The 231,732-nt window shown below is 39.6% G+C and overlaps 1 protein-coding gene across 1 annotated transcript; it reads right to left on the reverse strand.

Moving 5' to 3' along the window:
* Nucleotides 1-23,863: 23,863 nt before the first annotated feature.
* Nucleotides 23,864-165,301, reverse strand: RSPO2 (R-spondin 2). Its single transcript, XM_045861231.1, has 6 exons — nucleotides 164,903-165,301; nucleotides 164,261-164,521; nucleotides 95,552-95,740; nucleotides 78,842-78,985; nucleotides 76,312-76,500; nucleotides 23,864-25,706 (listed from the first exon to the last, which is right to left on the reverse strand). Exons 2-6 carry the CDS (start codon nucleotides 164,352-164,354, stop codon nucleotides 25,591-25,593), a joined length of 732 nt encoding a protein of 243 aa, XP_045717187.1. The 5' UTR covers nucleotides 164,355-164,521; nucleotides 164,903-165,301; the 3' UTR covers nucleotides 23,864-25,590.
* Nucleotides 165,302-231,732: the final 66,431 nt, after the last annotated feature.

Here is a 231,732-nt window from a genome sequence, read left to right on the forward strand (position 1 = left end):
ACATTATCAATGCAGTTGGCATTTATATATATATATATATATCCGACTCTCTCATTTCCCTTCCAACAATAGCCCCTTCCAAATGAAATAACTTCTATCCCAAATTTGCTGTCTACCAATCCCATGCATTTCTTTATACTTTTATTACCTGTGTACACATATATGCTACATGTGTATATAATGTTGTATTGTGTATTTTTAAATGACATTATAGTTGAGGTATTCTGAAAACCAGATTTTCCTGCAAATGTGTTTGTAAGGTGCATCCTTATTGGTATGTATAGAGCTACTTCAGCCATTTCTCTGGTCATTGTCCCCCATGTGAACACTTCATGGCTTATTTATTTCTGCTCTGGTTGGTAGACATGGAAAAATGCTGCTTCAACAATGCTGCCACAATGTTCTTATACAAGACGCTATTTGCAAATGTGTGAGAATCCCTCGAGGGTGGATTTGGAAGTAAAATGGTTAGATCATTGACTACATACAACTTCCATTTTATGGAACTTACCAAACCACCCCAAATCATTGTAGTAATGCAAACTTCAACCAGTAGTATATGAATTACTTGTTTCCTCATTCTAATTACTTCATGGCATAGCAATATACAAAAATGTTTTCAGATGAAAGGGTGTGAAATGGTACACCCATATGGTTTTGATTCGTGTTTTCCTTTCTACCAGTGGAGTTAAGCGTCTTTTCAGATGCTTAGTGGTCATTTGGGTTCTCTCCCATGAGTAATTTTGGCCCATTTCCTCAAAGCGTCTTCTCAGACGGATAAGTCACATTTTTATCTTCTCAATTTTCAATTTACTGAAGTCTTGATGCAATACATTTAAACCTATCAGAAGATTTAAAAAACAAACATAAGTAAAATCTTCCCTAACGCCCTTGTCCCCAGTCACCCAGTTTTTCTCTTTATAGTTAACTTTTCCTCCAGTCTGAAACCTGGAAGCAGTGTATAGAGGATATTATTTTCTGAATTCTGTCTGTGCATTGAGGAGATGTATACTGAGTAGAGTAAAACTTAGGGCCCTGGGACAATTCTTAAAGGACTACAGAGACTGAACCAGTCAAGAAGCTTTTATTACCCTTGAGCAGAGGTGAAATGAACATGAGAGAATGATCACTGATGTTTGAAGGTCACAGAAAATGAAGAACAGGCAGTCTTATGCCAGCGGAGGGCTCAGGCTAGGGCTGCTCACCCATACCGCAGTCCCGGGGCCCTTGGCTTGTGTGTGAACCTGTCTGTCCTCATGCAGAGTGACGAACACTGACTTGTATGCAGACGAGGGGGTCAGCACCTGCTAACCAGAGGTTCTTCATGAACCCTGCTCAGCCATGCATAAAGGGGGACATTGCTTCACTATTTTCTGACATCATAATAAATAATATGCCTATGATTTGTATTTATTAAGTGTTTGTTATATAGGACATACTTTACACACTAGCTCATTGGATTTCTCAATGCTCCTGACAGGTTGTTAAAGTTGTTAAACTATCTTACAGATGAGGAAACTGAGGTTCATACTAGGGACTAATTTACCCAGTCATAGCTTGTATGTTACAAGTCATAGACAGTGCTTGCCTTGTGATGAAGTCTGTAGATTTACTTGAAATTGATGGGAATGAGAGTCGAGTTATATAATCCCAAGTTCAAATGTATAATCATCCACCTGGAATTGAGAGTTGCCAATTCACTTGGAAATGTCCTGGTTATTTTACACCTCTCTTCACATGGCATTTCTTTACAATGAAGTTATCATGTGTCCCAAGTATTTATATAAATATTCGAAAGGCAGGTGCCAGGTCACCACTGAGAAAGCTTTGACTGGAAACTCAAACAGTTGGCCATTTCTAAGCATACAGTTCTTCTTCCCTATTGCATCTTCCCCTGGGTATTGGTAGAGAGAAAAAGCCATGTTTACATAGCAATCCACTAGGTATATCATAAAAATTATAAAGTCTTAGCCCTGGCTGGTGTAGCTTAGTGGATTGAGTGCAGGCTGCGAACCAAAACATCGCAGGTTCAATTTCCAGTCAGGACGCATGCCTGGGTTGTAGGCCATGACCCTCAGCAACTGCATATTGATGTTTCTCTCTCTCTCTCTTTCTCCCTCCCTTCCCTCTCTAAGAATAAATAAATAAAATCTTTAAAAAATTCATAAAGTCTTAGATTTAGGCAATTTGTGAGCCATTTTATTTTTGCAGGGGAAACAAAACTAGTCCTGGGATCCCAGGCTCATACACTGGCCAAAATGAACACCTCCAGGGTTTATGCCTAGAGCTCCCTAAGCCATTGCAGCTTTCTCAAGGTCTCCGTTCTTGGAGGCCACAAGCAGGAGTCCTACATGAGCTTGAGGGATCTCACTGCTGGTGCTAGAAGGTGAATTGTTACAGTTTCCCAGGTGAAAAACTCCATGTCTTTGATAAAGAAATTAAACATGTATTTTAAAAGGTAATACATTCCCCCTGAAACTCTTTGTGCTTTCAGTAGAGTGTGTCCAAGCCAATTTTGGAGGTTTTATTCAGTCTTAAAACTGGGACCACTAATCCACAGAAGTTGTTTACTCCTTTGAAGTTTCCTTTTGCTCTGAGCTGACAGGGTTTTAGCCAAGCTTGGCTTCAGGAGACCTTCAGAGATTGTTCTCTGCCCAGGTTGTGTCCTCTCTCTATGGTGGTTTGAGCCCTTGGCTTACATTTTGGGGGGAGGACCAAGTTGTTCAAGTACAAGGCAGAGTGGATAAATGTTTCCAGCCTAGGGAGAGGTTTGTGAGAGCAGTGTGGAGTGGGTTTGGGTGTGGATGGGCGTGGGTAGGTTTCGCTGAAATGAACCCATGAGACATATATCGAAAAGTTCAATTGTACTTAGTGGGTTCTAAACATTTGCATTTATCAGGTCTAGAAATAACTGTGATAATGACTATACAATGGTTATTCTCTCCCTGCCGTTATTTTCCCATGTAATTGTTTGCTCACTTGAGATACTGATGAAATAATCTTGGTAAATGGTCTAATAAAAACTAGTGTCATGCCAAATTGACCATAAGCAACAATGAAAAAGTAGCACATGAAAGTGGTTAAGAGTATTACCCAAAGTTCCCATTACTGTATTCAGCCATCTCGCCTTACGATGCACTAATATTTCTCTTAAATACAGTCATGGATCATTAATTCCCTGGCCTTGAAATCTCATTATTAAAAGTGTTACTTAGCAACTTTTAGACATTGAAGTTAATCCAAAGAAGAAAAGCCAAAAGGTCTGTTAGTCTGTTCACTCTTATTGTAAAAAACGATTGATGTACTAAGCCGGAATATTTTTCATTTGCTTTCTTAGAATTATATTGTCTTGACTGGGTTGGGGAAAAAAGGTAAAATGTGTGTTTTCTTGGCTCCCAGAGATCAGGAACAAAATCACAAACATATTTGGTGTTCATCTCATATGTCTGCCTCACTATTCTTCACACATGAAAACACCTCTCTTCTCTCCTCCAAAGGCTGGATTCAGCCTTGAAACAGCAATGCATACTGTCTAATGTTGAGTTAGTGGATGCAAGCAAGCCCAAGTAAGTCTCTTTCTTTCTGTGGGTTCGATTCATTGTTTGCATTTTTTGGCTAAAAGCCGTCATGTTTATCTTGATCTCTGCACACTCATTGGTGGAGCCACTAGAATGGCCTGGAATGAGAGCATCACCTCCACCGAGTTCCTACTCCACATTAACACACACTTGCTCTCAGGCACTTCCCGTCCTGCCCTAGGCTCACGTCCAGACCTGACTTTGAGGATGTACGACCTGTGCAGTCATGTAGGGCCCACACAGAGCAGGGCCCCCCTCATGGTTTAATGCTGCACTGAGGCTCCCTTGAAATTCTTAATTTTTGAAGGAAAGGCTCTGCATTTTCATTTTTTTCTGGGATCTACACATTATGTAGCTGATCCTGCATATCTATCTATCTTCTCTACAATAGATGAGCTATTTGAGGTCAGGGATTATATTTTCTGGTCTAGTTCAATGCATATTGCATGGATTGATTAACCTTCATGGAAAGCATACAGATTTGACTTTTCATAATACAATCTAATGATACATTATTACTTGGGTTCAAGCTTTAGATAGAAACTTCTTTTTTTCAAGTTGAAGTGTGTGTCTACATAATTCAGTCAGTGTATTTTAAGTATTGGGTTGGCCAAAAAGTCCATTTAATCTTTCCTGTAAAATAAGAGACACATTTTTTCATTTTCACCAATAACTTTATTGATTTGGATATTTTGAGTATGTCAGCTATCTTCCACTATTGGCTTCCAGTGGGTAGAGGCCAGGGGTGCTGCTAAACATCTCCCAGTGCATAAGACAGCCCCACAGCAGACAATTATATGGCCAAAATGTCAATAGCACCAAGAAACTTTGCAAACCACTTTTGCCACATTTGATCAGTCACAGCACCTTCTACATACACAGCACAAATCTTTTATTGCATTTCAGTTGCTTTTTCCTTTCTTGAAATAATAAAGCATAATGCACCAAAAATATTGCATATTCTCTCCCATCTTCAATATTGAAATGGCTGCACAAGAATTTACAAGTTTTGATGTTTTTTCTAAAAATGCACACTGATGTGGCAGCTGCCACATGACCCTCTAACAAAATTAGAGGGTTCATTGTTTCAAATGAAGTTAAACACAACTAAGCACTACTAGAACCAACTTACAGAAAACACTCAATGAACTTTTTGGCCACCCCGGTATTTCAATTATGTCACTAGAACACTTTGGCATAAAACATTAAAGATCAAAATCAGTTGTTCCAATAAGGAGCTTAGAATTAAGTACAATAATAAAACTAACCTCAGGAGTAGGAAACATCATACTATTAAATTTTTAAAATTTCATTTGACTATTAATTCAAATAATTCTCAATGGAGTAATGGAGTCACCTAGTAAACAGTGTCCATTGGTTTCCGTCACTCTATTCTCTGTTTTACTTATACAATCATCCCTTCTTTGTTAACTTTTCCCTTTTAATTAGGTCTCCAAATCTATTTTTAGGGTATTTTCACGCACCAGTGATGATTATAGAAATTATGATAAATTTCTACAAGGTAATTTGGAATCATATAAAAAAATCTTAAAAACATGCAAACCTATTGACCCAGCACTTCCATACATTTCCTCCTGAAGTGCATTGCACCTATAACAGCAAAGCAGTAGAATTAGTGTCTAGTAAATCAATTATTTGTTTTAAAATAATGTATTAAGTATTTATTTATATCATAATTATATAGAGAAATGACTACTAGCATAGATTTTTTAAATAATTACACTTAAATCAGTATGTTTCCAATTTTTTTAAATGTATAAATGCATTAAGAACTGGAAATAAACATCAAAATGTTAAAAGTGATACTGTTTTGGAAGGAGGGATTATAGATAATTTTAATTTTGTTTTTTATATTTCTCTATTTTAAAATGATTTTAAAATAATTTTTAAATATCAATTTTGATTATTTGAGGATACCTCCATTTTTTGGTTTTTGTTTTTATTTTCTTAATTTTTAAATTATACTTAATGGGAGGAAGATACCTCCATCTGTTAAATATAATAACCTAAAATTATATGCATATGCCAAAGATTATATTTAGACTATAAAAACCCTTAAGTTGTATTTGCATTTTCAAAAGAGATATGCAAATCTCAGTGAAACCTTAAAAGTGACCACGTTGAACATGAAAAGTGCTCCCTTATCCCAGTGTTTCAAAAAGTGTCACTTGGGAATCAGCATTTTGGGCAGACACCAACCATCCATCCAACTTCTCAAATCATACTGCACCACCTTGGGGTGCAGGAGAAGAACAAATCTTTCCTGGATTTAGGAGAGGCATTCAGCGTGTCCCAAAGTAAATGTAGACAACTGGGACGACAGTGTGGATAAGAACTGGTCTCATCAGAATTGGTGGCAGAATCTTTCTGTGTTTTAGCACACCATCTTGTGCAGAGCTCAGCTTTAGCACTTTGTATTCAAAGTGCCTAAGTATCTCTTTGCAGCTGTTTCCATTACTAAATTTCACGCAGTTTGAGGGCAAAGACCATGTAGTTTCTGTGTGTTGTCCTTCCCAACACATGGTGCAGGCCCTGGCATGTAGTAAGACACCATGAGTGTTTTGAGAATGAATAAATAATGTGCAGTCAGGTCTTACTGATCTTAACATGGGTCCTACTGCATGGCATTCAATGGTCTATATGCTTTATAAATGCTCTGATGGAATTATTGAAATGAAACAGAACCAAATTTGGATATCAGAGCTTTAAGATGGTGGAAATATGTCTTCAGTTTAGTTGTGACAGTCATTTAGTCTGAAGGGACATCCATTTGTCGGACATTTTCATAGAACATTCAGCTTCCGATTTTAGATTCAGTTATATCGAATAAGTATCAGTTAATAACTGGTATGAAAACAGCTGTGGGACTTGGATAACTCCACTGAGACTCACTTCTGTGTTGTATCAAATGGGAATACCGCTATTCACTTGTCATACCTGACAGATTGTGTAGGTGTCAAATTTATATATATATATATATATATATATATATATATATTAACACTGCAAATCACTGCAGAAACATTAGGTTTTATATGCAAAGTGCTATGCTAAGTGATCTGGAAACCAGTGGTTTAAACCCAAGAGGCCTGTCTTCAGGGAATTTATAATCTGATTACAAGTATGCACTGTTCAATCTAGTAATAGGAGTAACCAGTGTTTGTTTGGGTCACAGAGCAGAAACACCACCGTGACGAATGCCACAAGGCTTCCCATTCGTAGTGTAGTTGTTAGGAACCAGCACTTTTTGCTGCTCAGACTCTCAGACAGTTTGGAACCTTAATTTTGGTCAATTTTCACATTTGAAACAGTGACAAGGATCCTTATTGTTCTTTTTGTGTTTGTCCTGCTTTGAATAACATATAATTTCCAACAAAAATCATGGACCGTAACTTTCCCTGAATTGTATTTCTCAAATTGAGACTGACTCTGAGAACAGAGGGGGAAGAAGGGGCAAAGAGACAGAGAGAGGCAGAGAGGCAAAGAGAGGCAGAGAGAGACAGAGAGAGAATATGAAGATGCAGAGAGGGAGGAAAGCTGGTAAGGAGAGAGGATGGAATCCGGACCCTCTGGGAAACTACAGTTAACATCGCATCTTCCCCCATCTCCTAGGCTTGTGAAAATTTTTGCCACTCAATATACTTCCTGGCTGTGGACCTTGTTAAAGATTTTAATATCTTTGTACAAAGGGTTAAAAAGTTATAATAAACTCTCTCCCAAATCATCATCACCACCACCACCAAATCAAGAAGGGGAGATTACATTGAAAAAGTAAATCCATACAGTAATATAGAATTGGCACCCCTAAGAAATTCTGCCACTTTGGGTAAACTCAGGCATGTCCAGGATATAAATCAAATCTGCCTTTAACTTGGACAGTTTGACTTTTACCTGGAAGAACACAGAAGAAATTGCTCAGGTAATAATAGCCCAGACATTTACGCAAAGCAGATGTGGGGTGGGGGTGGGAGCAAACCAGTCCTATCCCTCTTATCCGGGCCTCGGTTTCCTATAGTTTTATTGTCTAGGGACTCCAGACCAGATTTTAGATTTGGTATAAACTTTATCCAGCCTTCAACTATACAATTTTTATGTAGTTTTATATTTAATCATCCAAGGCCCTCACAGAATCACAGGGTGAATATCTGGTAGCTTTTTCCCCAAATTATTCTGGGATATATTTGTATTGGCTTTTGAGCACTAGTTTTATTTGTCTGAGAGTGTAAATCAAAGAAATAATCATTTCTGGGTAGATTCAGACCCAAATACCTCCAATATAGCCCAAGTATGTGTGTGTAGCAGTAGAATGTTTTATATTTTAGTTCAGTTTTATAAAGTATTGTTTGTTCATCAAGGAAATGTTTAAAGCAAATCATGTTTTTGACTCAATCAGTACTGTGGAGTTAAAAAATATCATATAATCTGAGAAAATATATTTAATAATTGGTGCCAATTTTTAGATGGTGGTCTTTTAAATTTTCTAAATTTCCTAATTAGGGAGTAGCAAATTTAATGACAAAGAACTGCACACAAGCAGCTAATTACAGTGGAGCACCACTGATACTGAGGAGCTAAAGAAAGGGTAGCTAACATACCATCCACTTTGCCTGTTGCTATTCCGCAAAACACATCAGAGTTCAAAACTATAAGATGAAACACATTCAGCCAGCCTATTTTCCAAAGCTCAACGGTCTGTGTTTTTGAAATGCACACTAATTTAAATTTAAAGGCACACATTTAATGTTCCCCTTTGTAGGTTTTCAGCAGCAAACACACATGGAGTCACCATCTGTTTTTAGCCTGGTTCATTACCAATTCATCCCCTGCGCTGTATTATCAGATCAAGAGGGTGGACATAAATTTGGCCACCTGGGCACTGGTGTCATTAACGTGCAGCCCAGCCACACATTCATAAAGTGGTTTTGCTCGGAGCTGTAACTTCGTGGTGCTTCCTTTTTCCATTTGATCAATGTTGAGTTTTACTCAGTAAGCTCTTAATAATGTAATTTCAGAATGAACTAGAGAACACCAAGAACTTTCAGGGGTATTTGGCCTATAAATTCAGCAGGAAATTATTTGTTTTTAGGGACAGACAAACTGGTAGGAGTAGAATCAGACAGAAGAGCAGACAAAGGCAGGAAAAGATGCACAAAGACACACTCAGAGTAAAGCACACATGAGGTCCTTTCTTCTTTACTTTCATGAATGTGCATGTATAGGGACAAGTTCAGGCTGTTTCAGTAATTCTGAGTGTGGCTCATGGTTGAAAATGGGTGTGCTGACTTACTTTTCTTTTTTCTTTCTTTCTTTTTTTTTAAAGATTTTCCACAGTGGCTGCACCAGTCTGCATTTCTACCAACAGTGCACTAGGGTTCCCTTTTCTCCACATCCTCGCCAGCAGTCATTTGTTGACTTATTGTTGACAGTCGTTCTGACAGGTGTGAGATGATATCTCATTTTGGTTTTAATTTTCATCTCTCTGATTAGTGACATTGAGCATATTTTCATATATCTACTGACCATCTGTATGTCCTCTTTGGAGAAGTGTCTATTTGGGGAAGTTTCTGTGCAGATTTTGTGCCCATTTTTTAATTGGATTGTTTGTTTTTGGGTGTTAAGTTATATGCATTCTTCATAAAATTTGGTTATTAACCTCTTATCGAATGTATCATTGGCAAATATCTTCTCCCATTTGGTAGATTGTCTTTTCATTTTGTTGATGGTTTCCGTCACTGTGCAAAAGCTTTTTAGTTTGATGGTCCTATTTATTTACTTTTTCTTTTGTTTCTCTTGCTCGAGGCGATATATCCCCAAAAGTATTACTAAGAGCAATGGCAGAGTTTACTATGTTTTCTTCTAAGAGTTTTATGGTTTTGAGCATTACCTTTAAGTATTTAATGCATTATGAGTCTATTCTTGTAAATGGTGTAAGGAAGTAGTATGTATAGTTTTATTTTTTGCATACATCTGTCCAAGTTGTCTCAACACCATTTATTGAAGAAATGTCTTCACCCTATTGTATATTCTGGCCTGTGTTGTCATAGACTAATTGACCATAGGTGTGGGTTTATTTCTGGGCACTCTATTCCATTTTGTTAATCTATTTGTCTGTTTTTACGTCACTTCCATGCTGTTTTGGTACTATACCCTTATTCTATAGTTCAGTATCACATACCTCCAAATTTGTTGTTCTTTCTCAAAATTACTGTGGCTATTTGGAGTCTTTTGTGATTTCAAATAAATTTTTGGATAATCTGTTCTGGTTCTGTGAAAAATACCATTAGTATTTTGATGTGGATTGCATTGGATATAGATTACTTTGAATGGTATGGACATTTTAATGTTGTTAATTCTTCCTATTCATGAATATAGTATGTGTTTCAATCTATTTCTATCTTCTTCAGTGTCTTATAATTTTCCAAGGATAGGTATTTTACTTCCTGAGTTAAATTTATTCCTAGGTATTTTATTTTTTATGCAATTGTAAATGGGATTGTTTTCTTAATTTCTCTGATAATTTCTTATTGGTGTATAAAAATACAGTTGAACCCTGGCTGGTGTGGCTCAGTGGATTAATTGCCAGCCTGTAAATACCTGGGTTGTGGGCTAGGTCCCTAGTTGGGGGCGTAGGAGAGGCAACTGATATATGTATCTCCTCATTTTCTCCCTTCCTCTCTCTCTCAAAAAATAAATAAATAAAACCTTTAAAAATGCAATTGATTTCTAAATGTTAAATTTGTATCCTGCTACTTCATTGAATTCATTTATCAGTTCTAGTAGTTTTTGGTGCAATCTTTAGGATTCTCTCTATGTAGTGTGCTGTCATCTACAAGTAAGTTTTACTTCATTCTTTCCAGTTTGGATGTCTTTAATCTCTTCTGCTTCTCTGATTGCTGTGGCTAGGACTTTCAATACAAGTGGTGAAAGTGAACATTCTTGTCTTGTTCCTGGTCTTAAGGAAAATGCTTTTAGCTTTTCAACATTGAGTATAATGTTAGTTATGGGTTTATCATATGAGGTCTGTCTGGAATAAGTCCAATCATTGTTAATATAACATGAATGGTTTGTGCAACATTGATGTAACCTGGCGACTAAGGAGAGTGGGCTGGAATGCACATGCATGAACAATGACAACTTCACTGTACTAGTCAGTGGGGGCAGTAGACACCGTTAAGTGAGCATGTGTACTGTGTGGCCATTGCATTCAAAGCTACTGAGTGAGTAGAGCAATAAATCTGCATCAAATTTTGCATTAAGCTGGAACATTCCTCTGTGGGCAACTGATGATTGGCAGCTTCATCACTACAACACACCTGCTCATGCATCACATCCTATACAGAGTTTTTTGGCAAAACATCAAATCACCCAGGTGACTCAGCCCCTGTACAGCCCAGATATGGTGCCCTTGAACTTCTGACTTCCCAAAACTAAAATCACCTTTGAAAGGGAAGTGATTTCAGACTGTTGAGATTAAGGAAAATACAGTGGGTCAGCTGATGGCAATTGGGAGAATTGTGTGAGGTCCCAAGGTGCCTACTTTGAAGGGAACTGAGGTGTCATTGTCCCATGTACAATGCTTCTTATATCTTCTACTTTCTTCAATAAATGTCTCTGTTTTTCATATTACGTGGATGGATACTTTCTGGACAGACCTTGTTGTATATGGCCTTTATTATGTTAAGGTATGTTCCCTCTATTCCCACTTTGCTGAGAGTCCTTATCATAAATGGATTTTGTTAAATGCTTTTTCCTGCACCTCTTGATATGATCATGTAATTTTTATCCTTTGTTTTGTTTATGTGGTGTATCACATTAATTGATTTGTGGGTGTTGAACCAAACTTGCATCCCTGGAATAAATCCCTCTTGGTCATGGTATATGATCTTTTTACCATATTGAAAAATTCCATTTGCTGATATTTTGTTGAGGATTTTTACATGTATGTTCTTCAGGATTATTGTCCTGTAATATTTTTTTAGTAATGTCTTTGGTTTGAGTGTCAAGGTAATAATGTTGCCCTCATAAAATGAGCTTGGGAGCCTTCCCTCCTCCTAAATTTTTGGAATAGCTTGAGAAGGCTAGGTGTTAATTCTTTCAATGTTTGCTAAAATATCACCTGTGAAGTCATCTGGTCCAGGACTTTTGTTTGTTGGGGGTTTTTCTTTTTTTTTATTACTGATTTGATTTCTTTAGTAGTTATCAGTCTGTTCAAATTTTCTGTTTCTTCTTGATTCAGTCTTAGAAAAATTATATGTTTCTAGAAATTTATCCATTTCTTCTAGGTTGTCCAGTTTGTTGGCATATAATTGCTCATAGTATTTTCTTATCCTTTTTATTTCTGTGGTGTCAGTTGTCACTTCTCTTTCATTTCTAGTTTTATTTATTTGGGTCTGCTCTCTTCTTGGTGAGTCTAGTTAAACTTTTATCAATTTTGTTTATCTTTTCAAATAACCAGATCTCAGTTTCATTGAGCTTCTTTAATTATTTTTAGACTCTATTTTATTTATTTCCACTCTGATCTCTATTATTTCCTTTCTCCTACTCACTTTGGACTTTGTTTGTTGTTCTTTTTCCAGTGCCTATAGGTGTAAGATAAGATTATTTGAATTTTTGTTTTTTTGTTTGTTTCTTGAAGTGGGCCTGTATTGCTAAGAATTTTCATCTTAGAACTACTTTTGCTGTGTCTCATAGATATTGTGTTGTTCTTTTAATTTTAATTTGTCTCAAGGTATCTTTTTTGATTTCTTCCTTTAGCTCATTGTTAACCCATTTATTGTTTAGTAGCATGCTATTTAGCCTCCATGTATGTGTATGTTTTTCAGTTTTTTCTTGTAATAGATTTCTAGTTCCATACCATTGTAGTCAGAGAAGATATTTAATGTTTTAATCTTCTTAAATTTATTGAGACTTGTTTTGTGGCCTAGCATGTGATCTATCCTGGAAAATGTCCCTTGTGCATTTGAAAAGAATTCTGCTTTGGTGTAAAATGTTCTAAAAGTATCAATTAAATTCATTTGGTCTTATGTGTTATTTATTTCATTGTTTCCTTGTTGGTTTTCTGTCTGGATGATGTATTCATTGCTGTCAATAGGGTATTAAAATTACCTATTATGACTGTATTACTGTTTATGTCTCCCTCTTTGTACACCAATATTCGCTTGATATAGTTAGGTAATCCTACTTTGGTTTCATAAATGTTTCCAAGGTTGTATCCTTTTGTCAAATTAATCTTTTATCATTATGAAAATTTTCTTCTTTGCCTCTTGTTATAGCCTTTGCTTTAAAGTCTATTTTGTTTGATATAAGTATTGTTACTCCAGCATTTTTTGTTTCTGTTTGCATGGAATATCTTTTTCCATCTCTTTACTTTTGTTCTGTGTATGTCTTTCAATCTGAAATAGGTCTCTTGCAGGCAGCATAATTCTTGTTTTCTTCTCCAGTCAGCCACTCTCTGTCTTTTGATATGATCATTTAACCCATTTACATTTAAAGTACTTATTGATAGATATAAATTTATTGCCATTTTCTTGTTTTCTGATTATCTTTTCACTTCTTTACTGTTTCTTAATCTCTTGCTCTCTTTGCTTGTATGTTGATGACTTTCTGCAGTTTTGTGTTTAGATTTCTTTCTCTTTATTTCTTGTATATCTCTTATAGATTTCTGATTTGTGGTCATCATGTGCTTCATATATACCAAGCTTGTTTATAGCAGTCTAATTTAAGTATATGGTTGCTCAAGTTTGAACACTTTTTAAAATAACTACTATTTTTACACCTTCACTTATAGGTGTTTGTCATTATTGTTTTTAGTTTTGTGTATGTATTTATGTTTATCCATTAATTTACTGTTGTAATTACACATGATCTTCCTACTTTTGCCTTTTAATCTTTGTAGTAGCTTTATAGTTGCTTGACATGCTGCTTTTATTATTTGCCTTTGTCAATGAGAATTTTTCTGCAATATTTTCTTATTCATATTTTTAATCATTTTTAAAATTCTTCTTAAAGAAGTCTTTTTAACATTCCTTGTAACACTGGTTTGGTGGTAATTAACTCTTTTAGCTTTTTCTTGTTTAGGAAGATCTTTTGTCCTTTGATTCTAAATGATAACCTTGCTGGGTAGAGTAATTTTGGTTGTAGGTCCTTGGTTTTTAATCACTTTGAATATTTCTAGTCAATCCCTTCTGGCCTACAAAGTTTCTGTTGAGAAATCAGCTGACAGTCTGTGAGAGTTCCCTTGTAGGTAACTAATTGCTTTTTTCTTTCTGCTTTTAAGATTCTCTTTGTTTTTAAGCTTTGATATTTTCATTATGATGTATCTTAGTGTAAGAAAATTTGGGCTCATCTTATTTGGGACTTATGATTTTTATTCTTCATTTTGTGAATGTAATGTATCACATGGATTGATTTGTGGATGTTAAGCCATCCTTACATCATGGAATCAATCCTACTTGATCATGATTCATGATTGTTTTAATGTACTATTGAATTCAGTTTGCTAATACTGTGTTGAGGATTTTTATATTAATGTTCCTCAGGAATATCTCTCTGTAACTTTCTTTATTCAGTGTCCTTTTCTGACTTTGGAATTGGAAATGCTAGCCTTGTATAATGAGCTTGGAAGTGTGCCCTCCTCATATTTTTTAGAAGTGTTTGAGGAGGATTGTACTCTTCCGCTCCATAATTTCTGTTTGGCACTTTTCATTTTCTCTCTCTGTTGAAATTCTTACTTTGTCACACATTGTTCTCCTGACCTCAGTGAGCATTTTTATGGTCATTATTTAGAATTCTCTATCAGGTAAATAGTTTATCTCCATTTCATTCAAATCTGTTTCTGGAAATTTGTTTTGCTCCTTTGTTTGGAATATAGTCCTTTGTTCCTCTTTGTGTTGGCTTCTGCACATGAGGATAAAACAGCCATCTCTCCATCTTGACACAGTGATCTTGTGTAGGAGATGAACCTCATCAATCTGTTTGGCCTCAGCTCTTGGTTGCCTTAAACACTTTGTGATCATCCAAGTTGCCTCCTTGTTCTTAGTGGCTCCCAATAGCAGAGAGTATGCCAGGCCCTATCAGTGTAGAGGCCCTTAGGGGAGAATTGCATTTGACTCCTGGATGCAAGCTGACTGGAAGCCAGTCTCTAAGGAGGAAGCTTGGAGAGTGTGTAGTTAAGCCTCTTTTAGGGAGAAACTGAGAAATGGGCACTTTCGCCTGCTCCCTTTATGCTAGGCTGGGTATATAGCTGCTAGTCAGTTGCTTCTGAGCCAATTAAGAACTGTGTCTTTGTTAGCTACAGTCCTATGGGACTTGTGCATGCAAGCTCCTTGCGCTATCAGAGCCAGGCAATTGGAGGCCCATCCCTCCACAGTAGCCATGAAAGCTGGAGTGTGAGATATGTGTACAAGCTCCTTCCAGGAGATACTGGTAACTTGTAGTGGGCTACAGGGAGAACACTGGTGAGAGAGCGGCCTGTTTCCCTTGTCTCTGGAGAGTATTAGAGGCAGCCCCTAGAGGTGTGCTAAATTAGAAGCCTGAACCACAGGCAGCCACTTTCCCAGTATGCAGCTGGACCCCTTTCAGGGAAAGATTGGAAGATGGGCAGTTTTGCAATTCCCTCTGCACTGTGCCCTGGGGACATAGCCATGAGAGTGCTCCCGTTCATTAACTACTGGCTCTTTTTTTTTCCCCCCCTTACCATAGTGTGTGTTTCCTGGAAGCAAGCCTTGTTGATTTTCAAAGCTAGGTATTTTGAGCTTCCTTCTCTCAGGTAGGAGTTCTAAAGTTGGGGTACTAAATGTGGGGTATATATCTTTCCCTCCCCAGGAAGAAACTGGGAGTTTCTGATTGGCACTGTGCTGGACATTGGAGTTATGGTGAGAGTGTGTCTCAGCCTTTCCTACCCATTAGATATCGGTATTTTCTCATTCCCTCAATGTGTAGGTCTTATTCAGCAGGTTTCTGGACCTCTTTTAATGGAAACTCCTCCCTAGGTAACTGTACATTCATGTGTCTTTGGATGGAGGGGAGTTTAGGACCCTTCATCTTGGTTGACCTCCCATTAACAGCATTCTATAGGTAGACTTCACTTGCTACACAGGGTAGGTTTGTGGCAAAAACCTATGAAGATTATGCACACCTTCTTTGAAAAAGTTAGAAAATAAATTACCACCATCCTCAAAATGCCAACTTCTTTTGTCAAAATCAGAGAGATGCTTCATTAAAAGTGGATATCATTTTTCTAATTCTAATGTTACACAAATTAATTTTCTGGTCAAATATCATTTTGAGTTTTCTCTTTCAACTAATAAGTAATATAATTTCTTGATCCCAAGAAAAACTGGGAGAAATTGAAAAATTTTATTACATTTTTATATATATTACAGCATTACAGAGTAATGTCAGGCTATGTTAAGGTAACAATAATCCTAGGCCCAGTGACTTAATACAATAAAGGTTTATTTCTTGCTCATGCAAGGTCTGACTTAGTTTGGGCAACTACCCAAAGCAACTCTTGTCCATGCAGTGACTCTGATCCAGGCTTCTTTCACCTCATGGCTCTGCCTTTGTGGTCCCAGCCAAATGGGAAAAGAAATTGTGTAGAACGTACACTTGCTCTCAAGTGCCCCAGCCTTAGAGTTTCACATGATTCCCAACCAAATGCCTTTGGTTAAAATAACTCACAAGGGTTCATCTAACTGCAAGAGAATTGAGACATCAGATGCTGCTTGCTGGTTGGAAAGGAAAGAACTAGATGTAACCAAGCACTGGAAGTTGCTGCCACGTTTAGTTTTTCCAAGTGGCAGATGTAAAAAAAAAAAAAAAAGAAAAAGAAAAAAAGAAAAAAGTAAGCTTGGGAGAAGCATGTGTGATGAAAAAAAAAAAACACTTAAGAACATACTTATTTAATTCAAAAGTGTAATGCAAATACCTAAAACTTCAGCTATCCTATTCTACACAGTGAACTCTGAAAACATACTTTTAATACTTATCCTACTTTGCAGTTAAATGCTGTGATTGCATGCGTCTCTGTTCGAACATGTATGCTCCTACATCAGAGAGCTGTTACCAACGTTTCTCAATAATTACAAGTTTTAAAAATCCTCATTGTTAAAAATTACAAACCCAGGGACCTGTAATTCACAAAATGCTAGTTCTGTTGTTCACTTGATATATTTTATTAAATTTGAAAGAAATGAAGGGAAATTCTTTGTAGGGTCATTGAGATAATTATTTCATCATAAATGTGGATGAAATTGGTAGGTGATACAGTAACCTGAAATTAAGTATCATTATCACATTTATGTGAAGAGCACTTTCCAAAGCTTTTAAGCTTTGACTTATTTTACATTCTTTTTACACCAAGACAATTTTCAAGGAGCTTTTGAACTATTGGTGAGTTTCACTCTTAGACTGTACAATGAGGAAAAACATTTGAGAAGTCCAAACTCCTTAATTATTACAAATTTTTCCTAATTGCCCTTCACTTATCCTGATATTTTTATTCTGAAACAAGGGGCAAGAGAACTAAGTGAGCCTTGAATTCCCAGCCCTTGGTCACCCCTGGTGACTACCTGCTCCTGATTTTCTCCCCTGGACACTTTGTCACAGTCTCCCTACTAGTGCCTCCTCCTCTGCTCAACATTTAAGGGTTGGTGCGTCTAAGGCTCTTTTTCCCCCTTGTATATTCTCTCTCAGGCCAGGTCAGCCCATAAAGTTCCTTGGTACTAAGTGCACTCTATCACTGATATCCCACAGGTAGTATATCTCTAGCCCTGACATCTCCCCAAACTCCAGATTCATATCCAGTTGCCTCTTTGGTATTTTCACATAAATACCTAAGAGGCAACTCAAATCTGGCATATGAAAAATGGATTTTTTTATTCTCCAATTGTCCCTGTCTTCCTTATATGTTCTATTGCCTAGGGCAAGAAACCTAGAATACGTATTGTTTTCCTTCTTCTTCCTTCACTACCCCCCACTACATCCAACTCACCAGCAAGCCTGTGGGCTCTTCTGCCAAACGATGTCCTGAGTCCAAACACTTCTCTCCTTTACTGCCACCCACCAGCCCAAGTCCCCTTAATTCTGATATGAATACTACAATAACTTGGTCTCTCTGCCTTCATTCTGAAAATCCACCCTCCCCACACGGCAGCCCAAGTAAATAGAGCAAAAGAATCAGATCACTTCGTTCCCCTCCTTAAATCCTCCAATGATCTCTAAGCACTTAGACTAAATCCAAGCTTTCATGGTCATGGCCCTTCATGACCTTGGCTTTGAGTACTCCTGCCTTGTATTGGTTCCATGGTCCTACTGCCTATACTCTGGCAACTCTTCCCTTTTGTCTATGCTTTGATCATGCCAACCTTGTTTGCATCTCAAGACCTTTGCACTGGTTGCTTCCAGCATCTGGGCTACTTCTTTCCATGATTATCATGTACCTATCATTCAGGCTTTTATACAAAGGCCACCTCCCCAGAGATGCCTTCCAGGACATCCCTAGCATAACTGATTCTATCTTGTACTTAGAGGTGCTCAAAATGATGAAAAACGTTGGTCTAAAAACTGCTTCACAACCACAATGAACAAGTCAGAGAACCAGGGCACTGTAGTCATCATCTCAGAGGTGTTCAGAGCACACTCAGTTTTCATAGGTTTAGACAAGAAATGGTGTCCAAACTCTAATGGAAGGAAAAGGTACTAACTGATGGGGGACAAATTAAGGAACTATAGATCCCAGAAGTACAATAAATAAGCCAATAACAGTAATCAAATAATGATTTAAAAAAGAGTTTTCTTGACTGTTTAAAATGAGTCCATTGCGATGATTCACGTAGAATAGGACAAAGGGAGAGTACACCACTGACACATATCACAGAAAAAGGATGAATGGGGAGGGCTTGATGTTGAAGAGATAGAGGATAAGGGGAAAGTCTAAGATTCTCTGATTAGCACGCAGGGGCCTTGGTATGCTAGAAGACGGTGGTGCTCCTTATATTACAAAGGAGCTAGAAAGAACTTACACAGAAAAAAATAGTTATGCTTTTTAAGTTTTTACTATTTCACCTTTTGGGTTGGGCTGCAAATAAGTGTAATATCCTCTTGCAGATGACAGGTAAAACAAGAATTGGAATGAGATAGAGTGAAAATATAAATTTTGGACTTATCTCCATACACATGATGGTTAACCTGGCATATGCATTCTATACATTTCTTGGACTCCTGCAGAGGTTGGGTGTATATAACTGAGGATGAGTTAGAGGCTGCCTCCCACAGAGTTTGCAAGAATAGTCCATGAACCAACAAGTCACGTTCTTTCTCAGCAGTCAGCAACCCTAGCCTACAGGCTCAATGCAGATTCTTTTTCCTTGGTGTGGATGGCAACCTAACAGTTTTACAGATTTTAAATGATTGAAGAAAATCAAAACACTAAATATATCATGGTACCTGCAAACTGTATGCAATTCACACTTAAGTGCCCTCATATAACTTTTGATTGCAATACAGTCACACCCAGTTATTGGTATGCGCTCTATGGCTGCTCCTGAGCTATGAGTAGAAGTGACTGACTTCAACTCATCTGTGCGGCCTGTGAAGGCTAAATATTTATTTAGTGGACCTTTTACAGAAAACATTTGCTCATCCCTCTCCTCAAAGACAAGATCTAGCAGAGGAAGCTTGTGGCTGAGTCTTATAACTAAACTAGCAAGAGGAAGAAACAGAGCCAGAAGGAGAGCATCAAACTAAAGTTTGATGTGAGTCTTAGCCAGACAGCATGCTGCTGCGGAAGCTGAGGTTATAAAGCCCAAGGAGGAAAGAGCTGGCTAAGCCTTTAGAGAACTTCAGAACAACTACCCAAGGGCCCCTGTTGAGCTTCTTAAATGGGGATGTGCATGTCTTCAAGCATAAGTGACTTATGTGCCAAGGAGTATGTGAAATCACGGGGCAAATGAGCATGGAACATCTTCCTGGAACACAATTTCACTGCAGGTTTGGGGGGATGTTAGAGGCAGGCTTGGATAATTTTGTATTTAAAAATAACCATAAACTTTACTGAGAACACAAAATTTGCCTGAATTTTTATATGAAAATCAAAAGGCTGAAGACATTTTAAACTTGACATAAGGCTGCTTTAGGTTATAATCCCAGAGTTACAAATTCACTTTTTTTTCTGTCTTTAGGGGCACTTTGGTGGAAAGGTTTGAAAACTCCTGCATGAAATACTCCAAAGAGTGTTCCTGACAGAAGATAGTTGTCACCATCTAGGGCATGAAACTGACCTAGCAATAAAAAAGGTTTAACTCTACTGCTAATCACAATCTATCGGTGGTGTTTCCTTGGAACATCTTTGTTGGGAAGGGTTCTGAGACTTGAGTTGAGTTCAGCAGTGATTGGCAACGTGTTCTAACACTGCGGGAGATGGTATGTGGCAGTTTGCTATACTTATTCATCATAGATTAACACTGGATTCTGTCTAAATTTTTAACTAAATTTATTGGGATAATGTTGGCTAATAACCTTATGTAAGTTTCAGGTCCACAATGTCATAACACGTCATTTGTATGTTCCATTATGTGCCTACCGCCCAAGTCTAGTCGCCTTTGGTCACCATGCACTGGACCCCTTTCCCACTCTCCAACCTCCGCCCCGCTCTCCCTCCCCTCTGGTAATCACCACACTGCTGTCCATGTCCATGCGTTTGTTTGCTTGTTTGTTCATTTGTTGCTTTCTCTTTTACATCCCATGTATGAGTGAAACATAGTTCTTATCCTTTTCTGTCTGACTTATTTTGCTTTGCCTGACACTCTCAGGATGCATCCACGTTGCTGCAAATGGCAGTATTTCACCTTTTCCTGGCTGAGTAGTATTCCATTGTGTGTATGTACCACTTCTTGGTCCAAGCACCACTCGAAGGACACTTAGGTTGTTTCCATGTCTCAGCTGCTGTGAATAATGTTTTGATGAACATAGGGATACATACATATTTACGAATAGGTATTTTCAAAATTTTGTAGGTAGATACCCAGAAGAGGGATTGCTAGGTCATATGGTAGCTTGATTCTTATCAAGTTTTTATTCAACACATTTTTTTCAGACTGTTCAACCTCTAAATCAGATTTAATATGTTTACCACCTATTTTCAAAGCCATAGTTGCCACTACACCTCTGCCTTCATGATTCAAGTGGTATTAATCAATACGTTTATCAAACAGACCCTTGGAGATTTTATAAGAATGACCACTCCAGTCCATTCAGGCTTTTCTTGATCCCCACAAGATATATAGGTGAAGAGGAAATTAAAAGGGCACTGTATTCCATGTGAAATGTCTAACATTATTCTACAAGAAACAGGATAGTATTTGAATGAGAGGATAGCAGAACAAATATGTTAATACAAAAATAAATGGAGAAGTATAAGTGAAAAATTGAGGTGGGACAAGAATATTTAGGATAGTAATGAAACAGTTCAAAAGAGAGAAAAAGAGGACCAAATAGGCATAGACAAAGCAAATAAAAAGGTGGAGAAAATTCAACAAAGTTTTCTGAGGTGGACACACTAGAATCTGGTAATAGGTTAGCTGTAGGCAACAATGAGAGTAAATGTTGAATTCAAGGGTCTTTGCTTACCCAGCTAAGTAGGCAGAGATATTATTAACTATTAAGTGGGCAGGCAGAAAAAGGAATTGTTTGGGAGGCATATGCTGATCATTTGCTTCTTCACTCTTGGGTCTACTCTCAACTTCTCCTGTGCTTCGCAGTGTAACAAAGAACTACATTACCCAGGCTCCCCAGCTTCTAGGCAGGTTTGGGCAATGGCAAAAGTTGACGGGAGGCTGGAAATTGAAAGATAGGGAGAAGCCAGGGCATTTCTTTCTCTCTCACTCTGCTTCAGGTGCTGTTTCTCATGGTGACCAGAGCTCTTCCAAGATTTTAGCTTCCACCCGACAAGCTTTCTGTCTCTGGTTTCAGTTTCCTCAGCGTACATAGCTCTAGCCTCAGCTATTTGTTCTAGCTCTAGTCCAGTGGTCTTATCTTCTGGATTCTAGAAACTTGACCACTTCCTTTTATCCCTCTTGCCCTATGGGTGAGTGGCTTCTTGCTGTTTCTAATCTCTGGATTGTCTTGTTTATACCTATGTAATCATTTCCAAGTATTCAATTCCCTGTTTGAAATACCCTGACTGATACAGTAATAACTTCATTTTTAGATACATTGAACTTGAGAAGTGTGGGGCGCCCTCATCAAGATATTTAGAAGCAGCTTAGAAATATTGAGACCTAGCAACAGAGATCAGTTTGGAAGTCAACAATATGTAGGTGGTATTTGAATGAGGAGAGGAAAGATTAAACCAAAAAGACTACATAGTGAGCTAACCACTAAAATGTCAATGTTTTTAATTTAGGCTAAGAAATAACTTGACAACTGAAAAGAACTACCCAGAGAAGCAGAAAAGCCAGGGTAGAAGTGTCACAGAAGCCAATGAGAAGTAAAATTCCTAAAGAAAAGGAAACGATAGCATCAGACTTGGTGGAAATAGCAGATCGGGCCCATACAAAAGGATTGAGGCAATTAGACAAACATTTTCCTTGAATTTAGCCAGGGGAATGTCATTGCTACCTTTGTCAGAACAATTGCAATACAGTTGTGAGGAAGAAACAAGATTGTGATGAGTTAAGATGAGGTTGGGAGAAGGTTGAAGATATCCATGAACATCAGCTACTTTTTCACGATATTGGACAGTGAAGACCTCGAAAGATAGCACCTTAAGTTGAAGGGAGAGGAAGGCCTGAAGAAATGAAAGGCATGTGTACTGATGATCCCACAAAGGTGAGAGGGGATGGGATCAAATGGATAAGTGGAGTGGATGGTTACCCCTTGTGGAAGGAGAGGGAGGGTGATGAGGTTGGTCCAGACGGAGATGCAATTATAGGGTTACTCATTCTGCCTTTTCTAACATGGTATTATCAAGTAGTAGTCACTGTGCACAAACTTCTCTAAAATGAACAGAAGTATTGTTTACTTCTCTTACAGCTCCCATTTAAAGCAAAAAAAGAAGTTGGAGAGGGAATCACATATCACCTGGATATGAATCATGTGCTTGAGGCTGGGTGTTAACTTTTCTCCAGTGTCTCAAGCAAAACGAGAAAATCCCATGTTTACAATGACTGATATTAGCATCTTGAGAAAGAATTAAGACATTCATAAAGTTGGTTTTTGTTAAGTGCTGATCTGTCAAATTTTCTTTTCTGGTGATGAGGATATTTAAAATTACCAGTGTTCAAATATGCGATTAACTATTGTCACCATGCTGTACATTGGATCCCCATGACATTAGTTTTTAACTGGAAGTTTGTGCCTTTTGATAACCTTCTTTTTCATCCATCTCTACTCAAACTTCTTGAGAAAGTTGTCGTCCCATCTTTTACAATACTTTTACAATACTAAGCTACCTGAAAATATTGAAAGAAAATCAATTTCATATATTCTACTTATGTCATTCCTATGCTGCTTTTAATGTATTTGTGGAAAACCACCAGATCTTTGTATAACTACCCTGAAGCTATAAATTACACTTTGTATGTGTGCATTGTAGCTGCAAATCAATTCCCATATAACTACAAGGAAAGTTTGAGCAAATAATGTCCGGGCATCAAGCTGTAGATTGAAAGGAACTGATGTTTGCATACACATATTCATTTTTTTGATAAGGAGAAATCATTTTGAAATTTTTTGATATGGAGAAATATTTTTGGAATAATTTAAATAGCCAAGGACAGAGGAAATTAAAAAGGCAGGTAACACCTTGTGTAATGCTTAGTATGTATCATGCGGTGTTAACCACACTTGACACATTTTACCTGATGTAATCCTCAGCACACAAACCTATACGTATGTATTTTACTTAATTCAACCCTTAAAATGGAGCCCTGCAGGTAGGTAAATATTGTTACCTCCATTCCACAGGTGAGGAAACTGAGACCAGGAGAGATTAAATAATCTGCTCCAGGCTCTTTTCAGAGCCTAGGCTGGAACTCTGGCAGTCTGGCTTTAAACCGCCCACTCATAACCTCTCCACTACTGTGTAATGTACAGTTAGCCTGGTTAGTGTCTTAGATGCAGTTACCAACAGATTTTCAACTTTTTTGTCTGCTTTAAGGACCTTAGGGATAGAATTTTAAAGTGGTGTATTTTTTTTTCTAAATATATGTCTAAAGAAAAGAAAATTTTCACAAATACTTTTGAAGTTTTTAATGCATGTAAAGAACATCCCAGAAACAGAACAGGTATTGACTTATCAACGATGAAGCACGATATAAGAGCCCCCTCCCTGCTTAGTAATAGGAATATAGTGTGGCTAGACGTGAAAGGAGGTGAACACTTCAGGATTAAATGCAAACCCTAAAGTTGTATACAACATTCATATATGGCTTATCTCATAGCGATAATAGCTTCATAACAATGCATATGACACTTACACTTACTGGTAAGACGCTTTTGACTCAAAAGTTAACCAAAATGCTGAAGAGGTAGATTTGCCAATGCAAGGTGAGAGAATTTGTCACTGAACCTTGCTTTATTTTTTTTTCCTAAAAAATCTGCAACCATTTCTTTTTGTTCTAATTTTCTTCTGGATCAGCCAGGAAGATAATGATGCTTTTAGAAGTGGCCAATTAAAAACTCTTTAAGAACTGATTCCTCCAAGGGGACAATGATGCCTTTGAACCTGCTGCTCTGAGAGTGGTCCCCCGGAAGCTTCCACAGGGCCCTCTCAGTCTGGCACATGGCACAGATCCTGGCTCGAAGAAGACCAGCTACTATCTGACCAGCTGTCACAGGAGGCCATTTCTGTGCATAGTCTTGTGATGGCCAGTCCTGTGGTGACCCAAGAATACTGTAAGTAAGTCAGGGACTGCTTTCAATGACACGTTATATCTATCCTGAAGTTTGAAATGGAAGTTTGAAAAATCTTCTAGCTGGCCTGCGAAACTGCATGATGAGTACTACAAGTGACTGCATGTCATTCTCCCTGTGTTTTCAGTTGTGTGTCATGAAGTTATCACATCTTAGACTCAAAGGGAGTTCTGGCTTCTGACTGTCAGGTGCCGCATGCTGCCTTATCTGTGGGAGGAGATATTCAAAATCTTTGACCCCGGTCATTTGACCCTATGTACAAACTAGCTTATCCTATCCTTACAATGAGAAATCAGCCCACAAAGAAAAGAAAGGTTAAGTTCCAAGGGGCAACAACACTTGTCAATTCCCGAAACTAGAACAGTCATTTACCAGACAATGGTTAAGGGCCACTAAAAACAAAGTGGCATCTATTAATCAGGTATGACTTGTTACACATAAGAGAGCATAAATATACAGTAAATAAGAGGTTTATGCGAAGCCCCAGCAGAATATGTACATGTTAGAGCTGCTGTGAAACTGAGGAGGGACTCCCATAGCATATCCTCAGGTCAGAACAGTTCCACCCCGCGACAGTTTGAAGGGAACAGACGCTGAGGACAACATGTGGTCACACTAAGCAGATATCCACATACATTTATCCTTGACAGTGCACAACGTGAGAAATAAAGGGCATAAGTGAGCAAGCACTTCGCCTGCTGAGCATCTTCCTTCCCATAAATATGCACAGAGTCCGTCCTCCAACGGAGGTCTGCAGCCTCACACCTTGTCCTCTCTGTGGGGGTGCTAAGACCACAGGGTGCACAGACGCCAAGTCACAGGCTGTTCCCTCACTCCTGCTACCCCTGATGCAGGCCGTGAGCTCCCACCTTAGTCTCCAGCTGCAAATCGAAGCATAAATAACACCGAGACCACTTCGTGGCTCCTCCTTTCACAATGTCACTGAGAACAGATACTGGTCAGAGCGGCATAAGCACCGCGCACCAGTGTTTGGGAGTGGAGAGTAGCTCTGTGCACTTTTGCAAAAAAACAAAAACAAAAAAAAAAACCCCAAGATCCACCCGATGTGTCTTTTATTTTATTGGTTAGCCCTGTCTGTAGCTAGGAAGACACTGTGTTGCTCCTGGGCTCTTTCTATCAGCTTCCTCTTCTTCTTTTTGTTCTTCTTCTCCTTCGCCTTTGGTGCTCTCTTCCCTACAACGGGGCAGAGAGAGAGAAAGAGAGAGAGAAAGAAAGACGTGTCAGAAAAGGCTCTTTTTCTGGGAAAGAAAACATAAAACATTAAGAGTTTTACAAAAAGCCCATCTGGAAAACATCACCTATGGAAAAAGCAGCCTCAAAGAGAAAATTGTTCACATTAATTTTGACGGAATAATAATAATTTACTAAATTGGATATGCTGTCTAACACAGAGACTGATCTTCCTGTTACAGGGAACTGGCATATTTAAAAACCTCCCAGCGGCCTGATCAGTCTTGCAAATATCATCCTGCCACAAAAATTCCACTTATCCCCTCCTACTTTTAACAATGCTACCCTTTACTAGACATCTTTACATCTTTCTACTGCCTCACCTGTCAGTGGGTCAAAAGAAAATAAGCATCTATCTACAGTAAATATACCAGAAGTCTCAAACTCCCCTGGCCCTGCCCCAGGGAGAAACAAATGTCTTGCTTTTAACATTATTCCCTCCATGTTCTCCAGAGGCCAATATATGAAATGACATATGTGGAATACTTCTTTATTTTCTATAAAAATTCATGAGGCCATCATTCATCATGTGGCTTATGGTGTCTTACAGAAATCCCATAGACAAGCTGTTCTTATTATTAATTGAGAGCAAGAGAAATGCTTGTTTCTGAAGAACTGGTGGTACGTGGCTTACAACCAGAAAATCACACCATGTTATCTTGCTTGCCCTCTTTGCCTTAGTCACTAAGAAGCTCAGACCACAAGCTTAATAGTTGAGGTTTTCCTCCATCAGGAGTTTTTAGATGCTATTTTGCTTCTTACATCTCAGAGTTATGCATCTTAGTCTTTATAAGGTCTCAGCCTTTCTTTGCAAGTATGTATACATAAGATTATGAGAAAAAAAGACTAAGGAACATATAGGCATTTGTTTAAAGTCCATTGCTGTCTTTGGGGTTTAAACACATAGGGATCGTAGGGTTTTTAGAGCAGAAACTAGCTTTAAAGGTTACCTGCATTTCACAGAACATAAGTCATCATAGCTATTCATCTTCAGTACAGGAAGGTTTTTCCTCAGAAGACTAGAATCCCACTGCCAGCCCTCCTCCCTGCCCTAGTATCGATTTTGGTGTGTAGTTCTGCAAAACTTTTCTCTTCCTGTGAGCCACCTAGTAATCAGTACCACAGCGGGAACATCCCATTATAACCCATGCTTTCCAACCTTCCCACACCTAACACACTTGAGACCCCACACCTCTTCAGTGTGGTGACATAGGCGGCCTGTCTTCAGTCCAGAGAATGGAGCAGGGGGCTCATGTGAGAAATGAGAAACAGACCAGAGGCCAGAGAGGCAGGCTCGTGCCTTGGGAAACCAGAATTGTACTAGATTGAGAGAGGCCAGGACGGTTCTACAGAAGGGAGGTGTTTCTCACGTCTGCTCTTTCTGCTCAGAAAGGGTCTATTTTATTTGAGGGTGGAAAACAGTGTCACTGGCAAGACTTGAGAACATGGTTGTCACGTAGTTGATATTCAGTAAATGTTTTCTGAGTAAAGCTTTTATGACAAGAAAAAAGATAAAAAAGAATAACTTATTTTTAATAGGACACTGAAGTAAAATAATCAGAATATGATCATGCCCTCATATTAAATTATGAAGGTCCTTGAAGTTAACTTCTGGTTCTCATTAAATTCTGGCATTAATGTCTTAATGGCATTTTGCCATCTTTAAACATAGCTAATCCTACCCAATGAAAATTTAGTCCAAGCCATCATTAATAAAAAAAAAACTGTAACATTACAACTATTTAGTAACACTATATCTAATGATGAGACAACCTAATGAGGGTAGAGAGATGAAATATTTAACATAAAATAGCATATGTAAAAAGAAGCTTCTATTATAAAGTTTTATGAAGGTTTTTCTTAGTTCTATGTTTTATCTAAACAAATGAAAAACCCTTTAAAAATCACTGCTGACTACATTGTAAAAATTCAGTTTATATTTCATTTCTTTAAAGGCTGGAGTTTTCTTTAAAAGCAAATCAAAATTAAATGAGTGGAAAATAATGCCAACATTCCTTGACTTTAAAATGTATTGTGTTAAGATAAAAATATACTGAATGTATGTTATTTAAAGAAAGCTTTTCAAAGTCACCATTTCAATTCTTCATATAAATGATTTAGTTGAAAACCAAATGTACACTACTTTCACTCACAGCAAATCTAAGCTAACTTACTGGAAACTCATTTTAAGAGAGGGTCAATTTCATGTCATTTACCTAATATCTTATTCTGATGTAATTGTCAACATCAAATGGTCTTTGGGTTTGACAGCTGATATAATGTTGTGTGATAGGGAAGTTATTCAATATTTGCATAAAACTGTTCATAGTGTAGCCAAAAATTCAGAAATGATTCTGAAAACTTACTTATATAAGATAATTTTCCAAAATGTACGATTATTCTATTGGCAATAAGTCATATGGTATGAGTGCCAGTGAGAGATGTTTTGGGAGACCTAATTACAGCCCTAAACTTTTTCCTCAGCAACCTCTTTTGAATGATGCCTCTGTGCTATGAGTTCATTGGTCGGTTTTGTTCTTGGTCCCCCCACCCCACCATTTCTCATGTAAGACATATTGCAAATACCAAAGAATTAAGATGGTTAGCCAAGATTTGACCACAGGTGGGCCTAAAATTAACTGAAAATATTTTTTTTGGTCCATAGTAGGTTGTTCGGATTCTAAGCCCAGCTCAAAGTAATAAAATAATATAAAAACTGACCCTAACATACAGTATAAAAAGAGTCTTGTATATAATTTTTTCCTGATCTCTGCTAAGATTTAACAAAGGAAATCAGTGAGATTAACTCTAACAAAAATATCTATTCCTATTCTTATTTATATATGTGAAAATAACATTGAACATATAAGCATGCTAATTTATGTTTTCACTTCATCACATCTGTAGCTATGAGATTAGATTTGGAGAATAACATCTACACATAGAGACTGTCTCACATTTTCAGGAACACTCACCCTGTAAAGGAAGCATTTACAGGCAAGTTTAACGCCAAAGAGAAATTCAACTTCCTTGCTTTTTAGTTTATAAGAGAAAACTTGGAAAATATGCTCCCCAAGATCAGCAGAAAAGGTTTGCAGTTTTATTCAGAGATTGTCAACCTCCAGGTTTGTCCAACGCTAAGGACAAATTATGCATCCCTTCATCCTGAGCGCTTTAACAATGCAGTTGCCTGATGGGATTAAGAAGCACTAATAGGTAGGTACACAATAGCATGGGGATGTAAAGTACAGCATGGCAAATGGAGGGGCCAAAGAACTTATATGTATGACCCACGGCCATGAACAATAGTGGGGGGATTGCCTGAGGGAATGGGGCTGCTGTGTCAAAAAGGGCAAAGGGAGAAAAACTGGGACAACTGTAATAGCATAGTCAATAAAATATGCTTTCTAGAAAGAATGCAGTTGCTTTAATAAATCAGTAGTGAGTGAATCTCATCAAGATCAAGCAGAATCTGATCCACCTAACAGAACAGATCTTTTCAGTGCTTTTAGTGAATGCAAGAAAGACAACTAGCCCAGATATTGAAGCTTTTAAAGAAAGCAATGCAACTTCACTGAGAAAGGGCTCCTCCGGGAGGAGGGACACCTGGTAGGTTGGCATGTCTCAGAATGGAGGTGTCTGGTGCAATATACTTGTGACACTCAGTTTCTACATTTACTGAGAGAAGATGCTATAGTCCTCTTTCACTAGAAAGTTATGAGACACTGTGTGAAAAGGCTGTGTTCCTGTCATGAAAGGAAGATGTGTAAACTACCAGTGGCAAGACAAGATTATCATCAAAATGAACAAAGTTAGAAAGGTATTATCAAAGCCACACACTCAAACCAACATAATTACATTGACTTGCACACATGTGGAAATGGTCCAACAGGATAACCTATCAACTCTTCTACAGAGAAAGGTGAACAGTGCCTTATGGAAATACTCCTAATGTCCAGCTGTAGATTACTGCTATTAGAATCAGAAACAGGATGGATTATTTTGAACCATGATATCAAGCAGCCTCACAAATTACATGAAGCTGTGAAAATACTGACTCCCCTGCCAGTCAGACATGAGTTTCATTCTTTCACGAGCTCCCACATGCAAGGACTGTCTTCAGCTGTTTTCCTTTTTTCCCCTCTCTAGGTGTAGATAAAAGTCTTTTCATCATCGGAACAATGGGTCTTACACACCCCTCGATCAGTGAGGCACAAAGGTTGTGAAGAGTTGCCATAATAATTACTAAGGGTTTTCAGGGTAACTTTCTAATGGCAAATACAATAAAACAAAACTGAAGAAAAAATTCAGTAGCTGCGACTAGCAAAAAAAAAAAAAAAAAAGACAAAAGCCTCTCTCTCCATATACACACACATGCGGTGGAGGAGGGGGAAAGTCAGTCACAATTATGACCACTGCAATTAACTGTAATTAGCATTGTGATAGCCAGAACCATGATGACAGAGGTAATCACCTGAAACCAGTACCGATTTCTAGAAAATTTTTATAAGTTGGTGATGCTAACTTGAAACCTAGGCTTCACTGTATTCATGAAATTCACCACGGAGACTCGGGGATCACCTCAAAGAGGTTCAGTCGACCTTCAGAGCAGCTACTGTAGGGACGAGAGGCTTATATAACCACCAGCTGGGGCATCTTGTCTCACCTCAGAGGACACAGTGTAGGCAGAACACAAAAAGTTGCCTCCACATCTCAGGCCACAGGGACTGAGTTGGTGACAATGAGTAGCCACTGGGCTATTACTTCCTCACGTGTGGGCAACTTTAGCTTGCCCAAGAACGAGTAGCAACAGAGATTTATTTATTTAAGAGTGATTGATGATTCTGTGGAAAAAACGCCAGCTGGTTCCTAAAATATTTTAAAAGCTCATATAAAAATAGACAAAAGGCCTAACTACAATTCAGAAAAGAAATAAAAATAGCTAATGAATAACTTAAACAATCAAACCTCACAATTAAAACTACCAAATAAAACAAGTTGCCACTGCAAAGATTCTTAAGAGTGAAAATATCTCAAGCTAGTGAGGACGCAGAGAGACAGGCACCAGGATGCGGTTGGAGAATATAAAATTGCCATGTACAGCCTTTCCGAAAAGCCATTTGGCAAGTGTAAAAGAGCATTAAAAATGTTCATAACTTTTACTTAGAGCTAGGAATCTAGGAAAATAACTAAACTTGGACAGAGATTTACGCATATTTACCATAACTCTGAAAAACCTATAAATTACCTAGATGTCCTTCTACAATTTTTTCATGCCTTCTTCTATTTATGATTAGTGAAGCAATAAAGCATATTTTCAACTGTGAAGAAGCATTTTTTTTTACTTTAAGGCCACAGCCATTAAATTTATTTCCAAGATTAATTGCATGTCCCTAAAACTCATCATAAATAGGTATAAGGAAAAGCCTGAAGCACAATAGTATTCCTACTATGGCAGGGAGCAGATGCTTTACTGGAGTGGCCAGATTCAATAAATGAATCTAAGATATAAAGCTTAAGAACCACCGACCTAAACACTCAGACATCAAGAAAACGCAAACAGACTCATAGAAACAGAGACCACAGGGAGGGTTGCCAGACAGGCAGGGAGGGTGTGTGAAAAAGGCGAAGGGAAATACAGTCAATAATACTGTGATAAGTTGGCAGTGACAGACAATTATTAAAATTAGTGTGGTGACTGATCACACTGTAAGGTATAAAAATGTCAGATCATTATATTACACGCCCGAAACTATGTAACTAATACAATGTTGTATACCAACTGTACTTAAGTTTTAAAAAAGGATGGATGTTAGATCATGAGGCTTTTTTCATCTAGAGAGGAGTCCAAGGAGGCAGGTATGATGAGCATGACTGGCATCTACCGCAGAATACTCTACATGGTCCAAGGCAAAAATCTTCCTACTGTCCACAACAGCTCAGGGTGACACATCTCGGTGGTTATTTATTTATGGGAGCTGATAGTCAGAAGGGAGCGTTAGCTAGAACTCTAAGCAAAGGAATCTATTTTTGGCTGCTTATAGTACAAAGTTCCTTAATTGTCATTTTAGTAATACTTATCTGTTTGATGTTTTTTTGACACCCTTTTCACTAAAAACATTTCAAGCAGATGTCTTTGGAAAGAACTAGCAAATCCTTCAATGGTTGTTTGATGACTGTGATCAAATTTTCAGGAAAAAAAATAACCTAGATACAAAGCAATAGGTTTTAAAGGGCTGAAAAATAGCAAACTACCTACAAAGTAGACTTTAGCAGACGTCTTCAATCTTAAGTCATAACTTGAACACCTTTCCAAGTAGCGACTTAGCCATTTCATCTTTAGAGAAGTGCATGTGCTTTAAAAATCTACACATAACCCAGAGATAACTCCCTAGTACTTGCTCATCTTGCAAGGCTATTGGTGGAATGACAGCCATCCAAAAATAAAAAAATTACTGACAAAATGCTCTTCTTTGAACACACAAATAATGAAAATCACTCAAAATTCAAAAAAAATTTACAACTATATAGATTTATACTAATTTGTAAAAATTTATTCAATAAGCCAGTTCTGACTGTGTCTTACTGTTCTATCTGCAACAGTTTGCCATCTTTATTGTAAAAAGAATAGTATGAAGTTGCTTTCTTTGTCTTTAAGACCACTCAAATTTTTTTATATAACATGTTTTATTAGGCGTGAGGTCTGTTACCTATTTTGTTGAAAGGAAGTCCGTTTAGTTTTAACATCTTGTTTCATGTTCAAAACAATGAAGTTGGAAGAAAAGCTAATTCTAAAGATCACCTGAGCCTTTATAAGTTAATTACAGCACCACTAAGATTTTCCTCATGTACTATTTCAAAATTTCCTGATTTTATAGCCCTGAAGGAACTCACTGTTCTTCATGCATATAACAAGACTTCTAGCAGGGCAATAAGATATTCCCAAGCCCCTCCCAACTCACTTGAAGTGGTAAGGGCTACAGAAACGTAATTTCACTGAGATTTAGGTTTGTTCCATAGGATGTCGGTCACTTCAGAGATTTGTTTAATGGAAGCTCTTACGTATCTGGTACCTTAAACAGAAACAAATTCAGTTCAAAGACAGAATTCTACGGAGTTTAAAATAGGTGAAAATAAATAAACTACGAGATTTTGTTTCAAAAACATCCGAAGTTCATTTCATAAATACCTTAGGTTCATTGTAAAGGACAAAGAGTTGCAGAGTAGTGAAGACTAAAATAACACCCTCCACAAGTTCACTTGCATGAGAGAATAAATACATAACTTTGCCACAAGGGGGCAATAATTCACTTTTGCTGTAAGAGTACCCCCAGTTTTTAAAAAATGTATATGGGAACTTTGGGGCTCTAACTTCTTACATACTTTCTCTGAACCCTAGTGGGAGGCCATATTTTTTCTTTCTAGCCAAAGTTAAGAAGCTCTGGAGTAAACTAAAGAATAGTAGCAAGACCTTAGTACAGCACAAGGAAAAATACAATTGCACACTGCAGTTCAAGAAAGATGTTTGAGAGTAAAGGCGGGGAATAATGACAGGAGATAAAGAAGATGAATCTGCTATTCAAAGAGTGATTTAGGGAAAAAGGCATTATTATCGACCCAGGTTGCATTCTCTTAAGAGGAAGTTAACATCAACTACCTGCAAAGGACAAGTCCCTTCCTTTGATCTCTTATTTATAAGAATAGGTGTAAAATTAAAAATGATGTTCACTATTACCTGGTCCAGAGAATACACATAGATTTGATATCAATTATGAAAGCCAATTGTTAGGAGGTGATTCCTGACCAAGGGTTCTGATCAAATTGGCCTCCCAGCTCCAGAATCGGTTGGCCATGTTGCGGAGGGTGGCGAGACAAGTACATTTTCTGCCCCTGCACCGGTCCAGCTCTGCCAAATGGTTCAGATATGAGGCCAAGTGCGGCACAGAAAAACTAGAGCCACCCACCCAGGTTCCTACAGCTAATTAGCAGCAGCGCTGGGCTTGGAACTAGGTTTCTACATCTGTCTTCCTTAGATGTGCATATAGTTTAAAAAGTCACTGGGAAAGGACACAGTGATAGCGTTGTTTTCCAAGAAAGGCAGAAAAACATTAGAAGACATAATATTACCCTGACCAAATTCTAGGAGAAAAGTCATTGGCCTCATCATAACTGTGTAAAAAGCCTTCAGATACTGTTCAGTAGTGCATAAATAACAACTTCTCTGTAACTTAGGCATTCTGTAAACTTACACTGCATTGATTCATTGCTTATTGTTTTTCTTACCTTTTAGCAAGATGCAGCCTATAGAGTTTCCTACGTCAGGTAAGTGAGATGGTGGACATTCCTACCATGGACCGTGCACTCACTGTAAGTGCTTTATACACGTTCCCATGTAATTGAATATCATGAACAGACTGAAGTACTCCAACCCTCTGCCAGAGCGTCGTGCAGCTATGCATCCTAAAATTACTCAAGGTAAATAAAATTTGCAGAAAACCATCAGGCTTATTTGGCACTCCTAAATTAAGTCAGAAAAACATCAGGTTTTGTAGGGAAAATGATACAACTGTTTTCATTTGATTAGGAGCGATGGGATAACCAGAGAAGAATTTCAAGTTCCTCCAGAGCTGACTTCATACTACAACAGAAGATACCTTTTAAGGTAATTCCATTAGAATAAGAGGATTCAATACTTTCTCCTTGGACTTCAATCAATAACCATTAACTAAATGAAAAAAAGTCCAAGAAATGATATTTAAGGACTATGATTATATGGCAAGCATTTATTTAATTTGTATTCAACACAATTTCTACAGAACTTGAAGACACACTTACAAGTTAAAAGAAAAACAGAAGTGGTTTCTCCAAGACAGTTATGTCAGGGCATGGGTTCTTAGGTCAAGCCTACGGCTCGCCTACATGGTAGGATAACATAAAGGACTACAGATCCCATGAAGGACCACAATGCAGTCCCTCTTCAGGGCCTGCTGAGCACTTGAACCTTCTTCATTAAAAGAAAATACCACCTTCTGTTTTCATTTTTATATTTTTCTGATATATCATGCAGCATATTTGTGAATAATTACAAATAGCTGCAGTTAAGGCCACTATATACCATGGAGTCCTAGTAAGAGTCTTTCCAAAAATCAAGCTATAGATACTCGCTCAAACTTATCTCAGGTAATAAGGGAGTCAGAGCAGAGATACACAGGCTAGATGTAGGCACTGGATGTAGTCAGGAGCCAAAGCCTGTGGTCTTTGTCATCCATGATAAAATGGACTTTCTTGTTCTTCCTGGGGGCCACATGGCTTCTGCCCTCAACTTCGGCTTACCCATGGTCTATGAAGGTGACCCTGGCCCTGAGTAAACTCCATGACCTTTCAGCTTACCTCCCTCTTACAATAGCCTCATTCTCTTTTGCCTTAATTGCATATTCCCAAGAGAGGAAATCCATGTGCCTTGTTCCACCTACCAGTTAGCCCATAGAATCTTGGATGGCCTGGCCAGCCCATGGATGGGTCACTCCCAGGTCTGTCCTGCAAGGGTAGGGGGAGTCACATGGCACTGGACTGGGCCAGCATCTAGGACACATGATTAAGAACATGAGCTTGGGGACCTTACAGCCCTAGATTCAAAGCAGACCTCTGCCTCTTAGAAGCAAGTGATCTTGGACCAGTTACTTACTTTTTCTGAGGCTTAGTTTTCTTATTTCTGAACTGACAGTATCAATGGTACCCACCTTAGCATTGCTGTGATGGGTACAGACAAAGTGTATAAAGTTCCAGATGCTACACCGGGCACATGAATGTGAAATACATTGTAGCACCATCCGAGGTGCCTCACGGGTATTATTTCCAATCCTTACAACTGTCCACAAGGTAAGCATTATTTCCATTTTGCCGATGAGGAAATAAGTTTAGAGAAGTTAAGTAAATAGCTCAAAATCACATAGCTCGGCATTGATTCAAACCAACATCTGGCAGATTCTAAAACCTGTACTTTTTGGATCCCTTGTGCCCAGCAAAACCCCTTTGATCTCATAATCATGTAAATGGCTGCTGAACAAACAATAGTACTGGGCTGAAGAAAGGCATCAACCTCCCCACCCAGTGCTCCAGGAGAGCAGGGCTCCCTTGGGCCACATTAGCTCCCCAAAGGGCCAAGCCTACAACCTATATTTTTCACATTAATTATTCACTTGGGGTTGAGGCATTCAAAACCTCAGTTTCCTGAGGTCAAGCAATACATTTAGCAATTTCAACTCAGGGTAAACAGTGTGCTCTGGGCAAAACTCAAGGAAAGAAAACACAGGATGCTTCTTTTTCAGTTGAGACTTGGGAGAAGTTTAGACCTGTGGTTCCAAAAGTCAGTTCATGGGCCAGAAATAGTAGAATCCTCCAGGGAGCTTTTTTCAAATATTAGGTCCTTAGCCATACACACTCCTGAAGGGAACCTTCAGGAGGGAAGACCCAGGTATGTCTGTCTGTCTGTCTGTCTGTATGTATGTATGTATGTATGTATCTAGCTTCAGAGGTGACAGTGCAAAGTTAACATGGAAGTCTGGAGCAACGAGGTTCTCTGTAAAGGGTGTGGGCAAGAGAGCAAAAGGACTTTAGAACAGGAGAAAAAAGGAAGTGTTGGGTGAGTGTGCTTCAGAATGAATTGCAACCTCCTTCCCAAATGAGCTGAGAAATAGCTTCCAAAGTGTGAAAGGAAGCAAACCTCTGGTGCCTGGACTCCCCCAGGTTGTTTGCGGTGGCGCCCCAAGGAAGCAGCAGGGGTCAAGTTGCCCTGGTGACCAGAGGAATGTGCACACCCAGGAAAAGGGCCCCTGATCTTTATGCTCAAACTAAGGGGTTGTAGATCGCTCCTTCTATAGCAGATTCATTTTCCTGTGGTTATATTCCAGAAACTAGCTTTATTCTATACAGGGGTGTCCAACCTGTGGGCTGCGGGATACATGGCGGTCGAGAATGGCCATGAATGTGGCCCAACACAAAACCGTAAATTTACTTAAAACATGAGATAGTGTGTGTGTGTGTGTGTGTGTGTGTGTGTGTGTGTGTGTGATTACTTGTCACAATGTATTTAATGTGAAGTTCAGAACAACTCTTCTTCCAGTGTGGCCCAGAAATGCCATAAGGTTGGACACCCCTGCTACAGAATCTCTCAATTCATTCCATTAACAGGTTCTGTTTTGACAGACAATGTAGTTGGTTTGCAGAAATTCTGAACAGTTGGACAAAAAAAGTTGCAGTTGAAAAAATTAAAACTATTATCATCTTGATAGCCTAGTTATCCTAGGCTAACTATATGCCTATGATAACTATAGCCTAGTTGTCATAACTAGGATATAGAGTTGGAACTTCAAAAATTGGAAAGGCAAGGAAAGTACCCCCCAGACCAGATGACAAAAATACCAGGGGCATTAAGGCAGTAGTAGTTATGTCACAGACAGAGGGAGCATATTCAGGTCTTTTATTCGTCTTTCACAAAGGTGCTAAGACTTTCTTCTAAATTATCAAATCATCACCATCACCAACATGTGACAGCTGTGTGCCAGGCAGTTTTACATATGTTAACTAATTTCACACTAAGAATATCCTTGTGAAATAGATGTCATCTATAGTCCCACTTCCCAGAGGAGGAAACTAAAGATCAGAGAAGTAGGGTAACCTGAGATGAGCGGAGATCTGAACTCAGCAGTCTGGTCCCACAGCTTGTCCTCCTACCCACTGCGCTACACTTTCTCCCCTCACCTCTGTAGTGCGATCAGTGTGGTCTCCGGAGAGAAAGGAGGTCAGTGTCACACTCTTCCCTCTGACCATGGACTTCCACACACCCCATAAGCAGACTATTCCATTAAATGGCTGGACCATAAACCGGAGGTTCAGATCATCCTGGTTTGTTATTCATACAACACCAAAATAATCAAGGCCGTATGTTCTTTGTTATTTTTGCAGGGCAAGGAAAATAAACGAGTGTTTGTCAAATAGTCTCTATCCACAAGTGAAGATCAGACAAAAGTTCTGCTCCCTATAGAATCTTTTCTCAACTACCCAAATAACAGCAATGGATTTCAATTAGAAGGAAAATATCTGACAAGGAACTGTAAATGACAAGTTCAACATACCCAATGATTCTCAGAGACTTCACATTTCTAAGTTTCAAAAAGCCTAAAACCTTGCTGGGTTATCTTGAATCCTAATGTTTGCCTATGATCACCAGATATTAAAAGAGCAGAACATGGCTAATTTTTATTTTTTTATTTTTACAAAAAATCCTAATGTTTCACAAAGTGGGTTAATTTTCCTTCAACCTAAATGGCATTTCACTCTCCAGAAAAAGTATATAGAGTTTTAAACATATAAACTAAAATCAAAGTGAGCTACTTACTACACATGTGAGCACACACACATATATACAGTACGTATCTGTACTATTTCCCAAGCATTGCTTATTGCCATGTTTGTATCACTATGTTCTGATTAGTTTAATGTAGCTGTTAAAGGAAAAGACAAGAAACGAAGAGTTTACAAATAACATGAAAAAACTAAGACATAATGAAAATGGTTTAAAATGAACCACCACAGAAGCAGATATCGAAGAGAAGGGTCTCACTCCAAACTATTATAATTTCAGCGAAGACATCACCTGGAGTTGGGCAAGAAATTGTATAAAGAATATCAGTGAGCCGCAAGTTGAAATGTTATAAAGGACAAGCTCCTCACAATCTTAGCAGGGCAGGCCCCGCGATCTATGCTGCAATGAGCTCAGTGGTTCAGTGCAATTGAGTTGTAAGCTAAAAACGCCTGTGAAGAGCCATATGATTTCACTCACATGGGGGATATCAAACTGAAAGCACCAAGTGAACAACCAAGAAAAACCAGCAAAACCTCAGACACTGACAACAGTATGGTGGTCACCAGAGAGAAGAGGGGCAGGGGGTCATAAGAGGTCAAGTGGATCAGGTATATGGTGGCAGAGAAAGGTTTGACGTTAGGCAGTGGGCACACAGTACAATATACAGAGAATATACCATAGAATGGTACACTCAAAACCTACATAAACTTATGAACCCATATCACCCCAATAAATTTAATTTTAAAATGACTGTTGACAGTGAAAGGGAAGTCAGTGGAACTTCTGCGGAAGTAGGGCAATGATAGCACTTGCCTACTTACTCTGCTTGACCACTGCGTCCTCCTTGGCTTTCAACAATCTCAGTGGCATGGCCAAATGAGGGCAACAAAAATGAAAATGTTACCCAATTTAAAGAAAGCAAAACCTTTGAGGAAAGGCTGCAGAGAATGCTTTTCCAAGCAACAAAAAAAGATGTCAGCACTCACAGGATATGTAAAAAGTTGTGTTTTAGAAATAAAACTGTTTTCTACCTTTTACTATGTTGCTAATTAAAAATAGAAAAAAGTACAGTTACAAAGCTGTAACAGCCGCAGTACCTCCTGGATGGATCTACTGGGGGAGGTAAGAGACTGAGTTACTGAGAACAGATGTAATGAAGCTTTCCTGCTTTACCATTGTCAAAAATTAGGTAACCGTTTTTCTGACAGTAGCTTGAATAGAACTCAGAAGACAAGGACTGAGTTAAGAAACTTATGGAAATCTCTTCTAATCAGTTTGATTATAACACAGAAAATGTGTAGGTGATAAATGTTAAAGATTAATACTTATATTTTGATACTATTTTACAATAGAAGTGATATATTTTTAATCTGCCTTAAGTTAATGTGTGTTCCAAGTCTTCCTATAAAAAAATGGAAAATTCCACCAAAATAATGCCCAGGGATCACCTCTAATACAAACTAAGTCTTTCTTTGAAGGACAAGTGTGGTTATATTTGAATGACCATTCACTCAATCTTGAATTCTGGGTCACTGACAGTGTCAGTAGCAATGAAGCAGGCCACCCTAAAAGTGACTGCACAATATCTCTGAAGAGTGTGAGTGTGTGTGTGTGTGTGTGTGTTCATAAGTGCATGTGTATCTGAAACACATCCCTCCACAGACTACCTACCTCTGGGCACACTGTCTGAGAGGACCGTTTACTTCCACATAAGCATTATGAGTTCATCTTATAGCATGAAATTATATTTTTTAGGATTATGCCCAACAAATTACAAGTTTCTTTAAAAATAAGACCAAAACTTCTGGGAAATTAAAAATTGTAAATTTGCAAGAGTTGCAAAATCCCTATGGTAAAAGTTTATGGCTCAGAGTCATTACTGATCAGTGCTGGTTTTCTGGCTCTGATGAGTGACAATTTGCACTGAACGAGGTTTCTTTAACAGTCCAGTTTTTACACCATAATATTCAGGAAAATAATTCCTATTAACTAAGGGAGAGCATGAATTAATATCTCACTCCCAGTTATTGTATTTTTAAATAAAATATGGATACAACCAAAAATCTTGTTGAGGGGAAGTTGTGTGGTCAATTGGAAGGAAAAGGAAGGAGGGAGAGAAAAATGATGAATTATTATGGCTACCACTCAACTCAAATGCAAATTGGCCTGTATCTGCTCATTTGGAAATCAATCACAGAGGTCACCTCCGTGATTGACAGACAGGTAAACATTTTATTCATGAGAGGGTATGGTTTTCAAAGCCTTACTCCAACACTACCTGTTAGATCATATTAGTTGGCATAAACATCTCTTTGTCATAGATCCCATCCTATGGGTTTGTGTCACAGAAACACTAGACAAAATCATAAAAGTCTGAAAACATGATCCTCTAGGGAAGTCCGCCATGGAGATGTTACAAAAGCAAAATAGCAATGTTTGGATCATAAGCCACTTTGTCATAAACACTAAAGTTAAGGTAAGAAGACAGAATGACAACTACAGTTAATAACACTGCATTCAATACTAGAAATCCACTGAGAGCAGATTTCAAGTGTTCACACACACACACACACACACAGAGGTAACTATGTGAGATTTGTTAATTAGCTTGACTATAGTCATCATGTCACTATGGATATCAAATCAGCATGTTAGACACCTTAGATATATACAATTTGTATTTAAAAACAAATTTAAAAATATCATTCAGTTGGGTCAGTCAGACACCATCAATGACTGTAAGGACAGAAGCTCAGCAGTGCTGACAGAGCAGGAAGCAGACTGGGGGTGAAGAGGAGAGAGTGAGGCTCCAGGAGAGACAGCTGTTCCCAGAGAGATGACAGGGGTGAGCAGGGGGCTGTTTGGGCTGGGGAAATCTGAGGTTATTTAAGGTTGAGGAGGAGACCCAAACAGAAGGTGGGAGATGACTTGTACTATGGCTACACCATGTCTGGCCACGTTCACTTTACCAAGTAGATGAAAAACAAAACAGACAACAAAAAAACAGGAAGAGATTATCTTAAGGAAAGAATAAAAGTGGGCAAAGGGAGGTTTATAGTTGTTCATATGGAAAATACAATAATTAATGAATAATAACACAAGAATAAACCCTGTACTCACGTCCTCACGTGAGTACTCACACCTGTTCCATGTACTCACAACTGTAAACCTACTTTTGCTCCACTCTGTGCATTAGCTACTTGTCTGGTAATATTAAGTTTGAGAAATATACACTCTTTCATTCCTGTTTAGCTCATTCTGTCTCTGAAGCACATGAACATTCAGAAGCCAGAGACATGTTCAATAAATAAACTTCCTAGATTGCTTATGCCTTCCTCATACTACCTTTCCTGGATCTCTTTACAAGGAAAGCCAAAACATTAATGCTCTTTCCAGCAGGAAAAATTAAGGAAGTGTATTCTCTGTGCCAAACTTTGATAATAAAAGATAAAGTTAAAATAAAAAGTACTTGAGTATGAATTCTTTTCCAACTCCATTCTATATAACTTCACAAACTGTGCATGTTACAAACCGAGTGCACTGACTGACTGAAAGAGGCTGTCTTTCCCTCTGAGTAAGGAGTGTTGCCTGGTGCCAGTGAGATTTTTCTTTTAGAGGAAGAGATGAGATCAGTCCCCGTTAAAGGTTACCTGAATGCACACTGGTACGCTACTCCATGGGAATTCTATACACTATCAACTGTTCTACATCTGTACGTGTGTATATTCAAAATTAAGTACAGTAAGTTAAAATATTAGGTAGATGACAAAATAATGAAGTATTTCCATGTCTGGTTTAAGTGGAAAGTGGTACAACCTTTCTGAGAGGTTTCTTTCCCCCTATACTTTCTTCTAGGGATTTTACAGTTTCTAATTTTACATTTCAGTCCTTAGTCCATTTTGAGCCCCTTTTTGGATAGAAACCCAAATCTGTTCTTTTGCATGTAGATATTATGTTTTCCTAACACCATGTATTGAAGAGACTATCCTTTTTCTATCCAGTATTCTTGCTTCCCTTGTCAAATGTCCGCGGACCATGCAGATGTGAGTTTATTTCTGGGATGTCAATTCTGTTTAATTGGCCTATGGACCTGCTTTTATACTAGTACTAGTACCATAGTATTTTGACTACTGTAGCTTTATAATATACTTCAAAATCAGGAAGTATCATGCCTCCAGCTTTGTTCTTTCTCAAGATTGCTTTGACTATTTGAGGTCTTTTGTGGTTCCATAAAATTTAGGATTATTTTTATCTATTTTGGGAAAAAATGCAGTTGGAATCTTGCTAGAGGTTGCGTGGACTCTGTAGATGGCTTTGGGAAGAGTTGACATTTTAGCACCATTAACTTTCCAATCCCTGAACACGAGATATCTATTTCTTTGTGTCTTCTTCAGTTTCTTTCCTCAATATCTTATAGTTTTTGTGTGTAAATCATTCACTTCCTTGGTTATAGTTTTTCCTAGGTATTACATTGTTTTTGGTGCTACTATAAGTGGGATTGTTTTATTTCTTTTTCCGATAAGCCTGTGATGTGCGCACAGTGGGCTGCAGGGAGCCGGCGGCAGGAGTCTGGGTGGTGGGCCAGTTGCAAACACACTTGCAGTGATGGGAACCGTGCGTAGCACACAGCCAGGGACGGAGCCAACTACAGGTGCACTAGCAGCTGCAAGGGCACTAGCTGTCAGTGTGCACTATGCTGGCTGCTGGTTTTCCGGTCACTGGTGCACAGCAGTGAGGGCCAGTGTCAGAAGTCAGGCTGGGGCATGCGGACATACAGCTGGAGGGGTTGGCTGCAGGTGAGTGCAGTGGTGTAGGCCAGGGATGGGTAGCAGGGCCAGATCTAGGACCACAAGGAGCTTTGGGGACCCTGGATGTTGGCATGCCCTCCTGTGGCTGCATGGTGTCTCCACAGGCCACACTTGGCAGTGGAGGCCAGTGACAGTGGTCAGCCTAGAGACATGCAGGTGTGCAGCTGGAGGAGCCAGCCCAGAAGCGTACACAGCAGCAAGGGGCAACTGGGGATGGGGCAACTGGGGATGGGAGTGACAGCTTGAACACTCACACAGACCTGGAGGCCTGGACTGGCTGCCAGTGTGGGTCTGGGCCTCTGCAGGGAAAGGTGGGGTGGGTTGGAATGCGGAGGGACTCAGGCAGCTGGCATCAGCAAACCTGAATAGTTGTGGGACAAAACTGGTGAAATCTGCAGGGGGTCTGTGGTGGCTGTGCTGGCCCTTGGTCTTCAGTGACCAAAGCTGCTGGGGTCATCTGCAGAGAAGGTCACCAGCAACTGAAGAGGCTCCCACTATGTGGCTGATACCGGTAGGTCCTGCTTTTCTTCCTTGTTGCTAGTCATCTTTCTGTTTCAGCTGTGCTGGTCACTGGGGTAGGTAACCAAAGTGAGTCCTTCATGTATTGCCCCAAAGGCTGGGGCTTTCCCTGGGGAAGGAAGCCTCCCCCGCTGAAGGGTTTGCTCTGGGCCCAGCGCAGTGCCTTGGAGAATGGGATGACGCAGGCGCAATGAAACTGTTCCTCCTTCCCTTTTGCACGGTTATATTCCAGGTTTTTGTTCCCTTGGGTTGCTGAAGTTCCTTAAGTGGACTCCAGAGCTCACCCAGAGCTATTTTTGTTTGTAGATAGCTGTGTAATCACTGATCTTTGTGCAGATATGGAGGCTGAGGTCTCCTACTCCGCTATTTTGGTGATGTGACCAATGATGATCAGTTTCATAAACTGAATGGTAGGTACAGACATGATTATTTTATCATTGTTCTTTAAACTACACATTTAAATTATATGTACTTTTTTGGTAGGTATGATTTTTCTTCAAAAAGTTAATGTAAAATCATTGTAAAATACTTTAAAATAAAGAGAAAGACCATCCCTGGAAATAACCATTGTTAACCAGAGATAGATAGATAGATAGATAGTCTTTGAAACAAAAATGTTACCATATCATAATGCTAATCAACTATTTGGTTTCTTCTTTAAGACATTTTGCAAAGTGTTTTTCAAGAAATGACTACATTGGCATTACACTTTGAAAGTGGTGTACACTTAAGTATCTTTGCTTCCTTCCACTACAGGAACCCTCATCATCTGAACCTAATTTGTTCCTGGAAACATGTTGGGTAGCAAATTTTTGGACAGTGGTGGCCTACCTTCCATCTTTGAAATGGAAACAATAAGTTATTTCCAACTTATGAAAATACCCCCAACTAATTCCCCAGAATATCACTAAAATCCTTGAAAACATTTATGTACCAATCCAACCAAGGATTTCAGGCTAAAAAAAAACACAACATTTAAATGGCCTAAATAACTATTTAATAAAACCTAACAAGCTCTTTGGTCAGTGTGTTTGTGTTAAGCAAACAGTGATACGACGGAGGGTGGGAAACCTACACCTGTAGATAAAGGGGGCAGGGAGACCCGCTGCAGTGGTCTGACACCAAGGCGCTGCCGCCATCCCCTTCCTTCCCTGTCTGCATGGGTCAGGTTTTCACCTTGTTCCTCTGCTCCCTGTGAATCTGGGCTGGCCTTTCCAGCTTGCATGGCAGAGATGACACTCTGGGACTTCTTTCAGCTTCATCTGGGTCTGCCACACAGTGAGAAACCCAAGATCACCACATGGAGAGACTATGTGGATAGGAAGATGCTCCACCAGCACCAAGCATTACAGCCAGTGCCAGCCCAAGAGCTGAACACGGGAGGAAGCAGCCTTCCGAAGGATGCATCCTTCAGCTGTTCACTGACACAAAAGAATGAGTGCCCCCTAGAGAGAGCCTCCCAGCTGCAGCCTGTCAACTCTCACGTCCATGTGAAACGATAATAAAATTCTTGATTTTGAACTGCTACATTTTGGAATGCATGTCATGAACAACAGATAACCAGAATATACACTTTCGTATTGGGAGGACTGCTGAGATTGAAATGCACTGCACTCACATCCTATTTAAATGTTTCTGCTGGCAAGTGTGCGCAAACCCCATTTCTACTGGGGTTGCATCCATAAATTTGACGTAAAATTCTTTGCATGTTGTTACAGCAGATAGCGACAATTCAGGTAGTGATCACTTGGCTGCATTATGAGATTACACGGTTACACTCTTCATCTCCCAAAACTTAGGTGCTATTCCACTATATTTTTTTGTTTTGTTTTGTTTTTGGACATCAAAACGAAAGGTCTGAGGACAGCTTGATTTTGATTTTTGTCCTTTGGATATGACGTACCTACCTTATGGGTGCACATAGAATTCTCTCTGTCCTTTTTGTTCAAATATTTTTGCCAGCCTGTGACTACACGTAGATCTCTTTTCACCTACTGAGTTGTTTGGCTCTATAAACCCAGACCACCTTTCAACTCAAGTGCTTTTATTGTTACTATCACCTTTTCCATTAGTTTCCAAATCAGTTTCATTTTCCCCTTATCTTCTAAAATCCTATTAGCTTCCTAGGTTTCTTTTTCTCAATAGCATTATTCTACTTTCCAAATGATCAAGTCTGTACTTGACACTCTCCAAAGAAAGCTTTAACTTCATTACTCTGCGTTTAGGTTGCCTTCAATTCTATGTCTCACCTAATCTCTCTCACTGACTTGCATAACAGAGATGATCATATTGTCACTCTATCTCAGCCTATTTATTATTGCTTTCTAACATTTTTTTAAATAAAATGTCTTCTCGTATCCTACTGAGGATAAAACTTTTTCCTAAATTTTCATGTTCTTATAATGCAATAATACCAGGAGTCAAATCTGAACTTTGCTAAGTTGATTTAGATGATTTCCCTCTTATTCAACGATAATTATTCCATAAAGTCACTGTTTTCCTTGGACAAAGGAAATCTGCTCAGATCTAAGAGATGAACTGTGAGGACTGCCTTTGGACTCCTCTCTGCCTATCCAGGTACTGATTAAATTCCCTTTCCATCCCAACACCTGAATAGGACCTGATTTGCTCATTTCCCCAGTGTAATCCAATGATTAGGTAACTCTGCTACGACGATGCTGAACTAAAATGGAACCTTCTCTTAGCTACCATCTGGATTTCTAACACACTGAAGAGAAATATATTAAATTATACTCTTTAAGAGTCACTCTCATCAAGGTTCTTTCCATCATACTTCCTGACTTATAGCACTTAAGGGAACCACATTTTCTAGGACACAATGTACCACCTATTTCTTACATACTTGTTTTCTGGGAGTTAGTGAATTATTTTTAAGAACAGCAATACAAATACATGTAAACAGATGTAAGAAAGAGAAATCTGGCTTCACAGACAGTTTTTGCTTCTCATTAGGAGCACAAGTCTTGTGTGGCTCAGTGGACTGAGCATTGGCCTGCAAACCAAGAGGTTGCCTGTTCAATTCCCAGGAGCGCAAGTCCTGAAGCCAGACAGTCTGGATTCAAATCCTGGCTCCATTACTTAACTTGCTCAAACCACAGAGTGAATTCACAGGCACATCTCTGTGCCTGTTTCCTCATCTGGAAATTGAAAATAATGGCAGTGCCTACCCTTTATAATATCTTAATACAATATCTAGAATATTATAAGTGTTCATTATTCGTTATAATGATCACTCTGTTGTTATAAAGCAGAGACGTGTGACTGAAGGACATCTATCCAATTTTATAATTGATGTAGAACTTGAACCCAGGGTCCAATTGGTTGGGACTGGAGAAAGGCATTTCTGGCTTTGAGGCAGAGAGTTATTAGGAGCATAATGTTAATGATTCTCCATTTATATTTTTCAATTCAGTGCTTTTGATTTTTGGTTGTTGGAACTTCCTTCTGGATTCTGATGACTGGATGCCTGTTGGTTTTAGTTTACAAGGTTATCCACTGCATCCTTACCTTAGGGAGAAGTCTGGGGAGGTGGTGGCGGGGAAATCCATCCGGATACCATTCTAAACTAATGATCATTAACCCTAAGTAGGTTAAAATGCTTTGTATCAGAATGAAAATGTGCAACTAACATTTACATAACTAAGAACAGTTCCCAAGGCCAATTCTGTTTTGTTTACACCAATGGTAAATGACAAATTCTAAAAATCTCCTGACTAATCAGAATTATTCAGTGTGGACCAGAATTATTAAATGTGGACCAAAGAAAAATCACAGTGCAGGACATGACTCCGAGGGCTCATCTACTCTATCCCTTTGCCTCAAAATATGTCTGCATCCACTTAGCCTGGAAAAAGTACTTCACAGACCCGAGGAAATAAGTGTTCTTAATAATCTTAAGGATGAAGGAGCTCTTGATTATTTGAACTCCAAACTCTCCTCTGTGGTTATTTAAGTACAGTTTCTCAGAGAGAGAAAAAGAGTTGGCCACCAGTTTCCAAATAATCTTTATGTTCTTTAAACTTTATTATATCATCTTTTACTACCCTTTAAAAATATATAGTTTACAGATGTACGGCTTATCTAACAAAGTTTGCATAAATAAATTAGCTTTATATAAACACATACTGCCTATTCTTCTTTTGAAATGTCATATTTATTTTAAACAAGTAACTAAAAATTTAGTCTTGCCAAATCATGTAAAGACTTCTCCAACACTGCTTCTAGCCTAACCTTTCGACTCCCTTTACTGAAGGTACTTACATTATATACAAGTAACGGAACTGGGAGAAATGCCATTCCAAAGTTTTATGTATGGAACATTTAAAAGCGGTGAGTTACTGATGTGAATACTTTCCAATAATCATCTTAGTTCAGGACAGCAATAGAGCGCCGAGGGTAAGAACATGCTCTTTGGAGACGGAGAGCCTGGGGATAAATCCCAGCTCTGCCACTGGCTTATCCAAAGCCTCATAGCTGGCATCTTCTCTGACTCTGTTTCTCATCTGTAAAATGTTCCTCCCAGATAATGCTGGTGCTGTGATTCGACAAGAAAATAAACTTTTAGAGTTCTTGGTACCTGGTAAGCACTGAATATATGTCAGTGATGGTGAAAACGGTGACGGCGGTGGTAATGGTGGTGGCAGTGATAATAATGATGACGACAAGAGAGACTATCAGTGAGACCAAGGGAGCAAGAAGAGACCTTCTTAGCCTTCCGTAAACCCACCACATGGACCACAGAGCCAAACCACAGGGAGGGTTTGAGCGCATGCCCTGACACCGCTGTTAAGCCACGTGGTGGCTGCACATCCCAGCCCAGACAACCATGACTGTTAGTTTCCCACTTGTATTAGAACTTGCCCTTCCCACCTCTGATGGATGGTAACTGCTGATTTGGAAGGGGTTTACTTCACAGCCTCTGACTTGAATAGCTTTGCAAAAGTAATTTTTCCTTGTTTTCAAAGGATAAGTAACATTACAGAGGTACTCATGTCCAAAGGAGTGAGGATCACACAACAAAAGGAAAACGCCCATAGGAAAACAAATGTGTGGGGGAGATAAATTCACTTCAGGATGGATGTTTACCAAAAAGAAATTACATCCACAGTTCTCTCAGTTGGGGACCAATGTCAGGCTACATGCCCCCTGTTTAGCCGCTGAAACCCAGCCAGATCCTGTGGCTTGGCTCCCGCACAAGCTTGAAATACACGAACTTGCAGAACAGCACCCAAGTAAGCAAGCAATTGCAAACTGCTCTCGGCTAAGAATAGAGAGAGGAGACAGAATTTTCAATAACTACAAGCTTGAGGTGATTATGCAGATAAACGGATTCATCACTACTAAGGTAGAAAACATTCTGTTAAGTTTTCAAAATCTCTGATGGACACTTTAAATTAATCTCAATCTCTCTCTCTCTCTCCTCCTCCCTCTTCTCCCTCCTTCCCCCCTCATCTTACAACTATGTAGAATAGGTTGTAGGAAAGTTAGAACAGACATAAATTTTATGGGTTTTTTTAAGCTTCTTTTCTTCTCATATTTTTCTATCTACTCAAATAGATTTCCTACTATAAAAAGAAATGCAAAGCAATTCTGTCTGTACTATTAACTCTGACTTTCTAAGGAGCTGTAAGGCAAAATATCTGCTGGAGAGGAAAAATGTTGCTGGTAGGGATTACAAGGCCCCAGCTCAGCTGTAGTATTCATGAAAAGAATATATACAGCTGTCTATTCTTCTGCCTGTGCTAAGCCTTCTGGGCAATTCTGATGATCTCCTTGGTTTGGGAACCACTTCTCCACATCAGGACCATCAAGATTGCTTTATCTTTAGCCTTGACGTGGATTGACATTATCAATATCATTATTAGTCACAATTTGATATGTGCCCAAGTACTATGACAGGCATTTCACAAGTAGTGACCCCTTTAGTATCCATTACAATGTTGAGGTAGGTATTTATTATCATTTTTCCAAGTGAGGATTGACGAAGTTAAGTGACTGCAAAGGTCTCAAGGCTACCAAGGAGCCAAGAGATGGACTCCAAAGCTTTTACTCTCAAACAACATGTTGTATTGCCTGGTTATGGAAGAGCTTCAAGAATTAAAAGTCAAGTAGGAGTGGAGTATAGGAAACTGGGTGTGAAAGGAGAAAGAAGATAAAAGAAGGTTTAAATTTTGTAGGCTCTGTCACCAGATCTCTGCTACCCTAACTGAGGTCCTTTCCCACTGCCCCCCAGTTCTGCAGCAGCACGGACCCTCCAACTGAGAAGTCACTGCTGATGAACGGTGTAAGTCCCCTCATCCAGAGTAAATGCCCCGCATCACAGCATCTCGCCGCCGGGGTTTCTCAGGGTGTGCAGATGCATTCTCAACTACAAAGTTCATTAACAAACACCAGCACACTAAAATTATACACTCTTGGCTTTGTAATGATTTCAAAGTATGTTGCTTCATCCCTAAATAAGTCATCTAACCCACCATGGGCACTCAATAAAGCCTTATTAAATACACAGCTCTGATCTCACACTCGGAGGACACTGGATTTTGTCAGGAGGACACACACACTACCCCTGAGATCAATAGCAGAGCCGGGCATTGATGCTGGCCCTACTAGCAAACACTTGGCTTGACCAGCACGTGTCATTTTTCACCCCATAATTATATGTGATGGTTCAAATCCTCACTGAACTCATTGACACGCTGAACTACCAAGCAGGATTTTATAATCCAATTTGTTTCTCATCATGTAGGCAGCTGCTTTAACCAAACTGTGCTAATTTGTTTCAGGACATACATAAAATCCAGCATTCCTCTACCCAGGCCGGGAACAGAATAGCACTTTGCCAGTGAATAAAAAAAAAAGTCTAGATAGCTCCCATAAAAACTTGTGACATGAAATTAAGCTAATTACAAGACACAAATTTAAGGTTTAAACTACTTAATAATTCTTATTAATCTTGCACTAAAAACCGAAACCAACAATGGACAAGAGTTACTTTGTGTAACTAACTCTCTTCAAATTAATGCTATTTCCTTTTTAGTAAAAAGAAATGTTAATATAAAGTGGGTCTTTATTCTTCACATATCCTCCACATCATAGCTTTGCAGTACTTATGGCTCCAAGATAGCCAAAGTCCAGTAATGCCCTTGGTAATTTGAGACCTGCAGTACACTTTTGACACAAGCCTCCTTTATTTTCCCCTTAAATGCTGTCAAAACACATGAATGTTATCACTCCACATTACTTTATGTTCGAATGCTTGGCTCTTACCAAATCATTTGTTTGTATCATTTCACAGAAACAAATATTGTACTAAATATAGAAAAGTAAAATAGAATAAAATTTGCAGAATTTTACCATGAAACAAGCAGTTGGCTGAAAATTTTAAGTGATGTGATCACACTAATCAAATAAATGGACACTTTAAAAAATCACTACACATGAGTTAGCCTGGAAATTTCAGTAATATTAAATAAAGATGTATGTATGTTTGTTTGTTTCACGGTAATACTTGGATGAAATAAAAGATTCCAGTCTTACCTACTAAACGGGTGCTCTTCTGAAGTTGATCTCAAAAAAGTGGAGAGAAAAACAGACCAGACAGTCCACTAAAGTCATCAAGGTGGGCAAAAAGAAGGCTGATAAAAGAAAGGGCATGGTAACAAGGTAAATGAAATCATTTGGAAGTGCTGATCACCAGTAGAATTAGGTGGAATTGGTAACCAAATGGATATGGGAACTAAGGATAATAAGAGGAGTTTGGGAGATTTCCAGGTGGTGGCCAAAACACGCAGGGAGATGACGCCATCCTCTACAACAGGGCAGAGTAGTGGAAGAGCCTGCTTGCAAGGAGAATTAGGAGTCATTTTAGAAATGTTTAATTAGCAGTGCATGTGGGATAACCAGGTGAAACATGAAGGTCAGGGGCTGGGATAATGAAGGCCTGAGAAGGCATGACAGAGAAGAAGAGGAAATATGATAAAGAAAATATCATAACAGATGAGTAAGGTCTTTTGAGAGCAGGGCGAAGATTCAGGAACACTAAGGTAGCCTTGAAAGAAAAGGTTTGTCTCTTCCACAAGAAAACATGAGTAGGTACATTATTTGAAGGTAGACGGGAAGAAAGGGGAGGCAGTTTACTTCAATTGTCTGCCATAAGGAGAAGACAACCACATCTTCTGAGGACAGTCAAGGTTAGAAATAACTACCGTGCAGAATGAGAAAAAGAGCTGAGAGAGAGGAAGGTAACAGAATCCTCAAGCTGGGCTGAGGAATTAGTGAAGACGGTGAGGACATCTGCCTACCCAGTGTGTGATTTCCTTAGCCTTAGACGGAGTCAGCTCTGGGGGATTGTGAAGGACAAGATTTGGGGAAGTCCCAGCCTGTCTTCCTGAGCCTGTGCCTGCTGTTTAATCACAGAAAGACTAACAGCCATGAGGCGACCTCCTCGTGAACATGAATTGGTGGATTTTTGCTTATACATACATGCACTCCTCTGAGCTGATGCTGAGTTTGAATGAACCGTGTCATTATTGATATGAAAAATCAGGTGGCATAATTTTCCAGCTTATAACCTCAACCATGTATTTGTTCAACTTGATATAAAAGTAAACATAAGCTCATGTAAAACAGTCAACCTTTGACAAGAAACTGGTCAAAGAAATTGCATATATGCTCACATGAAATATACATATATTTAAATTATGCATTCTTTTTCATTTACTTATATGTTCATAAAAATGTTGGTGTCAAATTTGTCACCTATATTAGTATAAATATACTATATTATATATATATATATATATATATAACTGGGGGAGCACATATGCCAAATTTTTACCTTAAAGATTTTAAAATTTATTATCATAAAACAATTTTTCAAAAAGAAGCTAATTCTATTTGTCTTGCTGCTGCCTTAATTCTATTTGTCTTAGTTGGCACCACTCAAGACTTAGAAAGCTTAGAAGACAAGAACAGAAGCTAACACTATCATCGTACAACACGACAGATTATATATTCATCATTCTTACTACAACTTTGTACTCATTTCAATCCACCTAAAAATTAAAGACTTTGTACTCAGACATTATAATCTAGTCATAAGTATCCAACTGTGATAATTTCAAAACCCTTCGCCATTGTGTAAGTCTTGGACCCTCATCTTAAAAAATAAAATTACCGTATAATTTTTTACATTCTGTTTTTCTAAGTTTTTAAAGGGATGCACATGCTCTTTGCCTATCATAGGCAAAGGCTGCAGAGATCACTCCCAAAAGAGAAGATGTAGCTGGTAAACAAAGAAATGGGCGAGGGATCCCCCTCATTAATAAATAAGTATAATTGAAAACAGATGACACTTTAGAAAACATAACAAGATTAAGTTTTAAAATGTAAAACGTGGTTCTGGCAAGGTGTGGTAAGGCTGATACTCACAATTTGCTGGTAACACAGTGATATATACAAGCCTTTTGCAAAGCCATCTGGCAACACAAAATGTTGGCAAAAAATTTTATTTTCTGTTATGTAACAATTCTACTACTCAATCTATTCTAAGAAAACAATCTGAAATACAGAGAATTATATTCATAATGATGATCACAATAATATTTTCATGTACCACGATATCAAGGTTTTTCCTGATTATAATAGTAAGACAATGTTAATTGTGCAAAATTTGAAAATTATAAAGCAGGGGTGTCCAACCTTTTGGCATCTCTGGGCCACACTGGAAGAAGAGGTGTCTTGGGCCACATATTAACTACATAAACACTAACAAAAACTGATGAGTCAAAAAAGGTTTTAAGTAAGTTTACAATTTTCTGTTGGGTCGCATTCATAGCCATCCTGGGCTGCATGCAGCCCATGGGTTGGGCACCCCTGGATAAAGGAAGAACATTTTTATTCATCCATTTCCATTCACATAGCTACTGACTACCTACCTGTGTGCAAGGAACTATTAAATGCTAAAGACTCAGTAGTGGGTGGGATAGGATAGTCCTTGCCATCATAAACCATAGTTCTACCACCAAGAAACAACCATTGTTAATATCTTAGGGAAATCCAGTTTATTTTCTGCTCACATATATTTATTACATATTTTATCTGGCTGATACTTATGGCTAGATATACTATTGATATTTTTCATTCTGATCTTTTTCTGTTCAGGAATCTTGCTGACAAAAGGAAACAATTCTCTCCAAATGCAAAAATATCTTAAGTGCTCAACTTCATAATTTAGGAATTGTAAAAAAGAAGATTATAGGCTTATTACATGTGAAGAATCCTCTCATTTCTATAAAATGATTACATATTATATATACTAAATAATATATGAGAGGATCATATATATAATTTAACATATATTCTACATATTACTCAGATGTGAATATGTACAAAAAAGATCCATATACACAAAAATTATGTACTACTGAAATCTTCCAGCTAATAATTTTAAAGTTGGTTTCAGAAAATAGTTGTTAATAATACCTCTGAGTTTTGCAATATCATGGCTTCCTACTGGTTCCTAGATTTATGAGAAGATAATTATCCTCCTGGGATTATTGTCAAGATTTAGGACAACCAGGACCAGGTCTCCAGATGTGGAAATTAGAGACAATTGCCCAAGAAGGCGGGAAGAATCAGAAGACACAATGGCATGGGACTAATACATCAGGGCCACAAAATATTGACCATTAAATGGCAGAAGGAGCTGTGAATCTAGAAAAATGCTACTACTTTCTGGAACCTGATGAACTTTAGTGTGCTAGCAAGCCATCCAGGGTCAGGTGCCAGCACACACACACTATCATAAATAGCCATAAGAAGCCAGGAAATGTTAGCTCTGCCCACACACTGTGTGTTCTCCTTTAAGCCTCACAAACCTACACGGTAGATTCCATCACCTGCGCTCATTTTATAGAAAAGGAAAAACAGTATCAGACATGTGACAAGGCTAATGGGCAGCAGCCCTGGGGAAACAATCTCAGGTCTAAGAGTAAAGCCTTTGCTCTCCTTACTGTTTGCTATCATTTCTGCGTCCCATCATTTCAAGGGAGCAAAAGGAAGGGAGGAAGGGAGGAAAGGAGGAAGGAAGGAAGGAAAAGAAAGGGAGAGGAAGGAGGAAAGAAAGAGATGGACTAGGCGTCAGCAGTGCAGCCTCGGGTGGTGGTGGCGCTGACTGACATCAACTGGGGACGCCAAATCATGAAAGGACTAAAGGAATTCACGGGTAAGACATCAAAGCATTTATCCCAAGATGTCTAACCTTGCAAATCTACATCATGACTCTTCTATAAGGTCATTCTCACCAAACCTTTTAGTAAATGAGTATTTAAACAAATGGATTTGATCCATATTATAGGGAGGGGTCCTCCTTTGTATTTTCAGCAGACCAGTTAAGAAAAACATACATTTTGGTCATACAGAGAGACTGTGAATGAATGAGGTATAAAGGACTAGTATTTCTCATACATCTGCTTAAAATCCTGAACCTGCACACAATAGGAAACTTGAAGTAAAAGTGCTGTATCAGACAACATTCTTGTAACATAAAAATTTAACATCATTTAAAGTTTCACGTTCATGTCAGAAGACAAAAAACATTTAATGGACTCAGGAGTTTTATTACCACATATAAAAATTGTAACTTTGCCACATTTCACAGCATGTTTATTAAATAAAAGATTTTGCTTCTATTTACATTCAAGTTTTTATGAATTCAGAGCCTGAAGATATTCAGAAGAAATTAAATTAACCCAGAAATGTTCCCATCGTTTCATCCCTATGACAATTCACAACTGCCCACCCTTTTCCCAGGCAAATGCTCCTGGAACTCTCCTTAAAACACATTGTCTTCAACCTTTCATTTATGAATCCCTGCAGAATTACTTAACATATCAAAAGGAAAGGTTTTCTTTTCAAAATACACAGTCTCTCTGCCCACAACACTATCCGCACAAAAGGTCACTTATTAAAGGTATGATATCCCACCCACTTAGTGAAAATAAATAAATACGATAAAACAAACCATAACTCTCCAGCCCATCAACCAAAAAATTAAACACAGGGTGGATCTCACCTGATGGTGGCTACTGAAATGTGAAAAGTGGCTGGAAGCTAAAGACAAAGCAGAAGTTCAGGGAAAAGGCGTCCCTCCCAAGAGACATACAACCTCTGAGGAGACAGGTGGCACATGTGCCTATGGACCAAAATAAAAGACAGAGCTGGCCAGCCACTCTGGGAAGGGATTTAAACATAACAAAACCTCATGTTAGCACATGTTGGTGCCAAATGTATCCTGCAGTCTTTGGGAGCAAAGCATTTGGATGAACTGAGGCAGGGAGCAGCGGGGCTGAGGTGAAAACCTCCCAGCCGTGGACCTCGGACCGGCGGCCACAAATGCAGCCCACACATCGCCACAGCACCGGCGAACGTTGCGCTTTGGTTATGGATTTGTGATTTTGTTATTATGTTTTTAATTAACGGTAAGAATCCAAGCAAAGCCTTGAATCAGCACAAAATGCTTATTAGAACATTTCTCCAAGAGTGAGGCCAGGTCTCGGGACAGCCCAAACGTGTCTGCAGAAGAGGACAGGGATCATGGAGAAAGGAAACATGTTTGCGAGCAAAAATAAGATTGTAAGTCGTGCTTGTTATTAACTCTGGCCAAGCCTAAACAAACATATTTTTTCTTCCAGTTGTTATTGAGTCATATGGCCACTGGCAGGAACTGTTATCACTTCATTTTCTGCAGAATGTTTCAGAAACTTGAAACCTCCCACACTTTCCCCATGGGAACACTCTGGAGTTTTAAACAGCCATGGAGTGTTTGTTTCCAGAACTGAACGCACTTGAAGGCTTGGTAGTACAGCTGATCCATCACAAACTGTGTAGCAGGGAGAGTAGGGGAAACGAGAAAGAACACTGGACCAAAGGGCATAATGATTAAAAAGCTATTATGGCACAACTATATAGAACAGCAATTTAAGTTAAATTAGCGTTACCATTATGGCTGTCCCTATTGTACGTTCGCCTCTGTTTTGCTGTGTAATTGTCCAATCTGGAGAACACTGGCAAGAGTACAGCCTGTGATGCTTCAAAGTAAAGAAGTAACATTTCAAGAATCCGCTGTAATTTTCCTTGCGTTACTAACTCCCCGGAAGCACCTGCTCAACCCCACAGACACTCAAGGCAAAAGATGCTAAGTTAACAGCCAGGTATTTTGCCCATATTCTATTGACATAATCAGAAAAAAAAACTATCTAGAATCTCAAAGTCCAGTATGTGCTACGAGCTTGGTAGTAAATACATCCTTGCTTTTTCTGCAGCTATTTTACGAATAAAATGCCTATTTTTGGTAAGAGTTTTTCTCTAAATGCTTTCTCTGCTTAAAAAAAAAAGACTACAATTGCTTAATATCATCTTTCAACCAGTAGATCCAAACGGACATCCTGTAAGCTGACACAATAGAACATTATAATGTTCTAACTCGTAGCCATGCTAGAACCTTCCGATCATGCTACGGTATGGAACATCGTCTTCGCTTTCATCTGCAAACAATCTGAAAGGAGGCCTGCCTGAAAGAGCTTTGTCCTGAGTGGATTTCTCTCCTGCTAGTCTACTCCTTCCCACGCTCAGGGCTAGCTCTTCAATTTTCTCAGAGGTGGTCATTTCTGCTTAGCAAATAAAGTGTTGGATTTTGCCTAAAAGGAACTTGAAACGTAAAACACCAGGTTTCCTAGCTCCAGCCAAGTTAAGTATGTGTGTTCTATAACAGACGCGAGCCAGAAATGCAAATGATTTCTACAAACTTCTAATCCTGTTATCAATCCCTGGAGACACACCCCCTTACCCTTCATCTCTCCCCCGGCTACGGTTCTACATTTTTACTGCATGTTTTCAAAAAGAAAAACACTAGTAAAGATACCCTAGATTTGGGTTTAGGAGTCCCAAGAGATGACACTGAGGTGTGGACTTGAGCTGTTTTCTAATTAAAAACTCAGATGGTCTGTTTCTCTTTAAAAAGCTTCAATTCCTAGTGTCTGCAGAGCAGATGCTTTGCTCAGAGCATCTCTGCCCAAGGCTATTTAGGACCTGCCTCCAGAAGCAGGTCTAGTGAGTGATGGACAGTCATTGTCAGAGAATGAAGGACTTGTGCATCTTCCATAGGGACCATTTTACCAAAAAGTACATTTTAAAAACAAAAAGTTTCAAAAGGACGTGGAAATCTGAAGAGCACAAGCACAATTTTGAAAGAGAATTCATGATCTAGAAAAGCCATCTGAAACATTTTAAAAAGTTGATAAACGAGGAAGATCCAAATGCGTGGAACTGTTCAGCCACGGATGAAATGCCAATACAGGTCCTTTCTGATAAAGCTATTTTCTTTTTTTAAGGCTCAACAGTACTTTTTTTATGCACTTCTCAAGTAGTTCGCATCAACCTTTCTCTATGGTGTCTGTGTTCCCTGCTTTCAGCATTTGGTTCTTGCTTTAATTTCAGTTGTGGCAGCTTTTAAACTTTTTGAATCTTAAATCACTTCATCATCACAGCCCATGGTTTGTCAAACACCTATTATAACAAAAGCCACGCATCTTACCACAAAAGTACATATTTTATCCATTTCTTTCAAACCCGAGAGTCAAGGATTGATATCCCCGGTATAAGGGATATCGATTACCAAGTAGACGACAATGATATCCAGACTCTGGAATAACGATTTGCGATTCACCTGGGTCTGTGACACAGATTGCAGTCAGAATCCACAAGAAAAAAAAAGGCCAAGAACAGAGCTGTCGGAGTCACTCTCCCACAGTCTCCATCTAGACAGTATCTTCTGCGGTAGCCTTACTCTGAATTAAACTGCATGAACATCGAAGAACTTGGCTGTATGAAGCCTTCACCAGATCCTTGGTGTGGATAATGATAATAGCAGCTACAACAGCCCAATAAGCAAAATTACCATAACAAGGGGTAGATTCTGAAGTCACTTATATACAGGTCATTTCTGAACTCTATACATAATAAATGTGGACCATTCTCTCTGTGTGTGTGCTTTGGGGCTTCATCTGTAAAATGCATTAAGATAGCCCTTGCCAGATATTTCATGGATCACTTAACGTGCACAAGGCAATGAAATTTTCGTCACCACGAGATACCACTCTGATAGATGTTCATTTCAATTGGATATACGGGCGTCAGTGTGGCCACGAGTAAATTTAACCACTGAGGCGTTCGCATTTTGTGCTCACACAAAAAACTGCTTGGTTTCACAGTTAGCAGAACTAAAAAAAAGTAGTCGTTTTAAAAAGGTGTTATTTATTTATTTTTAGAGAGAGGGGAAGGGAGAGAGGAAGAGAGGGAGAGAAACATACATGTAAGACATCCCACCAAGTGGGACCGAACCTGCAATCTGGAGCTTGTACCCTGACTGGGAATTGAACCAGTGACCTTTCACTCTTCAGGACACGACACCCAAACAACTGCCACACCAGTCAGGGCTTAAATAGTCTTTGTTTTTTTTTTCTTTTTTTCATTTTATTTTAATAGTTGTTCAAGTACAGTTTTCTGTCCATGAAAAAAAAGTAGTCTTTGACTGAACACTCTTATAAACAATGTAGTAAAACTAACAAGTAAACTCTTTATAGTTGGGGATTAATGATAAATCAGGTAGATTGTGCTCACTGAAAACTGATCAAGGGAAAAAAAATATATAAGGAAAGGTATTTAAATTAGGTTATGCAAGGGCACAAAAACACATGACTTTGAAGAAGTGTAACAAAGAACTTTCTCCTAGGGCCATAGAACTGCCTTCCATGATCTGCCACCAATGACCTGCCTTCAATTAAATGCCCACATCCGTAAGGGTGATAGGCTGGGACGTTCTGAGCCAGGCTTTGGAAGTCAAGATTCTCTAGTAACTCTAGGGCATTGACTGAAATCAGAAAGGCAATTTTAAAACTCAATTTGTCCCTGCTGATAGAATGAAATAATATTTTGTATTTAAAATACTAAAATTTTTTTGCTCTCCCCACCCCCTTTAGGAAAATCCAGATAAGACCTTAAAGCTTTTTTTTTTTTTCTGGCCAACAGGAATTATATATTTTCTTTCCCTAGTTTGGAGGTAAGAGGAGTTTTGCCTAACAGCTAATTCAGATTTTGCTGTTAAAAAGAACAGATGCTAAAACATAAAAAGTGCGGATGCATGGACCAGCTCGTTTTGAAACAAAGCGGTAAAATAACTTAAATTGTGGTTGCTTTTTGTATTTGAGCTATCTTTGTTTCTTGCTGGGTTCTATCTCCAGTGGCGGACAAAGGCACTAATTTTCTCAATATGGAAAATGCCAGCATTAAAGCCAAATAAAGTCGGGTTTAAGATAATTACACTAGATTTCATCAAAGCAACTGGGCAGTCATCAAAATTCAATCCCAGCCAGTTGATGAGATTTCATCAGGCTGCTTAAGAAGCAGGGAAATAAACAAAGTGGAGAGACAATGAAAACAATGTGACAACTGTCAAACGGAATGCCGACTGCAACGCCGAACAGCTCCCTGAACGAAGTGCTGAAACCACTAATTCTCCTCCCCACCCCACACACGCGCACCCTCATGTACAAGAATAAATGACCACATATTTTGAATTTCCAATCATTTTTAATTGTGCATTCATTGCAGAATATTGATTGTGGAATCATTTATTACTAAGTACTTAAAGTTGCATAAAAGATGAACAATTGAGGACTGTATGGTCTTCTAAAGTTTTAAAAGATGGGTGCTTAAAAGGTCACCACCCTTGTTTGAACTCCTTTAAGCAAGTTCTTAATAAACGTAAGCTATTATAAAAGGAATGGTTCAAATTAGGCTACTACCGATGTTACAGTTTTGCAACTAGATATGCTCACATGTCATCCACCTGGTAGAAAATTTCACATAGAGCTTGGGGTATACAGGTCTTATGTTTCTGATAAAGTCGAAGCCGAGTGGTCCCAGCAACACACAGGGCGCTGCTTCAAACAGAGCTGCAGAAGCCAGCCAAGGAACCCTTAATTCAAAGCATGTTTGATGACTGTATTAGGTCAATCTGTGCACTCGGATTTGACAATCACACCAAAGAGAGGAAGATCTGAAATGCAACAGACACTTGACATTTGAGGCAGAAATTACTTTAAATTACTCGAGTTAGCAACACCACTCTCAGCATAAGAATGTAAGAACACTCCAAAGAATCTTTGCTCACATGCAAGACGTGCCTGTGGTTTCCTTCTCCAGGTTCTGCCATGAGATCTAAAGGTAAGAGAAAGGAAGGGCTGGGCGTCTACAGAACACCCCTCTCCCAGGGATTAGCCTTCAGTTTCTTTTTACCATGTCATTTCATCCGAACTTCCTCTCCTTTAGAATTCTCAAGAGATTGGTAATTTGGAAAGTAATTTCTTCTCTATATAGGTATTTTGGAAAACAGACTCTTCCTATCAGCCAAAGTCTGATATGAAGACTATGAACCTATTTATAGGTTCAAGATAATAGTCAAAGACTTATCACTAACTCAAGTTTCTAGTTTTTTGTTACTTGAATTAAACATTCTAATAACTAAATTAAGACTGTATTGATGACTAAAAGTGACCATCAAACTAGATCATCAACAAAGTGGGCAGAAAAGATGTCAGACCTGCCAGAATCTTCTCCTCAGAACAAGGGAAGAGAATGCCTATTGAATAACATGTTAAAGGGGCAGCTTAAGATGAAATACAGTTGTATTTGGAGCATATCATGTGCTTTCCTACCTTATATCATATTTAACTGTATATAATTTGTGTATCCAAATGAAAACCAGTAAACTAATTAAAGGGGAGATTTTAAAAAAAATTGGTCCATCATAGAATCTTGCAGGACCCATAAAAAAATGTAGCTAGATTACTGAATTCAGTTCATGCTAAGTTCCATGTAACTATTTGGAGAGGAAACAATGCAAAAATACAAGGTCAATCACCGTAGAGGATAAATATGTAGTAGCACGAACATCCTAGTCGCATTACCTCTGGGGAACTCCCAGGGATCGCTATGGGTTGGGGGATAAAGAAACTGTACGGGAGGAGGCTGTAGATTCAGTGTCTAAGCAAACACCAAGCTTCGCCTTTAGCATCTAATATTACCATGGGGAATTCACTTAGCCTCTCTGTCCCTTAGCTTCCAACATGTAAAAGAAGGGATGTAATTAAGTGCAACTTAGAGCTGTGTTTAATAGAAAGATGTGGTCTTTTATTACTAAAGGGAAACACATGCAGAATCTCCCAAAGTAAAAAAGTAAAGCTACGCTCATTCAACCAGGGTGAGAGGCCAGATCCTTACCCATGAGAAAACCCATATACCATGACACCCTGCATAGCACCTAGTTTGACCACTCCTGAGTCTACAGCTTCCTTCTCTCCTTTCTTAAAAAAATATTTTATTTATTTATTTATTTTTAGAGAGAGGGGAGGGGAGAGAAAAAGAGAAGGAGAGAAACATTAATGTGTGGTTACCTCTTGCACATCTTGTATTAGGGACCCACAATCCAGGCATGTGCCCTGACTGGGAATCGAACCAGGGACCCTTTGGTTCACAGTCTGGCAATCAATCCACTGAGCCACAGCAGCCAGGCTACAACTTCTTTCTCTTTGATAAATCCTACCCTTTTCTCAGGATTAAATTACTGATATATAATGGGTTTAAGAAATTGAATTTCTATAGCAAAAATGCTTTAGGTACAGTGAAGCAGCATGCATTGCTGAATTTCTCATACATCTGTACTCATATTCCTAACACGAGGCTCATTGCTTATGACACGGGTGGCTAGTTTGCTTGTTATAAACTATGTATCACTGTCATACCCATCCTTTAATTTCTATTTAAATATTCACATACCCCAGCTTGAGGTTTGTAAATGAATCACCACAAATGGGCAGACACTTCCTCCTCCCTGAGATAATTCTTCAGTCATCTCAAATCTTTGTGCACTGATCAATCCATGGGCTTCGATGCAACAACCAACTCTTACTGATTTTGAAGTACTTGCTGAGTTCATTCCTTCTTCTTACTCTGACTCCCTTTGCCCAGTTTCCCGATTTTGCTTCCTCCATTGTTTCAAACAGATTCTCCATGTTTACATACATGTGTAATCCTGTTTTTTCACACTTTTGCTCATTGATCAATCCTGTAACCCACTACTCATGTTCACCTATTCAAAATACAGGATTCCAACAGCCTCCCTGGTGGTCTAGTGGTTAGGATTTGGCACTCTGAACACACGGGATTCCTGGTCTATATTCTGAAGGCTCACCTCTTCAGCCACTATTCACCTGTCCTAGTCATCCTGAAACCTTCATTCCTTTCCACAATTGCTCGGCACTGCACCCTATGCTAATCAGAATGCTTAGCGACTGTCCCAATGTAATTTACTGTGTCAGTTATACCACCTAGATTACACTGTAAATGAGGTGAAATCAATTCACCTTTGAATATGCTGTCATATCAGTTAGATGGATTGCAAACTAACCTAAACTCCCTCTGCCTATCAAAGGTTATGCAATCTTCTAGGTAAAGAGAATAAAAAGGTTTCAAGTCAAGAAAACGCAATAGAACTGAAGATGAATGGACAGTGGAGCAGCAGGACTGTGTAGGGTGGTTATTAAAAACAGAAAAGTTGCCCTAGTGGTGTGGCTCTGTGGATTGAGCAATGGCCTGTGAACCAAAGGGTCACGGGTTTGATTCCCAGTCAGGGCACATGCCTAGGTTGAGGACCAGGTCCCCACTTGGGGGCACACAAGAGGCAACCCCACATTGACGTTTCTTTCCCTCTCTTTCTCCCTCCTCTCCCCTCTCTCTACAGATAAATAAAATATTTATTAAAAATTTTTAAAAAGAAAAGTAATAACAACAGCCCACATTTTCAGATCCTTGACTCTGTGCAAGGTACAGTATGAATGATGCTATTTAACCCTCATAACAATCCTATGAAGCAGGCTTCTGTTATTCCCATAACATAGATGTTGACACTGAAGCTTAGAGAGATTAAGTCAACTTCTCGAATTTGCATACATTTAGGTGGTTGAACAAAGATCTGAATCCTAATTTGCCTGAATGTGAGGAAGAGATTCAAAGGTAGGGCTGAGAGCCTGGGTCACTGGGAAGTTAGTGATGGCACGAACAAAAATAGTTGTCCCAGGAAAAATAAAATTTTGAAAGGACAGCAAGGTACGTTTCAGCTATGCTTGGTCTGACAGGCCAGCTGGTCCCCAGAAAAGATGCCCATCCCCAGCCTGACCTGTGGGATTAGGGGTCAAGAGGAAGATGATTCACATCTGAAGGCAGCCAGGAAGTGGGCAAAACTCCAAGGAGAGCAAAGAGGCAAGAATAAGCCAGTTGCAGAAAGAATGGAAAATATTGCAGAATTAACAACAGAATTACAACAAAATGTAGCAGAATAATAAAAATGTACCTATTTGCATAGGTGCTCACTTAATCCTTACCACAATCTTATAATATATTATCCCCATTTCATATATGGCTAAACCTTGGGAAATTAAGTAATTTTCCCAATGTTATTCAAGCATTAACTGACCAAGACCAGTATGTAACAAATTTATAACTCTTTACACTATTTTTACACAAATTTATAACTCTTTACACTATACAGTCATCCACCATCACTGAAGGTATAAAAGAGAAGCCAATGACTCTTTTCTGAAGACTTCCAAGAGTGTGTTGGGAGGCTTGGAGGAAGGCAGGAGAAAGCCACGAACAGAATGGGTTAAAAGGATTAGAATAGGGGGAACAAATACATGCTACACTGCTTCCCACACAATGCTGCTAACACAACAAATTGATAACTATACACTTCCTCCAGAATCCAGCATTTCACTCACAATCCTTCTCAAGGCAAAGTTCGAGGCAGCTATTAGTACACAGCATGCTAAATAAAAACACCTTAGATGTACAATTGAAATTGAACTCTGCAGGAAAATTTCATCCTTGATCTGAATAATATTTGTGTACTTTAAAGTTTCAGAGAACTCTAAGCTGGCTGATAAGGAAAACTCATTTTACAGGTTAACGTCGTAAGTTAGAAAACAGGGAATAATACATTCCAGGGTCTTAGTAAATGGCATATGGAAGTAGCAGTTAAAAAGCAAATACAGTTCAGTTAGCTTAAATGCAAAATGTGCCTAGATGTAAAAAAATAAACTGCGCCAATAAAACTGGGGAATGGCTTGGCTTAGAAAGTTGGCAGAAAAAGATGTAAGGGTCATAGTAGACTGCAAGTCAAGGCAAAATCCAGCACCCTTCAGAAAAGCAAGCCTAACAGAAAAATGCATAAACATCAGAACGCATAAATATTCTTTGATAATTTTCCCAAACTCATACTCTGTTTAAAGAACTGCCCCCAAATCTGGGACACACAGTTTATTTTCTTATACCTTACCAATACAACCTCAAGTCACTTCCACCTTCAAACAGCACTGTACTAAAATACCTCCATGCTCAAAAGTCCCCTGTGGCTCTCTACTGTGTACAAAGAAAAATTCAGAACCCCGTCCTCTCCATAGAAGCACTCCACGGTAAGTATGCAACTTATATTTTTGCTCCGAGCTTCCGTGACTGCCACGTACAACCTCTGAGCTTCCCCCAGGCTCTTTTGCTCACCACCCTTGGACGTGAGGAGCACATTTTGGCAACTACACAATATTCCGTCTAAAAAAGCAAATCTCCCTTTTTTAATGTGTTTTCCTCCTAATATAAATTATGTTTTGCTCTTCTAGAAGCATTCCCTGGACACAACGACTAAAAATGGTACTTTTTCCTATAGTAGCAGAGCCTGTAACAATACATATTCACATTTATAAACACGACTCTGCTTCTCTTATTTTACATAAGGTGCATTTTCTTCTTCCCTACACTATAAACTCTTGTCCGTGTCCTCCCCATTCCCAATTTGCTATTTCTTTAGAACATGGGAATTAACAAATGTTTAAATAATTGGTTTGATGAAACTGTAGACATGGCAATGGGAAAATAATGAATTGCATTGAAAATTCAGCTCCAGTGCTTACTACCTGAATTATATTGGAGAGGTAGTTCAAAAGAGGAATTAGAAGGCACCTTGTAACATATTTTAATAAGATCAGTTCAACTCTGAGTATTTACTCAAAATCCATATGGTTCTCATATCAAACAGTTTTGCCAGATTAAAATAATTGAAGGCCAATCTTGGAGAAGAAACAAAAATCACAAACGGTCATTTACAATAGTACTGCAGGGACTCCAGTCAAAATGGCAGCATAGGAAGACATGGCTCACCTCTGTGCACAACCACATCAAAATTACAACTAAAATATAGAACAACCATCACTTAGACCTATCAGAAATCAAGTTGAATGGAAGTCTGACAATTATGGAATTAAAGAAACCACATCCATCCAGCCTGGTAGGAGGGGCACCAATGTGGAACAGGCTGCTCCCTCACCCACATGTGGTGGATAAAAATTTGGGAGGGCTATCTTGGGAGCAAGGAGTCCCAGCCACATACCAGGTCCCCCACCCCAGGGTTCCAGTGCCATGAAGATAAGTCCCCACAACTTCTGGCTGCAAAAACCAGTAGTGATAAAGTCAGTGATAGAAACTGCTAAAGACCCAAAGAGTTCCTCTTAAAGAACCCACGCACAGACTCACCTATTCAGACTCACTCTCCCTGAGCTCCAGTATCAGGGTAACAGCTTGAAAAGCACCAGTGGCACACAGGAAGGAACTGAAGTGCCTGGCATCAAGGTAAGCAGAGGCCATTGTCCCTTTTCTAAACCTTCCTCCCACAGAGCTGGCAAGCTGGTGCATATCTGAGACTCCATCAACCTGGCTAACACTGGTTGACCTTGGAGATCCCCAGAGACTCTGCCCCAGCCAACTTACAGACCCACCCAAACTGCTTTTCCATAAGAATGGCTGGTCTTGGCTCATGCTTCACAACTTCCTAAATCCAATCAAACAAGCAACAGCTGGCTTCAGTGAGCCCCAGGTCAGGCACTAGCAAGCAGCCAGCCTAGATTCACAGCTTGGCTTCATCTGGGAATCTCCAAGTCCAGCACATGTGGCAGCCATCTCAGATTGCTTTATAGCTCAGGAAGGATGGCCCTTGGCAAAACACAGGTTTGGGCTGACCTTGGTCTGTACTTCTGGAGAACCCCTGGGAAACCCCAGGGACAGTGCACCCAGTGGACAGCTACAAATGACATCAGAGCACCACCACCTTGCCCCTGCACCATCAATCCTCCACAGAGAGCAGAAGTTGGTAGTCAGTGGTCACAGCCAATCCTTGCCCCTGAGTGGCCTGGGTAAATCCCTACCATTGATCTGCCAACAGGAACCAGGGCTCAATTACAAAAGGAGAGTGTTTCAGCCCACACAAAGGGTGTACCTTGTATACCCAGCTTGGGTGATAGGAGAAGCTTTGCCACTGGGCCCTACAGGACACCTACTACATGAGGCAACCTATCAAGACACAGAGCCAAAGCAGCTTTGCCTAAAATATAGAAACAAATGCAGGAAGGCTGCCAAAACAGGGAGACAAAGAAACATGCCCCAAATGAAAGAACAGATCAAAAGTTAAGAAAAAGAGCTGAACAAAATGGAGATAAGCAATCTATCAGATGCAGAGTTCAAAACAGTGGTAATAAGGATGTGCAAGGAACTTAGTGAGGACCTCAGCCACACAAAAAGATCCAGTCAGAAATCAAAGATACACTAAATAAAGAACAGTTTCCAGGGAAACAGTAGAGTGGATGAAGCCGAGAACTGAATCAATGATATAGAACATAAGGAAGCAAAAACAACGAATTAGAACAAGAAGAAGAAAAAGGAATCCAAAAAGTGACGATAGTATAAGCAGCCTCTGGGACAATTTCAAGAGGTACAACCTTTACATCATTGGGGTGCCAGAAGGAGAAGAGAAAGGGCAAGAAATTGGAAATCTATTTGAAAAAATAATGAAAGAAAACTTCCCTAATTTAGCGAAGGGAATAGACATGCAAGTCCAGGAAGCACAGTGAGTCCCAAACAAGATAAATGCAAAGAGGCTCACTTCAAGACACATCATAATTAAAGTACCAAAGGTTAAAGATAAAGAGAGAATTTTAAAAATAGGAAGAGAAAATCAGTTACCTACAAGGGAGCTCCCATAAGACTGTTGGCTGATTTCTCTAAAGAAACTTTGCAGGCTAGAAGGGATTGGCAAGAAATTTTCAAAGTCATGAAAAGCAGGGACCTACAGCCAAGATTGACCTACCCAGCAAAGCTATCATTTAGAATCAAAGGGCAGATAAAGAGCTTCCCAGACAAGAAAAAACTAAAGGAGTTCATCATCACCAAACCATCATTAGATGAAATGTTAAAGGGACTTAAGAAAAAGAAGATGATCAAAACTATGAACAATAAAATGGCAAAAAAAATACGTATCTATCAACAATTGATCTAAAAAAAAAAACTAAGCAAACAAGAAGAACAAAGACAGAATCATGGATACAGAGGGCATTTTGATGGTTGCCATATGGGAAAGGTGTAAGGGAATGGGTGAAGAGGTCAGGGGATTAAGAACTACAGACAGGTAGTTACAGAATAGCCATGGGGATGTACAGTACAGTACAGGAAACGGAGTAGGCAAAGAACTTATACACATGACCAATGGACATGAGCAATGGTGGGGGGGTTGCCTGAGGTAGTTGGGGGTGCTAGGTGGAGGGAGCAAAGGGGAAATAATTAGGACAACTGTAATAGCACAATCAATAAAATATAATTTAAAAAGAAATAAATTCAAAAATAATATATTACTGCAGGACTTGATATAATTACCAGAATTAACTCTGTATCTAGATTTGGAACTCCTGATCATACTTAGGAACATAGTACTACGTACAAAAGACACCACACTTATTGACAAGTTCAAAGGGAACTGACCCTCCATGCAAATTCTAGATTTTCTAGACACCAGGAAGTTCTACGATTATTCCGCATTCACTAAAAAACCAGGAGGATGATTCCATTCAAATATAACAGGTAAGTCAGAAAGTCCTGATTCCATATTGCCCTTGCCTCTCTCAAGTCACATTTCACAATTATACCTTTGGCTTTCATTGAGGGATAAATACTCTCAAGCTGCCTTATGCCTCTGAAAACGTGCATTTGTCATTTAGATGTCATTGAAGACACTGTCCACTACACACTGCTCACTGCTCTGGATGTGATTCTCCATTTGAGAAATGTGTTTACTGTGTGTCTCCCTATGGAACTAGAATGCTTTCTTTACCATGAAATTATCATTAATTTCCTCAGTTCTATGATGTAGGATCCATCCCTTCCACCACATGCACACACTTGAGGGTGTCTGAAATTGGGATGAGTATCCATACATGTATGTGTGTGTTGTGCATATAGGTGTATGTATTCGTATATACATACACATGTATATATTCACATGCATGTGTGTTGTGTGTATATGTACACATGCATGTTTATATGTGTATATACCTACATGTATGCATAGATTTTTCCCTTTAAAAGTCATTATGAAGTTGATTTCATTAGTTATTTTATAATTAATCATTTATTTTAAATAAGAATAGAAAAAACATTTCTACTTTTCTTCTTTGCCTGGTAAGAAGCCCAAGTCCAAATGTTCAGTGCATTTATTTCAACCAACACATATTCATAAGCTCTATTTTCCTTGTCAGTCTTGGGCTCTTATTTTAAGTTTTTCCTGGTTCTGATCTTTTAAATTTGTTTTGTTTTGTTTCAGCATGTTATCGAATATCCTTTTACATTCAGTTGTTATTAAGTCCTTCGAGTAATTGCCAGCATATGAGGATATAACATCAATTATTAGATGTCCCTTGCCTACACAAGCTCAAATACAAGGAAATAATACTGACATACAGAAATATTAGGTCCAAGTATTATATAAACAGGTCAACTGCATGGCAAAAATCTACTGCCTTCATATTTTCAGTTTAAATTAATTACAATCACTTTAGCCACCTGAACCTCTAGCCCCCCTCTATTGGACAAATAACTCTATCATCTGAAGCACTTCTGCATGATGACAACATGAATCACGCTGGGATTTCAGTAAAGCTCTCTCATTATTTCCGTTAAAATGTTTTATTTTTCCTCTGCCTCCTGACCCTGGAGGATATCCACAAGCACAGCTCTAGGTCATTCCAGTAGCTGGAGAAGTATTTACAGGAAATCTCAGTAAGCAAACCGCCTGCGCCTTTTATCAACACCAGTGAAAGTCCCACAGAGGTGTCCGATGAGGAAAATAAGTTGTTCTAAGAAATCATTGGGGGATTTGTACTTGAGACTTTCTTATCTCCTATGGAAAAAAACCCCTAAAATCCCTTGTAAATGGGGGCAGGGGGGGAAATCTGCTACTGACACCATGTGTGTCCTATTAAAGTTGTTTTTTATTTTAGAGCATTGAAAAAATTGTTTTATATATTTTACATTAAGATCAGAGTAGCTTACTGCTGTGTAAAATTCATAAAAGAAAGCCCCTTTGGAATTTTCCTGTCCGTGCTTTGCTGCACACAGAACGTCGGGCCTTCGGTGGCCTGTGTAGTTGAGAAATCCTTTTTACAAGTACCCATAAAAGAGATGAGTACATGTTGCTCCAGACTGTAATTAAATGGGGCTAGTAGAGACTCCAGATGGGAAGCTGTAGAGAATGGCACAAAGGTGTGGCTTCTTTCACTCGCTGGCTCCCGGGCCCCTCCAGCAAGCCGGGCTGGCACCAGGACAGGCTCAAAATGAAACGCGGAGAAGAGGCTGTCTTACGTCCCGCCCCCAGCCTCCATGTGATGAGTGCTTTGCACGCCCCAAGATTTCCACTTCGAAGTCCAAAACTGCCCTCCCTAGACATTTCCTGATCTCCCAGGCACGCCACACGGGAAGCTCTTACCCTCTGGAAGTGACAATTAGATATAAGGAAATCATTGCTAAAATAAAACCCCAGGAAAACAAACAAACAAAAAAAAAAACACCACCACCAATAGGTGTGAGTAGTTATCACCTACCTACTTTCCAGCAGACAAGAAGAAAAATTAAAAAGTGATGGGTGGAGGGTACAGAGAGGGAGGGCAAGCTTCCCAAGACGTCTCCTGAAGTTCCTTGTTAAGATCACCAAGGCAGGAATTTCGGACAGTTCAGCTACTGGGAGAAATGTTTGTGGGCAGGTGGGTCTTTGCTAATCATCAGTTTAATATAATAATTATACATGAACATTTGAAAGGTGGCTGCTTACTAGTGACTGTCCCAGTTTATAGTCACTATAAAATAAACATTACCATTAGCTGCCATGTATCCAGAGTACCTGGGAAATAGTACATTCTGCTTAAAGGGACTAACACAAGTCACTGATTTTAAAATATAATAAAGTGTTTACCATACCAAACACAGGGCAACAAGAATTTCCCCTTTTTAGATGCTGTCTTCTTCATATGAAAAGTTCAATATCCACATTCCTGACAACTATGAAGCTTTCAAAACAAAAGAGGTTTTACTCTTATCCTCTCTTCTTGAGGATATTCTTGAGGTTGGCATGTATAAAACAGACCACATAAATTATAACTCAAATGTAAACAAAATGTACAGAAATAAAGAACGTATGTCTAAAGCATATTTGCTTGACCCTTATCCTACTGAAAATGTGATTATTTCCTGCTCTCAGTTTAATCTATCACAATCTACAACCATCTTTAGTCATATTATCTAATCCCTAGTCCACATGTTGCTGTCCATTTCTATACAGAAAACAAAGATTAGAGAGTCTTATTGCTATTGCTTTTTTAAAAGCAGATGTTTGCAAAAATTAAGGGTCTAAGTTAACTAAATAATATCTTCTTTTCTTTCCTACCAAGTTATAGACCACTTTTTAAAAAGTAGATAATGGTCAAATGAGGTCTCACAAGAGGAATAAGTTATTTTCCAATTGAACTAGTATGGAGTAGCAGATTTCATATTTAAACTTTAGCACACTCCTGAGAAAATACAATTAGGGCTTAAAAAATTGCATTATGTTGCTACTAACAGCCACGGTATGGTGAGTGGAGGCAGCCATGAGCAAATGGGACAAATAACTATCTGGGCGTACATCGAAGTGTCACCTAAATTACTTTAACAGTCTAACTGCTTAAATGTGTCAGAAAGAGAAAAATCATGCTGGCCACAGAGCTACTGGATGTGGGCATGAGGCTCGGATCCCAGCACTTGCGTGCAGACCAGGGAGCGAGAGGGCAGAGACGAGTGCAGGACCTGACTCAGCATAAGGCAGCCTCATCTACAAGGTGACTCTGAAAGACTAAGGATGCAAAGAACACTCTTGAAGCCACTCTTCTTTCCCAACAAACTGAGGACCAACGACAGGAAAATTATAAAGAAGAGGTCTTAGTAGGGGCAGCTGAACCAAAGCAGAGCCAGTGAGTGGCTCAACACTCCGGCATTTCTGAAATGACCTTCGGGGTATGTCCTACTAGCTATTTCAAGTTGGAAGACGGTGCTGATGGCAGAGTGCCATGTTTGTGAAAAGTATTTGTAGAGCAAAAGTAAAATGATGTGTTTGTTGGAGAGAGAAATAGTTTAAAGTTGGCTACTTCAATGATGGACAACCGTGGCTTTATCTTTGATTTTTATTATACGAAACAAGGAAAAGGCACGGGGAAACTTGGGTTTCCTAGGCAGCAAAATATTGGTCCTACTCTTGGCTCTACCACCAGACACTTGCTCTGCGTCACCTTTGGACCAGTCGGCGCCTCCCTAAACCTCAGCTCTCTCCTCTTCCCTGATGTACAGTGGGAGGATCCAGACAGCCAGTAACACAGCCATTGAGTCAGTAGCTAAACAGCTTGCCCTGAGGCCCATCAAAAGACCTCCTTCATTCAGATCTCCAATCAAATGTTCCTCCCTCAATTTCCCTGAATACCCTACATAAAATGGACACTCCCAATCAACTCTTTCACCAGCTCTCTAACCTGCTTTATTTTTCTTCACAGCCTTTACCTCCTCATGAAATTATGCACTATTCCCATTAGAGAAAGCTCCGTAGGAACTCAACATTATGCCTAGACCAATGGTTGGTACATAGACATGAATGAATTAAAATTAGTTGGTGTAAGACCTTATAAAATAATGAGTCCCATACAGACAGGCAAGAATATTTCAGGTTGAGGTTGTGTTGGCCAATCCTGTGAAAGAGTGCAGATGACAGCCACCTCCAAATGTCAACATTTCCCCTGTTCATGAGCATCTTCCAGTCTGAACCTCCACAACTGTGACTGTGCTCTTCTACTATTTACTTAAATGTATAATAGGAGCATGTTTATACTTTTCTATTAATATCTTGCCTAATATACAACATGGTTCAGACTTGAAGTTCCTTTCATTTAGAGATGCAGGTTATATACTAACAGAACAAATCAGTCCTGACAGGGTGACTTCTACTGATTAGTGTGCTCAGCCTGGAAGGAAGGGAAGATCCTTCTATCTGCACCGGGTACAGCCTTCACTTTAAAGTGGTCCATTCTCTTTTCTCCTTGTTTCCCATATTCATTGTTCCATTTTTTTTTCCTTACTCACTATCTTTCTTTTCTTCCATAGTCTTTGAAGCTCTTCTCTTTTTCCTCATTATCTATCCTCTTGCTATCTTGGTAGTTAAATGCAGGTCAAGTGCGGATTTAAAAAGAGTCTGTCATAGTCTTTGAGGGCTAACTACCTGTGGGAAGGAAAGAGGAAGCAGAAGGAGGGTGAGAGCAGCCAGAGGTGAAAGGCCTGGCAAATGCCCCGCGCAGCTACCGAAAAAGTGTTCTGTTCTTTGGTTGTAAAACAGTGCTCTTGGGCTTACCAGTCTCTTCCTCACCCTTCACACGACAGCCACAGAAACTGCCTGTATCTTCTGACAATCTTAGAATCGTTGGATTTGAGAACTGGGCTGGATCTTAATGTTCGCCCACCCTAATGCCCTCCAATTTACAAATGAGGAAATAGAGGCCAAAAGAGGTTAAGTGCCTTGCCAAGGGTCACAGAATCCATGACTTGACAGGGTACAGAGATTCAGATCCTATCGCCAGAACACAGCCCTAAAGAATGTGTCAGAAAAGCCCAAGAAATTCTACAGGTTATTGTCATCAGAAATGAAAGGAAGGATAACTAACCTAAAAGAAGAACTGGGAAAGGAACACCAAGTGATTCAAGTGTAAATCAATCCTTGACTTCGAATATTTTCAGATTGTCTTTTTTTTCTTTCTTTTTTTTTTTTTTTAAGGAAATAAGCATGTGTTGTTTAAGGGGAAAATAGGCTGAAGCATTGCAAGGTTGGTCCCCCCCCCCCACAAATCTTGCATCCATTTATTTTCTTATTTTTGATAGTTTTTCACGTAATACACGCTTAGTGACTATTCCATTGCACTGACCTCTGCTTCTGCCTTTCCGTAATGGAAAGCAGCTGATTTTAATGTGCTGGTGCGTTAGTGTGAAGGAGGTTAAGGCTGTGTTTGTGCGCAATCAGGTTAAGATTGGCTCCAACAGGAGAAAAATCCATACATATGTTGAAAAGATCTGAAAAATGCCTGTATTCCCAACCTGATTACGACTTACATTTTTGCATGGTTTGTCAAAGCAGATCACTAAAATCAAATCAAGATGTAAAATGGGATGAAGTGGTTTTCTTCTCCATTCTTCCATTAATCACCGTGACCTACTGAAGAAAGGAACTTTTTGCTCCCCCACCTGAGGCAAGGTGGGATACTGCGCTAGAAGTTATGCCAATTTTTATCAGTTGGTACTCAAGTTCCTAAATTAATTTTCTACATTTTAATTTGTTACATTTTGGAATAGAAGTTATTTTGTTGCAGAGTGATTTTCCATCAACAATTCTATTGTAGTTTCCTTTTTATAAAACATGAAACAGTAAAACAAATTTTCATAGAACAGTTTAGACTTGCTAACTTTAAAGGTTATATAAAAATTGAATTTATGAAACTGAAAATGTAGATTCGGGGATTAGAACAATAGCCAGTTTCTCCTAATAAATAATACTCGGTAAAACCTAAATACAAATTACCAGTAAATCAGAGTTCCTTATTGGTTATCAAAAGGAAAACTTAAGCAGATGATACATAAGCATTTATTCTGGCAGAACTTAATTTGCTGGCAGTGTCCGGCTGTGCTCTCTAAGACAGGATACCGTTGTTGGTAGCACACAAAAAAATATGAGTGCAATAAACAGGTTAACAATCTAGCTGTTATCTACGAAATTCTCAAGCAAGACTGGGGCTAGGTCAAAATAGTTTGGGAGGGGAGGGGAATATTCTGGCTCTTGTTACACATAAGCATGTTTGTTATAGGAGCATTTTCAGGTTAATTTTTGCTATTAACGTAAACCACAATTGGGGGACCACATTGCTGGAAGAGAAATGGGGGGAGGGCAGTTATATAAACAATATACAACAAAGGAAGTCTTTATTTCCAATACCTGAATACATCAGGTTTGTTTTTAGGCACAAGGTTGCAGGTTAAATGCTCTCAGCTATCCAAGAAGTGGCTTATTAGTTTTGTAAGAAAATATTTTCTTATATTTTGACTGAAAAATACCCAGTTTAAGTGAACAAAACCATCCTTGTTAGTGGAAAGCAAACCCAAAAAAACTTTGTTTCAAAGACCCAGCAAAGCAAAGCAAAACTAATTCAAGAGGAAAAGCCGCCTTCCTAATAGTAGCTTCTGAATCTGGATCTAATAGTTCTCAAAGGCCGACTGGAGTCTTCAAGTCTTAAAAGTTTGTCTTCCTCCACGGATCATAGACATTCTCTATGAGGCAGCATAATATGGATATAAATCCATTTTAAGCAGATATTTATTCCCTCTCTCTGGCCTATAACCACAAAGCTGAAAAACTATGCACCAACAGCAAAAATATAAGCAAACAAAAGTTTTGATTATTTTATTGGGCAATTTCCCAACTGCAACTACCTTTTTTGCTTTTCTATGTTGCGGACTAGAAAAACCCCAGCTTCATCTCTGGCAATGTAGCATCCGCTGGTGATAAAATAAACGGTAACAAGTGATTATGCTTTAAGAACCCCAGTGACGGCGCTGAGAACTACATTTCAAACAGACTGACTCAGCTTCAGCCAGCACCTGAGCTATGTACGCTTCTCCTAATTTGTAAATGAGCCTAATCCTGTTATTACAGAATAATTACTGCAAATCAGCACAATTACTACAAAGACATGAATAAACACACACATACCAGTAGCTGTTTTCTACAAATTATTATCAAAACAAAGAGAACCGGCTAATTGTGGGAACATTAAGACAACGTTTATTCCTCCCAGTGTTTGGGCAAGTTTATTTTAAGTTGTCATCTTCAACTAGTAATGATGCAGATGATTTTACAGATTCCATAAACCTTTCTAATCTAAACTCTTCTCAACTGAAAGTTGGCTGCTTCCCTCAGAGCAACATCTGCAAAAGCCTGATTTCCTAAGACCTACTTTTATGGTATGTTAGCCAAAAAGGCAAAAACTTCTAGAAAGCTCATTTGCAACGTACTCTTCTAAATTTGTATAAAGGTATCATGAAAGTAAATGAAATACATTTATTCTTCACAATTTAAGCATCCATCTCTAAATTAGTACAATGTGGAATTTTTACCCTCTGACCAATGTTGTTAATTCCTTTCATGGATAGATACTCTTTATTGGGAGGGAGGGTGGTTAGGGAAGAGGTGAATTCAGAAAGCACACAGCTCATGGTAGTGATTATCCAAACTCACCTCCTGGACAATGCCTCATGGCCATCTTACACCTCCTGGATTCAGCGATGGTCGGACATGGTATTGTGTCTTTTGCTGGCTTTTTAACAATTTGCCGTGTTCTGGTTTCCAGACCCCATTTAAATCCACACGTGCGATTATTTCTGCTACAGGTTCCCCATTCACTCCAATGACCGACTTCACATCCTTCTAAATAAAGATTAAAAATACAAATACAAATAAAAATTGGGTATCCATTTGCTCCACCAGCATCGAATTTATACAGCAGTGTTTCATACTCTCCCCATCTTCATATACCAAAAACTAAGTTGTACAGTGCACAAAGACCTAGATTCACCTTTCAGGAACTTTACTTTTTTGAACCATGGGGTCACTTTAATTTGCAACAATTGCCGCATAAGTAATTGAAAAACTATTCATTTTGATTTGTCTTAGGTCATTTTTTGAAGAGATGCAACTGGACCATTCAAAAGACACTGAAATATATATAACTTCTAAAAGATTCAATAGCTAAAACCTATAGTAGAAGATACTATTTCATACTATGTCAGAACACAAAATTTTATGGGCTAATTCCAAATGCCCCCACTGAAATTTACAAGTGTGTTAGTTTTATTTTGAAAGTAAGTACGTGGGGGGAAAGGCTAGGGTGTTTATTTTGTTTATTCTGATTTTCTCAATTCTTTCAATAGGTGTCTGGAAACCACAGTATGTTTTCTTATTATCTAAATTGGTGCTACACATTATTATACTTTGAAAAGTAAACAAGTATGATCAAATATTTGAAAAATGTATTATTTTTCTAGATTACATATCTAGCTGTTAGCATCTCCTTTTGTAAATTCCCCTATAATAGAAAAGTAGACTACCCTCTAGCCCCCTGGATTGAGGTTGGGGAATAAAAGGAGAAAAATAGGGCAATTAAATCTCCTCATCAAATTCACCATTAAAAAGTCCCTTCACACTACCACATCGAGACTCAGGCCCAGGGTTCTTACACATTATTTCTGCATTCCAGACCTTAGGAGGCATCATGATTACTCTTAGATATTTCAAAGCTAAAGTTTGTAGTCAGGTGAAAAAAAAATGTATTCAGGGGAATGCATAGGACTCAATTTGAATTCGTTTATATTTAAGGGTTTCATAAGAGTTTCCCTTGATTGTTGTAAGGGGCATGGGTCTTGACTCTAAAAAGCAAACTCAACATTCTCAATATGCTCTTCTACTGACTTTCTTATTGTTTAATAGGGTGTTGCCTGTATGAATGTATTCACTCACATTTAAATAGGAGCATAATGCTCTGATGGTGTGGTTCAGTGGATTTAGTTCTGGCCTGTGAACCAGAGGGTCACGGGTTTGATTCCCAATCAGGGGACATGCCTGGTTCACCAGCCAGGTCCCCAGCAGGGAATATGAGAGGCAACCACACACTGCTGTTTCTCTTTCTTTTTCCCTCCCCTCCCGTCTATCTAAAAATAAATTTTAAAAAATCTTTAAATAGTAACATTAGTACACATTTCTTCATAAACCTCTTATTTAAAAGTGTTCTCTGCAAGCTTTCACATGTATAATTATAGACTATTTTAGCAATATATTTCTGCAGGGAAAAAAGTTCTTAATTTTCTTTTAAGTCTCCATATCAAAGAGATGGAAAGGCTCACTCATACTACCCAGCTCTGTTGCACATATCATATCAGATGTATGACATGTCAAATGAAGTTCAGGGGGAGGAGTAGAGGGATGGTAGCAGCGAAGATGCCACTACACCGAATAACAACAGCTTCAGCCATTCATCAAAACGTGGGTCCCGACAGGTCTCCGCCTTTTCATCGGGAGCAGAAAAACCAAAACCATATAAACACAGTGAGCAAGTAGTATAATAACCCAAGTGTTTTCAAACACTCAAAAAATATTAAATTTAAAAAATGTGTATTTCTCCTGATTCTTCACCAATGGTATGTGTATATATATATATATATATATATATATATATATATATATATATATATTAAATTATACATCTTAGCGATCTAAACTTAGTAAAATTGCTTTAATGCACTGTGGAACACACAGTCAATCATCACAATGTATTTTACACAAAAAATTTCTTTCTGGTGATTTTTAAAAATACAGCTAAGAAGAGCCATAATTAATATACATAACAAAAGTGATAAAGTCATTAATTACATGGTACGGCTTCAAATTTTGTTTTTCTTCAAAGTAAAATGTTTTTCTCTAACATATACCAGTAATTTATTAAGATACTTAAAAAATGGATGTATTACACATAAGATAAAAACATTATCAGCATTTAAAAAATCTAGCAAATGTACCGCTAGCAAATTTCAAGACAAGATGTAATATGTGAGACTAGAATTCAGAGTCAGCAGAAAACTGAAATTACGTTCAGTTCTAATTGAAACAAGAGACCAACTTGTTGTTAGGTTGAATATATCCAGCATGCATTTTTCTTTCTCAAGAAACAGGTGTTAAAAGTTGCAGTTTGAAAGTTACACAAAAAGCCACTCACCCACACATTCCATGGTGTCATCTAATGGTGCAAAACCGTCTGGACATTCATCAAAGCAACGGCCTCTATGCAAATAGAAACCTGCTTTGCACTTAGTACAAAAGTCTTTGCTGAAGCAAGAATCACAGTTTTCTATTCTGCATCCTGAAAACAATTTCAAAGAGAAAAAAATTTCAGTCAAGGAAATGTACTTGTTTTGCAAAAAAATTCTCACAAACTTATCGGTCAGCTTAATCGAAATTCTAGTGGTCAGGGAAATAGGAATTCAACCCATTTGTTTCCTAATGGCATCTCACTTTAAATCACTCCTACCTCTTACAACAACTCACCACACCAATAAACTAAGACACAATTCCAACCCTGGGCCCTAGGCAGCATGAGACCCTGCAGAAATTTTTGCAACTCCAACTGGGATTAAAAAGGATTGAAAAGAAGAGGAAAACACCCTCGCTACAAATTACATTGCTGCTGGGATTGAAATCTGTTCTGCTCTTCAAAAGACCTACAATGGAAAACACAAAGGGAATAGTCTAATCAGTATCTTCTGTTTCAGGACAGTAAATTAAAATTTTGTTTATGTTGGTCAGAGCTGGCATTTACTTTCATCAAAAGATTTCTTAACTTGCAGGGGGTAGTTTCGGCCTTTAAAAAAAAACATAACAATATGCCAAAGGCTTTACATGCATTTCCATTTGGTCTTCATAATAATCCTACAAGACGGGCAGTACTATCCATATTTTGCAAATAAGGAACCTGAGCCGCAGAGAGATTAAGGCATCTAGCAAGCAGTGGCTGAATTGGTTCTGAAAGCTCCCAAAACCCACTGCCTCCTCAACCTGCTCTTTTCTATAACTCACTAATAGGAGAGGTTTGTGAAACAGAAATGCTTTCAGGCCTGCTACCTCTGGGTTTGAACCCCAGATCTGCCCTCACCAGCTCCGTGACCCTGGACAACTACATGCCTCTCGGAGTCCCTGTTTCCTTCTGTATAAAAAAGGAGATGTCACTGACTTTACAAGGCTATTGTGAGAACTTGTAATAATACATGTGAATTGACTGGCTCATCATACGTAGTCTGCACCATAGTGAATTAGAAACATTTATTTTTCCACTAAACCACACAACAACATGTTAAAAGAAGCAAAAATTTATCTTGTATCCTGAGTCAGATTCCCCGATAGGCCAGTAACATGAGGGCCAGAGATAACTGACTTATACAGGTCAAAATAAATATAGTCTAAACCGTTCTTTGAAGAGAGGTAAGGAAAGAAGTTTAGAGGATTGGCTAACTGAAATGTCAGGTTTTCAACAGATTTGGCTAACTGAAATGTCAGGTTTTCAACAGATTTGCAGCACATTAGTACCTGCAACATCTTTAATTGATGGTAATTAACAGCATGTAAAGCTCTAGGAAAACTCCATGCCATTACTTGTATTCATTTAACAAGCCTCCAAGTACCAATACTGTATTTGGAGCTTTTATGATTCAGAAAAGCTTTAAAATATATAGTTCCTGCAAGCAAAGCAATACTAGCATAGAAAATAGTGATCAAAATGTGAAATCACTGAATATTAAAAGTTTGAAAATAGAGAAAATAAAGCCAGAAAGCAGAATTAAAGGCTTAAAAACATACGTATTTCATTAAAATAAATTATATTGTAAATGACAGTTTCTAGATGTATTAAAAGAAAAATGGCAACTCCTCACCTTTCAATATTGACTCTGAACAGGTCTTCGTGTAGTAAATGACCACCATGAAGTGGTTAATTCCACTTCTAAACCGTTACCATATTTACAATTGGAAATCCAACTATGTGTGGGTGAAAGTTTAAAGTCAAATTATAGTATTGCTCTTTTGGGGGAAGATGGTGGGCACAGAACACTTTATCACCCCATAAAGGGTTCATTTGTAGTCTTAAATGCTATAACATATATTTTAACAAAAATAGTGGTCTATAGCTGGTCAGTAGCTTCTTAATCATGGTAAAATTACATGACCAGCATGTCCACAAATTGTTGGTTTTCTCTTACTTTTTTTTTCAAAGCAAGCAGACTTTCCTGTTAGCAGAATTATTTCCCAAGAAATAAGGATAAACATTCCAAAGATAAAACAGAACTAAGGGATGAAAAGAAAAAAGGAATTTAAATTTTAAAAAAGAGGACTATACACTTCATAAATTAATCATTATCTAGAAAGTCTGATTTTTCTTTAAAACACGACCTGCACCAATAGCTTTTTGGCCCAAGAGTTATAACAATAAGCATTTGGAATTCATTTTACAAGGTGCTTTGGTGATCTTTATTGTTACCTGTGACTCCCTTTCTGCATTTTGTTCCATGCTCCTAACACCAGTTCTCAGAATGTGGAATTTCTGAAATGCCTATCATTCTTTGTCAAGTCCCTGAGGACTTCTTTAGGCATAAATCCTGCTAGGAGAAAGCTTAATTGTTTGTCCTCAAATTTCAGTGGGTAAGAATCTGATGCATTCAAATTGTAGAATACTGCAGCCATGCAAAGGCGTGAGGTGAATTATAAGCAATGACAGAGAAGTACGAAAACCCACAGTTAAGTGAAAAAGGCAAGTTGCAGGGTATCTAGCGGATGATACAATAAAACCACACATGCATGTGAATGTGTGTACGAAGTAGCTTGGAGGAGTGACCTTGGGAAAGGGGGGGTAGAATTTTGAAATCTTAAAATTATATGTTTCTGAATTATATAAATATTTTAGCATTATAACATAAGCATAATATATAGCATTTAAGTATTAAAATAAAACAAAGAATTTATTGTAATATATTGTAATATAATTTAGCATTATAATGTAAGCATAATATATAGCATTTAAGTATTAAAATAAAACAAAAAAGTTATTGTAATATACATTTGTGACCTACTTGAATGTACAGAAAATGAGACTTCATTAACATTCCAAAATAAATTCTTTTGATTTTAAGGCAAGCATGACTAAAGAAATATTATCCCATCCCAGATTTGTCTAGATTTGGGTCCATGAACCCATACCCCTCATTGAATAATGCTTAGCCTTCACGTTACACAATCATTTGACCATCTGTTGACAGTACCCTTTGTTTGTGTGTATTCAATGGCACTTTTCCTTCACTCAAATCATAAGGAAAAACACTATTTTTCATGCAATACAGCAGTTAGACAAAAGCTTTGATTAGTGCCAAGTCCCAACATCACCAGCAGCTCCTCAGACCTTCCTGCTCTCAAGCCCCGCCCCACGTTGCCACAACGTAAAACCGACACCGCAGCCCGGGCGTTCAGTGGCCTGAACTGACACAACTCAGCTAATCACAGACACCTATGATCTGAAACCGTCTTAAGCTAGCAACTGCATAAACCACCTACCGTGGAAATCGCATTGGCACATACTTCAGCAACTGAAAACCTTTCCTCACCATCTCCAGGTCCCTCCACAAGCCTCTGCCCTCTTCCCCCATTTCTCCCCAAACTATCCCTTCTGCTTTGGGAAAAAACCACTATTTTGCAGGGCCTCAGAGTCCCATATTTCTCCTTCCCCATCCTGGCCCACAGCTGCTCTGCCCAAAACTTCTTAAGCTTATTATCCTTAAATAATTGGGGTCTACATCAACTCTATGAATCTAATGAATACTCATTTTAATATAAAAGTAAAAGTCTCATTATAAATAGCAATTCAAAACAATGCAGAAGGCTTTAAAAAAAATACAGAAATGCCTTCCTTACTTTAATGGCATACCAGGTCTACTTCTCAGAAATAGCCACTGTATTATAGCTTAGGAAAATCTCAATGTCAATTTTATAAATGAGTTTTAAAATACCAATTGGATCACTTAATAGACTGACAACCCTTAGAAAACTTTATACTGTGTAAGAAAACAGGTATATCAAAGTTTACTAAACATAGATCTTTTCTATAAAAATCTGGGCTCTAAGCCCCTGCTCAGAAATATAATACCCTGGTTTAGCCAACTTACATGCTTCTAAATTACATGCCTCCTCAAAAATGCAATCCACGAAATGAGGACTGCCAATATCGGTTTAAGTAAAATTACTGTCCAAGTGAAACTGCCTCCAAATACATTCTGATGGGACTGTCATTTGGCAAGAAGGGCTCACTCTGGCCAAGAGGAAAAAAGAAAATAGGCGGGGTGCCCCGTCCCCTGTCCTCCCACAGTTCCCATGCAGGCTCCATCACAACACCGTCAAATTACACTGCCGTGCAGTTCAACAGTTCATTCCAAACATTCTGCAAACACGTAGCATGGTGCCAGGCCCCGGGCCCATAACATTATACTGAGCGTGCCCTCTCCTGGAGGTGCGAACACCAAAAAGAGGGAGCCACGTGCACAGACAGGGCGTTGCGACGCTGAGTGGGAGTTACACACGGGGTACATCACAGGCAGGGAACACGGGTTCATTCGCGCTCTGCCACTGCAGTTTTCTGGATTTTGTTTTCAGTCTGTAAATTCTTTGTTTCTAACCCAGAGCCGGACACGTGGTGGAGTTGTAATGCTTGCCAAGAGAACTCACATGAGTGCTACTTAAAACTTCAACTCCTTTATATTTAAAAACTCATTTGAATGCTTTACTTGAGATTGCTTACGTGCGCACTGTAAATATCTTTACTATAAAAAGTTGGTCGGTTGGTTGCCATAAATCTTATTGAAGGACCAAACAGTTAAACACCTATTTAGAAATAGAAAACACCTAAATAGAAAACAATTACAATAGAGAACAGAAATATTGAAATGTGGCAGGTAGTATGTGCTATGGAAGGTGGAACTTTAGCTGAGCAGATTGTAGAAAGACAGAGGAAAAGTGTCAAGTTCTGGCCATAAGAACCCCATTCATGGTAAGGCAATGAGGAAAATTCACATGGTGTGTGATGGGTCCCAGGAAGCCAGGGAGAGTGAGTGGAATGAACTGGATGGTAGGTGGAGGGGGTGGTTCCTCAGGCACTTCCTATGTTACTTAGTTTCAAAAAAGAGAGGTAAAATTATGAAGTATTTGCAGCTGGGGTGGTTTTAAGTATTTTAGTAACAATTAAGATTAGTGAAAAGGAACTCAGGCCCAAGATCAGGGCTTGCTCTGACTATAGTAAGATTCTTGAACCAGAGAGACAAGATGGTAGCTGGTTTGTTTCTTTGTGTCGACAGGTAAGTCACTGGGACCCAGGCACCATGATGGAGAACTAAAGGCTGAGATGAAGAAGCACTTCAGGGACGTCAGTCTACTCAAGAACAGGTACCTGGCAGGCAATGAGATGATCAGGCAGCACTGTGAAATATACAGAGTGAGCTGGGGAGTCCACGTTTTTAGGAAATTAAGCTTCCTGGGAGTAGAAAGAGAGTGAAGATGGGAAATCACTGAGAGCCTCAATACTCCAGCAGGGGTGTCCAACCGGCAGCCCGCCAGCCACAGGATGTGGCCCGGGATGGCTATGAATGCGGCCCAACACAAAATCGTAAATTTATTTATGGTAAATAAATAAATTATGGTAATAAATTATGGTAATATAATTTATGGTAATATATGGTAAAACCCTTTTTTTGCTTATCAGTTTTTGTTAGTGTTTTTGTATTTAATGCGTGGCCCAAGATAACTCTTCTTCTTCCAGTGGGGTCCAGAGATGACAAAAGGTTGGACACCCCCACAAGGGGTAAAAGTCAAGGAAAAAGGAGTTACCTGAATCAGTAGAATCGACAAACTGCGTCAAGAAGATGAAAACTGAGAAAAGCCATAAATTACCCCCTCTGCCTCTGGCCCCACAGCCCCTTGAGGGCCTTGGCACACTTGGCAGAGTCAGCCTTGTTTATCTTTCCAGCAAAATCTAGATGACAAGAACCATCTCTTAACTAAATACCTCAGCGTGGCCAATCGAGTTGTCCAAACAAAAAAATCTAAACCTTGAATTGAAAGCAGAGAGAAATGAACCTCTGTTAAACCCAACTATGAAAAAATGCAATTCTATATATTACAATCATTTATTGGAGGAAGGGAAGAAATCAATGAGGCAGAGAAGACCTCAGATATACACTGAGGAATCCACTTCTGTGATTGGCAGGGCCGTGAGCTTCAGGTGCATTAGCACACCCTGATAATCTCACTGCTGATTGTTCCTCAGCTGCCCTTCACTGTCAAACTACCAGCATCTCCATTTAGAATAAGGAGATGCCAACACCCATGAAGGGGATTGAATCTTCAGGCTGCAATTGCAAGACTCCAAGAGCACCAAGACTGCCCCTGGAAAACTCTATAGGTTTCTCTACTTGGTGAATGCTAAAATTTGAGCAGAAATGAAGTCGACAGGTTGCTCCAAAAGACACTTAAAGTTAGACCTTTAGCAAATGTTTCACATGGGAGTACTAGACTGTGCAACTTAATATGAGGTTTTGTAAAATTGTTTAAATATTTTTAGATTTCTCTAACAACTATGAATAATGCTGTTTAACATTCCTTTTCAAAGCTTGTGGTGGTTTATAAATATCCCAAAATAAAATTTTTAAGCTTTATGGTAACAAAATCATGTATTTCTACTATGTACTATTGCAGTAATGCCACCAGAATAGGGACTGATGAAAACTATTCCCTGAAATCTAAAATCACATTCTGTGTTGTGTGCTCTAGTGACACACAGCTCATCGGTAGCACTGTCATATGTCAACCTAAAGAACATGAAGGACAGAGTCAGAGGCTGCAGGGCTTGGAGTTTCATGCTTACACCTAAACTCCTTGAGGGATGAGGCAGAAGACCAGCATGACTAAGTTAACAGAAGGTCGAGGGTAGGAGTGTGTGTAAAACCATTGGAACGGGTTTCAATCAAGCTTGCCTTATTTGTTAAGCAAGTTAGCACAGGATGAAATCCAACTATGTCAAGTGCAGAATATTACACTCAGAATGAGAGCCAAAGGCAGGAAATAAGAGCTATGTTGAGAAAAGAGTGGCCTCTTAAATAGTACAATGGTTAGCAGATAGAAGGCTAGAATCTTTGTTCACTTTGCCTCAGTTTCCTCATCTATATTTAAAAAAAAAGGAACATCAGCCTCTGCCTCCTAGAGTTGTTGGGCAGATTCAGAGGCTTAATAAAGGCAAAGATGTTAGCACAGTATCTGCTGCAAAATTAATAATAAAAGGATGTGAGCTATTATGAGTGTGAAAATTTACCGATAGGACAGTCTAAGATGGCTTAATAAAGGCAAAGATGTTAGCATAGTATCTGCTACAAAATTAATGATAAAAGGATGTGAGCCATGATTGTGAAAATTTACCAATAGGACAGTCTAAGATGGCAGCTGGAAGGAAGCTCTAATTATATAAATATATGTTCAACTCAAAAGAAGGCATTATCTGTAGTAAATGATCTCTACCCTCGTTTAGGTCATGCAGCGAAACAAACTGAAGACAATGAATACTGTCATTTATTGAGTACCCACGAAGAAAGTCATCTACTTCAAACATTAGAAATCAGGATTTAGGAAAAACGACATCTAAATGCACTTTTGAGCTTGGGGGTAGGGGCGGGAGTGGGGGTGGTGTGATGACATCTTCTCTGCGCCATATTCCCTGCACCATCAGTCAGGAGGGGAAAATACTTGACATACCTATATCAGGTGAATGTTCAGAGTATCAGATTAAAGATGAGAACAAAAGAATAGGTAGAAGGTACCACATAAAATTTGTATCACTGCCGAGGGCCAAGTAAGCTTACCCTTCAACAGATATGGTTTGAAACGTGCAGTGCCCCTTTCTGAGCACAAGGAAGCTGTTCAGTTTGTGAAGTTCACTAAAGATGGTCTATCACGGCCATCAGGAAAGTGACCACAAGGATTGTAAAATCCTGGCCTTGGCAATACTTTTAATCTCCAAACTGCAATTAGGTAAGATGAATGGACTGCATCCAGAAATTTATACATTGTTTTTCATATAGTTATAAAGTTCTATCTTCTATGCCAAAAGTGCCCTTATTTTAATATGCTGTCATATATATGCTGTCAAAAATAATTTTTCCTCCTGACTCATTTTAACTTAGTGTTACAGCAGTTTATTAAAATAAAAACCCCAAACTCAAATTTATGAAATATGTTGCTGGTAGCTTCTCCATAATATTTGAACGTTTAAAAATTATAGCTTGCCCACCCACACACACAAAAATCTGAAGAAATATTGAATCTTGTATAAAATCATGTGGTCAAATAATGAGGAACTATAAAAGAACACTGGCTTCTTTTCTCTTATATTCAAGTGATGCATAGTTGAAATCATTCTCAAAACAACCAAAATTAAAACTTGGACACATTTGCCAGGAATACAAAGGTAGGTGTTTTAAAGGGATTTTTTTTCCATTTAAAGGGGGTGAAAGAGGAGGGCAATTACCTCAAAACAAAGTAGGAAAGGAATGTGATTGCAATGAAGGCATTTTTAAAAATTATAAACCAAATTAATATCTCTGACAAGATTTTTAATTCCTGCCAGTAGCAGCTCCCTCATCTTGGTTACTCCTTGTGCTTTTCCTTTTTTGGTGGCGTGGTACCCTTTCATACTAGGTGGAACCAGCGCAGTTTTATAAACGTCGGACCTGAGTCTCCGTGGCATTTTTTCAAATGTTGAAAAAGGCAGATCTCTCCACCCAACTAAATGGAAAAGTGTACGTAAGCTAACATATGTCTTGCCCTTCACTCAGCCTCCATCCAAGGAAAACAAGAAGAATCTCTTAATCCCTTCGCACTCCAAATAGGCTAAGGCAGGAATCAGCAAACTTTTCCCATAAAAGACCAACTAGTAAATAGTTTAGGCTTTGGGGGCCATACAATCTCTGTCTAAACCACTCAGCTCTGTTGTGGAGAACAAAAGCATCTATGCACAATGTGTAGATGATGATAAAACTGTATCCAATAAAACTTTATTAATGAACAATGAAATTTGAAGTTAATATCATTTTTATGTGTTGCATAATACTGTTCTACTTTTGATATTTTCCCAACCGCTTAACAACTTAAAATCTTATTCTTAGCTCCAGGGCCCCATGTAGAAGGTGGCAGGCCAGGTGATGCCCATTGGTCCAGGTTTGCTGACCCCCAGACCACAGACTGAGATCCATGAGGCACATTGAAAGGAAAAGGGAAAAGGGAAAGGGTTTCCATTTCTAAAACATGAAATGGTAGCATTTAAAGTTAGGGAGGCTTAGTCATATTTTCTATATACTACGCAGCTATGTGTATAAAACACATGTCCAATGAACCTGAGAATGCTGGGATTTACTTATCTCTACATGGGAATTCCTTATCAGTTGTCAATAGGTCAACATTTCATCCTACCTTAATAAACTTTTATTTCTTGAATATGTATGGTATTAAGTTGTCAATAAAGGGGGTAGTTGGACAGAAAGAAGGGAGTAGTTTTAAAACACAATGTGTTTGGCCAATAAAAATAATAATAACAATAAAACTAAACTAAACAATATGTTGGCCTGAAACCTGCCTAACATTGATGCCTAGTCCTCCCCCCAGCTCTGTGGGAAAGGTAACTCTGTCAGGTGTGCCCACCTAGTGGCTGCACCATGTTGGCAGCCCACCCTCAGGCTTGTCTGTGGACTTCTCAGAGCATCTGCCACCTGCTCTGTAAGTGGACACAATACTGTAGGGTTGCCAGAAGCCAAGGAAAGGGTGTATTTAAAATGAAGGCACTTTAAAAACTAAAGTGCAAATTAGGTGTCTTCTATGCACAAAGGAAAACAGAGTACAAGGTAGCATTTGCCTTTAAAACAGAATGATGCCGTCCAACTTGGGTCTACACTGAAATAATAGGCTCATTCGAGAGAACCACCAAACCCACAAGAAAATTCAATGTAAGCTTGAGAAATAAGACTTCCTCTACTAACCATCAGGACAGACTAATTTCCCCACTTCGGTTTTCTATTTTATGTTCTCTATTCAGTGATCTTGTTTCCTTAATCACCCTCTCTCTCCTCCTCAGCTGTCTCTTTCCCACTCACACCTCCTTCCATGTGACACACACGCATGCACGCACACACACACCCATTCCCTAAACCACAAGCCATATAGCTATCATCAACTCCTTTTCAACAAGCTTAGCGGTAAAGGCTGCTTCCCTAAGACCACATGTACTCCCTAAAACCACTGCCATCAGGATAAAGCCCCAATAATGACAATAAAACAACCCTCATTAAGGTTAATGCCTATTGTTTATGTCCCTCTGACACTGACCCTTGCAACTGCTCAAGCCCTCCTGCTTCTGCTTCTGGGGCAGCATTCTCTAAATTTCTTCCTACTTTCCTGGTAACAGTCATAGTCTCCTCCACAGGCTTTTCTCTGCTTGCTGTTAAATGTCAACGTATTTCAGGCTTTAATCCTCAGAAGTCTTTTTCCCCTGTTCAGTTGATCCTGCCAATGATTCAGTTCAGACCTCCCTGGAAGGCTCTAGACCAGTACATCTAACTACTCACTGGGCAACCTGCCTAGGATGTCTCATACCACTTCAAGCTCAACATGTCCCAAATCAGCCATCCTCCACATCATGACCTTTCTCACCAGCAAATATGGTCCTCCTCCTATACTCTGTACCTTGATAAATTACACTCTCCAGCTCCCTACACCAGTATCATAAGAGTAATCAATTTCACCTTCCTCCAACATCCTCCAATTGATTATCAAGTCCTTTTGATTCATCCTCAATATTTCTCTCCATTTCTCCATCTCTACTACATCTATCTTCGTTCATTTATTCATACAACAAACACTACTGACCACCCAGTATATGTCAAACAATATTTTGCATATCACGAGTCTAAACAAACAGTATCAAAATCCCTTCCCTTTTGGAGCTTGCATTCTAGTGGGAGAGGTGAATATAATAAGGTAAGTAAAATATACAGTGTATTTGTTATTTGTAAGTACTAGGGAAATAGGGGAGGGAAGGAGTGAAGGAAGAGGGAGGGGAGGAAAGAGGAAGGACTAAAGAAGAGAAGGAAGAAAGGAAATATTGGGATAGAAAAGAATAAATTTTAAACAGATTGGCCAGGTCAGGTCTAAAGAAATGGCTGTTCTCATTTTTTTCTTAGCTAGCTTATTGATCTGGCTGCCTTCTTGTTGACTCTAATTCATCTTTCATGCTACCAAAAGAAAATTATTTTACAAAACCATAACCTTATCATCCTCCTACTTAAAATCCTTCATTGTCTACATGTGGCCTTCAGGTAGATGTTTATACCGCCCAAATGTGGCACATGAGGCCTGTCATTATCTCGTCCCCACCAACCTAATTAGCATAGTTTCTGGTTATACAATGGAGCTGTACTCAACCACCTATAGTTTACTTCAAAATGGATGACTTGTGTGTGTATGTGTCTCTGACTTCACATGTTTTTCCCTTTTTCTACCTGCAATGCTAAATCACAATAACTTTGAAAATGCCCACATCTTCCTGTCACCTCCATTGCTGAAATCCACCTCAAACTTTAGAAAGTATATTTTACTCAGTCAGGTAACTTCATACATAAAATGGAAATACCATGACCAACTTTGCACACTTTTGGGGGGAAAAAACGGGAAAAAGTACGTCTAATGGAGTAGGCACAGAATGAAAGCTAAATAATGAGTGACCTTTACCACATAATACACTGAATTGTCTGTGTTTTCCCTGAGACCAGGCTTTCTCAACATCAACACTGCTGACATTTTGGGTCCGAAAATACTTTACTGAATTTATAGGACAGGAGCTGTGCTGTGCATTGTAGCATGTTTAGCAGGATCCATGGCTTCTGGATAAATACCTGTAGCACCCCTCTGGCTATAATAACCAAAAATGTCTCCAAACATTTTTAAATGTCCCCTAAGGAGCAAAATCGCACCTAGTAGAGAATCACAGGACTGTACCATAAGTAACTCCAGGGCATTAACTAGTTATTCCTTATTATTATACTTCTAGGTATCTAGTACCAAAGCTAGCACATAGTAGGTGTTCAATAAATACAGTAAGAACCATAATTTTGCCTCTAGAACTACAGGTTAATTTTTCCTATTTTTTGAAATGCATATAAATATATATATTATTTTTATCACTCCTTTCATTCAACATAATGTTGTAAGATTCATTTATATTGTTGCATGTTACAGTATTTCACTCATTTCTACTTCTACATTTTTTTAACATACTATACTTTTTTAGATACTCTATTGGACATTTGGGTTGTTTCCAAGTTAGAGCTAAGATGACTAGTGTCATCATGAAAAATCTTTGACATGCATTTTGGACCAAGACAGGGTGGTAGTTTTGTTAGAAGAGGAGAGAGGGGAGCAGTCGGGAAGAGATACAATGAGGGTTCTTGGGGTGCTGCTCACAGTCCCTCTTTACCTGAGTGGTGGTTACAAATGTGTGGTCATTTTTTTATAATTCATTAAACTCTCCACTTAGGATCTATGAACATAAAATTCTGTGATACTTCATTTAAAGATTTTTTTATATTACTAATAACAAGACAAGAAGGGAAAAGGCCAGAGACTCTTGTAAATACCCTATAATGACATTATTCACATGAAAAATAAATGTTTATATTCATTTGTATCAAATAAAAGCACATTAAAACAAAAAAAATGCTTTTTATATATTTTTTGTCAATAGTGCCCAATGTTGGTGAGATGTAAGGTAAAACATCTGCTACTAGTGAAGTGAATAAGTACAACTTTTCTAGAAGTCCTTTTGGCAATATATATCAAAAGTCTTGAAAATATGTATTATGGCTACATGGCAATTATATCACAATAAAACTGGAAAAATGTATTATGTTTAAAAGTTTATCTTATGACTGACTGAGTTCAGAGGGGAGAGAACAGGGAATTTCAGGGGAATTTCAGGGGAAAAGGGGAAGAGTTTACAGGAACAAGTATAAGGACACATGGATAAAAACTAGGGGCAGGTGGAAATGGGAGAGAGGAGGAGAGGGTTGGGTGGGTGGGTTGGGATGGGAGTAAAAGATAGAAAATTGTACTGCAACAACAATTTAAATAAAATTTTTAAAAACATTTAAAAAAATAAAAAAGTTTATCTTATGAAAATAAATTGTGTAAAATTACATATGTTTGTGAAAGGGAGAATATATATATATATTTATATATATCCTTATCCCTATATATGGATATTCTTTTTACAAAAAAAAGATTTAATTTATTTATATTTAGAGAGAAGGGAAAGAAGGGAGAAAGGGAGAGAAATATCAATGTGTGAGAGAAACATCAATTGGTTGCCTCTCACACCCCCCAACTGGGGACCTGGTCTGCAATGAGGCATGTGCCCTGACTAGGAATTGAACTGGTGACCTTTTGGTTTGCAGGACGATGTCCAAGCCACTAGCCACACCAGTCAGGACTATAAGGATATCTTTAATATAACTGCTTATAATGGTGAAAAGCTAAAAGCAAACTTTCAGTAGGTAATTAGCTAAACACATTATGGAATGTCCATTCAGGAAAATTTATGCAGCATATTTAAAGACATGAAAAAATGTTCCTAATTTTTGTTAAAACAAGTTAAAAAAAAAAACAGAAAAATGATACATCTGTAAGAGGAGAAACACATAAATATGCCCAGAAACAAAATGTTGAGCATAGAACCTAAAATGTTAACTTTTGTTATATTTGAGCAGTGGTTTTTTGTTGTTTATTTTTGCTTTTGCTTTTTTTAAAAAGTCTATCACTCTCTAAACTTTCTACAAGAAATATGTATAATAATTTTCAAAGTTTTTTCACATAAATGAATTTATCAATGAATAAGAAATAAATATATTAGAGAAACATCATGCAATGGCTGCTCTTAGCATCCATGGGTGTGTGTTTATATGTATTTTCACAGTATGTCTTAAATTATCCCTAATTTGGTTTTTACAAGCATGCTTGAATTCATAAGCTCCATACAGTTTGGACCAAGAAGGGAACCTCAGCCAACATTTCACAGAGCAAGTCTCCCTTTAGGAGAAAGACACTGCTCTACAACTGGGATCTTACGCCAGTGATTATGAAACAGAAGAGCAAGTTTCACTTGTAGGACTTTTTATAAAGCTACTGTTGCTTGAAGTATACTTTTCTTCTCTAGTGTTGAGAAATAATCTCTTAAGAAAACAAAAAGTGGATATGATGTCAGATTCTCAGTCTGTGACAGCTTTTCCAATTTAAATCTGTCTCATCCTCTGAATAGAATACAGATAACAGTGCAATAAATGCAAAGTATGAAAAAACAATGAGTCATTAGCATGAAAGAACCACAGTCATCCAAAGTCATCTACTGAGAATTAAATAACTTCCCACTTTCACCCGACGTCACGGGGGTCCTGTTATTCAGCACTTCCCGCTTGTACCAGATAAGTAATGACGTCCTCCAGGTCAATAATGCAGCACTGACTGTGTTCTCTTACAGTGAGCATAACCATAGCAAACCCATTCTCACACACAGATCATCTTTTCAAGGCTGATTTACAGTCACTGTTCCCTGTCCATTTCTGAGAAAAGGGGTCACCTTAGCCAAAAAGTGCCTGTTAACCCCTTCCTGGGAGCATCTCTCTAAGGAAGACCCTATGGCACACTATGAGGTATTGTTGAGTGACCATCCGCACCAATTTGCTTGGACAGTTCTGGTTTACACCCTGTGTCCCTGCATAATTCTTAACAGTAGCCCCTCCCACTCCCCAGTGTCCCAGGTCAAGTGACACAGTACATGGTCACCCTATCATCCACACACAGCACATATAATGCTAGGCCTAGAGCCTGAGATAAATCCCTAAAGCCATCTACATTCCTACCTCATTCCTACCTCAGCTTTCCTGTGCACTGATAGTGTGGAATGAAACCACACAGAATATTCATGGACTCAAATGACGCCAAAAGTGGTCTAAAACAATCTGAGTAGTAATCCATCTTTAAGGAACCATGCTCCTTTGAAGTTCAAAAATTTTTAGGTAGCCAAAATCATATACTATAAGGATAAGGTAATTATTTGCAAAAATTAGCCAGTCTATTGATAAACTATTAGAAGCTGTACCCCTCTGGTTATTGATCTAAAAAATTCCATGAAATGGAAGTAGATCCAAATTTCCTCTAAGCCTATGTATTTCTATCTGTGCTGATGGGAAAACCCTTCCCCCAGTCTTTTTAGCTAGAAAGTGCAGGTTCAAATTTGATTCTCTCTTCACTGTCAAATTAGTTACTAAGTCCCACTGACTATTTTAAAGTCTCTGGAATTCATTACCCACAAATCTTTCTTCAGAACACCATATCTATCTAATTCTCAATGGTTACAGTAGCCTTAGTCTACTTTCTATTCTTCTCCAATTCATTTTCCCACTTCTGCCAGAATTATCTTATGTAAAGCAATTGCTTTAGTCCACTGCCTGCTCAAAACCCACATTTCTCCACATGGTGCTCAAGACCTTTACCAATTGCACTGAAGTCTCCCTTTCCATCTCCAATTCCAAACACACTTTCCATCATGCATTCTACTCAATGGTTCTCATCCAGACATGGTGCCACTCTCCTAGGAGGTGTCTGGAAGTGTTTGCTGACATTTCTGCTTGTCACAGTGATTTGATGGTACAAAAGACACTTAATGAGCATGGACTAAGGGCAATGAAGGTCCAGCAATGAAGGACAATATGCCTTGCCATAATGCCAATAGCACCCCAGATGAGACTAGTTCCCTAAACACACTATTTTCATATATGTGTGGTGCCTTTTTTTCTAAAATCAACTTAACCTCTCTCCACTGGTTCTGCATCCTTTCAAAATAATATTGTAGTTGGAACATACATTTCAAACTCTTCTCATCCAAACACCTCAACTGACTTAATAGTCATATACAGTGTGTTCATGAGATAATTAAATCATTCCTACAACACACTAGTTGCCTGATTAGCACTTAGTGTATTAAATTATGATCAAACTTCTCACCCACCTGTCATTTCACTCCATGCCCCGCTCCCCTTATCTCCTGTGTTCCCTAAAATTTGAAGTCCTTAAAGAAGTGGATGTTCCTTTGGTATCTCATTGATTTTTTAAACTCAGATTTCTACTGTTTACATAGTATTCTATGAATGGTTTTTGGATTAAAAGATAAAATATTGTGCCTGCATTCCTATGTGTGTACATAAGAATGCCATTCCTTAATTAGCTTTTTTTGGTAGTTGTTAAACTTAGAACTCAGAATACTTTGAAGTAAACTAAATAGTTCGGTTACATCTTCTATCAGTAATCATGCTTTACAGAATTCTAAAATGAATGTATTAAATTACATGTCAGACGAAATAAGGAATTACAAACTAGGTAAAAAAGGGAAAATAAGCTATGGATACTGTGGTAAAGTGGCAAGAATGTTTCTAGTAAAAAACTACTTAAACTACTTTCTTTTGTTAAGTTCTAAGCATGACTTACAAAGATATGCCTAATAAGCTTGCATGTTGAGATGTTTGTTACCCCCAAAAATTTAGATCTTAAAAAAAGTGTTCATGTGCAATATTCTTCTATACAGAAGATAAATTTAAAGTGTTCTTATCCCACTCCACTCAATTTTTTAAAGTTTAAGCCTAGACTATTTCTGTAGCATATTAAAGATATACCCTTTTGTACTCAAGAGTTTCAACTTGGTTCCCCCCAAGTGGCATAAATGGTAAAATGAGGCAGACAAAAGTCAACTGCTCACGTGCACATCTGTTCATATCTGGAGCTCGGTGTCCATAGTAACCCGACGGGCAGGAATGCAGGCACTCCCCGTACTGGCGCATGCCTTCTCTTCGAAGGAAGAAGAACAACTTCTGTTGACATCGGCTGCACCCATTGTCCTTTGAACAAGACAAGCAACCCTTGCAAATGGGATTTGATACATAACTAGCTGTAAAAGAAAAAAAAACAAAAAGCATGTTTAAATATGAATATGATCAAACTTCTGGGCAATGTGACATGTTGTGAAGACAAGTATCTCTTACTCTCTTACTTTAATGAAGTAGAAAATCTAAACAAAATATTCTCTGAAACCCCCCAGAGAAATGATTAATACACAGCCAAATTCAGAAAGAAAGGGGAAATTCAGAGCCAGAGCTGAGGCTGGAAGCACCAACTGAATGGCTCATGGAGATGTTAAGCCAGACAGAAGTAGACCTCATGGCAGGGTCCTACACCAGACCAAGAAAGATGCACATGAAGAGCTGACACTTGATGGGCTTTCCATTAAAATGGCAGCATAGGTAAACATAGCTCACCTCCTTGTACAACCACATCAAAATTACAACTGAACTTTAGAACAACCATCATTCAGAATCATAAGAAATTGAGCTTAATGGAAGTCCTACAACTAGAGAATTAAAGAAGAAACCACATCGAGACTGGCAAAAGGGGCAGAGTCACAGAATAGCCTGGTCCCACATCAACATATGATGCATAAAAATCAGGAGGGATATCTCAGGATTGAGGAGTCCCAGACTCACACCAGGCTCCACGGACCAGTGTTCCAATGCCAGAAAGATAAGTCTCTATAATTTCTGGCTGTAAAAATGAGCAGGGATTGAAAATGCAGAAGACAGAACCTGCTGGACTCCTTGGCAGATTCTCTTAAGGGGCCAGGGACAAACTTATTCAGGCTCACTCCCTCTGAGCTTCAGTTCTGGGGCAGCAGCTCGAAAGGCACCAGAGGCATATGGGCAGGAACTGAATTGTTCAGCATCAGGGTAAGAGTTGGGGGGCAGCTTTCTCCCAGACAGAAGTGCTGGCAAGGGCCATCATTCCTTCTCTGAGCCCTCCCCACAGACAGCCACAGAGCCAGCAGGTGAGGGCCATACCTGAGACTCCATAATCCTGGCTCACACTGTTTCCCCACTCTGGTAATTCTCTGAAGCCCTGTCCCACCCAATATTTATGCCAACCCAAGCTGATTCCAATGGATTTTCCAAAAAAATGACTTGTCTTGGCCCATGCTTCAGATTTTCCTAAATTCTCTCAAACAAGCAGCATCTGGCTTCAGCAAGCCCTGTGCCTCTCACTAAGCTGCCCCCACCCTGCATCAGCCAGCCATATTCAGAGTTTAGCCTTTCCTGGGCACCTCAAGCCCACCATAAGTAGCAGCCATCTGCATATTGCTTTGTAGCTTATGCTGTGTGACTCTGAACAAAACATAGGTGCTGGCTGACCTTGAACATGCCAAAAACAATCAACGCTCAACTACAAGAGAAAGGTGTACTCAGCCTACACAGTGGGTGCAGGTTGAGTACCCAGATTAGGTAATAGGGGAGGCTGTGCTACTCAACCCTACAGAACACCTACTACATTAGGCCACTCTATCGAACCTGGGAAACACAGCAGTCCTACCTAATACATAGAAACAAACACAGGGAGACCACCAAAATGAAGAGACAAAGAAACATGGCCCAAATGAAAGAACAGAACAAAACTCCAGAAAAAGAACTAAACAAAATGGAGACAAGCAAACCACCAGATGCAGAGTTCAAAACACTGCATCTTGTAGGTTGTAGGGATGCTCAAGGAACTTAGTGAGGACCTCAACAGCATAAAAAAGATCTAGTCAGAAATAAAGGATACATTAATTGAAATAAAGAACAATTTACAGGGAATCAACAGTACAGTTATCCCTCGCTATATCACGGTTCACTTATTGAAACCCGCGATACAGTGAAGCCGCAATAACTGAACAGCAATATAGTGAGGGATGACTATACATTCCACTGGTGAGTACCCATATAGAATTTTATATGTTGTTAAAATTACGTAGGTTTAAGACTGTAGAAAGTGTTTAAGAGCATATGAAGTGTTTATAAGAGTGTGGGACAGGTTAATAAGAGAGTGGGGAAGGTTTATAGGAGTGTGGGAAGGGCTTATAAAGCCTTAAAATATATATAAATAATAAAATAAATACAACGCCGCTACTTTATGGATTTTCACCTATTGCAGGGGTCTCTGGAACATAACTCCTGCGACAGGTGGATAGGTGAGGGATCACTGTACAGCGGATCATGCCAAGATTCAAATCAGAGATTTGGGACATAAGGAAGTAAAACACAACCAATTAGAACAGAAAAAAATTAAGATAGTGTAAGTAGCCTGTGGGACAACTTCAAGTGTACCAACATTTGCATTATGGGGGTGCTGGAAAGAGATGAGAAAGAGCAAGAAGTTGGAAACTTATTTGAAATAATAACAGAAAATTTCACCAACTTTGTGAAGGAAATAGACACACAAATCTAGGAAGCACAGAGAGTCCCAAACTAGGTGAAGCCAAAGAGGCCCACACTAAGACACATCATAATTAAAATGCCAAACATTAAATACAAAGGGAGAATCATAAAAGCAGCAAGGAAGAGAAAAGCAGTTAGTTACCTACAAGGGAGCTCCTATAAGACTGTCAGCTGATTTTTCAAAAGAAACTTTGCAGGCCTGGAGGGATTGGCAAGGAATACTCAAAGTAATGAAAAGCAAGGACCTTTGATTCTAAATGATAGGTTTACTCTACCCAGCAAACCTATCGTTTAGAATCAAAGGAAAGATAAAGAGGTTCCCAGAGAAGAAAAAGGTAAAGGAGCTCATCACCACCAAACCAATATTATATGAAATGCCAAAGGGTCTTCTTGAAGAAGAACAACAACAACAACAAAAATATGAACAATAAAATTGTGACAAAATATCTATCAGCAATTGAATCTAAAAAACAAAATAAACAATCCAGCAGAACAGAAACAGAATCATAGATACGTACAAGGTTTTGATGGTTGCTAAAGGGGAGAGAGGTTAGAGAGATGGGTGAAAAGGTAGGGGGATAGGTGAAAAGCTGAAGGGATTAAGAAGTACAGATTGGTAGGTACAGAATAGGCATGGGATGTAAAGTACAGCACAGGAAACACAGTAACCACAGAACATATAAGCATGACCCATGGACATGGACAATGGTGTGAGAATTGCCTGATGAGGGGGCTGGTGGGCAGAGGAGGACAAAAGGGGAAAATTGGGACAACTGTAATATCATAAACAATAAAATATAATTTTTTGAAAAGGGTGTTGACACTTAGCTCTCTTTATGTTGACTGGAATCATGAGGGCTGTTTGTCCATGTAACAAGCACTAGAAGCCCCCACTCCAACTGGCCAGAGGAAAAGATTCCAACCCTGGATTAGGGCATTAAGGGGATGAGCAGGGAAACAAGAAAATATAACCCATGAGAAATAAGTTTGCACGCCTGAAAGACATCCATGAGTGGGGTCCAAGCCTAAGTTACTGATGCAGTATGGAGTCCCTAAGTCAAGAGGTTAACATTAAAACTTGTCCAAATCAAGAAAACCACTAAGAAAAAAAAATCTGAAACTGCCCTTTACAATCCTAAGGCCTGGAACTTCCAGGGAAAACCACCTTAACATCAAACTGCACAAGTCACATGTACAGGCAAACTGCTGTGAGGAAGTTGTCAGTCTCAGTTCAGAGAGAGAGATTTCACACCTAAAGAATCAGAAATAACAGAGCAGTCTAAAAGAGGCTTTTAAATGAGAATCTTCAGGATATTTGAAAAGATAAAATAAGGACTAGAAATTACATAAGAAGAACAATACCATAAAATTAATGTGCAAAAATTAGAAAGAAATGAGAATTCTAAAACTGACCAGTCGAATGGTAGATTAGAAGAGAGGCAATTAACTGGAAAATGGGTTTAAAGGACTATAGCACAAAACACTATGAAAATCAAAATGTAAAAAGGGTAAGAAGCATGAAAGCAAAAATGAAAAGTCTCTAACACATGAGTATTAGGTGTTGCAGAATCAAATAAAGAAAATGAGGAAGACATAAGATTCAAAGTGATCATGGCTAACTAGTTTCCTAGACAATGTTTCCTCCTACAGACTTAAGGCCAACTCTCACCCTTGTGAGTTCTACTGATCTCATAACTCAGAGCTACTTAGGGCAACCCAACCCCACCCACCTTTCTCTACTTCACGTTACATTCTCTTGTTGGGTCTATTTTCCTGCTTTTATACTTACTGTAGGATTTCTGTTACATCTTACTCTAATGAGATCATTATGACTTATAGAGCATTGTCACATAATGACTTTGTGTGAAAATATAACTGAAAATAAGCCTATACTATTTATAATTTCCCCCAGCTGCCTTCTGAAGTGGTTTCATTCTGATATAACTATTGGTGTTCTGAGCGGGATGCAAGGAATGAGCATGTAAGTTTCAAAAACTAGGATATAGCTCAACTTCTCTGTGTAAGAAAGGGGTAAAAATTGGGGATGAGAGTAGGGTGCAGAAAACTGAGAGAAACAGAACTGGGAACAGTCAGCAGCTGTATGATGGATGAAACGGCTTTGGCAGAGTAGGTGGACTGGGGAGAACCCCATTTACTTTTATTTATTTATTTATTATTTTTTATTTTTTAATTCCTCACCTGAAGATGTGTACTGATTTTATTTTTTGTTTTGATTTAATCTTCATTGTATTTTTTCCATTACCATTTAGTCCCCATATACCCCCTCCCCACCAGCAATCACTACACTGTTGTCCATGTCCATGAGTCCTTTTTCCTTTTTGATTTTAGAGAAAGAAAAGAAGGAAGGGAGGGAGGGAGAGAAACTTCAATGTGAGAGAGAAACATCAATCAGCTGCCTCCCACACATGCCCCTATCAGTGACTGAACTCACAACCTAGGTATGTGCCCTGACAGGAGACTGCACCCACAACTGTTTGGTATAGGGGACAATGCTCTAACCAAGTGAGCCACCTGTCCAGGTTGAACCCAACTCACTTCAATTTTGGGGGCTGTCTAAAAACAGAACCCACCTTAAGCACAAAGACCCGATGGCATGATATTTGAAAAGGCAATATTACGGTTATCCAAATGCCCAATTTAGCTCCATCAGTAAAAAGAGAATTTTGAAGACTGACATACACAGCATCACGGTTTAGGAGAAGCCTCTCTGTACCACAACCACCATAAGCTAAGGCTGAAGCTGTCCTTAATCTGAGTTCAAAATTAAACCAAGCACTTTATCACCGTAAATCACACTCCATAGTAAAAAGTATGGAGCAAAGACAAGTTACAGAACTAAGAGAATCAACATAAATTAAAGGCTTTTTGTTTTGTTCTGTTTTTATGTATCAGATGCCAACTTTCATGTTGACCACAAAGGTTTCAGAGTCAACAAAGTGTTCTCTACATTTTTTAAAGGTATTCTGAAAATCATTAAAAGCATTGCTTTATTTACTTGAACCCTGACTGGCTTAATGAAAATGAATTAGGGAATACTTATCTGAGTGTATATCTTAGATATCTTTATAACCCTGCATGAGGAATTCTCTTAAACAAAAGTGATGTGAGCCCCACCCAGACTAAGTGCCCTCTCTTCCTTTCCCCCAGTCTTCTTTAGTCATTAATGCTGCTCCTTGATGCTGAAGGGCAAGGGCATGTATAACGTTTGCAATTTGATGTTTCATGCTCCAAACTTCAAACAGACTGTTTCTGTTTCATTAACCATTGTCTAGTGTCTACTACCCTAGTAGACTCTATGTGGTAAATCAAGAGCTTCACAATTTAACGAAAACTTCTTCATCCCGATGGTGACTACACCAATCCCTGTACCTACCGTCAGGCAAGAACACACCTTTTAACTTGACTACAGTAATTTATTTTGTAAGGATCTGACTAAGTCCAATGGCTCTGCCTATTGCTTTGAGATTTAATTCAAGTATTGCAGGTGAATAAACAGACCTTAATTCTCAGCTCTGATGACCATGTTTATTTGCTCTCTCTGTAAGCTTCAACTTTTCCTTCCCCAAAGCCTGCTGAGACCCAGGGCCTCATCATTCCAACCAAAACACTTCTCTCCGACTAGACCCACCCAAAAGTGTAAAGATGAAATATATCATTTAAAAGATGAAAAATCCTTAAAAGGATGTTAGTGGTATTAACACAAATCCATACATATCTCTAAAGGAGAATGTGGAGGTAGAAAACAAGGCAAATTTGAGGCAGAAACCAGGTAACAACACCTATATCACTAACAAGTATATCAAGAGAGAAAAACAATGTAAATACAACTCTTTACTTTTGATTCTAATTGTTTGATTTGTGTCCCTTTAAGCTGCAAGTTTTTTTTAATGAATCTTGGTATTCTAAGTTTGATCCTTTGTTAAATCAAGTTCAGTTATTCGCATTTTATCCCATAGAGCATTTTGTGTCGGTGTTGAGTGCCCGTCTGTTCCTAATATACTCCTAACATTTTTTCAAAGGGCTCCCCTGTTTCTGGAGTTAGCCCTGGCCAAGCAAGAAGAAACCTAAATTCTTTCTAAGTGAAGGCATCCATTCCTAACAAAAGGTACAGATTTCTAATTTTACACATATTGGGACTGACAATGGGCTGTTGGCATCTTATCTTCACTCCATGTATGCTCCTTAAATAATGTTACAAGTTCAAAAGATTTTTTAAAAGTAATAATTCCTATGAACTTAATTGATCAAGCTTATCATAAAATTGTCCATTTTTGTCTCTGCTCCATTCAAAATTCAAGACATATTTAAAAACAAAAACCCTATCTCTGGCACCAGTAACATGTCAGATCTTATATAAATCAAGCTGGGCATAGATCCTCCCACTAGAACTTGGCAACACTGGGTTAAAAAAAAAATCTCATAATCATGTGTGCTCCCACACTCAAACTCAACCGAGCAATCGAGGTCATGAATTGAGTCACACAAGATCTGACCAAAATAAGAAATGCTTATCTTGGGATACTTAGGTTAGTTTCATATTTCATTGTAAGTATTTATAGAAAATATCACCATAAAACATGTAATCTGATCTCTGACAAAGACAAATTTTAACACTCTAGATGTTCATTATTCCAATCATCATGCCCTCGACAGGAAATAAACATTAAAATTAACAATGTTAATAAAGCTTAGACAGATACACATTTCTACAGGTCCATTAAAGTTTTAGAGGGCTCAATCAACATGAATTTAATCTAGAAAAAATTGAACATGATAATAAAGGATAACTGTATCAAAAATTCCAAAATTTTACAACCTCTACAATTAAACCATATTTTCTCAATCTCTTTTTATCTTTTGTGATAAATTCTTCAATAATAATATTTTAGGTCAAAGGCTTACAAAATTACTCAAATTACTAACTTTGAGAAATCCATATTAACTGGCTGCTTGAAAATGTTATTATTTGATAATTAACAACCCGATTTTATCCACCTAAAACATGTTAGTTAGGAATGAAAGACAAAATATATCCTTATCTCTAGATGTATTTCTTGGAAAAATAATGTTTAAAAAGTTCTGTCCCCCAAGATATGAAAATTATCTCTAGAGATGAATATCCTTAATGACAACAGGATTAAACATCATTAATCAGATGATTTTGCTTCTCTTACCGAAGCTCAAGTAAAGCCACTAGGAGATTTTGAAATACGAAGGAAGTGCTAAGATCCTCCTTCCAACACAAAACATGAAGAAAATGATCACAATTATCCACTTCTAATTACTCTCCAGCGCCAGGACCATTTGACCCATAATTCTCACAGACTGGCACCTGACAAGTGCACTCACCGTCACCATGAACTATGGCCTTGGTGTGGTTCACTGGGCAGGACACTTTTCACATGGCACAGGGGAGTGGAAAGCTTCAAGTCTGACTTAGCCAAAATGTCCCAGGGAAGCCCAGAATATCAATAACTGTAGGTCAAGGAAAGATGATGAACCGAGACATGATTGCAAAATAAATGTGGATGGAGTCTTCAATGGGTCTGTTTGAGGGCACAACAGACCTATTAAGAACCTGGAAAACATTTTGCTTTTCATTTAATAAGTCACAGACTTCACTAACATCCAAGACGGACTGCAAAACGGGAGGAGATTGTATGCATGGTGCCAGGTGGACACTGGAAATATCGAGGGGAACGCCTTGTAAAGTATATGATTGTCTAACCACTATGCTGTACACTTGAAACTAATACAAAATAATATTGAATATAAAATGTAATTGAAAAATAGAGTTCAAATTTTTTTCAAGGTAAAAAATCTCAAAAAGAAAAAAAACACTGATGAAGAGTGAAAGCATGTACCAAAGCAAACCATCACTACGGTCATCAGAGGAAAAATAACTTTGGTTCAACACATTTTACCTTGAGGCAAAGAAGTATTCCTCCAACAAAATTTCACCCTGAACGTAAGCAGCTGAAGCTGAAGCAGATGTGGGCTGCACATCTGGTGGTGGGGGCCACACATTTCCCGAAAGAGCTTCTCAATGCACATCGATTGCCATGCAAGGTACTCAAGTGCTTTTTGTCAGCACCATGAGGTCCTGACCCCCCAGGCCCAGCAGCGCAGAGAAGCTGCAGGAATGCTAAGACTGGCCCTGTGACTGCCAGCTGTGTGCGTAGCTCAAGAGCCAGTCCCATCCCAACCTACGCCAGAGTGAGAAGCTCGGGCAGAGCTACAGAATGCAAATGAATTACATGGTACATAAAAATCCCTCAGGAACATGTTTCCAAAACAGCCATTAATACCCAACGCAAGTAGGAAGACAAGACACACATACAGATAAGTAGCTAAGTGTAGACCTGGTAGAAAAATGAAAATCACGAGCCCTCAGTTTAGCATGCACAGCTCCCTAAATGATGGATTTTTCCTAATTTAAAACTCACTTTGGAAACCAAGCCCTATCAGGCTTATTCTGTTCCCCCCTCCTAGAAACTCTTTGACATAAAAATAAATCCTAATGCACACGCCTACACGGGATATAAATTCTGACCGGTAACGGGAGTGGAGGGCGGGGTATGTACAACTGAAGATCAGAACACTCTCACCACAATACTAGGCTATTAAAAATGCAGGCAAAACAGGCCACCAGAATCATGAGCTCTTCAGCTCCTACAACTGCTAATGCCAATAACATTAATTAATTGATGAAGTCAGAAAAAAACATAAAAGATGGTTTGGGACTGCTCATTTCCCCAAAGATATAAGAGTATGAGTATGATGTTTTAAAATAAGGGAAAAATTGTATCTTATGTTGCATAAAATAAGCCACCTGTTTAAATCTGTGAAAGACAAAAAAATGTACTCCATAAAACTGCTCTCACGCCAAACAAAAAGCAAGCTTACAGTTAGAATGCATGCGATGCTGTAAACTGTAGCTAAAGTTGTGTTGTATAGATGACCCATGCCAAGTGCCGGCCTGGCCTTTCCCAATACACTTAAAAGACCCTGTTGACAAACTGTTGGTGTTAATGGTAACTCCAGCATGAGCAGATCTAAATATATACATTTATGAAGATTGTGAAACTGCCACTGCCACGTGGTTCCATGTTTACACAAGGAGATAGTCCAATTATTTAAATATAAAAAACAAACTGCTCACAGATTGACCAGATTGTTTCCACATACAATACTTAAATACTTCTTATGCTAACATTGTTTCAAAATAGTTTTGCATACTTCCTAAATACTGTGTAATATTTACACTAAAATATAAGTGCCATAGTCTCTGACCTATCCAACTGCCTGCAGGGAAAAAATCTCCCCTTCCTGCCTATCCAAAGACTTCATTGTTTTTTTAAGAAGGGAAGAGGGATAGGATGGAGTCCATCTAGTGTATATTCCCATCATGAGCAAGCTGTTGACTTAGCCTCATATACCACCTGCTTTCTAGAACAGAAATCAGTTTGCCAACTCCTGTTTATTCCACTATTTTCATTTTAAAACAATAAGTGAAAAGGAAACGGGATGGCTTATTTGGTGTCATAAACACAACCCTCAAGAAGAATACCCGTGTCATAACTAACCAGATTAAAGGCTCCATGTGTTTTAGATGTGGAAACTTCCCTGGGTCAGACCACTGGGTTTTAAAATTGAGAAACAGCACTCTGCTAGCTACTGTCCTAGAGAAAAGTTTCTTCAAACAAAGATAATAAAATGCTTTTTACGTTGCTTTAATGAAAAACACAATAACAAACCCTTAGGGTTGGCAAACAATATTATGAAAGAATTATTCAGGAATAGACTGTGCTGCAAAAAAAAAATAAATAAAAGTGAAAGCTCTATCGAATTCAGTGTAGGCCACGGTGGGTAAAACTATCGCATACATTTACAAAAATCAGAACTGCTCACTACTAAATCTCCAGACCTGCACAGGACTTGTGGTTCTCGACAAGTTTTTCATCAGCTCTCTGCATTTAACATTTATAAACAGCTAGTTTTATCATGTTTCGTTGATATGCTAACTTCAGAGCAATCCATACCTTAGACCTAGTTTGGAATCTAGCTTTTTAATTATTCTTATTCTAAGAAACTTCTGTCTTCTCAGAAGAAGAAATGAAAAAGAGAAAAGCTAAAACTGGGGGTTGGGGAGTAAATAAAATGAACTTCGGGGAATATGCTATCTGACAAGTTGCAAGTTCCATGCTTTCATACTTTTTGAAAGTCATATTTATTACTCATTTCTGTTTATTCAAATAAACAAAGAGATCTGAGAATTTAGGAAACCTTTCCAAGGTCATAGGGTTTGCTAGTGACAAATTTGAATCCAGCTCCAACTTCTGATTTCAAAAGCCACCCTACTTCCCCATTAAGAAATGTATGTATAGCACAGCAGAGGGGGGAACGGAATTCACTATACCATGGTCAAACTGTGAGAATTTCTTTCATTAGGCTGTACCCCGGTAATTTGCTCACTGCCTCCTTATTTTTGCTGTAGCTAAAAATAGAACAATCAGTTACTTTTTATGATTAGTCACTAAGAGCACTATACTACCTAATTCTTTCCTCACATAACTAGGACAACATTAAGTCTCATAAGCCAACAGAAGTAAGATGTCTATGAAGGCACTGAGAATAAAACAGCTGATGCATCTTTTAAAAAAAGGATAATGGGGGAAACTGAGGTACAGATTTCTTGTGATAGAGGTTAAAGGGAAGGCTTCTGAATTATAAGTGGAAAGTCTTTAACTATTTGGTCATACAGCAAAAAGCCAGCACTTTTTAAATAAGGATCCCCACTTGACAAGTTCAAAGTAAACAAAAAAATCACCCCCAAACCATGCAATTTCCTGCAAATGGGCCACTCTGCTCACTGTCTTTGAAGACAGATCCCAGCCTGGCCAAAGGGCCTTTGAAGTAGCACAGCAAGCACACCTATATAATTAGAAAGGCTGGGTAGGTCTTCACATGACCAAAACTAGATTTTAAAGATACACAAAAGGAAGGAGGTATGGACTGATGGACTGACACAAAGACGAGAAACCTTTGCTTGAGACTGATTTGGAGAGCAAGTCGCCACTGCTCGCCTACCTGGTGCTCCACTCGCTCCACGCCTTGGAAGCTGCAGGCAAACCCCTTACATGTGAATGGGACACTAGATAGTGTTCAGTCACTTTCAGAAAGTGGTAAAACTATATGTAGATGAGTATGCAGATACACATGTATATATGGACATGTTATATGTGCATATACACATAGATGTGTGTAGATCTGTATATACAAATATTTGCATGCACTATTTTTCTCAATCAGTTGATTGTAACTTACAGACGCTATGCTTTTTTGTCTCTAAATTTGTCAGTGTTCACTATGTATTTCCAAAATTCAAGGACATTGTCTTGTAACAGTCATATTGATACAATACTATTTTTAATCTATGGTCTATATTCAATTATTCCAATAACAACCTTTGTAACTATTTTCCTCCAAGACTGGAATCTCGTCCAAGATTACTCATTGCATTAGCTTGTCCTGTCTCTTTAGTCCCCATTAATCTGGGACACTTCCTCTTTCATGGGCTCGACGTTTTAGAAGAGAACAGGTCAGTTACTTAGAGAATGTCCATTTGGGTTTGTCTAATGTTCCCTCGTGATGGGACATGCATTGGGGGAATGTATAAAATGATGTTATGTCCTTTCCTTGTGCACATCAGGTGGCAGAAGATGGATTTGGCTGCATTATTGGTGATGTTAATTTTGATCTCTGGTTAAGATAGTGTCTGCCAGGTTGCTACATTTTATTTTATTTTTTGGATGTTATTTTTTTTTATCTTTAGGGAGAGGGAAAGGGAGGGAGAAAGAGAGGAAGAGAAACATTAATCAGTTGCCTCTCGCATGGCCCCAACCCAGGGACTGGAGCAGCATCCCAGACATGTACCCTGAGGGGAAATCGAACTGGCAACCTTTCGGTTTGTGGGAAAACACCCAACCCACTGGGCTACATGAGTCAGGGTCAGATTTCTACATTTTAAAGTCACTGTTTTCCTCTGTAATAAGTAGTTTTTGAGGAGATAGAGTAAGACTGTGTATCATTTTGGCACCCATTGATGATTCTTGCCTAAATCGACTATTATTTTGATGGCTATCAAAGGTGGTTTGCTAACACCATCACTCCTCCTGCACTCCTTAGAGGGCATTCTAGGGTTAGAAGGACCTCCCCTTCTCCCTTCAATTGTTGGTCTGCACTTTGGTTTATATCAGTAGAGAATCCTGGATTTTATTCCGTGGACTATAATCTGTTGCTGTACTGACACTCGCCTTATCCTAGATTTGTTCAGTGGGAATCCTTCCAGGTGCTGTGGTTCTGAAGTTGTATTTGATGTGTACGGCACCAAGCGCTTGGGGTAGAGAAGAAGGAGACCTCATTTATCCCAGGAGAGCTAAGAATAGGTGGTAACGTGAGCTGGGTCTTGAAGAGAAAGCAGGAGTTTGCCAGTTGGAGGAGGATAGCCCAAGGACAGGGAACAGTACGTGCACCAAGGTAGGCATAGGGCTGGGGAATACAAAGACCAAAGGTCCAGTACGTCTGATAAATCCTGGCCTAGGTTATCAATGATGCATCTTCCGGACAACTGCAGAAACAACAGAAAAAGCCACTCAATATTTTAACTTGGTTACAGGAAGAATTTGTTGAAAATAGGAAAAGTATGATGTTGCCATGGGGTTTTTAATAGTAGAATACAGAGCCTGTGACCCTAGAAGTATCATCTAAGACTTTAAAAGTGTATATTTTCAAAAGTTTAGAAGGAAAAGGGTTCAGGTTTGCAGCCAATGTTTCTAAATAAAAATTCAAGAATAAGTCATATAAAAACTAACCTTGCCCTGACCAGTGTGGCTCAGTTAGTTTGGTGTCTTCCCACAAGGTGAAATGTCACCAGTTCAATTCCTGGTCAGGGCACACGCCTGGGTTGCAGTCCCATCCCCAGTCAGGGCAGGAGGCTGCAATCCAGAATAATGTTTCTCACATCACGTTTCTCTCCCTCTCCTCCCTTCCATCCTCCTATCTCTAAGACTAAATAAAATCTTTAAAATAAATAAATAAAGCTAATCTCATGTTTTAAAAATCATAATTATCCTTGCTTTTTCTATCTATATCTATGTTTCTATCTATATACACATAGATTAGTAAGTAAAAAGCTATGGAAAAACACATACATATATTTTGGGTAAATTATTTGAAAGTTTATTGCAGACATCACAGTATTTCATGCTGTATTCTTCAGCATGCAACTTCTGAGAATGCAGACATTGCTTTACATCATTGCAATGCCATTGTCAGGCCTCAGAAACTGACATGAGTAAGATAATATTACTAATATTCTGTTGATATTCACACTTGCTCAGCTATCCCCCAAATTCTCTATTTTACATCTACTCAGAAGCCAATCAGGACTGTGCATTGCATTTGGATTGTTTCTTTAGTCTTTTTAGTTTGGAACACCTTTTGCCCACTTTTTTTTTTTGGTCTTTCTTTACATGAAGATGTTTAGAGTCCAGGCCAGTTATTTTGTAGAATATCCTATGAGATACATTTGAATGACTATAGCCACATAATTAGACTCACCATTTAGCCATCATTAATATCACCATTTAATTCAGGCAGGTATTATCATTATCCTAACACTATGAGGTGAAAGCGCATTGGGAAAAAAATATCACCCAAGAGATTCCTTATTAATTCCAAAAGGAGGAGCTGCCTTTATGATTAGGAGAGTTAGGCAAATCCACATCAACCCAAGTGATCAAACTGAACATCGCCAAGAATGGGACCAACTGCATCATGGGCGTCCTGATGTAATGAATCGGAAGCACAGGCCTGTATAGAATTCTTCTCCGTAGAAAGAGTCAGTGGATAGATACTGTGAGGTGTTCGGTCTCTGCTCAATATCAGAGCTGATCATTAGGCTCATATGCATAGGCCAACATGTGCGCACACACATATGCCCCAAGAGATTACAGTGAAAGGGGAAGTTAGATATTTTCTGAGAAAAACAGTCCGTCATTGTGGTACAGAAGCATTTTTAGGGCCACCGCATATGACAATGCACTACACAGCTCTAAGGGACACTATTCACTTATGCAGAGAACCTCTGCCTAGAACGAATATAAAACAGAGGTTCCCAACTGATGACCATGAATCCTAATGCAGTCTGTAGAAACATTCTGCTTTACCCACACCACATTTTTCCCTCTAAAATATTTTTAATGGAAATTCAGATTTTTTCTTGAACAAGCAGATGGCGTGGCCCACATTCCCGTTTGATAATGATTGGCCCGAGCTATAGAGCAGCCGCCTCCCTATGACACGGGCTACACTCTCTATCTCAGTTCATCACTCCCCACTGCCAAGCACACGACATGACCTGCCTCACTCACAGAAGTGGCCACCGGGCCTCTGACGATCACCTTCCACAAAGGAGACAAGACACCAGAGTTCATGCTGCCATGCACATTTTCCTAACACCCAGCTCACTTCCTCACTGGAAAGTTTGAGTCGTCTCACAAACCAATGCAACCATTCTCTCTGTCAATTAGTAATTCTGGGGTAATAGCTTTTTCACTAGGGCCTATAGGGACTGCCTGGCATAAAGAGAAATAGATGTTACCATATAAGTCATATCAATGAAAACCAAATTAAATTCAAGCATTCAACTATTATAAATATTTAAAGGTACCCCAATTTTGTGCATATATTAATACCAAAAATAACTTTGTCAAATTGTTTGTACATTTTAAAGTCTGCCTTTATAGAGCAATTAAAAAGAATCTCCTGAAAGGCTATGTGACAAAGTCAGAAACTCCCAAAAAATAGTTATTAAACAAAGCAACACACTGGAAAAGATTATGGCAACATACAAAAATGGTAGATATTTCTGTATAATGAATACCTTCAAATCAATATAAAATCCTTCTAGAAGAGAAAGTAAGGAATATAAACAAATAAAAAATAGAAATGACCAACAATGAAATGGAAAGATACACACAAAAATGTGTTCAACCTCACTAGTGACAAAAGTGCAAATTAAAGACTCAAAGTCACTATATATTAAGGTTTATGACATAGATAATTAAAAATCATTAGTAAGCATTTAGGAAATGCACATCTCATATACTGCTGATGGTAATTAAAATTAAATTAGTACAAACCTTCCAGAGTATAACTTAGCAACACTGCACTTTTCCTTTTATCCAATAACGTCACTTTTAGGAGTCTCGCAGAAAGAACTGGATGAATGCATAAAGATATATAATTTACATCACAGTATTGGTGTTAATATTAAAAAGATATTAAAAAGCCAGTGTCCATCAATAGAATACTGAATAACTTATGTTGGATCTGAAACACTGACTTCACAGGTCATTTATTAGACAGTATACATGGCAACCATAGTCAGCATGTAAAGAAGGCTCTTTCCGTACAGAACAACGTGAGAAGGAAAGCAGACTGCAAAAGCAATGTACTCTATTTTTATTTATTTAAAAACATACAGATGTATAGTGACATGATATTTTGAAGTGTTAACTAATTTTTTCTTTCAAATGCATTTTTAGCCCTTAGATTTTTCTTCCTTCAAATATATTGTAGGAAGGGTTTCTCAAAGAAGCACAAATGCTTGAATTTTGAATTTCCAAATAAAATTTTTAAAATTCTGAAAAAAGACAAAAGCCTTCCCTTTCTGTTCATTTTATTGTGTGAGAAGACACTGAGTTTCTTTGAATGTCAAAAACTAGAGAGACAAAAACACAGAACAAGAAATGTTTCTGTTCTAAATACTCATGGAGGACTGGGCAACAAATCAGAGACAATTATCTCCTTTGACAAGATGAAGACCCCATGACTCGGAAGGGAGGAAGAGAACACTCAGCTTATGTGGAGTGTGTCTCTACAGAGAGCCCTGTGCCATGACCATGGGGGCATGGTGGGACAAAAGAATTTCGTATCCTGTCCTGATAAATTTGGGATTCAGACCAGAGGCTCTCTGTGAAAACTATGAAAGTAGGAGCATCCAAGTGTGCCCCTCCAACCAGGAAACTCACAGCATCCAGAGGGGAGACATGGGGGTGATGCCTTCGGGGCAGGGAGGGCCTGCCAAGTCCCCCAAGCCCAAAGCAGTCTAGGAGACCCCACAAAATAACCTCATATCCCAAGAAGAGCTCAGACGTGGCTAAGAGAGATCACAGACCAGGATAGCCTCCACGTCAGGACAGAAGACGCAGAGCACATGGACAGACAGAGTGCCCATGAATTCACACCTTGGCAAGGGGTGTGCAGGGCCAGATGCGGAGAGGAAAGGTAAACACCAGAGTGCAGTAGTGACAAGTGGCATCAGTGTGACAGAGGCCCTCCATTGCTTTCCCTCGCCAAACTTAATACAAACCTCACTGAGAAGGGCGTGGGAGGAGAAGGGAAGGGCAGAGCTCATCTGGGAATGAAAATGGAAAAACACTTAATTGACAGAGTACTTGAATTTACCGGGATTAATTTTCCACTACTCAGAGGAACAAGGCCTCAAGATAGACAGTAAACTCAAGTTTAGAAAATACAGCGACTTTGTCACACCTCTGGGTATGTGTCTTAGGAAATTGCCACTTTCTACATATACACAGAAAACGTCTTAGAAAAACAGACACAAAAACGTTAACAGCGGTTAATGCAAGGAGGTGGAGTGAGTTGATCTTTTTCTTTACACAGTTCAGCACTTCATAAATGTCTTGCAATGAACCCATACTACTTTTTTAAATGGAAAACAAGGCTATTTTGGAAACAAAAAGTAAATAACAATTATTCTGCCTTATAATGTTTTAAAGAAATTAAAGAATAATTTGATTTTTGAAATAATTATGGCACCAAAGTACAATGAGCCATTTCTCTCCATTTCTCACTTTTTACTTTAAGTTATCCAGAGTCCCACATATAAAATTGAGGGACAAAAAACCTTCACTTACATCAGTGATCTCCCTGTCAGAAAAGAGTAGAACATGTGCTGTTTAAACCATTCATGCACTAAACGGACGTGCTCATCCATGCAGAGGAAATCACTGGGCAGGGGAGAGTTACTGCCTCTTTAAAAAACATGTAAAATCCTAATTTGCTTAAAATACACACAGGAACCCAAAGGCCTTAATAACCTTAATTACAATTTCCTCCAAGTAGAACATTCATAAGCCTTAAATCCTTTTACTGAGTTTTATTGCCAGTAATTAGGCAAAGCATACAGAACTGAGTGCATGTGCATGTATGTGTGAGTGTTTAGATTTAATATAATCAAGAAACATTTGTGTCATTTAGTCCACATTTTCAATACAGAATAGGAATATTTAAGAAAGGAAAGCAAGAGAGATGGAAAGCATTCAGAATAGGTGGAAAGAAGGAATTTCTAGACTAGTTCAACATCTAAATGAATACAGTATTCTGTTTATATTAATGATTTATTTTAACTATTTCTTAAACTTTCCAAAAACATATTTAGTTGGAAAGCTGGAGTGGTACATTAGCAAAGTGTGCAACTTGCACTATGCAAAACATGGAGCTCAGCCCCGCAGCAATGCCTTACCCGGAGACAGAACCTCAGGCCTCACCACGCACCTGCTGAATCCAAATCCATATTAAAACAAGATCCCCAGTTAATTCCAACATGTTGTTTAAGGGCATTTAGATCAGAGTTCTAAATGTAGTGCCACCCACCCTCAAAAAGTAAAATAAGAAAAATAAATCTCTATACCTAAAATTTCCTTTTTGTCTTCCTATACATCAATTAAGATTGATTTGAACAGAGAATTAATATATATTTCTATCAAAAACCCCCACAAAAGTCATGATTCAAGTGGAATCCTATTTTATTCTCTCAATCTTAAATTGAACATTGAAAATGAGTTGGTGTGCAAAAGAAATGCCAAGAGTAGAAGGTTAGTTTCCCAGGGTTAGTACTTGACCCTATTCAACCTACAGTAAAGGAAACTACTAGGTCACAAAGTACCATCACACTCAATAGAATCATCTTACAAACCAATGCAACTTTTCTCTCTGTGAATTAATAATTATGAGATAATAGATTTTATTCATTATAGCCTAGTATAGACCAGTTGGCATTAAAAGAAATACATGTTATTATATAAGTCATAGCAATGAAAAACAAAATTAAATTCAAGTATTCAACTATTATAAACATTTAAATACATATGATAATGAGCTCTTCCCAAGTGTTGAAAATGAGTCCACTATATAAGGGAGAATTAACAAAGATTAGGAAATATAAAAGTTAAGGTTTTCAAGTTTTCATTCATTGACATTCACAGTCCTCATACTGGAATTTACCCTAGATCGACAACCCACACAAACCTGGCACAGATCAGAGCCTAATGGGTCTTGCCACACTGGATCAGACTCATGATCCTTCCTGTCCAGGATTCTGATGATGGCACCAAGGGACACGCTGTGGGAAGAATGGCTGTGCTTTGATGTCAACCTCAAAGGCTAGGAGTACACCCAAAACATCCCAGCTCTCTGTAATAACCTATTATGGATCTGTCATCCACAAATTTAGTTAAATCACTTTGGAGGTTATTTATATTTTCCACCCCTACTTCCTCTTAAAGTAATCAGTTCCATAAGTTTATAACTAGTTGGATAGGGTGATAGTTTCTAGTCCCACTGATCACCAAATCTTACAATAAGACAGTGTTGTTACTAACAATTCCATTCATATCGTTCATGACATCAGAAACTGGCCGTATCTCCTCACACTTGTGCCTATACATTCTTACTGACTTTCTTTACTCCCTATGGGCAGTCAACACCTATCTTGACCCTTTTAGTATGCTTGTTATATCTTCTCCAATTTCATTACATATCTTCTGGGAGGATTATCAGTCTATTACAAGGAGCAGGCACACTACTAATTTGTCCAAAGATAAAAGAATGTGCCCTACTGGACCTCAAAATTCATTTCCTGGTAATTAAAGACCTCAGTGGAAATTCTTAGGTGTCTTGTAATCCCTCATCAATACCAGTAACTTTAACATAAACTAGACACTTAGCTTCCCATGTTTAAAATTCACCTTCTTTGTGTCTTTTTTGTTTTTGTTTTGTTTTGTTTTTGTCTTGCCTTCACCATTATACTTGTCCATTATTGTAAACATAAACTCATATGCATATTTCCCAAGACAGCAGTCTGTAAACTAATCAGTCTAGGTTGTAGCAAATCAGAGACTATGAAAGAAGTTTCTTCAAAAGGATAAAATCAATAAACTAGTTAACATATTCTAAAATACTGGAAAGATATATAGGCAAGCTGAAGAAGATTTAGAGTTGAATTAGGCATACATCTATAAGGAAAAAATCATATGTAAAGAAAATAAGTTATGTAGGATAGGAAATGTAATAAATAGGAGGTCTGTCCAGAGGTATCCAGCCATGTAATATGAAAAATAGAGACATTATTGAAAATGATACAAGAAACGCTATACATATGACAATGACGCCTAGTCCCCTTCAAAGTAGTCACCTTGGGACCTCACACAGTTCTCCCAATTGCCATCAGCTGACCCACTGTATTTTCCTAAATCTCTTCCCTTTCGACAGTCTGAAATCTCTTCCCTTTCAAAGGTGATTTTAGTTTTGAGGAAAGCCAGAGAAGTCACTGGGCACCAAATCTGGACTGTACGGGTGTTGAGTCACCTTAGTAATTTGATGTTTTGCCAGAAAACTCCACATGAGATGTGATGCATGAGCAGGCATATTGTCATGATGAAGCTGCCAGTCACGAGTTGCCCATAACTGTGGCCTTCTGAATCATCCAAATAGTTTCCATGGAGGAATGTTCAAGCTTAACACAAAATATGATGCAGATTTTTTGCTCTACTCACTCAGTCATTTTGAATGCAACAGCCACACAGTACACATGCTCACTCAGGAGTGTCTACGACCTCCACTAATACAGTGAAGTCATCATTGTTCACACATGTGCATTCCAGTGCAGTCTCCTTGGCTGCCAGGTTACACTGATGTCCTGTCCCGCAAACCCCTCTCATCATATTAACAATGTCTGTACTCTTTCAAGACAGACCTCATATATATACACACATTATGTGCCTCAGCTGTGTTTGCATGGTTATAAGGATATAAACACCAACTATTCATCCTTCAAAACTATACTTCAACCCTCCTGGAAGGATGGGGAGGAGAAGCAAACGTGTGTATGGCAAGGAAGGAAAGTGGTTAAAGGGAGATAAATCCTTATCTCCCATAATGTAAATTCAACAAATAATGCCCCCCCCAAAAAAAGACAGAGCAAGAGCAATAAAAGCATGTTATGAGGAGTTATGGACATAAATACCCAAAGAGACTTTCAAGTAGTCACAGGAGAGGTAGCAGGAGGGCATTGGGACAAGAACAGTAGTTTTTCATAACAACCCCAATAAAACATTTGAGCTAAACTATGTGTATGTATAACTTTAATAAAAACAAAATTTTAAAACAAAGGATGTACTTATTTTCTTATAATATTAGTATAAATGATTGATCTATACTTAGGAAAATTCCAGTTTTATGGCATTAAATTAGAAGAAATTCCAAACTAAAGATTCAATTACATAGTACCTACAAAGACAAAGGGAGAGAAATATACAGCTAAATGCTAATATTCTGTGGGGTATCAGCAATCAATATAATGATATTCAAATCCCAGATTTTTTGTAATTTCTACCAATCAGAAAAGTAACAAAAAACTCTTTAGAATCTGAAATCTCATTCTATGGTATCTGATGTAGAGAAAAACAAAAACATTATTTGCCATAATGTTTTTATTTACTTAATTGTGGATAAAAGTATACCCTTAATTTATATTTACATTTCCTTACTAAAAGGGGATTTCTCTTAAATCTTGGCTGAAAGTTAGAGTTTCAAGACAGAAACACATCTGATCTCATTCTATGATTAACTTTTGGGGGAGATCTCTTATTTTACTCGGGGGAAAATGAGGGAATTAATTAATACAAGTTATCATCATGCATTCTTATATAAAACATTGGGTTCACAAGGAAAGAATGTTTATATTAATGACACATGGCATTTGTAATAAATCCTTCTCACAACATAAGAGAGTCCTCTAGCAGCCAACCAGATTAAGTAGGACCACAACAAGTAAAACCAGGCCACACAGAAGTACTTTCCTACATAAGAGACAAAACAATACATGTAAGATTTCAATAGTTTCTTAAGCTGTTCCAGTGCTGGCTACAACTTACATCTTTCCAGACTTAGCAAAAATACAGACATTATCCAGACTTAAGGAGTTTCATATTCAATAGGAATTAAAATTCTTTGTTCCACTTTGCCAAGTTGTCTCAAATTCTTAAACAGGAATAAAAAGGGCATAGGGACATGATAGAAAGTCCAGATAAAGCATTAAAATGAGTCATGTATCATCAAATACAAAGATATTTTCTGTAAAACATGAAAAATCTAAAAATGCCAGTACCCAAAAGTTCATGCCTTCATGGACTTCTCATGAATTTGGCTTTTATAGTTAACAATTCATACTTTAAGAAAACAGACTTCAAGCCAGCCCAAGAGCTGCACATATGTTATTGCATATATGTTTAAAATAGTTTTGAAAACTGACATATGGCAGTATATTTAAGTGCAGCCAATACAATATAGATTATTTAAAATATAAATACAAAAGAGATGTATATAAAAGCAAGCCTGATAGATTTATTATTTTATTTCTGTTCTGTAGACCTCATAGTCTCTACTGTTTTCAAACCTAACAAATCGAATGAGTTGAATTCACAATGTTACAGTGGACTACCCAATGTGCAGTTGGGTTCTTTATTTTTTTTTATGAAAAGTAGAGACATTTGTTGAAGAAGGCAAAAGGTATAAGAAACACTGTACATGATTCTTATTTTAAAAACAAACACAACCTACTCCGCTCTTCCCCTCTTGTTTCTTCCTCACGTGGGCTGCAGAGCTGACCCCTGCTCCGTGGTAGCCTTTCCCTTCTGTGGGTTTCTCTCAGCCTTTTTGTCTGAACCACATTATAATCACATGTTTACGTGCTACTTTTAAACTTTCCTTTGTTGGTTTATTTTTTTTAACTTTTCATTCAAATCAAGCTGGGTGAGAAAGAACACAATTACCTCCTTTCTTTTTTGTTTCTGTTCTCTTTTTTGTTATTCTCTGTGTTTCGAACAATAGTCTTAGAAATTCTAAAGCACTTGCTGATTGAGCGCATGTGAAAGATATGACAGCCTCATTTTTCTTGCAAGTAGAATAATCTCCCATTGGTATATGCTTTCCTCCAAATGTTCTTAAAAAGACTAGACTTCGTGTTCTGTGTTTAACACTAGTGTAGGAAGAGTAACAGGTAACGTACCACATACCAGACATTACTAGTTGCCTACCTTCTTTCCAGATCCCAATTGTCTTTGGGGAGGCCATCTGCTTGGCTAAAGGATTAATTTACCAGACCCTCGGTAGTTAGGGGCACGCTAGTCAGGGACAAGGGTATGTGCCAGGGGGGTCTCTCTCAATGTTTTTATAACCCAAAAGCTTTTCCAGAAGTGCTATCCAAAAGACTTCTGCTAGTATTTTAGCAACCCAAACCTAGTTCTACCCTAGATTGCCATGCCCTCACCAGGGCCAGCTAACCAACTCCTACCAATCTCCAATCTTCCCTCACCAATGCGTCCTGCACTCCGAGAACTTCTCTGCATGGGTTCCGATGTCCATGTTGCTCACTGCAGAGCTTGGGCTATCCCGCCAGCAGACACGCTTCCATGCTTCCAGTTCTCGCCTCTATCTAATCCTTTCTCCACTAAACTTTCAGAGGGATTTAAAAATTAAATAAAAATCCTATCACCCCTTCTTCAAAAATCCACTATAGTCTCCACTACCTAAAGAAGCAAGTCCAGCCTCATCTCTACACAAATACCACCTCAGCCTCTTGAAGAGCTCCTGCTCTTCACCATCCACCCCCAACTGCCCTTATTTTTCTAATTACTTTATATTCGTAATCTGGGGCTCACATCAGGTTTTATTTCACTTATTCATTCAGCATTTATGATTATTTTCTATGTCCTACACAGAGGAATAGAAAAGGATGAGTAGCACGACATATTATTTCCTGAATTCAGGCATGTGCACCCCCTCCAGGAAGGCTTCTCTGATATTCTAACCACTTTGCCGGGCCACAACAGGATGCCCAAGACAGGCTGGACTTTTTTTTTTTTACTGTGTGTGTCACATGATGACGGAATTACCCAGCTGTCTGTATGTCTTCCCCAGGAGACAATAAGCCCCTCAAGGACAGGTGTACCCTCCTATACATTTTGATGTGTCCAGGGTCTACCTCGGTGCTTTGCATCTAGTATAGATGTTCATTATTACACAAAAACAAATAGCTAAAGTGCAGTGCATTTCCGATTGTAAGTTTTAATGCCCACATCTTTTACTTGGTTAGTTAGAAAATAAAATAAGGCTCCTAATCTACAGGAAGCATCAGTCTAACTTAACAAGATATACATGCGCAATACACTAAACTTTATACAATATTAAATAATAAAGAGGAAAATCTCTAAGGTTTGGTCTCCATCATTTGGAACAATCTCATGACAATGTTTTATACATTATGGATTTGAAAAACAAATCAATTGCATTTCTTTGCCAAACAAACCAGTAACCACTTACTGAGACAGTTTGACTCATGAGGATATGTAAATAAACTGATTTTTACCCCCAAATCTTCCTCCTTTTCTGCTACCTGGCACCCCCATTTTCTACTTGGGTATCAGTTCCTTAGACACACTGAGCAGTTTCCACAAATAAAAGCAAGTTGAAATTTATGACAGTTCTTCTTGCATATTTAAGGGATGCCACTTTTTATTTCAAATCATCAGTTTAAATTGAATTTTTCCCCTCCCCACACACAGGTAGGAAAAGTCTCATTCCCCCACAGCCTGGAGTACACAGAGGCTGAATATATTAATTTCTCAGTAGCTACAGAAGGAAAGGGGCCATGCCTTCCACTTAAAAGTTGAGGTCTTATCCCTCTCCTTAGTTGACTGTAATTGTCTCACTGCCAGTGGGCTCAGGAAGGAAAAGTGATCACGTCATCACCCTCATCATCACAAGGAAACTTGTTGGGGCGGTTAACACCCATCTCAACTCCCCTGGGCTTCCCGACGCCCTTTACAAACCTCACCACATCCTCCAGCTAATACCACTGTTCACACCTCGTGCCCCAATGTGTGAGCTATTCCCCTCCCCACTGTGCTACTACTGTGAAGGTCCTGTCGAGAGCATCACCCCTAATCTCGTCCACCCTGGAATCGAACTCTCATCGAGCTGTCTTTAGTGCCTTCTAGAGGAGGTTTTGAGGTCACGGGTGGCCCCTCTCTCCCTCAGGGAGCACAGCTAGGGCAGTCCGCTGCCGGAGCAGGTTTCCAACAATGGAAGGAAAGTCCGTTCTCCCTTCCTGTCAGTAGTAATGAAATGGAGGAGCGACTTTCCTGAAGTCCCCACCTTTGCCTTGGGGGAGGAGAAATACTTCCCCTTCATCCCCAAGCTCTCAAACATGTTTCTGAGTGGGACAGTATAAACACCTTGAAAATATCAGAAAATGACAGAACAGTATTTATTTTTTTTTAACCAGGAGAATACAAGTGTATTTGTGTATAACACATGTAACTAAAATGAGAACAAAAGGAGAGAAAGAAGGGGAAAAGGAAATGAAGGGGGCAGAGCAATTGATTTCTTATCATGAAATGGCTCAATAATCAAGTTTTCAAATGGAGCCCCCTTGGTATTCATATGGTATTTACAATTCACTCTTCAGAAACAGTGAGAACAGACCCCTTTCATGGTCACAGCGAAGGAATAAAATTTTATCACTTGAATCAAATGCAGCAAATTCAGAATTGAGAAAAATGTCCCCGAGGAGCAGGCCACGTTGCCTCCCGAGATCATTGGAAAATGAAGCTTAGAAAGCACCAGCTTCTGGTTAAAGTCAATCACCCCCCGAAACAACAGAGTCTTTGTCAAGGAAACTCGAGTTCAAGTGCATGAGGATCAGATAAAACGCAACACATGGCATCTGAACTAAAATGATATGCTTTGATTTTAGATTAAAAGTTAAGCCAGCAGAATGCAAACACTTAAGAGAAAGGATGTACAAATAAAATTAAGATTGGCTTCCTCCAAGGTGGTGACAGTTAAGTAGAAAGGTGGTTATGTTAAAGATGTTGCAGAACAGCCCCATAAACATCTGTACTCACAAATCCACAATAGATACGGCTCTATTTAATATGACATTGTGTTACGGTCCCAGGTAAGAAATATTAGATAACCAAGTGTTTAGAAAAATACATTGTTTAGTAGACTACTGATAATAAAAGAACAACTATTAATTCAAAAAAGCGCATGGCCCGCCTTGTAGGGTCTCTGAGGCCTGCACCCTGCCCAGGGAGGAGGAAGTGGTGGATGGAAGGAGTTATGCGGGGCTGTGTCTCAATTACAGCTATAAAACCAGTCACCCAAATTCTTTCAGAACCTCTCGTTAGAAGCTGCTCAGATTACCTAAGATAATAAAAAGCCAGGAAGCATAAGGGCTCTTTTGACCACACATTAAACATGAATTAAATTACTGAAATTTCATGGTGTGTAGTCCCAATATGGTGTGTTTCTGTGTTTAAAAGTAAAAGAATTTAATAATTTTATACACTGAGGATACTACTGAAGGAAGAAAACCAAGTTAACACATGACACGAAAATTGTCTCCATCAAAGACAACTTGGAGAAAACTTGGATTAAGTTGCTGTGATGAAATAAAAATTATTCTGAAAATACACTCGCACGAGGTTTATTTTTTGCAGCACTGTTTGTCCCTGCAAAATACTGGGAGCAACCTAAATGCCCATAAACAGGAGAGTAAGTGGGTAATTTTGGTACAACTACATAACAGGGCACAATGCTGCCATAAAAAGAAAAAAAAAGAATAAGGGAGATCTCTAAACTGGTATGAAGTGTAAAAAAAAAAAAAAAAACAAAGTAAAGTGCAAAACAATGTCTAATGTATGCTATCTTTGATACAAAAAAGGGAGGGAATGAGAAAGCATACACGTCCACTCGTTCATGTAACAAGATACATAACCAGAAGCAAGTGAAATTAGTCGTCTGCAACAGACAGGTGAAATGGAGTAAGAAAGGGAAACGTGAACAGGACAGCAGGGATAGCGTGTGGGAAGCACGTACACCTCTTCGGCAGCATGCTGACCCTCAAAATCATAGTCATATGCGACATACTTAAAAATAAGTGAAAACAATAAGGATGGAGAAGAGGAAAACCACAATAGAAAATAAGTCAACCTAATTGAATTTCCAATGAAGGACAGAACCACACTGCAATGGGAGGGAAACTAATCTAAGTAACTTTTGAATAATATTTTGACTGCATACTCTTAAAGACAGTGAGCACTGCAAACACACACGGATTCACGGCACGTTTTTCACCGAGTTAGTATTTCTAAAAGTATTCTATGTGTATTTTAGAATTGTGCAGATATTATGGATAAAAGGAATTTCCTGTTAGAAAAGAGAGTTAAAAACTTGGATTAGAACTGAAACAGAATTTTTTTCTTGTACATCATAACACATTAGTGGGGCAACTGAAAAAAATCGAATAAGTCCTATAAACAACAGTATTATATCAATGTTACTTTCCTTATTTTAATTGTGGTTATAAATTCAGTTTTTGTTTTTAGGGAATACATATTGATGTTTTTAAGGAACTTTGTCACTAATTTACATACAAAAATTCAGGAAAATTAGAGACAAATAGATAATATGACATAGCAAATATAAAGTGTGGTAAGAAATTAATATTTGAGGACTCTGGGTAAAAGTACATAAGAATTCTTTGTACAAATTTTTAAACTTTTCTATCTATAAGTCTGAAATTATTTCAAAATTAAAAAAACAAAATAGCAACCCAAGTTTAGGCAGAAAATGCAATAACCAACCAATCCACTTCAAAATAATTAAAATAATAATTACCTATAAAAACCTATACCAATTGATACAAGTCATTTTGGCCCTGGCCAGTGTGGCTCCATTGGGTGGAGCACCATCCTATAAACTGAAAGGCTGCATGTTTGTTTGATTGCTGGTCAGCGCACAGGCCTCGGCTGCAGTTTCGGTCCCAGAAGAGACCTTCAGAGAGACAACCGATCGATGTTTCTCTCTCCCAGGGGTGTTTCTCTTCCTTTCTCCCTCCCTCCCCCTCTCTCTAAAATCAATAAGCATGTCCTCAGGTAAGAATAAAAATATACAAATAATTTTGTGAAATTACTCCTGACTTTTCCAAGGAACTGGATCTCTATAGCCCTTCTATATTATCTGGACCTTTTGAGTTAACCAAAGAAAAAAAAATACCTCTAATATTGCTTAGATAACAAGGCTCATTATTCAAAAGACCAACATTCCCCAAACATATTGCATTTTCCTTCAGATTTCTCAGTGAAGAAAATTATCTAACTGATCAATTCATTAACAAATAGTTATGGAATGAAAGACACTATATAGACGCTTACACAGATAACATCTGCATCTGGTTCATCCAGTTTTAGTAGTTCAGTACCAGCAACAAACCACCACAGAGGCTTTATCCAGTGGCCTTTGCCAAATGAATTATCAGTCTGGTAGGATTACCACATGCAGATAGAACATTCAAAATAGTCATGGTAATAAAAACAATTCTTGAATAATAATTTCAAGGAACTTACTGGAAATGCATCCTTCATTACAAAGGCATTTTTATATGGGAAAATACAAGAGTAGAGAACTTGTATTTTTTAAAAAATTAAACAACACATGAGTTCAATTATAGCAATCATTCCAAATTACCACTATCCATTAGATTCTTGTTTATTGAGCTATATTTGGCATTTAATATTGTGTAACTTTAATATGCACAACATGCTGACTTCATACATTTATATATTGCAATATGATGACCACTGCAGTGTTAGCTAACATCTCCATCACATCACATAAATCACGATCCCTTAGAATGGACGGATTGGCATGGATGTAGTTTGGGGAGTGAATTCTAAGTAGTTCTTTGCAGAGTCTAATAGGAACAGTAAAAAGGGATTATATTTCTTCCTTTTAGGATTTCACCATTCTCAAAAATAAAATGGTCCTTGATGTCTCCATTTACTCCCTAATATACTCTCATCTGGTTTTATTTTCAACTGGCTACAAGCTCCTTTCTACATATTTACGTATTCAGGTTCAATATAACCCCCACACCCTTCAAAAACTCTTCGGTGGCTCCCAATGTCTACTGATAACCTTTGGCCTCTCACCCTTTATTTCCAGCCTAGTGGACATTATTATATATGCCACAAGTGCAGTGACCTGCCATTCTCTCTGTATTCTACCATCCAACAAATAAAAGCTTCAAGTTTTTAGCCTGACACTCAAGAGACCAACCACCCCATCTGTCCAGGACTGAGGGTTTTCCTGGGATACAAGGCTTTCAGGGCTGGCACCTGGAGTCTCAGGCAAATTGGGACATCTCATCACCCTAGCTCTGTGACCTAGCAGCTGAGCTCTTGACCTCCTGAACATACCTTTGTTATGATACTCACTTTCTCTGGCTCATCCTGCCCCCATTATCTCCACATATCCAAGTGAAAATTGCTCAAGGACTTATCTAACAGCCATGTTCTCTGTCAAGGTTTTTCTCTTCCCCACTCCTGGAATTTCTCCTGACTATAATTTCCAAAGCAACTCAGTTGTGCCAGTTCTTCCCTGTTGTGCAGAAAGAGGGGGTCACTTACTCCTTACTCCTGATGTTTCCTTCTTCACATGGGGGTGGGGGTGGGCACATCTCTGTCCCCATCAGATGTACATTCTCTTCCCTCTCACTAATTCCCAAGAGAGGAGAAGGGAGTTCTCTGTAAGCAGAATTTGGAACAAGGAACTATGCATTGCAGACACGTGCCCCCTCCTTCTTTTCCTCTCTGCAATTTGCTTGTCTCCCACAGTATTATAGAAGCAAGATCCACATGGAGGCCTATGGTCGTCCACATTGTCTGTGCCCAACCGGGTCTGAATCCAAGGAATGGGGTCAGAAGGCTTGTTTTTGCTGCACATTAAAGCCATGTTCTCAAGTATCAGCTTTACCAGGAACAAAAATATTTAATTTTTCATCTGAAAACCTTGATTTGTTATCACTTGAGTTGGGTATGTGTTGGGTTGCCCAGAAAGTCCATTATTTTTCCCATACAATGGCTCTAGTTGCACTTAGTTGTCTATAACTTCATTCAAAAGAATTTTGTTAGATTGTATTGTGACAGCTGTCATATCAGCGTGCATTTGAAAAGCAACTTATCAAAATTGGTGAATTTTTGTGTAGCTATTTTAATATTGAAGATGGAAGAAAATACACAGCATTTCTGGTGTATGATGCTTTATTATTTCAAGAAAGGTAAAAATGCAACTGAAATGCAAAAAAAAAGATCTATGCAGTATATGGAGAAGGTGCTGTGACTGATCAAACATGTCAAAAGTGGTTTGCAAGGTTTCCCATACTATTGATGTTTTTGCCAAATAATTCTTTGCTGCAAGGCTGTCTTATGCATTGCAAGATGTTTAGCAGCACCTCTGGCTTCTACCAACTAGAAGCCAATAAGTGGGAGGTAGCTGATACACTCAAAATATCCAAACCAATAAATTTATTGGTGAAAATGAAAAATGTGTCTTTTATTTTATGGAAAAAAATGTAACAGACTTTTTGGCTAACACAGTAACAGGGATGCTATTTACTGACGACCTGCCCCTTTACACTGTAGGGCCCTATAACTAAACCTGGATCACCTCCATAGCATACAATACAGTGCCTCACAGGTAGGAGACACTCCTTTCTAACTAAGCAGATACAAATAATTTACTACTGATAATTTTTTTTTTTGAATCATGACAGAGTGGAATCAGTTCAAGTCCTGGGGCTGGTCCTTAAGCAAAGTGACCTTAAGTGAATCTCTTAACATCCGAGTCCAAATTCTGTCCCAGTTTGAGGAGTTGCTATAGAGACTTTTGGTCCACACAGCCTCAAATATTTAAACTCTGGCGTTATTACAAATCCCTCTTCTAAGGATTGTTGTGAGGATTACAGATCAGATTTTATTTATTGCTAGGGCCTAGCATATTAATGACTGTTATCAATTTAAATACCACAGTAACTTTAAAGTAGTATTTTAAAAGAACATTCCTATGAGCATACAAAATTAACAGCCAAGACACCCTGTTCTCAAATATTCCACACCTAAAACAGGGGCAAGCCCACAAGAATCATCATTTTTAACTTGCCACCAATTTGGAGGCTCAGGAAGCATTACGTACCACAAAACTCTTACACTGCAAAGCATCACTCAGACATTTATCGGTGTTTCCAAGAACAACGACTCAAGGGAAAAGATATACCAAACATTTTTTCCACTAAAAGGAATCTTGAAATAGAACTTGAGCAACAAGTATATTTACATATTTAATATTCTTTAATGGATGAGAAGCAGAGGGTACTGTTGGGAGTTATTTCAGCTTGAAATGAGTTGTGAACACGAATACGTCTAACCGAGACAGTGCAATAATTCTCCCTCCAATTAACTTTGACTCCTTTAACATTGTGTTAAGTGCCTGGGATCCCAGATCCAGACAGGCCCTGTCCTTGTAGAGGTCAGAGTCCAGTAAGGAACACAAACATGCATTTAACAGGGTTATCTGAATTCTTGTAACTGGAGGTCAAACACTTTTAGAAGAAATGACCTTTCTCCCCTTTGCTGAGCTCTATGTCATTTTTGTTTGGTACCAGGGATGAAGGGGAGAGTGTCATATGGGGGAGTCCTAGAACAGATACAAATTCAAGGCAGCTAGGCTTGGGATGTGTTGGCCAGCCCCTTTACCAGAAGTTAAAACAGTGAGGAATGGTACCTGGATAAGCTGGTTGAGGAGACTCTGTGGAGAGACCCAAGCAGCATTCACTCATAAGACCAAAACACACCTTAAAGTGCAGCAGGGTGAGAGTGTCTCTACCTCTGCATGTAGGCCAGCATGGCCTGCACCCTGTAGGTTGGCAACATGAGAAACCTCAGAAGTAAGAGTCTTTGGCTCCTGCCTTTTACTTGTGCTCATGAGCAGTGATCATGGTGAGGCTCCCCCAAATGACTTCACAAGCCATGGTTGTGAGGTCATTGGCTATTAAGAGGGTAAAAAATGGCTAAACAATGACCTCATGAGCCATGAACGTTGATGAGTGGCTGTCACAGCAAGGGAGGGAAGTCACAATGGATGCCATAGGGTGATGGCCCGTGATGCCCAGAAAAAACTGGAGAAACTGAGTGGGAGTGGAACCCACAGCCGTGGCTTTAATTTGTTGTACTCATTTAGGACACACATGAAAATAAAACCAACACAATAGAGTAAGTGCTACAACAGAGGTGCGTGCAAGTTCCCATAGAATCCAGAGAAGGGGCCCCAAGTCCAGCCACTTGAAGCAAGTCAGAAAGAACTCTAAAGAAGGCGAGTTTTGTTTGTTTTTATGAAATGGCATTCTTTTTTACATTTTTGCCAACTATTTAACTTTCCTCCTTCTGAAGGTATAGTATAACAACAGGATACATTTCATCACCTATTTCTAACATTCATGGAAATCATTGTTTGGGGTTCCTGAAGAACTGGCAAGTGCATTTTCCTACTGGTGATTATACTCTTTGTGTTAATAGTCTTGAAAGATCAAGATGACTTTTTATGCTACCAGAGAGTCACACCTCCCATTTATTGAGTTTTTATCAGGCTCAGCCAATTCCACTATTAAATTATTGTCTCTCACAGGATATGCATTGAAGTTACATTTTCAAACTGAAACAAGCATAACTTGAACCAGCCTATTTATAAGCCATAGTATTATAGGCTTGAAACTACCACCAGATTCATCTTTCTTCAAATAATGGCTATTAAGAGGGTACTTAAAGAATCCCAAAGACCTTGTATCACTAATGGATCACCATTACATGGTACAGAAAACTTGACTCAGGAAGTTGTAAGAGTAAACAGATGAAGTCCATTATGAGCTTTCCTTTCTTGTGGTATAACTAAATGGCCTTATTATGCTACCAACTTTACAAAAATAAATTGTAATGTTTATTACTGATTATTAAAAACACTATGCATCCCATGCACTTTGAAAAACACAGAGTAGACGGTGAATCTATTTTTTTAAAAGGAGGCCAAACCTTTTATGTCTGCCAAAAGCCCTTTCAGAACAAGAAGAATACAAGAATTAAGTGTCACCTGAATTAGAATTTTTAAAGTGACATAAAAATCACAACACAAAAAGATCATAATTTTGTATGTTGGGAATTCAAGAAGAATTATGAATAAAAATATGAAAGCTACATTTACTGACCCAGGGAATGCCAAAGATTGAAGCTTTGGTTAGTGGACTTTGCTTCAGGTTTTTTGTCCTCTCTGTTCATGGAAGAGGAGAAAATGAAACAGTGACCTTGAACCAGGAGACACACAAAGCTAACGAGATTATGTGCATCCTCTGGAGACATTGACTAGGTTCCTTCCTCTCTAGCACAAATAAAAAAGAAGAAAAAAGGCAATAGAATAAAACAGGATTGGTGCCCACATCTTGCTCATAACACAAATGGCCCAGTAGCTGCAATGGTGGCTTAGACTGGCAGAGAGCAGCGAGGGAGGGGTCAGAAGGGCTGTCACCACACACAGCAACACCACAGCTTGTTCAGGCTGCAGCCTCCATGCGGGAGTCATGACCAGACCACAGGCATACAGAACAAATACAAGTTCTGACTCCGATCCTGCTTGTCCCACTCAACCACTTCAGGAAATTACCTTGAACACGCTTGTCTTAATTCTAAAATTACATTTTTTTTAAAAAAAAGGAAAACATGAGGGGGAATTGAAAGGAGAGCAAGTTACAGAAAAAAAAATCCATTGGTTCTACCAAATTTACATAATATTTTGTACACTATACCTAATCATAAACATTTAATAATATCCATATTTCACACACAGTCCATCCCTCTGAGACCCTACTGACTCATCTTTTCTGCTAAAAGATGAGCTCCTTGAGGACACTTAAAATTTTATTGCTGGCCCCTTAATACAGTTTCTAGTATATGAGGGTCAATGTATTCTACTTAGATGAATAAAAGGTTTTATTATCTTTTAAGTCAACAATACTATTTCTACCTTGTTTCCTGACTACATAAACTCAATATTTAATGAACAGTTTCCCCTTAGATGCCTGTGATATCAAAGTGAAGATACTGCAATTTCAAAAATAAACTTCCCCCATCCATGTCTCTTTTTCAGAACTTAATAAGCATCTTTTATTGGGTTGTGGCAGCACAAATACTTGGTCACCGAGTTGACAGAGTATGGGAAGGCAGGTGCCACGTCTCACTCAACTTGTGTTCGCAATAAAAACATTCAATTACCTCACAGACTGCGGTGGCACATGAACATCAATTCTGTTCAAAATTAGACCTCTTTGATGATATTATTTTCTTTAAATATAATCCTTGAATCATTGTAGTCACGAGGGAATAAATAGCTTACTTCTGATTAAGAGGAAGCGCTTGCTATGAAGTTTTACAATTCACCTGTGTGCTGTGCTCCCCAAATTTTTGTTAATCATTTAAACGAAAAAAAAAAAATAAAGTAAAGTAAGATAACAGAAAGGAGGCTGAGTGTGCTTGGTCCTGGGGGTGAGGAGTGGAAAAACATCCTGGGGAGCAGAAAAATGCAACATCAAGTTGTACATTCTTTGGGTCATTCCATCATAATTGGAAAGCTAAAAGCTACAACCCACTGGCATCACCCTTCGCTGAGTCACTGTATTCCTCGTGTGCATTTTTGTAACAGCAATCAAAACGGTAATTGCAGGACTAACTTTAGAACATGAAATCACTGTATCTTCACTGATGTGGAATGCAAAGTGAAAAGTAATCTCTCGGTAAACTAGAAACTGTGGTTTACACTGTTTAAAAAGCGCATCGGATAGCTCATTCCCAGGGGATAGGTCATAGTGCTCATTAAGGACTGAAAATTGAGAAATAGTATTAGGTCCTTCCACAAAATACTTAAGAAATCCCATGAGCTTCTGGCTTCTCCCTACCCCACCCCCGCTTTTTCTAATTACATCAGGAATAAAGTGTTCCTTAACTGTGTCTTTATTACCACCCTTAAAAATGTCGTTTTCCCAACCTTCGATCCTGACTCAAATGAAAAAAATGATAAAAGCCACTTTTGAGACAATTTGAGAAATTTGGTCATGGCAGGTATTAAAGGATGCTGAGGAATTACTGTTAAATTGGTTAAATGTGGTAATGGCCTTGAAGTTATGAGAGAACCACACTTGACATCCAGACAATGACATATGTTAAAGTAAAACACATCCTATTTGAAATTTGCTCTCAAACACTTTCTCAAGGACAAAAGGCAAAGGACAGATGAAGCATATATAGAATATACATATATCCACTTAAAATATTGAAACTGAGTAACACTTATGGGGGTATCCTCTATTTGTGGTTTGATTGAAATTTGTCATAATAAAAATATTCTTAACATCTACTGTGTCCCGTGGCACAGGACTCAGAATCACGACTGCGGGGGGCCCACTGAGGTCGAGGGCCACAGCAGCATCCAAGCAGAGGAAGACCTGCCATCCCCAGGCTGTGGCCAAAGCTTCGTGAAGGCCACTCCGGGAAGCATCCTAGATAAAAGGTCTCGAGAAGAAGTGCATACGCACACAGAACACTTAATCTCGTCAAGGCCTCACGTGACCAAGCAAATTCCTAAGTTTTATTTTCACGTTTTGACTGAAATTACGAACTTTTCCCCCTACAGGTTGTTTTTCTCCCCACCATCACCATACGTGTTTTACCTTAAATAATTAAGACATATTGAAAGCTCCCTCCAGGTACACACCGTTCAAGTCTTGACTATGATTCAGGAGAGGAAGACAGAAAGGAGTTGGGAACAAGAAGACTGGACCCTTTTCCAAGAAAACAATACAATGGAGACAAAAGATCAAATAATTACCTGAGTTTCTAGCAATAGCAACAGAACTTGAGACATCTAACTATTTTTTCTGAATTATAAATAAGTGATAAAAATTATAATTATAAAAATTATCAATAATCTTCTCTCTGAGGGACTGCCTCTCATAGGCTCTTGTTAAGATCAGTAAGATACCAGATAAGCACAAGTCAAAATCTGATGATGCTTCCCACTGAGCTTCAACTCACTTTTGTGCTTTCCCGCAGTTTCCATGAGAGCATGCATTCGCCTCGCAGCACAATCAGTAGTTTCCATGTCAACAGTGCAAGCGTGCAGCTAGCACTGGTTTCTCCTGCAGTCCTGAAACATCTGTGATTCCTGGATGCAGAGTCTGAGCTCCCCCCCAGAGAGTCTGTTTCGGTTTATCTGGACTGGGGCCCAGCTCCCACATCTTTAAAATGCTCCCCCAGGTTATTCCCACTGTTATCAGGCTTAGGAACCACAGACAGACTCAATCCACATCCTAGCTAATGTGAGCACTTTCTTGATTTCATTAGATACATTACCAAGATAGAGACACAAAGGCATCCTGTGAATCTGCACATACTGTCCCTCCAAGTATTAAAAAGAAGCTTTCTAAAAAGTTTTAAAATCTAAAATGCTTTGCTGAAAATGAAAACAAAACACTCGGTACGATAGCATTCCCTGCATACCAAGTAAACCACCGCGGGCACTGTGCTGTTCTCACAGATCTTAGTAAAGCAAACAAAAGTCTGAGCATCTTCAAAGGTTCTATTCCTACGACACCCCCTCTGGTCTTGGCAGAGAGGCCTGGGGCTCATCCTCTGTACCTGTGGCATCAGCGCTATACGGCGCTGGGCTATATTTGCCAGTTTATCACACAGGTCTGAGCGTCCCCAGAAGACCACGTATTATTCATCCTCATATGACTGGCACCTAGAAAGTATCTGATAAACACTTTGCTCAGTGTCTATTACACATCACACAAGTAATCATCCATAGTCTTAAATGGTTTAAGTAATTAAGTCAGGGTGTACATGACAACAAAACACATATGAGGCTGGATTCTATCATTTCCCTCGGCTTTCCATTCATCCTCTTCCACCATGCTCCACTGTAAGAGTCTCTAGATCTTCCTGGTTCATGTCCTCATGTATTAAAATCATAACACTTTAGTAATCTGGGAAGCAAATGAGGAACTCCAAGTTCTAATATCTGTCCTTATTCTTGTAGCAATCCTCATTGCTTATTAACAGTAATAGAATTGCCAGCATTTGAGAATGCACCATATGCCATACATGTATTGTTAACTCATTTAATATTCACAAGAACTTCATGAGGTACTATTATTATTTCAAGTTTGCAGAGGCGAAGTAAAACACAGAGAGCTTATAAATCCTGCCCCAGATCATTCAGCTATTAAGTGACGAAGCCCGAATTCAAGCCCAGGCAGTCTGGCTTTAGTGCTTAGAACAAAGACAGGTTCACGTGTGTGTTCCTGTGTGTTTAAGAGCAAAAAGAAGAAAAAAAGAAAAACATCTGAAAGATGGTTTATCATAAGGTTTTTTCCAAAAGGGAAAAAGAGCTAGATAATGAGGAGGCATGAGCTCATCCACCCAGCTTCCGCATCAACCACACCCTTAACCTTAAGAGGGTCCTCGTGTCTACTGAGCTGCCACACACACTTACCCCTCTACCCCTCCTCACTGTTGGCCAAATAACAAACAGTGTGAACAAGGGATTGGTCAAGAAAGTAGCAGTAAGCACCTATTGCTAGAAGGCTAAAGTCCTTAAAAAGGGATCCAGCTGGAAGGGCTAAATGGAAAGGCATTAAACACCTATGCTAACAGGCAATGTTAAGTGTTGAAATTTCTTGCTTTAATCCACTTATTCAATCAACCGGGTAATCACTAAAGGCATTTGAACTGAAGGTTTAGGGGAAGTAAAGGCATTTTGGACTGGTTGGTGGTGGTGGGCGGGGGACCCATAAGCAAATGCTTGGGAACAGTAAGTGGTACAGCTCAGCTGGAGCAGAGAGCAAACACCTGATGTTCTCTGAAGACAGCTGAAAAGGTAGGAGGGGTCCACACCAAACAAAACATGGAATATCATATTGAGTAACACAATTAGCCTCTGCCAGGCACTGAGAAGTTCCTAAAATCTCAGCAGGAGAACGACGTCACCAAAGAGTAACAACTGGCAGACTAATTCAGTTTGATGTACACGAGATAGAAGCACGATTAACAGAAAAATTAGTTAAGAGACTTCTGCAGTAATTGTGACTGGCACATCGATCTGGGCCAAAGCCTTGGCACAGGGAACACTGAACGAAAAACTAACAGGTGTCAATAACAGAGTGTGAGGATCTGAAGGAGAGAGACTATCTGAAAACGTGGTCAAAATTTCCAACCTGGAGGACAGAGTTGAGTTATCACTCAAATTAACAGCAATGTCAGTGCTGAACAAGATGACACGTGTGGAGTTGTGGGTTCCAGGTGTTTATTTCTGGCTGGGGCAGAGCGTGGAGAGAATTTGCTTTTGGGGCAAGTTCAGTTGGGTCTCCAGCATGCAAATGAAAATACAGGGCTTGTCTTCAGAGAAACTCCAGAGTTATTACACAACTTAGGAGAGCCCAGAGCATGAACGAAAATCAGGTTTCTTCTCCTTGCTACATTTTAGAAGAAGTCAGAATGAATGTGTGTGTGGCAAGAAAGAAGAACCCTATGGGGATTTGGTTTTATTTTTATTTTTTAGATTTTATTTATTTATTTTTTTAGAGAGGGAAAAGGAGGGAGAAAGAAAGGGAGGGAAACACCAATGTGTGGTTGCCTCTCCCATGCCCCCCTACTGGGGACCTGGCTTGCAACCCAGGCATGTGCCTTAACTGGGAATCAAACCTGAGACCTTTTGGTTGGCAGGCCAGCACTCAATCCACTGAGCCACACAAGCCAGGGTGGGATTTTAAATGATTTTTCCCCCCAAGAAATTGAATGATGAAAGAAATGGCAAGAGCAAAAATACTACCTCTTTAGGGATGCAGAGTCAAAGGACACTTTTGTTTTTTCATGTCACATTGAAGAAAACCTAAACATTTTTCAAAGTAAAGGGGCACAGTGCTGGTGATGAGAGGAAGAAGATACAAACAGAAGAGATCATATCTGAGCAAGGCCCAGTAAAGAAGATCGGACCAAAGTAAAGTAGAAGCAATAGGTCCCATTTGCTCTGAAACAGGAGGAAAAAATAAACTTAAAAGAAGGGGTGACTGAATAAAGACATTTTTAAGAAGAGTAGGGTACGGCAACAGGAAAGTACAAGTGTGGTGAGAATAAGAAAAAAGATTAGTGAGCTCTCAGTTGATAGCTTTCATCTTCGCAGTGCATTACTAAGTGGCAGGGCTGTTATCCCAGTGGTAAGAGACGGGATGGAACGAAGACCGGGGCTGCGGATGACCATTTGGAAGAGCCACTGTAGGGAGAGATGCAAAAAAGACTCCAAAACCAGTGAAGCAAAGGCTTCCCATGGAGTAATAAATTCTACCTGTGGGCAAAGAAAACACCAAGTATCCCTTAGCAGCTTGAGATTTGCATTACAGAAGGTCAAAGGGGAAAGAATTTGGATAAAAAGATGGCAGCCTGGAAGATTAGATGGAATGTTTGTATTCCCCCAAAATTCCTATGTTGAAACTCCAATCCCAGTGTGGGAGCATTTGGAGGTGGGGCCTTTGGGAAGAAAAGAGGTCATGAGGCGGAGCTCTCATGAATAGAACTGGTGCCTTTTTATAATTCTTATGATAGAATGATAAGAAGAGGCAAGAGACCTTGGCGGCCCTCACTGTATCATGTGAAGATACAAAAAAATCAGCCACCTGCAACGTGGAAGATGCTCAGTAAACCCAACCATGCTGGCACCCTGATCTCTGACTGCCAGCCACCAAGACTGAGAAATGAATTTCTGTTGTTTACATGCCGCTCAGTCCATGCTGTTCTATCACAGCGCCCAAACGGACCAAGGCTGTGACCATAGGTCCAGCTCCTGAGTTGAACAATGGGCTGATAGTAAACAAACAAATAGATGAAATGTTGAGACCTGGGGTGACCAAAAAGTCAAAGAACAAGTTTAATTAAGTGATGGTAAGGATAGATTGAGCCACATAAAATATATTCAAGAAAAAAAAATACAAATTTGAGGACTGGGAATTAGAAGAGTCTCAAGATACAGTCACTTCGACAGGTGACAGAGGAGAAAAGGAGACCAAGGACAAGCTCTCATGAGTCACCAACAGGGTACCTGCTGGAGACAGCAGAAATGAGGCCAGTGGAACACAAAGGAGGAGGCTGTGAAGTAACAACGGTGGGAAATAACGACTACAATGTGGTGCAGAGAGATGAGAAGCAGTCCTTCCTCTTCCAAGGAAATCTGGAGAAATGACAGGAGTGTGTCCCCACAAGAGGAAGATTCCAGAGAACAGGCATTATGACCTAAAGCCTGGATTTCATTACAGCTCAACTGTGGTGCTCATTAAATGCTGCGTTAACAATGGCAAGAAGATGGAAGGAATAATCATAAAGAAATAGAAGCTCCCTGGCCAGGAAGCTCAGTTGGTTAGAGTGTTATCTGGATATGCCAAGGTTGTGGGTTTGATCCCTGGTCAGGGCACATACAAGAATCAACCAATGAATGCATAAATAAGTGAAACAACAAATCGATGTTTCTCTCTCACACACTCTCTCTTCCCCCTCTCCCCCAGAATCAATAAGTAATAAAAAAAATTTTTAAGAAATAGAATCAATTTTGTATTAACATAGCTTTTCCTGACACCCAGGAGACCTAAGTGACAGAGCGGGGAGCACCGGGAAGTGAGGAGCTGAGCTCTCACAGGTGGTCACTAGACTGGCAGCAGGTGCAGGGTAAGCTGGTGTCTAGGGCAGCAATGGGGGTGATGGATGATGAAGGCAGCAGGAGACGGGTGGGCTGGGAGGCAGCACTGGGGCATCAGCGGCTGTGCTTAGAGGCAGGCCCAGCTTTAAATCCCGGATGCGCCCCACGCCAGCTTTAAGAACTTCTCGCCTCACTTCTTTGCTCTCTTAAACTCCTCACCTATGAGCTTTCAAATCCATACCAATGACGTACGGCTGCTGCAGGGAATAAATACAATAATGAATACTTATACAGCACAAATGCAAGTATACAAAAACAACAACACCAAAAACAAGGGATAGCTATTGAACCTAAAAGGGAGGAGGTACTAAAAATCTCAGAGGCTGTGAGGAGAGAAAGCAGCCTCCGCAGCCTGTGCGGCAGGGAGAGGGGAAGATAAGGGCAAGGGTAGAGGAGCAAGTGCCCTGATGAATGGGGCTTTTATTTTATTTTAAATATGTTTATTAATTTTAGAGAGAGCGGAAGGGTGCAGGGTAGAGAGAGAAACATCGATTGGTTGCCTCCCATGTGTACTGCAACCAGGGATTGAAGCCACAGTCTAGGCATGTGCACTGACGGGAAACCAAACCCTCAGCCTTTGGGTGCAGGGGACAGCACTCCAACCAGCTGAGCCACACTGGCATGGGCATGAATGGGGCTTTTAAACCTTTAGGATAAGTGCACTCAGTTTGTAGTGAGGAGTTTGCTTTGATTAAAATGCTTGCTCTATTTATGGGTTATATTAATGCTTTCTCACCTGAAAATCTGCACTTTAAATCTCTTCTTGCCTTGGCTGAGGAGCTCAGTTGGTTAGAGCGTTATCCTGATAGGCCAAGGTTTTGGGTTTGATCTCCGGTTAAGGCACATATAAGAATCAACCAATGAATGCATAACTAAATGGAACAACAAATCGGAACTTCCCTCTCTCTCAGATCAATTTTCTAAGAAAAACCTTGTCTGGGCCTTAGAGATGGAGGCAGGGAGGATACTGAGAGGCACTGGCCTGCCCCTTAGAGACAGACGCATCAGGTGGTGCCTCTTTAACAGGTAAAGCTTTTCTTTCATCTGCTGTATTTCACTAATGGCACCGAGTCAAAGTAATACTGGGCTCCTAATAAGGAGCAAAAGCAAACCAAGTATTTCTAAAGTTCTGCCTAACACATTATATTACTCAATTTGCTAAATTGCTACAGAAGAATGGTTATTTAAATTTAGTTATCCTTTTTACTAATATAGTTTGAAAAAAAAAAGTAGTATCTTGGAAAAAAACCAAAAGATAGTCTCAGCACCTCTTGCCCTGATGCATGCCAACATTCTCTCATTCCACGTTTAATCTGGAAGAAAACTGAAGAGATGCCCTGGGCAACCTGGTGGAACTTTATAATTGTGATAGCCAATCACAAAGCAAAAGAATGTGAACACTCTGCAGGGCTGCCTGAGCAGGGTGAGGAACGACAAGGAAGGAGTCTGATGGGCAAGAACACTCCAGAGGAAAGTGAAATGAAACTGTCATTTGTCCAAAGCGTTGTTTTAATAACCAGGAATTTGAAGGGACATCACATGGATAAAACTGCACTTGAATTATTGAAAGCAACTTTAGGGGCAAAAATGCTCACTTTCCCACTAAAAAAAAATTTAATAGCAAAGCAATGTTGCACTGTCTTGCACATAGTAATCATTTCTAGCACTACGCCTGACACCCAGTAGGAACTCAAGAAACCGTTGCTCAGTGAATCCCAAGAAGAGCTGATGTGTCCCAATGATTATGCCACGATTCTGAATCGCAAACAGTCATAAAATGCCCTTGGTTCTGTGGTCCAGAAAGCAAGCTATGAATACTTAGGAAGTGATCAAGTAGAGACAAGTTCTGATTTTAGGCCAAGAAGTAACACTAATATTATGTTCCTAAAAAACAAACAAACAAACAAATAAAACTCCTGAATGCTCTTTAAAACCCATTAATATCTAAGCCCTGGCTGGCGTAGCTCAGTGGATTGAGCGCGGGCTGCTAACCAAAGCATCGCAGGTTCGATTCCCAGTCAGGGCACATGCCTGGGTTGTGGGCCACATCCCCAGTGGGGGCTGCATGAGAGGCAACCACACATTGATGTTTCTCTCTCTCTCTTTCTCCCTCCCTTCCCCTCTCTAAAAATAAATAAACAAAATCTTTAAAAAAAACATTAATATCTATACTTCCTCAAAACAGCTATTAAAAGTTTAATTTTAAACACAAAAGTTTCTCTCTTAATTACGAAGCCCATGTTTTAGACACCTGGATGCCAATCCAAATGTTCTCAGAACATTAATTGCTTTCTTCTTTTATTATCCAACATGATACATTCAAGATCATAAAGAAGTATGTTTCACTCTCTATTCACAAATACCGAAACTGACAAGTATTAAAACATTTTGAGGGGGAATGGGCCTGGCGGGGAGGGGTCCTGGGTAGGGGAAAGAAATGTCTGTTCCACATGTAGCTGCAACACAGGCTTAGCTGAATTACATTTACCTCTTTAGACATTGGAAGATAGTCATCGTGCCTGTATATGTTACACTGATATATGCATCTTAAACGGTCAAAGACTCTACCCCACATCTGCCTAAGTGAGTTGCAGGGGAAAACATGCGAGCAATTTGCTAACTGCTTACTCCATTCGGACTGCCATGGAGTCAGCACTCCAGGATAATGATATATATGGTTGGCATTAAACTGTGTAATACAAAACACAGCTATGTTTTGAGTCTCTCCTTCCTGCCCTGCCATCTTTATTCACTGACGTGGAGGATCCCTGCCTCTCGGGTTCACATGAATAAATATTCAGTAAAACATGAAATACCTTTTGTCGTGGAGAGACAAAATGCCAAGGCAGGTAGAGTTCAAGGCTAACTGACCCCTCCCGCAGACAGTGCAGCGATGCCCCGGCCGTGGGACGGGCCCGCCCGCACGCAGTTCACGGGGTATGGAAACCATTTGTTAATGAGCAGCCATAATTTAGGCCTAGGGCCTTTTGAAAAGAAAACGTTTATACATTTGCAGAACAGTATAATAAGATTTCACAAATGCAAAGATAAAAATATGCTATCATTTATCATGGATTATAATATCTGGGGTTTGATTGCATTGTGTAATGTCCCAATCAAGAACAATTATAGATTTTTCTCACACCACATACACCAGGAAACATTTAACAAGCACTTCTTTTAGACGACTCAAATGATTAGAAAGAAAGAAAATTGCCTATTCAGTGGCAGACAGGACCATTAAGATGTAAATACAATATGATATATAGAGAGGAAAAATAAAAGGAGCTAGGACTAGCAATGAAAACGGCCATCGGTCACTTTCATGAACCATTACTTTAGGGAAGGAACACTCTTACATCATATCCAGCCATGCAAACTTTTCTCTTGGGTTACTACTGGCACCTTGAGACCAAAGCATCATCTGTAAGATGCCACCCTCTGAACCACGTGAGCACACTGGCCGACCAAAACTGTGCCTGCTTCTAGTCTGTAATTCAAGTCTGGTCCAGCGTATTGATGCAACTCTGCCAAAGTACACAGGAGAGGGATAAGAATTCTAATATTCATCTATGAATTCCCTCTCCCAGTACAAGTGTCAAGGGCAGTCCACAGTATAAGCTTTCTAGAAATAAAATAAACCATTTCGGTGTGCAGACAAAACACCGCTTCAAGTCAGCAGACATAATTGAAAAAATAAATCCTAATCACTCGCTAGGACCACAGTTGATTCCAAGTGTCTGGAGAGAAACAAGTCGAGAAAGGTACAAAGACGAGAGGACAAGGGAAAACAACGAAGGTGAATACTGGAAACGGCATGAGCCAGGATCAGAAAGCAGCACCCGGAGACCTAAGTGTTTAGCAGAACTCAGCAACCAGAATGCCTTTTCCTTGCAGGAGGTCACCCCGTGGATGCAGGACTAGCAATGGGTAATATTTTTATCACCTTCCTGCTCTTTAGTATCACTTCATATAACCTATGGGCATTGTCTACAATGGGAAATATTATCAATGCATGTGAAATTGTATCATGCATCAGAAAACACTACTTAAGGTGTTCAGTCATTATCAATATTTAAACTGCAATCTTTGATGCTCCCCAGGCCCGAGGCCATGCCAGGTACATTAAAGGGAAGTTTAGGGATCTGTGACCTCATGTCTTCTCAACAGCAGTGCTACCTTCTGAGAACAGTGAAGAATTTGCACACTTCACCGTACATGCTCTTTGAAATACCTCAGGAAAATTCTTGAAAGGCTGCTGAACAGTGTGCTTTTTCCCACTCAGTAAATAACTTGGCCATGTGAAAAACTGGAGGCAATGAAAGAGAAAGCCTGTGATCCACGGCGTTTGCAGTCCTCACCCAAAGTAATGGGACGATTTAGGAGAATGACATGGTAAACATTTTTCTTTATTGTAAGGATAAAGTCTCCATATACACGGGGTCTGCTTTTGTATAATTGCTAAATAATTATACAAAATATATAATATATACTTTTCTGTGGAAAATTAACAGCAGCTTAAAACTTTTTGTCCTCACTCTGTGCTGGGTTACTATGTTAGGCACGTTCTAGGCACCACCATCCGATCCTCACAATTACCCTCAGGAGGCTGGCCCTACTAACACCCACTTAAAAGATGGGAAAACAGCCCCTGGCTGGCATAGCTCAGTGGATTGAGCACAGGCTGCGAACCAAAGCATCGCAGGTTCCATGCCCAGTCAGGGCCACATGCCTGGGTTGCAGGCCACAGCCCCCAGCAACTGCACATTGATGTTTCTCTCTCTCTCTTTTTTCCTTCCTTTCCTCTCTAAAAATAAATAAATAAAAACTTTTTAAAAAAGATGGGAAAACAGAGGCCAAGGGAGGTTGGGCAACTTGCTGAAAACGTACAGCTTAGACCTAGGATGTGATCACGAAGTATCCACCATTGTTTATAAGCCTCATGTAAACCTCTGAGAAACAACGTGAGAGAGCAAATTCCTGAGGGACTCTATGGAAGAGAATTCAAGCGCCACTGGAAGGGCCTGGAGCTAACCTGCGGACATCTACGGCCTTCATGTCCCGTAACAGGCTGCCCAATGACGCGATAGTTAAAATTAGAAACAACAAAGTCACAAAAAAAGAGTGATATAGAAAACCTGCTAGAGCTGAGCAAATAAATATATTTAAGACAGAAATACATACATTTTTCTAAGTTCCAACACTGAAAAATAATCATTTTTCATTTACCTGAAATCTTGGCTTTACCTGAAATCTTGACTCATTCTCCAGAGTTAGGCTTGAGTACTGTACCCTTAAAACCCCAAATGTTTAGAAAAAAACACAAAAAGGTCTGTCCCACTTATCTTTCTTTTCACCCCCCAAACTCTGTCTTGCACTTAGTCCAACAGTCTCAGGGGGAAAACAAAACACTAGACTCCTCACTGCTCTACTTTTTCCACTACAGTTCGTCAACACTGGAAAAACCTTCATTTCCTTCCAAACCACGTGTGTTTCCAGGATATATTTGTTTTATATTTATTGCATTTTCAAATAAAATTTCCACAGCCCAGGAAAGCCTCACCATGAAAACAAATTGCTTTTTACTTGCATGTATTTAAGGGTTAGAATGTTTGCTTTCATAAGCTTTTGGACTTGGAGTACAGGTCAGTTAATTATAATAATGAACCTTATTTTAAAAAGAGTTTATACACGAGTAAAATGTATCCTTCTGGATAATTTTTTACTTCTTTCATAGGGCCATCTGTACTAAATAGCTACAGTTTACCCATTAAAAGTGAGTAAAAAAGTATGTGTATAGATATCGATGAAACAAATACAGACCAATGTTCACCTTTATGCTAGTCTGTGGGTATGTGGATGTTTACGTTGCCATCTTCTTATGTTTCTGATTATTTTCAGTTTATCAAAATGACAAGTGGAAGTGTTTTCCGAAAGCACAACAGGAGTTCAGGTGACATTCATAAAATCCCATTTGGGATGAACAAAGCGAAAACATGAACCGTTGAGCTTGAACAAGTGCAACCACCTCCGGGGAAAACCACCGCCACCACCTGGTAAATGGTGAACAGGCCCCGAAACCTGGATCCGTGGGTAATCCGCTCCCACCTCACTCCGCTCTCTGCATTCAAGGGGGAAAAAATGTCAGCCTAACACATTCAAAGAGCTCAAGGAGAAAAGTAAGTTATCTACATGTCCAAAGACAGAAGAACCACCTGGGGGGAAAAAAATGTTGCTTAGCTGCTTTTTCCTGGGTTCCCTTTTACTGGCCTGAACCTTCAGATTTCCTCCTGGGAGAATGAGTACAGCGATGGCTACAGCGCCATACCCCAAATGAATCAAGACGCGGAGAACCCTCTTGCTCAGTAAATCAGAACCACCTGGAAGGATGTGCGCGAGAGCTGAGGACAGCTGCGGGGCTTCCAGCGAGGAGAAGCGCCGCTGCAGCCCCTCTGCGCCTCGGCCCCACCAGCAACCGGTTTGGCGAGAAGAAAAAACTCACTGAAATGTCAAAGGAGGGGATAAAAACTGGTAGTCAATTTTTGTAAAAGCTCATTGACATATTAAAATAGGATGCAATCCACGTGTGCCACTGGCAGCCTCCAGGTTGAGAGTGAGCACTGCAGAGACAGTTTAGAGGAGAAAAGGAAAATCAAGACTCTAAACTGAGCTCGGTTGAAGTTTGGGGCTGGGGGGCTCCATCGGTAGGAAAAAAGGTGGCAAAGAAATTTGATTTTTCTTTTGAACTGGCCGCTTCTTGCACTGGACAGAACACATAGGCACTAAGAGATGTCAAATGACTTAAAAGAAATTTTACAAAATCTCCCTAGGGCTTAAATTCTCTTCAATAAACATAACAACGCAGAGAGAAAATGCACGAATGTGGTGAGAGTAGGAGAGACGGGTCTGGGTCTTACCAGGGCTGTGATTTTGAAAGGACGAGGGGACCAGATGAACAAGATGGTTTTGAGTGTCATCCCCAGGAAACGAAGAAGAAAGATAAGGAGTCAGTGTTTACAGACAGCGAGGGGAGTAGCAATCACATACTCAAATTCATTCTTTCCTGTGAGGCCCAGGAAGACTCAAGGACAACAGCCACAAGGAGAGCTGGCACCTGCTCCAGAAGGAACTCCAGCCCCTGCCTCAAGCCTCTTATGTGGGCATTTTCTTCTGAATGAAGAGCTCAAATCACATGCGAATAAACAAGTTCTACAGATCTATTGTTCGGCTAGTGCCAAGGCTAAAATACTGTATCGCACATTTAAAATTTGCTAAGAGGGTCAATCGTATGTTAAGTTCTAACCACAATGAACAAACAGACTGACAGACAGACAAAAATGGGTGGAGGAGGATACCTTGAGAGGTCATGGATGTCTCTGGCCCTGATGGAGGTGGTGGCTTGGTGGGTGTATGCTTATCCCCAGACTCATCACGTTCCATACATTCGCTGTGTACAAATTTCGACATGTCCATTATATCTCCATAAAACATTGTTTTTAAATCACATGCACAACCAGGGTTGAGTGAGTGAGTGCTTCTCCCAGTGTTTTCTTCAGGCATTCCAACAGCGTTCCTGTGTACCTTATACCATACTAAGTAGTGTACCTGCTAACAGATTGGTTTGCATGTGTACTGTTTTAAAAGTATGAAAAGGAAAATTTTAGCTTCCTTAGCAGGAGGAGTAGTTCTGATGGGTCTCATTTTCACAGTGAGAAACCTGTTTGCATAAAACTGGGTCACGCAGGGACTCGGTCATACAGGAAGCCGGAGAACTGAACATATCACTTAGAGCTGTAGATTAACATGATCCTCTGAACTCATTGCTTTTTGCCAAGGTGTATTTTGCACCTTGGCCAGCAACACTTGGTCTAAGCATGAACAGATTCTGTCCTTTACCAGACACAGCCAGTGTAAGAGAAAGAGCGCCTTCCTTTGAGAAATCCAAACTTACCTCTGATTTTAAACAAATCTCCAACAGGGATGTACGCCTCAGCATATTCAACAATGATGGACGAGCAAAACTGTACCTTTTCTCTAATTCCTACAGAGTTTGGAGGTACCTTAGTGGTATGTAAGAATCAGAATAAAGTTTAATCAAGTCACCATTTTGGGGACTTTTTCAAAACCATGAATAGAGAATATACTAGAAACCTGGTGTGGGGGCACATGTGAGTCAGAAGACGTCCACAGAGTAAGCAAGTGGAAAATTTAATCAGCAGCAGCTAACGGCCGCGGCACATCCGCTGAGCGCCAGGCGTTCTTCCAAGGGTTTGACGCACGCCCTCTGTAACTCTCACAACAACGTCATAAGCTAGGTAATATCATTCACCCCCCTTAACAGACAGTAAAAGTGAGGCACAGAGCTGTGCACTGATCTGATCAAGGTTATGGAGTAATTAAGAGTTAGAAGTTTTGGTGTAAAAATTTGGGACAACTAAAGAATAGCGATATGGATTTTTTTGTTGTTGAAAGGACTGTTGGGACCATTTAGTCCAAACCTTTTATTTTAAATAAGCAGGATGTCTGGTCAATAAGGTCAGTAAGCTAGTGATGAGCTGCTTATCAGGGCTAATGTAGGCAGCGCAGAGAGGCATGCACCTGTGACTTCAGATACAAGGAGGATCGAAAGCCTCAGATTTTACATACTCTAGGTCTTAACTGGAGCACTGAGCCTGTGTATCTAAATCTAACAGCATAAAACCTGGGTCGGCAGCTGCCACCAGTCCATCCCGGGCTCCAGCGGCTTGCAGGGTGGGCCTCTTGGTGAAGGCCCAGGGGCAGCAGAAGCACACGCTCCCCACCAACCCCCACCCTGCCTGGAAAGTTCATTAGCAGTGGAGACCCATGCCCACAATCTCAGGACTCCCGAGAAATTAAAAACAGGTTTTCTTCTTATAAGAGTCAAAAATCTTTAATCCTGACCAAAATCTTTCTCATCTCCTTACAGCTCTCTTCTTAGGGCCTATAGACATTTCTAGAATGCCAACAGATTCTCACCCTGAACTACTGCTGCTATCACCAGGCAAGCAAGATAACTGATTGAACCTTGGATATCAAGGAATTTCACTACATAAGTACTGAAAGCAGACACTCTTTCTCAGTTGCACATATTAAGAAATCCTTAAAATAGAAGTTCAAATCTATATTGGTCATAATCAGTATGAAATAAAGGCAAGAAATGCTCAGTATAAGCATGTAACTATAAACAATGGTTGGATAGAGCCTAATATGTAAACTTTTATTAAATTCTGCATTTTCAGTATGAAATCCCTGTGCCGTACCCATGGTCCAGATTTTCAGAACATCTGTGACTAAGAAATCGATAAGGACCACTTTATAAATAGTGAACATCTTACATTTAATAGTTAAGTCCCCTTTTCGTGCAATCTTTTCCCAGAGCATCATCCACTCCTTCCCCTCTAAACCCAGAAGACACTTCCTATCTGTGCCGCTCTTCAGCATTCTGTCTTGAGTTGTTTATAGACTGCTATTGATATTCTACAGCTATGTGTTCTGATAGGCATTTCTTTGCTACAGTGTGAACAAGCTCCCACCCTTTTGGAACATATGTTCCAAAACCTCGGTGGGACCTGAGCGTTTGTAAGGCTTAGGGTGGGCAGTGCTGATTCATTCTTCCCAGCTTCACTGAGGTATAATCAACAACTAGGTTTGTGACGTATTAAAGTGCACAATGTGGTGACTTGACATCTTCATACATTGTGAAAGGATTCTCCCACTGTGTCGGTTAACACCTGCATCACTTCACATATTTATTTACCTTTGGTTTTTGGGTGGGGTGGAGGGGGCAGGTGGTAAGAACATTTAAGATCTACTCTCTTAGCAAATTTCAATCATTCAATACAGTGTTATCAACTGTAGTCACCATGTCATCCATTAGATCCTCAGACCTTGTTTATCTTAGAACTGAAAGTTTGTGCCTTATTATCAGCCTCTCCCTCTTCCCCCTACCTCCCAGCCCTGGCATCCACTCTTCTACTCTGCTTCTATGAGTTGAACTTTTTTAAAAAAAAATCCTGCATGTAAGTAATACCATGCAGTATTTGTCTTTCTCTGTCTCTCTAAGTGAAATGGGATTTCACTTAGCATAATGCCCTCCAGATTCATCCACTTTGTTGCAAATGTCAAAGTCTCAGCGGCTTAAACACATAAAGTGTGTTTCTTGCTCACACAGGCTCCAGTGCAGCGACGCGGCAGGGGGACTTCCACGGGGTCCTCCAGGCACCCGAGCCCTGTTCCCCGGGAGGTCCTGTTGCCCCCAGGGGCTCAGAGAAGGGGGCTGGATCCTGTGTACCAAGCCGGCTGACTCAAGTGAGAGGCTCTTCCATGGGAGGTGTATTGGGGCCAGGTCTAAAAGTAGTGAATACACCACTTCTGCACACTTTCCACTCAAAACTCGGGCCCGCGGTCACACCCAGCTCCAAGGGAGGCTGGGAAACACAGTCTGGCTCCGCGCCCAAGACGAAAAAGAAATGGGATTTGATGAATACAGTGTTCTCTGACACCGGAACAGAGAGAAAATTCTAGCAAGTTTAAGAAATAAACAGTTGACATAACAGAGCAGAGCTGGGACTAGAATGAGGTGGGCGAGGCTCCAAGAGTAAAACAAGCAAGGAGCCGCTCACGTGCAGGCTGAGGCCAGTAGATCCTGAGACTGGGACCGTGAGCTCCCCTCCCCCTCCCCTTTCCTTCTCTGAGACAATTTGCAGAAAAGGGAGAAAGAAATATGCTGTTTTAGATAATTATCAGGAAAGGAGATTCTCGTGAAAAGGATGGGGAAAGAGCTTTCTAGACAGAGTAAGCAGCAAATGCAAAGGTCCTGAGCAGGAACAAGCTTGGTGTTTGAGGAACGGGGTGTCAGCAGGTCGGAGACCGCTGGAGAAATAAGCAGTGACCAGGTCACACAGAGTCTCCAGGCCGAGCAGGGAGCTCGGGCTTTTTCTTCCAGGTATCATGGAAATGCACAGCGACATTTCACCGGCGCCCTCACCTGCTCTGATTTCTGTTGCATAAACAATCGCCCTGCTTGTCCTGGGGAGAGTGGATCCCAGGAAGATCCGTTGGAAGGCCACCGATGTGGTTCAGGAGGGAGACAGGGTAACCTGCTCTAGCAAACCGCAATAGACTTAGAGAGAAGAGTGATTCAGGATACTTTGGAGCCGGGGTACGGCAATAGCAAGTACTGCAAAGAAAACAAGGAACAAAGGTGTAAGCAACTAAGTGAATATTAGATCCAGGAAAAACAGGAAAGTTTTGCCTCCCTACTTAAAGCTTCTTGAGGATAAGAGAGAAATGCTTCTTTTGTATTCTCAACCAGAATAATTCAACCAGATCTTTTTTAAAAGAAGAAAATATAGCCTATCAAAGGCTCAAGGCAATATGCACACCACCTTCCACCCATAGAAGAAGAATCAGTGATATTCTGAAGGAAAATTGGCAGTAAGATCAAAAGTCTCACCTTTCCATCTTGGTGGCAAAGACCATGGCTGAGTCAAATGACTAGACTGAAATTCTAGCTCTGCCGCTTCCTGGTTCTGTGACCTTGGGCAAGTTATTTACTCTCCTGTGCCTCAATATTCTTTGTCTGGAAAATGAAGGAGGAAATAGAGCCTACCTCACAGGTCATTAGAGAATTAAATAGCATCATATGTAGCCTAAAGAACTGTGCTTGGCACATAGTAACTGCTCAGTAAAGGTAATGATTATAGTATATTAATTGTTACATCTAGTGCTGCAAATGATTCCTAAGGAAAAAATATACAAGGATGACAGCATTATTATTAATACTGAAAAGTTAATATCAAAATGTTTAACTGTCCGACAACAAGGACATGGATTTTTACATTTCATGGTTAATGATAACTTATGATCCAGGCGTTATAAATAATATCATTAAAATAGTTAAGATTATATGCTTATGATGTATTGTTTTAAAAACCTTATATTTATGCAGAAGGGAAGGAAACATCTGGAAATATGAAAACCAAAATGTTAACTGGTTATCGCTGAGTGGAGAGAAGATTGGTAGGTTTGTTTTCTTCATTGCATTCTTTGTTTTCCAAATTTCCAACAAGGAATGCATGTTGGTTTATATTCATAAAAAGCTCCTCAGCTAGTGGCTTTCTTAAACCAACTACTTACACAAACATGGTGTAAAGCCTTCACCACTTGCTTCCAAGACAAAACACCTAACCGTCTCAACAATAGGGGGGTTTAGTACCAAAATAACTTTCAAAACCAAATGAAAGAAAGATGCAGTATGAAGGCCATGAACTACTAGCCCCTAATGAGTGGATACAGCTCATCTGGTTTCTTAAAAACATACAGGTTGGAGGGGAAAAAATCATTTTCCAGAATCTTCCATTAGGAAAAAGAAGCTATGTGCATTCCCAGCTCTGTTTCCTTGGTTTGCAATATAACCAGTTTGTTCTGTTCACAATATTTTTGCTCTCTGAAAAATATGGGGAAGGCATTTTATTTGTAAGTGTTGTACTTCTCTGGCAACATGTTTGTTGAACATATTTATATTAAATATGTTCATATTCAAATTTGCTAACATGCTCTTTAATGTAATCCTCCCTATGAAAATCTGTGTAGACTAAATGTTCAATTTCACTAAATAATGACATTATCAAATGTATTTATTATGGTACCTTTCAATGAGTAATAGAAAAACTGCACTGATAGTAGCTTTATTGGTAGCAATAAACTTTTTAACTAGATAAAGAGTTCTGTAATTTAAAAAGCCAGCTGCAGCTGCTAAGTAGGAGAAATGTTATTTATTCTTTTTACAACTCCACTGTCACTTACCCACTGGAAACACGTAATATCTAGGCCCTTTCTTCATATGCCTGCAAGTTAAAGAATACCCTGCAAAAACAAAAACAAAAATGAAAACAACAAAACAAACAAAAAAAAAAAACCTGAGCCATCGATGTGTTTCAAGAGCACATTGAGTGACCAGCTGCCATCCAGTTCAATCCATGGGGAAATTTTAATCCTTCTCAGGCGACTTGCTTGTACTCTACAACATCCGTTGGTCTCCTCAAATATTCTCCTTCCTCCCCTCTCTAAGCCTCCCAGAGAGTGTTTAAGTGGCACCAAGTACCGTCTTTCTACTCAGTGAGCCTCACAGTACAGCAGGCTGAAGCTACTATATGTTCACTCGGTAGCTTCTCTGAAAGCTGTTAACAGAAAACATTATCAGAAGATGTCTAATAGAAGTCAGGTTTTCAGAAGGTTTGCATTTCACTCCTATTAGCAGATGCCAAAAAGATTTTTTGGATGTCATTCTACCACTACTGTTTCAGTAAGCAGGAACCGTTGGAAGACTCCACCTCCTCCACGTGACAGGCAGTGGTCTGACACAAATCAAAGCGTTTCATTCACTCATAATGCAGCTGATCCACTGGCTAGCGGATGCGGATCAACTCCCTACCCAAAAGATAGGCAATTAAAGGGGCAGAATTAAGTGCGTTGTCCGCTTTTCCTATAATAACTATGTTTCGTAGTGACAAAATATCTATAGTTGAAATGAAGTGACACTTAATAGACTTTCAGCTAATGAACATGAAAGGAATAATAAAATTGGGGGAAAAATTCATATTTTGCAACTCCTAATGACAAATGATGATTCAGACAAAGATCATCAATAGTAGGTACTATCAAATAAAAGGTTAATAGGAAACTTACAGTGGAAGGACCAGGCTGTTAGCACATGAACCCCTTGCTGAATCTTAGCATCACTAAGAACGGCACAACGGGGGGCGTTGTGTGCTTGCTGATGTGGTGTTAAATGATGCACACAGCGCCACCTGTGAATTGTTCTAGCCCAAAGAGTTAACCTTAAATCTAATCTAACCTTCAAAGAGAGGTTCTAGTTTACAGAAAATATGGAGGATAAAAAAAGTCAAATGACCCCCACAAGGGAGAAAATGGAAAAATCCAGAATATCACACATTCTGCAAAAAACTGACCTGGTTTTTTTCAAGTCAATGGCATGTTGGAAAGTCCAGCTTTCAAATCAAAGAAACCTAAGGGACATAACAACCAAGTGCCACGAGTGGCTGTTACTTGAATGCTGATTCATACATACCAGCTGCATGAGGACATTTTTGAGGCAATTGATGAAGTTTGATTACACACTGATTAACATGTGTTACCAAGGAATAAGCCTGTTTGCAAGAAATACACAGAATGAAAGGACATATCTGGGATTTTCTTCCTAACATAACAATGAAAAGTAAAAAAGAAGATAAAGAACAGATGGTGCAAATATGGCAAAATCTCAGTCGTTGTTCGGTCTGGGTGATGGATATATGGGATTCATAATGCTATCCTCTCTGCTTTTCTGCATGTTTGAAAAATTTCCAGTTAAAATGTGAGAACACTTACAAGAATGTTTTTACTAGCCCTATATATTTATAGCAAACAAGTATGACTAGATCAAGCTCCTTGGCAATGCCAGTAATATATGCTACTCAAAATCAGAGGATACTAATTTAAAACAACTCTAACACCAGAAGCAAGTCACAGGAGACAATACTGACATCGCAGTAATGTTTTAAAAAGGATTCTGACAGCTCCTGGAGAACAGTAAACCAAATAGGGAACAAAACGTTCAGCTCAGCAGAACAAGAAGCCAGTTTGATTCATGGTTTTGTTTGAAATGGTGAAAAACAGGCTCAGGTGATTGTTTGGATTCGCACAATTTCCCTGAACTTCTGGAACACAAAAAATGTTTGAAGTCTCCTAGTCCAAACCCTATACACTTATAAACCATATCTAAAGCATCCCCACTCCCAGGGCCACTGTGCAGAAGTCCTGGGGGTGACATCAACAGCAGGCCTTACAGCCAGTACACAGTCATGTGGCTGTGTGCAACAGTCCTACTAAGTGCTCTACTTCCCTTGCCATTATTACTACTTCTTTTACTATCACTACTAGCTGTTATTAGGACAGTATAATAAATAATAAAAACAACAGTAACATTTATTCCACAGTGTTGCTGTGAAAATAAAATGAGGACTTAAAATACCTACAGGGTCTGGTGCAGGGTGGAGCATGTTATGGGTTGAACTGTGTCCCTCATAAAAAGACTCATTGAAGCCCTAACCCCCAGTGCCTGTGAATGTGACCTTATTTGACTATGAGGTCAGTGCAGATGTAACCGTGTTAACATGAAGTCACTGGAAGGGGCCCTCGCTGAATCTAACTGGTATTCTTATAAGGAAAGAGATCAGCAGGAAGGGAAGACAGCTTGTGACGATGGAGGAAGTGCTTGGGGTTAAGCTGTCACAAGCTAAGGACATCTGGGGCCACCAGAAGCTACAAGAAACAAGGACGGATCCTCCCCTCCAGTCTCAGAGGAAGCACAGACCTGCTGGCACCTTGATTTTGGACTTCCAGCCTCCAGAACTGTGAGAAAGTGAACGTGTGTGGTTTTAAGCCACCCAGTGTGTGGTACTTGGTTACAGCAGCCTCGGGAAACCCATTCAGAGTTATCGTGTGTGCTGCTAACGCATTCCTGAAAGTAACGGCATGGAAGAGAGCAGCACTGTGTGGGCTGGGGACCTTCCCACGCCTCATTCTTGAATCTAGGTAAATATTTCTCTTAATGCAGCCAATTTCTTTTTGCGTTGATACCACGCTACAACCTCAGGATGTGTCAAAAATCAGTGAAAACCCCTTGTCTCCAACATCCTATTCTTCTACACTTGTTTTTTTATCTTAAGAGCCACACTCCACATTTTTCATTCATAAATTCATCCTGTTATTCCCAGCCATCAAGATTTTTTTGTCACCAAACATTTTAAATGCCCTGTTCAACCTTGTAGTATACTAAAGTATGGTTTGCATGCCATCTGTCTCCAACCAAATCATTAAGAAAATAGTGTCCCAAACAAGGTCGAGAGTGCCTTACTGTACCAGAGGCTTCCCTCAAAGTGGCTATCAACCCACTACTCACCACTCTCTGACAAATGTAATTCAAGTCAGCAACATACGATGATACGCCTGCATTTTTCCACCTTGTCCAAAGGGATTTTTTATATGTGCCAGGCATTATTCACGGATTGTGGTCAAAGGCTTCTTTATCCTCCAGCCTAGCAACCCCAGTTAAAAAAGTAAAATATCTGTATGGCATAAGCCATGGCCTATTGCACCAAAATCTCAGACTTCCTAATAATAAAACATCCTAGAAAATGACAATATGATTATGTAAGACTTTTTAAAGGCTTCTTCTTAAAAAATTCAGATTAAACTTCAATATCTATAATATTGATTACTGAAGTTTAAAATAATGACTCTGAGGCATATGATACCAAGTCTAAGCAATTTTGTTTGGCTTTCTCCACTGGGGAAGGCAAGAATCCTATCATTTGAGTCCAAGTAGTTGGTGACAAGAATTTGTATGTAAATGCCTACGAGATGCCAGCTGCCTTACAGATGTGATCATTGTGGCTCTTCTGGTGTGACTGGCCCTTAGGGGTCCCTCTGCACTCCATACAGTCATTGGCTTCACAAAATTCCTAATAGATACCCTCTACTGTTGGCAAAAGACAATTTCCAGAGTCAGGGTATCAACAAAAGGTCTCTTCCATTAATGGCCACTTTCCTAAATATAAGCTATAATCTTCCTACAAACTTCCTTCATTTAGCCCTCACTCCAGCAGGTAGAATAAATCACATCCTTTCCCCCACATGACTGGCCTCAAGTCTGGAAAAGGAGTGAATTTGTTCCTTTTCTTTCTCCCCCTTTCTAGGTCCAGCCGGCCATTTCTTCAAACCTTTCTCTGGAATCCAACAGAAAGATGCCTACTTGAAGCGTGCCAAAGCCTTTAGAACCATAATTCTTCACTTGAGCCACTTTCATGTTGAGATTACCCATAGCCTTGCAAAGAACTAATTATTTTTACTTCTGCATAAAGGAACGATTCAATTGAATCAAATCCATAATTTTGGACAATTTTCAAGGGACAATTTCCAAACCCTAGATCAATTTACAGGACAGTGTTAGTTATAGAAGAGACAAAGAAATCTTTCATAATTGACAGGAGTCAGTCAAGAATCACATCAGCCACCACATGACTTACTGGCCACCAGGAGCGGTAGGATGGGCTTCCCTAACCCCACAACAAACTAACCTCAACCCACTAATGGTGCTTCTGGGAACCACCAGCGTCCACTATCAAACAACATTTGGTTTTTCAAATTACTTAGTCTCTTGACCCTAAAAAAGTTTCTCCACTATCCTAAGCTGGTAGAATTAGAGAGACCACGAAATTTATTTCACCAGTAGGAGGAATGCTCTGGATAGGACAGCTCTGATCTCTCTCAAAGCCTTAAACAGATGTGCAGATCCTTGGAAAAATTAAAAAAAAAAATTTAAGCTAGTTTGCTCATCACACTCACCCAACCTACAGATGTTCTCTGCCACTTCTTCATAAAAACTTACATGAGCCCAGAACGAGTACCCGAGTCCCTCGAAATTCCTCTATACACCTGACCCTTAAACACACACACACACACACACACACACACACACACACTTCCAAAGAAAGGAAACCTCTAAAATATCATGAAGAAGCAAAGTGTCAAAATTAGCATTAAGTTTAACAAAGTATTCTCCCACCTGCAAGCAGCACCCAAAGAACATGACAAGTCCAAGACTTGGGCGGCCTTCATGGAACTCACATTTAGGGACGTAACCTGAGAGCCCCAGGTGCAGTCCTTTTGGGTTCACGGGGCTGCCAAGTGTTTCTCCCTCCCTGGAGAGTCTCCGGAGACCAAATAAAGCAGTGGAAGAGCTGAGAAAACAAATACCAAAGCTACCCCTCCCCCAAATCTATTTTTGTGGGGGTGACAGACATAGGTTACACCACTTGGTCACAGGAATATTAACCCCTATGAACCTACTACACTGAAACCTGGTCTGGAAACTACAGCACTGTGGTAAACTAAATATGCAGGTTAATGATGAGATAGTGCAAATACCTCAGCATTAAAAACCAACTCTGACTATAAGAAAGAGGTATTCGAACACAACACGGAAGGTAAACAAGGTTTAAATCCTATGGCAGACTTTACTACCTGAGAGGGGAGACAACCTTTTATAAAAAAACTAAACTTGGGGTTTTTCATATAAAATCAGACAAGTTTCACCATTCTCAAAGGGCTAGAATGTGGTTCATTGAAAGAAATGGGTTTCTCCATAAAGATGAAAGAATCTGGCAAACAATTAATTGGGAAGAATTAATTTGAAGTCATTTGGGCAACCCCAAATTTTACCAGTTGCTTAATTTTTTAGGCATGCATTGTATGGGAAACATTATTTTTAAAAAATAATGTGCTCCAAGTGGCTGTAGAAGCTGGAATCCATCTCCAGGTTAATGCAATTTCTGGTTTTAATATCTGCCTCCTAGATAGTAAAACTGAAAGGTTGGGTAAATCTGCCTTTTGATGAGAAGGTCTTGTCAAAAGGACGTTAGCGACCCAAACCAGAAAAGCTCAGTCAGACTGAACGCTCTCTTTATTGGCTCGTTTTCCCCTCCCTCTCTGTGAGGGTGTCAAGATGATGACAGCATCGATCTTACTGGAGAAAGCAGAGAGGGTTTGCCCCCTGAACCTACAGGGCAGGGGGAAGTCAGCCCAAACCCTACAAAACTTCAGAGAACAAAGCACGAGAAAAAGAGTGCAGAGTGTGCCCTCTATCGGTGTGAGTGTTTTAATCGCGGAGTGGCTGCTTGGCAGGTTGCATCCAGCCACAGGTGAGAGAGGCTAAGGCCCTCCCTGTGGCACCCGTCTGAATGTGCTGACCCCAGCGGCAAGAACGCTCGCAGAAGCCCACCTGGCCAGAACTGAAGAGTGCTCGCCCTGGTTCTGACCAGGCTATGAACTGGCAGCGTGGAACATACAAGTCACACCAATGCCAGCACCATCTGGCATCAGCTGGAGATTGCAACAGTGACTTCTAAAACTCCATATTATTGTTTTGTTAATGAGATAAAAATTAGACCATATGAGAAGTTTTAACTGAACCCCTTATTCTGTCTATTTATTTTTTACTTTTGTAAACGTTTTAGGGAAATAGAGAGAAGAGTTTAACAACTATTGTCTTTGAGGAAGGAGTATTAGCCAAGTAAGAATTTATGAAAATAAATCTTGAGAGAGTGCTTCCAATGTGTCCTCATATTGTGAAGTATGCACATGGCAAATGGCTAGAAACCCACACATGGAAAATAAACTGAGCAAATGTCTGTATCCATGTGAAGCGGCCATTTGGCATGAAGCTAATTAAGGTTACCTCCTATTTCTTTAACCAGGGCTTCTTAACCTGTTGGAGTGAGATGAACTGTGGGCCACTTTGAAAATCCAGTGAGAGCTCTAGTAGATCCTCTCCACGTACTCTCGCCTTTGCCCCACCTCCCCCCTAAAAAATGATTTTCCTTCTAACTTCAGAAGACACAAAAACCCTGTCCCCACCTCTGGACCCTAAGTTAAAAAAACTTACTCAAAAGAAATGTTCTGAGCAAGCCTAAATTTGTTCTATAAGTGTGCTTAACATCCTCCAGCAGGTGATGGAAATTGAATGGTTTTCCCCATATTGTAAAGGCTTTCCCAAAAATAACTGTAAAAGGGGGAAAGCTACCTATAATTAGTTTCTCTATGCTTTAGCACAGGTGTCCAAACTTTTGGCATCTCTGGGCCACACTGGAAGAAGAAGAGTTGTCTCAGGCCACACATTAAGTACATTGTAACATGTAATCACCAAAAAAATCTCACAGTGTTTTAAGTAAATTGACCATTTTGTGTTGGCCCACATTCATAGCCATCCTGGGACACGTGTGGCCCACGGGCCGAGAGTGGACACCCCTGCTTTAGAGTAAATATAAAAAAACTACTTAGCAGCTTTTCTCTAATGTTAATTGGTTATTCTGATTGTATTCTGATGGTTAAAACATATATGTGTATATGCATACAATACATACAGAGACACAATGCATGAGTGTGCACCCAAAAGCATACATACATTTGTCCTGGCTGTGGAAATACCAGAAATAAAAGAGGTTCCTATAAGTCATATATAAGAATAATGATTTTTAAAGTGATGATAAAAATGTAGCCATATTAATGTGCAAATTTTATCAGATCACACTTATGATCCTCACCTCAGTTACTCCATCCCCCTCAGCCCCAGGATACTTAATATCAGTTATGTTATTAGCATAATTATGAGTTATAGTTAGTTCTGAGGCTGAATAAATGTGGACCAAAGAACTTTGGGGTACAAAGGTGACTTTGTTTCTTTTTATAAACTATTTATGTTGGAAGTGTCCAAGAAAAGCCAGGGAATTCAGGAGGGGTTGAATTCTAGTTCTATCTCTCTCTGTTAGTTTTTATTCATTCATTCATTCATTCATTCAATTCACTCATTTCAGTAAGCAGCTCATCTTTCTTATAAGTCAACAGTCTCAGCTCTTTCAAGGGGCAGTGAAATACCAGTGCTCTCCTGGAAGACACAATACAAAAACTATGCAGTCTACTCACACCTATAGGAGAACTTGTTCTAAAACACACACACACACCTGTGCCTCTCATGGGTGCCTGTACCTCTCATGGGTGCCTGTACATGCTAGATTTATACTAATGTCATAAACAGAAGAACACAGACTGCTTTCCTGCACTAATTTATCTGTTATCAATATGATTGCCTTTTTAGAAGATAAATACCACTTCCTTTTATTATCCCTTAAGTGATTATTCATATGGGCAAAGTATTGGGGGATTTTTTTCTTAAATCTTAATTGATTCTTTCTTGAAAAAAAAAAGTGTATTTAAAATACAGGTTATCCCCCTCCCCAGAGTTTACCCTACTTTGCCCCAAACTCACCTATCAGTTGAGATATTCTATCATGCAAATAATAAACAGATATGTCGATCAAAGACTCCATAAGAGAAGCCATAGGCACAAGTCCATGGGAGCGAGGTGAGGCAGTGGAGGACAGGACATCGGGGACATCACTTATTCCCAGGGTTGTCAGGAGTCAGGGCAACTCCATGGCTCCTAACACACGGGGACATGCAAATAGGCACTAACACCCTGTGAAACTCTAAAGATTGTGAGAAGAGACTTCAGAATGAGGACTGGGGTAGGGACGCTTTTACACATCAGTGGGTTTTGTTGTTGATGTTGTTTGTCTCTAAACTCTAAAGAATAGTAAACAATGAGTTTATAACTATTATCTAACCATTCATTCAAAGTGCCACTATGTGCAAAAACCTTCAACTTAGACCATTTTTTCTCATGAAGTCACCAAAATTATTTTAAGGGCAACAACAAAATCCCATAGCCAGTGCCTTTTGTTCAGCCACAACTAACGGAGGAAGCACTCTGCAGGCCTGGTTTGGGCAGAGTGAAGATGAGCATATCGAGGTTCTGCCATTCAGGAGCTTAAAACAGAGTAACAATAAGACATATGGCAAAATAAACAGAATAAAAGTGAAAGGGAGTTCTTTCAGAGTAGCACAAAAAGCTAAGAAAACTCCCTGATTTTTGGCTTCAGAAAAAAAGGTGGAAAATTCCAGGAAGGCTTCCTATAGGCGGTGACATTTTTACTGTGTACTACCACACACTCAACAACATGTAAACACATGGTGTGGCTGGAAATGAGGTAATCTGGTACTTAAGTAAGCTTAAGTGTACAGTGCTTTCAGGTGGTGGGGAGTTGGAAATGGGCTTCAATCACATGGTGGGGAACCCTTGCATGCAACCTCCAAAGGGCAGGCATTTATTGTGTAGTCAGTATGGAGACCTGGGAGGCTTGGGATTTCTTGGCTTAGAAGCAACACGATCAAATCTGTGGATGAGAAAAAGTCAATGTGGCAGCATTGTAAAGGATGGAGTGAGGAAGAAGTGGCTGCTGAGAGGTGAGATGTCAGTGAGGGTCCGAGCTAGAAAACACCTTTGGGATGTAAGTGAAGGAAGGGATGTAACTACATGTCTGAGGTTGACTCACCAAGACTGAATGAACCAGCAAAAGAAGAAACAGAAAAGTCCAAGCCTACAGCGTGGCTTCCAGCCTTGATGCACAGAAACCCCACGAAGAGAAAGAAGAACACAGTTGGCAGAGGGCACAAGAGAGGAAATGAGTTGTCAAGTTTGAGTGTGCACAGAATGGAATCTCTGTTCCTACGTGAGGGTGCATGGAACATCTACCCACATGACAGGAGGTAAGAGATCATAGGGTAAAACAATCTTGAGCTCAAAAAATCATTCATTCTAAAAAGTGTTGCAGCTTGAGTTGAAGGACTCTAAGTGGAAATAACAGTTCAAGATGCAGGGATGGGTACAAACCCCAAAGGAAGAGTCAAGATATACAAGTCTGTGCCTGTTCCAACTTGGGTCCCCAAGGAGGGGACCCAGAAAGAGAAGTGGGCAGCGTATGGGAGGCAAAACCAGAGGGTGGAGCCACTAGCCAAAGTAGGAAACTTTCTTTGGAAAGGAGTGACAGATACCTCCCGAGGAACGAGGAACGCAGGACTGCAACAGTGCTGGTGGGGCTGGCCATGAGGTGAGTACCGGCAGTGGATGGCCAGAAAGAAAACCCTTTCAGTAAAATGAGGAGGCAGAAGCCAGATTAACAGATTGAAGACTGAATGAAAGGGGATTGTTAAGCAAAGGAAGGGAGAAGTGAAAAAAAAGGGGGGGCCAAGATTAGAAAACAGCATGGGGAAGAAGGAAGTTAAGAATCTTAGGGTTAGGGGGCCAGCAGCACGCTTGAGAAGAAGGTGGCTGATACAGAAAGGTCCTAGAGGAGAAAAGAAGGGTTGGCCTAGGAAACGCTGAAGACACCTGTCCTTCCTCACTCCTTCCCTCTCCTCCTCTTCCTTCCCTTGTCCTGTCCTGACACCCTGTCTGGGAGAAAGATGGAAAGAAAACAAGAACTGAGAAAGGTAAGTGAAAATCCTTTTCAGTTACAAAAACCCAACCTCTTATAGTCATACCACCCCACACCCTCTTCTTGACACATACCCACACCCAAATATAGACATGTATGTGTACATATATGTGTGTGTGTGTCTATATCCCCTGTCATATACACAGTCACATCTGTAATACCTGTATTTTAGTATTAATTAGCCCCCTTCATATGTATTCCAGCTAAAAATATGAAAATTCCTAATACAGATATGGAAGACTGTGTTCACCCAAGGTCAGTCATGACTGCTGCAGATCCTGGGGAAAAATAATGAACATCATGAGTTTGAAAAAAATGGGAAGTTTGAAACTTTATTTTCATCCCGGAGCTTACCACCTCCTTTCAGCAGAGTGGTTATCAAGTGATCTGTCAAATGACGCCTGTCATCTATCTCCTGGCCTGGGGAGGTGGAAGAGGACTTATTTCCAGAAAAAGAAAAAAAAACGGATTAAAAGGCAGTCAAGTTGGAAGAAGTAAAAAGTAGCCTGGACAATCCATACACTGGCCAGTTAGTCTCTGACTAAATCAAGAGGTGGTGTTGCATTAAGGAATTAGAAGTGTCATTTCCAACTTGTGATTTCTGCAAGTATTGGATTCTACCCAAGATGGATTTTAAAAGCAGATAAAGAAAGCCAGGATTAAAGGGAGGCCCCAGGGGAGCACCACCTATTCTGAACCACTTCCAAATTTCAGTAGCTAAGTGAGATGTTGGTTGGGGCGCGGCAACTTTCTGACCTCTGTGCACTGGTACGATACTAGCCAGAAAAGCTCAGAATTCTGCTGGAAGAAAAAGCAGCCCATTAACAAAAGAGAACAAAAGAAAAGAAAGAACAGGTTTATGTTGCAGTGTTAAACACCACATCAGCTTTTCTGAAATACTCTGGAACTTAAAGAAAGTAAGCACACAAAACGCATTTTGAAGCCTTTTCATTTAAGTGTAGGTTAATATGTTCCATGTGCCCTTTTGTATTTTGAAAGAATACTGTGAGAAGTAAGCTATCATTCAAAATACTTATAAAACCAAATATCTCCACATCTCTCCATTGAATTTTTAAAGACACAAATTAATTTAGCCCTGTAAGGTTTAAGAGAAAACGTTTGTGTGAGTGTTAGTGTGTGTGTGTGTGTGTGTTACCAACCTCGGTTGCCAGAAACACACCACACTGTTTGTGATAAATACTTCAGTTTCACAGAAGACGCCCAATCCAACCTCAGGGAAACGAGACGTCTCCACACTTCAGTACGAGGAAGGCCACGGCAGGAAGCCCCCGCCTCACCATGCCGTCTGCCATTGGGCCACCAGAAACACCAATTACAGGTGTGGGGGGCTTGCTGCTTTCAAAGAGTTTTATCAAGAAATTTTCACAAAACCCTGCTTACAATGTGACTGAGCATGTAAATAGAATGAATGAGATATAAAAATAAGTTACTACATACCAAGCTCAAGAAATCCCAGGAGACTATAATAAACTTATAATTTGTCTATCCACCTTTCAATAATTCAGTCTGAAATACAGCTTACAACCCTTCCAAAAATAAAATGAATAAAATAACCCAGTTTACCATACAAATAAATCATGAGCGGTCCCAAGACAGTTCCAGGCAGTAAGGGTTAACAGTAGTTAACAATGACTATGCAGTCGAATGGGAGGTGGGCAAGGGGCCAACGAGTTATGATTGTTAACATGTAGGTAACACATGAGTTGTCAGTCAGCTTTTCGAAACATTGACATTTGTCTCCCCTCAACAAGATACTCATTCTCTGTATTGCATTTGTGCCTAATCAATTTTTAAAATGATTGCTGCCAGGTCATATTAGTGTTTATCCAATGCATTTTTATTTTATAAACTTGTTTTTAACTAAGGGGAAAAAAGATCAGTTGGTGTTGCTTATGATGGTCTCCCCCAAACAGAGGTTTGCCCAAAAGCAGGGAAGGTTGACATTCTATTCTCTAAATCCTCTAGCTATATTTTCAAATAAAGCATAGAGTTAAATGATATATTTGCTCTCTATTCCAGACTGGATGCAATTGATTGTAACTGACTAAATTATCTGATCTCTGCCAAGAATTTTATTTCATTAAGAAAATGATATTATAGCGCATCTGAGATCATAGAGCAGACTAAACATAATGCCAAAGGAGTTCTGAGAATGCTCCACAGTGAAGGTTTGATTATTTGCAGATGGAATATGAAAAAAAAAAAAGGATCGGATCCCAGGCATTGGCCTAACCAATCCTGGTGTCACTGCTGCCTACATGGTAGCGTAAAGCCAAGAACATAACCGACCCTCTGAGCCACGACACCGTCTCCTTTTAAAGTACTAATCACTTTTCTTCCTGGAAAGTAATATTTAACTGCCACTATCCAAAACAAAGGGAAAAGGGGAAATGTTGGTGCCACAATGGGCTCCAGCATGTCAGCTGTCACTACTGACATGATCTGGCTAGTAGTCAAGCAATTCACCAGGGAACTAATTTAAATCAGTCTCCTTTGGGCAAGCCCATTGTTTGGTGCGCGCAACAATTGGTGTAGGATCAATCGGTGGACATGAGATCAATTAAAACCAGCTTAAGTTTGTGAAGAGGAACAATTCACACAACCTGAGTTAGATCTCTATTCATTTCAATACCCTCACAATGCAATCCTTAAGCTTCCTTGCAAAGCAGAATAGCTACTATCACCCTACACTGTCTAGCCAGCCCTTTAAGTAGTTCCACTTTTAATTAAAAGCACAGTGCACTCTTTGTTGGCACAGATAGTGTGGTCACTTTTAAGGACCGCAGTTATTTTAGCCAGAAACTTGGGATTTGGGAAAGGACATCTGTTAAGAAAGGGTGTGGGGGAAGTACATTTTGATAGAATTTTTTTTCTTTACAACTTTACCAATTTGCATGTACTTGAAAGCATTTGACTTTTATTAAATGGAAAGGTTGGTTTGGCAAAAGTTACCATTGCACACTTTAGAACTAGGTTTCTGAATGTCAGCACTCGGGGATGTGGAGGGTATGAGCTTTTGCTAGAGCAGCTTTGAAATAAGTAGGTTTTGCCTCAAATACTAAGAAGGCACAGGCATAACTTCAGAGATGGCACGGGGAAAGCATGCAGTACCGCCTCTGGCCGCAGGAGTGCTGTAATGTCATTCTCCACGGAACAGCATCTCCACATTAAGTTCTACTGAAACAATATGTTTGTTTATTCCCCGCTCAACCACAACGGGACAGGCACTGTGGATCAAAAAGGCGTTCCTGAATCAGCACGAACTTGAAAATGGGTTTTTGATATTTCTCTATTTCTCAGACTCTTAAAGCACTTGAATTTTTCCTACCAAGTACACTGCAACTTCTGTTTATAAGTGGGGGCAAGCCTCTCCAAACACTTTTAACCACAGCGTAATAAAAAATTGCCAACTCATCCAGGCAATACCTCGAAAGAAAACAGTGGGGTAGGGAAAGGACCAGTTGGGAGGAGTGGGGAAGAGAGAGAGAGAGAAAAGAACTTTTCCAAGACTAGTATCAATATCAAACTTTTATGGCCTCTAGGAGTAATCTCTTTCTAGTAATTTTATGCAGAATAATTTCTGAAAATAAGCATTTTCCAAATGTCAGAAAGGAGAGGGGGGGGTGTCCTTGCAGACCACAGATGTGTAGCCACAGTCGCAGAACAGAGGCTGCGGAAGTTGCACACCGGCACTGATCTCCAGCTCTGCCCTGGGGCAGGCCACCCTCCAGCCCTGCGGGTAGGTGAGAACAGCTTAACGACTTCCTTCAAAACTATGAAAAATCAAGGCACGAAAAGCTCTCTCCAAAATCTGGACGCAGAACTGGAGATTCCATAAAACGAGTTATAAACAAATCACATCACAGGTCGAGTGAGACGTTTATAGCCCAGAAAAATCAAGATCCGTTAACCTCAAGACAAATCCTAACCGCGCAGAAGTCCAAATTGCTAGATAGCTCTGAGGGCTTGCTCTGCACCTTCCAGAAGCGGGCAATGCAAGGTGTAGGGGAGGTGGAGCAGAGGATGGCTGAAATCCCGCAGAAGACTAATTGTGTTTAGCAGCTCTTCCCCTAAAATGAACTTGGATTAGCTATAGCTACAGTCACAGCAGGGCTCAGAAACAGAACTTGGCGCACTAAATCTGCAGAAAAGCTAGCTCTCCGAAACCTTCTGGACGCTTCCACTCGCCTTTTCCCGTGGTGCACACAAGTGATGGAGAAGGAGGGAGCGCTTAAAAACCCACAAGTGAATTTCATTGAGAGGGAAAAAAATCCTTTCTCAGAATTAGCTGCTCTTTTGAGGGAAGTAAATGGAGAGGGCAAAGTCGGGCCTGTCCCCCTAAAGGTCACTCTGCAGGCAAGCGCTCTCCAGAAAACCCGCTCACGAGTCACTGCTCAGTGCAGAAAGTTCAGGGAATCATCCCATCTCGTCTAGTTCCAGAAAAAGAGATCAACGTTGCCCTTTTCCTGGAAAGGCAGGTCCTCCACCTCGGTGTGGTACCCGCTCTGAGACGCTCTCCTGATCCCTCTCTGTTACACACGCACACACACGCTGCTAGGCCGTGTCCAAAGTGACCTGGGGTCACGGTTTGGGGCGCACGTGCTCGGGGAAGGTAGGGACAGATTAGCTGCTGAGGAGATGGTCAAGAAGACTAGAAAGAAAGACAAAGAGACAGAGAAGAAAATTTTGTGCCAGGTAAGAAATGAGACGGAAAGAGAGAAGAAGAATTCTGAGTAGCAGTGCGGCAGCGAACGTGGGCGCGAATCACACTACGTAACCCCCAGCACCCTTCAGACACCGGGTCCACCCGGCTCTGCGCGCGTCACGCTCAGGTTCGTCGCACCTTCTGAGGACCGAGAAGACAGAGTTCTGCAGACCACCACTCCCGGAAAGTAGGGAGCGGTGGTGTGCAAGTGCGGGGTCGAGGTGGGGTCACTGTCCTGCCTCCCTGTGCCCCAGGAGCCCGAGAGTGAGTGAGCGCCGTGACCCGCCCTCCCGCGGCCACGCACTCACCTCCAGAGGAGTACGACCCACCTCGTTTACTGCGTCTCCATCGGTTGCCTTGGCAGTGGCTGTAATCCATACAGTTCAGGATGATGAGGGCAAAGGAGAAGAGGCGAAACTGCATCTGGGCGGTCGGGTCGGGGAGAGACGCCTCTCAAAGTCGGGGAACTGGAGGGCTCATCCGAGGTGCCGGCGGTGACCGCTGCTGGGGACGTCGCAGAGAAAGAGTCGCCAGTAGCCCAGGGGTGGCACTGGTCAGTTCCGCGCGGTCAGCATCACCCTGCTTTGAACCTGCGAGACCAGGAGGAGAAACAGGATGGGTGGAGGGTGGAGAGAACCCCAGGGAGGCGGCTGCCTCTCCGCGCGTCCCAATTTAAGGGAAGGGAGGGGAACGCGAACTCATTGCCTGGCACGAGCTGCTGAGCTGCTTAACCCCCAGCGCACAGCCGCCCGCAACTTGGGGAGGGAGGTGATTTCAATCAGTGAATTAGCAACCTCTGCGGTGCTGCGGACTCCGATCCCGGGAAAGGGCGTGTGCGGCGCTCCAGGGAAAGGAAAGAGCTCCAAACGAACCGAGGGCGCGGGGTTAAAAGCGCACTCTTCGGCCCTTTGGCTCCAAGGTGGGATACCCTGGCGCGGTGGTCGCAGTGGTCACCTGTCTAGAGGACTTACGTCTCGGGCTGTGCAGCGTGCCTAGGCGCAGCGCTCCATCCCGGGCTCCTGACGCCAGCCGCCTTGCTAGCACGTGGGCTGGGGGAAAGTTTGCAGTGACCCGCCAGGAGCGCCCGGCAGCTCCGGGTTCCGGAGGCCGCCACGGGTTCGAAGTGTGCGCAGGGTCCTCTGGGCTGGCGGCGCCTGGCTGGAGCGCGGCGGATGCTGCGTCCCGCCGCTGAGAGTGATTCTCGGGCGAGGGGCGCGCCCGCTCTCGCTCTGTGGGTCCCTGTCCAACTGGGCGGTTTCCCGAGCTCTCTGCACAGCTACTTCACAGCTGAGGTTTCTCCCTTCCCAAGCTGAGGGAGATAAAACGTTCACAGGAGGCCGAAGGGATGTGGCGAGCGCACTTTCCGAACGAGATGCTGCCGGGCTGAGCTCGGGATGCTTCTATAAGTAGGTGGTGCTGTGGTCCACAGCATCTAAGTCAAAGCTGCCTTGGAGTTCCTGGGTCCTAAAGCCAGAAACCATCGGGTTTCCCTAAGGTCCTAAAGAGCGTTGACAGCCTCCTGCGGGCCTAACCCCAAACGAGTCCCCTCCGGACTTTCCTGGAGTGAGTGGCTAAACTGAAGGGTGGCTGGAGTGGGGTGGTCCCCTGACTGTGCTAGGCTCGGGAGCCCAGCTGGCCGCACCCGAAGGCGTTCTCTCGGTGGCTCAGGGGTCAGTTCCAGCCTCAGTTCCAATCTCTTTGCAGGAAGGTCTGACAGATGGGTGGCTTCTCCGGACCTTTCTTCCCGAGCCAGGCCGGGACCGCTGCTTCAGACCAGCGCAGTTTAAACTGGAGCGGCTTCCCGAAACCTGCCACACCTCGGCCACTTTTTAATGGACGTCTTGGCCTTGTTTTGCAGGGAGATTTGTTAGCAAGGGCTGAAATTAAAACGCGCCCTCAGTTTGGGGAGTGAAAGGATATATCCAACAGCGTTTGCTTATCCTCGGACGTGTTATTTCTTCACTTTGTTTCTCCTCCAGAAAAACTTGCAAAAACCTGTGTTCCCTTGCTTGCAATACTCCGAGAAATTGAGACCTTACCTCTTTACAGAACAGTTCACCTTCCACTGAGGTATTTCTCATTTATAATCCTCCTCCCTCCCACCACCCTCAAGGTCTCCTGAGTTTGGGGATACTCCCTTTAACAAAGTGTTACACAAAATACACTTGATTTTGCCTAATTTCATCCTGGTGAAATCTTCTGCCCTGCATTAAGTACTGTGTTTACTCCTTGGGCAACAAATAAGAATTTATACCACTAACTATGGCAATACAATATGATATGACTGGTCACAGGTGCCATGTTATTATAGTAGCATTTTGTGCCGTTTAAATTTTATTCTCTTGAGCCCTGGCTGGTGTAGCTCAGTGGATTGAGCATGGGCTGCGAACCAAAGGGTTGCCGGTTCAATTCCCAGTCAGGGCACATGCCTGGGTTGCAGGTCAGGTCCCCAGTGGGGGCCATGTGAGAGGCAACCACACACTGATGTTTCTCTCCCTCTCTTTCTCCCTCCCTTCCTCTCTCTACAAATAAATAAAAAGATCTAAAAAAAATTTTAAAAATAAATTTTATTTTCTCAGTCTTCAGTCTCAGAAGATGTTCAGAAATTGGAGTCTTGAGATAATCATATAAATAGCAATAGGAATATTAGAATAATCATGTTTATTAACTGTTTATCATTGCCTATCTACAACTGCTTTTTACTAATATTACTGTTAGCAATATTGATGTGCCAAGAACATCAGTGCCGTCCCCTTTATCCATGCCTGAGAACCAAATACATGTGAGTTGAGGTCACTGGTCCCATTTCTTAGATAAGAAAAGTCAGCCTCCGAGACTGGCCCATAGCACAGAGGTGACGAAACACACTGCAGAAACAGTGGGTCTGTTTCTCTGCTTTCAGAGTCTTTGATTTTTATCACAGAATTGGAAGTGATTGGAAACATTTCCACTTATGGAGTGAGTGGTCCAAGCACGGTGACTTGCTGTTCCAGTGAACGTCCCTCCATCGTCATAAATTCCACCCCCTACACACCCACACCTGCACGCGCCAGATTCATTGCACTTCGGGAGGAGCTGGAAGTGTTAAATCCATGGGAGAATCTTCTGCCTTCCAACACAGCATAATACCCATTCAAGATCAGTGATTACCCATGTCTTTTAAAATATTAAAAAGAAAAAATAAGCACGAGACTAAGTAGATCTAGTTCCACCATTAACCAGATGGGTGACTGGACATTTCTCTGGATCTCATCTCCTTGGTGGTACTTTTAGGAAATTAAACCAAAATCTCTCTCACCTCTATTATGTTTCAGTTTACAATCAATTTTCTATTTCTATCAAGAAGTTTGCCATAGCATCTAACAAGTGTGAGGACAAACTCCTCACTGATAGGTTTTCAATGTAGAAAAATGAGAGTTAGCTACTGCCCTCCATTTAAATTGACAGAAAACTTGAAACTTTCTGTCTTTGAAGATTACTTCCATAGTTTTAATCATTTGGGTTTATTACAGTTTGCATTTTTAAAACCAGAGATACTTTGCAGTTTAGCGAACTCCCAGATCCATTTTATAAAGAAGAATTTTAACAGCACAGCTTCTGTTGCAGATTGGTTAATGCTCTTAATAAGATAAGAATGGGCTCTGGGAGAAAAGAAGACTCCTATTCCTTTCTTCCTCCTAGTCTGTCTGTTTTTTAAAGGTCACCACTGATCCTCAAATATTTGTCACACTTAGTTCCTGAGGTACTTAATCTCTTTGGGGCTGTTTTGTTGATAATGTAGATTTTTTTTTTTTTTTTTTTTTGCTATTCACTGAATATTTTTCCTGGTTTCAAGAACCCAGGAATGTTCCTGCTACTAAAAAGTACAACCCTAGTGGATCCTAAATTATTAACTTTAAATCTGTATGTCTGCCTCCTTTCATTTCTAACCTCTGAATGTGTTGTTTTTGAGGCTTGGAGCTCACAGTTTCTCCATCCTGGAGGCTCAATGGACCTTTTCCTCAAATTGAGTCTTTAGTGGTGGTTTCATGAAACTGGCTTTGAAGATAGACCTGGGCCGAGTGTCCCTTTGCAGAGAAGGAGGCTGATGAGGGAGACTTTGTAACACTCACGGGCGATAGAGAAGGTTAACCGAGGGCAGGGAAGGCGGATGATGTTATAGATAGGAGTCAACTGGTGTGCTTTACTTTTTAGATGTATGATTCATTCATACAGCTAAAATTTAATCTTTGATAAAGGACATACAGGGGAGAGGTTCTGCCTCAGCCATGCAGTCCTCCTCAGAGGCAGCCAGTTATTCATGGTTACCTCAGATTTTGAGTATACTTCCAGGGATATGTTGTACCTACCAAGAAAATGTGTGTGTGTGTGCACATGTGTGTTTACACATAGTCGTGCATTGCTTAATGACAGGGATGCAGCATGAAAAATTCATCCGTAGGTGATTTTGTTGTTGTGCAAACATTAACTAGAATCCCGTACTGATTAATCTGCACCTCAATTTTTTATGCATGGTAGAATGCACGAAAAATCCAGTGTCAGTTCATAAACAACTTTCCTGCTCCACATATTATTTCATTGTATGGTTGTATTTAGCCAGCTCTCTACTGATAGATATTTAGATGGTATGCATTCTTTTCCTGTTATAAACAAGACATCAATTAACCATTTCATGGGTCATTTTACCTTTTCATTATAAATTCCTAAAAAATAAAGAAGTTGGATCAAACAGTTGGATATGGGTGCATGTGTGTATGTATTCTTAAAATCACCTTCTACAGAGGTTCTATCAAATCACTACCCATGGACGTGTCTTTCTCCCTACACACCAGCCAAGATGTTTTGATACTCCTAGGCAAAAAATGGTATCTCAGTAGTTTTCATTTTTTCTTTCCTTTTAAATAAAGTCTGTGTCTTTAATATACTTGGGCAAGTTATATTTCCTTTTCTACAGACTCTCCAAGATATTGGTTATCTCTTTTTACATGTTCTTTGTCATTGATTTTTGTCTGGTAGCATGGACACATATAGATCTAGATCATCTTTTGTGAATTGAGTTCACATATTTTTCCAAGTTTATAATTTGTCTCTTAACATTGCTTTTGTAGTTAAATTTGTCAGTCTTGTCTGGTACAGCCTCTATGTTTTTGTCATAAAAGCTCTTCCCCATGTCAGTCTTCTTCATTTTCACTTGGCAACTTCCATATACTTCTTTAATGTTAAAAACCATAAGATATTAGTGGTTTTGTGACATGGCTACATTAGAATAGATTGGACATTTTATGAATCTTTCCTAAATATTTTTGCTCACAGATTTGGTTGACTTTGGCTCTGACTCTCATTTTCATTAGCTAATTGATTTAGAATTCTCTTATCTTTTATGTTATCAGATATTCCTAATCTCTGCTTTAAAGTTTTCCACAACCTTCTTACTCATTGTTGAAATTTGCTGTTGCTGTACACACTCTTCTAGTCTAGAATTTATCCATAATTACTTTGGAATAAATTACGTCATTTTTGCCAATGTGTCATATTGATAGTATAATTTTTTCCCTGTTAACTAGAAGCTGAATGTCCATTTTCTTAGTTGCATGTGATAGCCTATGTTCGTTTATTATATTTTACATGAAATAATTAGATGAATTCATATGAAAGATCTTCAACAAGGTCACTGACCAGTCCTTATCTGGGCTAATTTGTTGTTTTTAAAAGCCACACCATAATCACTTATTTAACATTTGAAAAATGTGTAAATATTTGACTCCTCCAAATGTTAATACTGTGTCCTGCCACTTGAGAACTCCTCTGTAGACTGCTGCGATAAGGCCTGTTTCTCACTTTGCTCTCGGTCCTCATGGAAGTTGTCCAGGAGTCTCTGCGCAAAGGAAGTCCCACTCAGATCAGCTCTTAAGAGAAGGCTGGAGATTTGACCTGAAGTTTTAAAATTATTTCCTTTATTTAATTTTGTGTGTTCTGAACTCTTTTGAACCAAAGTAATGCGTGTCATTTCCATTCTTTTTGTGTGTTAATCGGATTGCTGGAAGGAAGTGTTACTACCCTCAGTAACTAACAAGAGATACATAAAGATCCTCAGCTATTTTAAGAATTAGACGCAGTTTGCATTAATGTGAAGAGAATCTCTCTTTTCACTGTGGTGATAATTGAGATGAACAATGGCACAGGTAATCCCGAAGAGCAGGAACTACCCTTCCCAGCACTTTTTTCAGTACTTTATTACCCAAAATACAGCCCCTAAGTAATTGGTTTGTTTTAACTTAAGGCCAAAATGAATTGTGTTACTGCCCAAAAGCAAATTTCTGCCTTGCTGGTAGCAAGTGTCCAAGACAGGCAGACTTTTTTACTAGTCTCATTTCTTGCTGCATTTTATGCTTCTACTCTGATTTTCCCTTTGCTTTGTGTTACTTACCTATTTCTAATGTATTCTACTTTGCAATATGATATGCATCTTTATAAAACACTTTAACTTTGGAACAATATGCAAAATTTAAAAATAATAATACATACCTTATATACACGAGGACACAAAAACATGAACACAGTCAGAGAACCTGAGGGTTCTCTGGTTGCTGAGTACATCTACTCTCTGCATCCTGACCTGTGGAAATAACCATGGCGATCCACTAGACACCCCAGGAAAAGGACCCAAGCCAAAAAGTCCATTATTTATCTAGTCTTCATAAGCCCCTTCTTTTGACATTTTGGATGGCAGTAAACTAATAGTAGTTCCCAAAAGCCTGGTTATTTCTCCTTCCCCCAAGCCCAGTGATCTGAGTGAATGACCCCAGGTCCTGTTGGGGAAGGCCAGGAGAAAGATTTACAGTAAGGGCCTTTGCTAAAGGGACGTGACCTCCTCTCCATTCAAGGAGCTCTGGGCACGTGAACTGGTCAAGTCTGGGATCAGTTAGGGAAGGGGCTGTTGACACTCTGTTGTGGTGACTCAAGTTACATTTCCATGAGTCAGACAAAGTTTTTCTGTTCTACAAATCAAATAAGATGCTAGTAGGCTGCTCATCTATTTCAGTTCTAGGGAAAAGTAAGTTATAAATATCAGTTTCAAGTATATAAGGCAATTCTAAATATGAAACATTGCGTGTACGTGCCATGCTGTCATTTTTATCATGCTTTCATATGGCAGAAATGAATTCAGACTGAAAAGTTAAGATTGGAAATATACCAGCATCCAAATGGACCAAGAGAATAGTATTTTGGGGAAATCAGAAGCACCCCGTAGCATCTATCTCAAGACAGAGAAAAAAGAAGTGCATCAAAGGTCCTGAGAACTTGATCTGCAATGTCCCATCAAGAAATGCAGGTTTTTTGCCCTGGCTGGCATAGCTCAGTGGATTGAGCACAGTCTGAGAACCAGGCATCGCAGGTTCAATTCCCAGTTGGGGCACATGCCTAGGTTGCAGGCCATGGCTCCCAGCAACCACACATTGATGTGTGTGTGTGTGTGTGTGTGTGTGTGTGTGTGTGTGTGTGTGTGTGTCTCCCCCTGCCTTTCTCTTCCGTCTCTAAAAATAAAATAAATAAAATCTTAAAAAAAAAAGAAATGCAGGTTTTGTTACCCCATTCCCGTGAAGGCTATCCACTAGCAGAGGGCAGTGAAAGGACAGTGGCAGAAAACTCAGGGCAAACAGCAGACAAAGGGACCAGGGATGATGAAGCAGAGACCAGGGTTTTCAGAGAGAAGATTTCTGGTTCCCAGGAAGGGTGAGCTAGGTTATTTGAACCAATTCTCCTGATAAAAACAACTAAACATGCTAATTATGATAACATTTTTCTAACAGCCACAAAGAGCTAGTACAGTGATAAAACATAATAGGCTAAACAAGAGCCCAGGATGATTAGTGAGCACAAAAGCCATTTTTATCCTGAGGCTGTTGGCCCAACATAAATATGCAAATTTTCACTTTTCAGGAAGGGTTAAATAAGCTGGTACCCCAGCTATGACACCTTCAGAGTCAAGGTGGCACAGTAATAAGCCAGCCCTCTCCACATCCTGCATCCTAGATTTATATCATCTGGGCATCTCTGGAGCCTCAAGCATGGAATTGGAATTAAAGTGGTCCTGGACTGAGAATGCCCACAGAGGCTGGCAGAAGCAAATTCAAAATCTGCCCAAGAATAAAGTGCTTTTATCCAGAACTCATATTATTCCTGTAAATAATTTTCCAAATTCAATAACCAACACAAAGTAAAAGATAACTAGACATATACCAAAAAAAATCACTTTGGACAAAAAACAACGGACAACATAAACAGACCCACTAAGCCTCCAGATACTGGTGTAACCAGGCAAACTACTACATGACTATGCTTTAATATGTTTGAAGAAATAAAAAATAAGCTTGACAAAATCTTGAAGGAGTAGGATTGATAGTGTATGAGATGGGGGAAAGGTTAAGAACAGTAAAGTGCTGGGGGGAGAAGAAAGGTTTCTCTGTGTCCACACGTGCCAATGAAATGACTAAAAGCAATAACAGCATTATTTCCATCAAAATGCATCATTAAGCCCTTACTCTGTAGCAGGTATCTATTGCTTTTGCATGTCTATTTTTCCACTCTCCCTCCCTCTCAAACAGCAATTTTATTTTTCTTAATAAGGAAACACCCAACACTACATCCATTTACAAGGAAGTCTCACCTTCCTCCAGGCTCCCGGGGTGGTAAGGTGACCCCAGACTGACCAATTGAAGCATTCCATTCCCCTAGTTACTGTAATTGATTCCGCAATCAGACTGTTTCCCAAAACAGACCAATGCAAGTAGAACTTTTGCTGGAACTCCTGAGAGAACTGGAACTGCTGAGGTCGCTAAACACTCTGGCAGCTATCTTGGTGCCCTGAGGAGAGAGCCTGCCTGTGAATAAAGCCAACACCAAGAAAAGCAAAGCCAAGGAAGAGAAATAGATTCTTGATGGCATCCTTTAAATACCTAGATTCTGTGCCTGACACTTTTCCATTTGGGGGGCAGTACATTCCCTTTCTCTGCTTAAGCCAATTTGAATTGGGTTTCTGCAAATTGCAGACAAAAGAGTCCTGGTGTATAAGAGCTATAGTCAGAGCCCCGGGCTGGTCACCAAGGATAAAACCGTTAAGAGAGGCAGAAAGAATCTGTCAAGGAAGGGGAACAGAAATTTTAAAAGAGGAAATAATTAGAAAATTCAGATGAAGACCGATCCGTTGCCAATCCTTCCTAAAAAATAATATCTTCCTACTGAATTTCTCTAGCATTTTATCTATTACCCTTTTGTGGCACTTAAAACACTTTACCTTGTATTGTAGCTAACTTTGTATATCTTAATCTCTCCTAAAAATCTGCATGCCCTGAGGAGCAAATAATCATAGGATTTCAGACTTGTATAGTCCCTTGGACAGACTTAGTGGGGCCTCCTTATTTCATAAATTGAGGTAGGGACCAAACATATCTGTTTTATCTTCATATCCTAGATATATTTTGGAAGCAATATTGATTAACTGAAGGAATGAGTTAATGAAAAGAGAAAAGGAAATAGGAAGAGAAATGAAGAAAAATGAGAGATGTGATAAATAAAAATTATGTATTTTGTGAAGGAGAGAAGTTGGAAGACAGAAGGAAAGAGAAAAAAGAATAAGAGCAAGTAGAAAAAAATAGGAATATTGGGCACTATTTGTGTGTGTCTTTGGTTGTGGGCTCCATTCTAATGCTTCTCTTTTAGCATTTTAGCCCTTCTAAGTTTCCTCTGCTTATGCAAATAATAACATTTATTTCTTAATGTCCTGAGTGCACATCTAACAACAAGAGGAAAGCACTCTGGATGTGTTCTTGATGGAGGGAGGTCATGACTTCAACAGGTGGATGGGGACTGGCGACACCCTGGATAGACTGGTAATGGGTTTATGGAAAGCTCTTGACCACCCTGGTAGACTGTATGTGGTTTCCAATAGGGTAATTATTTACCTTACCTATTGCCATGGGACCTGCAGTGACTTCTGTGGGAGGAACTTTCTGTCCCATGGACATCAGTCATGGCCGTGCTATTTGCTTTGGTCAATAATAGCATGTGTGACCCGTAAGACATCTAAGCAGAAGCTTTAAGAACCATGGTGAGTCTCTCTAGCTCTTTTTCTCTTTCTTTTTTTTCACGATTTTATCCATTTATTTTTAGAGAGAGGAGAAGGGAAGGAGAGAGGGAAACATCAATGTGTGGTTGCCTCTCACATGCCCCCACAATGGGGACCTGGCACACAACCCAGGCACGTGCCCTGACTGGGAATTGAACCAGTGACCCTTTGGTTCTCAGGTCCATGCTCAATCCACTGAGCCACACCAGCCAGGACGCTCTTTTTCTTTAGGTGCAAAAATGACATGTTTCTAATAAGAGCTGCTCCTTTATCCTGGATCCTGGCATGAGAGGACACGTGCAGCAGAGTCATAGCTTAATAACAAGTAACTTTTAAGTTACTGACATGGAGGGATCATCTGTTACCAAACCAAAGCTGACTGATACATCACTAAATTGCCTTTGATGCACAAGCTCCAATTATTTTTTAAATTCAACTTCTGAGTTACTTTGTTTCCAAGGTTACATGCTCTGAGATAAAACTGATTCAGAAAAAATACAAAGTTTGAAATACAATTTTATCTGTTTATATATTTTTTAATTTCTTAATACCCATGTAGGACCTGAAAGAGAACCACAAACATTGACCTGTAACTTGTATAATTGATATAGCTCACAGATTCACAATGTTTGAGGATGCAATAAAAGAGATTCTCCATAAGTTCTCCAGCAGAGACTTAGATTGCTTTGCTCTCATTGCAGGAAAAATAGACTTTACTTTTAAACGTTAAAAAAAAATTATAAGGCTGTCTGTGTGTATAGGGAAGACCACCCCTTTCCTCACCACTACCACCATGAAAATATTTACAGACTATAAATATCTTGGTTTCAGGACCTAGCTGGTCATCTGATAGTTCAGTAATAGTCTCGGTGCAGAAAGAAAAATATGTTTCTTGGTTTTAGAGGAAGGAAAAGGAAAACAACTCCAATAGTTGCATTTTTTAATTCTAAGCTGCAAGAGAAATGTTTTCTTTCATGAAAAACCAATGAAGCAAGACTACTCTGAATTTTTATATAAAGTCCCTCGCAACCAAGCAATGGATTATAAGGTAATACCCCTTCAGAAAAGGTGGGGCTTCCACTTACAGAGGTGATAATAATGAGCAAGAGTACTACCAGCAATCCAATGCATATGTGAGTCTGTGTAGATTTAGCCAAGCTGCGACACAGCCCTCCTTCTCAAAAAAAATTAAAACTACTTTTCCACTATATCTAAAACAGAACATTTGATTTTCCCTTTTATTTTCAGATTACAGGGAAAAGAAAGTAAGTGCCAGAGGAAAAAAAATTAAGGGATGGCTTTTATAAGTCATTTGAGTTCTAGTTTCAGGGACTTTTTCTATTTTTTCCCCCAAAAGTCTAGATACCCATAAAAAGTAATAAGAAAAATATGCTGGTCACTGCATCCTGAATCCTCATCTTTCAAACTGGACCTGTTTGCGAGTGTCAGGTGGAGCCTGCCAACTGTCCAAGCTGCCTTCCTGCTGGAAGGTCCCAGTGTGCGAATATCGTATTTCTTCTGGAGAGAGTACCCACTGCAATTTGCTAATATTCTTAAGGTGGAGGGCAAATTCAATTTGTCAACTCTATCCACCAACTTGGTTTCGGGAGATGTTGACGGGTGGGTATTCAGAAAGAGGTTTTTTTTAGAGTTTGCTTTTTATTTTTAGATTTAAAATGTTTTCTGTTTGTTTGTTTGTTTTAAAAGAAATACTCATCCATCATATGAATAGGTTAGGTTTTCTTTCCTGTTTGGGAAAGAACCTGTTCTTTCCCCCTTTTTGGTGACAATTTATTATTTTTATAAGATTAATCACTGGCCATAAATCTCATATATCTAAGGTACTTGGCCTGCTCTTTGCTGCATCATTGTAAAATAGTAAATCTAATACCAGATTGTGTCATCCAATGTATGCGTTTTGAAAGTGGAAGCCAAATGTAAGTAAATTGAATTGGCTGACTTCTAAGAACCAGAGAGCTGCATGAGGTAGTTTGGACAGAGTACAGGCTCAGCCCACCTCCCTCTGCTCTTCTCCCTTTCAGAAAGCAAGCTAATTGCAAGGCCCTGACTGCCCAAAGACTGGTCTTTGTGGACCACAAAGGACCATTCTACAGACTGATGGAGCAGAGTTTGGAGTCTTCCGCTGCTTTTCCTCCATCTCTCCGTGCACACACAGGCCTGTCAGCTTCGCCCTGAATGCAGCAGCTTTGCAGGTGTGCGTCCCCTCCAACCCCAGCAGCTTTCCACCAGCTCCAATTAGACTTCTCTCAGGATTTTTGGAAGGAGAGAAGATGTCCCCTTCTTCCTTGTGTACAGCCCCCTGCCCCCACCTTTTTTATCCAGACCATCACATGGTGCAGATGTCACAAACTCAGCCAGCTATTTGGGATCAAGTAGGTAACAAGTGAGTGAAGTGAGTAGGTGGAGACTATGGTGAATGACAGATCACGTGTCCCTCCGGAGAGGGCAGTTGCTACTTAGTTCTGACCATTTTTTTTTTTTACCTAAGCATTTAATCTACTAAAGCCAACCCTTTCCTTTTTTTTTAAGAGAAATGGTGGATCAGTCCAGATCAAATCAAGAAAATGATACAAATATAAATTTTTATGACGTATCCCAATTTCCATGTGTAGCTAACTTAAAAAAAAACTTAAACGGGTACATGCATATACACAGTGTTTACCAAACAAAGACTGTGGGCCTTGACTTTGTGATGGTGAGTGACATGTAAATAGACAGAGTTAGCCGCTTAAAATCTTCAACTCAAGTTACAGTCTCAACTTTTTAGGATTGTAGGACACCTTCAGCTCAGTAACCTCAGACTGCTTAACTTTGTGATTTCACTTATTCATTCATTCATCCATCAAATATTTATGGAGTGCCTCCTCTAGGGGGTGGGTGTACAGAGAGAAAGAAACATGGTCCCTGCCTTCAAAGGAGCTTACAAACTACCCAGGGAGTCTAATGTATAAGCTAAGTTAATATGGGTATAGGAACTTGTTGAATGTAAAGAGACAAGCTGTCATTGGGTGATTTCTAAAAATCAGCTCTCAAAATTAGGGTGCTGCTCAGTGCTCCCCCTGATCTTCCATGTCCAGCCCCACCCCACCCCACCCACCCTTCAGGTCACTTACGCTAATTACTGCACAAGCCAAAGGACCTGGGTGTGTTTGTTGGATGCTTCACGTTCACTAAACTCCATCACTCTACAGAACTGTGCCTGTCAAGAAGTCAGTTACACCACTCACCTTGTCAGACACACTGCGTACATGAATGGACAAATGAAACTTAGGTCAGAGAGAAAGTGTTTCTTGTCACTCCCGCTTTTATAGCCCTGACTTCTCCTTTATCCTTTACACCCCTCCTCCCCTCACCTTAACATTCATCTCTCATGTGTAGGTAGAACCGAGCAACACGCCTAGCTTGACTTGTAGGCACTAGAAAATGGTGGAATGAAATTCCATTTCTCTTTTAGAAAAAAGTGTGTCATTTGCCCTTACACCCTAAAATATAAGTAGGTATCTAATACACTAGGACTGAGGAATGGCATTAGGAGGATTTTCAGATGTTTGGGAATTATTTGCTCTCTGCATAATTTATATCCAAGCCTGGGGGTCACTATTTAGGTGAAAATTGACAAGTCAAAGTTTTTAGTAATTGGATATAAAGTATCACATCCTTTGGAATAAATTGTAATCTATATTTCAGGGATGGTTGGTGCTTATTGAGCATGTTTTATGTTTCAGGCACCATGTTCAAAGATTTCTGCTGTCTAATTTAATGATTTAATTCTTACAATCAGTAGGTAGTGTTACCACATTTCCAGATGAGGAAACAGACTTGGAAAGATTGAATAACCTGTGAAAAAAATCATACACAAGTCAGTGGCAAAACCAGAGTGTAAATGCAAATCTGTCTGACCCTGGACCCTTGCTCCTCCCACTGAGCCACGCTCTTACTTTAAATCAGGCGCTCAGTAGATCCTTGCTCACTTAGTTATGACTTTACATTTGCAGATCCTTTAGCTGCCACCTGTTCTTTAAGCCAAAGAAGTAAAAAATGCCAGAGAACAACCTCAAATACAGTTGTATTTGACCAATTGTTCTGAACGAAACTACAATATGATTTCAGCCATGGTCATTGAAAGATAAGGTAAAATGTCTATGAATCGCTTTCCCTGGTAATTAGCACAATCACAAGAAATGACTATTTTCTTGTAAACTTCATGCATAGATAAACTGGCTTCACTAAAACTGAGGATGGATGAATGTGACACATAACCATTTTACAATGCAATTATTCTATCAAACTGTACATGCACAAAAGCCAGTCACACATCACCTTCTCAGGTGTGCAAGTCCACACTGAAGAACCTCGATTCTCTAGTCAACAGGAAGGTAGAAGAGGGTCTGGTATGGACCAGGTTTCCTCCCATTCACTTCCCAGTTCCACAAGTCCACAGTCCAAAATGCTAATGAAATAGGGTCTGGACACCCCTAATGCAACCACAGAAGGAAGCGGGGGTGGAAATGTTAGGACTGATTTTTTCATGTGTAAAGGCTCAGCAGGAAAAATCATCAGGATGAGAAGAGAGCCTGGCTCTTTCCTTAATACTCTGGACCAGTCCCCGACTCCAGCTTTTTCCTCAGATCCAAAAAATCTTCCATTCGAGGATTTACATCAACTCCTTCTCTCAATATATGCACACTGATTTGCACTCTTTGAAATAAATCCTGACACATGATGAGCCCTTATCTGATCTCCTTCATGAAGGACCCACAGGCATGGAAGAATCAGTTTTCCACCTGCTGTGCCCAAAACTTGCCTTTGGACAATCTGCTTCCAGACTCGCTTATCTGTGGCAGTGAAAGAGACTCTAAGTGAAATATTACCCTGACCCATTCCAGGTCCCCCTCCCATCCTTTGCTTCCAGCCCTGGCCCCTCAAAATTAGAGGATCTAGATGATATTTTTCAGGTTATCTGTCCATTTACTTTTTTAAAAAGGGACATTTGTAGTCCCCCTCATCTGTTAACTTGGTCCCATTTGCAATGGATCTAGCAAAAATCCAGGAATGTTTGTAAGATATAATGCTATTCCAAATTTTATATACAGCTTCAATATTTTTGCATTCTTTTTTTATTTCAGTTGAGGATGGGAGGGTTCTGATACCTGTGTTCATGCTACCATTTTCACCTGAAGTCTTTTACTGGGATTTTTTCTACATTTCCTTGCTTAGAAAGCCAAAACCCACCCAACCACCCCTTTCTGGAATTTTGATTAAAATATCACTTTACATCAGTGGGAATTTTTTGCTGTTCAAGGAGGGCTTTTGTGCCCAGAAAAGACTATTTAGAATTACATATTCAATATAATGAATTGCCCAATTTAAAACCCCAAATTCCATTAAGGTCTTAAATCCACCTAAGAGATTCTTTTATTTTAACTACAAATCTAGTAAATTTCTATGTAAAACAGGAACAATAATTTTCAGGAGAATCTTCAGTTAATGTTTGGTCAATTAATGTAGCATGGACTAAATTCCACTTTAACCATTTAATTTATGGACTTAATTAATTTTTCTAAGCACTTAAAACTTCATTTTAGATTAGTATATTTTATTTTATTTGAAAGAACTTCAAATGCATCATCAGGCAGATACATAGCACTATAAGGCAAATCCTTTCTAGAGTTTACAAAACTCTTTTGTCTAGTAAATTGTGGTGTGTGTGTGTGGAGAGAGAGAGAATGTCAAATTCTTAAAAAGATTTCAATAGTCTTAAAATTTAGGCAACTCCTCTTAACTTTCAGCTTAAAATAATAAACCTAGTATCAATCTTTCAAAGTTGGAATCACAGATAATCTTTCAAATTAGTTACAATTTCAAATTCTCTTCAACACAACAAACTATATAACAGCATATATAGATCCTTCTGAGTTTAACAAAAAATGAGTGATGCTGTGGATTTTTGATGTTCTCATCATTGAGTAATATAATTACTAAAGTGTAGCTACATATTACACTACATAGTGTACTCCAGGCCCCCCAAGCCAAAAAAAAAGTGTAGTCTTTTCAAATAGCAATGGAACACTGACAAAAATTGAACATATAGTAGACAAAAAAATCCTTGATAAGTTCTACAAAATGGAATTAAACAGGACATGTTTAATCCAAAATGTAATAAAATGAAAAGCAAAGAATAAATAGAATCATTGAGTTAGAAATTTAACAAATGGGGCTTCATCAAACTAAAAGGATTCCTCACAGTGAGAAAAAAACATTAACAAAACAAAGAGGCAACATACTGAATGGAAGAATATATTTGCAAAAGATATATTTGATAATGGGATTGATATACAAAATGTATAAGGAACTCATACAATTCAATAACAAAAAATAAACAATCAGATTGAAAAATGGGCAGAGGACAAGAAGAGATGTTTCTCCAAAGAAAATGAGCAGCTGGCCAGTAGACATATAAAAAGATGCTCAACATCACTAATCATCAGGGAAATGCAAATTAAAACCACGAGACACTACCTCACATCAGCCACAATGGTTACTATTGAAAAAGTCAACAAGTAACATGTGTCGGTGAGTATGTAGAGAAAAGGGTATCCTTGTGCCCTACTGGAGGGACTGCTAACTGGCACAGCCACTGTGAAGATAGTCTGGAGGTCCCTCAAAAAACTGTGACTAAATCTACCATACTACCCAGCAATTCACTTCTGAGTATGTATTTGAAGAAAACAAAAACAGCATTTAAAAGATACATGTTCACTGCAGTGCTGTTTATAATAGCCACGATATGGAAGCAACCTAGGTGTCCACTGATAGGTTACTGGATAAAGAAAATGTGATACATATATGCAATGGAACATTACTCAGTCATAAGAAATGAACAAAATCTTGCCATTTGTGACAACATGGATGGACCTAAAAGGTATAATGGTAAGTGAAATAAGTCAAGGAAAGACAAACAACATGGGGTTTCATTTACCTGTGGAACTAAAAAACAAAAAACAGACAAAAAAAAAACAGAGACTCATAGAAACAGAGATCAAAATGCTGACTGCCAGAGGGAAGGGGATGAGGGAATCAGTGAAATGCAGGAGAATACAGGCATTGTGATACACTGTTGTGATAAGTTTGCATGGTGACAGGTGATTAGTAGACTTAGTGTGGTGATTACATTGTAAGGTGTATAAATGTCAAATCGCGTATTATACACCTAAAACTAATATTGTATTGTATCACGTTCTGTACTTAAATTTAAAGAAAAATTCAAAATTCTGAGAAATTTGAAAATACTTTCCTAAATAACCACTGGGTAAAAAAATCAAGACTACAATAAAATAATATTTTCAATAGCAATACCTGATAACAGCACATACTCATCTGACAATGCTGCTACCGACTCCCGCTCCTACTGTCGTGTGCCACCTGACCACTGCTCCTCACTCGTCAGTCACTTTGGAGCCTGGTTCACTGTTTCCCTCTCCATCACTTATTCCATCATTCTTGGTGAATTTAATTTTGCATAGATGAGTCATCCAACATCCAGGAATTTCAGTTTCTTTACTTCCTCAGTTGCAAGGACAGCTTCTTCCACAGCTAATGAGAGAATGTTCCTTTCTAACTTGTACTGGAAATGCATTACGAAGATTCTCCTCAGAACGTTTTATCACCCATCCCATAACAAGGACTATCCTAAGATATAGCTGAAGATTGCCTGACTCTGCTTATTATCTAATTACTCTATTTTAACACTAGCAGTTAAAAGTACAAGTATCCATTTAATAGAAAAAATATACTGAAATGAAACACTGAAGTGTTACTGAAAAGGCTCTTGATGACAATTTTTAAACACCTACATCAAAAACCCATGTGCAAATACCTGATTTACAATACTACAATAAAACCACTCCAAAACGCAAACTCCTCCAGCTTTCAGTGCACCCCTCACACTGGATACATCACACTGGATAATAGTTCACACTATTAAGTAGTTACTGGCAGTCAGCACTGATGCCATCCACATGGCTTACACTTATCTACTAGATGTCTGTAACAGTGTCTAAGAATAATGATAAAATATTGGCCCAAACTTTCAGGGAAAACATCTTTTGTTTTAATTTTTTAATTCAATATTTTAAATGCATTTATAGTTAGAAATAAAATGGATTATCATATTCCAGGGTATTTTTTTGCATATGGATATCATTATTGCTTTCTAGAGTTATACTTTTAAGGCAGGAGCATAAATAAAAGAATTAAAAACATTTATATAGATATGGAATTAGTACTACCCATGTACAATGTGCATCCTTATTTTTCCCTAAAAAATTTCGGCAAAAAAGTGTGCATTGTAAGGCAAAAGATGGTACATGAAAGTTGCTAAGACAGTAGATCTTAATTGTTCTCATTGCAAAAGAGTAGTGATTTTGTGAGATGCTACATGTGTTTAGTAACCTTATTATGCTAATCATTTATAGATAAATGTGAATATAAGCATATATAAATCACCATACTGTACACCTTAAACTTTAAAAATATTATATGTCAATTATATCTCAATAAAGGTAGGGGAAAAAAGAGGAAAGAAGCACCTAGGAGGAAAAGGTCTATTTTGGGAAAGCTATTTTCCTAGAAATTTATTTCTGTCTCACTGGCAAGACTATCGCCACTTCATGCTCCAAAAGAACTGGGATTCTATAAAGAAGGAAAAAAAAAGGGAGCGTGGTAGACAACCATTTGTTTCTGCATTAATGAGAGTTGAACGAAGGGAGAAAATTCTTGGCAACGGTTTCATGGAGAAAGTGAAACGAGAGCTTGATCTTAAAAGATGGCAGAAGCTGCATCTCCGAAAGGAGACGGAAGGGGTGTACCCAGTGGCCCAGACAGCCTCACCAGCAGCAGAACGCAGACTTGAATGACTGGCCTGACAGAGGCAGAGACGGAATGAAGGTGGGCACTGTGCTTGGGAGCAATGAGAGAAGGTTGAGTTGGCGGAGTGAGTTCAAGTGGTGGAGATCTTTGACACGAAGACTCTGGATGTAACATGGAGCATATGAAGGATCTACTGGAAGTTTTGAAGTAAGATGAAGACATATTTAAGTAATCGTTTAAGAAAGCCTTCTGTGGTTGCAGAATGTGGTATAGATTAAGGCGGAAAGGGACTGGGTCTATTTGCTGATGAAGTCACTGAGAAACATTCAAGGGCTTTCACTGCAACAATTATGGGTGTTGCACAAGCAAAGGACTTAGCGTTACCCTCACCCAAGTGTTTCATGACTAATGGGTCACAAACTGGCAATCGTCAGTGACATGCTCACTAATCTTCCCCCGCCCCCAAATACGCTCGACGTTCTTCAGATTTCACTAACAATCACTATCACAGTAACGTTGTCACGATACATTCAACATATGAGACATTCTTTACTTGGGTTGTGGTGACTGAGCTTTTGAGAAGGATATATACACACATGGTGATTTTTAAAAAGCAGGCCATTTTTATTTCGGTCAGTGTCTTTACAGTAAGTGTTGATGGCATCCATGTGTGGAGAAGCGTGTGAAGACTAATATTCATGACTGTGTCCTTTTCAAACACTGTGCATCCAGAGCCCCGTTGAATGGCACGCCTGACTCACTCCTTGCCTTCCCCACTGCCTCTACTCCCCATCCCTGGGGGAACTCAGATTTCTGCTTCAGGCTTGAGCCTGGCCCCACCCCCAGCTTGGAGGTGGGATCTCCCTCCCTCACATTAGCTGGCAATTATGGAACCTTAGGCAAGTAGCTCAGTGATTCAGCAATGCAACATGAAGTCCGCCTTGCTTCTACACAGGGTTAACCTTTGAGTCCCTTTCTAGTAATTAGGTTCTCACAGTGTTTTCCCTGGTTCAATGTCCTGTCCTGATGCCTGACCCAATGCCCATTCCTTCATAGCTGAAGTCCTCCCTGGGTCCTGTTGGTTCTTCTAAAGGCCGGTGTCCAAGCCCTGAGTCCAAGCCTTCCACTTCTCTGCCAAGCCTTCCTGACGCTCCTTCTGTTCTGGCTGACGTTTCTAGCTATTGCTAGTTGTCAGATCCTCAGCAGCTCACTTGTCAGTACTCGTTTGCTCCTATTTCCTGGAGTCCTTGTCAGTACTCTACTGCTTAGCGTCGTCTGGTCTCCCAAGTCAAGCCTGTTGAACAGCTAATCGCAAACCTGATTCGGACTTGTCCTTCATTGTTATAAATGTTCACATCTCAGGACCAATCTTTCAGCTTTTCATTTGTAGAAAGATTTTTCTCAAAAATATTAATACATATTTATTCTTTGTGTTTTTTCCTTTTCCCTAACATTCCCAAAAGGTAGCCAGATGCTCAGTAGTTCCTTACCACAGAGAATTTTGCTGAGAAGAAAGCAGAAGCATCTTGATGAAGATGGCCTTTTTGTCTGTTGGAAAAACTTACTGAAGAGTTTGTTGTAAACATCCTGAATGGTAGAAGAGAGAAGTGTGTATCCTGTGGGAAGCAAGACGAGTTCGGACCCAGGGCCACCCAAGGAAGCAACAGGAGTGAGACTCGTCATCCCTCCAGCCTACTGGGATCGGGGTTCCAAGAGGAATTCAACTTCATTTTTTAAAAGAACCCAAGATGATGTGACTATAAATTAGACATGAACCCTGTCTTCAAAGAATTTCAAGATAAACATGGAAAATAAAACAATTATATATATGATAAAACAATATATATATATGATACTATATAATGTAGCACAATGGAACATGGTAACGAAGTATCTGTGCCTTTAAAGATGGTTTAAAAAATTATCTCTGATTGGAAGATTCAGGAACATCTTTGTGGAAACCTAAAAAGATTGGTACAATTTACGTAAGCAAAAAACCCGCAAGTTGGGAAAGAACCAGAAGTTAAGCAACTTTCAGTGGGAAGGCCATTTGGCTGGAACTTACGGAGTCCAAAGTGCCACGGAGATGCTGATGTTAGAGATGAGACAGGGAGAAGAGAGCGTGCAGAGTGAGCAGGATGACTGTGCTTGCCACGTGGGAGACTCATTCTCGGCTGTAAAGCCACCTGGCACGTGTTAAGGATTCGTTAGGACACATATACAAATGTGTGATCTTTTATCCCATTTGTAACAAATAGAATCAATCAACATGAAATACAATCGGCAACAGCTAAATTGTGAGATTTTTCATTCTGAGCTGGGAAAGTTAGACTTCTCAAATACAGGGATTAAAAGGGGGTTCGAAAGTTACGACCAGAAGAAGCTACAATTGGTAGACTTGATGTGGACAAAAAAATAAATCTAACCAGTGAATGAAATTTCATTGTGAATTTTCCACAGGGCAAAAGATCTCAATAAAAGTAGTAAAATAAATTAATAAAATACGAATGAAAATGGAAATATTAGAAATATTTAACTGTCCTCTACAGAAAATTGATAAAAAAATTAAACTGATTTGGTGCAAGCACTCCAGAAAAAGTTTCTCAAACAAAATACGTTGCCTGTGGAATAATTCTGATGAAATCCTCACCCCGGCACCATGACATGAGAATGCGGGCACCGTGGGGACTTCGTTCTACACGCACGGCTAAGTCATCAGCCCTTTCCACTGCAGAGGCCACAGATTTCCTTTGCATTGTATCTTATCCAATCTACACAAGAATTACTTAGTGAGGACTTACTGGGTGACAAGTCTTCCTCAGGTGTCCTAGATAGAGCTCTGAATGAGAAAGATTGCCCTTGACCCCGCAGATCTTACAGCGTCTTCAGCATCTCCCCAGGAAACCTTCCAGGCGTGCTCTGCTGTTGAGAGAAGTCCACGGGGATTCTGAGCCCCCTGATGTTCCTGTAGGTCTCAACATGTTAAAGTGTCTTCTCTAGCTCGAGCACCATGATGAGCAACCTGGAGCAAGGCCTCATAATTCATTTTGTCTTTTCCAGATTCTCCTGTTAAAAAAAAAAAACACTGGTAGCATTTTCATCATTTTTTCCTTCTCTGGAAGTATTTAGATACAATCGTGTATCAAATTATTCCGATCTCCAACTTAGTAGAAGAGTGAAAAATGACTCTCTACAACACGTAAAATAGAAGTCAGGACTTAAGTCCAACCTCCCTAAGAATGTACATAATTACCCCACTCATTCGGAAATTATGACCCTGACGGCTTTGTATTAATTTTGTATTTTGCCACTCAAAACAATTGGGTTATTTTCATTATTAAAATCAAGGCAATCTGGGTTTCATCTTCCTGTATATCTGTATATTTGTCAAAAAAAAAAAAGTCCTTTCCTTCAGGTCTACCAAAATACAGTTTCTGGACTTGAGAAATGATAAAAGATTTTCTCTCTCTGCGAACCCGAGGGCCGTTACAAAAAGAAATGCAGACTCAGAACCATTGCTGACAAGTGCCCAACTGTGTGACTGTCTCACAAAAGAGAAAACGTCACTGTGTCTGGGTTCCTCTTGGAACACCAAATAAAAACAGATTTACATTCTACTGAAAATACTCTCTGGTCATTTTAGTTCAGAGAAAGGCCCTCCTCTGTGTGGGCATATTAAGGGTATTCAGATTTCTCAAGCCAGGACTGTAAAAGATTGGGGTGGCACAGAAAGCAAGTGAGGTTACCCCACCAGTTCTGTCTTCCCACTGTGGATCACCTTTCTCTTCCTCACTCTCTCTTAGCTCTTTGCCCCACCCCCCACCCCCGACTTCCACCATCACCCACTCTGTCCCAAATCCCAGCTCGTGCATTTAACACACATGCACAGAGTCACTCCATCACTAAGGATGTTCGTTATTGGAGGAAAAACACACTCATCCCTTTTCTGTTCCTCTGGTCAAGGGCATCTTGCCACTGTGTTGTGAGGGGTAGGAGATGGAGGTGTGCTGCCAGCTCTGGGGGGCACTTGAGAGACTGCCTGGAACCTCTGAGTTTGCCCCTCATGATACATCAGGGTAGGATTTAAAGATCCACAAGGACAGCCAAAGCAATTTAACAAACCATCCCTTCTCTATTCTCCTTTATTAGTTGCCACATCACAGTGCTTGGAGGGGCTAGAACATGCCCTTTATTAATCCCATTTCCAAGGCTCAATCCCTTCAGAGCAAGACCTAAATCCCACCCGGGGTCTGACACAATAGAATTCTCAGAAGCAAAACTTCCCAGGGAGAGAGCAATAAATCAGGACGGAGCTCCTCCCCGGAGTCTTCTCCAGCAAGTGTAGTTTCCAGGCAAATCGGAGCAAGCAGCAAAAAAACAAGTGAGCTCAGGTTTCCCTGTGATGCGATTACTACCTTGGGGGAAAGAGAGGGAGGTGGATGGAGAGAAAATCTGACCCTACCTTGGATTTGGAAAAAAAAAAAAAAGCTGGCATTTTGGCAGTCCATCTACAAGTGCTTTCTGAATGCCAAGTGCACGGTAAAACCCAGCCAGAAACAGAGACCTCCGGTGCTTTGTGATAAGCCACTGTTTCACTAGCTCTGCTTTTCAATAGTGTCAGGTGAACAGAGCCTCGCGCTGCAACCTTAGCCGGGAGGACAGCGGCTGCAAGGCAACCGAACACCTCGCTCCACCACTGTGCACACCGCCAGGCTGGGGGAGGAGGAGGCCCGGCTTTCTTCTCTTTAAAGAAAGATCTTGCTACTTTGCCCTCTTTCTTAACCTTTCCTTTTCTGCTATGTACTCCAGTCAGGTTTATCAGTCAGTGGGCCAAGTTGGACCAGCTCACGCCACACCTTTGCCTGGGCAATCGCAAGCTCGGGGGGTTCCCAGGGTGAAGAGTTTGACGTTGACACCAGCTATCCTCCCTTCATACTTTGCACAGTGTTAGCACAGAGGCTTGGAAGTCTAACACAACAGATTGGACTGGGACTTTGGCTGTGTGTCTTGGGCCACATACTTTGACTCTCTGCAACCCAGTTTCCTCATCTGACAAATGAGGGTCATTATACCCATCCTTCCTGGTAAGGAATAAGATAATATGTAAAATGCTTACCATAGGATCTAGCACATAGAAAGCCCTTAATGAGCAGGTATTGAAAACAACTATACACAGAACAGACATGCAAACAGTTGGAATTTATTTTACCTGGAAGGTGTCTTCAATGCTTCCTCCCACAAATCTGCCAAGTTCAACCCAAACCTCCCCACCTCTAGAAAAATCTTGCACAGCTTTGTGGAGTTCAGTGCTTCTTGCTCTGTGTTCCTGAAGCAAACTGTTTGAGCACCCACACTGTGGGCCACTATCCCTGTGCTGCTAAACGTGCTCATTTCTTTGTCCACCAACCTGTCCCACCATCCCCTGGACACTCACAAGGCAAAGGAGAGATTGTTCAGTGTGATGGTTACCAGCACAGCCTCTGTGCCCAGACTGCCTGGCACCAAACGCTACTATATATTTGCCAAGTTAACTGCGTGCCTTGCTGAAATCGGGAGTGATAATAATAGTACCTGCCTCCCCAGATTAGCATAAGAGAGTGCCCAGCACATGAAAGCATTAGCTTTTATTACCTCCCAGTGCCTGGGAAATAGCAGGTGCTTGAGGCATGGGAGTTTGAGAAACCAGAGAAGGTTTTAAGGTTTGAGAAACCTTAAAAATCATAAGGATCCATACATTTCATGGAGAGAGGGCAACACATCATAAAGTGGTTCAAGAATGGCTACACTGGCACCCAAAGAACTGAAAACAGGACTTCGAAGAGACAGTGGCTCACACGTGTTCTTGCGGCACTATCCACAAAGACCAAAATGGCCAAGCAACCAAAATGTCCATCTGTGGATGACTAGATACAGAAAGTGAATATACCTACAATGGAATATTATTCAGCCTTTAAAAAGAAAGAAATTCTGTCATATGCTACAACACAAATGAAGCTTACAAACATTTTGCTGAGTGAAATAAACCAGTCACAAAAGGACAAACACTGTATGATTTCACTTATGTGAGGTACTTAATGTAACCAAACTCATAGAGACGGAAAACAGAGTAGATGCCCAGGGCTGAGGGAGGAGAAAATGGGGAGCTACCGTTCAGTGGGTATGAAGCTTCAGTTATGCAAAGAGAGAAAGTTCTAGAGATCTGCTGGACAACAACGTCTGTAGCCAGTTGACCCTGAACAACACGGGCTCGAACTGTGCAGGTCTGCTTATTCACAGATTTAAAAAAAAATAAATACTTGTACATTTTTTGTGCTCAGTTGGGAATCTATGGATGTGGTGGGCTTACCGTATGCACTGACCTGTGCCACTTGACATGGGGGCCCTGAACATCTGTGGATTTGGGTATCTGCTGAGTGTGTGGGCTCCTGGAACCAATTTCCCACAGAGACGAGGAACGATTTAAGTTTTGGGGGAGTCAAAATTTATATGCAGATTTTCACTATGTGCCCCCACATAGTTGGCCCTAACCCCAGCATCGGTCAAGGGTCAACTGCAGTTAACAATATTGTACCGTACCCTTACAAATTGTAAAGAGGGTAGATTTGACCACAATAAAAAAAATGCAGATTGAAAGCCAAAAAAAGAAGCACACCTAAATCGGGTGTGCCAAGCTCAGCACCTCCAGCCTAGTTCTGCCTGCCCCACCTCTGAGGTAGGTGCTGGTCTGCGGGGCGAGTCAAAGCCAACGCCGAGTCAGCGTCCTTCAGCACACAGGCCTCCACATCTGCTCAAAGGTGTTTATTTTTCTGAGCACCCACTAACATGGTTTGAGAGTCCTCAGGCACTCAAGTGGGAGAAACTGTACAGAATGAATGCGGCCTAAGTGTTAATGCTCTGCTTTCTCTCTGCTCACAGAGAGTGTGCTTTTCAGACAACTCTGCTAGATAGCCTGCTTTATTTTTCCTCATTGAACATATCGCCATGGGCGTTATATAACACATTCATTGGGTTATTGGTCTATTGCCCACTAGTAGCACGTAATTCCGTGAGAGCCTAAACTTGGTTTTGTTCACTGCTCTATCCCAGGATCTGGAAGTGTTCCTCATACAGAGTAGATGCTCCATAAACTTTTGTTGAATAAATGAATAGATAAACAAGGACCCTATTAAGGGAGGGACAGGAAAAAAATATATGGTTCTCAGCCATCAAGATTAAGGCACGTAAGTTGAATAGGAAATTGTCTTTGGAAGGGTAGAATCCCTTTATCTCTCTGCTTTGCATTGGGATGCAAGCCTCAGCCACACTCTGCAACACAGAAATATGAATTTACTTACGAGTCTTTAACTAGATATGCCCAGGACACGCTGATTTGTATGCACTTTTATCAGCTAGTTAATTCCAGGAATTGAACTTAGTGGCAAGAACTCATTAGACAGAGTAGGTGGGAGAGAGCAAATCGCTCAGGAGGGGCCGAGACGGTAGGTGTAATCCCACCCTGAACCAGTTCAATACACTCACAGACAACAGGACTTGAAACTGTTCAGGAGCAGAGAGAGGTGTCCGAAACTCACAGACTAAGAGTGGTTATTCACCCTTTGAAGACTGAGTACGCACCTTGAGTTAAAACTCTTTCCTCTTTATTTCTTTGGAAAGCTGACCAAATTTCCTACCAAAGATGTCTGGTAGGTTTGTAAGGCCTGGGATCCTGTGATTGCAAAGTCACTCTTTAAGTATCCTGGTGCTTTCTTTACATGCTAATGGGGAGCATGAACCAAACATTCTGCCTTTCGGGCTGTGGAGTCCCTTTGTGCACAACCATCACGACGGTGCTGTTCACACCATGTTGAGCCAGCATTTCTATCTGTAGCTTCTCATGTCATCCCTCTTTGTGGCCCATAAAGGATTGTTTTTACATGCTTTTATGGGGATTTTTTATGAAATGCTGGGTCAGAGCCCTTTCTGGAATAATTAGAGGAGCTACCAAAGTCTTGGAAGGAAAAGATACTGTCATTTTTTTTCTCTTTATGTTTCTTTGAAACAATCCCAGGGACGAGGTTTGAGGAAACTCGGTTGGGCTTATGATCCCTCCTGCATCAACAAACAGCAACCCCAACTGTCAAAGCTGACTTTGCACAGAAGTTTCAAAACCAGAAACCAAAATAACTGCCAATAAGAACCTACTGACAGCAAGATTTCACGGCATTTTTCCCTGTTGTGTAACCCAGCCTCCCTCTCACCTTCCCTCCCGGAGAGCATTCTATGGGGAGGGATCGTTTTCCTCTTCCTGACCGGAGCAAGTGCCCCATGAATGCATCTGCAGTTTATAAGACTCTTCAGGGCAGATTGGACATGGCAGGAAAAGACTGTAGGGATCAGAGCAGGAGACGAGATCTGAGACTACGAGTTCTCTCCCAGCCTCTCTCCTCATCAGGGTGGCCCGAGGAGAGCTCAGGTCTGGGGATTTGCACAAAGAGTGAACACATATTTACAAGTAAATTCCAGATCAAAAGCAAAACCAGTTGCAGTATTCAAAAGGGAAAAAGGAGTTGAGAAAGGCCAGCAGGAAGCTTCCAGCAGAAGTGAGTGAAAAGGAAAAAGATTTCGTGGCATTTCCCACTGAGGGTGGCAGTGGACAGACCCACAGAAGAGTGATACATCAGTGGCTTTAAAGTTAATGATAATAATGACAGAACAATAACAACAGCTACCTTATTTATTTATCAAGCACCTGCGATACCCACTGTCACAATTGCTTCCCATACCTTAACTCATTCAGGCACACGGTGATGTGTGCAGCTGCCTGTAGAACTCTACCTTGCAGAGGTGGGTCCCAAGGCTTAGAAAAATTAATAGTGTGAGCATGGTCATTTAATTGCAGGGAAGAGCTAGGATTTCAGCGCAGGATCTTCTGACCCTGAGCTAGCTCTCCCAGTCCCTGGGCAGGGCTGCTGTCCTGGGAGCTCTGGAATGAACTCTGCATGGGATATCCAGGTTCTGACCGTTCCCTCCCTCCAGTTTCCTGCCTGTCAAGCATGCACGGAGAGAAAAGAGGTAAACTGAGGTGATTCCTGCTTTATTCTGCTCCTCAGGGCGGCTCTCTGTCCATTTCCTAGAGCTGGGACAGACACACCCCTGTGATGGGATGGCAGGTACCAATGAGAAGCCCACCGAGGGCCATTTGCCACACCAGCCCGGCTGCATGATGTATCCGCCCAAGACTCCCAAGCCTGTGGGGCGCCCACTTGGATTCGGTCTTGGTTGCTTCCTTACCTTCCAATCTGAAAGCTCAATTTTCCAATGACCTTCTGGTTCTAAAAACACTGTAGCCCAGCTCAGCTTTTGCTGACTCCTCACACGCCTTCCCATGAACATTGCTTCCTGCAGCCACCAGCACCAATGTGGCAAGCAGCTGAGTGGGAATGCTAAGGCAAGCCAGGGAGCCCGAGGCAATGTTGCCTTGGCAGCAGCTCTCTGATTCGGCAAGAGGCAGGCAAGGGCTCCAAAGAACACAAATATCCCCATTTTTCTTTTTGGCAGAATTAATGGATAAATGCTTTAACAAGGACAGCAATATGATGAAGGGAGGCTGGAAGAAAGGGGTAAAGAGAAGAAACTTCTGGCTAGACAAGAACCCCACACTGGGGATCTTTCATCTTCTAGGTTGCGAGGATGGCTTATGTTGTGCACTGCAAGTCACCTAGACGAGATTCTTATCTCCTATGTGCTCAGAAGCTGCTACCACACTGTTGGAGCTCCACACATTTTGATTTTCTGTGGTGGGAACAAAAGACGTCTTTCTTCCCCAAAGCTAACTATAATAATGATGAAGCTAATGCCAGGATCTATCATATACATAAGACCTGGTGCCAAAAACTTATGTGGTGATGATGATGATGATGAATAAAAGAAATCACAATTTCATACTTTGCAATGTACCACTGTTCTAAGTGACATATCTATATGAACACATGTATTAATACATGAGTTAATATATTAATCTTTACAACAAAACCATGAGGTAGGTACTATTATTAGCCCATTTTCCAGATGACAGAATGGAACTTGCTCAAAGTCATAAACCTGAACGGTGGGTATTCATCCCCCAGGAAACTAAGGTTAAGAGGGGTTTAGGAACCTACTCAAGATCGTACAGTGAGAAAGCGGTCAAGCTGAGTTTCAAACCAAATCTGCCAGACTCCAAAGGGTATGCTGTTAGTCACTAAGCTTAACTCTCTAACACTCTCTGTAGATAGAGATACAGACACACATACATACCCATGTGCCCATACATGCAAATACACACATACATCCACACAACCTAGAAAAGTAGAGGCTTGATGGGGTCAAACACCCATCTCGTGTTTCTATACAAGAATTCGGGACTCTAAGGTTCTAAGAGCATTTCTTAGTGCCTCCAAAAATTTCCCCATCTTGGAACACACAGAAAACAGTTGTATCTGAAAGTGACTTGGACTGCATGGAAAAGGCGGCTTGAGGCCCCATTGGACCTAGTCCTGCCACCTGTGAGCTAAAAGAGTCAATATTTTATCAAAACTGAAATCCACCCAGTTTGGGAAGTCCTTCCTTGGAGAAATGCTCCAGGCATGGAAGCAGGACGTAAACTGAGAAACTACCCCATCTTCTCCCCTTTCCACCTCTTGCGGTTCTGCTCCCTCACCTGCACTACAGTTCATCATCTCCAGAATAAAAGCACAGGTGTTGAATAGAGTCAGGTTCACCACTAAAAACAAACATTGCCTACCACCTAAAAGATCCCGGTTACAGCATTCCTTTTTCTTTATTTTTCCTCCAGGAAAACAGAACAGCAGCAGTTAAAATGGAAGCATTAGAAGGCCCAGAGTGTATCACAAGCACCGTTTGCCTAGAAGACAACCGAGCTGCAGATTCCTTATTTCCCCCAATGAACAGCAACTACTGTCTTGCAATGCCGTAATCAAAACCTGCCTGTGGCTGTGCAGTGCAGGCCGGGACAGTGCTGAGTCCCCCTCTGAGCCAGAGCCCTGTGAGCTGCACCACTTGAGGCATTTCTCCCCAGGACTGAATAACTGTTGGTGCACATATCAGCAGGGTTCCAGCAGAAGAGCACACAGTGTGGTCCTCTCTTTCAGCTTTATGTTTCTCAAATTCCAATTGAGTTGCAATCACAGCAGAAAGAGTTCTGCCCCATTTCTGTACTCTAAAAAGCTGGACGGCCCTGGGACACGTGGGCTGTGGGGTTGTCTGGGGCTCAGGTTTGGAGGGAGTGAGCTCATTCCCAAAGCGGACTCCATGCACGAGACAGATGAAAAAGGACGGCCACTGTGAGCCTACATTTCTCTGCAGTTTCCCCTCAAAGCTGCACAGTGGTAGATGCTGGGCAAACCCTGTTGGTCCTAACGCCATATGCAATGTGCATGTGTTGTCCAACTAGGATTAGTTTGTTATTTCTCCTTTAAGTAGGTTAAGCTTTTTAATGCAGGGGTAATTAAGATTATGGTTAGACAACAATGAAAGAAATCACAGGGCTTAATGAGGGTACCATAGCTACCCCTAAATGGAAAGGATAACAAGTTTGCTTTTACTGATAGGAGAAAAGATGGCAATAAAAGCGACATAGTACACGGCCCTAGCCACCACCGTCTGATAGAATGGGGAGCTCACGTGACCACTAAGGTAACACGACTGTCACTTTTGGAACTCATTTTTTAAAAAGGACTTTCTCTTCTTTGCTTATTAAATCCTCTATGGTTGCTAATTTCTAAATACTCAAAACATACAGCTGTACCCTCAAAGATAAAGATGGTTAGGTTGACACACTCTTCCTGATCACAGATTCTGGGTTTGTGCTGGAGAGAACTTAGAGGAAAACCGGGAACTCTCTCTCAGCTGATTCTGTTCATAAACTGTCTCACCAACCTGTCCGTTGCTGGGGTTTCAGCAGCGCTCTCTGGCTGCCTCTCCCCTGGAAAGATACAAGAGACCCTTGACCAGCCTGCTTGCTCCTAATTGTTCTTGCCTCACTCCATGCCCCACAGAGCGGCCAGGCTGATGGCTCCAAAAGGCCAGGTTGTCCGTGCTGCTCCCCAGGTTAAATGCCTGCCTAAGGGCTCAGGAACTCCACTGTGAGGAGCATCTCCTGTAAGTAATACTTGTACATTTTTAAAGACGAGAACATTCAAGTCATCATTGTGTACTGACTGGCAACATATTTAATGTCTATCATTAGTGGACTGGGTAAATAAATCATGGTTCGACCACATCGTTAGAAAACATGGGGCTGCGGAAAAGAATGAGATAGACCTAAATGTGCCAAATGTGCTGGTATGGAACAATCTCAAGATTCAAAGCAAGGTTTGTACAGTATGCTCCTGCATGTGCAACAAAGGTCGGAGAAAGGAGCTATGTACGCACAGACTGCTTCTGCAGAGGTGCACAAGAAGTTAATGATCACGGCTGCTTTCCAGGAGGGGGGCTGTGGAACTGAGGGTACGCGGTGCCAAAGCTTTCTTTCACTGTGTGCTATTGTAGATTTTAAAATCATGTATGGACATTACCTTTGCAATAGGAAACACAAACTTAAAAAGCAAAACAAGACCCTCCATATGAAAGCACTTTGTCACCATCTAATGAAAGCACTTCATCCGCTGGCCCAACCTGCCTTTGATGCCTCCTGGGTTGACTCCGGTCACACCGCGCCAACTGCCACTGCTCGACCTGCTCCGGCAGCCACCAGCGTGTTCCACATGTACACACGGCTGGGTGTCCTCACTTAGTTATGTACAGCAGACAATAACATCACCCATACAGAGATGTTTTTGAGAATTACATGAGACAAAACACCAGTGCTTATAATAGTGTATAGCTGATAATAAGTTCTCAGTAATTGTTAGTTGCTATTATTGTGGGTTTTTTTTTAAGGTTTCATTTATTTTTTAGAGAGAAGGGAAGGGAGAAAGTGACAAATATTGATCAGTTGCCTCTTGTGTGCCCCTAACTAGGATCCTGGCCCATAACCTAGGTATGTGTCCTGATTGGGAATCGAACCAAGAACCTTTCGGTTCACAGGCCAGTACTCAATCCACTGAGCCACACCAGCCAGGGCTGTTTTATCCTACTGCTGTCCTACTCTGCAGAAAGTCCTTTGCTCCATTCTCTGCCTGGTAGAAGGCTACTTGTACTCTATGGCCTAACTCAAACGTCATCCCCAGTGTCTTCTTCACCAGCTTCAAGCTCTGAGCCCTTGTTCATATCCTCTGTGTAGTGCTTGTCATGCTCTATCATGATTAATCACATACGGGTCTGCTTCCTTCCACACCTTCTAGGGTTTAGAAAGCAAGGGTGGTGATATCTATAATTTTATAGAGTCTAACATAGTTTTCCAAGAAGTATTTAGAGAAATTAGGTGTAACGCAAGCAGTACAAAAATCCCCAGAAGGTGCGGCTTGTATGTACCACAGCAATCGAAATCCTCTCACAGTGTGTGTGCTAATGGTTCCCTCACTGTGAGACACCAGAGGAACCTTCTGGGAAACAGGGATTAGTGTTTGAGCCAAGCTTCCCCCAAAGGTGAGCTAAGCACTTCACACCATTTTGGCTATCAGGCCTCACTGTTCACTGCTCGTCCTTCTTGCCAGAATGCTGGGCCAGCTCTTAGTACTTAGTAATATAGATTGTGAGCGGACGCTGGGCCAATGTCTAATTTAAAAGATGGACTGTGCTTTAAAAGCCCTAGAAGACCAAAAGAAAAAAAAAGAGACTTGAATAAATCATTATAAGAGGAATCTCTTGGCTGATCATCATTTTGGATTTGAGTCTCTAAAATTAACACAATAGCAAATTCGACTGTCCTCCACACTCATGTGGGAAATAATACGTTATTCAAAGATATAAAACAAAATTCCAGAGTTAAAATATCTGAGGGGGGAAGGTTTTTTTTTTTTTTTACACTGATGTATCTCTATAGATAATGTGTTATCTGAATCCTCTGGAGGTACTTCTTGCTCACGATTCGGGTTCTCAAGCTCTACCCAAGGCCTACTAAATTAGAATCTGGCAAGGACCCTAGAATCTGCTTTTCCATAGAGGATGCCTTGGTGATTCTTGAATATATTAAACTGAGAGCCACTGATTTATGATAGCATTCAGGAAATCCAGCTGGAATAAGAAAGTACAGCAAATGTAAAGATCTCATGAAATGTCAAGCTTCACCAAATCACCGAATCCCTACTGCATGCTGCTCCCCATCCTCTGTACCCTTCAGGAAGGGATTCTGTACCTTTGCTTTTGCTGGGCATCTCACACAATGTCATGCTTGCAAAGACGTCAAGCAAGGTTTGGACAACTGTTCAGAAGTGAAATGTGGTTAACTAGTGACTGATTCTCTTTCCCTTATTCTCCATCTCAAGTTTCCCAATTCTAATTCCTGCTACACTTGCCTGCATCTCAAACCTGATTAGGACTAATGGTCATGAGAAGGAAAAGGACAAGCAACATGGTTTGCCTTGGGTCTCAAGTAATGTGGAACCCAAATAATGAGAATTGGATCAAAATTGTACTTCACCTTTCACACCCATTTGTTTTGCATTTTTTAAAAGCCTTTCTTTTGAGTAGATCCAGTTGCCTTTCCAGTTCTTTTTACATAAAATCCTGTAAGCACATGGCATAAAGGTAATAATCAAAAGTAACATACTCCACTCAGTGCATTCCTCTTCCCCCACAGTAGACAAGTCAGCTCAGCATGACTTGGGGGTCAGTCTGCTTCATGAATGAACCTATGTATTAACAGAGACTTATTCCAAGCTATAGTCTGTAGTGGGAAGGGCATTTGTTTTCAAGTCAGTATCTATGCTTAAGACCCACTTCATCTTTTCTTAGGTGTACAACCTGAATGAAGCAAGTTCTTTCTGAACCAGTTTTCTTATTTGCAAAATGAAAATAAGAATCCCCACTTTCAGATACTTGTCATAAGGGTAAAAGAAATAATATTGAAAAAGCACTTAGAATATTGCCTTGTACGTAGTAGGTATTTAATAATATGTCATTAATTCAATCTTCATATAACAAAGCATCTATGATTTCCTATTATGAGTTATCAATGGACTGTGTTGCTTTGGGAAACACAAGAGTAGTACAGATCATGCTTAAGCTGCTACTGTGGTACTTATATATTGTATACAATTTATTTAAGTAACATGAAATACTTCACAAGGCAATATGTGATCAATTGCTAGAGTAAGGGTTTAACTAAAAAATGCAATAAATAAGAGAAGTGAAATAACTCTGAGACCAGAAAAGCAATTTGCTAGGATCGCCCTGACTATTCCTGAGGCTCTTGGAAAGCATGGAGCTGGCAGTTATTTCAGAAAATGAGAGTCAAGGAAGACCTTTCTCAAAAAGGAAGGTTTCATCAGAGACCTAAATGAAATAAGATAGCGAGCAAGAAGAAATCAAAGGAAAGGTGAGGGAGCAGCAAGTGCAAAAGCAGGAAGGAGCTTGGAGTGCAAGGTCCTGCAAGCACACCAGTGTGCCCAGGAGAGGTGAGCCTGGGGGCAGCGGAAGGAGACACAGTGAGGGAGGAGAGCGGAGGCCGGATCACACGGAACCCTCTCATCCATCAAAAGAGAGAATCGTGTTCTACATTGTGATGTAAGTCCATCGAAGGATTTTGAGCAAGGGCATAGCGTGATTTAATTATTTTCCTTTTCTAATATTATGTGTAAACAACAGGATATGAGGGTAAGAGAATAAATATGAGATCAATAGGAGATTAATACACTGGTCTAGGAAAGATGACAATGGCTTTAGCTATTGGAGATGAGAAATAAAACAAAATATAGTCATTAGAGGAAGAAATGAAGAGATTTTCAAAAGATGATGAAAATGTGGTTTTCTGGTGGACAATATACTAAAAGTAAAGAGGAGAAATGAGAAATGAGAAATAGGGAGGTCAGAAAGAGATCAAAATTTGGGGAATAGAGTGTAAAGGCCTGGAATCTGGAGCCCGCGCACTTGAATTTGAAGCCTGAGCCCATCACTTATTACCCATGTGCCTTTGGAAAAGTTTCTTAGCATCTCTAAGTCAGTTTCCTCATTTCTAAAACAGGAGTAATAATATGTACATCATAGAGTTATGAGAGTTAAATGAGAAACCATATCAATTTCTTATTACAAATTTGGAAGGTAGGTCCTTCCAAAATATTTGCCCTTTCCCTTATACCCCTGATTGACCTTAAATTTTATCCATCCCCCTTCAATAACAGGATATCTCTAAATACCATTGTTTAGAAACATGTGTAACTTCTCCATGGAGACTTCATTGTAGTAGATCAATAATTATAGTGTATTTTTGTTAATTATTATATTCTTTAATAATTCAAGGAGAGTTCTAAAAACTGGCTTAGTTTTATGGCATTTTGGGAGGAGATTTCTAGGCAAACTGTGTGGTGTGGTCAGATCACATCAAGGGGAACCTCAATGCCAAGCCTTATTTAGCAGATGGCTCGGTATCTGTTCCACTGAAATTGTGAACTGTTAGCAGACACATTGTGGGGTGATTTTGATTATCTGGGACTCTGTACAGGGGGAGGCAGGCTTTAAGGTAATCAAAGCATAAACTCTACAGTGCTTTATGGATTAAGGTCACAGCCCCTCAATGAGTACGTAATAACCTAAACATGATTCCCATTTGCTCATCCAAAAGGAGAAAGGGAACAACAGAAGGGAGGTGGCTGTCATTTCCATTGTGCTGTACTAAGTGACCTCACGGCTCACCGCAATTTCTGGTCAGGCCTCGCTTTTAGTACACTTTCCTTTCATGCCTCTTAAAATTAGAATGAACTCCACTGAGCAGCTGAAGATGAGATGTTGAGTCAGAGTCTCCAAGTAAAAGATATAGCTCCAGGCTTGGCATTTCATACTGTTAGAAACACTTTATTAAATACTGGACACATAGCCAAACCAAAATACTGTTAGTACAATATTGGTGAGATATGCAAAAAAAAAAAAAATGGGTGTTAGGCATGGAGGAGAAGGGAAGGTGAAAGCATATACAAGATGAAATCTCACAAGTTGGGGATAAAACAGGCAAGTACTTCTTAATCAATCAGTAGTTTGCCTCATCTCTCCCAAAAGACACCAATGCTCAGTTGAAAGTAGTGGCTGTTCAATTAGTTTGGACACACCAATTAGAACACATTATCATATCAGTCCCTTAATTGCTCTCCGTTGCTGAGTAGTTATATCTAAATGTGCTGTGGCCAAATAAAAGGGACAATTTTAATTTTTTATTTTTATACTTTTTAAGATTTTATTTATTTACTTCTAGAGAGAGGGGAAGAGAGGGAGAAAGAAAAGGACAGAAACAGCAATGTGCAAGAGATATATTGATCGGTTGCCTCTATCATGCCCCCAGCTGGGGAACCTGGCCCACAACCCAGGGATGTGTCCTCATTAAGAATCAAACCTGCAGCCTTTTGCTTCGCAGGCTGGCACTCAATCGACCGAGCCACACCAGCCAGAGCAAAAGGAGAATTTTTATAACAGATGTGTTGGCCCTTAAGTAGAGCTGATTATGTCAAATCTTACCAACGATCATACTTTCTAGAATATAAACAATAAATTAAATCATGGCAAGAAAAAAATGTTCCTTTGGCTCCTAAGTATTTTGATTAAAACACAGAGTTTTAAATCAAATCATATTCTTGATTTCATGAAGATTTTAATAAAACTACAGAATTGTAAAAGATTATTGATATCTTGTTCAAAAAGAAGTAGACTTTGCTAACCTATTTGTATATCCAGCAGATGTACTATACAAATATGTTTTAGAAAATTCCAGTCTATAAGCTTTTTATCAAAAAAAATGAAAAGATCTTACCTCCTGTATGTCTACACAACCTGTACACAACACTACTAAAAAGGAGGGGAGTGTGATTTGCTTTCCTATAATATTGACACTTTCCAAATGAAAACATCGGTCACTTTTGTTTCCTTAAAATATGCAGAAGTCTTCCAGCCAAGATGGAGGCATAGGTAGATACGCTTTGCCTCCTTGTGCAACCAAAAGAAGGACGATGATAAATTTAAAAACAAAAAACAACCAGAACTGCCAGAAAATTGAACTGTATAGAAGTCCAACAACCAAGGAGTTAAAGAAGAAACATTCACCGAGACTGGTAGGAGGGGCAGAGATGGGCAGCCAGGGCACAGAGAATGTACAGCAAGGTGGTGAAATAGGCAGGCAAGGCAACAGCTGGTAGATGGAGCAGTCCCACATTTGCATGTGGATAAGCTGGGAAGAACAACAGGGGAGCAAGACATACCAGGCAACCCAGGGTTCCAGCACAGGGAACTAAAGACTCAAAAACCACTGGCTATAAAAACTTGTGGAGGTCGCAGTGGTGGGAGAAATTGCCAGTCTCACAGGAGAGTCTGTTGGAGATGCCCACAAGGTTCAAGAACATACACAAACCCACCCACCTGGGAATCAGCACCAGAAGAGCCCAGTTCACTTGTGGGTAGTGGGGAAGTGACTAAAAGTGGGATAAGAGCCGAGAAAACAGCATTGTTCCCTCTCTGGCATCTTCCCCACATACAGTGCCACAGTGCAGTGACATGGGTTGCCCCACCCTGGTGAACACCTAAGGCTCCGCCCCTTACAACATAACAGACAAAGACAAAGAAACAGGGCCCAAATGAAAGAACAGATCAAAACTCCAGAAAAGAACTAAGAGACAAGGAGACACACAACCTATCAGATGCAAGATTCAAAACACTGGTAATCATGATGCTCACAGAAATGATTGAGTATGGACACAAGATAGAGGAAGAAGTGAAAGCTATGCAAAGTGAAATAGAGCAAAATATAGAAGGAACCAACAGTGAAGGGAAGGAAGCCGGAACTCAGATCAAAGATTTGGAAAAGGAAGAAATAAATATCCAACCAGAACAGAATGAAGAAACAAGAAATCAAAAACGTGAGGAGAGGCTTAGGAACCTCTGGGACAACTTTAAACATTCCAACATCTGAATCATAGGGGGTGCCAGAAAGACAAGAGCAAGAGCAAGAAATTGAAAACTTATTTGTAAAAGTAATGAAGGGGCACTTCCTGAATCTGGCGAAGGAAATAGGCATGCAAGTCCAGGAAGCTCAGAGAGTCCCAAAGAATTTGGACCCAAGGAGGAACACACCAAGGCACATCATAATTAAATTACTCACTCAAGATTAAAGATAAGGAGAGAATCTTAAAAGGAGCAAGAGAAAAAGAGAGAGTTACCTACACAGGAGTTCCCATTTGACTATCAGCTGATTTCTCAAAAGAAACCCTGCAGGCAAGAAGGGGTTGGAAAGAAATATTCAAAGTACTGAAAGGCAAGGACCTACATCCAAGATTACTCTATCCAGAAAAGCTATTGTTTAGAATTAAAGGGCAGAAAAAGTGCTTCCAAGATAGTCAAGTTGAAGAAGTTCATCATCACCAAGCCCTTATTATATGAAATGTTAAAGGGACTTATCTAAGAAGATCAAAACTATAAATGGTAAAATAACAACAAACTCACAACTATCAACAACTGAATATGAAAAAACAAAAACAGAGGACTGGGGGCGGGGGGCGGGACGGCGCCGGGGTTTCTGCCAGCGGCAGGTGACACCGCGCTGGGCCACCTCCGGGGCTGACGTGCAGGCGAGGGTGGGCACAGGCCTCTGGGAATGGGTCCGGACTCACTGAGGTCTTCTACCTTTGCTCTCTAGGCCAGCCGGGAAACAGTCCCCCTGCCCTGCGGGAGCCAGGTGATGGAGGGCCCGGGTGGGTGAGGATTGAGGTCCCTGGAAACTCAGACCAAAGAGCGTTGGCAGGAAAAGAGTTGGTCCCCATGGTCAAGTAGCAGATAATAATGCCTGCCTTCATACAAAAAGTTGGACCAGGGACTTCCGGCAAGATGGAGGAATAGGTGGACGCACCGTACCTCCTCGCACAACCAAGATTAGAACAACAATAAAATACAGTCAGCATAACACCCAGAACCGACAGGGGATTCATCTGAATGGAAGTCGGACAGCCAAGAAGTTGAAGTAGACCCGTACATCCAGACTGGTAGGAGACAACGAGCCGAGCGGGCGCGGGGCTGGCGCGGGTCGGCAGCGCACGGAGGTCGGGGGAAATTTGGCGCGGAATCGGAGCGACAGCCATCAGGGCGCAGGAACGCAGCGGTGGACCCTGAGTACGCAAGCTGCGGCTGCCGGACCCAGTGGGGCAGCGATTGTGGACCAGGGCAGAGCTCGCAGCCCAGGAGCCCCGGGGAAAGGTCTGAACTGCCCAGGAGAATTGAACTGCCGCCATTGATTCGCCCCCCGCCCCGCCCCCCGCCCCCGCCCCCACATATAACGTCACAATCTAGCGACTGGGGCGCCCAGCCCCAGTGAACACCTAAGGCTCCGCCCCCCACCTTAACAAGAGCGACCAGTCCTGGGGAAAAAGAAGGAGAGACAGGGAAAGACATAAGACATGTGTGCAACAGAGCAGATCAGTCCCCCCAGGACTCATCCTTTTGAGCGACCAAGAAATAGCCAATCTATCAGATGCACAGTTCAAAACGCTGGTGATTAGAAAGCTCACGGAATTGGTTGATTTTGGGCGCAATTTAGATGAAAGGATGCAGGTTACCATAAAAGAGATGCAGGAAGATACGCGGAGGAGAGCCAATAGAGAAAGGAAGGAATCTGAGTCTCAAAACAATACAGTGGACCAGAAGGAAGATAGAATCAACCAAGCAGGAAAGCATGATGAAATAAGAATTAAAAAAAATCGAGGAGAGCCTTGGGAACATCCAGGACACCTTTAAACGTTCCAACATTCGAATTATAGGGGGTACCAGAAGGGGAGGAGCAACAAGTGGAAAAGTTATTTGAACAAATAATAAAGGAGAACTTCCCCAATCTGGCAAAGGAAACAGTCTTCCAAGAAATCCAAGAAGCTCAGAGAGCCCCCAAAGAAGTTGGACCCAAGAAGAAACACACCAAGGCACATCATAATTACATTAGCCAAGGTAAAAACGAAGGAGAGAATCCTAGAAGCAGCAAGAGATAAGGGGACAGTAACCTACAAAGGAGTTCCCATCAGACTGTCAGCTGATTTCTCCAAAGAGACCTTACAGGCAAGAAGGGGCTGGAAAGAAATATTCCAAGTCATGAAAGACAAGGACCTACATCCCAGATTGCTCTATCCAGCAAAGCTGTCATTTAGAATGGAAGGGAAGATAAAGTGCTTTTCAGATAAGGTCAAATTAAAGGAGTTCATCATCCCCAAGCCTTTATTTTATGAAATGCTAAAGGGACTTATCTAAGAAAAGAAGATAAAGAAAAGACATGTATAGTAAAAGGACAGCAAACTCACAATTATTAACAATTACACCTAAAGCAAAACCAAAAGAAACTAAGTAAACAACTAGAACAGGAACAGAACCACAGAAATGGAGGGCACATGGAGGGCTAGCAACAGGGGGGTGGGAGGAGGGGAGGGGGGGAAAGGTATAGAGAATAAGTAGCATAGAATGTAGGTTGAAAATAGATAGGGGGAGGGCAAGAATAGTACGGGAAAGGTAGAAGCTAAAGAACTCATAAGAATTGCACATGGAAGTGAACTAAAGGGGGGGGAACGTGGGTGGGAGAGGGGGTACAGGGTGGAGGGGAGGGAAGGGGGGAAAGGGACAAATGTAATAGCATAATCAATAAATTAAAAAAAAAAAGTTGGACCAATATTCTTTGGAGATTCTTTTCATCTCGAGGTTTTCGTATACTGTTGTGGAACTATACTGCATTTGGAGACTTGTATTATTAATGACTATAAGTGTATAAGAATCTGATTTAATCTCTAGTTCTAGGTTTATGTTTGATCTCATTATGAGGACCAAAGAAATCATTTAATATTTATGTGTCTAGGTTCCCATGTCTATAAAATATACCTATTTTTTGCAACACTGACTAGTTAATGAATAAACATGTAGCTTCCTTTTAATAAAAGATTGTATTTTGTAAAACTCATTTGTAAGTTGATTGTTAGGAGTGTACTCTGATTCCCAGGGAATTATGTTATTAATAGTAGTTAACTTCCTCATTTAGCCTCTAAATGCCTGTTTGACACACAGCATAAGTGGAAAGAGTGCTTCTGAATAAAAATTGTTGAAAATATAGTATTTTTCAATACTGGTAATAAATTAGTAAAAATTAAAAAAAAAAGAAAAAAAAACAAGAACAAACTAAACAAACAACTAGAACAGGAACAGATTCACAAAAATGGAGACCACATGGAGGGTTTTCAGCAGGGAGAGCGGGTGGAGGAATGGAGGAAAAGGTATAGGGGTAAGAAGCATAAATGGTAGGTACAAAATAGACAGGGGGAGGTTAAGAATAGTATAGGAAATGGAGAAGCCCAAGAACTTATATGTATGAACCACGGACATGAACTAAGGTGGGGGAACACTGCGAAGTGGGGAGATGCAGGGTGGAGGGAATAAAGGGGAGAAAAAAATGGGACAACTGTAATAGCATAATCAATAAAATATACTTAAAAAAAGTGCAAGAGCACTTGAGATTATTGACTTTACAGAAATGGAAGGAGATGGCCTTCTTAGACATATGCCTATAAGGTAGAGATCACTGTTTCCAGACATAGAAAAGTTGTTAAAATGTTAGCTTACCATAAAATCATATTTTCAAAGTGGACAAAAGACCATCCATCTCTAAACTGAAAATGCATTGAGAGAGAAAAGGAAAATTATGGTAAAACAGAAATTGACATGCTATTTCTCTGAAACTGTCTGATGATCTTTGAAGAGGCCATAAGGAACCTGGAAAAGGATGAACTGGCTACACAATGAATTGTTCGATGCTTTGTGAAGACTGCAACACTCTTACAGTGAAAATAAACCTCCTTTAAAACTCAGAAAATGGCAACTGAATTAAGCAATTCTTCTTTTTTACTAAAACTATACTTTACTTGAAATCCAACTTTAATTTCACAAGTTCAAATTTTCTCTATGCTTTAGAACCATTTTTCCTGAGAAAGAGAGGTTTAACTGATGATGACATCCAGTGTGATGGATGTGCTTAGGAATGTACAAAAATGGTGGGCAATTTAGATATGGATAGCCTGTATGAGTAACCTCCACATCAAAGGACCTGATTGCTAAGCAGCTGTTCTACCAAAACAAGTCTGTAATACCAAATGAATGAACATTTGGGGAGAGCTAGAGACAAAATCTTACAAGTTGAAGAAACTGCTGTTATTAGCAAGTAAAAGTCAAGTAGTCAATGCTCAAATTCTTTTGCTGAGAAAGTATTTAGATCAATGTCACCACATTGAATTGACATCAGGAATCAGGGCAATGTGAGCTTAACAAGGGCAGAGCTGCAAGTCAAAGTGTATTTTACATTTGACTGTATTTACTTTTACCACCACACAAAAGGAAAAAAGGATATCCTGAGACACAGGCTGCAGGCAGTTCGGAGAACTATTATTTGGAAAAGGAAATTCAAAGAGTGAAAATACCCTACTGTATATGAGTTGGAAAGAAAAATCTCATTGCTTTTATTATTATTTTTGATTAGATATAAGTAATACATATTTAATTAGTATGGATCTTAAATATACACACTAATAGCCTGCAGTAGTTTAATATCCAATCAAGAGATAACAGGAATTAAAATTAGTCATTGTATCAGAGGAAAGAAATATTATCAAAATATTATTAAATCTTCCTCATACATGTGATTCTAAAAATTAGTCCTATTCTTAATTGCTACTAATTGTCACTGTTAACTAGTTCTATTGCTTTGGTTTAAATAAAAAGTAAATAATACAGAATTTAATATAATTTCAAATAAACACTCATTTTTATATCTTTATTTTAAAGTAGTAATATGTGTTACTTACTATATACTATGTATAAGCCATGTCCCAGGTTAGCACTCTAAAATGTCCACCCAAACTCTCTCCCATCCCAGTCCTGGTCCCTCACTCACCCGGTGCTTCCATAAACACACCACAGCGACCCTTCACACAGCTGCCCATCAGCCAGAGTCTGATTCCAGGGAACCCATTGACCATGACCAGTGCAGAAGTGGCTCCTTCTTTCATAAACTTACAGTCTAGCAGGAAAGAAAAGCATCAAACATGTAATTCCAAAGAGAGAGAGAGAAAGAAAGAAAGAAAGAAAGAAAGAAAGAAAGAAAGAAAGAAAGAAAGAAAGAAAGAAAGAAAGAAAGAAAAGAAGAAAGAAAGAAAGAAAGAAAGAAAGAAAGAAAGAAAGAAAGAAAGAAAGAAAAAGTGTGTGGAGAGGAAAGATAGGGGCCATACATTGGATGAGAAAAAGTACAGCAGGGAGAAGCAATGTGGCCAGGAAAGGCTTCCCCGAGGAAGGGACAGCTAGGGGTTCCCTGGAGCGGAGCAGGAAAACCCTTTGCACCGAAATAGGCCCAGGGTTACACACCAGCTGCCTGCAAGGCAAATTCAGGCTGAATGCTTACTTTGGCCATTACAATGCTTTATAAAAAGTCAGACCCCATATCATCTTTTTTCTTTCTTAAATCAGGAGATTTTTACTTAAAAGCTGGATTTCTGGTCTCTTTTGAAAAATAAGAAATTTCACAACACTGGGCTTAAATCCAATATTGCAACAATCAGCTGGAAATGAGCAGCCACTACCCCCGTGAAATGACACGTGCCTTGCCCAGGTCACATCAGCCCCATCCCTCCCAACAGCTGCCCTGCACTGAGACTGAGGGGCTCATGTCCCTTACGCTCATGCAAACTGTTACTTGTCGTAGAAATAGATTTCTTATCTAAACGAGAACACAAAAGGCCTGAGTGTCCACACCTAGCCAGCTTACTTCACGTGAGGTCACTGTAGGCATCTGAGCATGAGATGTGCACCATAAGTCTGTGTCAGATAAACAAAGTTCTCCCTCTCTGTTTTACTTCTTTTGTTTTGACTTTTTAATTGGTATTTTCTTAAGGTAATATTTTTAATTTAATGAATATATTTTAATTGAATTTATCAGGGTAACCCTGGTTAAAATTACAGATTTCAGGTGCACAATTCCACAACACATCATCTGTACACTGTACTGTGTCTTCTTCACAAGTCAAGCCTCCAGTCTGTTGCCATTTATCCCCACTGTGCCTTCTGCCCGCCCCCAGCAATCAGCATACTGTTGGCCATGAAAGGCAGAGAGCATTTTTTTTTTTTTGGCAGGAAAGCTGTCCTTCAGAACCCATTCAGCAGCTCCCTCTCCTAACCACAACCCCTCCCCAAAGTATTTCTAAACCAAATTCCTTTCTTGATGTATTTAACCTGGCTGACCTTTTGCTGAGGTAGAGGTCTCCAGCTGGAGCTGCCGTTCTCCCAGGCTTATCCTGTGCCCAGCTCAGCTTATACAAGTCCCCGCAATGCTCTGTTCCCTTCTGGGATGCCTCTCCTGGCCAGGGCACTCCAACTGCCTTGAATGTGTGCCTTAGGATGCCAAGATAATCCGATGGGGTGCAGGAAGAAAATGTTAGCCCCTCTATCTTATAAAAAGAAAAATGAAGATATATATACATTAAACCTACAGCCTGACACTGGTATCTTCACTTCATCCACGTGTCAGGCTACCACGGGTCTAGTTTTGCTCACACGTTTTCAACCTTAATTCACTGTGACACATTGTGGTTTGCATGTGTCAGTTTGGTGAAGTGGTGGTCCAAGGTTCAATGGCATTATAAAGGCAAAAGAAGAACCCTAATAATGACTCAGGTGACTATTCAAATATCCTATGTTAAGTCTTTCCAATTTGGGGGCCCACTGTCACTTTCTCTGATTTTTCAATGGTTCCATCTTCCTCTTTCCCCTACACAGGTGTCCAACCCACAGCTCACAGGCCCCATGCACTATGAATTCGGCCCAACACGAAATCGTAAATTTACTTAAAACCTTTTCCCTCATCAGTTTTCGTTAGTGTTTGTGTATTTAATGTGTGCGCACAACAAACTCTTCTTCTAGTGCAGCCCAGAGACGCCAGAAGGTTGGATACCCCTGCTGGTTAGGAAGTTCCCTTGTGCATGCTAGTAAATAGCTTTACCTCTCAGTCTTTTCATTAGTTCAGAAAGACTTCCTTGAGATATACCGAACCCTCTGGAAACTATCCTCCTGCCTCTCTGACCAGCTCTGATAAGATTCCTTTTAAAGTTCCCTCCTTCTGCTTTTCAGAAACCAGTTATCACCAAACTGCCACTTTTGCTTTGTGTTCAAATGGAAAGAGTTGGCATCCTAGCTTCACTGTATGTTCTTGGTCAAGTTATTTAACCTCAGAGAGCCTCAGTTTTCTTATCTAAAAAAATACCAATTTTGCAAGGTGGTTGAGGGATTATATGAAGTGTCTACCACTTTATACATAATAACAATCAAATAATTATTATAACAAGGAAAGGTTTATCTGCTATGGTTTTCTAGTACTTCTCTTTTTAGCCTTGGCCATTTACCTTGTTCCCAGAATAATTTCTGAGAGAAAAAAAAGACAGAGGGAGGGAAGGATAGAGGAAGGGAAGGGGAGAGAGAGAGAGACAGAGGCAGAGATAAGAGACAGAGAGATACACACAGAGAGAGAGAATGAGAATCTTGACTGAACCCAAGTAACAGAGAAATACTTCCAAATATTCAGCTATGCAGCTCTTAGCTGGTTGGCCATCAAAATAAATGGTTCAGAAGGAAACTTTTCCTTGCAGGATAAATTCTAGAAGCATTCAAATAGAATATTAAACTCTGATTTTTGTTCACACCTACTCAACTTCCATCTTATTTCCTCGACAGCAGGATTTTTTTTAAAAGAGTAATGGAATGTCTAGGACAGATTTCAGACACAGGAGATAAACTCCAAGTGTCTAAATTTGCATGTATATCAGCCCCTATCTCTTTCTGATCTTCCCAGTAGAAGCACATTCCTTTGGTTTATCCTCGCTTGATCTATTCCATTTTCCCACTGAGGACTCTACTTCAGCCATACCCTCGATAGCAGAATGAATTCTATCATCCCTTTCAGTGGGTGTCATTTGTCAACTGGAATAAGGGCCTTGATTGTGATGAGGAAACCCTGCATCTCGATACCGTCTATCAACGCCCCACTCTTGGCTTGTGCCCGATATGCCAGCCCAGGAGCTAGGTGTCAGAGGTAACATTCCTTTCGGAGGTTTCAATACCCCCATCGTGACCCCTTGACTCTGCTTGATGACTTCCATTATTTGACTCTATATATTGAGGAAGGTGAGATTTTTAAGCTTCCAGAATGCCGATTAGCACTCAAAAAGATAGATTGAATATCACCTTATTTGTTTTAATTCCTGCTATTCCACAACATACAATATCCTCAGGTTGAGCTTTGTGACTTCCTGGACCTCGTTCACTCTAACTTTTAAGTGATTCTACTTTTTGTTGTGAAATACATCATTCATAAAAAGAATATATCAAGCATACATTCACATTTAAAAAACCACTGTAGAGCAGACACCCAAATTCTCACACACGCTCCCATTATGAAATGTTAGAACATTCATGCCTCAGGAGACCTTCCGTTCCCCAGATGTAACCACCATTTTAATGTTTGCGATAATCATTATTATGAGTTTCGTCATTTACATATGTTATTGCTTAACAGTGTAATTTTGTTTTGCCTGGCTTAGAATTTTATATAGATGGAACAATGGCTTTTATTTTGTGACTTGCTTACTTCGCTCTATGTTGGTGTGAACTTAGGCCTAATACAACTCAAGTTTAATGTTCAGTATGGCTCACAAGTCTCTCCTTTTACCAACACTGTTGGGCTCATAACAGGGCTCAGTTAGTACTCGGGTGGTTGAGGATAACAACAATAATGGTAGCAGTAGTACTAGCTAACCTTTACTGTGTACTTACTATGTGCAAGTCAGCGTTCTCAGAGCTTCACTTAATCATTAATTTGAATAATCCTCAAAACAATATTATAAAATAGAATTTACTATGTTTGTCCTCCTGTTAAAGATGAGACACTTAAGATCAGAAAAATGATATAATGTGCTCAAAGTCATACAGCATTGAGTGTTAGAATAAAGGGAATAGTAGAAACTTAAACATATTCAATTTACTTATTCCATGCTGACTTATAAAGGTATAATCATAGTAATAACATTAATAATAACAGCTATTATTTGCTGAGTATCTTTACTCTGCCAAATATTTAATTCATCCACTTACATGATCTCATTAGTTCTCAGAACAATGTATTATGATGGGTACTTTATTTCCAATTTAAAAGCAAGGAAACTGAGGCTCATAGAAGTTAAATTACCTAAAGAGATAGTAAGTGGCAGGCTGGGATTTGAACCTAAATATATCTGACCTCAACATCTATACTCTGCCAGAACACCCTGCTTGCTGCCTCTATAGATTTCACCAGCTCTTTCATATTGATGCCAATATAATACACCTATCTGGAATTTTTCCAGATAGGTGTATTATATTGCTAATGTAATGAGAACTGTTTGCATGACGTCGATGTAACCTTGCAGCCAAGAAGAGTGGACTGGAATGCACATGTGTGGACAATGACCACTTCACCATGCTAGTCAGTAGGGGTGGTAGACACTGCCATTGAGTGAGCATGTACACTGTGTGGCCATCTCATTCAAAACGACTGAGAAAGTACAGCAACGAATCTGCATCAAATTTTACGTTAAGCTTAAACATTCCTCCACAGAAACTATTTGGTTGATTCAGAAGGCTGCAGCTATGAGCAACTGGTGATTGGCAGCTTCATCAGAGAATGCATCTGCTCATCCATCATGTCTCCTGCCGAGTTTTTTTTTTTGGCAAAACATCAAATTGTCCAGGTGACTCAGCCCTGCTATGGTCCAGATTTGGTACCCTGCAACTTCTGAATTTTTCCAAAATTAAAATCACCTTTGAAAGGGAAGAGATTTCAGATTGTTGATAAGATTAAGAAAAATAAGATGGGGCAGCTGATGGTGACTGGGAGAACTGTGTAAGGTCCCAAGGTGCCTGCCTACTTTGAAGGGGACTGAGGCATCATTGTCCCATGTACAATGTTTCTTGTATCATGTATCTTCTTCAGTAAATGTCTCTATTTTTCATATTATATGGCTGGATACCTTCTGGGCAGCCTATACATACATACATGCACACACACACGTGTGTGTGTGTATATAATCACCTCTCATTACAGGATGTTATGGGAAATTTTTTTTAGAAACCATGAGGTTCAAACTTCCAATTTGCAAGGATATGCAGGGAAGAGCAATCATCAATAGTTAGAGTAACAGTATTGGATGCTCCATGGAAATTTTTATCCCTACTGTTCTGCTCTCTGTGTATGTCACCGTATATAACTGTGTGTAGATCGGGAAGAAAAAATTAACATGACCAACCCCTCTGCTCCCTAAGACTCCAGTGAATATCAAGACATTCTCCTCTGCCTTAAGTCCCTCAGATAATTCACTTGCTTCTTATTTCCTGAGAGTGGAAATTACCAACTGACTCTGGCCCATACTCTATGCTACATCCATTGCTCTGATTAGGGAAGGCAACACCCCGCACAATGCTTTTAGAACCATTGTGAGAGAAACAGAATTATAATCATAAGTATTATTTATATAGTTTATAATGTAGTTTTAAAATGGTTAAAACTTTATACTCTTAATAAAAATTACTATATGTTGCTAAATCTTGGCCCCTTAAGTAGTATTTAGTTATCTTACTGCTTATCCAACTGCAAAGCAATCTATAATCTGAAATTGTAGAGGTACCTCTTGAGAAGCTACTTTCTAAATCAACCAGAGAGGAATTTAGAAAGTTACTATGCACACCCATGACCAGGGGATACTATGAATTAAAAACTCCAGAGGAGTAGATGCATTTTTGAACTTTAATTTACAAACAGTAAAATTTACCCCAAAGGACCAGTTTGCATTCTCACCAACTTAATAAGAGTTTCACTTTTGGTTGCCCTGCACCTTCCTGTACAAGTAGAACAGCATTTGATTTTAGCCATTATAACCTATGAGTAGCGGTATCACATTATAGCTTCCATTTGTGTACTCCTAATGGTAGATGATGTTGAGCATATTTTCATGTGCATATTTACCATCTGTATACCTTCTCTGGTGAACTCTAGTATCTGTTCAAATCTTTTGTCCATTTTTAAATTAGACATTCTTATTTTTGAGTTTTAATTATAAATCTGGATACAAGGTCTTTGTCAGATATGAGATTTCCCAATATTTTCTCTAAGTCTATGGTTTGTGTTTTTATTTTCTTAGCAGTGACATTTGCAGAGAAAAAAAATGTTTTTATGAAGCCAATATGTCAATAGTTTTATAAATTGTGAATTTGATGTAGTATCTAAGAATTCTTGCCTTAATTTAAAGTAACAAAGATTTTCTCTTGTTCTCTTTTAAAATTGTTATAGTTTTACCATTTATATTTATGCCTATAATACAAGGTGAATTTGGTATGTTATGGGTTATAGGTCTAGGTGCATTATTTTAGCATTTTTGCATATTTCAATTGTTACAGCAAGATTTCTTGGAAATATTTTTTTTTCAATTGCCTTCAAATCTTTGGCAAAAAACAATTTACCATATACAAACGGGTCTACTTCTGGACCCTCTGTTCTGTTCCACTGATCTATGCACCTGTTCTTTCATGAATACCATACTCTCTTGATTACTGTACCTTTAAAATAAGCCTTGAAATCAAGTAAGTGTTAGTTCTCCAGTTTTGTTCTTTTTTTTCCAAAATGTTTGGCAAGCCTAGCTCCTCTGCCTTTCATATACATTTTAGAATCAGTGTGTCAAAATCTATAAAATATCCTATTAAAATTCAGATTGAAAATGCATTGAACCTATAAGAAATTAACTTGGGGAAATTAATGTCTTAGTAATATAGAATTTTCCAATCAATACACAGTATATATCTTCATTTATTTAGGTCATCTTTGACTTCTTTCACCAAAAGTTTGTAGTTGGCAGCATACAGGTACTGCATATATTTTGCTAGATTTAAACCTAAATGTTTGTTTTTAGTGTTAGAAATAATTATTTTAAATTATTTAGTTTAAATTAATTTCATTTAAATTATTTTCATTTCCAATTGTTCATTGCAAGTAAATAAAATTGTTTTGTTTATTGACCATGATAAACTCATTTAAATAGTTTTATTTTTTCTTTCTAATCTGTATGCATTTTATTTCCTTTTCTTATTTTATTGAAATGTCAAGAACTCAGCCCTGGCTGGTGTAGCTCAGTGGATTGAGCACGGCTGCAAACCAAAGTGTCGCAGATTCGATTCCCAGTCAGGGCACATGCCTGGGTTGCAGGCCATAACCCCCAGCAACCCCACATTGATGTTTCTCTCTCTCTCTCTCTCTATCTCCCTCCCTTCCCTCTCTAAAAATAAATAAATAAAATCTTAAAAAAAAAGTCAAGAACTCCTGAACAGTTAAACAAAATTGATGAGAGCAATTACTTGTTGCTAACCCTAGGGGGAAAGCATTCGGTCTTCTGCCATTATGGTGTTAGCTGTAGGTTTTGTTTTTTTTTTTTAATGCCCATTATGAACTTCAGGAAGTTTTCTTCTATCCTAGTTTGCTGTCAATTTTTATTTTAATTGATTGTTGAATATTTTCAAGGCCTTTCTGGCATTTGTGAAGAGGATCATGGCGTTCTTTTTTTTATCTGTCAATATTGTGAATTATTTTGATTGATTATTGCATGTCAAACTAGTCTTACCTTCCTGAGATAAACCCCGTTTGGTCATGATGTATTATTCTTTTATATGTTGCTGCATTTGAAAATGTACTAAAAATTTTTGCATCATGTTTATCACTAGGCAAAAGGTATGTTAGCCTGTTGTGTTCTTTTCTTATAATATCTTTGTCTACTTTTGGTATCAGAAAAATGCTGACCTCAAAAAGTTGAAAGTGTCTCCTCTTCTTCTATCTTCTGAATCAGTGTGGAATTCACACTACTTCTTCCTTAATGTTTTGTATAATTTGCCAGTGGTACCAGTTTTCTTTGTTGGAAGGCATTTAACATATTAATTCAATTTCCTTTGATAGATACAGGACAGTTCAGGTCATCTACTTCTGAGTTTTAGTAATATGTCTCTTTCAAAGAACTTGTCAAAGAACTTAACCTGCTGTAGAATTTATAAGCATAGAGATGTTCATAGTATATTTAATTCTTCTAACTTCCTTAGGGTTTGTAGAGATACCTCCCATTTCAATTCTAATATTTGTATATTGGGTTTTCATTATTTTTTTCCCTTGGTCAGCCTTGCTAAAGATTGATCAGTTAGAATGATATATTCAAACTGGATGCATTTTAAACAAGAGTTCCCAAATATTTTGATATTAATGGTTGTAGATGAGTCTTGAAGATATCTCAATCTATGTCATAGAAAATACTATCAGTAAGAGGCAGCAAATCCCAAACAGATTTATGTTTAAATAGAGCTCCTATGATTTGCCTCACTCTAACCTGTCTTATCACCCATGGCATCATTTTACTATATTAACTTGAAAGTCACTTAATCATTAGAACAAACTTTTATGTAGGAAACTCAATAGCCACTTTAAATGAGTACATGTTGATTTTTCATCTTCCCCAAACGGATCTTTGTAAATCTGTTTATATTTCAAATAATTATTGGCATCTTTCAGAGTAATATATTAAATATTTTAATTATTAATTTTCTTAGTTAAAAGAAGTTACTATGGTTCATTTCATCCTCAGTTGGGATAAAATAAATTTTTTGAATCTCAGGAGATGATACCAAGTATTTTGCAGATGTCCCTTAAAATTGATGACTGATTCATATACTCATGCTGACTTGAGAAAAACAAAATAGGGCTCAAGAAATGACTTAAGACTCTAAGCTATTAAAATTCAGATGCTTTTTGACCCCAGTATGCTAAATGCCAAGAGAAATGAGTTGGAAAAGGCCCAGTGCCCATCTTCTTTCTGGAGGTTCCAAAATTTATGACTAAGTTATTTCTGTAAGTCTAGGACCAATTACTGCTGTTTCCATAATTTCTAAAGCAATCCTGCCACTGACCTGGACTAAAAAGGATTAATCTGTATTTTATGATGTGGGTGTAATTATCAAAATCTGACTTAATAAAACAGAGATGGTAAAATAAGAGTGCCTAAGAAATATCTATTGAACTTTCACTTTTTATCATAATTAAGATTTTTTTCACAAAGTCAAATTTACCATGAAGTCCTCTAAAATCAGAATTTTGCTATTCTCTTATCATATTTTAAATACCCCCAAAGCACCTGTATGATTCCCTGGAAAACCTCTTCTGTAAAACATTACATGAAGTTAGGGTGATCATCTATTCCAGTTTAGATGATATATTATAATGTCACCTACCTAAAATGAGTTTGAGTCCAAGCTATCAATATAAAATCAAACATTCATTAGAGCAAGTACTAACTGACCAACACTAAATGCATAGCAGTTGAGAGATAAAAGCAATCAATGCTTTCTGCTTTTAAAGTAATGGCACTAACATAAGGTGGTATACACAAGCACTATCAAGTAACAAGATGAAGTTTATAAAAGTACCATTACTTATATGCTTAAAAGAGTATAAGTGAAAGAAGAAAGCTGAGTATAAGCTACATTGTTAGCTGCATAAGAACCAAAAGCGGTAAATGTGGGGAGTTCCGGTCAACATGGTGACGTAGGTAAATGTGGTACTTGAATTGCCTCCACAACTAAACTACCAAACAGCCAACATTCAGAACTGCCTTAATGTAGCTAAACAGAAGTTCTACAACTAAGGATATAAAAAAGAAGACATATTAAGACTGGTAGGAAGGGTTCAGATGTGGATGTGGCTAGTCACACACACGTGTGTTGGTTAAAACTTGGGAGAAGTATCTTGGCTGCAGAGGTTTCTCCTGTAAAGCAAGGGGCCCCAGTCCAGGGTTCCAGTGACAGGAAAAAAAGTTCCCATAGCTTCTGACTGTAAAACCCAGTAGGGATTGTGGCTGAGTGAGGTAGAGTGCTTCTGGAGTCCCAGGTGCACCTCTTAAAGGGCTCCCCACACACACTTACTCAGAATTACTCCCTCTGAGTTCCAGCACTGGGGTAGCAACTCAATTCTCTGGCATCAGGATGAGAGCTGGGGGATAGCTTGATACCAGACAGAAGAGCTGACAGATGCCACTATCTCTTTCCTGAGCCCTCCACCCACAGAGGCAGCAGGATGGTGCCATATCTGAGTCTCCATCCACCTGGCTAACACTGTGGCCCCACCCTGGTGATTCTCCGAGACTCTGCCCCATCCAACATGTGGACCCACCCAAGCTGTTTCCAGTGGCTTTTCCACACAAATGACCTCTCTTGGCTCATTGCTTTGGACTTCCCTAAAATCTCTCAAGCAAGCAGCATCTAGCCTTAGTGTGCCTTGTACCTCTTGCTGTAAGTGGTCAGGATGAGTACTTGCAGCAGCTGGCTTTGGTTTGCAGCTTGGCCTCTCTCTGACCACGCCCAGCCCAAGTAGCAGCTATCTGAACAAGGCTTTGTAGCTCATGTTGGGTAACCTCAGGCAGGGCATAGGTGACGTTGGCCAGCACCTCCCAGGAGGCCCCAGAGCCAGTGCACTGTGGCCAGCTTCAGACCACACCAGAGCACCATCCAACCACCTCCACAAGCAACACATTCAAGGTGTGGACTCAGTGGGCATCAGAGCCCTGGTGAAGTGTGTCCTTCTCTATGGGGTTGACATCTGCAAGCTGATTCTCCACGGTGATCACAGCCAGTTCTCACAGCCTATTGGCCTAGGGGTAAGTTCCTCCCATTGAGGTGCCAAAAGCAATCGAGGCTCCACAACAGGAGGTTGTACACAGCAGCCCACATGGGGCAGGGAAGATCACCTGGAGTATCCAGCCTGGGTGATGGGAAGGCTGTGCCACTGGACCCTGCAGGACACCTACTATGCATGCCCACTCTACCAAACCTAGGTGATAGAGCAGCTCTGCTTAACATACAGGAATAAACACAGGGAGGCAGCCAAAATGAGAAGACAAAGAAACATGTCCCACATAAAAGAACAGAACAGAACTCCAGAAAAAGAGCTAAACAAAATGGAGATAATCAAAATGGACAGAAACTCTAGTTATAAGGATGCTCATTGAATTTAGGGGAAGAGTAGATGAACTTAGTGAGAACCTCAATAAAGATAGAGGAAACAAAAAAAGAACCAGTCAAAAATGAAGAATACATGAACTGAAATGAAGAATACAATACAGGGAATCCACAGCGGAGTAGATGAAGCAGAGGACTGAAATTTGAAAGATAAGAAGCAGAAAACATCCAACCAGAACAGCAAAAAGAAAGAAGAACGAAAAAAAATGAGGATAGTGTAAGGAGCCTCTGGGACACCTTGGAGCATACCAACATTCACATCACAGGGGTGCCGGAAGGAGAAGAGACAGAGAGCAAGAAATTGAAAACCTAAGTGAAAAAAACAACTATGGAAAACTTCCCTAATCCGGTGAAGGAAATAGACATAGAAGTCCAGGAAGGGCAGAGTCCCAAATAAGATGAACCCAAAGAGGCCCACACCAAGACACATAATAAATAAAATGCCAAAGGTTAAAGACAGATAGAATTTTATTTATTTATTTATTTATTTATTTATTTATAAAGTTTATGTTTTGCTTCCCACTTTTTAAAAAAGATTTTATTTATTTATTTTTAGAGAGGTAAGGAAGGGAGAAAGAGAGAGAAACATCAATGTGCGGTTGCTGGGGCTAAGGCCTGCAACCCAGGCATGTGCCCTGACTGGGAATCAAACCTGCGACACTGGTTCCCAGCCTACGCTCAATCCACTGAGCTATGCCAGCCAGGACTGCAAGACTCCTATTTCTAAAAATTAAGTCTATTCTCAAAAACGAAGATCACCGCATGAAAAATCCCTAAAAAGTCATGCTTTAAGCCTTGAAGTAAACTCATAAAGAAGAGTTTCAGAATCTGTAGCATGTTACACAGGTACTTATCTGTGCAGATCATCCATTCTAAAGGGCAATGGTAATTTGGAATATAAACTCTAGTACATTTATTTAAATTCAGTCTCAGTCACTGATAAGAGAGGAATATATTTCACAAAAAGTGGAATTACATATCAAAAACCTTGTTATAAATGTTTGTATACTTTGACTAATTGTACTTCTGAGAACCCACCCTAAATCAAAATACAGAAATTCATTGAAACATTACTTGAGACAATTACAACATAATATCCAACAACAGGAAAATGATCATATTGTAAAATTATAGCACAGCAACATCATTCACTATAACTATGAAAAGAGTTTTGATAAGGTAAACTGTTTTGTCACACCGAAAAATCAAAAGCATATGATAAAATTTATATATGCAGTATGCATTCAATTACATAAAAATACACACAGAAAAGAAATAAAAATATATTTAAAACTCAGATTGAAACTGTCCTAATTTAAAGATAAAGACTATCAGATTAGGTACACGCTGGCCAGTGTGGCTCAGTTGGTTGGAGCATTGTCCTGTAACCAAGAGGTTGCTGGTTCGATTCCTGATCAGGGCACAGGCCTGAGTTGCAGGTTCCATCCCGGTTGGGGTGCGTAGGATTCCCAATCCTGGCACATATAGGAGGCAACCAATCAATGTTCTCTCTTGCATCAATGTTTCTATCTCTTAAGGAAATTTTTTTTAAAAAGCAATGGGAAAAAAAGACCATCAGACTGGGTATAAACAAAAGCCAAATTCTTCAGACAAGAGGAACTTAAAAATGACAGCCTGGTTTAAAATTAACAGATACCCTACATATATTAGATAAATACAAACAGGTGTTAAAACAATCTCATAAAAAGGAGAACTCAGGGACGAAAATGTTAAGTGGAAAAAAAGATATACTCGTGTATAATAATACATTGTAAAAATCAATAATGGTATAAAAGTCTATAGCAAATTACACAGTACTAAAATGTAAAAATAATCACTAAAGTATATGTGAAATATTTAGGAATACACTTTAGATAGACAGTTTTAACATGCCACTATAAATTCTGTCACACTAGATAGGAAAAAAACACACAAGAACATAGAGATATGAAGAACTGATTAACAATTACATTAATGATCCATTTGTCAAACAGTTGACATAATTTTTAAAGCATCTATGTAACATCAATATACTGACCTCCACTAAGCCAACCATAAAAGATAAATAAGTTCCACAAAATTAAATTATAACAGGCTAATTTCTAAATTGCAAAACAATAAATTCATAAATTAATAATGAAAATTTAAACAAAAGGAACTAAACTCTTTCCAAATTAAAAGTGTTACTCTTAATGAATAACAGTTTGTGTAATATGGTCAAAGTTGTCCAAAGGGACAAATTCATAATATTTATAAAAACAATATGTTTCCTTCTCTACCTATTAAACATTGGAGTTTCCTGGGGCTAAACTTCCCTCTCTTTTTGCTGAGGAAATTTCATACATTCCCAGTTTCATTTGGTATGTATATGGCAAATAAAATAAAAATTTAAAGACGAATGGAAACCACCCCCCAAAAAAGAGACACAGCCAAGACAAAACTTGAAAAAAGCATTTAAACAATTTGCTCAGATGATAAAACAGAAGGTTACTGAAACTATTCAGCATGCTACTAACTACGACAAAGAAAAATAAGCAAGATCTTATGATCCAAAACAGGAAAAAAAGAATAAAAAACTCAAATAAAATGTCAAGAGACAAATTCAGCACCGCAAGTTTTGGCTCTGACATGAAAAGAGCTTGACAGTCATCTGTCCTACCTTCAAAATGAGGAAAACGTTGAACAAAAATAACCGTCATGCCATGAGGACACCCAACCAGCCCTGGGGAATAATCCATGTCGAGGAGGAGAACTAAGACCCCTCCCCTGTAGCCAGCACCAATTCGCCACCTTAGGGATCTTCCAGCACCCCTCAAAGCCTTCAGATAACTGCAGCCCCAGCCAATATAGGACTGTAATCTCATGAGGGCTATCAATAAAAACTAAATAACTGAGCTTAATCTGAATGTAACTAAAAAGACTATTAGAAATAAATGATATTGTTGTTTTAGGCCACGAAGTTCTAGGCCAACTAATTATGCAGCATTAGGCAGGTTTCTGGTTTCATGGAGTCCTAATTTTTATTATGTATTGCATTTATAATTTGACTTTCTATGAAAAAGCATGCTTTCACATTACAGCCTGACCTCAGAGGCCAAGGGAGCACAACTGAAGGTCTGTGACATTCTTGTGAAACCTGGGCTACCTTTCTTTTCCCTGGAAGTTTGACATCTCTGGGCCAGACGAGTAGAGTTAAACTGTGATTGGTAAAGGTCTTTCCAGTTCGAATTGTTAGAAAGCTCTCATCTAATTGCCCTCAACAAGTGGTTCTAATTCTGTCCTTTTGGGCCACACAAGAATATGTAATCCTCCCTTTCCGTGCAAGCCCTTCAAATACTGGAAAAGTTTTCATTTCCCACTGGTCTTCTCAAGGCTAAATATCTCCAGATTCTTCAACTATTTCTCATATAGGTCATTATTTTGTCTCTTCAACTCAGGTGCTGTCCTTCAGACATTATTTCTTTTTTCAGAGAATTACAGAATGAGAAAACCTTACTCACTAGCCACGAAAAAAGATAAAAAAACCAATGGTAAGATTTACTTTGCAGTACTATTTATTAGAAAGGAACTTCCTTTTCCTTTTAAAAGTTGAATTTCCAGGAATCATTCTTCATTTTAAGTCAAGTATTCTGAAAATTCTAGGTTGAGGATGCACTTTGCTAAATTATATAATTATTCCTGGAAGTGCAGTGGAAAGGTGGGGGAGTGGAGGGTGGATAGGAGATACAGGCTGATGTTTAGAAACATAAACTCTGGAATTAGACCACCTGGGTTCAAGTCTTCCTATACTATTTATAGCTATATGATCTTAAGCCTAAGTCTGTGTTTGCTTCCTTTTTTGTCAATTGGATGGTAATAACCAGACACATTGTCATACATTTGTGAGAACTAAATAGGATAATGTATGTCCAGCACTTAAGTCACAGTGCCTAGCACATGTAAAGTCTTTTTAAGTAGAATAGTATGTATGTTCTCAGTCATTTAAAAATCTTCAAAATAAGTCTGTATAAAGACAGCCACTATAGGAAGACAGTACATGATCAGAAAGCAAAAGCATAGCTTACAACAGTGGTTTTTGCCATGTTTCATTTTCCAATGCCAAATGCATGATTTGGTTTAAAAAGTGTACTTTTACAAATTCAAGTTAATGGATACAGAAGTGTTTTAATATGAAGGACAGAGATAAATAGGACATGGCAGACCAATTAACTTAATTCAGTATTCCAGGGAAAAAATGATGAGTGCTGGATTCCTGGAGAGGAGGAGACAGTTTTATAACAGTGAGAAGGACCATTTTACAGAGTGTTTGCCCTGTGGCAAGCAGTCACTCAAAGAGGAAAAGGAAAACGGGCAGGAGGAGAAGGCAGAGAAAGGAGGGTGGGGAGAAGAGTCCAGGGAGAGGGAGGAGGGGAAGAGTTGTAGCTAATATGTGTTGAGCGCAGGGCCTGTGTTAACTGCTTCACATGAATTGTTTAATACTATTAATTAACCCTACTAATTCATTTAATCCTATTCACCTACAAAATAGGTATTAAAAAGTTTTTTACTGGACTTCCAGCCAAGATGGAGGTGTAGGTAGATATGCATTGCTTCCTCGAATGACCAAAAGGACAACAACAAATTTAAAAACAAAAAACAGTGTGCTTCAGTGGATTGAACACCAGCCTGCAAACAAAAGGGTCACCAGTTTACTAGTCAAAGGCACATGCCTGGGTTCCAGGCCATGTCCCCAGTTGGGGATGAGTGAGAGGCAACCACACATTGATGTTTCTTTCTCTCACTTTCTCCATCCCTTCCCTTCCCTTTTTTCTAAAAATAAATATTTTAAAAAACAAAAACAAACAAAGAGCAACCAGAACTGCCAGAAAATTGAACTGTATGGAAGTCCAATAAGCAAGAAGTTAAAGAAGAAACATTTATCCAGACCAGTATGAGGGACAGAGATGGGCAGCCAGGGTAGAGAGGATGCGTGGCCAGGAGGCAGCCAACAGGCCAGGTGCACGAGATTGCTGGCAGACCAGTCAGTCCCACATTCAGGTGCTGATAAGTCAGGAGGAACAGCAGGGGAACCAGACAGACCACACAACCCAGGGTTCAGAGCCAAGAAAACAAAGCCTCAGAACTTTTGACTGTAAGAGTCTGTGGGGGTTGCTTCAGCAGGAGAAAATCCCAGCCTCACAGAAGAGTTCGTTGGAGACACCCACAGGGTCCTAGAATGTACACAAACCCACTCACCGGGGAATCAGCACCAGAAGGGCCCAGTTTGCTTGTGGGTAGTGGGGAAGTGATTGAAAGTGGCATGAGAGCCAAGCAAACAGCATTGTTCCCTCTCTGACCTCTCCCCCACATACAGTGCCACAAGGCAGCACATGGGTTGCCCCACCCTGTTGAATACCTAAGGCTCCGCCCCTTACAAGGTAATAGATGTGCCAAGACAAAGGAACATGGTCCAAATGAAAGAACAGATCTAAACCCCAGAAAAAGAACTAAGTGAAAAGGAGATAGACAACCCATAAGATACAGAGTTTAAAGCACTGGTAATCGGGATGTGCACAAGAATGGCTGAGTACGGACACAAAATAAGGGAAGAAGTAAAGGCTATACAAAGTGAAATAAAGCAAAATACAGAGGGAACCAACAGTGAAGGGAAGGAAACCAGAACTCAGATAAAAGATTTGGAACCAAAGAACTAAACATCCAACCAGAACAGAATAAAGGAACAAAAATTCAAAAAAAAAAAAATGAGGAGAGGTTTAGGAACCTCTGGGACAGCTTTAAACATTCCAACATCTGAATCATAGGGGTTCCAGAAAGACAAGAGCAAGAGCAAGAAATTTAAAACTTACTTGAAAAAATAATGAAGGAACGCTTCCCTAATCTGGCGAAGGAAATAGGCATGCAAGTCCAGGAAGCTCAGAGAGTCCCAAAGAATTTGGACCCAAGGAGGAACACACCAAGGCACATCATAATTAAATTACTCACTCAAGATTAAAGATAAGGAGAGAATCTTAAAAGGAGCAAGAGAAAAGGAGAGAGTTACTTACAAAGGAGTTCCCATAAGATGATGAGCTGATTTCTCAAAAGAATACTCGCAGGCAAGAAGGGGTTGAAAAGAAGTATTCAAAGTCATAAAAGGCAAGGACCTACATCCAAGATACTCTATCCAGAAAGCTATCATTTAGAACGGAAGGGCAGAAAAAGTGCTTCCCAGATAAGGTAAAGTTAAAGGAGTTCGTCATCACCAAACCCTTATTATATGAAATGTTAAAGGGACTTATCTAAGAAAAAGATAAAAAATATGAACAGTAAAATGACAACAAACTCACAACTATCAACAAATGAATCTAAAAACAAAAACACACTAATCAAACAATTAGAACGGGAACAGAAGCACAGAAATGGAAATGAAGTGGAGGGTTATCAGTGGGAAGGGGGAGGGGAAAGAATGAGGGAAAAGGTACAGGGAATAAGAAGTGTAATTTGTACGTACAAATAGACAGGGGGAGGTTAAGAATAGAATAGGAAAAGGAGAAGCCAAAGAACTTATATGTACAACCCATGGACAAGAGCTTAGGGGGGGAAATGCTGGAGGGAAGGGGTGCAGGGTGGAGGGGGATACAGGCAAGAAAAAAATGGGACAACTGTAAGAGCATAATCAATAAAATGTATTTAAAAAAGTCTTTACAGAGGTTAAGTAACTTTCCAAGAGCACAACATTTATAACTGGCTAAGAATTCAAACCTAGTTCTTAACCATAAAGTTATTAATTAGGGGGAGACATCGTTTAGATAGTGGGAACAAAAGGGAAGAAAAAAATGGTCTCATGTCTACATGACAGAATCAGTAGTGATAAGAAATATGGATTTGAGTGGGAGTGGGAAATGGAACAAAAAGAGAATGATAAATCTTTGGTTTTTGCATTTATGAAGGAACTATCCAAGACACTCTGAGTAAAAAGGAAAAATGAGGACATTTAGATTACACTACATTAATTTCACATTAAAAGGAATTGACCACAGATGGTCAATAACAACTCTTAAAAGACAAGGTAACATTCTCAGTCCTTCCTTTTACTCCATTCTCATTTCTGGGAAAGTAAAATGAAACATAAAAGATAACAAAAACACTTTTCTGTTTTAAAAAATCAAGGTGATTTTTTAATTTGATAACTGTGGGTAGGTCCACATTTCTTTGATTTGATGAAGGTTAGCAATGGGAAATAGCTTTAACCAATCAGCATTTCCTTAAATCCTACACCAAAGGAAACCTTGCAGGACCCAGCCGCGTGTTTTAGTTGAGCCGTGTTCAATCCACTTGCAGAGAGAGGCAGTCTGGCTGGTGATAGTGCCAAGTCAATGCTTTCTTCTTCTGGATACACACCTGATTAAAGGCTCCAGGATCAAAGAGCAAATCACTTACAGCAAAGTGCTGTGGACCCAAGAGCTCATCTGTGAGTGGAATTACTTAAAATTATTTTAAAGGGTCATCACAAAGAGGGCGCTTATTTTTAGAAACGAGTTTTCTTTTGATACAAGGAAAAATGTTGTCTATTTCCCTTATGTTTATAACAACATTCCAATTTAATCTTCAGTTTAAAAATTCTTTTAATTATTGCACAACAGTGTTTTGTTGATTGCACAAGACCCACATCTCTGTTTGATACTAAAATCTAGACTCTATGTGTGTGTGTTAGTGCGCATGCGTATGTGTGCATGCACTTACATTCTTTTCCTTTACGGTAATAATATACATTAAAGCTATGCTCTATCATTTTAATTCTGCTGTCAGGGGAAAGCTATAAGTGACTGAAAAAAAAATGTCTGTTATAAAAACATTGTATTTTCACTAATTTCATTTTTACTTACCCAAATCTTTTTCTGGTAACAAGAGTGGAGCTGGAAAGAAGCATGGTGTTAGAAGCATAGCTACCTATTCCAAAAGTTTATTCTTTGGAATTCCAGGTCCCTGTTCTTCACCATTTAAAGTCACTGATATATACATAAGTTTTGAAGTAAAAGTAACCAAGAGGTGTTGGAATTATTCTTAGGGTGTTGATTAGTATCTCCTGCAGAAAGACCTTTCAAATCTAAATTTCCTGTGTTGGTTATCATGACTATCACTGAAAAATCTGGAAGAAAATATGCCAAAACACACAACCACATGTTTTTTTTTCCAGTCAGACATAAGAATCCAGCATAATTATTCTTGAATTAAAATCAAAAGCAAGTTTATAAGACAACATCTATGTTCTTTTAAATGCCAGGACCTCCTCTAGTATTCAGTTGATAACGATCATTGTATTCACTTCACTTTTATAGTGAAATTGAAAGTTGAAAGACAAAAAAAGTCTTACCAAGTTAAATAATGTGGAAAAAACACTGCATGCCACTTTATACCTTTATATGCCTTTGGCATTTCCTTTTTTGAGAAAATGTATTATTTCAAGGTAGTATAACTTTAATTTTCCTTATCTTACATTATTTTACAAAATTTAAGAGTGAACTTTTAAAAACAAACAAGCAAACAAACAAAACACAAAAAGATGTTTGTCTGCTCCTAGAAGACAACCAAAAAAACATTGGGTAAATTTAAACACACACACACACACACACACACACACACACACTAGTTTTGCTTCTCTACAATTTAGTCATTATAGTAGAATATAAGTTTCAAACACACAAAACCTCGAGTCTCCTGGTGCATCTTGTGTTACCATCCCTCATTCCACTGGCATTCCTATGTTGGAGAAGAGTGTTCTTAGGATAATTTAGCTGAAAAAAAAAAATAAAGAGAAAGCTACAGTTCTTACTTGCTGTCTATTCAAGTATCTAGAGATGCCAAAGGGAGTTTTTCCACTTTTTTTCCCAGATGTTCTAGAAGAAGCAATCTGTTTAGGTAAATTTAACTTGATAAATGCTGTTTCACTTAAATGTTCATTATGTTTTCTAAGAAAACATAGCAGCTTCTGGGGATATTATATATGTACAAATACTTTATAAACACACACACACACACACACTCTTTTTTAGTCAACTGTTCTTCCCACAGTTCAAGTCAAACTAATGGTCAGACGAGAAAAGGTTGCCAGATGACCAAATGGTAAACCTGAAGAATAATGTCCAACTTACACTACAAGTTTGTTTTGAGACACATTTGAAATGATGTAAATGACTACAGGGCAATTTAAGTGAAAGTGGAAATATAAAACGAGAAGCAGTATTACTGGTTGTTAGTGAAAACTCATTGAAGTCCTACAAGTCTTCAAAGAACAAGGCCCCACATTCCAAGGCTAGACGACCAAGGGAGCTATGGCTAGGCCACCAAGAATGTCTTCCAATTATGTTATCTATTAAAACATGAGACATGATGGTCACGTAGATCTGGACCATTTCTGAATCAGCGAGGCCATGCACATCCGCCCAGTACTTTCTAGGTCTGGTTATACTAACTCACCAGAAGAAATTTAATTTTTTAAGTAAAAATAACAAAAGTTCCAATACTCATTTGTCACAGCGTCTTAAGTTTTGTCCCTATTGGTGTAGTGTTTATACTGACAGCAGCACATATGGCACCAATGTGCTGACCTTTGAATACACAAAGATAAAACTTCTGATCTGCCATTATGGGATTCGTGCTTTAAGCTTTGTTTGTTTTGTTTTGAAAAGTTGTGATGATTTTAAGCTGATCTATGTGCACTCTTTTCTGGTCTCCCTCACATCCGATGGCATGCACTTAGGAAACAGCTGGCAAAGGTTCAAGGTGCAAATCTGCGGCTAGGAGTGGAGAAACACTAACTGGTTTATTCACAGATGGACCAACAGCTGTGACCTGATTAGCCAACAGAACAAAGACAGCCAATCATATGCTTCCTACCTACGCAGACCATTCATCTTTAAAATGAAAAGCTGCACATTCCCTAGTAGAAGTCTGAGGGAATCACAGCAATGCCCTCTCTGCTAAACTGCTGCTTCTAACCTTTCCCAAACATCACCTGAATGAATAAATGGGTAATGAAAGAGTGGATATCTCTAAGTATCTACTACTATGCTTACTGTTTGGGGGAGCACAAAGATGAACAAATGGTTACTGTGCTTAAAAGGCAATACAGAAGGCCAGGAAAAAAGTCCACAAATAAATGCAGTGCAACAGTATTTTATTCTCATAGGAAAGCTGCCAGATTTCAAGTCCTGAGAGTGTCTTTCTGTGATCCAATTTTCCCCCATGCCATTCTGCACATAAGCCATGCCTCTGGTCCTCAAATAGCTGCTGTCTAGCACTGATCACATGGGATCTTAGATGTATACCTTTAAGCAATCAATCTTACATATACACACCTACATATACTTAGCTTATTTACCTGGAATTGTGCCTAAGTGCCCAAGCTGTCTGCCAGTTCAAAATGTCAACTTCACTTCAGAGCTCAATTGCCTTCGCAACACTTAAAAACAAAATCAATCAATCTGGCATTATTCTTGCAATCTCATCAGACTAAATGGAAGTGAGCACAAGAGTCACAGTTTTAGAACCAAAATAGGAGATGGCCTTAGATTAATGTTATTTCTTACAGATTCTAACAGTCAAACAGTTTATTAAATCCACCAGATGAAAAATTAACAAAACCTAACAATGTTTGTGCTACCTCTCCAGGAAATTAACACTTTTCCAGAGGATGGCTTGATCTCTGAGAATTAAGAATGCAGGGGAGTAAATTATGCATGGAAAACACACAAAACAGCTTAACAGCAGGCTGTTTTCTAAGTCTAAGTAATGACTCATTTCACCCTGTCTAGCTGATAGTTTGGCCCTGACCTTGATTACTTTTCTTTCTGATGGTCTTTACTGCTCAGTATTTAACTGAGCTTAACTGCTGAGGCAAATCTGATTTAGAAGTTCAGTTGCTCCTGTGTTAACAGTGGCACTAGAACCAAAAGGGCTTACTTCTGAACTAACCTCTTCAAGATGCTTGAGGGTATTTGATTATACCAGCACCTTTCATCTGTCTACCTGCACCAGCTGCAAAATGAAACAGTGGTCATAGGTGGGGATCAACAGTAGGCTGGCAAACAACATAACTTCAGAATACTGTGAATTTGTAAGTCAATAATTTTGTATGCTGTCCAATTGTTTTCCTGACCACTGGAAGTAAAAAGGAAAACATTTGAAATCATTAATATACATATTTGCCCCTATTTTTACTTCCACCATTACCATGAGCCAAGACAAAGAGATAAGTTTTAAAACTTTTCTTAGAGTAACATGTTTTAAACAAATCTTCAACTGACGTTTACCATAAAAGAGTATCTTATAACACTTCATAAGTCTGTTCTCGCATACAACAGTACTTACCATACTGTATTATGTTTGTGTGTCTATGTCTCAGACATCAACTGTGAACTCATGGAGAGAAAGGCTGTGGCAGTCTCGTGTGTCTAACTTCAGTAGCCAGGCACACAAAACAGTTAATACTGCCATTAGACAGATTAGGAAATCAGAGAATAAGAAACTCCTAATTTTGTTCAAGATCACCTGATAATAACAGAATGAAAATTCAGGTGTTTGAACAAATACATTTACTTATCAACGTTTTCCCCTTCGACTCCACATTTTTTCCATTACACCATTCTGAACAAGATTCACTCATTCAATAGTTTATCCAGGGCCTATGAGCCAGGCATTAGGGATTCAATAATAAACAAGACACATATCATTCATAAGCAAAAGTCTGAGACAGGCATAACCAACTAATTATAAAACTAATAATGTAGTTACATGTGGGGTAAATAATACAAATAAGACTGACACTGTAACAGTGGAATTTAGCCTAGTCTGGGGGTAAGTAAAAACTGTCCTTCAAAAGGGTATGTCAAGTTTGCCTTGCTATCTGAGTTGAGTTCTGGAAGGTAAATACAAACTAAAATTATATGTACACATGGGAAGTAGGGTTGAAGGGAGAAAAACTTCTCCAGTAGTGAAAATAGCATTGCAAACATCAAAGCACAGGATGAAGGATTCTTGCTCTTTAGGGTACTACTTTTCAAATGTGGATACCAATTAATGGGACATATCACTACATAGAATAATAAAAATTAGTGATCACCACATATAGTAAGGATGGGTATTGTTTTAGTTTTGCAGTGTTGGGTCATGATGCAAGATTTTTCTTACCCTGTAGCAGTCAAAATAGTTTAAAGCCACTGCTTTCAAGAAAGGATGGAGAGGAGGCCGCTGGGGCTTGAGGATGACATAAAATGAGGCTGATGCAGCAAGCAGATAACAGATAATGAAAATCATGTTTAGGATTTAACCTTTAGGCTAAGAATAATGAAGAGCCACTGAAGGATTTTAATCAGGGGAGAAAGACATTTGAAGTTGAAAAGATTTCTCTCTATATTATGGAAAACAGATGAAAATAAGGGGTCAAGAATAGTTAAAAGAATAATTCAGAAGCTATTGTCCACATTAAGTGATGGAAGATAATATGAGCAAGAATTATGCAGAGTACACAGACTCAAAACACAAAATATAAAATAAGTTTAAAGCATGCGAGTGGGAATTGAAAGTATAGTAACAACAGCTTAAGAGACTACCAAAGATGAGAAAAATCATTAAAATAAGAAATTCAACTGATATTTAACAGCAAATTAGACACTGATGAAGAGATCATTAATGAACTGGAAGACAGACTTGAAAAAATTACCCCAAATCCAATGCAGCACAGATGACAGAGATTTAAAAAAAAAAAGGAAGGAATGTTTCTCTGGAGCAGAAACTCAAAAATCTGGGAATCAGAAAGAATATCCAGAGATAATTTTCTAGGATTGCTGTGAGACAAAAGTCATTTTCACACTCAGAAGATCCAGTGAATCCCAAGCAATATAAGTAAATCACTTAGACACATCATAGTGAAACTGTAGAACACCAATAAAAATGAAATCCTAAAAGCAACCTGGGGAGAAATCCTAATTGCAAAAGGAATGAACAAGAAAAAATGTTATTGTACAAAATGTCAAAATTTTGAGGTTACAATAAAAAGTACAGAGTAAAGACAATAATAACTCTCTGGAAAGATGATTGCAGTAAAAGCCTTCTTTGTATTGTTGAGGGCAGAGACATTAATTTTAAGACTTTCAATTAAACCATGCATGCTGCAGGTCCTGGGGTGATCTCTTTAACAGAATGTTTAGATGCTTAATTAGTAGGAGAGAAAAATGGAACCATAAAAAGGGGAGCAGAAGCCAAACTGGAAAGTAGAAATCTTGTTTAAGATGATAGTAATAAAAATCATATAAGCTACTAACAACAATAAAAGGAAATGGATTTATCTCTTTAAAAGTTAACAGACAACAAGAGACCATCAGACTGCTTCCAAAAACTCCTGATAAGCTGGAAACATTCTGTGTTCATAAACACTTCTATGAATTAATTATGCTATAATCAGACAATGTTAACACTACCAAGCAGTGAAAAAGAATGAACGACTGCCAGACACCATGATGAATAAGTGAACATGGCTGAATCGAAGTGTTGAGAAAAGCAAGACAG

This window comes from Phyllostomus hastatus, unplaced genomic scaffold (genome assembly GCF_019186645.2).
Source record: "Phyllostomus hastatus isolate PE091 unplaced genomic scaffold, TTU_PhHast_1.1 phas_scaffold_21, whole genome shotgun sequence".
NCBI classification, from domain to species: Eukaryota; Metazoa; Chordata; class Mammalia; order Chiroptera; family Phyllostomidae; genus Phyllostomus; species Phyllostomus hastatus.

Coding starts and splice junctions, on each gene's coding strand:
- RSPO2 (XM_045861231.1), bottom strand. CDS start 164,354: ATGCAGTTTCGCCTCTTCTCCTTTGCCCTCATCATCCTGAACTGTATG. Junction 95,741..164,260: donor ATGGAGACGCAGTAAACGAG/GTGGGTCGTACT, acceptor TTTCTTTTACAG/CTAGTTATGTATCAAATCCC. Junction 25,707..76,311: donor CATGAGGCATTGTCCAGGAG/GTGAGTTTGGAT, acceptor GCCCCGTTGTAG/GGAAGAGAGCACCAAAGGCG.